Source organism: Coregonus clupeaformis, chromosome 2 (genome assembly GCF_020615455.1).
Source record: "Coregonus clupeaformis isolate EN_2021a chromosome 2, ASM2061545v1, whole genome shotgun sequence".
In the NCBI taxonomy this organism is placed as follows: domain Eukaryota; kingdom Metazoa; phylum Chordata; class Actinopteri; order Salmoniformes; family Salmonidae; genus Coregonus; species Coregonus clupeaformis.
The window spans coordinates 34283440-34571797 of record NC_059193.1 but is presented as its reverse complement, the minus strand read 5'-3'; the positions used below and the strand labels follow the sequence as shown (position 1 = coordinate 34571797).

The following is a 288358-nucleotide window of genomic DNA, read 5'->3' as shown; positions in this document are numbered from 1 at the left end:
GAGAGGCAACAAAGAGACCAATGATAACCCTGAAGGAGCTGCAAAGCTCCACAGCAGAGATTGGAGTATCTGTCCATAGGACCACTTTAAGCCATACACTCCACAGAGCTGGGCTTTACGGAAGAGTGGCCAGAAAAAAGCCATTGCTTAAAGAAAAAAATAAGCAAACACGTTTGGTGTTGTGGGAGACTCCCTAAACACATGGAAGAAGGTACTCTGGTCAGATGAGACTAAAATTGAGCTTTTTGGCCATCAAGGAAAACGCTATGTCTGGCGCAAACCCAACACCTCTCATCACCCCGAGAACACCATCCCCACAGTGAAGCATGGTGGTGGCAGCATCATGCTGTGGGGATGTTTTTCATCGGCAGGGACTGGGAAACTGGTCAGGATTGAAGGAATGATGGATGGCGCTAAATACAGGGAAGTTCTTGAGGGAAACCTGTTTCAGTCTTCCAGAGATTTGAGACTGGGACAGAGGTTCACCTTCAAGCAGGTCAATGACCCTAAGCATACTGCTAAAGCAACACTTGAGTGGTTTAAGGGGAAACATTTAAATGTCTTGGAATGGCCTAGTCAAAGCCCAGACCTCAATCCAATTGAGAATCTGTGGAATGACTTAAAGATTGCTGTACACCAGCGGAACCCATCCAACTTGAAGGAGCTGGAGCAGTTTTCCATTGAAGAATGGTCAATCATCCCAGTGGCTAGATGTGTCAAGCTTATAGCGACATACCCCAAGAGACATGCAGCTGTAATTGCTGCAAAAGGTTGCTCTACAAAGTATTGACTTTGGGGGGAGTTGAATTGTTATGCACGCTCAAGTTTTCAGTTTTTTAGTCTTCTTTCTTGTTTGTTTCACAAGAAAAAATATTTTGCATCTTCAAAGTGGTAGGCATATTGTGTAAATCAAATTATACAAAAAAATAACTATATTAATTCCAGGTTGTAAGGCAACAAAATAGGAAAAATGCCAAGGGGGGTGAATATTTTCGCATGCCACTGTATGACCTCTTATACACAATATTAGGCACAGCCTTTCCTAGATATGCTACTACATTGTGATCACTACATCCAATGGATTTGGATACTGCTTTCAAACAAATTTCCCAGTTCCGAGTTTCCAGTTGTTTTGAACGTGGCAGAAGTCATGCTGGTTTGACAGCGAGGCCAATGTATTCAACCTTTTCTGGCCCATGGTGTGTTGCGAGTGAATGTTTATCTTTTTAAGCTTGGAAAAGAGACCTTTAAACCCAGACTTGGACCACACAATCTCTCCACTGAATAGCAGGCTAGTGATTGCCTTGCAAAGCTTGCAGTTAGCCACTGATTCCTTCCAAACCACTCATTGTTGAATTTGCGATTTCCAACTTGTTGTGTAATGTTGATGTCCAATGGCCGATGAGCACCGATACGTTTTATCTTTAATTTCTCTTCATATGACAAGGATTGAAAAGGATTGTCGACTTGATTCATGATGATGACTGCTTGCTAGCTAAGATTTTGAAAGTATGATGTTGTCATGATCAGTTCAATCAAAGCGGTAGATATAATGTGATTTGACGTCATTATATCTGTGGCCAATGACCTTGAGCCATCTTGGATGGGCACTTCTAATGTAAATCTATGGCAGCACACAAGGGGCTAGAATTGTTGAGCTCTCCCTGTAGATTTTGCGCTGACGTAGTGTCCCCATGAGTGACAGAACACTGAGCCAATCACGGCGCAACTAGAGAATATTAACAACCCCTACGCTCCGTATTTTCCGCTGGCTGCCCCATCACCACAGAAAGCACTGAGCTAGGCTGAAACACCTGCATTTTGGAGCTGCCTTACTCAAGAAAGCAAAAAAGATACCATGTTTGTATGCGGCTTTATTAACTTAATGATTTTTTTATATTACATTGTTTGCAAACTGACATGTATTAATGCCACAATAACATGCAAAACAGGCAACAACAACAACAAAATATATATATATATATATATATATATATATATTTTTTTTTAGCTAAACAGGTGGGGCTCAAAACAGGTGGCGGCCCTGAATGACAGGTCACCACTGCATGTAAGTAATAAAAAATCAAACAGTGCAGATATCAATTGCCATAGTCAACTAAATACTTTTTTCCCTGCCTAAGTAGAATTTACCCTCCATCCTCCTTCTCTTCCAAAACTCTCCTTTCCACTTGAAGCTTAAAAAAATGTGTAGTATATGGCACAAAAAGCTTACACTGTATGACAATGTGCTTTTAGGCCTTGTTATAAAAACAGAATGACATGTACACACACACATACAGCCACACATAGTGAGAGAGAGCAACGGAGTGGGATGATGCTACGCTCGGCAGACCGGTTGATCTAGCATGGTTGACACTGCAGCTAGCTAGCTTAGCCAGCTTATTTAGTGGCAAACTAATGTGATAATTAGTTAGCTATTGCCACACACATCTGATTAATTTGTTCACTCTTTATGCCAATGACAAGGTGGCTAGTTAGCCAACAAGCAGAGATCATATGCTACGATACAATATACTTTATTGTCCAACTACATGGAAATTCATTCTGTGACGTCAGCATGCAAATACAATATATTACATGCAGTAAGGAAAACTGGAAAGTTAGTACACATATGGGGAGCTAAAAACATGAGATTCAATTTTGTCTGTCAGATCCTGGGTTAGCCAAAGCTAACTAGCTAGCAAGCTACCTAGCAATTTCATTTGCACATGCCCTCAAAACTAGAGTCAGATTGATATGCGATTTTTGGGTCTGATACCAATACCAATTTTATAGAGGCAAAAGTCACCGATTGGCGATATGTCTGCCGATATACTGTTTTTGTAAAGTGGAATGAAAAACATACTTTTTTTTTTACACAAATTGAGCTCCAAAGGATTAACATATATTCTAAATGATGATTTCTTAACAAAATCTTAAAGCTCAAATTATTTAAGAACATTTTATTTGTGGTGTACAGGATATCCATCAAAAATAAACTGTATCCTCTATAAATATGACAGTAAAACTTGTTGAGTGTACCTTCTTAGCTACAACTTAAAGATGTGTCTATCTATGGCAGTGGATAAGAAGTATGCAAAAGTGTTTGTGCTAAACCACCAGAAGGGGTGGCTGGCTGAATGAATTAAACTTTGTGTCAAAGTAAATTTGAAACTGCACTGTTCACAAATAAGCATTGAAATGCAGTAACGTCCTATTGTAATGTCACCACAAGGTGTCAGCGTCAGCATTTGTCTTGAGTATATTTACTACAGTGTTTACAACAGTCAAAGGTCATGTAAACAAGGGTCTTTCTATTAATAATGGGGCCAATGTGTGACATTGGGATCAACATTTCAAAATGGTTTGAAACAAAAATAAAAATGATTTTTATACAGTTCCACATGTGTACTTAGAGGAATAAAAGTGAACATATGCAAATTAGCCCATAACGCCACCTATACAATAACATAGTCGAGCACGCCCCCATTCTCATCGACGGGGTTGTAGTGGAGCAGGTTGAGAGCTTCAAGTTCCTTGGTGTCCACATGACCAACAAACTAACATGGTCCAAGCACACCAAGACAGTCGTGAAGAGGACACGACAAAACCTATTCCCCCTAAGGAGACTGAAAAGATTTGGCATGGGTCCTCAGATCCTCAAAAGGTTCTACAGCTGCACTATCGAGAGCATCCTGACTGGTTGCATCACTGCCTGGTATGGCAACTACTCTGCCTCCGACAGTACATCACTGGGGCCAAGCTTCCTGCCATCCAGGACCTCTATAACAGGCATTGTCAGAGGAAGGCCCTAAAAATTGTCAAAGACTCCAGCCACCCTTGTCATAGACTGTTCTCTCTGCTACCGCATGGCAAGCTGTACCGGAGCACCAAGTCTAGGTCCAAAAGGCTTCTAAACAGCTTCTACCCCCAAACCATAAGACTCCTGAACATCTAATCAAATGGCTACCCAGACTATTTGTATTGCCCCCCCTTTTATGCTGCTGCTCTCTTTTTAATTATTTATGCATAGTCACTTTAATAACTCTACCTATATGTACATATTACCTAAATTACCTCGACTAACCGGTGCCCGCGCACTCCGTACTGGTACCCCCTGCATATACCCTCGCTATTGTTATTTTTACTGCTGCTCTTTAATAATTTGTTACTTTTATTTCATATTATTTTATATTGTATTTTTTGTGTGATTTTTTTTTGGTATTCTTTCTTAAAACTGCATAGTTGGTTAAGGGCTTGTAAGTAAGCATTTCACTGTAAGGTATACACCTGTTGTATTCGGCGCATGTGACAAATGCAATTTGATTTGATTTGATAGTCCTAGGACTGTACATCCTTTAAGCAGGGTTCATACAGATATTGGCATGCCAAATTCAAAGAGTTTTAGGGACTTTTTCAATAACTTAATTGTAATTTTCAAGAACCAATGTTATACAATTGTATAATTTATGTAATTGTACATATAGGGCCAAACATATAACCACCCTCCCCCCAAAAGGCAGCAAAAAGTGTAAAATAAAAAGTAGGCCATTACCACTTTAAGAATAATGATATTATAATTGTTATTACATTCTAAAATATGTGAGAATAATGTGGACATCGCTTGACTAAATAGATTGGATGCATGTACGGCGATTTTTCTGTAGCCTATATGGCCGATGCAGGCACACATAATTAAGGCATGAATAGATGTAGCATTAATCTCACCATCACTGTTTTTATAATGAGAAAGTGACCAAAAACCAGGTTCCTTTTTTAATGGAAGGATTTGTTTGGAAAGCCAAGTTGAAGCCAACATTAGATGTTGTCCTCATAATAACCGCACATAGTTTTACCGCATGAGAGTAGTGCAACACCCTTCAATTGAAGCGGCGGGGAAAAAACGATAGTGGCCACATCTCTCACAAAAACTGATCAACAATGAAATCACAAATAATATGAAGGAGCAGGAGAACTTATAAATATAAATTGCCTACAATAATTACTAGGACTTTTCAAGCACCAAATTGAGGAAATGTCTGATTTTCAAGGTAGGCCTGTTCCAGTATTTGAATTTCTGAGCTCCAAATTCAAGTTCAAGTACGCTACTTCAAGCCCCTTGTATTGGTTAAAATGGCAGGTGTAACATGGAAAACAAAATATATTTGTCATGTTATTTCATCACCAGATCATATTGTGAATAAACCCACTAGGCTATGTAATTTGTCGTCATTTTATCAAGAATAATTAACAGGAAGAGCGTTGGGTGTTGCGCAATAGTACACACTACACAATTGCGCACATTAGACTCAGTGTCCAATCCGAGGCACAAAAACAGATGAAAACATGAACTCATTACCTTGATGCTTTCTCTGTCAAATCTAATGAGACCCTGCTGTAAGTCAAGCAGACAACAACAGATGATCAACCTCAATTCGCTAGAGATATTAGATCCAACGTGGATACAGGCACAATCCAAATCTTCACCAGCATAACAAATGAGACAACAAAATATTCTGGACATTCCTTGCAACACCTTTTTCCCAGCACTTGGGCTTTTGGATTGCATGCGCCATCACAACAACTGTTTATCACTTGGCTGTCATTTGGGAAATTCCTTTCTGGATCAGATGATGATGTGTGAGAATGTCATGGCGTAATTAATCAGCTCAACACCAAATGCACATCCAACAAGTATTATGCATAATAATTAAAGAACCACGTTAATGACAGTATCGTTTTAAGTATCAATGTAAGGTGACTCTTTCGGTTAGAAGCATTTGATTTTTCAATCTCATATATTATTATGGATTTGTGTGTCCATGAAAACAGTTTTCACCATATAACGTAAGGAGACAGAAAATGTTAAGTAGTTACACAAGCATTTCTGAGGTCTCTATACAAAAAACTGTCAGACAGCTAGATCCAGGATTCTTACAGGGTTCAAGTTCAATGTCTAATTTAACTGATTAATGCTTAATATATGATATGAATACAACTTACATAAATGCAAGGACAGAAAAATAACATTTTATGTCACACGATTTTGGACAAATCTGTCAAGACACCAACCATGATTTGTATTTTGTATTTAGTAAGGATCCCCATTAGCTGTTTCCAAGTCAGCAGCTACTCTTACTGGGGTTCAGCAACATTAAGGCAGGTATATACAATTTAAAATATTACATGACATTACATTTCATAACACATTTCACAACATTAAGTGTGTCCCCTCAGGCCACTACTCTACTACTACATGTTAGCTCTCCATGTAGATTTAAAGGCCACCCGTACTGCCCTGTTCTGAGCCAATTGTAAAGTCCCTCTTTGTGGCACCTGACCACACAACTGGACAGTAGTCCAGGCATGACAAAACTAGGGCCTGTAAGACCTGCCTTGTTGATAGTGTTGTTAAGAAGGCAGAGCAGCACTTTATTATAGACAGACTTCTCCCCATCTTAGCTACTGTTGCATCAACATGTTTTGACTATGGCAGTTTACAATCCAGGGTTACTCCAAGCTGTTTAGTCTCCTCAACTTGCAACATTTCCACATTATTAATTACAATATTTAGTTGAGGTTTAGGGTTTGGTGAATGATTTTTCCCAAATACAATATTTAGGACTAACTTATTTCTTGCCACTCATTCGGAAACTGACTGCAGCTCTTTGTTAAGTGTTGCAGTGATTTCACTCACTGTAGTAGCTGACGTGTATAGTGTTGAGTCATCTGCATACATAGACACACAGGCTTTAGAGCCAGTGGCAGGTCATTGAAAAAAGTAAGGGGCTTAGACAGCTGCCCTGGGGAATTCCTGGTTCTACCTGGATTATGTTGGAGAGGCTTCAATTAAAGAAAACCCTCTGTGTTCTGTTGGACAGCTAACTCTTCATCCACAATATAGCAGGGGGTGTAAAGCAATAACACATACGTTTTTCCAGCAGCAGACTATGATCGATAATGTCAAAAGCCGCACTGAAGTCTAACAAAACGGCTCACACAATATTTTTATTTTATTTATGTAAGTGCCATGCATGTTGAAAGTCCTTACCTACAAGCGTGCTGCAAGTCTGTTGTCAATTTGCTTACTGTAAAATAGCATTGTATCTGGTCAAACACAATTTTTTCCAAAAGTTTACTAAGGGTTGATAACAGACTGATTGATCGGCTATTTGAGCCAGTAAAGGGGGCTTTACTATTCTTGGATAGCGGAATGACTTTTGCTTCCCTCCTCAGTTTGAGGGCACACATTTTCTTGTAGGCATAGATTGAAGATATGGCAAATAGGAGTGGCAATATCGTCTGCGATTATCCTCAGTAATTTTCCATTCAAGTTGTCTGTCACGGATTCAGCCGAGGCTGCTCCTCCTCCTTGCTTGGGCAGGCTTCGGCGTTCGTTGTTACCGGAGTACTAGCTGCTACCGATCTATGTTTCTGTGTTCTACTTGTCTTGTCTTTATTGTTCACACCTGGTTCCCATTAGGTATTGATTACTTCCCTATTTAACCCTCTGGCTCCCACTGTATGTTGTGCGTGTTTGTTCATGTTTGGTTGTCGTCTGGTGAGCGGGTTTGTTTCCTCCCTGCGTGGAGGTTATGTTATTTACGTTACCTACGAGTAAGTACATTTTTGATTAGCTCTGTGTCCTGCGCCTGACTTCGTCCTACCGCATCACACTGACATCCTGACAGAAACACGCACCACTGGTTTGGTGCGAGGAGCAGGCACGGGCCGTACGTGACAGAAACACGCACCAAAATATGGAGTCAGCAGGTACATTCATTTCGTCCGGATCAATGGAGGAACGTGTCCAACAGCAGTCGACCATGATCCAGACTCTCGGCACCGCAATGGAGCGCGTGTTGAACACAATGGAGCGATGGGAGAGAGGTGGTGGTCCCACACCTCCTACAACTACACAACCACCCACACCGCTGTCCACCCCTTCGTCACCTGTGTCCAGTGGGATTCGGCTCTTGCTCCCGGGGGCATACGATGGTACAGCTGCCGGGTGCCAGGGTTTTCTGCTCCAGGTAGAGCTCTACGTGGCTACCATCCACCCGGCTCTTTCATGATACGTGAGCTTGTCCGCCCTCATCTCCTGTCTATCTGGAAGAGCGCTCGAGTGGGCCAACGCCGAGTGGGGAGGAATAGACGCAGCGTCAGTACGCTATGAGGATTTCACCCGCCGCTTTCGGGCGGTATTCGATCATCCACCGGAGGGGAGAGTGGCTGGGGAACGTCTATTCCACCTCAGACAGGGGAGGAGGAGCGCACAGGACTTTGCACTGGACTTCAGGACTCTGGCTGCCAGAGCAGGATGGAATGAGAGGGCCCTGATCGACCACTACCGATGCAGCCTCCGGGAGGACGTTCGTCGGGAACTGGCCTGCAGGGACACCACCCTTAACCTGGACCAACTGGTGGACATGTCGATAAGGCTGGATAACCTGTTGGCAACCCGTGGACGTCCGGATCAGGGGACATCCATTCCATCCCCCAGCACCTCCGACCCTACTCCTATAGAGCTTGGAGGTGCTGCACTTAGGGAGACCGGAAGGAGGGCCATCTCCTGCATCAACTGTGGCCGCAGAGGACACACTGCTGGTCGGTGCTTGGGAGGGTCTTTCAGGAGTCGAGGCGGTAGGCAGAGCACTGGTGGACCGTCTCAGGTGAGTAGGCACCAGACTCACCCAGAGCTCCCTGTTGTGCATATGTGTATTGATATTGTATTTCCAGAGTTTTCCCCTCATTCCCAGCATAAGGCGCTCGTAGATTCAGGTGCAGCTGGGAACTTTATTGATCGTAAGTTTTCCCGTAGTTTAGGGATTCCTATTGTTCCTGTTGATGTGCCCTTCCCTGTACACGCCTTAGATAGTCGTCCTTTAGGGTCAGGCCTGATTAGGGAGGTCACAGCTCCACTCTGGATGAAAACGTACGGGCGTCATGAGGAGAAAATTAGTCTCTATCTGATTGATTCTCCTGCGTTTCCAGTGGTGTTGGGGCTTCCCTGGTTAACTTCTCATGACCCAACGATTTCATGACAACAGAGGGATCTCAAGGGATGGTCAAGTCAGTGCTCGGGGAGGTGTGTAGGTGTTTCCATAGGGACAACTAGTGTGGAAAGTCCAAACCAGGTCTCCCCCATGCACATTCCCCCCGAATTTGCCGATTTGTCTCTCACCTTCTGTAAAAAGAAGGCAACTCAATTACCACCCCATCGACAGGGGGATTGTGCGATAAATCTCCAGGTAGGCGCTGCACTTCCCCGGAGTCACGTGTATCCCCTGTCACAGGAAGAGACGGCGGCTATGGAGACATATGTCTCCGAATCTCTGGGGCAGGGATACATTCACTTCACCTGTCTCCTCGAGTTTCTTTTTTGTGAAGAAGAAGGATGGAGGTTTACGCCCGTGCATTGACTACCGGGGGCTCAATCAGATCACTATCAAGTACAGTTATCCACTACCGCTCACTGCTAGTATGACGGAGTCATTGCACGGGGCGCGCTTCTTCACAAAATTGGATCTCAGGAGCGCGTACAACCTGGTGCGTATCCGTGAGGGAGATGAGTGGAAGACAGCATTCAGTACCACCTCTGGGCACTATGAGTACCTCGTCATGCCATACGGGTTGTTGAATGCTCCATCAGTCTTCCAATTCTTTGTTGATGAGATTTTCAGGGACCTGCACGGACAGGGTGTAGTGGTGTATATTGATGACATTCTCATATACTCCGCTACATGGGCCGAGCATGTGTCCCTTGTGCGTCAAGTGCTTGGTCGACTGTTGGAGCATGACATGTATGTGAAGGCGGAGAAATGTCTGTTCTTCCAAGAGATTGACTGCATTTCGGCCGTGCGCAATTGGCCGACTCCAACCACGGTGAAGGAGGTGCAGCGATTTTGGGGTTTTGCCAACTACTACCGGAGGTTTATCCGGGGCTTTGGTCAGGTAGCGACTCCCATTACCTCCTTGTGAAGGGGGGACTGATGCGACTGCAGTGGTCAGCTGAGGCGGACAGGGCTTTTGGTCATCTGAATGACCTGTTTATCTCTGCTCCAGTGCTGGCTCATCCGGAACCCTTCTTAGCATTCCAGGTTGAGGTGGACGCGTCCGAGGCTGAGATAGGAGCTGTACTGTCTCAGCGCTCGGGTACGCCACCAAAGCTCTGCCCCTGTGCTTTATTTTCTAAGAAGCTCAGTCTGGCGGAGCGCAACTATGATGTGGGGGACCGGGAGCTGTTAGCTGTGGTTACCGATAAATCGGTTGACCGGTATTATCGGCATTCAGTGCATTCAGAAAGTGTTCAGACCACTTAACCTTTTTTGTTACATTACAGCTTTATTCTAAAATTGATTAAATATATATTTTTCCTCATCAATCTACACACAATACCCCATTATGACCAAGCAAAAATAGGTTTTTAGACATTTTTGAAAATTGATTAAAAAAACAAAACTGAAATATAACACTTACATAAGTATTCAGACCCTTTACTCAGTACTTTGTTGAAGCACCTTTGGCAGAGATTACAGCCTTGAGACTTCTTGGGTATGAAGCTACAAGCTTTGCACACCTGTATTTGGGGAGTTTCTCCCATTCTTCTCTGCAGATCCTCTCAAGCTCTGTCAGTTGGATGGGGAGCGTCGCTGCACAGTTATTTTCAGGTCTCTCCAGAGATGTTTGATCGGGTTCAAGTCCGGGTTCTGGCTGGGCCACTCAAGGACATTCAGAGACTTGTCCTGAAACCACTCCTGTGTTGTCTTGGCTGTGTGCTTAGGGTCGTTGTCCTGTTGGAAGGTGAACCTTCGCCCCAGTCTGAGGTCCTGAGCATTCTGGGGCAAATGTTTTTATCAAGGATCGCTCTATAATTTACTCCATTCATCTTTCCCTCGATCCTGACTAGTCTCCCAGTCCCTGCCGCTGAAAAAAACATCCCCACAGCATGATGCTGCCACCACCATGCTTCACCGTAGGGATGGTGCCAAGTTTCCTCCAGAGGTGCCGCTTGGCATTCAGGCCAAAGAGTTCTTGTTTCTCATAGTATGAGTCTTTAGGTGCCTTTTGGCAAACTCCAAGCGGGCTGTCATGTGCCTTTTACTGAGGAGGAGCTTCCATCTGGCCACTCTACCATAAAGGCCTGATTGGTGGAGTGATGCAGAGATGGTTGTCCTTCTGGAAGGTTCTCCCATCTCCACAGAGGAACTTTGGAGTGGTGTCAGAGTGACCATTGGGTCCTTGGTCACCTCCCTGACCAATGCCCTTGTCCCCCAATTGCTCAGTTTGGCAGGGCGGCCAGCTCTAGGAAGAGTCTTGGTGGTTCTAAACTTCTTCCATTTAAGAATGATGGATGCCACCGTGTTCGTGGGGACCTTCAATGCTGCAGAAATGTTTTGCTACCCTTCCCCAGATCTGTGCATTGACACAATCCTGTCTCGGAGCTCTACGGACAATTTTTTCTACCTCATGGCTTGATTTTTGCTCTGACATGCACTGTCAACTGTGGAACCTTATATAGACAGGTGTGTGCCTTTCCAAATCATGTCCAATCAATTGAATTTACCACAGGTGGATTCCAATCAAGTTGTAGAAACATCTCAAGGATGATCAATGGAAACAGGATGCACCTGAGCTCAATTTCGAGTCTCATAGCAAAGGGTCTGAATACTTACAGTACCAGTCAAAAGTTTGGACACACCTACTCATTCAAGGGTTTTCTTTATTTTTTTTACTATTTTCTACATTGTAGAATAATAGTGAAGACATCAAAACTATGAAATAACACATATGGAATCATGTAGTAACCAAAAAATTGTTAAACTAATCAAAATATATTTTATATTTGAGATTCTTCAAATAGCCACCCTTTGCCTTGATGACACCTTTGCACACTCTTGGCATTCTCTCAACCAGCTTCAACTGGAATGCTTTTCCAGCAGTCTTGATGGAGTTCCAACATATGTTGAACACTTGTTGGCTGCTTTTCCTTCACTCAGTCATCCAACTCACCGCAAACCATCTCAATTGGGTTGAGGTCAGGGGATTGTGGAGGCCAGGTCATCTCATGCAGCACTCCATCACTCTCCTTCTTGGTAAAATAGCCCTTACACATCCTGGAGGTGTGTTGGGTAAATCACAGACAGTGTCACCAGCAAAGTACCCCCACACCATAATACCTCCTCCTCCATACTTTACGGTGTGAAATACACATGCGGAGATAATCCGTTCACCCACACCGCGTCTCACAAAGACACGGTGGTTGGAACAAGAAATCTCAAATTTGGACTCCAGACCAAAGGACAAATTTCAACTGGTCTAATGTTCATTGCTCGTGTTTCTTGGCCCAAGCAGGACTCTTCTTCTTATTGGTGTCCTTTAGTAGTGGTTTCTTTGCAAAAAATTGACCATGAATGCCTGATTCACACAGTCCTGTCTTAACGGTTGATGTTGAGATGTGTCTGTGATTTGAACTCTGAAGCATTTATTTGGGCCGCAATTTCTGAGGCTGGTAACTCTAATGAACGTATTCTCTGCAGCAGAGGTAACTCTGGGTCTACCATTCCTGTGGTGGTCCTTTTGAGAGCCAGTTTCATCATAGCGCTTGATGGTTTTTGCGACTGAAATGTTCCGTATTGACTGACCTTCATGTCTTAAAGTAATGATGGACTGTCGTTTGTCTTTGCTTATTTGAGCTGTTCTTGCCATAATATGGACTTGGTCTTTACCAAATAGGGCTATCTTCTGTATACCCCCCACCACCACCACCTTGTCACAACACAACTGATTGGCTCAAACGCAATAAGAAGGAAATACATTCCACAAATTAACTTTAAAGAAGGCACACCTGTTAATTGAAATGCATTCCAGGTGACTACCTCATGAAGCTGGTTTAGATAATGCCAAGAGTGTGCAAAGGTGTCATCAAGGCAAAGGGTGGCTATTTGAAGAATCTCTAATATAAAATATATTTTGATTTGTTTAACACTTTTTTGGTTACTACATGATTCCATATGTGTTATTTTATAGTTTTGATGTCTTCACTATTATTCTACAATGGCAAAAATGGCAAAATAATGGAAAACCCTTCAATAAGTAGGTATGTCCAAACTTTTGACTGGTAGTGTACGTAAATAAGGTATTTCTGTTTTATCTTTTTAATACATTTGCAAACATTTCTAAAAACCTGTTTTCACTTTGTCATTATGGGGTATTGTGTATAGATTGATGAGGATTTTTATTTATTTAATCCATTTTAGAATAAGGCCGTAATGTAACAAAATGTAGAAAAAGTCAAGGGATCTGAATACTTCCTGAATATACTGTATATTAGCATTTCACAGAAGTATTTGTGTCAGTCTTTATTCCACAAATAAAGTGGCAGTTTTATATACATAGAATAAACAAATGTGTGTGCTGATTTGCGGTCGTTTTATGACATTTTCAATGGTTGCCTGAAGAGAGCTCTCTACGAGCTGCTCATTGAACATTGTTCAGCCCTAGGTCACAATGTGAGGGAGGGTAGGCATGGTGTCACGACCTCCGCCGAGGCATTCTCCCCTCCTTGTTCGGGCAGGTTTCGGCGTTCGTCGTGACCGGTTTACTAGCTACTGCCGCTCCCATTCTCATCACTCCACTTGTCTTGTCTTGTCAATCACACACACCTGGTGCTCATCCCCTAATTAGTCTGTGTATAAGTGTTCCCTCTGCCCCCTTGTCTTTGTGAGTGATTGTTCTATGTGGGAGGAGAGTAGCTCGGTTGAGATACTCATTTATTTTGCCAGGGTTGATTTTCCCCTGTGTCATTACATTTATTGTATTTTCTGAGACTTTGTTTGGTCAGGGAGGATTGTTTTCCCCTGTACCTGTTTCGATTGCCATTGTAGGCGCATTGTATGTCTGGAAGGAATAAATCTGCATCTGGTTATTTTACTCCTGCGCCTGACTCCGTCCATCATTCACCACAGAATCACTCACCCGCTGATATGGAGTCAGCAGGAGAAGGCCGCATGCCTGGAGTCATGGCAAGGGTCCAGGAGCATTCCACGATGCTGGCCAGCTTGGGGGAAGCGATGGATCGGGTTCTACAGGTCGTCCAACGCCTGGAGAGGAGAGGACCCAATCTGTCGAGACCAGCTGGTCAACCGGATCCAGCCACCTACACCCCAGAACCCGGAGGGATCCAGATATCCCGGCCACCGGCGTTTGATGGGACGGCAGCGCGCTGTAAAGGATTCCTACTCCAACTGGAGCTGTATTTCTCCAGCATCAAGCCGGCGCCATTGGAGTGGGAGAAAGTATCCGTCCTCATTTCCTGCCTCTGTGGGAAAGCCCTGGAGTGGGCCAGCACGGTGTGGAACGAAGGAGGAGCCACGTTGGAGGACTACAGGGAGTTCGCTCGCCTCTTTCGGGCGGAGTCCATGGGCCAGGGGTATATACGTCCCTCCACTTCACCTGCTTCCTCGAGTTTCTTCTTTGTGAAGAAGAAAGATGGCGGTTTACGCCCGCGCATTGATTATCGACCACTGAACAAGGTGACGATACAATTTAGTTATCCTCTTCCCCATTCCTTCAGCGATTGAGTCAATGCATGAGGCCCGCTTCTTCACCAAATTAGATCTCAGGAGTGCCTACAACCTGGTGCGTATTCGGGAAGGGGATGAATGGAAAACAGCATTCAGCACAACCTCGGGCATTATGAATACCTGGTGATGCCCTACGGTTTGATGAATGCTCCATCCATCTTCCAGTCCTTTGTGAACAAGGTGTTTTTGGACATGCTTGGTCGCGGTGTGGTGGTCTACATCGATGACATCCTGGTGTATTCCGCTACGTGCGCCGAGCATGTGTCCCTGGTTCGCAAGGTACTGGTCCGACTGCTGGAGAATAACCTTTATGCCAAGACAGAACAGTGTGAGTTTTTCCAGCAGTCAGTCTCCTTCCTCGGATACCGCATTACTACCTCAGGTGTGGAGATGGAGGGAGATCGCATTTCAGCCGTGTGTAATTGGACGACTCCAACTACGGTTAAGGAGGTGCAGCACTTCCTTGGCTTTGCCAACTACTATCGGAGGTTTATCCGGGGCTTTGGCAAGGTCGCAGCTCCCATTACCATTGCCTACAGTAGACTGCAGGGTCTGTTCACCTCAGCCCCGGTACTGGCCCACCCCGATCCATCTCTACTGTTCGTAGTGGAGGTGGATGCGTCCAAGGTAGGGATAGGCGCTGTCCTGTCTCTACGCTCGGGCACGCCACCCAAGCTCCGCCCCTGTGCCTTCTTTTCTAAGAAGCTCAGCTCGGCGGAGCAGAACTACGGCGTTGGTGACCGGGAGCTGCTGGCTGTTGTCTGAGCTTTGACCGTGTGGAGGCATTGGCTCGAAGGGGCGAAACACCCTTCCCTCGTCTGGACAGACTACCGTAACCTGGAGTACATCCGGGCAGCGAGGAGGCTGAATCCTCGCCAGGCCAGGTGGGCCCTCTTATTCACCCGGTTTGATTTCACACTATCATACATTCCGGGTACGAAGAAAGTGAAGGCAGACGCACTGTCCCGGCTGAATGACACAGAAGAGAGGCCCAGAGACAACACCCCCATACTCCCGGCCTCCTGCATCGTGGCGCCGGTAGTGTGGGCGATGGACGCGGATATAGAGCGGGCATTTCGCCAGATTCATCTCCACCTCAGTGTCCAGCTGGGCTGCGGTACGTGCCTGCTCTTATCCGTGATCGTTTGATCTACTGGACACACACGTCACCCTCCTCTGGTCATCCAGGTATCGGTCGTACAGTGCGCTGCCTGACCGATAAATACTGGTGGCCTACCTTGGCTAAGGACGTGAGGGTGTATGTCTTCTCCTGCTCGGTGTGGGCCCAGAGTAAGGTACCTAGGCACCTCCCAGCGGGTAAGTTGCAACCATTACCAGTTCCACAACGACCATGGTCTCATCTAAGTATTGATTTTCTTACTGATCTTCCCCTCTCCCAAGGTAACACCATCATCCTGGTCATTGTGGACCGCTTTTCGAAGTCCTGCCGCCTCCTTCCTCTGCCCGGTCTCCCCACAGCCCTACAAACTGCGGAGGCCCTGTTTACTCACGTCTTCCGGCACTACGGGGTACCAGAGGATATAGTGTCCGACCGAGGTCCCCAGTTCACGTCTAGGGTCTGGAAGGCGTTCATGGAACGTCTGGGAGTCTCGGTCAGCCTGACCTCTGGATTCCACCCTGAGAGTAATGGGCAGGTGGAAAGGGTTAATCAAGATGTGGGTAGGTTCCTGCGGACCTACTCCCCCGGACTGGCCGGGGGAGTGGTCGGTGTTCTTGCCATGGGCAGAATATGCCCAGAACTCTCTCCACCACTCCTCCACTAACCTAACGCCCTTCCAATGTGTTTTAGGTTACCAACCGGTTCTGGCACCGTGGCACCAGAGCCAGACCGAGGCTCCTGCGGTGGATGACTGGTTTCGGCGCGCGGAGGAGACTTGGGACGCTGCCCACGTTCACCTCCAGCATGCCGTGCATCGTCAGAAGGCCAACGCTGACCGCCACTGCAGGGAGGCCCGGTCTTCGTACCGGGGGATCGGGTCTGGCTCTCGCCCTGCCGGAAGCTGAGCCTGCGGTTTGTGGGGCCGTTTAAAGTCCTGAGGAGTATAAACGAGGTCACATACAGGTTATTACTTCCCCCTGATTACCGTATTAACCCCTCGTTTCATGTGTCTCTCCTCAGGCCGGTGGTGGTTGGTCTGCTCCAGGAGTCTGAGGTGCGGGAGGTCCCTCCACCTCCTCTGGACATCGAGGGGGCCCCGGCGTACTCGGTCCGTTCCATCTTGGATTCGAGGCATCAGGTGGGGGGCCTTCAGTACCCCATGGAGTGGGAGGGGTACGGTCCGGAGGAACGGTGCTTGGTCCTGGAGAGGGACATCCTCGATCCCTCCCTGTTGCGGGATTTCCACTGTCGCCATCCGGCGCGCCCTGCTCCGCGTCCTCTTGGCCATCCCTGAGGCCGGAGTTGGTGCAATGCTGGAGCCGTGCGTCAAGGGGGGGGGGTAGTGTCACGACTTCCGCCAAGGCTGCCTCTCCTCCTTGTTCGGGCAGGTTTCGGCGTTCGTCGTCACTGGCTTACTAGCTACTGCCACTCCCATTCTCATCACTCCACTTGTCTTGTCTTGTCAATCACACACACCTGGTGCTCATCCCCTAATTAGTCTGTGTATAAGTGTTCCCTCTGCCCCCTTGTCTTTGTGAGTGATTGTTCTATGTGGGAGGAGAGTAGCTCGGTTGAGATACTCTCTCATTTATTTGGCCAGGGTTGTATTCTGAGACTGTGTTTGGACAGGGAGGATTGTTTTCCCCTGTACCTGTTTCGATTGCCGTTGTAGGCGCATTATATGTCTGGAAGGAATAAATCTGCATCCGGTTATTTTACTCCTGCGCCTGACTCCGTCCATCATTCACCACACATGGTGGTTTGACAGTGAGTAACTTGCCACAGCCAGCGTATTTGAATAAGTAAATAATCAAAAGTACACTTCACCAAGCAAGCAGCCCTGTCCTCATCAAATTCTCACTTAGTTAACGTTAGCTGGCTAGCTAGCCAGCAAGGTAATCTGTGCTCCTTATGTGCCAACACTGGACTGGCGCCAAAGTGAACACCGATCCTTGATACAAAAAGAACACTATTACTGTCTGGGCATTATGTTAGCTAGTGTGCTTATTTAGTTTGTTTTCCGAAATATGCAATCTGCAAATGCAAAACAGTTGGCACAGATCTATCATTCAGGCTATGTGCTTGCATTCATGATGAGATAAATAGCTAATGTTAGCTAGCTAGCTAAATTAGAACGTGTGACTAAAACCAGTGCGGCAACCATTTGCCATTATACAACGGGTGGGTCTAATCCTGGATGCTGATTGGTTAAAACCGCATTCCAGCCGGTGTCTATTCCATAAATGATGACGTTGAAATGCCTTTTACTCTGTTCCATCTCACTATGCAATTCACTGTCTCATCAGCCCAGCCAGACAATTTATAAACTTGATCTCCACTGTAAAAAGCGTCTAGACATTATCTCCCATTTCTTTTAGACTAGCAATTGATTTTCAATAGCGGAGATTTGTATAAACCTTACTGTCTGTCTCTCTGATATTGCTAACATTGTTTAAATATTGAAATTCGATCTCCAGCTGTCTCATAGCAATGAACGTGTAGGCGTCGGGAGTCAGGACAAGACAGACAGACATTGCTTTTCTCAGCCAGTCGAAATCATGAATCAGCATCATTTTTATGGATATATACAAAGAAATGTCAATAGAAAACAGTTAAAACGAAACGAAATTCAGCTAGTTTGCACTCTTTCCAGCTTCAGTTTGAAGTGATTGTGTTAGCTGTGTTGTTGGCTAGCTCCTCTGAACAACAGTGTCCTGACAATAGCATATTTTCTATGCCAGGTGGAATCGCGCATCATTAGCTCATTGTTATGGATGTCACCAAATAAATGTCACTAGAAAACAGCTTAAACAAATGCAAATACAGCTACTTTGCTGTTTTTCTGGCTGCACTGTTTGATGTGACTGTGAATTAGCCATAGTTGGCTAGCTAGCAAGCAAGGGATAAGAACGTTGCCAGCCAGTATGGCAATAGAACATTTCGAACGAACGATTTGTGTCGGGACTATATCTCGTGGAAGGATGAAAAAGTATGAATAAATTCGACTTTGTCTCGGGCCTAACACCTTTGCCAATATATCCTCCAAACACTGGCTTCTTGGGCATTATCACTGAAGCATAAACATTTTCAGTCATCAGCAAATACTATTTAGAGTTGAAATTTATAGCCAATACATTTTGTATTGAATAACAGTGTAATGTACATATGGGTTCTGTAAGAAAACATTGTCCTAATGAACAGCTAGCTTGTGCTTGTCATAACGTACTCTCATGGTCTGTGCTATCTGGGATCCTTGGGACGTCCCTACCCCATTGAAGTTGACATTTAAAATAGTTAAGGTTAGGACTAGGGTTAGGATAAGGTTAAGTTTAGGGTTAGGATAAGGGTTAAGGTTAATGTTAGGGTTAGAGCTATGGTTAGTAGACAGTTAGTTGAAATGTTACTGATTGTCTGTAGAGCATCTACAGATGGACTATCCAAATAAAGTGTTACCAGATTTACACCAGGTAACGGAATTGTGGTCCCTGATCTGTACTAAACAGAAATGCATTATTATGGATATGAATGTCATTCTAAATAGGTACACAAAAGGTATAAATATGCCATATCCTCCTTTACATATGTGGGTATTATTCTACACACTGGCTATTATTTAAATGAGGTCTGCCCCCAAACAAGGTCAAATCTGGTTGGTCCGGACCTGACCAAATTTTAACCGATCATAGACTTCTATTTTTCACAAGTTTGGACATCAGTGTACAGCACAGTAGAGCTCAGTAGAGTGCAGTACAGTACAGTAGAGCACAGCACAGCAGAGTAGAGTAGAGTTCAGTACAGTACAGTACAATACAGATACACACTCAACTCGTGTGCTCTACTGAGTACTGTACTGAACTCTACTCAACTGTGCTGTACTATACTGTGCTGTCCAAACTTGTGAACCCAACTGTGGTTTGTGACTACTATGATTTCCCATTGTAGTCAATTTAATTGTAGAAGTTCCGTTACCGATTATTTTCAAAAATTCCGTTACCCATTTGGTGACGGAATTTAGAGTTTTAATTACTTAATAATTCATAAACAAAATGTATATCAGTAAAAACAATATAACTAATTGATAATAAAGGTTTACTTCTGTGAACCTTTATTATCCTCCCTCCTCATGAGAGAGAGATTTCTAAAAAATCTTAAAGATATGTAGGTTTTTGGTAATGGAATTTCAAGGCACAAGGCAATGTTTCTTAAACTTAGAGAAAGCAGAAACATTTCTCCAAAACGAAATATAGGTGTTGATATTGGTTGGCATGGGTCTTCACTTCAACATTATTGTGTTTATTTGTATTTCTAATACCTTTTAAGAGTTTTTCTGGTAGATATTTTTCTAAGACCCCTTTTCCATCTGTTTGACCAGAAATCAAAGCCTTTGCTTATTCCTAATTTTTAAGATGGAAAATGGTTGAAAAATGTATATATGCTGTCATGACTTGCCCTCATCGGTTGAGGATCAAACATGCCGGCTAGGCAAAGGTTTGAACACCCCCTTTCCTGGGGGCCAGTTTTATGACCGGTCGTAAATACTGTGCAGACTTTCTCTTCCATGCCATGAAGTATTGGGAGAAAGGACCCCTTTGTTAACAAAGTAAGTCTTCCCCGCCAAGACTCCAACATCCAAAAGTGGATAATGAAACAATATTCCTACTTAAAAGAATGTGGGAAATGGTTGGTGGGGACTTAAAAACAATCATGTCAAATTCGTTACTATGTCATTAAAGGTGGAACAACATAACTGTATCTCTGCGGGGCTGCACTTCCCAGTTATGAGGTTTGCATCTAATTGTTGTATAAAACGAATGATTAAGTATAATAATAATTTTGTGAAGATAACAATGTGATTTTAGCATTCTAGATGAGATGATTGCTTTCCATATTGATTTGTTCTCAGTCACGCCCAGATGAGCACAAAAATGATGGAACGCCCCTTTTACCCCGAGTGCATAAAAAGCCTCGTGACAAAATTCACCTCAGACCAGCAGATGTGAAGCGTGAGTTAAACGTTGCAAATGGTTGAATTTCTATCAGACCAGCAAGCCCCACGGCTTAAAATGGTTGAAACTCTACAGACCAGCAGACGTGAATCATGAGCTAAACGTTGCAAATGGTTGAATTTCTACCAGACCAGCAAGCCCCACGGCTTAAAATGGTTGAAACTCTACAGACCAGCAGACTTGAAGCGTGAGCTAAACATTGTAAAATGGTTGAATTTCTACAAGACCAGAAAGACCAGAAAACGTGAGACGTTAGTCCACATGTTTGAAATGGAAAAACTCTGAAACTCTCAACCTCTACACGAGGTGAAGAAGAAGACAACGCACTAGACCTTATCATTTCAGTCTGCAGCTGGCACGTATAGTCGTCTAGAGAACTTTCACTAAAAACACGAGTTGGAAAGGACAATCCCTCTCCGACAACCGCTGGTACATCTGAAGTATCCAACCACTAACCACCACTACGACCAGAAACTCTACCAAGGACATTGAGATGTCTGGTGGGCAAATCAGAGTCCTACATCATCAACTCAACTATCGAGGACAGCAACATGTAAATACATGTTGCATTTCTAATACGAATCAGCGATTATTAAGGTGCATAAGTATTATGATTACTGTGAGCATAGTTTCTGTGAGCATACTGTGAGCATACTGTGAGCATAGGGCGGCAGGTAGCTTAGTGGTTAAGAGCGTTGTGCCAGTAACCGAGAGGTCGCTGGTTCTAATCCCCAAGCCGACTAGGTGAAAAATCTGTCGATGTGCCCTTGAGCAAGGCACTTAACCCTAATTGCTCCTGTAAGTCGCTCTGGATAAGAGCGTCTGCTAAATAACCAATTATTATATTATTATTATTATTTCCAAAGTAACTATGATAGTTTGAATCTCTGTCACTCCCTTCCATTCTGACCCCTCCACTACCCAAGCATTCATGCTAATGTTAGTCCAGTCCACTAGGGACCTGTTTTCATTGTATTATGTTGGTAATCAATAACCTATGTGTGTTTGTATTGTGTTATTATTTAGTTAGTTAGTAAATAAATAATTAAGCCAATTTGTGTATTGCAGATTTGTTTTATATATATATAGGCCATAGTGCAAAATAATTACAATTAGTATTAACACTGGAATGATAGATGTGCAAGAGATGATGTGCAAAAAAGCAAAATAAATAACAATATGGGGATGAGGTAGTTGGGTGGGCTAATTTCAGATGGGCTGTGTACAGGTGCAGTGATCGGTAAGGTGCTCTGACAACTGATGCTTAAAGTTAGTGAGGGAGATAAGAGTCTCCAGCTTCAGAGATTTTTGCAGTTCGTTCCAGCCATTGGCAGCAGAGAACTGGAAGGAATGGCGGCCAAAGGAGGTGTTGGCTTTGGGGATGACCAGTGAGATATACCTGCTGGAGCGCAGACTACGGGTGGTTGTTGCTATGGTGACCGATGAGCTAAGATAAGGCGGGGATTTGCCTAGCAGTGATTTATAGATGGCCTGGAGCCAGTGGGTTTGGCGACGAATATGTAGAGAGGACCAGCCAACAAGAGCGTACAGGTCACAGTGGTGGGTAGTATATGGGGCTTTGGTGACAAAACGGATGGCACTGTGATAGACTACATCCAATTTGCTGAGTAGAGTGTTGGAGGCTATTTTGTAAATGACATCGCCAAAGTCAAGGATCGGTAGGATAGTCAGTTTTACAAGGGCATGTTTGGCAGCATGAGTGAAGGAGGCTTTGTTGCGGTTAAGGTTAGGGTTCTTGCAGGTTCACGGATTATGCGACGTTCAGAATGAGACTGATAAGAGGTAATTATTTGATAAGTGACTGTTATCGATATATAACATATATATATTTTCTAAGAGTTTAATTCAGGAGATGGTAACTTGTTAAACAACTTCTTCCGTGGTGCCCCAAATGACTAATTAGTTAATTGTTACATGATTAATTTAATTGAGTGACAATTAAACATAGTTAGGTGATTAGATAAATAACAGTCATACATTAAAATAAGTCACATCACGACAATGCCTTACTTTCTCAAAAATTGATTCTTAGCTTTCATTTGACACCCAAATGTACATGCTCCTATGAACTTCACCTGTTGGTGCTCATGGGTCCTTTTACATGGAAATGACCTCCTACATCTGTAGAAAGAGATGAGACTCCCAAAGCTGCTGTGGGATAAAAGTGGCTTGCCTGGATAAGGCTGGATGATACTGTGGGAAGATTCCAAGGAATAAAACAAATTCCTGTGGGTGCTCTATGAGAGAGGGACTGTATTGGTGGGAAAATTTTTGAATTCAAAGTGAAGAGGGAAATCAAATTTTGTTTTGGAGCAACAGAAATAGAAAGCTGAGAAACGTTGTTTAGTGAGTGTATGGTTGTGACTCTAAATGAAAGAATGCTGTAAAATAAACACAATAATTAATTTATGTCACTCTTAATTGTCATGGATACATGCATCTAGATGACATTTTTTAATTTACAGGCAGAAAGTTCAATACGTACATCATTATACAAATGATTCAAGATTAGGAGTATTTAAAACTTTCTTTCATGAGTGTTTTGATTTAGTTAAAATGTTTCAGTTATGAAACCACTTTGACAGCTGCTTGCTTTTGACTTTATTCTATCTGTATCAGATTGTATTTTAGAATAGATGAATAAGGCAAAGAAAGTGGCAGCTTTGATGCTTTATACCAGTGGGGTCTGTTATGATTCTGAATGGTCAGATAGTTACCAACAATGACAAGTAGCTGCCATGTGGGGAATCGTAGGTGGCTTGTTTCAGCTAGTTGTGTCTTGTTATTGATCCCATGTCTTGTTTTGTGGTATTTTGACTTATGTCATGTCTATGCTAATATAGTTAAAATTCACTAGCTAGCTAACCAACAACAGTAACAAATGTATTTGAGAGACAAGTGCTCATTGTGCAAATGTATTTATGTTTTCGATAAACATTTGGAGACTAAATATAGTTTACATGTTGTCAACAGTCTAAGCAAACCACATCTGTTTTAACCCAATGTTTCGCACGCATCGGTTTTGTTGCTTAACAACCCACCTGTCTAAACATTTAACTCATTATCTCAGTATTAACAGGTATGCAATAGGTTATAGGCTACAGGTGTGCAATAAACTGTGTCCTGGACACCATATGTGAACTGATTGCCCCGCATTTATCCTCAGAGTTCGTACTGCTTGGTGACCTAAACTGGGATATGCTTAACACCCCGGCCAACCTACAATCTAAACTAGATGCCCTCAATCTCACACAAATGATCAACGAACCTACCAGATACAACCCTAAATCTGTAAACATGGGCACCCTCATAGATATTATCCTGACAAATTTACCCTTTAAATACTCCTCCGCTGTCTTCAACCAGGATCTCAAAGATCACTGCTTTATTGCCTGCGTCCGTAATGGGTCCGCGGTCAAACGACCACCCCTCATCACTGTCAAACGCTCCCTAAAACACTTTAGGGAGCAGGCCTTTCTAATTGACCTGGCCCGGGTATCCTGGATGGATATTGACCTCATTCCGTCAGTAGAGGATGCCTGGTTGTTCTTTAAAAGTGCTTTCCTCTCAATCTTGAATAAGCATGCCCCATTCAAACATTTCAGAACTAAGAACAGATATAGCCCCTGGTTCTCCTCAGACTTGACTGCCCTTGACCAGCACAAAAACATCCTGTGGCGTACTGCATTAGCATCGAACAGCCCCCGCGATATGCAACTTTTCAGGGAAGTCAGGAACCAATATACACAATCAGTTAGGAAAGCAAAGGTTAGCTTTTTCAAACAGAAATGTGCATCCTGTAGCACTAACTCCAAAAAGTTTTGGGACACTGTAAAGTCCATGGAAAATAAGAGCACCTTCTCCCAACTGCCCACTGCACTGAGGCTAGGAAACACTGTCACCACCGATAAATCTACAATAATCGAGAATTTCAACAAGCATTTTGCTACGGCTGGCCATGCTTTCCACCTGGCTACCACTACCCCGGCCACCAGCTCTGCACCCTCCGCTGCAACTTGCCCATGCCCCCCCGTTTCTCCTTCACACAAATTCAGACAGCTGATGTTCTGAAAGAGCTGAAAAATCTGGACCCCTACAAATCAGCTGGGCTAGACAATCTGGACCATTTCTTTCTAAAATTAGCCGCCGAAATTGTCGCAACCCCTATTACTAGCCTGTTCAACCTCTCTTTCGTAACGTCTGAGATCTCCAGAGATTGGAAAGCTGCCACAGTCATCCCCCTCTTCAAAGGGGGTGACACTCTAGATCCAAACTGTTACAGACCTATATCCATCCTGCCCTGCCTTTCGAAAGTATTTGAAAGCCAAGTTAACAAACAGATCACCGACCATTTCGAATCCCACCGTACCTTCTCCGTTATGCAATCCGTTTTCCGAGCTGGTCATGGGTGCACCTCAGCCACGCTCAAGGTCCTAAACGATATTATAACCGCGATCGATAAAAGACAGTACTGCGCAGCCGTCTTCATCGACCTGGCCAAGGCTTTCGACTCTGTCAACCACTGCATTCTTATTGGCAGACTAAATAGCCTTGGTTTCTCTAATGACTGCCTTGCCTGGTTCACCAACTACTTCTCAGATAGAGTTCAATGTGTCAAATCGGAGGGCCTGTTGTCTGGACCTCTGGCCGTCTCTATGGGGGTGCCACAGGGTTAAATTCTCGGGCCGACTCTATTTTCTGTGTATATCAATGATGTCGCTCTTGCTGCTGGTGACGCTCGAATCCATCTCTATGCGGACAACACCATTTTGTATACATCTGGCCCTTCATTGGACACTGTGTTAACAAACCTCCAAACGAGCTTCAACGACATACAGCACTCCTTCCGTAGCCTCCAACTGCTCTTAAACACTAGTAAAACTAAATGCATGCTCTTCAACCGAACGCTGCTTGCACCCGCCCACCCGACTAGAATCACTACTCTCAGCGGGTCTGACCTAGAGTATGTGGACAACTATAAATACCTAGGTGTCTGGTTAGACTGTAAACTCTCCTTCCAGACTCACATTAAGCATCTCCAATCAGAAGTTAGATCTAGAATCAGCTTCCTATTTCTCAACAAAGCCTCCTTCACTCATGGTGCCAAACATGCCCTCGTAAAACTGACTATCCTACCGATCCTTTACTTCGGCGATGTCATTTACAAAATAGCCTCCAACACTCTACTCAGTAAATTGGATGTAGTCTATCACAGTGCCATCCGTTTTGTCACCAAAGCCCCATATACTACCCACCATTGTGACCTGTACGCTCTTGTTGGCTGGTCCTCACTACATATTCGTCGACAAACCCACTGGCTCCAGGCCATCTATAAATCACTGCTAGGCAAATCCCCGCCTTATCTTAGCTCATTGGTCACCATAGCAACACCCACCCGTATTCTGCGCTCCAACAGGTATATCTCACTGGTCATCCCCAAAGCCAACACCTCCTTTGGCCGCCATTCCTTCCAGTTTTCTGCTGCCAATGACTGGAACGAACTGCAAAAATCTCTGAAGCTGGTGACTCTTATCTCCCTCACTAACTTTAAGCGTCAGTTGTCAGAGCAGCTTACCGATCACTGCACCTGTACACAGCCATTCTGAAATTAGCCCACCCAACTACCTCATCCCCATATTGTTATTTATTTTGCTAATTTGCACCCCAGTATCTCTATTTGCACATCATCTCTTGCACATCTATCATTCCAGTGTTAATACGAAATTGCAACTATTTTGCACTATGGCCTATTTATTGCCTTACCTCCATAACTTACTACATTCACACACTCTGTATATATTTTTTCTGTTGTATTTCTGACTTTATGTTTTGTTTACCCCATATGTAACTCTGTGTTGTTGTTTTTATCACACTGCTTTGCTTTATCTTGGCCAGGTCGCAGTTGTAAATGAGAACTTGTTGTCAACTGGCTTACCTGGTTAAATAAAGGTGAAAAGAAAAAATATATATATATATATATATGAATAAATATAGGCTATATAACAAAAAGATCCAATTAAATTATCGGAAGCATGCTCCGGAATGACTAGTAAGTATTTTTTAACCTCCTGCTTTAGGCTGGATGTGTCAATGTGTAGTTCATACATACATAATCTTTGAGCTCAATTACTGTCTTACCTCAATTAGTTATGAAATCCCTAGTTTGAAAGTGACTGTTTACTGGAAGCTGTGCTTCACCATTTTCCCTTCATTTCCCCCCACTTGGGCCAGCCCCCTAGCAATTCGAGTCCCAGACAATTTTCAGGCTCTCGCCATTTGAGTGACAGCTAGCAAGATCCACACACAGCAGAGCAAGAGAGAGAGCAATGACGTGATGCACATATGTGCATATGTGCATCGCAGTGCTAACTGTGCCACTAGAGATCCTGGTTCGAATCCAGGCTCTGTCGCAGCCGGCCGCGACCGGGAGACTCATGGGCGGCGCACAATTGGCCCAGCGTCGTCCAGGGTAGGGGAGGGAATGGCCGGCAGGGATGTAGCTCAGTTGATAGAGCATGGCGTTTGCAACGCCAGGGTTGTGGGTTCAATTCCCACGGGGGGCCAGTATAAAAAAAAAAAAATGTATTCACTAACTGTAAGTCGCTCTGGATAAGAGCGTCTGCTAAATGACTAAAATGTAAATGTAATGCATATGTGACGTAGTACACCATTTTCGGGGACCACTTTTGGTTCGTGAGATCTACTTTCAGAACTACTGGCGAAAAGGTATACAAAAGTACTGGATCGTTTATGTCATTGAATGGTGTAGAATAAACATGTAAGTGTAACAAAACAAACACTTTTCAAAGATAATGATGTCAAACTGAAAAGAAGTCTTGCCCTATACTCTGACACAAATTAGCATGTTGTCATTTCTATATTAATTAAACACAATGCCACGATACAGGGAGAAAAAAAACGGTAATCCTTCCCACCAGCAAGAAAATGAGGTACTGTTATAGAACAAAAAACAGCTTACTTTGTGTGTGTGTATGTGTGCATGTGGGTGCATGCGTGTGCATTTGTGTGTTTGCTTTTGTGCGTCTCTGTGTGTGTGCTTCTCTGTTGATTATTACCAGGGTAATTAGCTAGCTCTCACCTCTTCATTGCGTGGGTGTTCAAATCCTGCTGCTTTTTCAACATCATTCCGATTACAAAAGTACTTTGATCAAGTTTGCATAAGTGTATCCTATTATCACCCCAGCCCATATATGGGCCTTATTTTCTACTTCAAAATGTGTTGTTTACTTGTTTCTCCTATCGTTTCTTCGAACGTCTTCGAACGTTTAGCTAAACAGGAGGATAGCTAGAGCTTATTAACTGACCCAACTAATATAAATCATTATTTTTGCCTCGCTCAGACTCTCGCCACCCAGGCTTGGTGGAAGGATATCCAGGCTGCCAGCTGAGATGAGTGGGCTCTGGTTGGATTGTGCTACCCTGAGACTGGACCCCTTTTTACAGCTGGTGAGTAATGATTTCTCTTTCAGGCAGTTTCCAGGGACTGGAATTGGAATCGAGGGAATGTGTTTCTCCAACTCGCCCAGAAGTCAGTGTCTCAACGCTCATGGTAATATATCACTGCCAAGTCAGTGCCCCGTCTTCATTTTAAGTTTGGGCGTTGTCTCATTTGTGGGGAGAAGACAGGGCCTGTATTTATAAAGCATCTCAGAGTAGGACTGCTCACAGCCCCCCCCAGTCAATATAATTTAATTAATTATGATCTAAAACAGGGATGGACAACTGGCGGTTGAAAGTTAGAGCATCCTTGATCTAAAAGGTAAAAGTGATCCCAGATCAGCACTCTTACTTTGAGACGCTTTATGAATACTGGCCCAGGATATCAGAGTCCTATATCATTTTTCAGACTCCATCTTAGGTTAGTTGGTTTCGATGTTGCTGATGCTTTGGTAAGACTTTATGTGATCCGTCTAAGTGTAATACATTATGAATGGAATTTAAAGTGCCCATCTTTTGGCCCATAGTGCTAATCTTACAAAGCATTACTTTAACTCAGGGGTCTCCAACTTTTTCTAGCGTGAGAGCTACTTTTAAAAAATGTAACGTCCTGAGCTATTTTTTTTTGCTTTCAAATAGGCACATTCTTCTCTCCCCTGCAACTCTTCCCTGGGTCCTTAGTGTACAAGAGAAAGTAGTGCACAATGTTTTCTGTCAATATACCTGGTAAAATTTGGGATAATGAACAACTCTATGGGTGGCCCTACATAAACTGTGATTCTTTTTATTTTTCACTCTCAAAAATACAATTGTTCATAGAGAAAAAACTAAATTGGATGTTCTGAGTACATGTCAATGCTTAAATCACATCAGGAGACCATTTTTTAAGGTCTGGAAGAAAACCAACACATTTAGATTTTTGAGTGTAATTCCACATGAATTGCGCATCTGACCCTTTAATTGCGCATCTAGCGATTGAGGAATGTGCCATCTTAAGTGCAGGTCTAGTTCTGGTTCTGTACTGCTGCTGCTAATTTCATGGAAAAGTTTGCAAATAACAATAGATAGATACAAATGATATACTTACTCATGATATACTTCTGCCATGTAAGCCTACTTTGCAGTTAACATTTAATTGAGAGGGTTTTGGGGAAAGTATTTCTGTCAACCCACAAGAAGTTTATCACATCAACTGGCTACACACGGAGTGATAGACAGATAAGACAGGGGCAATTTTACTGGAAATTAATTGGCAGATATAGTGTTAGGTTTGGCTTTTTAAACCAATAGTGGCTAACCAGGGGTGGGATGATGTCAATCTTGCATTGATTAGATAGTAGCTGGGAGCTTGCAGTGTCTGTGAGATTTGTTTATCACAGTTTGTGGTGGAAAACATAAAAATTGCATGTACTTTCAGAATTGTTTGGTGAACTACTCATATGTGGGCGGTGAGCTACCGGTAGCTTGCGATCAACCTGTTGGAGACCTCTGCTTTTACCTATTGTAGAGAAGCGTCTAATTAACACTTACACGCCAGTCATCAACCACAATGAGAATACAGACTTCTCTTCACTGGCCAGAGAAGAAATGAAGAGGGGGGGGGGTCACTCACAGCTAGCTCCCAGCAGAAGTCGTACTTCCCCTCTTTTGCTCATCTCACACCTCTAGTCTACATCCAATCTCCTCCCATCATCTCAAGGGCGGTAAGTTTAACCAAATGGTGCCCCAGACATCCTGCCGGAGACATGGACACAGCAAGGTTCTGACAAAAAATGACGATGACTACAACACAGCCAAGGAACTTCTCCATTGGCCTTCAACTATTTCCTCAAGCAAACATCGTCAACAAACGGAAAATAACATGGTTAAAAGTGTTGAGATATGTTTATAATAAGATTGAATTTTAGAATTGTGTGACATGTTTTTCTGACAGGTATTACCGTTATTCGTCCACGGAAAAGTATACTGGTTGGTATTGGTGCAATCACACAGTCTTCACACAGGCAGTGGATGACATTATGAGAGTGTACAAAGTACCCTCCATTTATGTGGACAATTGATTAGCCCGCCATAAGTCACAGAACGATGCAGACGATGAATGGGGGCTGACCCAGCCCCAGGAACTATTCCCTCACCTGAGCCAATCACAGCTCTCCTGACAGTAGGCCTCACCTTTTCCTTTCCAGGACTATAAACCGAATGTGTGAACACCACTCCTTGTTTTCCGACGTCGACCAGCCATATGGTTGCTGTCATTTATGAACTGCAAAACAATCCAAGGACACCCCACATGGGGACCTTGCAAGAATTCTCTGGACTACTGAAATGCTTTGTTTTGGACTGCGTCAGTGGCGACCCGTCATTCAGGGCAGGTGGGGCAGAGCTAGGCATTTCAAGCCCCCTTGGGTGCTGCCATAGATTTACATTAGAAGTGCCCAGCCAAGAAGGCTCAAGGTCATTGGCCACAGATAAAATGACGTCAAATCACGTTATATCTACTGTAGCTTTGATTGGACTGATCATGTCAACGTCATACTTTCACAATCTTAGCTAGCAAGCTAGACAAGCAGTCATCATCATGAATCACGTCGACATTCTACTGGCAAATCCTTTTCAATCCTTGTCATATGAAGAGAAATTATAGATAAAACGTATCGGTGCTCATCGGCCATTGGACATTAACATTACACAACCCAAGTTGGAAATCGCAAATTCAACAATGAGTGGTTGTCACGCCCTGACATAGAGTTCGCTAGTTGGTTTGGTCAGGGTGTGAGTATCTATGTAATGTGTATATCTATGTATAGATCTAGTATGTTTAGATCTATGTTGGTCGGGTGTGGTTCCCAATCAGAGGCAGCTGTCGATCGTTGTCTCCGATTGGGGATCATACTTAGGTAGCCATTTTGCCTACCTATGTTGTGGGATCTTGACTCTTGTTTGGCTTGTTTTTGTGTAACCATTGTGAGCTTCACGTTATGTTGCTTTTGTTGTTTTGTCGTGTGTTAACTTAGTTAATAAACATGTATGCATTCCACGCTGCACCTTGGTCCAATCCTGTACTCAACGAACGTGACAGAAGATCCCACCACCAACGGAACACGCAGCGTGAACAGGAGGAACACACATCATGGACATGGGAGGAAATATTAGATGGAAAAGGATCATGGACGTGGGAGGAGATCCAGGCAAGGATGGATCGCCTTCCTTGGGAGCAGACGGAGGCAGCGAGGGAGATAAAACGGCGACTCAAAAGGTCCCGGCCGCTAAGGAAACCCGAGAGGCAGCCCCAATAAAAAATGTTGGGGGGGGGGGGCACACAGGGTGGTTGGCTAAGCAGCAGGAGGCTCGGAGAGACCTGCAGATTAGCACTCTAACAGAAGAGACAACTCGCTGATAGCGAGGAAGGAGCAGGAGTTCTCCCTTCAGAGGGAGGCGCTACAGGAGGCCCACAGGGAGAAGGAATTAGTGGATGCACGGAGAGAGGAGCTCGCCAGGCAACAGGAGGAGCTGAGAGAGGAGTTAACCCTCCAGCAGCAGAGAGCTCGGGCCTTAGAGCAGAGGCTGGCGGAGCCAGGTTTAGCAGAGCCAACTTCCCGCACTCGGTTTGAGGAGAGTGTGTCCGTGCAGGCACCAGGCTATGCGCCGGCTTTATGCACTGTGCCGCCAGTGCGCCTTCACAGACCGGTACGGCCTGTGCCTGCTTCTCGCACCAAACCAGTGGTGCGTGTCTCCAGTCCGGCACGGCCCGTACCTGCTCCTCGCACCAAACCAGTGGTGCGTGTCTCCAGTCCAGCACGGCCCATGCCTGCTCCTCGCACCAAACTAGTGGTGCGTGTCTCCAGTCCGGCACGGCCCGTGCCTGCTCCTCGCACCAAACCAGTGGTGCGTGTTTCCAGCCTGGTACGGCCCGTGCCTGCTCCTCGCACCAAACCAGTGGTGCGTGTCTCCATCCCGGTACGCCCCGTACCTGCTCCCTGCACTAAACCAGTGGTGCGTGTCACCAGCCCGGTACCTCACGTACCTGCTCCCTGCACCAAACCAGTGGTGCGTGTCTCCAGTCCGGTACGGCCCGTGCCTGCTCCTGGCACCAGACCAGCGGTGCATGTCTCCAGTCCGGCGCGGCCTGTGCCTGCTCCTCGCACCAGACCAGTGGTGCGTGTCCCCAGTCCGGCACAGCCCGTGTCTGCTCCTCGCACCAGACCAGCGGTGCGTGTCTCCAGTCCGGCGCGGCCCGTGCCTGCTCCTCGCACCAGACCAGCGGTGCGTGTCCCCAGTCCGGCACAGCCCGTGCCAGCTCCTCGCACCAAACCAGTGGTGCGTGTCTCCAGTCCGGCAAGGCCCGTGCCTGCTCCTCACACCAGACCAGTGGTGCGTGTCTCCAGTCCGGCACGGCCCGTGCCTGCTCCTCGCACCAAACCAGTGGTGCGTGTTTCCAGGCTGTTACGGCCCGTGTCTGCTCCTCGCACCAAACCAGTGGTGCGTGTCTCCATCCCGGTACGCCCCATACCTGCTCCCCACACTAAACCAGTGGTGCGTGTCACCAGCCCGGTACGCCCCGTACCTGCTCCCCGCACCAAACCAGTGGTGCGTGTATCCAGTCCGGTACGGCTCGTCTGCTCCCCGCACCAAACCAGTGGTGCGTGTCTCCAGTCTGGTACGGCCCATGCCTGCTCCTCGCACCAAACCAGTGGTGCGTGTCTCCAGTCCGGTACAGCCCGTGCCTGCTCCTCGCACCAGACCAGCGGTGCGTGTCTCCAGTCCGGCGCAGCCCGTGCCTACTCCTCGCACCAGACCAGCGGTGCGTGTCTCCAGTCCGGCGCGGCCCGTGCCTGCTCCTCGCACCAGACCAGTGATGCGTGTCCCCAGCCCGGTACGGCTGGTGCCAGAGCAGTCCAGCTCCACCGGTGTCCAGTCCAGCTCAGGTCAGCTGCTCCACTCCAGTGCCAGAGTAGTCCGCTCCACCGGTGCCCAGTCCAGCTCCGGTCAGCTGCTCCACTCCAGTGCCAGAGCAGTCCGCTCCACCGGTGCCAAGTCCAGCTCCGGTCAGCTGCTCCACTCCAGTGCCAGAGCAGTCGGCTCCACCGGTGCCCAGTCCAGCTCTGGTCAGCTGCTCCAGTCCAGAGCCAGAGCAGTCCGCTCCACCGGGTTCCAGTTCAGCTCCGGTCAGCAGCTCCACTCCAGAACCAGATGTCAACCCCTCTCCAGGGTCGTGGGTCTCCCACACCAGGGTCTAGACAGGGCTTGGTGCATTGTGGGAGGATTGAGAGGGGAAGCATCACACCGAGGTCTAGACCGGACCAGGGGTGCAACGGGGAGGCAACGGGGAGGACGTCACTGTGTGTACCCATTGTGAGCTTCACGTTACGTTGCTTTTGTTGTTTTGTCGTGTGTTAACTTAGTTAATAAACATGTATGCATTCCACGCTGCACCTTTGTCCAATCCTGTACTCAACGAATGTGACAGTGGTTTGGAAGGAATCAGTGGCTAACTGCAAACGTTGCAAAGCAATCACTATTTTACTTCCCCTGCCTACTATTCGGTGGAGAGAGTGTGTGGTCCAAGTCTGGGTTTAAGGGTCTCTTTTCCAATCTTAAAAGGATTAACATTCACACGCAACACCAAGGACCAGAAAAGGTTGAATACATTAGCCGTGCTGTCAATCCAGCATGACATCTGCCGCATTGAAAACAACTGGAAATTCAGAACTGGGAAATCTCAGACTTCAGTGAGTTCAAGACAACTGGGAACTCCAAAAAAAACAAGCTCTGAGTGGGAAAATACGTTATGAACATTCAACTCGGAATTCCAAGTCGGGAACTCAGGCTTCTTTCTAGAGTTCTGACCTGAAGATCACTGATGACATGATTCAACCTTGTTTTTTTCCAAGTTCACAGTAAATCCAGAGAATGCCAGACTTTTCTGACAACATTTCATGACAAAATTTGCCCACAAGAAGGACCGCCGTGCCACCTTGCTGTTCAAGTGCGCACAGCACAACAAGGTGAGTCCAAAAATGTATAGTATGCTGCTGCACAAATGTTGTAATATGCCAGGGAGATATGTATACTGTAGCTAAGAAAGTAATACTAAGTGTATGTTGTGTAGTAAGCTGTTATTAGCACATGTGCCTCACCCTAATAATTTGCTCCCTTTCCCCCTCATAACTTAGCCTACTGTTCTGACTTGGTGGTGCACATGTTGCCTATAGCCTGTTTTAGAGAAATGTAATCATCGAATATTGTAAGAGCTTTCATTGTCTGCTTATATGCCCCCTTTATTTATCCTACAGTTCTGACTTCGTGTTCAGGGAGAATAATGTAAGAACGACCCATGTTCTGAACTCTGTCGCTGTACATTTCAAAAGTGCTGAACAAATAGTTATATTGACTACGTCCGTCTTAGCTCACTCATTAATGTCTTGATCGAAATTACGGATTGCCTCTTATCCACTCATCGTTCCCTTATGCCATACAGTAGTTTGCACATCTCAATTGTCAGTAGAAACCATATTTGTTTAAGCAAGTCCGCCATATCAGCTATGTTTTTTTAAAAGGCAGTAAATGAGGCTGAATTAACTGTTTCACTGCCAGACAAGGCTCCGCTGATAGCCAGGTGTACCGGTGGTATGGATTCAGTCCATGTTCCTGAAAAGAAAGCTCTGCTGTTGGGACAGCTTTATGTAGGCCCTAACAGTTTGTGGGCACCGTTTGTCACCTTTATAGTGCAATTAATGTATTGTTTAGTGTTGTGTTGTGTTGTGTAGTGGCTTTAATGGCATGCATCCCAAAAAAATTGGGGAAATTTGCCCCACCAAGATTTACATACTAAAATCGCCACTGGACTGCGTGCATGGAGAGTTCTCTGAAGACCACTGGTTCCAAACAGATATACAGTGGTGGAAACAATATTTAGTCAGCCACCAATTGTGCAAGTTCTCCCACTTAAAAAGATGAGAGAGGCCTGTAATTTTCATCATAGGTACACTTTTACTATGACAGACAAATTGAGATTTTTTTTTCTCCAGAAAATCACATTGTAGGATTTTTTTATGATTTTATTTGCAAATTATGGTGGAAAATAAGTATTTGGTCACCTACAAACAAGCAAGATTTCTGGCTCTCACAGACCTTCTTTAAGAGGCTCCTCTGTCCTCCACTCATTACCTGTATTAATGGCACCTGTTTGAACTTGTTATCAGTATAAAAGACACCTGTCCACAACCTCAAACAGTCACACTCCAAACTCCACTATGGCCAAGACCAAAGAGCTGTCAAAGGACACCAGAAACAAAATTGTAGACCTGCACCAGGCTGGGAAGACTGAATCTGCAATAGGTAAGCAGCTTGGTTTGAAGAAATCAACTGTGGGAGCAATTATTAGGCAATGGAAGACATACAAGACCACTGATAATCTCCCTCGATCTGGGGCTCCACGCAAGATCTCACCCCGTGGGGTCAAAATGATCACAAGAACGGTGAGCAAAAATCCCAGAACCACACAGGGTGTCACGCCCTGGCTCTGGGACTCTGTTATGTTGAGCCAGGGTGTGTAGTTTCTATGTGTTTGGGTTATAGGTTCTTTATCTAGCTCATGTGTTTCTGTGTTGGCCGTGGTGGTTCTCAATCAGAGGCAACGAGTGTCAGCTGTTGCTTGTTGTCTCTGATTGGGAACCATACTTAGGCAGCCTGTTTTGCCACAGTGTTTGTGGGATCTTGTTCCGTGTTGGTTTTGCATTGTAACCAAGGACTTCACGTTATCGTTTTGTTTCGTGTGGAATAAAATAAGTATGTTCACTCATCACGTTGCGCATTGGTCCACTGTGTTCGACGATCGTGACACAGGGGGACCTAGTGTATGACCTGCAGAGAGCTGGGACCAAAGTAACAAAGCCTACCATCAGTAACACACTACGCCGCCAGGGACTCAAATCCTGCAGTGCCAGACGTGTCCCCCTGCTTAAGCCAGTACATGTCCAGGCCCGTCTGAAGTTTGCTAGAGTGCATTTGGATGATCCAGAAGAGGATTGGGAGAATGTCATATGGTCAGATGAAACCAACATAGAACTTTTTGGTAAAAACTCAACTCGTCGTGTTTGGAAGACAAAGAATGCTGAGTTGCATCCAAAGAACACCATACCTACTGTGAAGCATGGGGGTGGAAACATCATGCTTTGGGGCTGTTTTTCTGCAAACGGACCAGGACGACTGATCCGTGTAAAGGAAAGAATGAATGGGGCCATGTATCGTGATATTTTGAGTGAAAACCTCCTTCCATCAGCAAGGGCATTGAAGATGAAACGTGGCTGGGTCTTTCAGCATGACAATGATCCCAAATACATCGCCCGGGCAACGAAGGAGTGGCTTCGTAAGAAGCATTTCAAGGTCCTGGAGTGGCCTAGCCAGTCTCCAGATCTCAACCCCATAGAAAATATTTGGAGGGAGTTGAAAGTCAGTGTTGCCCAGCGACAGCCCCAAAACATCACTGCTCTAGAGGAGATCTGCATGGAGGAATGGGCCAAAATACCAGCAACAGTGTGTGAAAACCTTGTGAAGACTTACAGAAAACATTTGACCTGTGTCATTGCCAACAAAGGGTATATAACAAAGTATTGAGAAACTTTTGTTATTGACCAAATACTTATTTTCCACCATCATTTGCAAATAAATTCATTAAAAATCCTACAATGTGATTTTCTGGATTTTTTTTCTCATTTTGTCTGTCATAGTTGACGTGTACCTATGATGAAAATTACAGGCCTCTCTCATCTTTTTAAGTGGGAGAACTTGCACAATTGGTGGCTGACTAAATACTTTTTTACACAGATCAGTCGTCCTTGGATGCATCTCAGCATTCATTGTCCTCCAAACACGACGAGTTGAGTTTTTACCAGTTTTTAAGAGTATCCAGCTCAAGCTCACCTATCTTTTCCCTGATTTGAATGTGATTATGTAACCTGTATCTGTTACTTTTAATGTTACTATCTATATTCCTCCTATAATCCCTGTCTTGTTTCGTTCTGAAATATCAAGAATAACTGTTTGATGTTAGGCCCTCTAATCCCCATTACCTCTGTGTGACTCTGATTCTGTAGCCTATCATATTAGTAAAACATTTTGCCATCACAATCTCCATTACTCATCCATCCTGTATATTCATTGCTTTACCCTGGTTATTTCTAAATAGATCTTTGTTTTTGTAAAATATCTACTGTCTCCTTGTCATTTTAAGAACTTAATTGCCTTCAGAATGATAAGTTAACCATAGTTATAATTGTCACTATTTTATAGTTTCTTGCTGACTTATAGCATGTGTTGCCGCATTAATAATTTCATAGTAATAAGTGTACACACTCCGTTACACTTGTAATGGTTTGGGAAACCTGGGTCAATCAAGGGAGCTTCCTGAGTGATATCCTAGGAACTTACAAGGAACTAGACAAAGGTCCCCCAGAGAACATTCCCTTGCGACCATCACGCAATGTTCTTAGAACATTAGAGGGATAACGTCACACCGAAACCCTTAAGGGACCTAATGGGAAAATCCCCAAAAGTCCTCACGACATCCCCTGTTTGCTGGGTAAAGGCTCACAAACAGTCATTGGGAAAGGGGGTACCTAGTCAGTTGCACAACTGAATACATTCAACAAAATGTGTCTTCCACATTGAACCCAACCCCTCTGAATCAGAGAGGAGTGGGGGGGCTGCCTTAATCAACATCCTTGCCAGGGAAGAGTTGTTGCTCAAGAGCAGAGTTCTCATTTTGCCGGCCCGGGGATTCAAACAAGCAACCTTTCGGTTACTGTCCCAACACTCTAACCACTAAGCTACCTGCCGTACATTATAAGGCTCACTAAAATACCTTATGGCCCCTTGTAACAGCCAATAAAAATGCTATTTTGACAAAGACAAAGGTAACTCATAGAAAGTGTTACTCGTAAGATTATTTTACAAAGGCCTCACCCGGAGTCAAGAGGTCAAAATGGAAGCTGACCTGCTGAGAAGTTGGACTGATCTAAATCATTTTCTTTCTTTTTACACAATCCTCTCAGAACCATAAGTGCCAACCCAGTCTGAGTGCGGGGGTCACTCCCATGCTCCAAGGCCTGGTAATTTAGCCTGTCATAGTGGGTGTAGCCGAGGTTGACAATGCAATCTGGAGCTTTGCAGAACACTTTAATGGGTAATGGAATGTGAAACTCCATTCACAAAATCATCAGTGGGTACTTGTACCAACCACTGACAATGCTTGTACCATGTGACACCCTTTATTTGGGTTTCTGCTCCCACACCCCATTAGAGTACCACCACAATCCTTCTCAAAATAAGAGACAAATAAGACTTGATTATTTACCTATTCAGTATCCAAAATAATTATGCTTAGTTGTTATGCACGTATTGACATTGACATATTTCCCTTGTTTTCTCCTATACAATATTTCACACATGTACACTACCAGTCAAAAGTTTGGACACACCTACTCATTCCAGGGTTTTTCTTTATTTTTACTATTTTCTAATTGTATAATAACATTGAAGACATCAAAACTATGAAATAACACATATGGAATCATGTAGTAAACAAAAAAGTGTTAAACAAATCAAAATATATGTTATATTTGAGATTCTTCAAATAGCCACCCTTTGCCTTGATGACAGCTTTGCACACTCTTGGCATTCTCTCAACCAGCTTCACCTGGAATGCTTTTCCAACAGTCTTGAAGGAGTTCCCACATATGCTGAGCACTTGTTGGCTGCTTTTCCTTCACTCTGCGGTCCGACTCATCCCAAACCATCTCAATTGGGTTGAGGTCAAGGGATTGTGGAGGCCAGGTCATCTCATGCAGCACTCCATCACTCTCCTTCTTGGTAAAAAAGCCCTTACACAGCCTGGAGGTGTGTTGGGTCATTGTCCTGTTGAAAAACAAATGACAGTCCCACTAAGCCTAAACCAGATGGGATGGCGTATCACTGCAGAATGCTGTGGTAGCCATGCTGGTTAATTGTGCCTTGAATTCTAAATAAATCACAGACAGTGTCACCAGAAAAGCACCCCCACACCATAACACCTCCTCCTCCATGCTTTACAGTGGGAAATACACATGCAGAGATCATCCGTTCATCCACACCGCGTCTCACAAAGCCATGGCGGTTTGATCCAAAAATCTCAAATTTGGACTCCAGACCAAAGGTCACATTTCCACCGGTCTCTACTTGAACTCTGTGTAGCGTTTATTTGGGCTGTGTCACGCCCTGACTCAGGGGACTCTTATATGTTGAGTCAGGGTGTGAATATTCTATCTTAGTAGTTCTATATTTTCATTCTAGGATTGTATGTCTATGTTTGGCCGGGTGTGATTCCCAATCAGAGACAGCTGCTCTCTGATTGGGGATCATACTTAGGCAGCCTTTTGGCACTCGTTAGTTGTGGGATCTTGTTCCGTGTTGAGGCTTGTTTAGTGTTCAGCCTTAGGACTTCACGTTTGGTTTGGTTTGTTGTTTTGTTGTGTGTTTATCATTTAAATAAACATGTACGCATTTCACACTGCGCCTTGGTCTGACCCGTCCTTAAACGAACGTGACAGGCTGCAATTTCTGAGGCTGGTAACTCTAATGAAAGTAATGATGGACTGTTGTTTCTCTTTTCTTATTTGAGCTGTTCTTGCCATAATATAGACTTGGTCTTTTACCAAATAGCGCTATCTTCTGTATACACCCCCCCCCCACACACACACCTTGTCACTAAACAACTGATTGGCTCAAACGCATTAAGAAGGAAATAATTTCCACAAATTAACTTTTAAGAAGGCACACCTATTAATTGAAATGCATTCCAGGTGACTATCTCATGAAGCTGGTTGAGAGAATGCCAAGACTGTGCAAAGCTGTCATCAAGGCAAAGGGTGGCTATTTGAAGAATCTCAAATATAAAATATATTTTGTTTAACTTTTTTTTTGTAACACTTTTTTGGTTACTACATGATTCCATATGTGTTATTTCATAGTTTTGATGTCTTCACTATTATTCTACAATGTAGAAAATAGTACAAATAAAGAAAAACCCTTGAATGAGTAGGTGTTTCCAAACTTTTGACTGGTAGTGTATATACAGTGGGGAAAAAAAGTATTTAGTCAGCCACCAATTGTGCAAGTTCTCCCACTTAAAAAGATGAGAGAGGCCTGTAATTTTCATCATAGGTACACGTCAACTATGACAGACAAAATGAGAAAAAAAAATCCAGAAAATCACATTGTAGGATTTTTTATGAATTTATTTGCAAATTATGGTGGAAAATAAGTATTTGGTCAATAACAAAAGTTTCTCAATACTTTGTTATATACCCTTTGTTGGCAATGACACAGGTCAAACGTTTTCTGTAAGTCTTCACAAGGTTTCCACACACTATTTTGGCCCATTCCTCCATGCAGATCTCCTCTAGAGCAGTGATGTTTTGGGGCTGTCGCTGGGCAACACAGATTTTCAACTCCCTCCAAAGACTTTCTATGGGGTTGAGATCTGGAGACTGGCTAGGCCACTCCAGGACCTTGAAATGCTTCTTACGAAGCCACTCCTTCGTTGCCTGGTCGGTGTGTTTGGGATCATTGTCATGCTGAAAGACCCAGCCACGTTTCATCTTCAATGCCCTTGCTGATGGAAGGAGGTTTTCACTCAAAATCTCACGATACATGGCCCCATTCATTCTTTCCTTTACACGGATCAGTCGTCCTGGTCCCTTTGCAGAAAAACAGCCCCAAAGCATGATGTTTACACCCCCATGCTTCACAGTAGGTATGGTGTTCTTTGGATGCAACTCAGCATTCTTTGTCCTCCAAACACGACGAGTTGAGTTTTTACCAAAAAGTTATATTTTGGTTTCATCTGACCATATGACATGCTCCCAATCCTCTTCTGGATCATCCAAATGCACTCTAGCAAACTTCAGACGGGCCTGGACATGTACTGGCTTAAGCAGGTGGACACGTCTGGAACTGCAGGATTTGAGTCCCTGGCGGCGTAGTGTGTTACTGATGGTAGGCTTTGTTACTTTGGTCCCAGCTCTCTGCAGGTCATTCACTAGGTCCCCCTGTGTGGTTCTGGGATTTTTGCTCACCGTTCTTGTGATCATTTTGACCCCACGGGGTGAGATCTTGCGTGGAGCCCCAGATCGAGGGAGATTATCAGTGGACTTCCATTTCCTAATAATTGCTCCCACAGTTGATTTCTTCAAACCAAGCTGCTCACCTATTGCAGATTCAGTCTTCCCAGCCTGGTGCAGGTCTACAATTTTGTTTCTGGTGTCCTTTGACAGCTCTTTGGTCTTGGCCATAGTGGAGTTTGGAGTGTGACTGTTTGAGGTTGTGGACAGGTGTCTTTTATACTGATAACAAGTTCAAACAGGTGCTATTAATACAGGTAACGAGTGGAGGACAGAGGAGCCTCTTAAAGAAGAAGTTACAGGTCTGTGAGAGCCAGAAATCTTGCTTGTTTGTAGGTGACCAAATACTTATTTTCCACCATAATTTGCAAATAAATTCATAAAAAATCCTACAGTGTGATTTTCTGGATTTTTTTTTCTTAATTTGTCTGTCATAGTTGACGTGTACCTATGATGAAAATTACAGGCCTCTCTCATCTTTTTAAGTGGGAGAACTTGCACAATTGGTGGCTGACTAAATACTTTTTTTCCCCACTGTATGTATGTAAGATATTAATTGCCAATATGATTAATGTTGGGAATTTTTGGTTAACTGCTCTGTCTCACTTAAGGGCAGACAACATCACAAACCAGCTATATGAATTATGCATGTTGTAGAATGAAATGTTTATAAGACAACATAACAAACCAATTATATGAATTATTCATGTTGTAGAATGAAACGCCTGTATGCCTTATATGCCTATGGATTAGGAACCAATTAATGGGTTAAAACAGAGCCATGATGAAATGTTTCTATAGGTATTTTTCCATTACATGTATTATAATATGCTTAAACATTGTAGAGACATTTCTTTAGTGCAAATGCTGTGCTTCTGAGAAAGGATGGTTCCCTCTTGCTCCCTGCAGCTGGTCTGGGTGTGTAGTCAAGGACATGGGATGGAGATAAACTTCAGGAACAGATAGACCTGTATAGGCCTGTATTGTTTCTCGTTGCTTCTGAGTAACCTGGTCACACGGTCAGGACCATGAGCTTCAGAATGACCACAGGTTTTTCAGTTCATCCTAGACAAAGAGCCTCAGAGTGACCACAGTTTTTCACTTCATCCTGTCTTTTACTATCTTCCAAGGGTACAGCTGTGTGGAGATGGGAGTAGCAATGGAACTAGCGTTATCACTTGTTTGTGCGCTATGACCTGACACACATAGCCTGACCTGATGTACATAGCCACATATACATAGTCACAAGAAGAAACCATAGTGGCTCAAGGTCCAGGGACGATGGCTGTTAGGAATGTCTTAAATGTATATGGTTGAGAATGGGTTATGGACATGACATGTTTAAACCAGGTTAATGTGTTTGTGGCTGGAGACTTTGTGTGCAGAGGGGGCCTATCTCTGAAACTGGTGAACTGGGACAGGCTGCAGGAGTGTGTGCATTCCCTAACCTCAAGGATTCTCCTGACTGATAAGAGATGGCTCTTATTTTTTTGCATGAGAAAGCTTGGTCCTGCCACTATTGTTTTCAAATCTGCATACATAGGAGGAGGAGAAGTCAGAATTCGCCACTATCATAAATTAAGAGAGTCAAAAGATGGAGATTTGGAGACAGTGGTGGGGGAACCAACGAGGGAGGGATTAAGCTAAAATGTATGTAAAATGACTATATAAACTGAGAGCTGGGAGGTGGAAAATCAGATGCTCTGTAGACCACTTCGGCTTTATCTAAATTGCAATAAAGTCTATCTTAATTCTACAAAAACTCTGGAAACACTTTGGTTTTTATTAAGAATAAGTACAATTTTCTACGACATTAACCGGTGCAATTTCAGCAATACCTGTGTGAGATGGGTACTCTGTGCACATACAGCTGTGGAATAAATTAACCCTCCCGTTGTCCTAGGGTCAAAATGACCCGCCACTGTGTTGAACCAACTTTATTTAATTTTTATATTTTTTGGATCATTTGTGAGAAGGAGGCAGTGATACTTTATTTAAAGTCTCACTGCCTCCTTCTCACAAATGATCCCCAAAATATAAAAATTAAATAAAGTTGGTTCACCACAGTGGTGGGTCATTTTGACCCTAGGACAACGGGAGGGTTAAGAGACAAATGCAAATCTTTCTTAAATCAGCATCTCTACATGTATGACAGCCATTCCATTCCAGTGTCTGTTGAATTCCAACACAGGCACACCTCAGTCTACTGAATTAGGTACTGATTAGGTGATCACCTGAACCAAATCTTATTTAACGGGGAAAAGTATAAAAACCACTGCTGTGGTCATCACTATCCTCTTGCAATAGGACCAGCTGGAAGGCAAAAACAGTGCTAATAGTACCTCAAAAGTAATATTAATAAAAAAATAACTATTGACCATGCCAAAAGAGTTGAAAAGGAAAGTTTTGAGTGAGGAAAAGAAGGGTTCAATTCTGGCTTTACTGGCAGAGGGCATCAGGTTGCTTCTATCCTTAAAATGTCAAAGATGGCGGTTCAAAAGAACAAGGTCAAGCAGCAGACATTGGGGACAACAAAGCTGCAGACCGGCAGAGGGCAAAAACGACTGGGGTGAAGTGCACGGCGAGGACGGTTCGAAACAGGCTCCTAGGGGCAGGGCTGAAGTCATGCAAAGCTAGAAAAAAGATCTTCATCAATGAGAAGCAAAGAAGAGCCAGGCTGAGGTTTGCAAAAGACCATAAGGATTGGACCGTAGAGGACTGGAGTAAGGTCCTCTTCTCTGATGAGTCCAATTTTCAGCTTTGCCCAACACCTGGTCGTCTAATGGTTAGACGGAGACCTGGAAAGGCCTACAAGCCACAGTGTCTCGCACACACTGTGACATTTGGTGGAGGATCGGTGATGATCTGGGGGTGCTTCAGCAAGGCTGGAATCGGGCAGATTTGTCTTTGTGAAGGACGCATGAATCAAGCCACGTACAAGGTTGTCCTGGAAGAAAACTTGCTTCCTTTTGCTCTGACATTGTTCCCCAACTCTGAGGATTGGTTTTTCCAGCAGGACAATGCGCCATGCCACACAGCCAGGTCAATCAAGGTGTGGATGGAGGACCACCAGATCAAGACCCTGTCATGGCCAGCCCAATCTCCAGACCTGAACCCCATTGAGAACTTCTGGAATGTGATCAAGAGGATGATGGATGGTCACAAGCCATCAAACAAAGCCGATGAGTGGCATAAAGTTACCCAACATCAGTGTGAAAGACTGGTGGAAAGCATGCCAAGACACATTAAAGCTGTGATTGAAAATCAGGGTTATTCCACCAAATATTGATTTCTAAACTCTTCCTAAGTTAAAACATTAGTATTGTGTTGTTTAAAAATGAACATGAACTTATTTTCTTTGCATTATTCGAGGTCTGACAACACTGTGTCTTTTTTGTTATTTTGACCAGTTGTCATTTTCTGCAAATAAATGCTCTAAATGACAATATTTTTATTTGGAATTTGGGAGAAATGTTGTCAGTAGTTTATAGAATAAAACTAAAATGGATTAATTATGTGCCATGATTCACATCGGCCCGTGGAGAACATTTTATTACATTTACATTTGAGTCATTTAGCAGACGCTCTTATTCAGAGCGACTTACAGTTAGTGAGTGCATACATTTTTCATACTGGCCCCCCGTGGGAAACGAACCCACATCCCTGGCGTTGCAAGCGCCATGCTCTACCAACTGAGCTACATATATGGAGGGTTGCCACTTATTCTGACCATAAATCTCGCTGTAACTTCATTTGTCTGTGGCAATGACATGGTTGACATATGGAGCTATGTCAGTGGCGGCTCCTCATAGGAGGAAGGGGAGGACCATCCTCCTCAGTGAATTTCTAATTAAAATGTTAAAACATTAAAAAGGTTATCATTTTTAGATAACACTATACTAAATATAATCAAATGTCACCAAATAATTGATTAAAACACACTATTTTGCAAAGACGGTCTACAATAGCCTCAACAGCACTATGTAGGGTAGCCCCATGTTATAGCCGGACAGCTGGATTCCGTCTTCGTCTGAGTACATTGACTTCAATACAAAACCTAGGAGGCTCATGGTTCTCACCCCCTTCCATAGACTTACACAGTAATTATGACAACTTCTGGAGGACGTCCTCCAACATATCAGAGCTCTTGCAGCATGAACTGACATGTTGTCCACCCATTCAAAGGATCAGATAATTAATCTAGTACTGAAAGCATATGCTACAGCTAGCTAGCACAGCAGTGCATAACATTTGGTTTTGAACAAAATAATTTCTTCCTAAATGAAGGAGAAGCAAGAGAGAAATAGAGAGAGAGAGAGAGAGAGAGATTGTCATTTTTGTTCAGTTTCACTTACTTAGCTAGCAAATGCAGCTAGCAAATTTAGCCTACTGAAACACCTTGCTCAAACAGAGGGATGCTATGTTAGCTAACTGGCTATGACTATCCAACACAACACTGTGGGCCCGCGGGTGTAACTGTTACTGACTGTACACTGTAACGTTACTGCATGATTATAGCGGGTTTACTAACACGTTAGTTCTATTAGCTATGCTGACTATGACGTTACTTTAAGCTAATATGGTGACAACGATGTAGGCTGTGTGTAGCGGTTTGGCTTGGAAAGGTTTTTTCGCCTGGTCACATACAGCTGAAGTGTTGTGCATTGAAGTCCACAAGCGAAGGGAAGAGGTGAAAGGAGGAGAGCGCATAAGCTAGATGCAAGAAGGAATACAACGTGGCTGCTATGAAACTGTGAACTGTGTTTACGCGTTATCAGGGGTGTATTCAATCCGCCAATTCTGTTGAAAACGTTTGTTAAACAGAAAAAAACGTAACAAAACAAAGATAAACATACATGAATTTGTTCAATAGAAAGTCTGTTGCTGTTGGACTAATGATTACACCCACTATCAGCTAGATGCAGGCAAGCGTGTGCAAGGCAGTATTGAATGTCATTGTCTGTCCATGTGTCACTCAACCTGTGTGCACCTACGTTGTAAACTTTCATTCATAGGTTGTAGCACCCTCATGATTGGTATAGGGAAAATTTGAGTATCATGTAGTAGCCTAAACATATCGCTGTTACATGAACTGGGTGAATGGAATATGAATGACAGTCATCCAACATGCTGTAATAGAAATGAGGCCATGCTAATGAAAAGATAATCGTCCTCCCTCATCTGAAACGGCACTGTTAAAGAACTGATTGGGTCTTTACTTGACACCAACAAACACCCCATAATATCTGGTCCTCTGCCCTCCCTAAATCGTGACATTGAACGGTTCAGCAGACTTTTAGCCCTCCATAACTGGCTACGAGACTATTGCAGCTCTGTGGGTGTAACATTTATTGACAATCTTGATACCTTCTGGAAACAATGCTCGTATTATAAGGAGGATGGGATCCACGAGATACTGCAGGACCCAAGTCACCCCCTGTACCTGGACTTTGAATTACTCCCCTCTGGGCGTAGGTATAGGGCACCCCTCAGCAGGAAAAATAGAACGAGACAATCATTTGTGCCAGGTGTGATATCCCTCTTAAATAGCTCGGGCAAATGTTCCCATTGACCCCGTAAGGCCAGCAGGCTAGTCTTTGTTTTAAATGTTTTAAATGTTTTATTTCTTATTTCTTACTTTTATTGGTGCGTGACTGTTATTGAAAGTTGTATTGTCAATCTTGTTTTGTATTTAACGCCACTTCAAATGTGTACATGACACTGCAACAAAATTTCCCCATGGGGACAATAAAGTAAGTAAGTAAGTAAGCCAAACAATTTGGGTTCCTGGATCCTTTCACAGCATTATAAGGCTGCGTTGAGACAATGACTTATCAATGACCCAAGTCCAGCTCAATTAATCCCTACCATTGTGTCGCTAAGTTGTTATAATGATTCAGCAAATGTACATTATCCTAGGGGTGTTGGAAGACACAAAAATAAACAACCTAATTTATGTCCCTCTTACTGCCCTGAATGCCTCTGCTGATCCTACAGCTATTGAATGCAGTAATCATATGCCTATGAACCAGAGTATACTGTTAGCACTGAGGTGGTGTGCAATAGTAGGACGTCCTGTCAGGATGTCAGTGTGATGCGGTAGGACGAAGTCAGGCGCAGGACACAGAGCTAATCGAAAACGTACTTTACTCGTTGGTAACGTAAATAACATAACCTCCACGCTGGGAGGAAACAAACCCGCTCACCAGACGACAACCAAACATGAACAAACATGCACAACATACAGTGGGAGCCAGAGGGTTAAATAGGGAAGTAATCAATACCTAATGGGAACCAGGTGTGAACAATAAAGACAAGACAAGTAGAACACAGAAACATAGATTAGTAGCAGCTAGTACTCCGGTGACGACGAACGCCGAAGCCTGCCCCAGCAAGGAGGAGGAGCAGCCTCGGCTGAATCCGTGACAGTACCCTCCCCTTGACGCGCGGCTCCAGCCGTGCGCCGACACCGGCCTCGGGGATGGCCAGGAGTACGCGGTGCAGGGTGAGTCGGATGACGACAGTGGAAATCCCTCAACATGGAGGGATCGAGGATGTCCCTAGGAGGGACCCAGCACTGTTCCTCCGGACCGTACCCCTCCCACTCCACGAGATACTGCAGGACCCCCACCCCGACGCCTCGATTCCAGGATGGAACGGACCGAGTACGCCGGTGCCCGCTCAATGTCCAGTGGGGGCGGAGGAACCTCCCGTACCTCAGACTCCTGAGTGGACCAGCTACCACCGGCCTGAGGAGAGACACATGGAACGAGGGGTTAATACAATAATTCAGAGGAAGCTGTAACCTATAACAAACCTTGTTCAATCTCCTCAGGACTTTAAATGGCCCCACAAAACGCCGACCCAGCTTCCGGCAGGGCAGGCTAAGGGCCAGGTCTCGGGTCGAGAGCTAGACCCGCTCTCCCGGTGCATACACCGGGCATCACTGCGGTGGCGTTCGGCGCTCGCCTTTTGTCGCCTGATGGCCCGCTGCAGGCATACATGGGCAGCGTTCCAGGTCTCTTCCGAGCGCCGAAACCACTCATCCACTGCAGGAGCCTCGATCTGGCTCTGATGCCAAGGTGCCAGGACCGGCTGATAACCTAACACACACTGAAAGGGAGAAAGGTTAGTGGATGAGTGGCGGAGTGAGTTTTGGGCCATCTCTGCCCAGGGGATAAAACCCGATGACTCCCCCGGCCGGTACTGGCAATAGGACTGCAGAAACCTACCCACATCCTGGTTAACTCTCTCCACCTGCCCATTGCTCTCGGGGTGAAAACCTGAGGTCAGGCTGATCGAGACCCCCAAACGTTCCATGAACGCCCTCCAGACCCATGAGGTGAACTGGGGACCCAGAGCCGATACAATATCCTCAGGCACCCCGTAGTGCCGGAAGACATGTGTAAATAGGGCCTCAGCAGTTTGTAGGGCCGTAGGGAGACCTGGCATAGGAATGAGATGGCAGGACTTAGAAAACCGATCCACAACGACCAGGATCGTGGTGTTCCCTTGTGAGGGGGGAAGGTCCGTAACAAAATCCACCGATAGGTGGGACCACGGCCGTTGTGGAACGGGTAGGGGTTGTAACTTCCCTCTGGGCAGGTGTCTAGGAGCCTTACACTGGGCGCACACCGAGCAGGAGGAAACGTAAACCCTCACGTCCTTGGCTAAAGTGGGCCACCAGTACTTCCCACTAAGACAGTGCACTGTCCGACCGATGCCAGGATGACCAGAGGAGGGTGACATGTGAGCCCAATAGATCAATCGATCGCGAACATCGAGCGGCACGTACATACGACCCTCTGGACACTGGGGGGGAGTGGGCTCGGTACGTAACGCCCGCTCGATATCCGTGTCAACCTCCCACACCACCGGTGCCACCAGACACGACGCCGGAAGTATGGGAGTGGGCTCAATGGACCTCTCCTCTGTGTCATACCGTCGGGACAGGGCGTCTGCCGTAGCGTTCTGGGAACCTGGTCTGTAAGTAAGAGTAAACACAAAACGAGTGAAGAACATGGCCCACCTAGCCTGGCAAGGGTTCAATCTCCTCGCCGCCCGGATGTACTCCAGATTGCGATGGTCAGTAAAAATGAGGAAAGGGTGTGTAGACCCCTCAAGCCAATGCCTCCACACTTTCAGAGCCTTAACCACAGCTAACAGCTCCCGGTCCCCCACATCATAGTTGCGCTCTGCCGGACTGAGCTTCTTAGAAAAGAAAGCACAGGGGCGGAGCTTTGGTGGCGTCAGGGGCGGAGCTTTGGTGTCGTACCCAAGCGCTTAGACAGTACAGCTCCTATCCCAGCCTCGGATGCGTCCACCTCAACCTGGAATGCTAAGGAGGGATCCGGATGAGCCAGCACTGGAGCCTCAGCTGACCACTGCAGTCGCACCGGTTCCCCCTTCAGCAAGGAGGTAATGGGAGCCGCTACCGGACCAAAGCCCCGGATAAACCTCCAGTAGTAGTTTGAAAAACCCAAAAATCGCTGCACCTCCTTCACCGGGGTTGGAGTCGGCCAACTACGCACGGCCGAAATGTGGTCAATCTCCATCTCCACCCCTGACGCGGACAGGCGGTGCCCTAGGAAGGAGATGGACTCTTGGAAGAACAGACATTATTCCGCCTTCACATACAGGTCATGCTCCAACAGTCGACCAAGCACTTGATGCACCAGGGACACATGCTCGGCCCGTGTAGCGGAGTATATGAGAATGTCATCAATATACACCACAACACCCTGTCCGTGCAGGTCCCTGAAAATCTCATCAACAAAGGATTGGAAGACTGATGGAGCATTCATCAACCCGTATGGCATGACGAGGTACTCATAGTGCCCAGAGGTGGTACTGAATTCTGTCTTACACTCATCTTTCTCCCGGATACGCACCAGGTTGTACTAGCAATGAGCGGTAGTGGATAACTGTACTTGATAGTGATCTGATTGAGACCCCGGTAGTCAATGTACGGGCGTAAACCTCCATCCTTTTTCTTCACAAAAAAGAAACTTTTGGAGACAGGTGAAGTGGATGGCCGAATGTATCCCTGCCCCAGAGATTCGGAGACATATGTCTCCATAGCCGCCGTCTCTTCCTGTGACAGGGGATACACGTGACTCCGGGGAAGTGCAGCGCCTACCTGGAGATTTATCGCACAATCCCCCTGTCGATGGGGTGGTAATTGAGTCGCCTTCTTCTTACAGAAGGCGAGAGACAAATTGGCATATTCGGGGGGAATGTGCATGGTGGAGACCTGGTTTGGACTTTCCACCGTAGTTGCCCCTATGGAAACACCTACACACCTCCCAGAGCACTGACTTGACCATCCCTTGAGAGCCCCCTGTTGCCATGAAATCGTGGGGTCATGAGCAGTTAACCAGGAAAGCCCCAACATCACTGGAAACGCAGGAGAATCAATCAGATAGAGACTAGTTTTCTCCCCGTGACCCTCCTGCGTTTTCATCCAGAGTGGAGCTGTGACCTCCCTAATCAGGCCTGACCCTAAAGGGTGACTATCTAAGGCATGTACAGGGAGGTCACAGCTCCACTCTGGATGAAAACGCAGGAGGGTCATGGGGAGAAAACTAGTCTCTATCTGATTGATACTCCTGCGTTTCCAGTGATGTTGGGGCTTTCCTGGTTAACTGCTCATGACCCCACGATTTCATGGCAAATACTCATTTTCCATCATAATTTGCAAATAAATTCAGTAAAAATCCTACAATGTAATTTTCTGGATTTTTTCCCTCATTTTGTCTGTCATAGTTGACGTGTACCTATGATGAAAATTACAGGCCTCTCTGATCTTTTTAAGTGGGAGAACTTGCACAATTGGTGGCTGACTAAATACTTTTTTTCCCCACTGAATGTATTTGGAGGACCAACATATTTGTCATAACCTGGTCTGTTCATTGATGACGCTTGCTTGCGTGATGCTTGCAGGACTTGACTGACGGATTTCAGTGACTCAAAATTCTAAACAGTGGGAAGCGGGACATTTGACAGCCCCCAACTCTTTTCATCTCAGTCAAGGACAATTCATTCCAGTAGATGGAATCAGATGAGGCAGATTGTCTGTCTCCACTTTCGCGCAGGAGGAATTTTCTGCCCGGCTTTTGATTGGTTCTTCCTGTGACTGTATGTAAATCGGATCGGGACGCAGCTAGTAGGTGGTGGTTTGTGCTTCAGTGGCACAGGAGAAGATACAGAGAGGTTAGATCCGCTGCTTCTAACGGAGCTGTCCACTCCTCTGGTGGTGCTGAACGTCAGAGATTCTCTCTTAGAAGCGGATGGTTGATGGTATTCGAAAGGATTTACAGACATCCCGTTTACAAACTTCCTCAGAGTTCTAGGCTATTGTGTGGATGTCGAGTTACAATCGGTGCATTTGATCGGATCCGTTTGACATATAGTTGTTGTGAACTACTGTTAAAAAAATCATAATCTCGTTCGGATTATCCTTCTGGATGGTTTGCCTCTGGACATACAGGTAAAACACAATATACATGGATATTCATAGTGTATCTACTGCTAAATAACAAATGTAAAAGGTGAAATGTGAATAGAAAAACAAACCATAGTCCACTGAAAGTGCACCTTCCATAAAAGTGTTTCATTTAGCATCGAACTGCAGTTTAATCGACATCAAAGGAAAATCCTCCCATAAACTATTTTCCCATTACCTGAAATATGTCATTTTATTCAAAGCATATATGTATCAGGGTTGGCATTTAGTTTACTTACTTGATAAACCAAGCTATGCTTTCTGAACTGTGGGCAATGCAACTGCATCAGTTGATGGCAATGAAGTTGCGAGTTTGAATGCATGCTTTTTGTTAGTGCGCTATAGGTGACTGCGCTACTGTAGCCTGCTAGAATGCGGTGATGAGTAGCCTAGTTATGAAACGAAATGATTATGTTTGGGAATAGCAGGGACTCTCCACGCCGGTGCTTCGGGGCGTTTAATTTCGCTGCACAGTATTTAGCGTGTTAATTTTCTTTAGCATGCTAATCCTTGTGACACGGTTAGTGGCGGAAGGATTATAGGATACTCAAGTTTTTTTCATCATCTCTCTCGCTGCGCGTGACTCATTTAGCTTTATAGAGACCGTGATGGCCATTAATTTGATTTGTAGATTCCCCACTACTCTGAATTGTTGTGTACTGTATCTTCTCATCAGCAGATGTAGGACTTTATTCCGGTTTAGTCTTTAAATCCGACTGGGTAGTGCTATCGGTTTGAATAAGCTCCTACATTTTTTAAGCTCTTAAATTGAATTCAAATTGACTATTTGTTGATAAATGGGTTGATTGTAGAACATTTACCCAATGTGTTTTTGGATTGTCTGTCTCTGGCAGGCCTAATGACCCCTCTATGTCTCTCTGCCCCTTGCCATCCAAACTTGAAGATAACAGTCATTAGAAACTCAGACTCTATTAGAGAAAGGGCAGTGCCCTTTGAATTAGGGATGCATACCATCTCCCAAACTTTACAGATACATTTCAACCTTTTCCATTCACTACACAGTTCAACCTCCCATGTCAGGGCCACCTTGATTCAAATTAATCAGAAGGTGCTGAATATGGAGAAGTTGCATTTAACAGTCATTCAACCAGTTAGGATATTACTATTCAAGCATCGCCTATGCTGTCCACTCACTCTGTATCGATTAGCTTTTACTAATCGTGACCTTCCACTTCAAGGGTTTGTGACCACTAATCTTAAAAATCAGAAGGGAACAACACCTCTTCTGTGTAAATCCGAGAGAATTTGACACACACACACACACACACACACACACACACACACACACACACACACACACACACACACACACACACACAATCAACACACAATCAACACATGTTGACATACAAATACTGTTAGCCAAGGCAATGATGGAATACCCAACACAATACATTCCTCAATAGACCGGCATAACCTACAATTAAAACGGAAATGCATGTTCTACAATAACAATGGAGTGACTGATACCCCATAAATCCATTGGAAATGTCACTATATGTAAGGGATAAATGCCTCCGTTCTGTACATTACCTTGGAAATAATGGATGACGCAGCGGGATAAGGTGGTGCCGAGTCCCTTTGCGTAGTTAATCTTTCCAAGGTAATGTACAGAACGGAGGTGTTTATCCCTCTTATACCAAAGTTGCCAAAGAAAACAATATGAAAGCACACATTTACTGGTATAAATACTTTTTGGGGGTTAATATTTGCATTTTTATAAGCAAATTCATACTTTCTCATCTTTTGGTTGATAGAGACGCGACCCAGTGGTTTGTTCGATTAGTTCGATATTTATGGATGCGACCCATTTGGTCGTTCTTAATGTTCCTTTGCCATGCTCAGTGGCAACGTTCCTATCCCTTGCTTGCTAGCTAACCAGCTAGCTATGGCTAACACAGTCACAACCTCTGCAGCCAGAATAACAGCAAAGTAGCTCTTTTCTATTGACATTCATTTGGATACATCCATAACAATGAGCTGATAATGCCGATTTTGCGTGGCATAGCTAGAAAAGTTTGCCTTCTCGTCAGGACACTCGACACTGTTCATTATGAGGAGATCGTACTGCATATCAAACACTAGGCTATTAGCTAGCTAAATAGTTGGTTGCTAGCAAACCTGCAAATATGACAACCGAATAAAAAAATATCAGTTGCTGAAAACAGCTGGTCATACTAGAAACATGGGAGGATTTGACAGCATAGCGCCACTTGCATCATGACTGTAACAGTAGGGACCAGAGAAATTCATGTTCATCACTCACCATTTTAGGTCGTCAGATGCTCCAAAAAATATATATCTCTGCAAAAACAAATAAATCCTAGTAACTAAGTTTTTCCTTGTTGGACCTGCGTTTACATTGTATCCAATTTCGGTTAGTGTAGGTGTTGGTTTAACATTCTGTAACTTTGTAGCAAGTACGATCTGCATGTGTAGGCGCATATTGCGTCATGATTCCAAGGTGTCCCGATATCTTTTCCAACTGTCCCGTTATCTTGTTTTAATGTCCATTCTAGAAAAGCCCTTCTAGCCAATCAGAATTGAGTATTCAACAATGCTGTGCAATAAGAATGAATATGACAGCCAGGCCACACGGAATCCCATGCATTACAAACAGACCTGGGTTTCAAATACTTTATGTGGGCCTGTTTGAGCTGGCCAAAACAACCAAAACTGCAAACCCAGCCATCTGGCACTCCAGGCAGACTCAACCAAACGATTTTGAGCCCAGGCGTGATTACAAAACCTTTCAGCCAAACAATATCCAACTCAGTAGGACATTTTGTATTTGAAGGAGGCATTTTTCACACGTCTTTTTTTAAACTTAAATGTACACAATTAAATGTGTTTAGCAACAGGTATGAGATTGTGCCGGGGGAAAAGGTTCTCATATTAATGGAACAGCAGGAATTGATGTGCGCTCTGCCTCTCATTACAATGACTTCAAGCACCCTTGGGACAGAACCAGCGCGTGCTCATTTGCTAGACAAACTGGCTTATTTATTTCTGTCCTATCATTACAATCTAAAAAGGCAAAACTGATTCTAGATCAGCACTCCTATTTTGAGATTTATGAATATGGCCCCTGGAAAATGGATTGAGATTAGATTGAGATTAGAAAGCAGACAGGGCTACTCTGGCAATGTGTTGCACATCAATTGGTGTTGAAATGGTAATGATGGTAAATTGGATGAAATATGAATGGAATACCACAGCATGGGAGTAAACGTTTTGTAAATACTTGTATCATACTGTTACCTGATCCTCAATGCTTAATCTGTGTCTGGGAAACAGGCCCAAAGTGTTTAGGTTTGAGGAGTTAGGGGTCAATTGGGAATTTAGCACTTTTGACTGAATGCACTTAGCATTTTTGACTGAATGCAGTAGTGCTCAGTTCTAGTCATGTCTGGCAGATCTACGTTAGTGCACAGCGGGTTGGGATAGGAGTTTGGGTTCGATTTGGGATTCACCACTATTCATGGCTATAGCCTGTCAAAGTCTATTTTATGGGCTGTGAGAAATAGCTTATCGACTTCGACTGACTTTGTCTCCATTAGGTCTATGTGAGACCAGTGAATAACCAGTGGTGGAAAAAGTACCCAATTGTCATACTTGAGTAAAAGTAAAGATACCTTAATAGAAAATGACTCAAGTAAAGGGAAAGTCGCCCAGTACAATCCTACTAGAGTAAAAGTCCCAAAGTATTTGGTTTTGAATCAAATACTTTGGGACAAAAGTAAATGTAATTGCTAAAATATACTTAAGTATAAAAAGTAGAAGTAAAAGTATAAATAATGTCAAATTCCTTATAGTAATCAAACCATACGGCACCATTCTTGTTTTTTAAATTTACGGATAGCCAGGGGCACGCTCCAACACTCAGACATCATTTACAAATGAAGCAAATGTTTAGTGAGTCTGCCAGATCAGAGGCAGTAGGGATGACCAGGGATGTTCTCTTGATAAGGGTGTGAATTAGATAATTTTCCTGTCCTGCTAAGCATTCAAAAGTACTTTTGGGTGTTAGGGAAAATGAATGGAGTAAAAAGTACATTATTTTCTTTAGGAATGTAGTGAAGTAAAAGTAAAAGTTGTCATAAATATAAATAGCAAAGTAAAGTACAGATACCCCAAAAAAGTACTTAAGTAGCACTTTCAAGTATTTTCACTTAAGTACTTTATACCACTGTGAATAACACAGAAAGTGGGCTAGTCTAGCCTAATGTTGCTAATGTAGCACAAATAGAGGGGTAGCTACAGACGAGGGTGTTTACATCCCCATTAACATGTTAGCATTTAGCTTAGTGAGTAATTGTAATAGTATGGTTCATTATTTCTTATTTTTCCTTTAAAGTGCACTTCATTGTGGCACAGCAATGCTATTTGCCCATAGTGTAGATTTTCCTCAGTGCAGTTTTGACTGAATCCCAGCCATGGGGTAACACTTTCATTAGTGTAACATTATCACCATTTGAGGGATACAGTATTGATGTAAACATGTGACATGTATAACATGGGGCTCAAGCTGTTTGCTGTGTGCAGTACAGTGTCTTTAACCCTGTGTGGATCCTTTTGGTCTTGAAGGCAGATGGTCAGGTCACTTATCTAGTTCATCAACAGGAAGGGTGAGGGTTAACGGGTTATCACAAGCTCACCCCCTGTAGCTGTGTGGTAATCCTGTGTGTGTGTGTGTGTGTGTGTGTGCATGTGTGTGTGTGTGTGTATGTGTCAGTTTGTGTGCATGTGTGTGTTCATGCCACTAAGTGTTGTTGTTATTGTCTTTGCTGTTTGCCCATGCATTGCACTTTAATGGATGTACAGGTCGCAGTTCGCCACACATCATAGTATTGGCCAAGTGTGGCCACATTGTTCTGGCCCTCCTTAGATAACATCACTGTGTTTATGTAATGGTGTGTAGCGATTGAGGAAAGCCCTGCTTCTATTGCCCACAAATAGCAAAGTAATTTCACCTTTATTTCATTGTCCAGTTCTTCAGTTCTTCTCTCAACTATAGTTTATAGAGAGAATGTCATGGGATTTTCTTGTATCTACAGTACAATATTTAAGTGATAATGCCAGAGAAGCTGGTGTTTTGAGGATATATTGGCACGGGTGTTGTTAGGCCCGAGACGAAGTTGAGCCAATATATCTTCCAAACACAGGCTTTGAGGGCATTATCACTTTTATACAATGGGTTACCAACTTATTCAAATAATGATTGACATATTTTCATTAAAAACGTTATTTTTATTAACTTATTCATACTATTTCATCCTTCCACAAGATATAGTCCTGACACAAATGTAGGGTTGCTACCCAAGCCGGCTGGACGTTCGTTCTATCGGTTTGGTTGCTAGAGACACGACCCAGTCGTTCAGTCTTTTTGTTCTGTGTCTATGGACGTGACCCAGTCGTTCGTTCTAAATGTTCCATTTGGCATACTGGCTGGCAACGTTCTTATCCCTTGCTTGCTAGCTAGCCAACTAGGGCTAATTTACAGTTACGTCAAAGTGCAGCCAGAATAACAGCAAAGTAGCTGCATTAGCATTTGTTTAAGCTGTTTTCTATAGACATTTATTTGGATATATTCATAACAATAAGCTAATGAGGCGTGATTTTGCCTGGCATAGAAAATGAGCTCTCTCGTCAGGACACTGTTGTTCAGAGGAGCTAGCCAACAACACAGCTAACACAATCACTTCAAACGGAAGCTGGAAAGACTGCAAACTAGCTGCACTTCATTTCGTTTGACCTTTTTTCAATTGACATTTCTTTGTGTATATCCATAAAAATGATGCCAGCTGATTCATGATTTTGACTGGCTGAGAAACGCTGCCTGCCTGTATGTCTCGTCCCGACTCCCGACACATTCATTACTATGGGACAGCTGGAGATCGAATTTGAATATTGAAACAATGTTGCAAATGTCAGAGAGACAGACAGCAGGGTTTATACAAATATCCACTGTTGAAAATGAAATGTTAGTCTAAAAGAAATGTGAGATAATGTCTAGATGCTTTTTATAGTGTAGATCAAGTTTATAAACTGCTTGGCTGGGCTGATGAGACAGTGGATTGCGCAGTCAGATGGAACAGAGCAAATAGGCATTTTAACGTAATAGATTTTGCCGGTGATAACCTGTGGAATAGACACCAGCTGGAATGCGGTTTTAACCAATCAGCATTCAGGATTAGAACCACCCATTGTATAAATGAGCATAGGTGATTGCAACAATCCCACTGGAGGCGTGACATACATTCAGTCCTTTTATACATGGATTGTTATTGTTCCCAAGGCCAGTGACAGATAATGTTATTACAGGTGGTTGTCCAAAGCCAGTTGAATAATGCAACACTCTCTGAGGATAAATAAGGTTACATTTTAATAATTAATAGCAAGTCATTGACCACAGTGTAAGACCAAGAAAAGGTAGCCTTGGTAGATCAAAGAAATACTACCAGTCTGGTCATACACTGAGAGGAACATACCTTGCTGGATGTTCTTGAAAATGATTAGCTAGAAACCTTTGAAAAGCTTGGAAGTCCCACTGAGAGCAAAGCAGACAGCTAACTTGGAAAACACTGGAGACTCATTACAGTGCCATGATTGACCGGCTGAACTCTCTTTTACCTCTTCTTAACTCCTACAGGCTATGAGGCAGCCATATTGTTAATGTATTTTTTTGCCTACTTGTCACCAATAAAGCAAACCATGGAGCAAACTATGGAGAGTGTTATTATTCTAAATGGCTTGTAGTGCGTTCATACCCAATACCATAAAGTATAATGAGCCTTCTAGTACATTGAATAGTGCTTTTATTCAAATTTAATTGACTGTAATGCCTCATTGTCTGCTGATAACGTTGTTTCATTCTGATGGTGGTGCTGAGAGCTGAGAGACAGACACTGCTGAGCCTCTCAATCATTGAAATTCCACATTTCATTTTCAAGTGTTTATCTTCTCAGGATATGGACTTCCTAGGATGATTTATAAGGGATTACCTTTTAAGAGTGATTTAGTTTCGAGGGCTTTGTCGCCACAGAGTTACGTGTCGATGTGATCTAAGCATTCATCTGTGCTGGTTTATTTTAGAACCAACTAAATACATTTTACATTTACATATGAGTAATTTAGCAGACGCTCTTATCCAGAGCGACATACAGTTAATGCATTAATCTTAAAATAGCTAGGTGGGACAACCACATATCACAGTCATAGTAAGTACATTTTTTCCTCAAAGTAGCTATCAGCAAAGTCTGAACTAGTAAGGAGTAAAAAAGTCAAGTACAAGTGTTAGTTCACTAAAATGCTTTTTTTCCTTCTTTTTTTTACATGGAGGATAGAGGGTAACTTTAGTTCATGTTAATGTAAGGATACTGTAAGTAGTTTGAAAACAGTTATATTTAGCTGTAGAATGTTTTTGTTTTGTATGTGCAGTTGATAGAAAAGTCTGTCTTTCTTGACAGACAGATTGATTGGCATGCAGTCAGGCAGACCGACAGAGCCGCAATCACGCATGCACGCACGCAGCCAGCCAGCCAGCCAGCCAGCCACAGCCAGCCTGGGAAGCATTTTGACATTTCTCCTTCAACAGGCATGTATCTTCAGAGCACAAGGGATTTAGGGGGAGAGATACAATACACAAAGCATAAGTTCAAAGCTCAATGTGATCACATTTAATGCATTGGGATGGATATCTGAATGAAACCAGATAACAACCTCATAAATAATTCTGCCACAACATGTAGATGACAAATGTGCACAAGGCCTAATTCCTCGCTCATTTGTTATCTGGTGGGGCGAACGTGCGCCGGCGTTATCCGCCTGGCTCATCTGTTATCTGGTGGGGAGAGCGTGCGCCGGCGTTATCCGCCTGGCATTTGGAAGCTGTGTTCCTCGTGTAATGAGTCAGGGATAGATATCAGCTGTTCGGTGTCCATTTTAGGACACCCTAAGCCCTAGCCCTTCAGATGGTGAGGCCTTTTTCATGAAGGTTAAGGCCTTTTAGGACACCCTCGGCCTCAAGCCTCACGGCTAACCCCTCACAAAGAGGGCTGAGAGGGCGAGCGTGCAACGCTGTTCCATCCATCTGGCATTTGGAGGCTTTGTTCCTCACAAGGAGGGGTGAGGTGTAAGGCTGGAGGTTGACGGTGCCCTACAATGGGCACCGTACATCTGTTCCTAGGCTAGGATTAGTCTTCTGGTTCATTTCTTATCCTTTTAAGACGGGCACGTGACTGACAGTTTACATGGCTTAGGTCATGTGACCACTGCCAGACGTACTGGAAGAACGTTGATAATTTCCCTCCAGGTAGAGGACCTAAAGAAATTCATAATAATAAATAAATATATATATTTTATTGTCACATACACCAGATAGGTGCAGTGAAATGTGTTGTTTTACAGGGTCAGTAGCAGTGGAGGCTGGTTACTTGAGAAATTGAGGAGGATGGGAGACCCACGGTATAGGCGCGGAACGCACCTGTGTTTCAAAAATCGTCAAAGACTAATTATTTTAACCTAAAGTATTTAATAAAGACATTTATAGTACAATATTATGGGGAATGGGAATGAGAGGGCTACTTACACAGTGTTGGGAAGGGATCACAGCAGTGATTGAATGAGGGTATGAGGCATGAGTTGAGGTGTTCAGAGGCTTGACCAGTGCAGGACAGGATTTGACTGGGAAGACAAAAAAAATATACAACAACACACTACACAGTTAGACAAAAGAGCTAAGAATGAGTTAGTCCAAGCAAGGAGTAAAATAATTTATGTGTAATAATGTGATTGTGTATGTGATTGACTCTACATACAGTAATGAGAGAAAATTGATAGGGGTACTCACAGTGCTTGGAGGGGAAACATTCAATATGCCAGTGGATGAGCGGGCACATGAGACGTGGCTTCAGTTCATGTCAGGAGAAAGTTGACAATGGTAGTGGAGTGGAGTAGTCATCAACTCTTAATCAGGGAACAGAGGGGACTTAGCTATAAATACAAATAGCAGAAACATTCCATTACATCTGCGCCATCGTAGGTTTGGACAACGAGTTTCTCTATGAAGTTAAACTCAGACATCTGTCACGATCGTTATGAGAAGCGGACCAAGGCGCAGCGTGATAGGCATACATACTTTTATTAAGTGTACACAACACGAACAAAAACAACAAAACGATACGTGAAGTCCTAGGTAATACAACAAACCATACGGAACAAGATCCCACAAATGACTAGTGAAAACAGGCTGCCTAAGTATGGTCCCCAATCAGAGACAACGAGCTACAGCTGCCTCTGATTGGGAACCACCCTGGCCAACATAGAAATAAACGATCTAGAACGAAAACATAGAAAATGTAACAGAAATTCCACACCCTGGCTCAACATTTAAGAGTCCCCCGAGCCAGGGCGTGACAGCATCTCAAAATTCATAATGTCAAACACAGACTGCGCATCTCGCCCACTTGACACATCAAAGTAGCCCAAGAAACGTTCCTGAATAAAGCCCTGATCATCCACATACCTGACGATAACTGACAACTGCAAGCAGATTGGTGGCACCATAGGTCCCAGAGCGGTGGGGCAATTGTTACCCCCTGGGGCCTGGAGTTTTTACTTACAGTGGGGAGAACAAGTATTTGATACACTGCCGATTTTGCAGGTTTTCCTACTTACAAAGCATGTCTTAATTGACGGAATCTAAAACAAAAATCCAGAAAATCACATTGTATGATTTTTAAGTAATTAATTTGCATTTTATTGCATGACATAATTATTTGATCACCTACCAACCAGTAAGAATTCCGGCTCTCACAGACCTGTTCGTTTTTCTTTAAGAAGCCCTCCTGTTCTCCACTCATTACCTGTATTAACTGCACCTGTTTGAACTCATTACCTGTATAAAAGACACCTGTCCACACACTCAATCAAACAGACTCCAACCTCTCCACAATGGCCAAGACCAGAGAGCTGTGTAAGGACATCAGGGATAAAATTGTAGACCTGCACAAGGCTGGGATGGGCTACAGGAATAGGCTAGCAGCTTGGTGAGAAGGCAACAACTGTTGGCGCAATTATTAGAAAATGGAAGAAGTTCAAGATGACGGTCAATCACCCTCGGTCTGGGGCTCCATGCAAGATCTCACCTCGTGGGGCATCAATGATCATGAGGAAGGTGAGGGATCAGCCCAGAACTACACGGCAGGACCTGGTCAATGACCTGAACAGAGCTGGGACCACAGTCTCAAAGAAAACCATTAGTAACACACTACGCCGTCATGGATTAAAATCCTGCAGCACACGCAAGGTCCCCCTGCTCAAGCCAGCGCATGTCCAGGCCCGTCTGAAGTTTGCCAATGACCATCTGGATGATCCAGAGGAGGAATGGGAGACGGTCATGTGGTCTGATGAGACAAAAATAGAGCTTTTTGGTATAAACTCCACTCGCCGTGTTTGGCGGAAGAATAAGAATGAGTACAACCCCAAGAACACCATCCCAACCATGAAGCATGGAGGTGGAAACATCATTATTTGGGGATGCTTTTCTGCAAAGGGGACATGACGACTGCACCGTGCCAACAACCTACTTCCCTCAGTAAGAGCATTGAAGATGGGTATGCATGACAACGACCCGAAACACACAGCCAGGGCAACTAAGGAGTGGCTCTGTAAGAGGCATCTCAAGGTCCTGGAGTGGCCTAGCCAGTCTCCAGACCTGAACCCAATAGAACATCTTTGGAGGGAGCTGAAAGTCTGTATTGCCCAACGACAGCCCCGAAACCTGAAGGATCTGGAGGAGGTCTGTATGGAGGAGTGGGCCAAAATCCCTGCTGCATTGTGTGCAAACCTGGTCAAGATCTACAGGAAACGTATGATCTCTGTAATTGCAAACAAAGGTTTCTGTACCAAATATTAAGTTCTGCTTTTCTGATGTATCAAATACTTATGTCATGCAATAGAATGCAAATTAATTACTTAAAAATCATACAATGTGATTTTCTGGATTTTTGTTTTCGATTCCGTCTCTCACAGTTGAAGTGTACCTATGATAAAAATTACAGACCTCTACATGCTTTGTAAGTAGGAAAACCTGCAAAATCGGCAGTGTATCAAATACTTGTTCTCCCCACTGAATATGTTAACCTAACTAAGAAAACTCTGGACCCTATAAGGTATGACAGTGATTAATCAGTTGTAAAAAGGTTTTATATGGGCTATGATGGGACCAGGTCACATGGTTTAAAATAACTCCTGAAAGAAACTCCTGGCCCTGGGGGAGATGAAAACCCTGTCAAACTGCAGCGACCTCATATATTTTTTCATATAAATTATATTTTGACTAGATTAGGAGGGGATTTCCTCATAATCCACATAGACAACAACTGATAGACAATAGAACTCACATGGCTGAGCTTGCTTTATGCATGTTTGCATCATGCAGGCCTATGCAACTGCAGGCCTTATAAAAAATCATCACTATTATGTTGATTGATTAATTCCAGTTAATAATTTTGGATTGAAAAGGTAGGCAGCCTAGCCAGCCCAAGTTGGAATATAAACCAAATTTGATCACAATCACATTTTCTCCTGACAAACAAATGGACTATAAATACACAATGTTACCAATTTGTTTACCCTGACCAGATGGACAGGGTGCATACGCTGTATGCAGCTGCTATTATTATTAGCCTACAGTTGATCAGACTGGAAAGATAGTCTCGTTTTCATCACATACAGCATGTCAGATTTCTAATGTTTAGGTGTGGCCTTATGCTGCTGCAACATTTATGTCATGAGTTTTGGCTTGTGTCTGTCCGGAGTGATTATGCGTTATCATCTTTTCTAAGTAAATACAGGAGGAAAGTGGAAAGCCTACTTGAACGGACATGAAAAAATGTGCTCTGTCAACCTATGTCTTTAATCTAACTTTTAATGGATGATGCGATGGAAGCTATCAAATCATTCGGAATTGTTTTCGACATCCCAGAAAAGACAGTTGAAAGTTCGATATGTTCAGCAAGTAAAGCATCGTAACGTGCAATAACCTCTGCAAGCTCCTTGTAGTTGCACTTGTTAGCGGAACTTTCCCTCTCGTCGCTTCCTCTAAAAGCCAATTCTTGCATGCCCAAAAACGCAGTGGTGTTGATAAGCCGCTTGAGAACATCCCTGTTTCTTCTTACTTTCTCGTTGTGTTGCGCAGTTTGAATACGCAGACCTTCGTCATAATCAATGCAGCTTTTTCCCAGAAGCTTGAATCTGATGTGGGCATTTATATGCTCCCTGCTTTTGTTTTGCCGTTTAGCTGAACTATCAATGTTCTTCAGGTCACTGTACCCACCTTTCGACCAAAGCACAGACTTTCCAAAAAGCAGGCAAGGCCATCAATACAAGCGGCTTGATGAAAGGCTCCCTGTTAACCAGCTATACTTTTGATACCAGTTGGTATTGAACGCCCTCACCTTTTCATCCTTCTTCATGAAACTGATCTCAGGCAGAGGTCGACCCTCGCTTTCAATTCGCACCATTTCCGTGTACCCCAGAGAATTAAAGGGGTTCTTCAACAAAAAGTCCACAACATTTTCGGCAGCGTTGGCCATTCTACCATTCTGGCGGAGAAAACTGCACACTCGAGCTGGTAGCTAGCTAGCTACTGAAGTTAGCAAGGCAAATTGAAATAAATTGCACTAACTGGACACAAAAATAAAGTTCTAAAACCATAATATACCTCCTCTGTCTCCTGTAATTTGAAAAAACTAATTTGAATGGAATAATATCCCAAAAATGCTAATTGCTCTTCACTCTTAATCTCTATACAACGTCACCAAGCTTCTCAACACATAGAACCCCCATGAGCCTCCTTGGTTTTGTATTGAAGTCAATGTAGCCAGAGGAGGACGGAAGCTAGCTGTCCTCCGGCTAAACCATGGTGCTACCCCAGACAGTGCTGTTGAAGTTATTGTAGACCTTCATTGCAAAACAGTGTATTTTAATCAATTATTTGGTGACATATGAATAATATAGTATAGTTTTATCTAAAAAGGATAACTTTTTTAACGTTTCACTATTTTTATTTTTATGAAATTTCACTGAGGAGGATGGTCCTCCCTTTCCTCCTCTGAGGAGCCTCCACTGGTCAGTAGTATGGTGCCCCTGGAGCAAATTAGGGTTAAGTGCCTTCCTCAAGAGCTCATAGACAGATTTTTCGCCTTGTCAGCTCTGGTATTCAAACCAGCACTGTTTTTATTACTGGCCCAATGCTCTAACTGCTAGGCTACCTGCCACCCTCAGGGGCAGTCTATATCCCCACATGAAAAATATACTAGTTTACTATAGAATACTACATTACTTACTATAGAATTCTGTAGTAAAATGCAGTATACTGTAGAACACTATACTGCACACTGTAGTATCCCTCGATCATGTGTATTACTTACTATAGAATGTTGTACTATACTGTAGAATAATATAGTAAATACTACAGTATTATCCCCAAAAAATACATTGTAGTAATGTCAGCAAAAACACTACTGTCAACAAAAACACTACACTCTGTTACAGTTGAAGTCGGAAGTTTACACACACCTTAGCCAAATACATTTAAACTCAGTTTTTCACAATTCCTGACATTTAATCCTAGTAAAAATTCCCTGTTTTAGGTCAGTTAGGATCACCACTTTATTTTAAGAATGTGAAATGTCAGAATAATAGTAGAGAAAATTATTTATTTCAGCTTTTATTTATTTCATCACATTCCCAGTGGGTCAGAAGTTTACATACGCTCAATTAGTATTTGGTAGCATTGCCTTTAAATTGTTTAACTTTTGGGTAGCCTTCCACAAGCTTCCCACAATAAGTTGGTGAATTTTGGCCCATTCCTCCTGACAGAGCTGGTGTAACTGAGTCAGGTTTGTAGGCCTCCTTGCTCGCACATGCTTTTTCAGTTCTGCCCACAAATTTTCTATAGGATTCAGGTCAGGGCTTTGTGATGGCCACTCCAATACCTTGACTTTGTTGTCCTTAAGCCATTTTTGCCACAACTTTGGAAGTATGCTTGGGGTCTTTGTCCATTTGGAAGACCCATTTGCGACCAAGCTTTAACTTCCTGACTGATGTCTTGAGATGTTGCTTCAATATATCCACGTAATTGTCCTTCCTCATGATGCCATCTTTTTTGTGAAGTGCACCAGTCCCTCCTGCAGCAAAGCACCCCCACAGCATGATGCTGCCACCCCCGTGCTTCACGGTTGGGATGGTGTTCTTCGGCTTGCAAGCATCCCCCTTTTTCCTCCAAACATAACGATGGTCATTATGGCCAAACAGTTCTATTTTTGTTTCATCAGACCAGAGGACATTTCTCTAAAAAGTACGATCTTTGTCCTCATGTGCAGTTGCAAACCATAGTCTGGCTTTTTTATGGCGGTTTTGGAGCAGTGGCTTCTTCCTTGCTTAGCGGCATTTCAGGTTATGTCGATATAGGACTAGTTTTACTGTGGATATAGATACTTTTGTACCTGTTTCCTCCAGCATCTTCACAAGATCCTTTAATGTTGTTTTGGGATTGATTTGCACTTTTCGCACCAAAGTACGTTCATCTCTAGGAGACAGAATGCGTCTCCTTCCTGAGCGGTATGACGGCTGCGTGGTCCCTTGGTATTTATACTTGCGTACTATTGTTTGTACAGATGAACATGTTACCTTCAGACATTTGGAAATTGCTCCCAAGGATGAACCAGACTTGTGGACGTCTACAATTTTTTTTCTGAGGTCTTGGCTGATTTCTTTTTATTTTCCCATGATGTCAAGCAAAGAGGCACTGATTTTGAAGTTAGGCCTTGAAATACATCCACAGGTACACCTCCAATTGACTCAAATGATGTCAATCAGAAGCTTCTAAAGCCATGAAATCATTTTCTGGAATTTCCCAAGCTGTTTAAAGGCACAGTCAACTTAGTGTATGTAAACTTCTGACCCACTGGAATTGTGATACAGTGAATTATAAGCAAAATAATCTGTCTGTAAACAATTGTTGGAAAAATTACTTGTGTCATGCACAAAGTAGATGTCCTAACCGACTTGCCAAAACTATAGTTTGTTAAAAAGAAATGTGTGTAGTGGTTGAAAAACGAGTTTTAATGACTCCAACCTAAGTGTATGTAAACTTCCGACTTGAACTGTAACTATATGTCACGCCCTGACATAGAGTTCGCTAGTTGGTTTGGTCTCGCCATCACGGTTGACAACTCCATTGTGTCCTCCTCCCAGAGTGCAAAGAGCCTTGGCGTGACCCTGGACAACACCCTGTCATTCTCCGCTAACATCAAGGCGGTGACCCGATCCTGTAGGTTCATGCTCTACAACATTCGCAGAGTACGACCCTGTCTTACACAGGAAGCGGCACAGGTCCTAATCCAGGCACTTGTCATCTTCCGTCTGGATTACTGCAACTCGCTGTTGGCTGGGCTCCCTGCCTGTGCCATTAAACCCCTACAACTCATCCAGAATGCCGCAGCCCGTCTGGTGTTCAACCTTCCCAATATTATTTTTTTTAAAAGTGGTTGTCCCACTGGCTATCATAAGGTGATTGCACCAATTTGTAAGTCGCTCTGGATAAGACCGTCTGCTAAATGACGAAAATTTTAAATGTAAATGTCAGGGTGTGAGTATTCTATGTAATGTGTGTATCTATGTGGAGATCTAGTATATTTAGATCTATGTTGGCCGGGTGTGGTTCCCAATCAGAGGCAGCTGTCGATCGTTGTCTCTGATTGGGGATCATACTTAGGCAGCCATTTTGCCTACCATAGTTGTGGGATCTTGACTCTTGTTTGGCTTGTGTGTGTGTAGCCATTGTGAGCTTCACGTTATGTTGCTTTTGTTGTTTTGTCATGTGTTTACTTTATAAATAAACATGTATCCATTCCACACTGCACCTTGGTCCAATCCTGTACTCAACGAACGTGACAGAAGATCGCATCACCAACGGACCAAGCAGCGTGGCCAGGAAAAGCAGAAAGCCTGGACATGGGAGGAGATACTGGAAGGAAAAGGATCATGGACGTGGGAAGAGATCCAGGAAGGTATGGATCGCCTTCCTTGGGAGCAAACAGAGGCAGCGAGGGAGAAAAGAAGGCGACTCCAAAATACAAATCGACGAAGGAGACCCAAGAGGCATCTCAAATTTAAAAAATGGGGGGCACACGGGGTGGTCAACGAAGCAGCAGGAGGCCGTGAAAGGGCTGACTGTAGAGGAGGAGGCCGCTATTTTAGAGGTCCTCCAAGACCTGCGGATCAGCAATTTGAGAGAGGAGGCCACCACATTACGGGGGCTGATAGCTAGGATAGAGCAGGAGAGCTCCCTTCAAGAGGAGGCGCTGCAGGAGGCCCGTAGGGAGAAGGAATTAGTGGATGCACGGAGAGAGGAGCTGGTTAGGCAACAAAAGGAGGATGTGTTCATTGAGGAACCAAGGTATCCAGAGATACGCACTGTGTCGCCAGTGCTCAACGCTCCTGGTCTCCAGTGCGCCTCCACGGTCCTTGATATCCTGCGCCAGTCCTACGCACTGTGTCGCCAGTGCGTGTTCACAGCCCAGTACGTCCCGTGCCAGCGCCCCGCACGTGTCGTGCGAAAGTGGGCATCCAGCCAGGACAGGTTGTGCCAGCTGTACACTCCAGACCTCCAGTACGCCTCCACAGTTCAGTATATCCTGCTCCGGTTCTACGCACTGTGTCACCAGTGCGCCTCCCCAGCCTGGTACGGCCCGTACCTGCTCCCCGCACCAAACCAGTGGTGCGTGTATCCAGTCCGGTACGGCCCGTACCTGCTCCCCACACCAAGGCAGCGGTGCATGTCGCTAGCCAGGTACACCCCGTGTCTGCTCCCCACACCAAACCAGTGGTGCGTGTATCCAGTCCGATACGGCCCGTACCTGCTCCCTGCACCAAGCCATTGGTGCGTGTCGCTAGCCCGGTATGCCACGTACCTGCTCCCCTCACCAGACCAGTGGTGCGTGTATCCAGTCCGGTATGGCCCGTACCTGCTCCCCGCACCAAACCAGTGGTGCGTGTTGCCAGCCCGGTACGGCCCGTACCTGCTCCCCGCACCAAACCAGTGGTGCGTGTATCCAGTCCGATACGGCCCGTACCTGCTCCCTGCACCAAGCCATTGGTGCGTGTCGCTAGCCCGGTATGCCACGTACCTGCTCCCCTCACCAGACCAGTGGTGCGTGTATCCAGTCCGGTATGGCCCGTACCTGCTCCCCGCACCAAACCAGTGGTGCGTGTTGCCAGCCCGGTACGGCCCGTACCTGCTCCCCGCACAAAACAAGTGGTGCGTGTATCCTGTCCGGTACGGCCCGTACCTGCTCCTCGCACCAAACCAGTGGTGCATGTCGCCAGCCTGGCACGGCCCATGCCTGCTCCTCGCACCAAACCAGTGATGCGTGTCTCCAGTCCGGCACGGCCCGTGCCTGCTCCTCGCACCAGACCAGTGGTGCGTGTTCCCAGCCCGGTGCGGCCCATGCCTGTTCCTCGCACCAGACCAGTGGTGCGTGTCCCCAGCCCGGTACGGCTGGTGCCAGAGCAGTCCGCTCCACCAGTGCCAAGTCCAGCTCCGGTCAGCTGCTCCACTCCAGTGCCAGAGCAGTCCGCTCCACCGGTGCCCAGTCCAGCTCCTGTCAGCTAATCCACTCCAGTGCCAGAGCAGTCCGCTCCACCGGTGCCAAGTCCAGCTACGGTCAGCTGCTCCACTCCAGTGCCAGAGCAGTCCGCTCCACTGGTGCCCAGTCCATCTCCGGTCAGCTGCTCCACTCCAGTGCCAGAGCAGTCCGCTCCACCGGGATCCAGTTCAGCTCCGGTCAGCGGTTCCACTCCAGTGACAGAGCAGTCCGCTCTACCGGTTCCTAGTCCAGCCCTGGTCAGCTGCTCCAGTCCAGAGCCAGAGCAGTCCGCTCCACCGGGGTCTAGTTCAGCTCCGGTCAGCGGCTCCACTCCAGAACCAGAAGTCAACCCCTCTCCAAGGTCGGGGCCTCCCACACCAGGGTCCAGACAGGGCTTGGTGCATCGCGGGGGGATTGCCGGTCCAGGCCCAGACGTCGGCCCCTCTCCAGGGTCGGGGCCTCCCACACCAAGGTCCAGACAGGGCTTGGTGCATCGTGGGAGGACTGAGAGGGGAAGCATCGCGCCGAGGTCCAGACCGGACCAGGGGTGCAACGGGGAGGCAGTAAGGGAGAGGACGTCACGCCTGGAGCCGGAGCCGCCACCGAGGCTAGATGCCCACCCGGACCCTTCCCTGTTAAGTTAGGTTGTGCGGCCGGAGTCCACACCTTTGGGGGGTACTGTCACGACCTGACAGAGTTCGCTAGTTGGTTTGGTCAGGGTGTGAGTATTCTATGTAATGTGTATATCTATGTGGAGATCAGGTATGTTTTAGATCTATGTTGGCCGGGTGTGGTTCCCAATCAGAGGCAGCTGTCGATCGTTGTCTCTGATTGGGGAACATACTTAGGCAGCCATTTTGCCTACCTTAGTTGTGGGATCTTGACTCTTGTTTGGCTTGTGTGTCTAGCCATTGTGAGCTTCACGTTACGTTGCTTTTGTTGTTTTGTCGTGTGTTTACTTTATAAATAAACATGTATGCATTCCACGCTGCACCTTGGTCCAATCCTGTACTCAACGAACGTGACACTATAAAAAATACTACAGTATTTAATTTGGATATACCCTGCCCATTCCCCTCCCCCATATTCCGATTTGTGCCACTCATAAGTGAGAAACATACATGCCAAGTATTGACCATATTTTGTTCCAAACAGGTTATAGAAAAGAGCAGAAGCGCTGAACTATCCGTTCAGACCCCAGTCATACTTACAGTGCCTTCGGAAAGTATTCAGACTGCTTGACTTTTTCCACATTTTGTTATGTTACAGCCTTATTCTAAAATGGATTAAAAATATATATATAATCCTCAGCAATCTACACACAATACCCCATAATGACAAATCGAAAAAAGGTTTTTAGAAATATTTGCTAATTTATTAACATGACCTTATTTACATAAGTATTCTGACCCTTGGCTATAAGAAATTGAGCTCAGGTGCATCCTGTTTCCATTGATCCTCCTTGAGATGTTTCAACAACTTGATTGGAGTCCACCTGTGGTAAATTCAATTGATTGGACATGATTTGGAAAGGCACACACCTGTTTATATCATGTCCCACAGTTGACAGTGCATATCAGAGCAAAAACCAAGCCATGAGGTCAAAGGAATTGTCCGTAAAGCTCGGAGACAGGATTGTGTCGAAGCACAGATCTGTGGAAGGTTACCAAAACATGTCTGCAGCATTGAAGGTCCCCAAGAACACAGTGGCCTCCATCATTCCTAAATGGAAGAAGTTCGGAACCACCAAGACTCTTCCTAGAGCTGGCCTCCTGAGCAATCGGGGGAGAAGGGCCTTGGTCAGGGAGGTGACCAAGAACCCAATGGTCACTCTGACAGAGCTCCAGAGTTCCTCTGTGGAGATGAGAGAACCTTCTGCAGCACTCCACCAATCAGGCCTTTATCGTAGAGTGGCCAGACAGTAGCCACTCCTCAGTAAAAGCACATGACAGCCCACTTGGAGTTTGCCAAAAGTCACCTAAAGACTCTCAGACCATGAGAAACAAGATTCTCTGTTCTGATGAAACCAAGATTGAAATATTTGGCCTGAATGCCAAGTGTCACGTCTGGAGGAAACCTGGCACCATCCCTACGGTGAAGCATGGTGGTGGCAGAATCATGCTGCGGGGATGTTTTTCAGCGGCAGGGTCTGGGAGACTAGTCAGGGTCGAGGAAAAGATGAACGGAGCAAAGTACAGAGAGATCCTTGATGAAAACCTGGTCCAGAGCTCTCAGGACATCAGACTAGGGCGAAGGTCCACCTTCCAACAGGACAAAGACCCTAAGCACACAGCCAAGACAACGCAGGAGTCTCTGAATGTCCTTGAGTGGCCCAGCCAGAGCCCGGACTTAAACCTGATCGAACATCTCTAGAGAGACCTGAAAATATCTGTGCAGCAACGCTCCCCATCCAACCTGACAGAACTTGAGAGGATCTGCAGAGAGGAATTGGAGAAACTCCCCAAATACAGGTATGCCAAGCTTGTAGCGTCATACCCAAGAAGTTCAAGGCTGTAATCGCTGCCAAAAGTGCTTCAACAAAGTACTGAGTAAAGGGTCGGAATACTTACTGTATGTAAATGTGACATTTTCATTTTTTTATTTGGAATAAATAGCACAAATGTATAAAAACCTGTTTTTGCTGTGTCATTATGGTGTATCGTGTGTAGATTGATGAGGGAAAAAGTCAAGGGGTCTGAATACTTTCCGGAGGCACTGTACCTACAGGTTATGGAAAATGTTTCGTCAAGGAGAAAGCATCCACTTCTATGTCACAGATACAGGAAATACTAAAGTAATTTCTTCAAAAACACTACAGTAAATACTACAGTATACTACAATCTAATACACTTTGATCCGCAAAAACACTACATTAATTACACAGTATATACTATAGTTTTCTTTCACTACAGTATTTATACTATAGTCAACTGTAAATACTAGTATACTACAGTGAATACTACAGGAAAGTCTGCAAAAACACTACAGTGAATACTATAGCATATACAGTACATTTACATTTACATTTTAGTCATTTAGCAGACGCTCTTTTCCAGAGCGACTTACAGTTAGTGAACACATTTTTTTATTTTTATTTTTATTTTTTATACTGGCCCCCCGTGGGAATCGAACCCACAACCCTGGCGTTGCAAACGCCATTCTCTATCAACTGAGCTACATCCCTGCCGGCCATTCCCTCCCCTAGCCTGGACGACGCTGGGCCAATTGTGCGCCGCCCATGAGTCTCCCGGTCGCGGCTGGCTGCGACAGAGCCTGGATTCGAACCAGGATCTCTAGTGGCACAGTTAGCACTGCGATGCAGTGCCTTAGACCACTGCGCCACTCAGGAGTCAGTAAATATAGTAATACTACAGTATTTAGACCATAGTATAATATATACTTTTTATATGGGTCTATGGGGTTAATGGGACAGTTCACTCTCTCAGGACCTTTTTATTTGAATGACAGTTGCTCATGGATAGGATGATAAACCTCAGTCACATACTATATCTTTAAAGTGGCATGGTTGTGAGAGGTGTCACTCAATTACTGTTCAGACATCACAACAAAACTACACATGATAATGTTACATTTTAGTTTTGTCAGTGTAGTTTTCTTAATGAAGTATGAGGGAGGCAATACAAAACACTTAATATAGTGTCCATTGCATATCAGAGAAGGATTGTACCTTCAATATAACGTGGGGCCGTAACTATTGAGATTTGTTTTGTCTTTTGCAGCATCAAAACATTATAATCATACAGTTTAAAACTTCCCAGATGTGCCCTCCATCTTGTTCAGATTACTGACAATCTAAGGCTGCAACTGGGCAGAATCCACATTAGTTGTCAGAGAATACAGCTGTAAGCACAGCTGCGAGTCATGCATTGAAAGCGACACCACATGAGAGGGACACTATTTCTACCCATAGACTCAAATAAACATCTGTTGTCATGTCTGTGAATATTAATAGTTTAAGTAAAAATTACATGTCAACATGTTTTTGTCTATGAACATCTGCTTGGAAATGTTCTATTTTACTCCACAATGCTTTTTATTTTGGGAAATATATTGAGATATTTGAGGTTCATATTTTTTCCAGAGGGACACATTGGGTATTGCTGTAGAGTTCCCATAGGAACCATGCATACATTGCCTAGAGGCTTCAATTTGCAACACATTATCTATCTTTCAAGTATATGGTATGTGGCAAGGTAATTACGCTAAGCAACAATATGAGTTTTATATGTTCTGTATGTTGTGACTTGTGTAGTGTGAGGATTATGAATTGAAGGAACAGACACTTTGTAGGTAGGCTAAAGGAAACATTGGGTTCCGATGAGATGTAGGTTTTCTGATAGACACAGAGCAGGGGCAAGTTTGGGCACCATAATCAGAAACTTTATATATTTCTTCCACAGCTGTGATATCAGTGGGTTTATTGGCTGTCTTCTATGTGTAGGTTGTTAGGAGAGAGAACAAGACACCAAAATACCCTCAACTCCTGTGAGAGTTACAGAGTTAAGAGCACAGTGTCGGAGGTTCAGTGTTGCTTTGAAATTGAAGGATCTCTCCCCCATCACTTTATCTGTGTAGGCTACAATGCTGTCGGGCAGTGGGAGTAAGAGAAGTGCCACGATAACTCTCGGAATATCATGTATCAGGAGAAGACCCAGATGCAGACAGTGTCGAAGTAACAAAAGTGTATCACAAAAACAGGGGGCAGGCAAACAACAGGTCAAGGGCAGGCAGAGGTCCGTAATCCAGATCAGTCCAAAAAGTACAGAACGGCAGGCAGTCTCAGGGTCAGGGCAGGCAGAGGTCAATAATCCAGGGTGGTGTGACAAGGTACAGAAAACTAGAAAACAGGAACTTGAAAAAGACAGGAGCAAGGGGAAACCGCTGGTAGGCTTGACGAAACAAAACGAACTGGCAACAGAGAACACAGGTATAAATACACTGGGGATAATGGGGAAGATGGGCGACACCTGGAGGGGGGTGGAGATAATCACAAAGACAGGTGAAACAGATCAGGGTGTGACACGAAAAGAAGACACAGGATATTGTTTGTGTGGCAGACACACAGCACAGCAATGTGGAAGACATCTTGGAGTCAAACAGCAGTAACTCCAACCCCGGAATTGACCTTCATATAGAAATACTGCTGAGCATGCTTAAAGAGATCTGCTTATGCACCTGGGGGGTTGGAGCTGTTTAAATGGAGTTTAAATGGAGAAAATATAAGTGGGGAGGAGTAGGAGTATAGAGCACTGGAACTGGGCAACTTATTTTCCTGGTCCGGTCACATGGTCAAGATATTCACTCTAGTCATCACATAAAGCACAACATTTGTAAAAGATGTTTTACCATAGCATAGCTGTACACATGTAGATCAACATAGAGAGATAAGCACATCTCTGACTCATAAACATGTAGTATATGGAGTCAGGTTCACTCAGAAGTTAATCTACCTGCCAAACAAATGCCATTGCCTCTTAGTATGTCAATGGAAGTAAACCTCCCTTAGTGTTTTACAAGTCTCAAACCGCGTTTGCCAAACTGCCACTTTCAGTCTCTCTCACTTTGCTCCCCATGCAAACACCCACTGCTCTGAAGCCTTGTGATCTGTCTCTCAAATGCAGACCCTGGTTGAATTAAAAGCAGATGTGGGTTTTACCTGAAAGGTTTGAACTTCATTTGCCATCTTTGATCAAGAAATCAAATGTTAATGAAGTTGTCGTGGGACAGCTGTAATTTCATTGGCATAAAAAGAAACAAAACTAATCTTATTCAAATCCAAGCCCTCTAACAAATGTATTGGTTCAGTCAATAATACACTTGATGTTATACTTCACAAAAAAACTGTGGCGTACAACAAGAATGATCCATACTGCCCATGATGATTAATTTAATAAATTTAATATATAAACTATATAAATTAATCATCTAACCAGCAACCACAGTATTACCATATCATCACTAAGTTATGAGTATCAAGGGATACACAGGCTTATGCAACATATAACATTGGTGGCGGATGTGGTGAGTCTTCCCCACAATCATTTATTATTATATATTGATGTATATCCCCCACTGCAAAACATGACAGTATGAAAATAATATACATTCACAATGATATGCCTCAGTCTGTGACACAGGATCCATAATAAATGCCATTCCATTTAACAATTAGACACCAGGGGGAAACAGTAGATTTTGATGACACTGGCAGACCCAGACCTGGGTTCAAATACTATTTAAAATCGTTCAAATACTTTTAGCGTTTGCTTTAGCCTGCCTGGAGTGCCTTATGGGCGGGGTTTGCACTTGCTACTATTCTATTGGTTCCATTGCACCAGACAAGCTCAGTCAAGCTCAGCTAAAGTATTCAAAATTATCTCACATAGTATTTGAACCCAGGTCTGCTCTGTCCTCAAACACCAGAGAAAGAATGGCATCATCAGCACAGGGACCAGCGGGTCTCCTACCGCAGGAGCAGAAGAAGCCAACAAGTCACAGGCACACAGTATGAACACTTCCTGGTCTTACAGCAAATCTTGGTGACACATTGTTTTTGTGAATTTGACCCTTTACCTGTGCGAACAAGCCCTGCCAGTGTTGTCGAGATATGTCTACTACTCAGAGCAACAGGAGAACAAGGTCACACCCCTGATGTCAGTTATCCTACGCTTGCGGTGTGAGGAGGACATTAAAGCATTCGTCGAGTTTTCAGGCAGTGCTACACTCAGTAGTACCATTAGCTCCCCTGTAGTTCTATCGAAAAAGGAACGACTCTGTGAATTGTAAAACAGTGACTCTAACACGTGTTCAGGCAGTTTAATGTTAGCATGTGCTGTGTTTTTCCACGTTTCTCGCATTATCTGGGCCACAAAAATAGCTTTTTAAGGAAATTATCTTTGTTCCTCAATGATGTTTTGTTTAATTGGCGTCATGCCAAGGTCGAACTTGTTTTCATACTGTGTAATGAATAATTGAAGACGAGTTATATTCAGTGTGACGTTATTGCTTTAATAGATAGGAATCCTTTTCCAGTGTGATGTATTCACTGTCACTATACCTTATGTAAATAGCATTTGGATGTAACTGTTGAAACTGTTTGTATTAAGCCATACTTTCTGTCTCACAGTTGAGTTGATTGTATTGGAAGCTGTGCTGCTGTACTGCTACCTAATTAATGCAAAGTCACTACCTTAATTATCCTTACATCGACTCCTTCGTCTTCCTTTATCTTTATTTTCTCTTGACGCCTATTTCCATTTAATTGATTCCAAAGCAGATCTGATCTTCTTTGCTGAGTGTGAGGCACTTATTGATAGCATTAGTTTAAACCAACGACATATTTGCAGTGCCCATTGTCTACACTAATTACAGCTTGGTTGATGTATGGTCTCAGGCCCCCAACGGATATTGAACTGCAGCCACGTCGAAGGGGTCTGCCGAACTGCTCACTATTCTTGTTTTGTTTTTGACAGGAACAGACCAATGAGGTCACCCAGATGGTGCTCGCTGGCGTTCTTGTTGGGAGTGGTCTCCCTCGGAGTGGGAGTGGGAGTCATTGAGGGGAGGCCGGGCAAGGAGGAGGGATTCGGTCTGCCACCCTATCGACCTGTCGTGAGGTTCCGACATAAGGTATTGATTTCCTTCCCCTTCCATTAGCCTTTTCGTAACAAGAGAACTCTGCAGCGTTGCCAATTATGAAGCTAATTACAATGGAGTTTTCCCAGAGTGCATCGAGCAACTTTGGTTTTATTTTTTTTCAGGCTCACAAAAATACAGTGATTTATTACTGGTGTTTTGCCAGGGAGACTTGAGCATCAAGTTAACATAACATTTTGAAATTGATGTTGAATGTATCTGGGCGGAGGTGAGGGGAGGAGAAGGGGAAGTTATCAGAGGGGGCATTAATGCTAAAAGTGCACTGCCTTTTTAGAAAAACATCCAAGTTGAAAGTGTAATTGAACATTTATCGACTCGACAGCACAAGCCTAGCTCTGCATGCACAATCAGATTCCAATAAAAAAATATTTTCCATAGCACTAAAAAGCATTCTCTCTCCCCCACTCTCTCTCTTTCTTACTTAAAAAGTTGAGGGTGGTGCGATATCCATATTACGTAATAGATCAATTAAGACCAATTGGAATGGACTATACTTTGGCAGAGAAAACCGTTTGACGGGCACACGCACGCGCTTTTGTCTGCAGGCATTTGTGTGTGTGTTTCCCCCCGAACACACATTTACTGTAAATCCCCCGCGAGTGATAAGCATTGGAATACACTCTCCTCAGCCTCTCTGTAAGAACAGAGATAAAACTTGCCCACTGATTTCCATGTTAAAACCCTTTACTTTGAGCCAGTCTTCTGCCATCTCCAAATGGAGACTTTATCCTGTTTTTGCTCGGAGATTGTTTCAATTAGCTTAAGTCATGTTGGCATGCGAATAAAAAACGAGAAACAATGGTAATTTTAAGCCCAGGGATCAGTGTTGATTATGACTTTGTGTGAGAGAGAACAAGAGTAAGAGAGAGAGAGGAAGGAAGGAGGAGGACAGATGGTGTAAACAGAACTTGAGACCGGCTAGTCGGCTACACTGAGCCAGAGGCTGGATGCTGGCGTTGTATTGTAGACAGACGCGAAGGTCACATTGGCATGGAAGTGTTAAAAAAAGGCTAATATTGGCAATGTTTTCAATAATCTGGAACATGTTGTGTTCAGAGTGGCTTAGGAAAAATACATGTATGGACAGTTCTGGGCATTGCTGTGCTGCTTTTTTGAGACAAAATTATTTATAGAAGTGGTGCCAACGCATATGCAAATGCATCTACATTTGTTACATTGATTTACACAAGGTCACACGTGTATCTTCAAGTAGGAACGGACTCTAGTCTACACTCTTAGAAAAAAAGGTGCTAAGTAGAACCATGTAGGTTTCTTCGGTTTGTCCCTGTAGTGGAACCCTTTTTGGTGCTATGTAGAACCCTTTCAGGGGGTTCTTCATAGAACCCCCTGTAAATGGTTCTGCCTAGAACCCTCTATGAAGGGTTCTACCGAAAACACTTTTATCTTTGAAGGGTTCTTCCTAGAACCCTCTAGGAACGGTTCCACCAGCCTTATTAGCCTTTAAAATTAAACTCTTTATGACAATACATTACATACAGTGCATTTGGAAAGTATTCAGACCCATGACCTTTTTCCACAATTTGTTACGTTACAGCCTTCTTCTAAAATTGATTAAATCGTTTTTTCCCTCATCAATCTACACACAATATCCCATAATGACAAAGCAAACACAGGTTTTAAGAAATGTCACATTTGTGACCGACCGGCTAGATTCGGTCTTATGTAGCAAAATTTGAAATTGTTTTTTTTTTTACATTGGATAAAAGTAGAGACTCAGAGCTAGAAAATTGTATATCATACACTACAGTTGAGGAACAATGGGAAAGTAATTCTGCTTTGAAAGTTGATAAACTTGTAACCTACTTTTGAGAAAATGGCCCTTGAATGTTTTGGTACCTACTGGAGAGCTCTTCTTTGTCTACACCTATTCAGCATTGTTCACACGCTCTTAAGCTTTAGCCCCACACCATCTCTACTTAATGGCGGCGGAGAAGATGGCTGCCGTTTTACAGCCCTCTAACCAATTGTACTATTATGTGTGTTTTTCCTCATTATTTGTAATTTATTCTGTACATAATGTTTCTGCCATCATCTCTTATAACCAAAAAGAGCTTCTGGATATCAGGACAGCGATTACTCACCTCGTATTGGACGAAGATTTTTTCTTCATCAAGTCGGACGCGAAGGATATCCTCAGACACCCGACAAGGCCCAAATCCCTGTCCCTGAGAAAGAGACAGAGATATCGTGGACGTAGGTCGGGGTGCCTTGTAAGGATCCGATGGCGAGCGAGTAAACTGCCTCTTCCATCAATCCTATTAGCCAATGTTCAATCATTTGAGAATAAATTAGATGACCTAAGATTACGGTTATCCTACCAACGGGACATTCAATACTGTAATATATTATGTTTCACCGAGTCGTGGCTGAACGACGACATGGACAACATACAGCTAGCGGGCTATACGCTACATCGGCAGGATAGAACGGCTGACTCCGGTAAGACAAGGGGTGGCGGTCTGTGTATATTTGTAAACAACAGCTGGTGCACAAAATCAAATACTAAGGAAGTCTTGAGGTTTTGCTCGCCTGAGGTAGAGTATCTTATGAAAAGGTGTAGACCACACTATTTACCAAGAGAGTTTTCATCTATATTTTTCAAAGCTGTCTATTTACCACCACAAACCAATGCTGGCATTAAGATTGACCTGGATGAGCTGTATAACGCCATAAGTGAACAGGAAAACGCTCATCCAGAGGCAGCGCTCCTAGTGGCCGGGGACTTTAATGCAGGGAAACTTAAATCAGTTCTACTTCATTTCTACCAGCATGTTAAATGTGCAACCAGAGAAAAAAAAACTCTAGACCACCTTTACTCCACACACAGAGACACATACAAAGCTCTCCCTCGCCCTCCATTTGGCAAATCTGACCATAACTCTATCCTCCTGATTCCTGCTTATAAACACCACTTTATAAAAAAGTGGTCAGATGACACAGATGCTAAGCTACAGGACTGTTTTGCTAGCACAGACTGGAACATGTTCCGGGATTCTTCAGATAGCATTGAGGAGTACACCACATCAGTCACTGGCTTCATCAATAAGTGCATTGATGACGTCGTCCCCACAGTGACCGTATGTACATACCCAAACCAGAAGCCATGGAGTACAGGCAACATACGCACTGAGCTAAAGGGTAGAGCTGCCGCTTTCAAGGAGCGGGACTCTAACCCGGACGCTTATAAGAAATCTCGCTATGCCCTCCGACAAACCATCAAACAGGCAAAGAGTCAACACAGGACTAAGATTGAATCGTACTACACCGGCTCTGACGCTCGTCAGATGTGGCAGGGCTTGAAAACTATTGCAGAATATAAAGGGAAGCACAGCCGCGAGCTGCCCAGTGACACAAGACTTCCAGACTAGCTAAACCACTTCTATGCTCGCTTCGAGGCAAGCAACACTGAAGCATGCATGAGAGCACCAGCTGTTCCGGATGAAGATGTGATCATGCTCTCCGTAGCCAATGTGAGTAAGACTTTTAAGCAGGTCAACATTCACAAGGCCGCAAGGCCAGACGGATTACCAGGACGTATACTCCGAGCATGTGCTGACCAACTGGCAAGTGTCTTCACTGACATTTTCAACATGTCCCTGACTGAGTCTGTAATACCAACATGTTTCAAGCAGACCACCATAGTCCCCGTGCCCAAGGACACTGAGATAACCTGCCTAAATGACTACCGACCCGTAGCACTGACGTCTGTAGCCATGAAGTGCTTTGAAAGGCTGGTCATGGCTCACATCAACACCATTATCCCAGAAACCCTAGACCCACTCCAATTTGCATACCGTCCCAACAGATCCACAGATGATGCAACTTCTATTGCACTCCACACTGCCCTTTCCCACCTGGACAAGAGGAACACCTACGTGAGAATGCTATTCATTGACTACAGCTCAGTATTCAACACCATAGTGCCCTCAAAGCTCATCACTAAGCTAAGGATCCTGTGACTAAACACCTCCCTCTGCAACTGGATCCTGGACTTCCTGACGGGCCGCCCCCAGGTGGTAAGGGTAGGTAACAACACATCTGCCACTCTGATCCTCAACACGGGGGCCCCTCAGGGGTGCGTGCTCAGTCCCCTCCTGTACTCCCTATTCACCAATGACTGCATGGCCAGGCACGACTCCAACACCATCATTAAGTTTGCCGACGACACAACAGTGGTAGGCCTAATCACAGACAACGATGAGACAGCCTATAGGGAGGAGGTCAGAGACATGGCCGTGTGGTGCCAGGATAACAACCTCTCCCTCAACGTGACCAAGACAAAGGAGATGATTGTGGACTACAGGAAAAAAAAGAGGACTGAGCACGCCCCCATTCTCATCGACGGGGCTGTAGTGGAACAGGTTGAGAGCTTCAAGTTCCTTGGTAATCCACATCACCAACGAACTATCATGGTCCAAACACACCAAGACAGTCGTGAAGAGGGCACGACAAAGCCTATTCCCCCTCAGGAGACTGAAAATATTTGGCATGGGTCCTCAGATCCTCAAAAAATTATACAGCTGTACCATCGAGAGCATCCTGACTGGTTGCATCACCGCCTGGTATGGCAACTGCTCGACCTCCGACCGCAAGTCACTACAGAGGGTAGTGCGTACGGCCCAGTACATCACTGGGTCCAAGCTTCCTGCCATCCAGGACCTCTATACCAGGCGGTGTCAGAGGAAGGCCCTCAAAATTGTCAAAAACTCCAGCCACCCTAGTCACAGACTTTTCTCTCTGCTATTGCACGGCAAGCAGTACCGGAGCACCAAGTCTAGGTCCAAAAGGCTTCTCAACAGCTTCTACCCCCAAGCCATAAGACTCCTGAACAGCTAATCATGGCTACCCGGACAATTTGCACTGTCCCCCTACCCCACCACATCCCATCCCCCTTTTTTACTCTGCTGCTACTCTTTTTATTATTTATGCATAATCACTTTAACTCTTTAACTCTACCCACATGTACATATTACCTCAATTACCTCAGCTAGCCGGTGCCCCCGCACATTGACTCTGCACCGGTACCCCCCTGTATATAGCCTCCCTACTGTTATTTTATTTTACTGCTGCTCTTTAGTTATTTGCTTTTTAATTTTTTTGCATAACACTTTATTTTTATGTTTTTTCTACTTTGCATTGTTGGTTAAGGGCTTGTAAGTAAGCATTTCACTGTAATGTCTACACCTGTTGATTTTATTTTATTTCACCTAACAACAGCAGTCACACACCTAAGCTAACTGGCTAACGTTGGGTAGCTTGCTAGCTACTTCCAGGCACAAATGAGAGAACAGCTCACTCTGACCATTTTACTCACCCTAGCAGAGCTGGTTAGGCTGTTTGTATGTTATCCAGAGCGTTGGTGACTGCAACTGTGCTACTGGCAACAATTTAATTATGCTTTTTTGCCAATGTTTACTGACACCGGCCATATTCAACGGGTGTTGAGCGTTTGTAAATTTGTCAGTTATTCTGCGCTCTGGCACACTCAGACGAGAGTGCTCTGAAATCGAAAGAGATAGCCAGAGCGAATTTACCAGCTATGTCTATCAACAGTTGTCGCAGTGACATCATAAACATTCTATTGAAATAGTTTGTTGAATAGTGGAGTCTTTTGTTTAGACATGTAGCTAGCTAGCTAGACAATGAACCATAATCCCAACTCATAATGTTACTACCCTGCATGAATCTGCAGGTAGCTAACCAACTGGGTTCAATGTTAGCTAGCTAACATTAGGCTATAACTAGCAGTGCAAATAGCTCTGAGATACGGATAATATTTCTACACCAATCATACACGCAACATTAGCTAGCTAATAGTACACTTTAACTTGAAATGAAAATGACTTTCTGACAAATTTAGAAACGTGTAATATCTGAAATTGTAGGTAGCTAGACTATCTTACCCGTATACATGAATGGACGCTTCTCCCTCTCTGTCACGGATGCCATGGTTGCCCTTAGATTGACGATGTAATCCAGAGACAGGTGTTTTATACAACGGCCTTCTGTGTGTTCTCTTTTCGACTCTGTCTGCATATTTGCAATCAAAAGACAGAACTTTCTCAATCTCCTTAGCTATCATACTCTAATTCCACTGATTTCCAAACTTGGTCCTCAAGAAAGTGTAGAGCAACACTTATGCAGTTCTACTACATGATATCTTAAAAAAAAAAAGCTACGTTAGAAAGGATTACCTACACATACTGACCAGCTCATGTTATAGACATAAACATGCTACATGGCAGACCAATCCGAACTCATATCTCGGCATGTCCAGCCCACTCATTATCTCAGCCAATCATGGCTAGTGGGAAGGTTGCTGTCTTTTTCCGTGGCCAAACCAACTAGGCTCGTAATTTAACAAGTGTATTCGTATTTACAGATGGCATACAAGTATGTCATTAAGGCACATGAAAGTTCACATGTTCCAGAAGGCATTTCTGCCAAAAAATGCATTTAGATTTTTAACAACTATTCAAATGGCGCTCCTGTGAAGTAAGTATTCAGACCCTTTACTCAGTACTTTGTTGAAGCACCTTTGGCGCGATTACAGCCTCGAGTCTTCTTGGGTATGACACTACAAGCTTGGCACACCTGTATTTGGGGAGTTTCTCCCATTCTTCTCTGCAGACCCTCTCAAGCTCTGTCAGGTTGGATGGGGAGCATCGCTGCACAGCTGTTTTCAGGTCTCTCCCAAGATGTTAGATTGGGTTCAAGTCCGGGCTCTGGCTGGGCCACTCAAGGACATTCAAAGACTTGTCCCGAAGCCACTCCTACGTTGTCTTGGCTGTATGCTTATGGTCGATGTCCTGTTGGAAGATGAACATTCACCCCAGACAGAGGTCCTGAGGGCTCTGGAGCAGGTTTTCATCAAGGATCTCTCTGTACTTTGCTCCGTTCATCTTACCCTAGATCCTGACTAGTCTACCAGTCCCTGCCATTAAAAAACATCCCCAAAGCATGATGCTGCCACCACCATGCTTCACCGTAGGGATGGTGCCAGGTTTTTCCAGACGTGACACATGGCATTCAGGCCAAAGAGTTCAATTTTGGTTTCATCAGACCAGAGAATCTTGTTTCTCATGTTCTGAGAGTCTTTAGGTGCCTTTTGGCAAACTCCAAGTGGACTGTCATGTGCCTTTTACTGAGGAGTGGCTTCTGTCTGGCCACTCTACCAGAAAGGCCTGATTGGTGGAGTGCTGCAGAGATGGTTGTCCTTCTGGAAGATTCACCCTCCACAGAGGAACTCTGGAGCTCCGTCAGAGTGACCATTGGGTTCTTGGTCACCTCTCGGACCAAGGTTCTTCTCCCCCGATTGCTCAGTTTGGCCGGGCGGCCAGCTCTAGGAAGAGTCTTGGTGTTTCCAAACTTCTTCCATTTAAGATTGATGGAGGCCACTATGTTCTTGGGGACGTTCAATGTTGCAGAAATGTTTTGGTACCCTTCCCTAGATCTGTGCCTCGACACAATCCTGTCTCGGAGCTCTACGGACAATTCCTTCGACCTCATGGCTTGATTTTTGCTCTGACATGTACTGTCAACGGTGGGACCTTATATAGAAAGGTGTGTGCCTTTACAAATCATGTCCAATCAATTGAATTTACCACAGGTGGACTCCAATCAAGTTGTAGAAACATCTCAAGGATGATCAATTGAAACAGGATGCTCCTGAGCTCAATTTCGAGTCTCATAGCAAAGGGTCTGAATACTTATGTAAATAAGGTATTTCTGTTTTTTATTTGTAATAAATGTGCAAAAAATTCTGAAAACCTCTTTTCACTTTGTCATTGTGTCACGCCCTGACTCAGGGGACGTTTATTTGTTGAGTCAGGGTGTGTATTTTCTGTGTTATGTTCTATGTTGGATTTTCTATGTTTAGATCTTGTATGTCTAGATCTATGTTGGCCTGTGTGGTTCCCAATCAGAGGCAGCTGTCGCTCGTTGTCTCTGATTGGGGACCATACTTATGCAGCCTTTTGGCACTAGTTAGTTGTGGGATCTTGTTCCGTGTAAGGTATGTTGTTTGTGTGCTACCTTGGACTTCATGTATCGTTTGTTTATTGTTTTGTCGTTGTGTTTATTCGTTAATAAACATGTATGCATATCACGCTGCGCCTTGGTCCGTCCAGTCTATAAACGATCATGACAGAAGATCCCACCAAACGAGGACCAAGCAGCGTGCCCAGGAAGAGCGAGTAGCGATGTCACAGGTGGGCAAACTGTGGTCATGGGAGGAGATATTCGAGGGGAAAGGGCCATGGGCGAAGGTAAATGCCCAGGCAGGAGAGGAACGACGGCGACACGGAAGCCAGCCGAGGAGGAGGCCCGAAAAGCAGCCTCAAGAAAATTTTGGGGAGCGATAGAGCGATAGAGAAGGGAGCGATAGAGAAGAGCCCCGACCACTGCACCTGGTTGGGTTTCGGATTGGGTCCCTACGGCCTTGGGAAGAGGAGTGGGAACAGTACTACACTGAGGAGTCGGAGGATGACGACGACGACGAGTGTCTGTTCCCTAACTCGTGGGGGCTCCCGGAGGAGTCCTCACGGGAAGAGGAGTGCCGACGACGGAGACCCGAGAGGCAACCCCAAGAATTTTTTTTGGGGACACACACGGTGTGGACGACGAGGCAGCAGGAGGCAGCGACAGGGCAGATCTGCAGGTTAGGAGAGGAGGCCACCAGGTTACGGGGGCTATTGGTTCAGAGGGAGCAGGAGTTATTAGGTCAGAGGGAGGCGCTACAGGAGGCTATAAGGGAGAAGGAGAGTGTAGAGGCACAGCGAGAGGAGCTGGTTAGGCAGCAGAAGGAGCGGAGGTTTATAAAGGAACCCAGTCCCGCTCCTCGCACCAAGCAAGTGGTGCGTGTTGCCAGTCCGGTCCGGCCCGTACCTGCTCCCCGCACTAAGCAAGTGGTGCGTGTTCCCAGTACGGCCCGACCCGTTCCTGCTCCCCGCTCTAAGCCAGTGGTGTGTGTTCCCAGTCCGGTCCGGCCCGTTCCTGCTCCCCGCACTAAGCCAGTGGTGCGTGGTTCCCAGTACGCCCGACCCGTTCCTGCTCCCCCGCACCAAGCCAGTGGTGTGTGTTCCCAGTCCCGGCCCGTTCCTGCTCCTCGCATCAAGCCAGTGGTGCGCGTCGCCAGCCCGGGTCCGGCCTGTTCCTGACCCTCGCACCAAGCCAGTGGTGCGCGTCGCCAGCCCGGTCCGGCCTGTTCCTGCTCCTCGCACCAAGCCAGTGGTGCGCGTCGCCAGCCCGGCCCGGCCTGTTCCTGCTCCTCGCACCAAGCCAGTGGTGTGGGTCGCCAGCCCGGCCTGTTCCTGCCCTCGCACCAAGCCAGTGGTGCGCGTCGCCAGCCCGGCCCGGCCTGTTCCTGCCCCTCGCACCAAGCCAGTGGTGCGCGTCACCAGCCCGGTCCGGCCTGTTCCTGCCCCTCGCACCAAGCCAGTGGTGCGTGTCGCCAGCCCAGCCCGGCCTGTTCCTGCCCCTCGCACCAAGACAGTGGTGCGCGTCGCCAGCCCGGTCCGGCCTGTTCCTGTCCCTCGCACCAAACCAGTGGTGCGTGTCGCCAGCCCGGTCCGGCCTGTTCCTGCTCCTCGCACCAAGCCAGTGGTGCGCGTCGCCAGCCCGGCCCGGCCTGTTCCTGCCCCTCGCACCAAGACAGTGGTGCGCGTTGCCAGCCCGGTCCGGCCTGTCCCTGTCCCTCGCACCAAGCCAGTGGTGCGCGTCGCCAGCCCGGTCCGGCCTGTTCCTGTCCCTCACACCAAGCCAGTGGTGCGCGTCGCCAGCCCAGTCCGGCCCGTTCCTACTACCCGCACCAAGCCAGTGGTGCGCGTCGCCAGTCCGGCACGGCCCGTGCCTGTTCCACTGGTGCCTGGTCCTGCACCGGTCAGCTGCTCCACTCCGGAGCCAGAGCAATCCGCTCCACCGGGGTCCAGTCCTACTCCGGTCAGCGGATCCACTCCGGAGCCAGAGCAGTCCGCTCCACCAGTGCCTGATCCAGCTCCGGTCAGCGGCTCCACTCCGGAGCCAGAGCAGTTCGATCCACCGTCGTCGGGTCCAGCTCCAGTCAGCGGTTCCAGTCCAGACCCAGACGTCAGCCCCTCTCCAGGTTCGGGGTCTCCCACACCAGGGTCCAGACAGGGCTTGGTACGTCGTGGGAGGAAGAGAGGGGAAGCAGCGCGCCGAGGTCCAGACCAGACCAGGGGCGCAACAGGGAGGTGGAGAGTAAGTGGTGGTCACGCCTGGAGCCGGATCCGCCTCCGGGGCGGAATGCCCACCCGGCCCCTACCCTGTTATGTTTATGTGGCGCGGTCGGAGTCCGCACCTTTGGGGGGTACTGTCTTGCCCTGACTCAGGGGACGTTTATTTGTTGAGTCAGGGTGTGTATTTTCTGTGTTATGTTCTATGTTGGATTTTCTATGTTTAGATCTTGTATGTCTAGATCTATGTTGGCCTGTGTGGTTCCCAATCAGAGGCAGCTGTCGCTCGTTGTCTCTGATTGGGGAGAATACTTATGCAGCCTTTTGGCACTAGTTAGTTGTGGGATCTTGTTCCGTGTAAGGTATGTTGTTTGTGTGCTACCTTGGACTTCACGTATCGTTTGTTTACTGTTTTGCCGTTGTGTTTATTCGTTAATAAACATGTATGCATATCACGCTGCACCTTGGTCCGTCCAGTCTATAAACGATCATGACATTATGGGGTATTGTGTGTAGATTGATAAGGGAAAAAAGTAATTTTATCCATTTTAGAATAAGGCTGTAATGTAACAAAATGTAGAAAAAGGGATACTTTCCGAATTCATTGTAAATCACAATGCCTTTCTTTGAGGGCTTAGATATACCCTAACACAGTGGTGTTAGGAAACTCCTGGTTTACAGGCAACATCAGGCCTTCAAGTCACATTATGCTGGCTTGCTAAGTGATGTGTAATTCCTTTTGTAATCCAGCCAGCGTGAGGATATCCAACAATTGCAAATTTTAATCACCCTGCATTCAGAATGACTGCCTGGGTAGGGGAGTTTGATTAATGGGAATACCTAAATCATTTAAACTTGAACAACATTTCAGTAATGGGTACAATAAGTACAACTGTTATTTATCTTTGTGTTGTATAAGAAACACAGATATTGAAACAAACAATTCAGATAATTAACCTGCAATATAGCATGCTGGGAAATATGATAATGATGGGTGTGGTTTGAGTGTTTTGCACTATACAGAATAAAAATTACACAATCACACTCAACTCTGGTTATGAACATCAACACTGGGGTTATTTTACACCACTGAGTGTTAAGTTAATTAAACACCTGAATCAACACTAGAAATGTTACACTGAAAAATCAACACTAGGTAAAAGTAGCCATTTTCCTGTGTACCATTCAATACACTGCTGGTTCACTCATACTCCTTTCTATTACTCCCCTCAATAAAATCACAGAGAATACTCAATAGGTTGTTATCAATAAAACATCACAATACGGTGCAGAGCATTCGATTTGGCTGCTTGGGGGCAAGGAGACCTCCAGCTCTGCTACACCTATTGACAACTACGTGCCGTTTTCCAGAGATTGTTAAAAATATGTTATAACTATTTGATTTTAATATCATCACCTCTTGAAGAGCACAGTCAGAACACATTTCAGATTATTCCACATTTAGGTCTATCATCAGAGTTATACAGCAAGTAACTGTATGCTTTTCATGATCAGTAAACATCAATTGATCATGTAATTTCAGATACGTGAGGGTAGCCTATCCATTTGGCATGTAGCTAGCTAGCTAAGCAAACAACATGTGTCGTTTTGCTTGCTTCATCAGAGAATAGGCTTTTTGAAAGAGCTTGACTTCGGCAAGTCCTCGTCCTGGTAAAGTTGTCAGTTAGACTATTGTCATCACCACTGTAGATGGCAAGGAAATCAAACAATATTTGGATATAGCCATCTAGTTTATCCCATGAAAGTTAGCTTGTTAACTAGCTAGCCAGATTTACGTGATCTGTTATTAGCTAGCTAGTTAATTTTACGTGGTCTATGAATCAATGTAGGCTATCATGTCTGTCAGCAGCAATCATGAATGATTAAACACTCTTAAAAACAACGTTGAAAAGGGGATAATATTAGCTCACTTCGCTACGTTGGTTGGAGAAAAAAGTACATTAGGTCTACCTAACACTATGTTTAGCCAACAGTACAAAGTCTCTACTAGTAGCTTGCAAAGTAAACATTATGAGCTTACAGTACATTGGCAAATGTGCTCTTCTTCTGATTAATGGGCAAATTGGCATTGGTCCTCAGATCCTCAAAAAGTTATACAGCTGCACCATTGAGAGCATCTTGACTGGCTGCATCACTGCTTGGTATGGCAACTGCTTGGCATCCGACCGCAAGGCGCTAAAGAGGGTAGTGCGTACGGCCCAGTACATCACTGGGGCCAAATTCCCTGCCATCCAGGACCTGTATACAAGGCGTTGTCAGAGGAAGATCCAAAAATTGTCAAAGACTCCAGCCTCCCAAGTCATAGACTGTTCTCTCTGCAACAGCACTGCAAGCGGTACGGATGCACCAAGTCTGGAACCAACAGAACTGTGAACAGCTTCCACCCCCAAGCTATAAGACTGCTAAATAGTTAGTTAAGTAGTTAACCAAATAGCTACCCGGACTATCTGCATTGACCCTTTTTTCTCTAACTTTTTTGACTCATCACATACGCTGCTGCTACTGTTTACTATCTGCCACTTTATTCCTAGTTATATGTACTTATCTACCTCAATTACCTCGTACCCCTGTACATCGACTCGGTACTGGTACCCTTTGTATATAGCCAAGTTATCGTTACTCATTGTGTATCCATTATTACTTTTATTACTTGTTTTATTTTTCTATTATTTATCTATTTTCATTCTCTCTGCATTGTTGGGAAGGGCCCGTAAGTACGCATTTCGCTGTTAGTCCACACCTGTTGTTTACAAAGCATGTGATGAATACAATTTGATTTGATTTGTATAACTCTGATGATAGAGCTGAATGTGTTCAACTGTTTTGCATGGAATAATCATAAATGTGTAGTTCTGACTAAGCTCTTCAAGAGGTGATGATATTACAACCAAAAAGTTCACATTTATTTAACAATCCCTTGAAAAATGCAGTTGTCAATGGTTTTAGCTAAGCTGGGGGTCTCCTTGCCCCTCCAAATAATCATCAAATAAACCTTTCTTCCAAAAACAGTTAATAGAATGGGTTCTAGATAGAACTCTTTGCCTTACAAAGAACCGTTGTCTTCCAAAAAGTGTTCCTATCCCTCCGCAAAGAACCCTTTTGGAACCCTTTCTTCTATAGTATCAACTTTGTGCCTAGAGAAAATGTATCCGTATCATATTTGTATCATAAAGTCCCATAACAGATCCCTTGGAAGGACGAAATAGCAACATCTTTCAATGTCCATTTCCTATAACTAACTATTTAGCATATTTTCCTACACTCTTAAAAATAAAAGGTGGAAGTTTGAACCAAATAAGGTTTTTAAGAACGATGTCATATTGGATCCGTTTTATGGTCTTTGAAGAACCATAAATGGGATGGTTCTTTGAAGAACCATACAAAAATCCAAAACCAGAAATGTTTCGGCCCTCCAGGACCGGAATTGAATAGCCCTGCTGTAGGCTTTAAAGCAGCAATCAAGCAGTTGAAACCATAACAACGTGTTTCCCCGCCCCTGTTTCGGTAAAAAGCTGAGGGTTGAGGCTGGAGAAATTGAACCACTCTCAAATTCATAGGCAGAGCTATGGATGTGAGGACTGACAATCCACGATATCAAAATTATAATTTTACCATGTTTTGAGGCTATATAGTTCTTCATTTGCTTTGTTTACAACCATTGGAGTAAAACAAGCTTATATTTTGTGTTCTGATGAGGTATGACAGTTGAACTAAGCTCATGAGGCATTTAGAAGTTATATTCTTCAATAATCAATGGGTACATATCATTAATTGATATGTCTAAAAATGGATGTAGCAACTGCAGATTGCTGTGGATCCAATTGCTGTGGAACAGATTGCAAGTATTTCTCCTTATTCTCCACACTCATTTGAGGGTTTTAGAGTGCCCTCCATAATTATTGGGACAATTCTTCTTTTGGTTCTATACTCCAAAGGTTTGGATGTGAACAATGACGAGGTAAATGTGCAGACTATCAGCTTTAATTTGAGGGTATTTTCATCCATATCGGGTGAACCGTTAAGAATTTACAGCACTTTTTGTACATAGTCTCCCCCCCCCCCATTTTAAGGCACCAAAAGTATTGGTACAAATTCACTTATACAGTGGGGAGAACAAGTATTTGATACACTGCCGATTTTGCAGGTTTTCCTACTTACAAAGCATGTAGAGGTCTGTAATTTTTATCAGAGGTACACTTCAACTGTGAGAGACGGAATCCAAAACAAAAATCCAGAAAATCACATTGTATGATTTTTAAGTAATTAATTTGCATTTTATTGCATGACATAAGTATTTGATACATCAGAAAAGCAGAACTTAATATTTGGTACATAAACCTTTGTTTGCAATTACAGAGATCATACGTTTCCTGTAGGTCTTGACCAGGTTTTCACACACTGCAGCAGGGATTTTGGCCCACTCCTCCATACAGACCTTCTGCAGATCCTTCAGGTTTGAGGCTGTCGCTGGGCAATACGGACTTTCAGCTCCCTCCAAAGATTTTCTATTGGGTTCAGGTCTGGAGACTGGCTAGGCCACTCCAGGACCTTGAGATGCTTCTTACGGAGCCACTCCTTAGTTGCCCTGGCTGTGTGTTTCGGGTCGTTGTCATGCTGGAAGACCCAGCCACGACCCATCTTCAATGCTCTTATTGAGGGAAGGAGGTTGTTGGCCAAGATCTTGCGATACATGGCCCCATCCATCCTCCCCTCAATACAGTGCAGTCATCCTGTCCCCTTTGCAGAAAAGCATCCCCAAAGAATGATGTTTCCACCTCCATGCTTCACGGTTGGGATGGTGTTCTTGCGGTTGTACTCATCCTTCTTCCTCCAAACACGGTGAGTGAAGTTTAGACCAAAAAGCTCTATTTTTGTCTCATCAGACCACATGACCTTCTCCCATTCCTCCTCTGGATCATCCAGATGGTCATTGGCAAACTTCAGATGGGCCTGGACATGCGCTGGCTTGAGCAGGGGGACCTTGCGTGTGCTGCAGGATTTTAATCCATGACGGCGTAGTGTGTTACTAATGGATTTCTTTGAGACTGTGGTCCCAGCTCTCTTCAGGTCATTGACCAGGTCCTGCCTCGTAGTTCTGCTGATCCCTCACCTTCCTCATGATCATTGATGCCCCACGAGGTGAGATCTTGCATGGAGCCCCAGACCGAGGGTGATTGACCGTCATCTTGAACTTCTTCCATTTTCTAATAATTGCGCCAACAGTTGTTGCCTTCTCACCAAGCTGCTTGCCTATTGTCCTGTAGCCCATCCCAGCCTTGTGCAGGTCTACAATTTTATCCCTGATGTCCTTACACAGCTCTCTGGTCTTGGCCAATGTGGAAGGGTTTGAGTCTGTTTGATTGAGTGTGTGGACAGGTGTCTTTTATACAGGTAACGAGTTCAAACAGGTGCAGTTAATACAGGTAATGAGTGAAGAACAGGAGGGCTTCTTATAGAAAAACGAACAGGTCTGTGAGAGCCGGAATTCTTACTGGTTGGTAGGTGATCAAATACTTATGTCATGCAATAAAATGCCAATTAATTACTTAAAAATCATACAATGTGATTTTCTGGATTTTTGTTTTAGATTCCGTCTCTCACAGTTGAAGTGTACCTATGATAAAAATTACAGACCTCTACATGCTTTGTAAGTAGGAAAACCTGCAAAATCGGCATCAAATACTTGTTCTCCTCACTGTATGTGTATTAAAGTAGTACAAATCTAAGTATTTGGTCCTATGTTTATGACACGCAATGACTACATCAAGCTTGTGACTCTACACATTTGTTGGATGCATTTGCTGTTTGTTTTGGTTGTGTTTCAAGTTATTTTGTGCCCAATAGAAATGACATTGGAGTGACATTTTGGAGTCACTTTTATTGTAAATGAGAATAGGATATGTTTCTAAACACATGATATGTGTGCTTCTGTAACTTTCTCACTCATTATTCACAATTAATTCAGGATTATCCGTAATCATGGTAGCATCCACATTAATGTAGAAGTGTTTAGAAGTGACTCCAAAATGACACATTATTTACCATTAATTTCTATTGGGCACAAAATAATCTGAAACAAAACCAAAACAAACAGCAAATGCATCCAACAAATTTGTAGAGTCACAAGCAATGTTCCCTCTAAACTGTGGGTGTGCAACTGGCGCTATCAGCCCGCACAGAGAAGCACAAGATTGAACTTTACTCAACTTTCTAGAGTTTTCCCTGTTAGTTAACACTATCAACGTTTCCCTTTACTGTGGGAAATGTGATCGAATCAATGCAATATTAGCCACTTTCAATGTAAAATACCGAAACAAAACCAATGTAAGCAGAGCGCATTGGAATAGGTTTCTATTGCATTGACAAGCATGCTCAGGCCCATACTCTGCATCAGGGGTGTCAAACTCATTTTAGCTCAGGGGCCACATGGAGGAAAATCTATTCCCAAGTGGGCCGGACCGGTAAAATCATGGTATATATAACTTAAAAACAACAACTTCAGATTGTTTTCTTTGTTTTAATACGATCAACATAAAACATAAAGCTGGAGCCTGAGGACAGTGTGTCCAAAATATTACTAGCACAACATCACTATTAATCATAAAACACCTCAAGTTTATTTGAAAATTCTAAAGAAAAAGAACACACAAACACACAATGCCTCAGTGATTCACAAAACTGTTTCACAGATCACAGAATTATATCAGGGTGTCATTTCTCAGGCAGAAATGTAGATACAAATGATGAAATCCTGTTCCCCAAACAAGTGCAAGAACCACAGAGTCAAGAATAGGTTAAATATACAAATAAAATAAAAACAATTAAAAACAATAGCACATCAACATAAAAACATATAAACATAAAGCTGGAGCCTGAGGACAGTGTGTCCAAAAGCACAACATCACTATTAATCATAAAACACCTCAAGTTATTTGAAAATTCTGAGGACAAAGAACACACAAACACACAATGCCTCAGTGATTCACAGAAGTATATCACAGATCACAGAACTATATCAGGGTGTCTCATGCAGCACTTTAAGTGGGGTTGCATAGTTTATTTGACTCCTGATACCTGGCATCTTTTAGCTTTCACCAGCGCATCAATATCAGGCGTCACATCCTGAGTGGCAGCCAACTTCAGGATGTGATTCAAGTGCTTGTGTGTGAAGCTTTGTTTTATTTATGCTCATTACAGAGAAAACTTGCTCACATAGATATGTGGTTCCAAACATGCACAACAGTTTTGCAGCGAGGGCTGTCAAGTTGGGGTAACCTGGCAAGAGATTCTGATAAAATGTGTCCAAGCCAGCTGCGGCAAATTTGCCCTTAAAATCCGAGTCACACTGCAAATCTATTATTTCAAGTTGGATGCTGACGGGCAGATCAGAGGGATTCACGGTGAATGGCGAGCAAAAAACGTTGAAGTCTTTCTCCAGTTCACCAAAAATCTGAAAGCGTTGCTCAAACTCCCGTAACAGTCCCGTTATTTTATCTTTGAACCGCTTCATTTCTGCCACATGTTGGGTCGCGCACACATTTTTCAGACAGGGGAAGTGAGCTGCATCACCACCGGCGAGTTGCGTCTCCCACAATGACAGCTTCAACTTGAAAGAACGTATGCTGTCATAATACTGCGTGACAACTTTGTTGCGCCCTTGCAGCTGTTTGTTCAAGTTATTCAGGTGCTCTGTAACATCCACCATAAATGCAAGGTCCTGCATCCATTCTTTGGAATGAAATTCTAACACTGGTTTGCCCTTTTCTTCCATGAACTGTTCAATTTCTTCTTGTAAATCAAAGAAACGCCTCAGCACAGCACCTCGGCTTAACCATCTTACCTCAGTGTGGTATGGCAGGCCATAGATGTGGTCTTTCTCTCTGAGAAGCCTGTCAAACTGACGGTGATTCAGGCTTCTGGATCGGATGAAATTAACAGTTTGGATGACCACCTTCATGACGTTATCCATCTTTAATGACTTGCAACACAAAGCCTCCTGGTGCAAAATAGAGTGAAAAGCCCAAAAATCACATCCTCCATTTGCAGATTGCACTTTCTCTCTGAACTTTGTCACAACGCCTGCTTTTTTCCCGATCATTGAGGGCGCACCATCTGTATCCAGGCTGACAGCGCGGGACCAGTCCACTCCGAGCCTGTCCAGCGCGCCGACGAGTGCGGTGAAAATATCAGCTGCTGTTGTTGTATCTGTCATCGGCACCAACTCCACGAACTCCTCGGTGACGGTCAATGTGTCATCAACTCCGCGGATGAAAATGGCCAGTTGTGCAACATCTGTAATGTCCGTGCTTTCATCAATTGCAACCAAAAACACAATAAATGACTTTACTTTTTGCTTCAACTGGCTGTCCAAATCCACTGAAAGATCGGAAATCCTGTCTGCAACTGTGTTTCTTGTCAGGTTGATATTTGCAAAAGCTTGCCGCTTTTCAGGGCACACAATCTCCGCTGCCTTCATCATGCATGTTTTTACAAATTCACCCTCACTAAATGGTTTTGAAGCCACTGCGATTTCATTAGCAATGAGGTAGCTAGCTTTCACTGCAGCGTCACTGATGTCTCGGCTGTGAGTTAACACAGACTGCTGTTTCTTCAGACCCGCCAACAGTTCATTCACCTTCTCTCTTCTCCGCTGTACTTGAAAGTTGTCATATTTGTCCGCATGAAGACTCACATAGTGGCGACGAAGGTTATATTCTTTCAGCACTGCAACATGCTGTGAACACGCCAAACATACAGCTTTCCCATTCAATTCCGTGAATAAATAGGAGGATGACAATTTTTCTTGGAACACTCTGCACTCTGCGTCCACTTTTCTCTTTTTTGACAGAGACATATTGGGGCAATGAGGGTGCCGTAATAAATATTGTGGGCAAAACAAAGTAGCTCATCCGGACTGGCTGCACTTGCTTCACCTACTTGCTCTGCCCCGGTATAAACAGTTTGCTTGCTTAACACAATTGCTATTGCGCCATCCAGTGGACGCAATCGGAACAGCAGTTTCTGTTATTGAAAAATTGCCGCTCATTTTTATACTTTACAAAATCATCTCGTGGGCCGGATTAAACCCGTTTGCGGGCCTGATCCAGCCCGCGGGCCGGACGTTTGACACCCCTGCTCTACATAGACCGGTGCGCCATAACCAATTAGAGCTGCAATAGGCCTAAATTCAAATAGTAATTGCCATATATGGATCTGTGCCAGTGACTTTGAACTGGTCTGTGTTTAGGCTACAGTATGAGCGTTCCGAGTAGATGCGCTTGTTTTGAGATCAAAGCGAGAGCTGCATGTAGCCATGTGTGCACATTTGTTGATATTCTTTGCTAGTTAGTTATTAGCCCAGTTATAGCACATTTCTATTCAACAATGGGGGAGTGGTTGCTTCCAACAAGTGCACAAAATGTATGCATTTCTAACCATCTTTGAAAAGCCTCAGGTAAAGAGCAATTTTTATGTCTTAAAGGGGCAGTGTTGTATTTTAAGACGGTCTTGAATAAGCTAAGTAGCCAATAGGCAGAGCGTAGCATAATTTGTCTGATTCTCTATAATAATGGTATAGGAATAATAATGAAAATTATTTTGTAAAGTGTTTTTTTGCATCAAATACAACATTTCCAGTCACTTCCTTGTCTGAAGGACAAGTGGATAAACAGGTTAATGTAAAGCCCTCTATGTTTTTTTTCAAACGTCTCATGGAATGTAGGCCTACATTAAACACCACACATTCTACTGTAGGCTGAATGATAGAACAGCTATTTCCATGTTAAAAGGTTATGGGATGTGTTTTTCTCCATTGTTTCTGATGGTAGGCCACTCTGGTAGGCCTACATTATGATAATATAGCCACAGTAGCCTACTTTGCCACTGTTAAAACTGTAACTTAAAGCGGGTACAGCCTCAGTGTTCACAGTAAACTCGCACCGGAAGTTGCACAGAATTTTCAAGTTTGCGCTCAGCAGACCTGAGATTTGCTCAGTGCCTAATTTTTTTTTAGAAGGAGCATTGGTCAAGCTTGATGTAGTCATTGATGCTATGAATATGGGACCAAATACTTAACCTTTTGCTACTTTAATACACATAAGTGAATTTGTCCCAATACTTTTGGCCCCTAAAATGGGGGGACTTTGTACAAAAAGTGCTGTAATTTCTAAACGGTTCACTAAATATGGATAAAAATACCTTCAAATTAAAGCGGACAGTGTGCACTTTAACTCCATAGTTTTTGTTTGATTTCAAATCCAAACTTTTGGAGTGTAGAGCCAAAAGAAGAACATATGCTTCTCTGTCCCAATAATTACAGAGGCCACTGTATAATGAAATCTATATTAAGTTTAATATCGGGGAGACATATTCTTCTGTGTTGTGGACTTGCCTTTTATTAATATAATATCCAAAATGAGTTATGGCCGCAGTAGACGTGTAAAAGCTGAGCGTAAATTAATCATAATCTGTTATGATAAATTAACCTATCAATGTCAGAGTGGTATACCCTATCCTGTATGCTGTGACTTTGTGCTGAGCAGGCCCAACATTGTCGCTATGACCTTCATTATACGGAACGCGATGCTAACACGCTAGATTAATTGCGTCATTGATGCGTATTGATGACACGATCCCACTCGGAACATTTGTGTCAGAATCTTTATGGGAATTATTTGTCGATTCATCATGTTGATGAAATAGTAATATCATAGAAGACAACATTCATTGGCTACCTTGTATTCGTTAATCCTGGTGTTCATACAGTTTTTGTGCTCTTCTACCTTGAACGTCTGAATGTCATCACGTTGGATTGGAATTGTCCTTTGAAGCTCAATGGAATTTTAAAGATTCAATTTTGCTCTCTGAAAGGATGTCACATATGAGCAAAACCGTGAAGGCCACTCCAACAAGAACACTCGAAATGCCCCCTTACATGTTAATTCAAATTACATCCTTGTCAATGGTGACATAAGGCCTCTAAAAATAGAAAATGGAGAGAGTTGGGTATAGGCTTCCATCTCCATTATAATAAAGAAAAAGCCTACACACATAAGTGGGCGCAGGAATAAAGCATTGGAGCAGCGTATCTGGTGTGCAAGCTTTTCTTCTGTTATTTTCCGTCTTTTTTTGGCTTAGCACCAGTGGAGAAATGTAGAATATGTGTATCACGCACCTTCTCTCCCTTCTCTCCCTTTACTGACATCCACATATTGAATTACCCCGTGATGAGCACAACTCCATGATAAAACAGTTTAGACTAGCCGGACTGTCGGTTATACTTTTGCTAAATAGAAAAGTATTCTTACAAAAAGGGATGAATGTGCTTTCCTCTCTGTTAAAATGTATGCATTAGCTAGTAATGCAGAGCAATGTAAGGGATCGGGGGTTGGCAGGGTCTAGACAGAGTCTGACACTCCCCCGATCTACAGAGAGGGGGAGTCATCAGACTCGATCTGGTTCACCTGAGTTCTGAGCACACCTGTCAGTAATTAGTGTAGGATTTAAGGTGTGCTCAGAAGCTCAGTCGGCGCGAGGTATTGTTCCATTGTGACTTGCTAAGCGTTTTGTTCCGAGAGAGAGAGAGTTTGTTGTTTTTGATTACCCGTGTATCCGACCTGTGCCTTGTTGTTTGACTCCCCGAATTGCTTAATCCTCTGCTTGTCTACCCAGTGATTACGTCCTCTGATCCTGTGCCTGTGCCCTCGACTACGACTAAGCCCGCTCCATTGGTACCTCTGCCTGTCTATGCCTGGCCCGGTTTTGACCACAGCCCGCCCGACCACGATTAAGCTATTCCCTTGTCTGTACTCTAATAAAGCATCGCTATTCTGCGATTGGATCTTACCACTCTGTCCGAGTATTCATTACAAGCAATACCATTACAGCTTTTGCATATCGTACAATTTGTCTTATGGGGATATAAAGGTAAGCTTGGTTTATTTGTCAAACTGGTCTGTGAGAATTGATGGCCCGTTATGATAAATTCCTAACTTAAGTCTTTCTCTACACCTTGCTGTTTTTCTTGTCGAGGTTCATTGTTTTGAGGGGAGTCAAGGACCATCCACACATACAACAGTATGTCAAAGCGGTTCAATTTGCTGCATTTAAAGTTAACCTCTTAAGGATCGGACCCTTTTTTTCCATTTTGCCTAAAATGACATAGCCAAATCTAACTGCCTGTAGCTCAGGACCTGAAGCAAGGATATGCATATTCTTGATACCATTTGAAAGGAAACACTTTGGCGTTTGTGGAAATGTGAAATTAATGTAGGAGAATATAACACATTAGATCTTGTAAAAGATAATACAAACAAAAAAAACATGCATTGTATTACATTTTTGTATCATCTTTGAAATGCAAGAGAAAGGCCACAATATACAATTTAGATTTTGGCCACAAGATGGCAGCATGCAAAGTTTCAGATTGATCCAGTGAAGCATTGCAATACTGGACTATTTTGTATCAAGTCTGCCCAAATGTGCCGAATTGGTCAATTGATACATTTTCAAGTACATAACTATAGAGAACATACAGAAATGATATGGTAATACAAAATGTATGTTTACACACTCCCGGGAATGTCATACATGATGGATCATTAGCTTATACACTAACTTTCACACATCTAGATGGACGGGCGAGGTGGGTGTGGAGCCAGAGACAGCAGGGATTCAAACTGTAGAACCCAGTTCCTACATTTGAATATAAAAATGGATTTTATCAAACAAAACTATGCTACATTTTATCTCTGGGACCCTTAGGATGACAAATCAGAGAAAGATTACTGAATGTAAGTACATTATTTACCTTCAGTGGTGAATGTATCAAACCAGTTGCCGTGATACGTTTTTTGTTGTTGTGCACTCTCCTCAGACAATAGAATGGTATTTTTTCACTGTAATAGCTACTGTAAATTGGACAGTGCAGTTCGATTAACAAGAATGTAAGCTTTCTACCCATATAAGACATGTCTATGTCCTGGAAAGTTTGCTGTTACTTACAACAGTCATGCTAATCACATTAGCACACGTTAACTCAACCGTCCCGTATACGGGACACTGATCCCGTAGAGGTTAAAGAATTGCTGCGAGGTGAAGTATTTTCATTGTATTGTAGGCCACAACAAACCACAGCAAAGACCTTGTACTCTTATTGCTTTTCCATGCCTATGCTCAGCCTTGGATCAGGACAGAGCAGAGGTTGATTGGGGTAACGGGTTGGAGTGAGCTGGTATTCTGTCATAACTATTTGTGCTTGGTTTATGCCATTGAAATAAGATGTGACCTCATTAGCTTTCACTATAGAGACCACTTCCAACAACCTGGACTCAGGGGTAGACATAACATAGTAAAAGTAAATCCAGGACACTCCAATTAGTATGACATGTTACGTTTCGTATGGTATGTATTAATTTGTGGATGTCCGTCATTCATTTCATATGATATGTTATGAATTACAATTTGTATGATCTGTTACGAATTCCAATTTGTTGTGGCTAACATTAGCTAGGTGGCTAATGCTAACGTTAGTTGGTGGCTAGCGTTAGCTAGGCTAGGGGTTAGGATTAGGGGTTAAGGTTAGGGTTAAGGTTAGGAGTTAGGTTAAAGGGTTAAGGTTAAGGGAAGGGTTAGCTAACATGCTAAGTAGTCGCAAAGTAGCTAAAAAGTAGTAAGTTGTTGCAAAGTTGCGAATTAGCTAAAATGCTAAAGTTGTTTGTGATGAGATTTGAACATGCAACCTTTAGGTTGCTAGACATTCGCATTATCTGTTTGCCTTACACCAGCTGATTAATGAGCCCACCAGGGTCTGTCCTTCTACACAAACCATCATTGACCTTGTGTTGGTGTCGGATAGATCAAGGATGTCAAACAGTGGGGTTGTAAACTATGGGATCAGTGATCATTCCATAATTTTCTGTAGTAGGAAAGTTCAGAAAACCATTTTTAATTGTCAAACCTCAATAAAAATGAGGTCTATGAAGAACTATAGTGTAGTTTTTGTTAATTGTTTGAGCAAATTGGACTGGTCTGCAGTATTGAAATGCAATGAGGTGGAAAATACCTGGTGCAATTTTAAATCATTGCTTTTAGATGGTGTAGACAAGCAGGCTCCAGAATATTTTTTTTTAGAATTAAGCAAAGAACAGAACTATGGATAAACGCTAACATTTTAAAGGCAATTAAGCGTAGAAATGATCTGGAGGTCAGGAAATCCAGGGCAGATTATGTTTTTATAGACTATAAGAAATGAAGAAATTAGGTTAACAGGATGATAAAGGCCAAGAAAGATTATTTGAATGACAAAATATTTGAGTAAGGAACAATCTGAGTAAATTATGGAAGTGTCTGAAGCTGTTAGTTTACAGTAACAGATTAAAGACCAAAGCTTGAAATCTTAGCTTGGACTTTGGAGGAAAGGTTACATCAGACAAGACCATGGTTGCAGACAGTCTGAATAGCTATTTTACAACTATAGCTAATACATTAGTTAGCAAGTAACCTTGTCAATTAGGTTGCTATGAGGAGAGTCAAGTCCAGCAGTTTTACTCACAGCAGGGGATTCAAGTAGATGCTTTTTCATTTGAAAAAGTGTCTGAGTCAACTGTGCTAAAGAAGCTGAAAGAACTTGAACCATTCCAAAGTAACAGGCCTTGACAAGTAAGTATCACCCCCTGCGTAACTCACAATGTAAATCTGTCTATTGAACTAGTTTTTTCCCCCAGTGAACTAAAACTTGCAAGGGTCATTCATCTATATAAAAAAGAGAATAAGTTAGATCATGGAAACTATCGGCCTGTCTCAATCCTGTGTGTTTTATCAAAGGCCATGGAAAACATTATGTTCGTGCAGATTGACAGTTATATTTCCTTACATAACCTACTATATGAGCTCCAATCCGGCTTTAGGAAATCCCATTCCACCGACACTTGCCTACTAGGTCTAACTGACCACATCAGGAAGGAAGTAGATGGAGGGACATTTTGACATATTGTTATGTTAGATCTCCAAAAGGCGTTTGATACAGTGGCATGAGATTCTGTTAATCAAACTAAGAGCCATGGGCTTTAACAACTTAGCCGTAAAATGCGTTAGCTCTTATCTGCAAGGACGAAAACAGATGGTTGATGTGGATGGGACCCTGTCTAAACCCAGAATCTTGAACTGCAGGGTACCCCAAGGGAGTCTGCTGGGGCCACTTTTCTTTCTGTTGTATATACTGTAAATTATCTGAAATCTGCCAGTACATGTGACCTTTTCCTCTAAGCAGATGATTCTGCACTGTTGGTTTCCCACAAAGACAAAAATGTGGTTGAGAAAGCCCTCAGTGCTGATCTTCTGAATGTCAGTAAATGGCTATATGACAATAAGCTGTGACTTAACCTTGGAACATTTTAAGGTGGTAGTAGATGAATAGCAGTCACAGCTAAATACTCTGTTAATTATCTTGGATGTGTGCTAGATAACCATCTGACAGGGGAGAGCATGGCACAAAACGTTCTCTCCAAAGTGAACCATAATATTAGGTTTCTGGCAAGAACCTCCAAATATCTGGATAAGAATGCAATGGTGGCATTGGCAGGGGCTCTTGTTCAGTGCCACTTCGACTATGCATGCTCTTCCTGGTACAATTGTGCCCCCAAGATAATTAAAAATAAATAGCTGACATCTCAGAACAAATGAGTCAGGATTATTCTTAAACTTCCAGCACTTACTCATCTTGACCATTCCCACTTTGAAAGCCTTAGATGGCTCGAAGTGGAGGAGAGAGTCTCTCAGATTAAATTGTGTCTTGTACATAAACTTGTCCACAGTATGGTTCCCAGGTATCTATGTAACTACTTTAACTTGGTCCAGTATAACCATAACTATCCCACTAGAAGGAGTGAAACTGACGCTGTTCCTTTTAGATTTAATAGTGGCATGGGGAAATAAACTTTTTTTGTACTCAGCATATAACATACAAAAAACATTTTCTAAATCTATTCCTTATCAAGAATATCCTTTGTCCATATAAATTAAAGTCCATTATATAACCATTAGATAAGGGAATTGTCATTTTACTCTGTTCATCTTTTGGATAATGTTTTTCTGAGAAACTACTTTATTGAGAAAAATGTACGTAATATACCTGTGATATGTAGTTGTCGCACCTATCTATCTTAAGATGAATGCACTAACTGTCACTCAGGATAACAGTGTCTGCTAAATGATTAAAATGTAAATGTAATAGGATAACCAAAATATACAGTATGTGGTACTAAAACAACAAAGGAACTGGCATTTTTTACATGAATTTGTTGTGATGTTATCTACTGTACCTGTCGTGGCATCACAAAATGGAGCCAAGGAGAGGGAGGCTGATGAGAGCAACCACCACCATGCGAGAGAGAGCTCAACGTGGTTGAGGTTGAAAGGCAAGCTTTAGCGAAACAGTGTCCCTTGGATACGGCGAGTGGAGAGGTGTTGTGTATGTGTGTGTGTACGAGCCTGTGTGTGTGCTAGTGATGCGTGGGTCAGCTGTTTGTTAACCCACACCCGCCCGCAATTGCTAATAACTCATCCGCAACCTCCTGACTATATGTGAGAAAGGGAAAATCTGAGGCCCGCACCCGACCCTAACCCGCTATGTAATATAGAAAATGCACTTTTTACAGTCAGAGATGGCGTAACAATTTTTTGACAGGAGGGGCAGGATTTTTGAAAGCCTAGTTTTTATGTTTCTGCTTAATTTCCGACTTTTTTGTAGGCTATTTGTTAGTCAACTTGTCTATATGTAGATACATGCAGATTCTCTTGTGTCATCACTTGTTACCCTAGAAGACTAAATAAAGCCTTGCTCACGAGAATGTCATAAATCGATAGAATGAATGCTTCAATCTAGTTGACATCGGTAAAGTTCTCTTTCATCTTTGCTTGCGTCTCTCTCTGAGCAAGGCGTTTAGAGACCAGGGAGAAAATGCAATAACTCAAAAAAATGAAAGATGTTTATGCAACATTTTCAAATGACATCAGCTTGACTGGTTTTAAGGAAATTTAAAGCTGTGAAAATGACCCAACATGTTTCTGATGAGATTACAGTTTGGCTTGTATGCATAGTTTATGTGGTTGAAATACTATCAGCTTTTATAATGCTGATAAAAATAGCCCATTTACAGGAAGTGCCTAACCATGCATTCATTCTCTCAAGATGCTGAAAGAAAGAAATCATATTTCTCCAGTCCTGTTCCCGAGTCAATATTGACATTTGGTGAATAATTTTACTGCAAGAAATGCTTAATTCTGCAGGAGGTCATATTATATTAGGCTATGTGACAGTTTATAGACCTATAGTCAGTGTCCAGATTTCAGGCAGGCTACTATTCCATTTAACCCATCTGAACAGTACAGTTCCCTTGACGTGACATATTACATATTTGAAGTCCCCCTCTTAGTGACTGTCACATTTATTTTTATAGCACCTCACAATCATCACACGTAACATAGCCGGCCCTGCTATCATCCTCTTTTACCACTTCACCAAATCTTTCCCAACATTACTGTTCTGGCCCTCCCTTCTCTTTATTTTCAACTCTCGATTCCGATAACATTTTCTGCCCAAGTTACCAAAAGCATTTGCCGATTTTCATGTATTTGGCGTGCATAGGCTACAATTAGGTCCTAAAGCTTATAGGCTTACGCACTAATGCCAGATAAAAAAAGAATGAAACAAAAACCTAAATGTAGCCTATATATATGAATTTTATAAGAATCATACATTTATGGATTTTTTTATTCATTGTTTTCTCTTTATTTAAACGACCCTCCACATACCACCTTCCACCAATTGCAAACACACACCCATGCACTTGTAACACACACACACTCACAAGCACACACACACACACACACACACACACATATACAGATAACAAATTATGAATTTGTAGGCCTTATGAGCCAAAAGGGTCGGTCGGGTTCAGTTGGGGTGACAGTGATTTCTTTGAAGGTCTATGTCCCTAATTGGAAAATGTGTGATAGCAGTGCAGCAATGGTAGCTTTCTGTGTTATCAAGTGGTTCTGAAAGGTCATGAAATTACCTTTAAAATGATATATAATATAACTAACTTGGAAAGCACCAGCTACAACTATTGCTTAAAACTTGCCCACATTGTGCCATTAACATTAGAATGCTGGAAGCTTAGCCATATAATTCCGTATAATGGGGCAGCTATGTTTTGGGATTATAACTTTGGTGATAGAAGCACCAAATTACACACACACAGCTAGAACAGGTTTTTAAAAAGATTTCTAGATACCCGGCCATCACAGGATTCACGCATTAACCTACATTCCATTGATTTAGGTAAGTCCACTGGGGACTTACATGAAAACAGGCGTTGTTCTATAGCTTTTCTGTGCATTTTACCATGTCAATCTATGTATTGGACAAGATGAATGATACGTATGCTATCTTCTGTGTGGTGTCAGTCAGAGAAAAGAGAAAAGCTCTTGTTATTGACTTTGGACCTGTTACATTATGTATTAATTTCATAATACCACCCAGCCAGTAGCTGGAATACAAAAGGAGGAATTCTCCACATAGAGGATAAGCAATGGAGACTGCGCTGATGGAATGGAATATTTATACCATTCCTATCCGCGGTCTTCAACAGCTTGCGAATAGCCATACATGGTAGCACTATTGTAAATTTAAGCCTTTTATTTCGCCATAAGGGTCCTATACCGTAATATACCTATGATTCACTAATAAATAATTTGGCAGTCCTCCGAAGTACCTTCTTTAACAGCATAATGGTACATTATGTTTTCAATTGCCATTTTTGGTGTTATTACTCTGTTGGCTTCATTATCTTGATGGAAGTGTGACTGTGTTATATCTCACGGCTTTGTCTTTGTTTTTGTTTCAGCAGGATGGGATCCCAGGGAGTTTGCGGATAAAGGGTATGTCTCCATTATTAATTTATTCTTCTCTGTCACAATACCTGGGTTTTTACTTTCATGAATATTATTCTGGAGGTGACAATAAAACTGTTATTGGATAGTTTTGTTAAACAGTTCATAAATTAAACAGTTAGATAACACACATTTCCATTGAATGAACCTAGTGCTAAGTACGGCTAAGAGCCTGACAAGGAATGTTCTCAAAATAAACGTACTTCTGTTATTTCTGTGAAAAGGATTTCAGATGTTTAAAGGACAACCTTTGTGGTTGGTGGAGTGTGTTGCAATAGCTTTGTTTCAAGAAGTCCACTAGTAGCCTTTGCTTGTGCGAGCCAGAACAGCTCATAGGGCAGGAGTCTATATCCTGTTTCTATAGCGTGAGGCAGCTTGATGTACAAGTACACCCCCTGGACAGGATGCTAGTCTATCGCAGGGTCTGACCCCCAATCTACACTATATAAACAAAAGTATGTGGTCACCACTTCAAATTAGTGGATTTGGCTATTTCAGCCACACCCGTTGCTGACAGGTGTATAAAATCGAGCACGCTGCCATGCAATCTCCATAGAGAAACATTGGCAGTAGGAAGGCCTTACTGAACAGCTCTGTGACTTTCAACGTGGCACCGTCATAGGATGCCACCTTTCCAACAAGTCAGTTCGTAAAAAAATGTCATGGTTTGGGCTAGGCCCCCTAGATCCAGTGAAGGGAAATCTTAATGCTCCAGCATACAATGACATTCTAGACAATTCTGTGCTTCCAACTTTGTGGCAACAGTTTGTGGAAGGCCCTTTCCTGTTTCAGCATGACAATGCCCCCGTGCACAACGCGCAGTCCATACATGAATGGTTTGTCGAGATCAGTGTGGAAGAACATGCACAGAGTCCTGAACTCAACCCCATCTAACACCTTTGGGATGATTTGGAATGCCGACTGTGAGCCAGGCCTAATTGCCCAACATCAGTGCCCGACCTCACTAATGCTCTTGTGGCTGAATGGAAGCAAGTCCCCTCAGCAATGTTCCAACATCTAGTGGAAAGCCTTCCCAGAAGAGTGGAGGCTGTTATAGCAGCAAAGGGGGGACCAACTCCATATTAATGCCCATGATTTTGTAATGAAATGTTAGACGAGCAGGTGTCCACATACTTTTGGTCATGTAGTGTATCTCCTTAATGCTGAGTGCCAAGCAGAGATGCATCAGGTCCCATTTTTACAGTCTTTGGTATTACTAGACCGGGGATCGAACTCACAACCTTCCATAGGGCGGACACTCTAACCCCAAGGGAACCTGTACATCAATAAGTTCTGGAAGATGAGAATCCTTCGCTGGGGTATATCGATCAAGTTGTTGGGTAGGGGAATTGGAGGTAGAAAAAGCACTTTCCCTTCACTGTGAGCAGAATGTCCCAACACAGGCAAGATAAGTAAGAAGAAAACAGGCTATCAAGACTAACATACTGTATTTACTGTTCTGAAGGAGGTATGTTACGTACCACACACTGGTGTGTTTCCAATCTATAGAAATCTGAGTTCAAATAGTACTTTATATATTTCAAATAGTGTTTGCTTAAGCCTGTCTGGAGTGCTAGATGTGTGCGGTTTGCTTTTTCTGGTAAGTATTTGAAAGATACGATTTGAACCCAGGTCTGATAGTAATCCACTGGTCATTTTAAAAGGCTTCTATTTTAGGTTTGTACAAAGTACTTCAGAGAGGTAGAACATGAGTCAAACCACTGAAAGTGAATCTGCTCCCTCTGCATTGCATGAAAGAGACTATCCTATCTTCTTAAGCCATCAATGTGGATGTCTATCATTCACTGCAGTGTTGACCCCTCTCATCTCTTTGGGGAGGGAAGGTGTGAAGAGTAAGCCAGGGGATTTGAATTTCAGGGAATGAGTTTATCTTTCATATCCCGCTAGTCATCCTGAAAAAAGGGTAGAATATTATGTGCAAACTAAACAAAGGATTACCATCAGGGATAATGACATACATAATTCATTCTTTCATGGGCTATTTCATCTTCTCTTACTTCGTAAAACTTTAGGCTACTAAAACTGGTATAATGCTTTATTTTACTTATATTACATATTTTAAGCATGTATGAGTCCTTATAATGTCTAATTGCAAAGCTTATATTGTCAACTGACTCAAAATCGCTGTTATTTAATCAGGAACATTAGGAGATAATTCTGAGATGTTATAAAGGTGTAATACCTGCTTCTGACAAGTCTTACAATGCATTATAACTGCTTCATAATGCATTATAACTGCTTCATAATGCATTATAACTGCTTCATAATGCATTATACCTGTCAGCGTCAAGTGTCACCCATACTTTCAATGTTAATATACAGACTAATACATACGGTAGTAGTGTATCTCAAGCCCAAATCACACAATTTTTGGTGCATTACTTACACTACATGACCAAAAGCAAGTGGACACCTGCATCTCATTCCAAAATCATGGGCATTAATATGGAGTTGGTCCCCCTTTTGCTGCTATAACAGCCTCCACTCTTCTGGTAAGGCTTTCCACAAAATGTTGGAACATTGCTGCGGGGACTTGCTTCTATTCAGCCACAAGAGCTTAAGTGAGGTCGGGCACTGATGTTGAGCGATTAGGCCGGGCTCGCAGTCTGCGTTCCAATTCACCCCAAAGGTGTTCGATGAGGTTGAGGTCAGGGCTCTGTGTAGGCCAGTCAAGTTCTTCCGATCTCAACAAGCCATTTCTGTATGGACCTCACTTTGTGCACAGGGGGCATTGTCATGCTGAAACTGGAAAGGGCCTTCCCCAAACTTTTGCCACAAAGTTGGAAGCTCAGAATCGTCTAGAATGTATGTATTGTATGCTGGAGCGTTAAGACTTCCCATCACTGGAAATAAGGGAAAAACAGCCCCAGACCATTATTCCTCCTCCACCAAACTTTACAGTTGGCACTATGCATTGGGGTGGGTAGCGTTCTCCTGGCATCTGCCAAACTCAGATTCATCTTTCGGACTGCCAGATGGTGAAGCGTGATTCATCACTCCAGAGAACGAGTTTCCACTGCTCCAGAGTCCAATGGCAGCAAGCTTTACACCACTCCAGCCGACGCTATATATTGCGCATGGTAATCTTAGGCTTGTGTGAGGCTGCTCGGCCATGGAAACCCATTTCATGAAGCTCCCGACGAACAGTTATTGTGCTGACATTGCTTCCAGAGGCATTTTGGAACTCGGTAGTGAGTATTGCCACCGAGGACAGACCATTTTTACGAGCTACACGCTTCAGCCCTCGGCAGTCCCGTTCTGTGAGCTTGCATGGCCTATCACTTCGCGGCTGAGTCATTGTTGCTCCTAGACGTTTCCACTTCACAATAACAGCACTTACAGTTGACCGGGGCAGCTCGAGCAGGGCAGATATTTGATGAACTGACTTGTTGGAAAGGTGGCATCCTATGACGGTGCCACGTTGAAAGTCACTGAGCTATTCAGTAAGGCCATTCTACTGCCAATGTTTGTCTATGGAGATTGCATGGCTGTGTGCTCAATTCTATACACTTGTCAGCAATGGGTGTGGCTGAAATAGCCAAATCCACTAATTTGAAGGGGTGTCCACATACTTTTGAATATATAGTGTATTTTGTTGTAAACGTCAATACATAAGAGTTGTTACGTTCCCCAGCAAGAAAACCTAATAATGTTGCTCAACTAACAAAGAGTCACTGGTAACAACCAAATTGAAACAGGTGGGGTTTTAGGAGGGGTTCTGAAAGACACTCATGGGGGTGTCCATTGAACGTTGACTAGCAACAACAACTGGAACCTAAAAGACACCTACCATGAGCACCCACTAAATGTGCCCTTAGAAGTGGCAAAAAGACAGTAAGCACACCAGAAATGTGGAGCAAAACGAAATCAGGGAAGATCAGATTGTTTGTCTAGAAATCAAAATAGGGAGCGCCAACTAAAGGTGTTAACATCTCTCAAGACAACTGGAGCACTGGGCCAGCGACTCTTAAATAGCACCTGGGCCAGCACAGGTGAAACACCTTCCGACTAACGAGATGGACAAGCCAGCACAGGTGTAACACATACTGGCTAACGAGGTGACGCCAATCGGTGTGCTCTACATGCTAATGTGCTATATGTGCTAAAAGTCTAACCTCAAAACATAAATGGAAAAACCTGTAACAGAGGCCAACACACAGGTGATAGAAAGTACCTCTAATATCTCCTGTGCACACCACACCCTGGCACCTAACCGCCCACCAATGTGGCACAAGGCAACGCAATAATACGGCATGACAAAGGTCTTAGTGCTCTCCCACGGTATCTGACAGATGCATCTCGTCCGACACTCTGTCACCTTTGTCACCCTTCAACACGCACACACACACAAGTCAATGACAGGAGGTAGAAAGGTGATGCGGTGACCAAGATGTCTGCCACTAAGTGTTATGCAGGGTTGGTAATGGATGTCTCTCCGCAAATTTGTCTCTCCACCTCGGTAAGGTCAAAGCTGTGATTGTAGAGGGGGCATTATCATAAAGGGCGGTCCCCAGCTGTCGGCTGCGATTCAGTTTTATGCACTCTTCTCTGGCATTCTGGCATCTCTGCACTGGCTCCCCGTCTAATTCCAGATTAACTTCAAAACCCTCCTGCTGAGTTTCCAGTGTATTCATGGCAATGCCCTTCCTTATCTCAAAGAACTGCTCTCCCTCCATAACCTCAACCCTACCCTCAGGTCAAGCGATAGCCTGCTCCTCCACGCCCCCAGAACCAAGCGCCGCTCATCAGGCTGTCAGCTCGACCGCCCCCCAGCCTCTGGAATGCCCTCCCGGACCACCTGAAGGCACCACAGACTCTGGGCTCCTTTAAACGGGCCTAAAGAGCTTTTTCTTTAGGAAGGCTTTCTGTTGATAGCTGTGCTCCTTGGTGTCATTGTCCCTTGTAGCGTCAGCTGTGTTCTTTTTGTCAGTTACCCTGTCGAATTGTGCCAAATCTTTTTGTGTTTTTATTTTGTTTTTGTTTTTAATGCACTTTGACATTATTTTGTATAATGAAAAGCACTTTACAAATTTAAAATAGTATAATTTAATTATTTGTATTATACATGATTATTCTCTGTAAGCAAGGAGAAGAGATGTATCAGATTTTGGCTAGTTTTCAACAAACTCATTTCAGGCCAAATAACAAGACAGTGTGAGTAGAACTGGGGAGATTCACAACTAATTAAATAATTAAACTATTGTTGATTTATAGTTAAATGCTGATTTTTCTATACAGAGGGGAGGTTAGACCATGTGGCTGCAAGGCAAAGGTTGTATTAACACTAGAAGAGCCGAGTGAGTCATTTAAAGATTCATATACACTATATATACAAAAGTATGTGGACAACCCTTCAAATTAGTGGATTTCAGCCAGCCCGTTGCTGACAGGTGTATTAAATCGAGCACACAGCCATGCAATCTCCATAGACAAACGTTGACAGTAGAATGGCCTTACTGAAGAGCTCAGTGACTTTCAATGTGGCACCGTCATAGGATACCACCTTTCCAACAAGTCAGTTCATCAAATTTCTGCCCTGCTAGAGCTGCCCTGGTCAACTGTAAGTGCTGCTATTGTGAAGTGGAAATGTTTAGGAGCAACAACGGCTCAGCCGCAAAGTGGTCGGCCACACAAGCTCATGGGACCGAATGGGACCGCCTGGTGCTGAAGCGTGTAGCGCGTAAATATCGTCTTTCCTCGGTTGCAACACTCACAAACTGTCTCTTGAAGCGACGTCAGCACAAAATATGTTCGTCGGGAGCTTCATGAGCCCAAGATCACCATGCGCAATGCCAAGTGTCGGCCGGAGTGCTGTAAAGCTCGCCGCCATTGGACTCTGGAGCAGTGGAAACGTGTTTTCTGGAATGATGAATAACATTTCACCATCTGGGAGTCCGACAGACGAATCTGGGTTTGACGGATGCCAGGAGAACGCTACCTGATCCAATGTGTAGTGCCAACTGTAAAGTTTGGTGGAGGAGGAATAATGGTCTGGGGCTGTTTTTCGTAGTTCGGGCTAGGCCCCTTAGTTCTAGTGAAGATAAATCTTAACGCTCCAGCATATAATGACATTGTAGACGATTCTGTATTTTCAACTTTCTGGCAACAGTTTGGGGAAGGCACTTTCTTGTTTCAGCATGACAATGCCCTCGTGCACAAAGCGAGGTCCATACAGAAATGGTTTGTCGAGATCGGTGTGGAAGAACTTGACTGGCCTGCACAGAGCCCTGACCTTAACCCCATCGAACACCTTTGGGATGAATTGGAACGCCGACTGCGAGCCAGGCCTAATCGCCCAACATCAGTGCCCGACCTCACTAATGCTCTTGTGGCTCAAGTCTCCACATCAATGTTCGAACATCTAGTGGAAAGCCTTCCCAGAAGAGTGGAGGCTGTTATAGCAGCAAAGGCATGTCCAACTCCATATTAATGCCCATGATTTTGGAATAAGATGTTCGACAAGGAGGTGTCCACATACACATGTAATGTATTTCTGCCATTTTTAAAGTCATGCCCCCTTCCGTCCTTGACTTTTCCTAAATAAGTCTATTCAACAAACGTATGTTGTAAGAATTTCAATATCACAAACAGAATGTGTTATAAGCAGTTTTAAGAGGATGTGTCATTTTTGTCCCCAAATGCCACAAAGTGACTTTTTCAAATCGTCCTATAGAGTCACAATCAGGTAAGACATTTTGATTTCTATAAAGTATCAGAAAGAGCAGATTTTTAGGTTTCCAAAACCCTTACCCAAATAACTCTCAGTATTGAAGAGATTAGCTGCATTTCAAAATATAACTTCTTCCAAGAATAACCATTGTTCCATGCGCTCCAGGCAACATTAACTAATGAAAATGCTATTGTGTTTTTTGAAATAATAATTTTCACGTACAGTATACTGACGTTACCCAAGACCTTCATAAACACAACCAAACAATTATTTTTCAATAGCATATATGATATATATGTATAAGACTGTTAGAATGTTTGAGTCAAAATGACTTAAAGGGTGGTCCCCCGAGGCCCAATTTGTCTAGCGTTAATGGTTAATTGAAGTTATGAACAGTGCAAAACAGCAAGATAAAACATTTCGTATTACTTACTGCTATAGCTAGTGCTAAATTGGATCAATTGGGATATTCAAATATTTTGGGGGTCAAATGTGTAGTCAAATCTAAAGGAATTAATAAATTGTTATGGTGACCTTATATGCCCTAGCTACAATATTTTGAGACTCCAATTCAATCTTCAAAACAGTAAGTTAAGAGTAATTGGATAGACATAACATATCGTTACAGTACACAAAGTGAGTTTCTATGCATGCTGCTGTCTCACACATTTTCAGACTGACAGATTGTTATATTTTTACATTTAGACATAGGTTCGGAGTACACATAAAACAATTATGTACAGATCCAGAATCCAGCGGCACATAAGCCAAAATGAAATTTAATGTCAGAATGGAAGAGACAAAAATGGACAGAATACACCCTTGTCATTCCACAACACAGTGTAATTGGAATACCAAATGAAGTCTGGGGCCATATCAATAGCTCTGGCTGTTCGGCTTGGTACAAAATACCTTAGGATGTTGTTGGGAAAATGCCATTTGCAGGAGTAAATAGGCTGTTCCAACTTACAATATTGAAAAGATGGTGGAACATACATTTAAAATATATATTATGTCCCAACTGCATGACATTTGGTGTCAAAGCCATTCTGAGCTACTATTTGGAACAAATGTTTTTCAGAATTGGAAGTTGCAGTTACGCCCTGAATAACAATCACATAATCCTCTCTGTTTGTTGGTGTGTCAAATGTAGTTTGCCTTCTGTTTTTAATTCTACACAAAAGCAGACATTGTTTTTTAAGTTACATGTAACCAGAGTGTAAATGTCTCTATCTGTATTACCATCTGTACAACAAATAACACAACTTTGATATAATAATATAATCTATGACTTTGTACGCTCAGCATCCCACCACCACCACATCCCAACCCTACCCCAGACTGGTACATTTGAATATTTCAAAGGTTGCAAACATTGAGCCCTAAATTGCATATTAATCCTACAATTATATGCCCCCGCTATTGTACTGGGTTACACTTTTAATAACTTTGCAGCACAGCAGTATGTAAGAGCGGAACATTTTGAACATTTTGCTGTGCGCTGCACTTTCCTCTGACAGACTTATTGGTGAAAGACTCCCTGTTGTTTTAATCACATCCCACAGTCTCCCAACGAGTTAATATGTAATAGCTTTCATAAGTCTTAATCAGGTTACGGGAATTAAGATTCACAGAGTGTAGTATAGTTTTAATAGCACTCCGTTTTGGAGAGAAATTGAGAAATCGCCTGAAGATATACTGAGCAGTAAAGAGGCCTTGGGTAAGAGTTGGAGGACATAAGGTGCTCTGACATGCTTAGTTTCTCATGGACAACAGTGACTCTTTGACCGACAAAACCCTAGTGGACAGGTGGCCTTGTCCTAAATACGCGTTAAAGCTGCCTCAATAGTTTGCCATCTCTATTTGTAATGTACACATCAAACACACAGTAGCTCATACTGTAGATGCACTTGAAAAAACCTTGTGGATAAACCCATACATTTCCAATGGTCTTGTGGGAGCCATATTTGTGGTCAATGAGATAATATAAATAATTTGAATGAATGCTACAGTGAATGCTACAGATGAATGCTACAGTGGGTAATGTTCCACTCATAGTAGGACAAAGGTCACCTTCATCAGAACTGTTCCCTTAAAATATGGTTTGACTGATATTTCCTTATTTAAATGTCTATTGTAACCCCAGGTAAACGCTCCACTCTACATGAGAAAAGTCAATATTTGCATTTGTTGAATATTCATGCAGTGAATCCGGTACAGGAGGGACTGTACACTTTCAACAAAAGGATTCTGTGTTTCTTAGGTAATGTGTGCAGGGAGATTATATATTCATTAAGAACAGGATGGTGTGTGCATAGACATGAAACTAATTTGCAACTCTCTAGGTGTTTTTCAAACTTACTGGAAATTTCAGATAGCAGACTGAGTGTTGAAATGCAATTGTTGCTTTTATCATCTTGCTGACTGACCTTCTCATCCTTATATGGAGTCCATATTAGGACAGCCTAATAATAATTTTTCAGTGTTAAAGTACATTTTCTGCAATTCAACACATTTTGCCATGGGTTGTACAGAAAATGTTTTAATGCAATAAAAATAACAATTAATCAGTGTGGCTGAACTGACAATGGGGAAACAAAGAAGTGAGAAGCTGTTCTTAAAATACCTCAAAGAAGTTAATGCTAAAGTGAGTAGCTAATTTGAGATGTTTTATTTATCTTAGTAACTAGAATCAAGAACGTTAACAAATCTGGCCAGTGGCCAGTTGGGCTATCTAGCTAGGCTTGATAGGGGGGTAAAAGCTAACTGGTAGTCTAGCTAACTTAGCTAGAAACCTAGCTAACAAATAACAAAATTGCTTTCCCTTTTCTTTATTATTCTACAATGTAAAAAATAATAATAATAAAGAAAAACCCTTAAATGCGTATGTGTGTCCAAACTTTTTACTGGTAGTGTATGTCACCTTCATATGTGGAAATATGTGGATTCTTTCATGCCTGAGTATAAAGGCTTAAATATGTCAGCATGTTGACACATACCCGCTTACAAATATGTAAGTGGGTGCACGCGCATCAGGTGTGTGTCTTGAACATGTTTCACCCCAGATATCTCCCTGGACTCATACGGTAGCAGGGAGATATCAGAGTCCCGGATTGGATGCATGTAGAAACTGTCCCATTACGGAGCATATCCTAGCACTGTGTATGAAATTAAGGACATGCGTATCTGGAGCATGTCTACTCCTTATATCTAATAAAATGTCAGATATCTGGAAATATATAGATAAAGATATCCCCTGCTATTGACCCTTTTCGCCCAGTGATTAATGGGGTCCCCCTGGAGTTCAGGGCCCCTGGGCTCATGCCCTGCATGCCCAGTCGGCTTAGATACTACAAGGCTTAGATAGCTGGCTAGACTACCTTACCTAGCAATCCCCCCAAAAGATGGGCTAATTGAGTGACTGTAAGTGACTGACATAAGTGGAAAACTGTGGATGCACTACCAAATTTCGAAATGACACCTTGTGTATTCTACTTTTTTAATTCTCAACAACAAGTTGAAAACCCGACGGAGCCCCCTAGCGGCTGTGTGGCCCTATATGCAGCGCGTCTGCGTATAGGCAGAGGCGACACTGCACGGAGTCACCATGGATGGACACCATATCGACAAAATAAAGTGTAGCTACAACAGCTGGTGCGCAATATTAAGGAAGTCTCGAGGTTCTGCTTGCCTGATTTAGAATACCTCATGATAAGCTGTAGACTATACTATTTACCAAGAGAGTTTTCATCTATATTTTTTGTAACTGTCTACTTACCACCAGAAACCAATGCTGGCACTAAGACCACACTCAACGAGCTATATAGGGCCATAAGTCAACAAGAAAATGCACATCCAGAGGCAGCGCTCCTATTGGCCGGTGATTTTAATGCAGTTAAACTGAAATCCATTTTACCTAATTTCTACCAGCATGCTACCGGTGCAACTAGAGGGGAAAAACTATTTACTCCACACACAGTGACACATACAAAGCTCTCCCTCACCCTCCATTTGGCAAATCTGACCATAACTCTAACCTCCTGAATCCTGCTTACAAGCAAAAACTCAAACAGGAAGTACCAGTGACACGCTCAATTCGGAAGTGGTCCGATGAATCGGATGCTAAGCTACACGACTGTTTTGCTAGCACAGACTGGAATATGTTCCGGGATTCATCCGATGGCATTGAGGAGTTCACCACATCAGTCATCGGCTTCATTAATAAGTGAATCGACGATGTCATCCCCACAGTGACCGTACTTATATATCCCAACCAGAAGCCATGGATTATAGGCAACATCCGCACTGAGCTAAAGGCTAGAGATGCCGCTTTCAAGGAGCTAGACACTAACCCGGACGCTTATAAGGAATCCTGCAATGCCCTCTGACGAACCATCAAAGAGGCAAAGTGTCAATACAGGACTAAGATCGAATCCTACTACACCAGCTCTGATGCTCGTCGGATGTGGCAGGGGTTGCAAACTATCACAGATTACAAAGTGAAACACAGCCATGAGCAGCCCAGTGACACGAGCCTACCAGACAAGCTAAATGCCTTCTACGCTCGCTTCGAGGAGAGCAACACTGAACCATTTGTAAGAGCATCAGCTGTTCTGGAAGACAGTGTGATCACGCTCTCCGTAGCCGGTGTTAGTAAGACCTTTAAATACAGTGGAAGTTGGAAGTGTACATACACCTTAGCCAAATACATTTAAACTCAGTTTTTCACAATTCCTGACATTTAATCCTAGTATAAATTCCCTGTTTTAGGTCAGTTAGGATCACCACTTTATTTTAAGAATGTGAAATGTCAGAATAATAGTAGAGAGAATTATTTATTTCATCTTTTATTTCTTTCATCACATTCCCAGTGGGTCAGAAGTTTACATACACTTGATTTGTATTTGTTAGCATTGCCTTTAAATTGTTTAACTTGGGTCAAACGTTTTGGGTAGCCTTCCACAAGCTTCCCACAATAAGTTGGGTGAATTTTGGCCCATTCCTTCTGACAGAGCTGGTGTAACTGAGTCAGGTTTTTAGGCCTCCTTGCTCACACACGCTTTTTCAGTTCTGCCCACAAATGTTCTATAGGATTGAGGTCAGGGCTTTGTGATGGCCACTCCAATACCTTGACTTTGTTGTCCTCTAACCATTTTGCCACAACTTTGGAAGTATGCTTGGGGTCATTGTCCATTTGGAAGACCCAATTGCGACCAAGCTTTAACTTCCTGACTGATGTCTTGAGATGTTGGTTGATCCAGGCTCTGTCGTAGCCGGCCGCGACCGGGAGACCCATGGGGCGGCGCAAAATTGGCCCAGCGTCGTCCAGGGTAGGGGAGGGAATGGCCGGCAGGGATGTAGCTCAGTTAAAATGTAAAATGTTGCTTCAATATATCCACATAATTTTCCTTCCTCATGATACCATCTATTTTGTGAAGTGGACCAGTCCTTTCTGCAGCAAAGCACCCCCACAGCATGATGCTGTGACCCCCGTTCTTCACGGTTGGGATTGTGTTCTTCGGCTTGCATGCCACCCCCTTTTTCCTCCAAACATAACGATGGTCATTATGGCCAAACAGTTCTATATTTGTTTCATCAAACCAGAGTACATTTCTCCAAAAAGTACAATCTTTGTCCCCATGTGCAGTTGCAAACCGTAGTCTGGCTTTTTTATGGCGGATTTGGAGCAGTGGCTTCTTCCTTGCTGAGCGGCCTTTCAGGTTATGTGGATTTAGGACTCGTTTTACTGTGGATATAGATACTTTTGTACCTTTGCTGTCGTTCTGGGATTAATTTGTACTTTTCGCAACAAAGTACGTTCATCTCTAGGAGACAGAACGCGTCTCCTTCCTGAGCGGTATGACAGCTGCGTGGTTCCATAGTGTTTATACTTGCGTACTATTGTTTGTACAGATGAACGTGTTACCTTCAGGCGTTTGGGAATTGCTCCCAAGGATGAACCAGACTTGTGGAGGTCTTTTTCTGAGGTCTTGGCTGATTTCTTTTGATTCTCCCATGATGGCAAGCAAAGAGGCACTGAGTTTGAAGTTAGGCCTTGAGATACATCCACAGGTACACCTCCAATTGACTCAAATGATGTCAATTACCCTATCAGAAGCTTCTAAAGCCATGACATCATTTTCTGGAATTTTCCAAGCTGTTTAAAGACACAGTCAACTTAGTGTATGTAAACTTCTGACCCACTGAAATTGTGATACAGTGAATTATAAGTGAAATAATCTGTCTGTAAACGATTGTTGGAAAAATTACTTGTGTCATGCACAACGTAGATGTCCTAACCAACTTGCCAAAACTATAGTTTGTTAACAAGAAATTTGTGGAGTGGTTGAAAAACGAGTTTTAATGACTCCAACCTATGTGTATGTAAACTTCCGACTTCAACTGTAGGTTAACATTCAGAAGGTGGCAGGGCCAGACGGATTAACAGGACACGTACTCCAAGCATGCGCTGACCAGCTGGCAAGTGTCTTCACTGACATTTTTAACCTCTCCCTGACCCAGTCTGTAATACCTACATGTTTCCATGATCTCGCCATCACGGTTGACAACTCCGCTGTGTTCTCCTCCCAGAGTGCGAAGAGCCTAGGCGTGACCCTGGACAACACCCTGTCGTTCTCCGCCAACATCAAGGCGGTGACCCGCTCCTGCAGGTTCATGCTCTACAACATTCGGAGAGTACGACCCTGCCTTACACAGGAAGCGGCACAGGTCCTAATCCAGGCACTTGTCATCTCCCGTCTGGACTACTGCAACTCGCTGTTGGCTGGCCTCCCTGCCTGTGCCATTAAACCCCTACAACTCATCCAGAATGCCGCAGCCCGTCTGGTGTTCAACCTTCCCAAGTTCTCTCACGTCACCCCCCCTCCTCCGCACACTCCACTGGCTTCCAGTTGAAGCTCGCATCCGCTACAAGACCATGGTGCTTGCCTATGGAGCAGTGAGGGGAACGGCACCTCTGTACCTTCGGGCTCTGATCAGTCCCTACACCCAAAACGAGGGCATTGCGTTCATCCACCTCTGGCCTGCTGGCTCCTTCCTCTGCGGAAGCATAGTTCCCGCTCAGCCCAGTCAAAACTGTTCGCTGCTCTGGCACCCCAATGGTGGAACAAGCTCCCTCACGACGCCAGGACATCGGAGTCACTCACCACCTTCCGGAGACATTTGAAACCCCACCTCTTTAAGGAATACCTGGGATAGGATAAAGTAATCCTTCTACCCCCCCCCCCAAAATTTTTTTTTTTAAAGTGGTTATCCCACTGGCTATAGGGTGAACGCACCAATTGGTGAGTCGCTCTGGATAAGAGCGTCTGCTAAAGGACGTAAATGTGCCCTTGAGCAAGGCACTTAACCCTAATTGCTCCTGTAAGTCGCTCTGGATAAGAGCGTCTGCTAAATGACTAAAATGTAAATGTAAATATGTTTCAAGCAGACCACCATGTGCCCAAAAACACCAAGGTAACCTGTCTAAATGACTATCACCCCATAGCACTCACATCTGTATCCATGAAATGCTTTGAAAGGCAACATCATCATCCCAGACACCCTGGACCCACTCCAATTCGCATGCCGCCCCAACAGATCCACAGATGACGCAATCTCTATTGCACTCCACACTGCCCTTTCCCACTTGGACAAAAGGAACATCTACTTGAGAATGCTGTTCAATGACTACAGCTCAGCATTCAACACCATAGTGCCCTCGAAGCTCATCACTAAGCTAAGGTCCCTGGGACTGATCACTTCCTTCTGCAACTGGATTCTGGATTTCCTGACGGGCCGCCCCCAGGTGGTAAGGGTATGCAAAGAACACATCCGCCACGCTGACCCTCAACACGGGGCCCCCTCAGGGGTATGTGCTTAGTCCTCTCCTGTACTCCCTGTTCACCCACGACTGCATGGCCGTGCACGACTCCAACACCATCATTAAGTTTGCAGAATAGATAATGTTGGTAAGCCTAATCACCGGCGACGATGAGACAGCCTGTAGGAAGTAGGTCAGGGACCTGGCAGTGTGGTGCCAGGCCAACAACCTCTCCCTCAACATCAGCAAGACAAAGGAGCTGATCGTGGCCTACAGGAAACGGAGGGCAGAGCACGCCCCGATTCATAACAACGGGGCTGTAGTGGAGCAGGTTGAGAGCTTCAAGTTCCTCTGTGTCCACATCACTAAAGATCTATCATGGTCCAAACACACCAACACAATCGTGAAGAGGGCACGACAAGGCCTCTTCTCATAGACCGTTCTCTCTGCTACAGCACGGCAGGCGGTTCTGGAACCAACAGGACCCTGAACAGCATCTACCCCCAAGCCATACAGTGCCTTGCAAAAGTATTCATCCCCCTTGGCGTTTTTCCTATTTTGTTGCATTACAACCTGTAATTTCAATGGATTTTTATTTGGATTTCATGTGATGGACATACACAAAATAGTTGAAATTGGTGAAGTGAAATGAAAAAAATAACAAATTCTACAAAATAAATAACGGAAAGGTGGTGCGTGCATATGTATTCACCCCCTTTGCTATGAAGCCCCTAAATAAGATCTGGTGCAACAATTACATTCAGAAGTCACATAATTAGTTAAGTAAAGTCCACCTGTGTGCAATCTAAGTGTCACATGATCTGTCACATGATCTCAGTATATATACACCTGTTCTGAAAGGCCCCAGAGTCTGCAACACCACTAAGCAAGGGGCACCATGAAGACTAAGAAGCTCTCCAAACAGGTCAGGGACAAAGTTGTGGAGAAGTACAGATCAGCGGTCCTCTGTGGTCCTCTGTAGCTCAGCTGGTAGAGCACGGCGCTTGTAACGCCAGGGTAGTGGGTTTGATCCCCGGGACCACCCATACACAAAAATGTATGCACGCATGACTGTGAGTCGCTTTGGATAAAAGCGTCTGCTAAATGGCATATTATTATTAGATCAGGGTTGGGTTATAAAAAAATATCAGAAACTTTGAACATCCCACGTAGCACCATTAAATTCATTATTAAAAAATTGAAAGAATATGGCACCACAACAAACCTGCCAAGAGAGGGCCACCAACCAAAACTCACGGACCAGGCAAGGAGGGTATTAATCAGAGAGGCAACAAAGAGACCAAAGATAACCCTGAAGGAGCTGCAAAGCTCCACAGCGGAGAATGGAGTATCTGTCCATAGGACCACTTTAAGCTGTGCACTCCACAGAGCTGGGCTTTATGGAAGAGTGGCCAGAAAAAAGCCATTGCTTGAAGAAAAAAATAAGCAAACACGTTTGGTGTTCGCCAAAAGGCATGTGGGAGACTCCCCAAACATATGTAAGAAGGTACTCTGGTCAGATGAACCATGAGCTTTTTGGCCATCAAGGAAAACGCTATGTCTGGTGCAAACCGAAACCGCTCATCACCCCGAGGACACCATCCCCACAGTGAAGCATGATGGTGGCAGCATCATGCTGTGGGGATGTTTTTCATCGGCAGAGACTGAGAAACTGGTCAGAATTGAAGGAATGATGAATGGCGCTAAATACAGGGAAATTCTTGAGTGAAACCTGTTTCAGTCTTCCAGAGATTTGAGACTGGGACGGAGGTTCACCTTCCAGCAGGACAATGACCCTACGCATACTGCTAAAGCAACACTTGAGTGGTTTAAAGGGAAACATTTAAATGTCTTGGAATGGCCTAGTCAAAGCCCAGACCTCAATCCAATTGAGAATCTGTGGTATTACATTTGACATTTTAGTCATATAGCAGATGCTATAGAGCAACTTACAGTTAGTGAGTGCATAATTTAAAAAATATATATAAATATATGTTTTATATATACATATACACTGCTCAAAAAAATAAAGGGAACACTTAATCAACACAATGTAACTCCAAGTCAATCACACTTCTGTGAAATCAAACTGTCCACTTAGGAAGCAACACTGATTGACAATAAATGTCACATGCTGTTGTGCAAATGGAATAGACAACAGGTGGAAATTATAGGCAATTAGCAAATTAGCACCCCCAATAAAGAAGTGGTTCTGCAGGTGGTGACCACAGACCACTTCTCAGTTCCTATGCTTCCTGGCTGATGTTTTGGTCACTTTTGAATGCTGGTGGTGCTTTCACTCTAGTGGTAGCATGAGACGGAGTCTACAACCCACACAAGTGGCTCAGGTAGTGCAGCTCATCCAGGATGGCACATCAATGCGAGCTGTGGCAAGAAGGTTTGCTGTGTCTGTCAGCGTAGTGTCCAGAGCATGGAGGCGCTACCAGGAGACAGGCCAGTACATCAGGAGACATGGAGGAGGCCGTAGGAGGGCAACAACCCAGCAGCAGGACCGCTACCTCCGCCTTTGTGAAAGGAGGAGCAGGAGGAGCACTGCCAGAGCCCTGCAAAATGACCTCCAGAAGGCCACAAATGTGCATGTGTCTGCTCAAACGGTCAGAAACAGACTCCATGAGGGTGGTATGAGGGCCCGACGTCCACAGGTGGGGGTTGTGCTTACAGCCCAACACCGTGCAGGACGTTTGGCATTTGCCAGAGAACACCAAGATTGGCAAATTCGCCACTGGCGCCCTGTGCTCTTCACAGATGAAAGCATGTTCACACTGAGCACATGTGACAGACGTGACAGAGTCTGGAGACGCCGTGGAGAATGTTCTGCTGCCTGCAACATCCTCCAGCATGATCGGTTTGGTGGTGGGTCAGTCATGGTGTGGGGTGGCATTTCTTTGGGGGCGGTCCGCACAGCCCTCCATGTGCTCGCCAGAGGTAGCCTGACTGCAATTAGGTACCGAGATGAGATCCTCAGACCCCTTGTGAGACCATATGCTGGTGCGGTTGGCCCTGGGTTCCTCCTAATGCAAGACAATGCTAGACCTCATGTGGCTGGAGTGTGTCAGCAGTTCCTGCAAGAGGAAGGCATTGATGCTATGGACTGGCCCGCCCATTCCCCAGACCTGAATCCAATTGAGCACATATGGGACATCATGTCTTGCTCCATCCACCAATGCCACGTTGCACCACAGACTGTCCAGGAGTTGGCGGATGCTTTAGTCCAGGTCTGGGAGGAGATCCCTCAGGAGACCATCCGCCACCTCATCAGGAGCATGCCCAGGCATTGTAGGGAGGTCATACAGGCACGTGGAGGCCACACACACTACTGAGCCTCATTTTGACTTGTTTTAAGGACATTACATCAAAGTTGGATCAGCCTGTAGTGTGGTTTTCCACTTAATTTTGAGGGTGACTCCAAATCCAGACCTCCATGGGTTGATACATTTGATTTCCATTGATCATTTTTGTGTGATTTTGTTGTCAGCACATTCAACTATGTAAAGAAAAAAGTATTTAATAAGATTATTTCATTCATTGAGATCTAGGATGTGTTGTTTAAGTGTTCCCTTTATTTTTTTGAGCAGTGTATATATATATATATATATATATATATATATATATATATATATATATATATATATATATATATATATATATATACTATTTCATGGTATGACTTAAAGATTGCTGTACACCAGCAGAACCCATCCAACTTGAAGGAGCTGGAGCATTTTTGCCCATTCTTCAAGGCCAAGCTTATAGAAACATACCCCAAGAGACTTGCAGCTGTAAAAGGTACTCTGGTCAGATGAGCCTAAAATTGAGCTTTTTGGCCATTAAGGAAAACGCTATGTCTGGCGCAAACCCAACACCTCTCATCACCCCAAGAACACTGTGCCCTGCTGTGGGGATGTTTTTCATCGGCAGGGACTGGGAAACTGGTCAGCATTGAAGGAATGATGGATGGTGCTAAATTCCAGAGATTTGAGACTGGGACGGAGGTTCACCTTCCAGCAGGACATACTGCTAAAGCAACACTTGAGTGGTTTAAGGGGAAACATTTAAATGTATTGGAATGGCCTAGTCAAAGCCCAGACCTCAATCCAATTGAGAATATGTGGTATGACTTAAAGATTGCTGTACACCAAGTATTGACTTTGGGGGGTGAATTGTTATGCACGCTCAAGTTTTCTGTTTTTTTGTCTTATTTCTTGTTTGTTTCACAATAAAAAATATTTTGCATCTTCAAAGTGGTAGGCATGTTGTGTAAATCAAATGATACAAACCCCCAAAAAATCCAGGCTCCAGGTTGTAAGGCAACAAAATGCCAAGGGGGGTGAATACTTGCGCAAGCCACTGTAACACTTCTAAACAAGACTGCTATTTAGCTAATTAAATGGCTACTTTGACTACCAGCATTTACACTTTTTTGCACAAACTCTCTTGCACTGACTCTATACACACACACAGGAATCTACCCACAAACTCACACATACTTACACTGACACCCCAACACACATACAGATCTCTGAAGCTAAGCAGGGTTGGTCCTTGGATGGAAGACCAGATGCTGCTTGAAGTGGTGTTGGAGGGCCAGTAGGAGGCACTCTTTCCTCTGGTCTAAAAAAATATCCTAATGCCCCAGGTCAGAGATTGGGGACATTGCCCTGTGTAGGGTGCCGTCTTTCGGATGGGACGTTAAATGGGTGTCCTGACTCTCTGTAGTCACTTAAGATCCCATGTCGTAAGAGTAGGGTAACCCCAGTGTCCTGACAAAATTCCCAATCTGGCCCTCATACCATCATGGTCACCTAATCATCCCCAGCTTCCAATTGGCTCATTCATCTCCCCTGTAACTTTTCCCCAGGTTGTTGCTGTAAATGAGAATGTGTTCTCAGTCAACTTACCTGGTAAAATAAGGGTAAAATAAATATACACATGTACACACACTCATCACATACGCTGCTGCTACTGTCTATTATCTATCCTGTTGCCTAGTCACTTTACCCCTACCTATATGCACATTACATACAGTGAGGGAAAAAAGTATTTGATCCCCTGCTGATTTTGTACGTTTAGCCACTGACAAAGACATGATCAGTCTATAATTTTAATTGTAGGTTTATTTGAACAGTGAGAGACCGAATAACAACAAAGAAATGTAAAAAATGTCAAAAAATGTATAAATTGATTTGCATTTTAATGAGGGAAATAAGTATTTGACCCCTCTGCAAAACATGACTTAGTACTTGGTGGCAAAACCCTTGTTGGCAATCACAGAGGTCAGACGTTTCTTGTAGTTGGCCACCAGGTTTGCACACATCTCAGGAGGGATTTTGTCCCACTCCTCTTTGCAGATCTTCTCCAAGTCATTAAGGTTTCGAGGCTGACATTTGGCAACTCGAACCTTCAGCTCCCTCCACAGATTTTCTATGGGATTAAGGTCTGGAGACTGGCTAGGCCACTCCAGGACCTTAATGTGCTTCTTCTTGAGCCACTCCTTTGTTGCCTTGGCCGTGTGTTTTGGGACATTGTCATGCTGGAATACCCATCCACGACCCATTTTCAATGCCCTGGCTGAGGGAAGGAGGTTCTCACCCAATATTTGATGGTACATGGCCCTATCCATCGTCCCTTTGATGCGGTGAAGTTGTCCTGTCCCCTTAGCAGAAAAACACCCCTAAAGCATAATGTTTCCACCTCCATATTTGACGGTGGGGATGGTGTTCTTGGGGTCATAGGCAGCATTCCTCCTCCTCCAAACACAGCGAGTTGAGTTGATGCCAAAGAGCTCGATTTTGGTCTCATCTGACCACAACACTTTCACCCAGTTCTCCTCTGAATCATTCAGATGTTCATTGGCAAACTTCAGACGGGCCTGTATATGTGCTTTCTTGAGCAGGGGGACCTTGCAGGCGATGCAGGATTGCAGTCCTTCACGGCATAGTGTGTTACCAATTGTTTTCTTGGTGACTATGGTCCCAGCTGCTTTGAGATCATTGACAAGATCCTCCCGTGTAGTTCTTGGCTGATTCCTCACCGTTCTCTTGATCATTGCAACTCCACGAGGTGAGATCTTGCATGGAGCCCCAGGCAGAGGGAGTTTGACAGTTATTTTGTGTTTCTTCCATTTGCGAATAATCGCACCAACTGTTGTCACCTTCTCACCAAGCTGCTTGGTGATTGTCTTGTAGCTCATTCCAGCCTTGTGTAGGTCTACAATCTTGTCCCTGACATCCTTGGAGAGCTCTTTGGTCTTGGCCATGGTGGAGAGTTTGGAATCTGATTGATTGATTGCTTCTGTGGACAGGTGTTTTTTATACACGTAACAAGCTGAGATTAGGAGCACTCCCTTTAACAGTGTGCTCCTAATCTCAGCTCGTTACCTGTATAAAAGACACCTGAGAGCCAGAAATCATTCTGATTGAGAGGGGGTAAAAATACTTATTTCCCTCATTAAAATGCACATGCGTTTTTCTGGATTTTGTTGTTGTTATTCTGTATCTCACTGTTCAAATAAACCTACCATTAAAATTATAGACTGATAATTTCTTTGTCAGTGGGCAAAGGTACAAAATCAGCAGGGGATCAAACACTTTTTTCCCTCACTGTAGCTACCTCAATTACCTCGTACCACTGCACTTCGACTCTGTACTGGTACTCCCTTTATATAGCCATATTATTTTTACTCATTGTTTTTATTCATCATCAAAACTGAGGCAGCAGACTTTATGAAAATTAATATTTGTGTCATTCTCAAAACTTTTGACCACGACTGTACATTTTTGGCCAACGACGTTAGGCGAAGGATATATGGTATTAAACGAAGTGAAACAAATCCAATTGTGATTCATTATTCACTATCATTACTCTCAGTGATTAACAAAGACCTGTGGTAGGACTAATTACAATGGAGGCCATGAGGATGGACTGGTGATAAAGGTCTATTCCCCCCTCCCCCCACTGAAGGTCAACACTGTAATGGTAGAGGTAGCATTATCTTGAAGGACGGCCCTAGCTTTTGGCCAAGATTCCCCCATAAATGCATTATTTATATGGGCACCAAGAGTGGATCAGGATTCAAGCTTTAAAATGAGTTCTTAAGTAGCTACACTTAGCTACACAACTCAGTGGCTGAGAGGGCGAGAATCAAGTTCCCGTAATTCGAAAGTGGTTTAGTCTAAAGTCTATTCATAAGCATTCCTCAAGAGGAAATATCTCACTTTGCTCTCTTCAAAGTTTGATTAGAATCGCAACGAAGACAGCAGTGCAAGTATCTAAGCCAGTGTGTTGTGGTGAAATTAAAGTAGGGAGATGTGCAACGATCTTGCCTCTCGAGAGATTAATAATGCTCTTAGGTCTGTAACTCCTTGAGTTACCCCCCAATTATGCTCCTATGCTCATTTTTTATTATTATTATAAGGGGCCTGCTGAGCATAAATACAAAGATCCGAATGACAAAGAGTTGGAACACATGTTCCTGGTTGTATAGCCCCAGTCTCTCGCTTTCATCTGATCAGTAGTCATTCTATGACCCATTTTTTCCGAGACACATGGGATGTTTCCCTCAAAAATAAGACCCTATTGTGTTAAACAAAGTAATATTCCTTGGGCAATTCTGATAATTTATGCATTCACAATGCTTTTGACTTGGGGCAGTGAGGATGCAGACAACCATAAGGGCACTTGGTTCTACATCCTGCTACTTACTGTACAGAGATATCTAGGGATAAATAAATAAGTAACCATCACTTTTTCAAGTTCATCTCCTTTTATCTTCCTATCTTAATGGCTATATCCTTGCCCATCTCAAAGCAAAGTGCAGCGGATAGAACACTAAAGTTTTTTTATTTTAAATAATGAATGACGGGATTGGCTTGGTGCGCATCATATCTGCAGCACACTCTGTGTCATTTGGACAGAGTGTCAGACAACATTGCAGGCGCTCACTCTTTCTTAGGTCGCCTCTAAGGCTTTTTGAATAGATACATATTTCATTGACCTTCCGTTTTTTTCCATTCAAGTCAATGGTTATGGAAATGTTTTGATCCAATAAGAAACAGTTACCACCCAAGGATAATTTGCCTTTTCAAACCCACCTCTGTCAATCATTTCTGTTAGTTTTTTGCTTGACGTGGCTTCAGAGTCTTGTGAAGGGTGTCATCAACTTGACACTCATGTCTTCTATGTGCCCTATTTCCAGACAACACTGCTCTAACCAGTAATCAGATATGCTGAGTTTATGACAGAGGAAAAGCTTCAAGTTTAATACTAAGCTTATTTTTTTGTGAACTTTTATCCCCCCACCCCAATCTCCCCCGCCCTCTCCCACAATGACCAGAGACACCCACCCCCCACCCCCACCCCCACCCGTACTACCCCTTCCCGTGGGCCTGAAAGCAAAGAAAATAACAAAAGTCTTAATAAATATAAACAATTGGTTTGTATTCAAGATTCAAGGGCCTATCATCATGAAGTAACATAATAGATGCAAAGCATTGAATATTTTAATTAATATGCTTCAAATTTAATTTTGTAACTTTGCCCCAGAAGCATTTAACTGCAGGACACTCCCACATCATATGAAGGAATGTGCCTACCTGATTTAGGGGACACAGTGAACAGTTGGGGCCTATTTCATCATAAAACATTTCCTAGGTGTTAAATACAGACTGTGAACAAACTTAAAATGTATAAATTGATGGTTCGGATTACAGGATGCCAAGGTCATATTTTTCCATATTCTGTTCCAGTTAAAGGGTTGTTCAGATTCAATTAGATCTGTGGACCGTACTTCTTTAATGGCTAGCTCAGAATATGAGCTTTCCAAAAGTTGTTTATATATTATAGAGATCAGTTCTTTTGGGAGCCCATCATTGGATGGTTCAGTAGTTGAGTTTCCCAAGGAACTCCATAGGCCAGCATAGAAAAATATAGAAAAAAGGAGTTGCCTGGTAATGTGTATGTATCGTTCAAATCTTGGAATGTTCTCAAACCATTACTGTCCATGATATCACTAAGGATACAGATTCCACATTTGGAACATTGGGGGGATGCAAAAGGCCACCATCCGACCTCGCATTATTGTGAAATATTGGAGTATGGGCATGCCATTTTCATTCCATTGTTTTTCAATTTTGCAGCAAATAGATATTGTGTGAGCAATAATAGGACCAAAGTGGAGTTTACATCGTTTAAGGGATTTATCAGTGAATGTCACCTCTTCAAAGACAATAGGAGACACCATATTTCTCTCTATACTCAGCCAGGGGGCAGAATAATCTTATCTAAACCAATTTAGGATGGGGCAAAATGCTAGTGCCTGGAAATACAATTTAAAGTATTCTTTCCCTCTTTGTAAATGTGTTAATTTATATAAATTAATCCGGGATCATTTACCTTGCCATATAAATGTTTAAACCACACTATGAATTTTATCCCTATAGCCAGAAGGGTAAGCCATGGGAAGCATTGAAATAAAGAAATTCAGCCGTGGCAATATATTCATTTTGACAATAGATATTCTGGCGGTTAAAGCAATTGGGATATTATTTCATCAACTGACTTTGGATTGAATTGATTTGAGCGTTCTGTTAACATTTCCGGCAATGGTTTTATCTAAGGAAGGAACTTTAGCTACTCCCAAATATTTAAAATGGGAAAAGATTGGAGATGGAGTCCTCCATTAGGGTCTTGAGAGGCAGTAGGGCTGATTTGGTTAGATTAATTTATCTGAATTTATGTATGATCTTTAATGCGTTTGAGAGCGATTGAGATACATTGTCTAGATACAGTAAAATATTGTCTGCGTATAATGAGATGAAGTGATCAGTAGATTTGAGGGAAATTGGTGTTATTTCCTTAGATTGACGAATTGCCTGTGCCAGGGATTCAATGGATAATAAGAATAGCAAAGGCGAAATTGGATCACCTTGTCTGCTGCTTCTAATTATTCTGAATGGAGCAGAGCAGATATTGCTTTTTATGGCTGAGGGATTGGCATATAGTATTTTAATCATAGTATTTTAATCATATTAATGAAATTGGAGCCAATTCCCATATGTTCCAAGACAGACCAGTGATATGACCATTCTAGTCTATCAAAAGGCTTTTTCTGCATCGAGAGATAATACAGCCCAAGGAGCTGTTTCTGATGAAGCATCTAATATATGTAATAGTCGACGGAGGTTATCCGAGGATAAACGCTTTTTAACAAACCCGCTTTGGTCCGCGTGGACCAATTTGGGTAAGTAAGATTTGAGACAACAATATTTTAGAAAACTGTTTCATATCCGTGTTTATCAAAGGTAGGGGGAGATGGTGAGAATACTGGTTGGCATCCTTACCTTTTTTTAATAAAAGCGAAATTAGTGCTGTATTCACATATCTCCCTAATTAACTTTCGTGAACAGCTGTATTAATCATTTCGAGCAATAGTGGACCTAATTGATTCAAAAATGATACCGTCCCATCCAGGTTTTTTGCCTTTATTTATGCTATACAATGCCCTTTTGAGTTCATTGAGAGAGATTTAGGCTCCCAGCAAGGTGGCTTCCTCTTGAGAAAAGAGGAGGTCTTCATTCTTTTAAAAAGGACTGGTTTGGATTTACAATCAGAGGTGTACAGTTCTTTATAGAAGCGGGAGAATCTTTGATTGATTCATTTTGGGTTCTGATGGTAATTCCCCTGTTTCAGATTCAATAGTTGCTGTTACTAAGATTCTAAAGAACACACCGACTCACAGACACACACACACACACACACACACACACAATGTGACATGCAGCATGTTCTTGTGTTCTTTTCACACACTATTAAAAAGCTGTTCTAATAGAACAAATAAAATCCATCCTCAAATTAACTAATTCCACATCATAATATGAACACATTACTGGGACATCTGTTTCTGTCCCCTTTGACCAAAAAATCAGCGGTCAAAAAGCCAAAAGTAACAACTGTACCAAAACTCCCCAAGATATCTTATTTCACCAAACACACGCTGTGGCTAGCTGCCACCTGCAAGACAACTTAATGTTATGTGAATTAACACTGGGAGTAGTGTTAGGGGTTAACAGTTAGTCAAGCATGGCACGCTCTGACAAATAGACCCATTTACTGACATGGTATGAGGGATGCATTCTAATACGGACAAACTGAGAGAAAAGCATGGGCCCTTATTGACTGATCAGACCAAAGAGAGTAATGGGATGGAAAGTTCAATCCTGGATGAGTGAACGTGCAGTTGGATCGTACAAACAGCACCTTTACATGCCCAATCGTGTGCTTCGGTCTAGAACAGGGGACTAACGCTCACTTGCAGCCAATCGATTGGCTGAGCACGCTTTGATAGGTTTAGCTTGTTGTGCCGGCAGCAGTACTTTCCTGTTGAATACTTAGCTATCTCCCTTGACACCCTGTTTCTGTTCAGGCTTCACTTGTGAGCTACATTGAGATGAACCGAAGGCCTGTGTGATGGGGTCATTTACGTGGAAGGGGGACATCAATGTTTTAAACGTTTTTGAGCCTGTTTAAATGGTGGCAAACGCTTTTACGCCTTAAAAAGTCCCTTATTAAACATTTTCATGAGTTGTTTATGTAACACCAAAAAGCACAAGAAATTGTCACAATGTTGCAATTACTGTAGTGTAGGTTGTGATGAGATGGACTTTACAAAAACTTTTTCAAAGCATAAGCTTCGGTGCCAACACAACATTTCAGCAACTTCATAGGCTACAACTTTGTCCAACATCGGTACTATTGAAAAATGTTGAGCGACAACCTTGTAACAACCCTCTGATCACCTCCAATGTGACATCGTGACTGCCTACTGGATGCATTCCTAGCAATGTTGTGTTGGCAGAGAAACAGCGTTAAAACATTTGGGAATCTGTCTCCCATAAAAAGGTATAGGCCTGTCCAAGTCATTGAGGATTTGGACAGATGCATCACACTATTTTAAATGAAGAATTTAAATGAAGAATAAATCCGTCATAACAGTAGCAAAACTTTTAAGCGTGTAGGTTTTTTAAATCGTTCCAAATATTTCATGAGGCACCTATATTGAACAATGTTTTAACGGTTGGGCGTCACTCAGCTCAGAGCAAGTCTGTGCCTACACATGCTTTTAGTAACAATGGGAATACATGCTTTTAGCACTGTGTTTATCCTACCATTTTGTATAATCAAACCAATTATCTCTTGATCCTAGAGCTTTCAGAAATAGAAATTCACTATAATTGTCAATTTCTTTCCATTCGGTATGTAATTGTACAGTTGTACAATTACATACTGCAGGTAAACCCACGCTCAACATGAATTCATTCATATATGTCTATTCATGTACTGTATTTCTCCATCTTCCCGACCACCCCCTTCCATATTGTGGAACTCGATATTGTACAAACATATATTTGTTTTGGTAAATTAATTTTCAGTCCCCTCGTACACAACACAGTAGAATGAACATTGCAATATGTTCACTGAGGAAATTGTCCAGTGTTAAGAGATGCTAACTCAGTTCAAACCCTTGAACAATGCTCTTCAACTGAATTGCCCCTTTGAAATAGCTGGCGGCTAAAAGAGATAATGTGACATGGAAGCTGTCTACCTAGTTTTCCCCTGTAGTCATATGCTCTGCAATGCAGTGGTGTAAGAATACAGTTGACAACCTTCTTGTGATTTCTGAGTAGGTGTCCTTTCTAGGTATTTATTAATATTCTTAATGTTAAAGTCTTTCTCAATACAAAAATGCCACAAATGATTAATGATGACACACACTGGCGAGAACTAATCATGTTTCTCTTTTCTGCCAAAGCCAATCTTTTCAGGTTTTAATTTAGACAATGTGGAGGAATTAATTACAGTTGTTAGGGATTGAGATCTAGCAGGTTAAATGACGCGGGCCTGCCACCGTGAATATATTACTCTTTGTTTCTATGACAACAGGTATGCTAGTAAAAATACATAGTCTTTCCTGCTAGCGTAAAGGTTCATGTTAATGCTTTTTCTCGAGTGCAGACACCTTTCCTGTTTTACCCACTTTCTACATATGTCGCTTGTGGTAACACAATATGTTACTGGTGCGACTTTCAAGGAACAAATCCAAGCAGGACGACGTGTAGCGAGTGAGTCGTGTTGTGTGTCGTGTCATGTAAAGTTTTTGCATTGCTTAGTGTGCTGTTTATTCAGACTTGCATCATCTTGTTCTCGCGCGTGGGTCCTCTGGGGCATCTTAACTCACCACGGTGAGATGAGCTGAGATGATCTGAGAGCTTCCAAACTGTTGTTTACTACACTCCCGACTTTCCCCAAGGACTCAGAGCCGCTGTTACGGAAAACATCAGATGGGCCGGGACTTGCATCCTGGGTTTATGGAACAAATGGAGATGGCAAATGGGATATTGTTCGAAAAAAGACGCATTGTATATCTGAGAGAGTGCCGTGAATAACATACTTTGGGGGCATGCTTATGAATGTGAATGGGAGCGATTCAGTTAGATTCAGCTTTGTAATGGGTTTGAAGGCTTCAGATTCAGAAATGCATCACAAAGAGAGTAAGATGGCGCATACCGAAGAGGTAAATGCTTCTGGTAGCCACAAGGCACTAGATATTTATGCATCATAATGATTTAGCAGAGTATGATGCAAGGAGTGGTGCACAGGGACGTTATTGAGTTTTCCATCCTAAATGCTTTCGTGTTTGAACCCCTGCAATGTCATTCTGGTCATGTCTGCTGAGTCCATGTAACTCTTTAGAGTTAAACATGATCTGCATCTCATTATGAATACACAGAAGGGCGTTGCCCTTCAAACGATGTACACGGGTCAACATATGTTCAAATCAACTTTTAATTTATTTGTCACATGCTTCATAAACAACAGGTGTAGACTAACAGTGAAATGCTTACTAGACCATCAGACTGAGCACATGGGCTGAATAAATCTGGCACCCACTGTATCCCAGTGTGTCACGGTTCAGACAGACGACAAGAGGACCACAATTGCGTCACACCAGAAAGTTTATTTAAACTTAAGGGGAAAGGGATGTAGGGAGTGAGTGAAGGCTCCAGGGGTTATCCCGTCCGATGTGCTGGGTCTGTGCCTCCCCCCAGTGGCAGCGATGCGTCCGATGACGCCGGTGGTTGGTGGTCCAGAAGTCCTGGGGGGGGGGGAGGAAACACAGACACAACGGGGCGGAATGAAACCAGGCAGCAGTACAGTTCAAGGGAAATCCAAAATACGTAGTAGCAAGGCAGAAGGCTGGTCAGAGTTACCGGGATTGAAGAGTAGTCAGGAGTCGTAATGGCAGAAGCAGGTCTGGATCTCCTGAGGCAGAAGAGTATCCAAAAACCAGGCAGGTCCGGGGGTCACAAAACCAGGGTGAGCCAGAAGCGCGAGCAAACAGGTTCCGGGTGTGAGCTTTGCAGAGCTTTGCAGACGATCTGACACAGGAGAGCTGAAAGACAGGGCTATAAATACTGGGAGAGGTTAGTGGGTAATGCAGCGCAGCTGGCAGAGTAATTAGAGCCGAGCAGAGCAGGGACAGGTGGAGCTAGTTAGGCTGAGTAGAGAGAGAGTGGTGAGCAGAGTGGAAACAACTTAAGGTGGTAACCCAGTGGAGTGAGAGGGCTCATGACAGAACCCCCCCCCCAAGGGACGGCCCCAGAAGTCCCAAGAGCAACACCACGCCGGGCGGGAGGAGGGGAGCCGGAGGAGGGCTAGAACTCCTCCGAACGGTCCGAGCGAACGTCCTCATCCTCGGAGGAAGCCGGAGGGCCGTGGTCGGGAGATGGGACAGGTCCCGAGACAGGATCAGGCACAGGACAGGAAGCCGAGCGGGCAGGAATAGGAGGTGTCAAACGGAGGTTCTCCAGTCCCAGTTGGCGTGCCAGCTTGATGTCCATTATGTTGGCTTCGGCGCCAGAATCCACCAGAGCAGCCAGGGTGTGAGTTGAGTCAGGGAGGCGGAGGTGAACTTGCAGCAGGGGGTTTGCGGTCGGAGGACTGGATGGTCATTGAACTCAACCGGACTCCCCCTATGCCCGGTGAGCTTCGGCCCTTTAAAGGGCAGGTTACCACACGATGTCCATCACCTCCACAATAGAGGCAGAGGTTTGAGGTGAAGCGTCGCTGGCGCTCTGCAGGAGTGAGAGAGGCTCGCCCAATCTCCATAGGCTCAGACTGATCAAGCTGAACTGGGTGAGTGGCAGTAGATGACAGGAGCCCAGTCGGATCTCTCCGAATGCCGGTAGTAGGTGGACCTTGGCGCCCCCCTCTCACGACGACGGGTCTGTATCCCTCTGTCGATCCTGACAGTCAGTGCGATGGCTTCATCAAGAGTGGAAGGCAGTTCATGGGAGACCAACTCGTCCTTGATATAGTCAGCCAAACTATGGAAGAACGCGTCCACCAACGATGGTGTGTTCCAAGAACTTCGTCTAGCCAGGGTTCGGAAGTCGATGGAATGGTCTGCGACTGTACGTCTGCCTTGTCGAATACTGAACAGTTCACGAGACGCCTCTGCGGTTGGTGAATCCAGGTCAAACACCTTCAGCATCTCCTCGGCAAACCGGTCGAAGGTTGCACATGCGGGGGTTTGACGTTCGAACTCTGCTGTTCCCCAGAGTCGAGCTCGGCCCGTCAGGTGAGTGATGGCATACCCAACCTTAGCCCCTCCGTGGCGAAGGTCCTTGGCTGCAAGGAGAACTGAAGTCGGCAGCTAGTCAGGAATGGCCGGACCTGGGTAGAATCGCCGTTGAACCGCTCGGGGTTTCCAATCTTGGGTTCCGGAGCAGCGGCTGCAATGACCGGGGCAGGTAACTCGGGGGCAGGGCTGGTGGGCAGACTGGCTGGGGTCAGGTTGGTGAGGAGTTGAATGATCATGGCGAGTTGTTGTTGCTGCTGCTGGGACTGCTGCTGGTGCTGCTGGAACTGCTGATGCTGTTGGTAGCCGGCCTGAAGCAGAGAGGTGATGTCGCCGCTCATGCGGCCTAGCTCTCTCTCAGTGTGTTCCAGGCGTAGCATGGCGGTGGGTTGCTCAGGTTCTTCGGTTTCCATGTCGGGGGAAGTGTGCGCTGAGTCCATAATGGTCAGATCGTACTGTCACGGTTCAGACAGACGACAAGAGGACCACAATTGCGTCACACCAGAAAGTTTATTTAAACTTAAGGGGAAAGGGATGTAGGGAGTGAGTGAAGGCTCCAGGGGTTATCCCGTCCGATGTGCTGGGTCTGTGCCTCCCCCAGTGGCAGCGATGCGTCCGATGACGCCGGTGGTTGGTGGTCCAGAAGTCCTGGGGGGAGGAAACACAGACACAACGGGGCGGAATGAAACCAGGCAGCAGTACAGTTCAAGGGAAATCCAAAATACGTAGTAGCAAGGCAGAAGGCTGGTCAGAGTTACCGGGATTGAAGAGTAGTCAGGAGTCGTAATGGCAGAAGCAGGTCTGGATCTCCTGAGGCAGAAGAGTATCCAAAAACCAGGCAGGTCCGGGGTCACAAAACCAGGGTGAGCCAGAAGCGCGAGCAAACAGGTTCCGGGTGTGAGCTTTGCAGAGCTTTGCAGACGATCTGACACAGGAGAGCTGAAAGACAGGGCTATAAATACTGGGAGAGGTTAGTGGGTAATGCAGCGCAGCTGGCAGAGTAATTAGAGCCGAGCAGAGCAGGGACAGGTGGAGCTAGTTAGGCTGAGTAGAGAGAGAGTGGTGAGCAGAGTGGAAACAACTTAAGGTGGTAACCCAGTGGAGTGAGAGGGCTCATGACACAGTGAGCATTACTTATTTTTCCCTGGTTCAGCATATTGTTCACCTGACAGTCTTTTCCACTATTGTTGATGCCTTCAAATCAAAGCAATTCCCTGTGACCGGTGACGTTTCTTTATAAACTATCCATGCATTTAGATATAGCCATTCATCTATGCAACTGTATCTGTCCATCTGTCTTTCTGAAAATCATCCTCATTGCTATACAATACAGTTATGAATAATTCGTTAACATTTTCCAAGTGAAAGTTCCAAAGAAAATCGTTTTTTCATCGGATAAAGCCAGCCACAATTAGAAATTCAGTAACTCTAACTAGCACCCAGAATCGGATACTCCTTCCCTCTGCCTCCCGTCGCACGCGTTTCCCTTTGAAACGGCTAGTCATCAATAAACAAATCATTGCGCAGAATTATTCATTTGTCTTTGATGTCACTGGATCACCCAGAGAATGGGCGTGCATACCAATAAACAACTCCCTCTGCCCTTCTACGACCCCGTCGGTGGCGTTTGGGCACCTTGCTGTGCAACACAAAGTCACATTGAATAATCATAATGCCGCCGCACCGAGGGGGACTAATAAATCACAGCGAACCATAGCCATTGATTGGCTCGAATCAGGCCACAATGTACACACTTGTATTGTTTAAATCCTCCCTGACAGATAGGGGATAATACACCCACGGGGAGTTGCTACCAGGGTGACAAAGCCTCGTTACGAGTGGTTTGTTTGTTATTGTATTCAGGGTCCCTGCCAACGGTTTGCCTCATCGACCAATGAGAGTAGAGTGTTTTTATTTTCCTCTATAGTGGGTTTGTTTAGTAGAACACCATGTGCACCTCGTGGGGCAAATGCATTGGTAATTGTAAAGAAGGCATCTGAGGCACTGAAGCATCGTACCATCATGATGCACCACTCATTATTTAGTGGCCAATACTAAAGCTGTGGTGAGCTCAGACTCAAAGATGATTACAGAGAAGAGTATGGCAGCCCCTTGTTTATACTTTCATCCTAATGTATATTTCATGTTATATAGCTCACTACAGCAGTGGATTGATAAATATTACAATTTCAAAATAGTGGGGGGTTTGTATAAAGTAGGACAGCGCTCACACTAGAGTCAGAAAGTTGTGTATCTTAATTTTTCTTCTTACTTTATGCACAATGCTTTTACCTTATGTGGTGAAATGGTGCCCTAATGATTATGGTGATAGACAACCCAAAAACAACATCAATAGACCTCCAGCAGATAAATTATCCTTACTGGGTGAATGTTCCCAGTTCAATATATCATTTCAGTGGCCATCATTAGTCTCAGTGCCAATTATACCGTGATATTCGGATGTCCCTATTCTTTTCATGGGACTTCCTATTTGTGCACACACTTGCGTGTGTTTTAACTGCAAACATGTATTACCTTTTAATGTGGCATGAACACAACCAGTCATGATGTTTTCATCTGATTGTCAAACAAATCACTTCAAAAGGTAGGCTACCTACGCACATTCGTCCACTCCAAAAATAATTCCAGCCTCCAAAAAGTGCACTGTGAAGTGTGAACCCACCATTTGATTAATGGAAGGACACATCTGTTACAAAACACCAAAAAGTGCACTGTGAAGTGTGAACCCACCATTTGATTAATGGAAGGACACATCTGTTACAAAACACCAAAAAGTACACTGTGAAGTGTGAACCCACCCTTTGATTAATGGAAGGACACATCTGTTACAAAACACCAAAAAGTGTAATGACATTCATCGATTGTCATTAGGCCTACACTCTTGTAGCCTGAATTCGCCTAATTGATGCGTCTTGCTGACAAATTGACCTTTTTTGTTTAAAAAAAGTCTGAACACCTGAAATGGAGCTGAAATACGGGATGCATCAGCTGTGTCCGTCCCGAGCTCATCACAGCTTTGTCTGTCCTGAGCTCATCGGTGCGGGAAACTGTGAGGGCCCAGTTGAAACAATGTTGCTAGAGAAAGCTCAAGACAGACAGAGTGAGATTAGTACAAAATTGCATTTGAAACAAGTAAGGAAAAGAGAGGGCAACCTGTCGTTTGAGACCCAACATATTTGATACGGATCAGAGGTTATCGTGCTCCTTGCCCTGTCAAGAATACTTACTGCTTGTGAAGGTTGACTTGTTAAACACACGATAACTCACTCTGCCTGAAAAGTAGTAGAAAATAATATAAAACACAAATATTTGCCTCATGGAATATAATATTTATTCATATTAAACCTAGACAGTTACTATAAGTAAACTTCAAAAGCTTTTCACACTCTGACTATTGTCTTATTACTTTTCTAGTTTCTGATGTTAATGTTTTTACACTCTTGTATAACCTACAGCAACATGGGATCTTAATTTGATCACCATGCTATTGCAGGAAATGCAAACTTGTAGTGTATTCGAGGTTTAAAAAGACTTCTAAAGTTTGAAATGTCCACTTTAAAATGTCAGACTTGATTTGCCCTGACTAAAAATGTATCAACCCATACAAAAAATGTATATTAATTATATTCCACACAATACTTCACATTTCCTGTTGTTGCAGGATTATTTGTCCTCGGTAAGAAACTGGTCAAATTAAGATCCCACATCTGTACTTTAAGCCAACTTTTGAACACCTTTCAAACTCTAACAAACTATCGTCCTATTACTCTAATTTTCTTCTGATATTAAACATTTATTTATTTGTGTTTTCCTTGCAGGGTTTTTGGGCCATAACAATGGCTTCCAGAGTCCTTGTGAGCACAAGTACTGTGGCCTGGGGCGTCACTGCGTGGTCAACCATGAGAGCGGTAAAGGGGAGTGCAACTGTCTGGACCACTGTAAACCACACTACAAACCGGTGTGTGGCTCGGACAACAAGCTGTATCAGAACCACTGTGAGCTGCACCGGGCCTCCTGTCTGGGTGCACAGAGAATTACTGTCATGCACAGCGAGGAATGCTTCTACAAAGGTAAGAATTACCACTCATAACTTCATAAAATGGCTGTCATGGAACCCGCAAGATCATATTATGGGGTCAAAGCAACATTGTTCAGAGATCTTCTGTGTGTTCCCTTTATGCAGGAGCAAAGTAGTTGCAGGAGATTAGTTTTATCTTCTTTATGCACTGTACTCTTGTCCCCATAGGATAACCCTTTTTTGGTTCCAGGCTAACCCTTTTTAGTTCCAGGTAGAACCCTTTTGGGTTCCATATAGAACCCTCTGTAGAAATGGTCCTACATGGAACCCAAAGGTTCTACCTGCAACTAAAAAGGAAAAAGGGTTATTCAAAGGGTTCTCCTATGGGGACAGCTGAAGAACCCTTTAAGGTTCTAGATAGCACCTTTTTTTCTAAGAGTGTAAACTAGAGCTTCGGAGGAGCAACCAGAGATCCTGCCTCATTGCAGTTCACAGAAATGCATATCTTACACAGAATGTTTTTGTTGTTAGAAATAATGGTTTTGTAAAGTGATGGAGCCATCTCTCACTTTATGAACCTGATACAACATACAGTAGCTACTTCTTGTACCCTGCTATCTCTATTAGTTTCTCAGTTGATGCAAAACATTGCTTGTTTTTATATCATGAGCAGGTGGTAATACTGTACACACCAATGCTCAGATTTCCCCAGAGAATTTGAGATGCTCTGGAACATTGATTGTACAAAGACACCAATTACTTTTCATGCGTTGTAAAAAGTTGTATTTTCCCCTTTAATGCTTCATAGGTGTTATGGTGTAGACCTGGGGTACTCAAGTACTATTTGAGAAGGTCTGGTCAGACAAATTTCCTAGGTGGCAATGGTACGGATGGACAATGTAATTTATCGGCTTACTAACAAACCGCCACCTCGCAACCCATGCAACCTCAAACTGTTCACACCCCTGTTGTTGGCGGAGAGAACATTTGCAGTTTTAAAGCTAATTTCCTGCAATTCTATGCATTCTTCTTTGTCTTATGAGTGTTTATATGATTCCAGGGGTCGAATCCCGCTTGAGTATTGACCCCGTTCTAGGTCTGGATCCGGTCCACAGTCCGCCAGTTGAGTATGTAGGGTGTAGACCATGGGGTGGGTCTCAGTAATATCATCCTTTTTCCTGAAGTGTGCACTTTTTCACTACTTTCCACAAATCTAAAAGCATTGGAGGCAAGGACTAGTGGGAGTTTCCACCATCTTACACCAGCCATTTCCTTTCAAATCAGTGAAGGGAAGTAAATAAGTGCACACTTTTGGAGGAAGGAGCGATAATTGGGACACATAACATGATTTGTTATAATATTCATGAGAGAAACATTGGTTGACCTGGATTTCTGGGAAACAGAGTTTTAATATACCATTCATTTTGCAGGATGCACAATTGCATGGTTCCTATGCAAGCGAACTGCTGCACGTCAATTGTCACACTACATGATAAGCTACACAGGAAAATAGTAATACAGTAAATGTAAAACTTGTCTTTCCCATTTTCCATCACAATTATTAGTTTTGAATTGGAAGAATAATATAATCAAAGAGGGTTTTATATTTGCAGAACAAACGACCCCATCATAGAACTGCTTATAAAAACCCTCCGTAATGAAAGTCTCATCACTTTCCTCCCATGCATGAGTCTGAGGCAATTCAGTCAGGGTAGGGCCTTGTCTACATGCATACGCAAAGGGTACCAATCCTTTTCATCCCAATCAAACAAAGACATTTGGATCAATGATCTGTCCCTGGTTGTCTGATGCTCTAATTAACTTCTCCATGTGTCCTGTCTGGTCAACCTTCCATCCTAGCCATCTGAAAATCAAGCCTCAATCAATGAGCATTCATAAGTGGGATTGTGATATTTGACCAACGTAGGTTGAATCAATACAAGACCAACATGAGCCAAATAAAAAAGTATCTCGGCCTGTAAATTGTTTCTTTTAGTTGCTCTTTGTCCGTGCCCAGAATATTTTTTTTACTGTAACTGATTTGTAATCAATTTCTTATTGGATGTGAGCAGCATAGGCACTGCTCGTAGACCTGTTGGTCCAATTAGAGCCCTCTCCTTTTTAAAATATTAATGGCCCCTTAAAAGCTTAGTTTTTCTCTCTAAAAAGAGACTGCAGTATTACTGCACTTCTCGCCACTTCCTGCTGTTCCATTAGTCTTTTCTCTGATAGGGCAAAGCTCTAATGTTTACAACATTTGTCTTTCTTCCACATTAGTGCCCGCATAGGTCTTGGCGGCAAATGACTGTAGAGGATTTGTTCATTGCAGCAGACACAAAAGTCACAGTGAAAATGGTGGTAAATAGATAATTCAGGCAAATGTGTGGTGGCGCTTACAGCTAGAATCCAGACGTAATTATAACGTGTTATGATTGGGGGTTATTAGTGGTGAAATTGAATGTGCCTAAATCGCATATGATAAAACATGTAATTCACTTATTTATAGCCTATGCAGACCCTGATTTCAATTTACCTTGAGTTAATAGGCATAAATACTTCCTTAGTGCAATCGTGATTTTCAATCAATTCAATATCACTCAAAAAAGAAATCCTCTTTGGTAGTGTCAATGTAAATGCAGACGAATTCAGGTTCAGCCATTTCTATAAAATAAAGTATAATACCTGATTACTATATGGACAATTAATAAATTGGCGAATGCCTGTATGCCCTCCCACGTTTCTGTTTCATGTCTCAGGTAGCCTGCAAAAGCCAGCATGGATAGAATGCAATAATTGACTAATATTTGGCATATTATAATAATTCTCATGTGCCAACGTATCGCTCCGGTCTGTGCCACGGTGAAACTTGCACTCCTGTAGATCTGAAATAATTGGCTGGTGAAACTTGCCTGCCAACCAGAAAAGCAAGGCGAAGCAGTTCAAGCATTCTTGAAAGTCAGGACAATCCTTGTCCTGCAAAGGAACATTATTGAAAAAAATAATTTTGCAAGCAGTAGGCAATCATTGGCAGTCATCATTTATTTGAAAAACACAATTTCCATCATCATTTGATGCAATAAAGAAAAGTCCACGCCTGTCGAACTGATAAAAATGATGTAGATCGGATACAAATATTTATCCTTGCCTCCCGAGTGGCGCAGCGGTCTAAGCATCACGGTGCTTGAGACGTCACTACAGACCTGGGTTTGATCCCAGTCTGTGTTGCAGCCGGCCGCGACCGGGAGACTCATGGCGGCGCACAATTAGCCCAGCGTCGTCCGGGTTAGGGGAGGGTTTGTCCGGCCGGGATGTACTTGTCCTATCGCGCTCTAGCGACTCCTTGTGGCGGGCCGGGCGCATGCATGCTGTTTCCTCCGACACATTGGTGCGGCTGGCTTCCGGGTTAAGCGAGCAGTGTGTCAAGAAGCAGTGCGGCTTGCCAGAGTCGTGTTTCGGAGGATGCATGGCTCTCGACCTTCGCCTCACCCGAGTCTGTCCATACAGGAGTTGCAGCGATGGGACAAGACTGTAACTACCAATTGGAAATTGGGGAGAAAAAGGGGTAAAAGTACCCCAAAAAATAATATTTCTCCTATATCTTCCATTTCTACTACACATGTCGCAAATATTTTTTGGGTGACATTGCTTTTGTCGTGACTGGCAGACATGGACCATGCACCCAGTAGAGCTGCCTTGGATAACGTCACACTAATGCCATGCTAATGTCACAGTAAGACAGGAAACAGACATCCAGGCCTCGAAAATACTTAAGTGAAGTTGCAAATGTCAGATTAAGTTGATAGAGGGACAATTAGTACAAGGGGGTTTAGGCATGTCTAGCAGCAAAAAACCTGCTAGATTCTTTTGAGTTGGTCTCATCTTAATTAGTACATGTGGAAATGGACAGCCTCTATCTGCACAGCACTCTCTCACTCTTATCTCCTAGGAAGGACAGGATAGAAAATGACAGCTGTACGTTGACTGAAGGTTCTCATTAGGCCTTTGGATAACGTATGATCCCCGTCTACTACCCCCCCTGCTGTTCGGAAACCGAGTCGGGATTGGATCTGATTGAAATATGAGTGGCGCACAAAAGCTTGTCCAATCCAAGGGGGAAGTTTTGTGGATGGAAGCAGGGCAATCTCAGCAGCAGACAATTGACACAACAGTAGACAATTAACAATGAGGCCCTGGCATTCCAGCCAAGTGCTATCTGTGCTTCAGTCACATTCATGTACCAGTGGGATCAGATTTTTTGTTTGTGTTGTTGTTTTCATGTGATAACCAATGACGTCACTCATCCGGAGAAAGAATTCAGTCATAGAACCAGCCCTATTGCTTTAATCAATGGCTATTTGGATGTTGATTAGGGATATAGCATATCAATGTGATTTCAGTGTGCCTAGAAAGACAAATACAAAGGTTTAAGATTACCCTAGGATACCTTAAGGTAATATATGCTTAATTACAATACCCTAAGGAGTATTTGGTTATGTACGTCTTGATACTGTATGTGACTATGGAATGGAGTCAATCAAACACGCATTGCGGTAACGTGCCACTGCAGAGAAAGTCCCATGTTTCCTGTGCGACAAAGATGCACTACTTTGATAAAACCAAAATACTTTAAGTTATTTGGTCTCGCCCGTGTAAGGTTGTTTTATTAATCAAATGCTATGGGTGTATTTGCATTTGTCTATAGGGGGAATGTGCATATGTCTATAGGGGGAGTATCACCTTTATAGTGCATGTTTTCATACTGTATGTGCTACAGTGTTATTGAGTATTTTATTTTATAGGATTTTCCCTCCAGGGAAATTAACAGTGAGTTAGTACTCGTGGTGCTCTCTGCATCTATTGATATTCAAGAAATCCAATTTCACCTCAACTATATGTATGCAGAGGAATCAATTAAGATTTCAGTGTTTCATCTCGCTTCAAAATCCAAAGTTAAATGTTGTTTAGAAATATAAATAGTCTCCAGCAAAAACTTCGCTGAGAATAGTTTGGGCCAACCTCCAGTCAGCTGTCAATGTTACCTGTTGCTAAGTTTGTGGTGATATGGACTGAATTCTCTGTTTATATGAAGTGTCTCAATTATGATGATTTTTTTTACTATCTCTCAACAAATTGTTTTGCTGAACTAACAAAAAAGCCCTGTCCGTCAAGTACTTTAACATATTGCAAGTCGTTTATCATACATAGTAAGTATATATATATATATTTTTAATCATAGTAAATAATCTCAAGTACTTAATCTTGGTTTGAATATCTGTATCTTTCATTCAGCAACCAATTTTGATTCTTCTGATAGAAGACATCTGTTCCACTTTTGGAGGATCACTGATTTAAATTACCATAAATGATTGGGTTTTCCGCTAAGAAGTCTTTTTTTTTAGGGGGCGACATTTTATGTAACAATTCATAAGTCCATGATGAATACAAGAGACACATCTTCATTTCCTATGTACAGTGAATGACAGATCACCTTTACAAAACGGGCAGCATCTTAATTTATTATCAGTGACTACGCGGAAAGCAAACATCTTTTGTCAACCACAACCTACAGTATCCCAATGGCCTTCACAGTGTGCCTCGCATCAAAACCCTTCCCTGTGGATGGTTCCCTGGTGGCCTGCTGTACGTCAGAAAAACATGCTCATGAAGCCATCATGGCTTATTTTCCTAGGAGACCTTCTATCTTAATGAGGTCTCTATGCTTTTCAATCCTAGTGATACAACACAGCGGGATTTGCCTGCCTAAAACCTTAGAAGTAAGACCTCAGAAGCTCTGTGCGCTCTGTCTTTTTTTAATGACTAGGCTTGACATGGATGCAATGACCTCCACATGAGACCCTGGGTGTGTCTCCCCCCCCGTAAATGCATTGTCACCGGCAGAAAGGCTCCTCATCAAATCCCGACCTGTGTATCATTACATTTTTAAGGGCTCTGGGTGTAAATCTGCATGCCAGTTTTGATGCAATTTACCTACAGTATATGTACGTGTATCTCAAGGCCCCATTTTTTAAAATGTTTGTGTGGTTGTGATGCAGTGTTTAATAGTGGCTAACAGTTCAATGCTAAAGTGCACTAACACGCAGAGGAGTCGAGATTAAACGTTCCGGCTCAATCCAGACAGATAATGAGGCTCATCTGCTGTATATCAAATTAATAATGCAGGATCAGTTTGGTGCATTTGTAACTAAGACCAGCACACACAGACACACATGAGAAAAGATAAAGATGCTAAAGTACCCTCTTGCCTTGAACTCATACAGCACAAGTATTTCTGTATGATGGTGTTACTCAAATTCTGCTTCATAAAAGCTTGCCGTCATAGTCAACCCTGCATTTGAAACAAAACCTCAACCAAATTGAAAATGAACATTTTTACTTTTGGTCTTAAAATTATTAAGAAATACAGTGAGTATTGGGACAGTGACACATTTGTTGTTGTTTTGGCTCTGTACTCCAGCACTTTGGATTTGAATTGCCAAGAGTGTGCAAAACTGTCATCAAAGCAAATGGTGGCTATTTGAATAATCTAAAATCTAAAATATATTTAGATTTGGTTAACAATGTTTTGGTTACTACATGATTCCATATGTGTTATTTCAAAGTTTTGAGGTCTTCACTATTATTCTACAATGTAGAAAATAGTAAAAATAAAGAAAAACCCTTGAATAAGTAGGTGTTCTAAAACTTTTGACTGGTAATGTAGATTCATGTGGATGCTACCATGATTACAGATAATCCTTAATGAAATATGAATAATGATGATTGACAAAGTTACAGACGTACAAATATCATACAGAGTTAAGCATGTCTTGGGGGTACGATATTTGTGCAGTGCATTTCGGTTTTAAACACTGTGCTTAAGAGAAAGACCTCTCCACTGCTCTGAGAAGCCTGGGCTTGAAGGACATTGAAGTCAGTAATCACAGTGTCATATTAGGTTAGATGAACTTAAAATGAAGTCACGTCATGATTTGTAAAAGAAAAATAGTACGGAGGCGTTAGAATTTTTACAATAGGGGACATTACACCCAAGGGTTATCAGCAATAGAGTCACTCTCTGATGTACAGTTCATAATCTGAGCATTTAGTATGTTTCAGCAAAGTCACAGGAACATCTATGACAGAATCTATGCAGTGAGTAATGGAAGGAACACCAAACGAGACACTAGCTAGACTTCTAGTATGTTCTGAATGGCTGTTAACGGGAGGAAAATCAGTAGAGGTGCAAAGTTGTACATGTAATTTAGTTGTAAAGAATATTCAGGTGAGCTTCCCAAACAGGGAAAACTTTTTGGCATGACAATAGGTTTAAAGATGAACCTAGGTAACATCAACATTGAGGGACATGGTCCCATTTCAACTCTCGGACTCTAGGATCAATATTCTGTGTGTTGGAATGGAGCTATCAAGTTCAGTATAGATGTTCTTGTCTCTTATTGCTCTTCATTTGGCTTTTTCTGAGACTCCAACAGCACATAATGATAGGCATATCACTGGATGGCATAGCCAGCCTTTCTTATTATGGCAAAATAAAGACAGATGCTGTAGGAGGACGTTGCAGATTTATTTCATAGCTTTGATGACAGGGAATGGCCCATTTGTTGAAAATGTATATAATAAGGGACATTTGTATTCAAAATGATCTCATTTTTCTTTGTGTCTAGGCCTCTGCAGTCACTTTCATGTACTGACGAGTGACCAACTACCTGTCGGTATCGGACCTGGGTCATATGCATGTCTCTAGACTGTTATTCCACTGAGTTAAAGTCTAGGAATTAGCTTGGAGACTAATATGCTTCTTTATTATAATGCTTCTTTAGGTCTCAGGTAAGGTTAGCCATCATGTGAAAGTTAGTTTAATCCACTGAACCATCTCCGCTACTCTGGCCTAGACATGCTAGTGGAGTGTAATGTTGAGTCGACAATCCATCACTTTCCCAACCATAAAGGGAGGCTAAGGGCCCTTAGACATGCACTTCCCCCTCAGTCCATGCCAAAGCCTGCCATACACTTCCAGGAAGAAGGTTACCAGCTTTGACAGAGTCAGTAGAGCACGATATCCCCTCTTTTTATAGTCTTAAAATCTTAGAAGTAAAAACTCACTGTCATGTGTTGCATCAGAAGGTAAAAAAATTCAGCAATGTTCTTTGAAAGGTAGCCTACCCACAGGCAATAGAATAACTTAATTTAGGGGAAGAGGAGTGTTTTATAAGATGATTTTTTTTTTATATGCCAGCCTATTCTTTTGGAATGTAGTTAAAGTTGTGCAAACAAAAAGTTTATCTAAGACTTGAACTTAAATAAAATCAAATCAAATGTTATTTGTCACATGCTTCGTAAACAACAGGTGTAGACTAACAGCGAAATGCGTACTTACGGGCACTTCCCAACAATGCAGAGAGAAAGAAAATAGAGAAATAATACAAAAGTAATAACACGTAATAATACAAGTAATAATAAATACACAATAAGTAACGAAAACATGGCTATATACACAGGGTACCATTACCGATGCGATGTGCAGGGGTACGAGGTAATTGAGGTAGATGTGTACATATAACTAGGAATAAAGTGACTAGGCAACAGGATAGATAATAAACAGTAGCAGCAACGTATGTGATAAGTCAAAAAAAATATTGCAAAAAGGGTCAAGGCAAATAGTCCGGGTAGCTATTTGGTTAACTATTTAACTAACTATTTAGCAGTCTTATGGCTTGGGGGGTAAAAGTTGTTCAGGGTCCTGTTTCTTCCAGACTTGGTGCATCTGTACCGCATGCTGTGCGGTAGCAGAGAGAACAGTCTATGACTTGGGTGGCTGGAGTCTGACAATTTTTAGGGCCTTCCTCTGAAACCGCCTGGTATAAAGGTCCTGGATGGCAGGGAGCTCAGCCCCAGTGATGTACTGGGCCGTACGCACTACCCTCTGTATCGCCTTGCGGTCGGATGCCAAGCAGTTGCCATACCGAGCGGTGATGCAGCCAGTCAAGATGCTCTCAATGGTGCAGCTGTATAACTTTTTGAGGATCTGAGGGCCCATACCAAATCTTTTCAGCCTCCTGAGGGGGAAAAGGCATTGTCGTGCCCTCTTCACGACTGTGTCGGTGTGTGTGGACCATGATAGATCCTCAGTGATGTGGACACCGAGCAAATTGACACTCTCGACCCGCTCCACTACAGCCTGTCAATGTGAATGGGGGCGTGCTCGGCCCTCCTGTAGTCCACGATCAGCTCCTTTGTCTTGCTGACATTGAGGGAGAGGTTGTTGTCCTGGCACCACACTGCCAGGTCTCTGACCTCCTCCCTAAAGGGTGTCTTATCGTCGTTGGTGATCAGGCCTATCACCGTTGTGTCGTAAGGAAAATGTAATGATAGTGTTGGAGTTGTGGGTGAACAGGGAGCACAGAAGGGGACTAAGCATTCACCCCTGAGGGTCCCCTGTGTTGAGGGTCAGCATGTCGGATTTGTTGTTACCTACCCTCACCACCTGGGGCGGTACTTCAGGAAGTCCAGGATCCAGTTGCAGAGGGAGGTGTTCAGTCCCAGGGTCCTTAGCTTAGTGATGAGGTTGGAGGGCACTATGGTGTTGAATCCTGAGCTGTAGTCAATGAACAGCATTCTCACATATACTACCGTTCAAAAGTTTGGGGTCACTTAGAAATGTCCTTGTTTTCGAAAGAAAAGCATTTTTTTTGTCCATTAAAATAACATCAAATTGATCAGAAATACAGTGTAGACATTGTTAATGTTGTAAATGGCTATTGTAGCTGGCAACGGCTGATTTTTTATGGAATATCTAATAGGCGTACAGAGGCCCATTATCAGCAACCATCGGTCCTGTGTTCCAATGGCACGTTTTGTTTGCTAATCCAAGTTTATCATTTTAAAAGGCTAATTGATCATTAGAAAACATTTTTGCAATTATGTTAGCAACGCTGAAAACTGTTGTGCTGATTAAAGAAGCAATAAAACTGGCCTTGAGCATCTGGAGCATCAGCAATTGTGGGCTCGATTACAGGATCAAAATGGCCAGAAACAAATAACTTTCTTCTGAAACTCGTCAGTCTATTCTTGTTCTGAGAAATGAAGGCTATTCCATGCGAGAAATTGCCAAGAAACTGAAGGTCTCATACAACGCTGTGTACTACTCCCTTCACAGAACAGCGCAAACTGGCTCTAACCAGAATGGAAAGAGGAGTGGGAGGCCCCGGTGCACAACTGAGCAAGAGGACAAATACATTAGAGTGCCTAGTTTGAGAGACGGACGCCTCACAGGTCCTCAACTGGCAGCTTCATTAAATAGTACCCGCAAAACACCAGTCTCAACGTCAACAGTGAAGAGGCGACTCCGGGATGCTATTCAAACTCATTTCATGTACAGTGAGGGAAAAAAGTATTTGATCCCCTGCTGATTTTGTACGTTTGCCCACTGACAAAGAAATTATCAGTCTATAATTTTAATGGTAGGTTTATTTGAACAGTGAGAGACAGAATAACAACAACAAAATCCAGAAAAACGCATGTCAAAAATGTTATAAATTTATTTGCATTTTAATGAGGGAAATAAGTATTTGACCCCCTCTCAATCAGAAAGATTTCTGGCTCCCAGGTGTCTTTTATACAGGTAACGAGCTGAGATTAGGAGCACACTCTTAAAGGGAGTGCTCCTAATCTCAGCTTCTTACCTGTATAAAAGACACCTGTCTACAGAACAATCAATCAATCAGATTCCAAACTCTCCACCATGGCCAAGACCAAAGCGCTCTCCAAGGATGTCAGGGACAAGATTATAGACCTACAGAAGGCTGGAATGGGCTACAAGACCATCGCCAAGCAGCTTGGTGAGAAGGTGACAACAGTTGGTGCGATTATTCGCAAATGGAAGAAACACAAAATAACTGTCAATCTCCCTCTGCCTAGGGCTCCATGCAAGATCTCACCTCGTGGAGTTGCAATGATCATGAGAACGGTGAGGAATCAGCCCAGAACTACACGGGAGGATCTTGTCAATGATCTCAAGGCAGCTGGGACCATAGTCACCAAGAAAACAATTGGTAACACACTACGCCGTGAAGGACTGAAATCCTGCAGCGCCCGCAAGGTCCCCCTGCTCAAGAAAGCACATATACAGGCCCGTCTGAAGTTTGCCAATGAACATCTGAATGATTCAGAAGAGAACTGGGTGAAAGTGTTGTGGTCAGATGAGACCAAAATCGAGCTCTTTGGCATCAACTCAACTCGCCGTGTTTGGAGGAGGAGGAATGCTGCCTATGACCCCAAGAACACCATCTCCAACGTCAAACATGGAGGTGGAAACATTATGCTTTGGGGGTGTTTTTCTGCTAAGGGGACAGGACAACTTCACCGCATCAAAGGGACGATGGACGGGGCCATGTACTGTCAAATCTTGGGTGAGAACCTCCTTCTCTCAGCCAGGGCATTGAAAATGGGTCATGGATGGGTATTCCAGCATGACAATGACCCAAAACACACGGCCAAGGCAACAAAGGAGTGGCTCAAGAAGAAGCACATTAAGGTCCTGGAGTGGCCTAGCCAGTCTCCAGACCTTAATCCCATAGAAAATCTGTGGAGGGAGCTGAAGGTTCGAGTTGCCAAACGTCAGGCTCGAAACCTTAATGACTTAGAGAAGATCTACAAAGAGGAGTGGGACAAAATCCCTCCTGAGATGTGTGCAAACCTGGTGGCCAACTACAAGAAACGTCTGACCTCTGTGTTTGCCAACAAGGGTTTTGCCACCAAGTACTAAGTCATGTTTTGCAGAGGGGTCAAATACTTATTTCCCTCATTAAAATGCAAATCAATTTATAACATTTTTAACATGCTTTTTTTGGATTGTTTTGTTGTTATTCTGTCTCTCACTGTTCAAATAAACCTACCATTTAAATGATTTATTTGTCAGTGGGCAAACGTACAAAATCAGCAGGGGATCAAATACTTTTTTCCCTCACTGTATGTTTTCATGATAAAATTTTGAACGGTAGTATAGGTGTTTCACTTGTCCAGGTGGGAAAGGGCAGTGTGGAATGCAATAGAGATTGCGTCATCTGTGGATCTGTTGGGGTGGTATGCGAATTGGAGTGGGTCTAGGGTTTCTGGGATAATGGTGTTGATGTGAGCCACGGGGTGTGAGTGCCTCGTGGAGATAATCATTTAGACAGGTTACCTTGGCATTCTTGGCCACAGGGACTATTGTGGTCTGCTTGAAACATGTAGGTATTACACACTGGGTCAGAGAGAGGTTGAAAATGTCAGTGAAGAGACTCTGAGTACACGTCCTGGTAATCCATCTGCCACCCTGCAGCCTTGTGAATGTTAACCTGTTTAAAGGTCTTACATCGGCTACGGAGAGCGTGGTCACAGAGTCATCTTGAACAGCTGGGGATAAATATAGTTGTGTTGAATTGAATCGAATGAAATTGGACCGGCAGAGTTTGAGAGTTTGAAAAGCACTCAAATATTTAGTAGCAATGCTAAAAGTCCTTAAGATGTTAGGTACAGTGCTACCCAAGCTTTACTGTTCAACCAGAAGTCCTAAAGTGGGTATTTTGGAGGACTGCTGCATCAGAGTGTACCCACACTTTCACCACTTTAACCACAGGGCAATTACAGTTGTATTCCCATTTTACCCGATGTGGTAAAACACACTGCTAGATTGAGGTTGGGGGAAAAAAATGTTTTACCCCTAGCTATTCAGAACTCTACAGATCCACACATAACGAGGTGCGAGGACTCAATCAACATTTTACATTTTAGTCATTTAGCAGACGCTCTTATCCAGAGCAACTTACAGTTAGTGAACACATTTTTTTTTTTTATACTGGCCCCCCGTGGGAAACGAACCCACAACCCTGGCATTGCAAACGCCATGCTCTATCAACTGAGCTACATCCCTGCCGGCCATTCCCTCCCCTACCCTGGACGACGCTGGGCCAATTGTGCGCCGCCCCATGGGTCTCCCGGTCACGGCCGGCTGCGACAGAGCCTGGATTCGAACCAGGATCTCTAGTGGCACAGTTTGCACTGCGATGCAGTGCCTTAGACCACTGCGCCACTCAGGAGTTTAACACATCACAGGGCCAAATGAAATCATAAAGCACACAGTCAGATGATTCGGGGTATTCTGTGTGAGATCAATGTATGCACACATGACTGTAAGTCGCTTTGGATAAAAGCGTCTGCTAAATGGCTTATTATTATTATTATTATTATTATTATTATTATTATTATTATTATTATTATTATTATTATTATTATTATTATTATTAAAAGCAATAATGATGCACATTTCACTTCAGAGGTTCTGGCCTTGTTTACGCACCATCTATCTCCTTCCATTAATGATCTCCAGCAGGCCATCTAACCAGGCTAGGCCGCTCGTCCACGTTTAGAAACCACCTCACAGAAGCACTCCACATCAATTGTAAATGCATATCAAAAGTGTGGGCTGCATATATTCACCCGCATGTTAATGCTGCTTATTGTACTAACAAAGTCAAAATTGACAGAAACCCCACAGGTTTCACTCTAAGACAAACAAATAACCATTGTTTTTGATTGGTGCTTGTATTTATAGCAGGCTAAGCATCACAGCCTGCCCTTATTCATTTAATGCTCATTGTGTACCTAAAATTGGCAATTATTCCATCAAACATGATTGTTGGAAGGCAGACACAAAATAATAATATGACAAATTAGCCATTTAGACTTCTTTTGATGTTGCGGCCCCCTGATGTGCCGAATAATGTGTTGACAGAATGGAAATGTCATTAACTGATGTTCACTGAAAAATAATGCAGAAACAGGTGATTTTTTATGAATCATTCCCGAGTGGCGCAGTGGTCTAAGGCACTGCATCGCTGTGCCACTAGAGATCCTGGTTCGAATCCAGGCTCTGTCGTAGCCGGCCGTGACCAGGAGACCCATGGGGCGGCGCACCATTGGCCCAGCGTCGTCCAGTGTAGGGGAGGGAATGGCCGGCAGGGATGTAGCTCAGCTGGTAGAGCATGGCGTTTGCAACACCAGTGTTGTGGGTTTGATTCCCACGGGTGGCCAGTATGAAAATAAATAAAAAATAATGTATGCACTCACTTAACTGTAAGTCGCTCTGGATAAGAGCGTCTGCTAAATGACTAAAATGTATTGAGAAACTTTTATTAAAAAAAATAAAAATAAATAAAATGAAAGGCAAGTAAGGGTATTCATTTCCTTTATGCTTTGGAAAGATTTACTGGTATGTATGTGGTAATTGATTAGAACATTAAGGGCTACTGTACAGTAAGTATATCTGCGAAATGTAATTAACAAGTAAGTGTCATGATGAATTGGAAAAATCATATAATTGGTACTTTTGATATATATTATTTTGTACAAAATGACATTGCTTTGGCCAAACTAGGAACAAACACAATTGTCCAAATGTCCTTTTCAGTTGTCCATGTTGACAATACCTGCAGAGCTATTCTCACCATGTTTCAACCCATCTTAACACATTTCCTTTGAAATACCTGCAGAGGTATTCTCACAAATTTATCAGCTTCAATTGCAAAGATTGTTTACAGTTCTCTGTCTCTCTTGTTCTCTATCTCCCTCCCCCTCAGTTTCTTGATTTATCCTCACTGAACAATTTGGAGAAATCAACCAAACAATTGCTGCCAAGATTGCTTGAAGCTGTGTCTTGAGTTGAGTGAGTGAGAGAGAGAGAGAGAGAGAGAGAGAGAGAGAGAGAGAGAAAAGGAAAGAGAGAGACAGAGTGGTGCGTGTGAGTGGAGTTAGAGCGTTTTATTTTGCATAAATGTGTCGTAGAAGCACGAACCTCAAACTATGTACAGTACATCTACCCCCAACTTGATGACACAGAGAAATGCATTGAATTTGTGGACACTGGCTACTTCCTCTACCAGGATATTTCTCTCAAGGCACTGTAAAATAGACTGTGATTGATATCGTATAGAGCGCAGCACAAGTCCTTTGATTTGCTACTGTACTTACCCTCAATAATAAAATAAAATAATACAACTTTGAGGAAAGAAAAGTTGAAGGTCACTTTTAAACATAGAAAAATCAGGACCAAATACCATCTGATCCAGGATCTGTATATGTAAAGTGTGTGCTGAGAGTCGGGAAGCAAGTATAGGGAGTGAATATTTAATAAATAAACGGAACACAAAACAAGAAACACGAACAACGCACAGACATGAAACCGTAACAGAAACAGAGTCAATAACACCTGAGGAAAGAACCAAGGGGAGTGACTGATATGGGGAAGGTAATCAGGGAGGTCATGGAGTTCAGGTGAGTCTGATGAGGCGCTGGTGCGCGTAACGATGGCGACAGGTGTGCGTAATAAAGAGCAGCCTGGCGACCTAGAGGCCTGAGAGGGAGTATACGTGACAGTACATAAGGGCCTCTCCTGGGAGACTTTGGTCCTCTATCAGTTCCTCTATCAGTTTGAATGAGGGCCTTGCCAAGACTGTCTGTGTGAAAATGACTGAGCGGACTGCCAATACCGCAGATTACATCATATATCAAGGCCAGTCAGATTTCACACAAACGATCAGTAAGAGCAATGGACATTTTGGACACAGAATAAATATTGTCAGACCCATAAGACCCAAGCCAATGTGTTACGTGTGTTTACTCTTAATGCCCTCGAGAGGAATTCTGTCCAAGGTGAACAGGGTTGTACCTCAACAAACTTGGACTTTGAATATTGTTGAATTGGAACTGTTTCAAACAAATTCATTCATACGGATCTTCTCTTCACTGTATTTAACACCACTGTTGAGCCACTGTTTGATACTCGTTGAATTCTCTATATAAACTCACAATTCCCTTGGGAACTGATAACTGAATACAATAGTTTATGTGTGTACATCTGTGGTCTGAGTGTTCCCTGACAGTTGCATAGTTAAAATAACTCAATTTTATCAGTCACTGTGGTATTTCTTTTTCTTTTTTGGGCTTGGCTGTTCCACAGAGTTCTGGTCTTGTTATCCCCCCTACCCCCTACCACCTTTCCAGTAGTCCATATATACTGTAGATATGGATCTCTGGTGCTGATTTGATCTGTTATAGATGTAGTTCTTCTTCCTGAGCCTTGATGTTGGTTGTCCTCCATCATGTCAACAAACCTCGCCACCGGAGTTCAGCTGTACCTAATGAACACCAGGGGGATCAGCCTGTGCCTGTAAATGGAATCATACAACACCACACTCTCAGCCCTCTCACACTGTCTAGAGAGATAGCAGTCACGAGGCAGCGTTCTGAACTAGTTAAGACTGGTTGATCTACAGGAAGGAATCCCTTCTTCCTTTGCTGGGCTTGTATACGTGTTTGATACATAATTAGAGTGGATTGGAGCAGAGATGGCAATGTTGAAACATGCTGTCAAATTAGTATGGGGCAGTGGAGGAATACTAACAATAATTCAATAGGATCTCTATGGTACTGGCTCTCAAATGCTAGTTCTTAGACAACGGGTAGATTCAAGACTCCTAGCAGATAATGATCCCCTCAAAGGTTAGGGTGTGTGTGTGTGTGTGCATGAGCAGGCGCTCGTATGAGTGTGTACATGTGTGTGTGATTGAAGATAAAGGAATGGAGTGTGAAAAGCAAGATAGAGGGGCAACTGGGGGTGCCAATACACACTGGGAGGTACCAGGAAGCGGTAAGGAGATACAGACAGACAGAGACGGAGCGAAGAGAAGAGCTACAGACCGAATAAGAGTATTTTTCACCCGGAGCTGAGTGAGGTATCAATCACAATCTGTGAGGACAGAACTACACTGCTGTTATAGGTGACAAAATCACAGGTTGCAACGGGTCTTTTAATTTGATTCTGACTCAGAAAGCTAGGTAGGTTCCTAGAATGAGAATGTTCTATGTCCAATTCGGTCTAGAATGTATATAGTCTTGTACCAGAGTCTTATTCAATGCAGTGACTGTGTCTCAGAAAACTGCAAATTGGTAGTGGGCTGGCTACGGCTGCAGTCATGCCGTCCCCCGGCTCGGCAGAGCAGCTGTGGGGAGTTTGGGGCCCGCTGCCCAGAGATCCATTTCGGATCCATTCAGGGGTAACACCAATGACACCTCTAGTTGGTCTTTAAGATAGCAATCAGTGACCTTTGATTTGGGTAGCGGAGTTGTCATGCCATGGTGGTTTGATGTATGGTGGGGCGGAGGCGGTACCTGGCGGATGGGGGGAACGGGGACGTGACACAAGCTATTCCGCTGAGCCGCCTCGTTCCTCTTTCTCTGCATAAATAAAACAGCAATACTTTTAGAGCAGGGGAGAGAGTTCAGCAGCGGTCACCGTCCCTTTAAAAGTGAACTGTGGATTGTGGTGAAGTGAATGTTTCTTCTACCTGAATAAACTGTCTCATTGCAACTCTTCCCCATGCATACACAATATCCTGTTTACACTTTGGAATAATGGCTGATAGATCTATACAAGGTGTGCAAATCCCTTGGCTAGAATCCAAACTGATATGCTCCAAAACAATGGTAAAAGGTAGCATGCCAGTTTGGGCCATAGTACTGCTGACTTTTGTGTCCCCCTAGCTTGGTCTATTTATGTTACTAATTAGACATAGGTTTCACACATTTGGTTACCAAAGTATAATACAGTGTCTTAAAGGCAAGGATGAAAACCAACATAGACGATGGACCTAGAGGACTAGGGCCAAGTATTCATAAAACGTCCTAGAGTAGAAGTGCTGCTCTAGAATCAGTTTCACATGTAAGATCATAATGAATATGATTACATGGACTGGGGGGAAGGGGGGTCCTAGATCAGCACTGAATTGTTTACTGTACAAATTGACTTCGAAAATGTATCTTTCTGTGTAAAGAATGTGTAGTGGAAACATGCTAAAGAGGTATGTAAAAAGGCAGTGTGCACTGTAATGCATGGATCGTTGTTATTGATCACATGCAATTATAATGTGTAGAATTGCAATGCTTTTCCCGTTGATTTTGGCCAACATGTAAACTATACTGAACAAAAATATAAAAGCAACATGTAAAATGTTGGTGCCATTTTTCACGAGCTGAAATAAAAGATCCCAGACATTTTCCATACGCACGAAAAGCTTATTTCTGTAAAATGTTGTGCACAAATATTTTTACATCCCTGTAAGTGAGCATTTCTCCTTTGCCAAGATAATCCATCCAACTGACAGGTGTGGCATATCAAGAAGCTGATTAAACAGCATTATCATTACACAGGTGCACCTTGTGCTGGGGACAAGAAAAGGCCACTCTAAAATGTGCAGTTTTGTCACACAACACAATACCAAAGATGTCTCAAGTATTGAGGGAGCGTGCAATTGTCATGCTGACTGCAGGGATGTCCACCTGAGCTTTTGCTAGAGAATTAAATATTTTTGTCTCTAATAAAGGCCTTTTGTGGGGAAAAACTAATTCTGATTGGCTGGGCCTGGCTCCCATGTGGGTGGACCTATGCCCTCCCAGGCCCACCCATGGATGTGCTCCTGCCCAGTCATGTGAAATCCATAGATTAGGGCCTAGTGAGTTTATTTCAATTGACTGATTTCCGTCTATGAACTGTTACTCAGTAAAATCGTTGAAATTGTTGCATGTTGCATTTATATTTTTGTAAATTGGAATAACACGAATAAACGTATTAGTTTCAAATCAAATATGAGGAAGCAAGAGACAAAAGCCCTGAATAGACCGTCAAATGATTTTCTATCATATTTTCTCCAGAGAGCTGAACAGCATTAGCTTAAAAAGGAAACAGGATTTCATTTGAATTGAAATTTAACCGCTACCAGACAAAATGACATTGCGTCTCTTCTCCATCTTATCGTCTTCAGTGGGGCCCTCTTTTTATCTATCATTGCGGGAATTAAAAACAAGGATGACTGTGAGAGAACAAAGACAAGTGATTTCCTTCAGATTCGCCATGCAGCAAAGCCATTGCACAAGGCATGATTCCATGATTCAGCATTAGGACCACAAATGTTGTGAACAATTACTCTGTTTGATTGCTTTATTCCACTCTGCTGTCAATAGTAATACCTCTATGGCGTGGGCCTCTCGTGATGGATCCAAAACGTATCCGTCAACCGCTTCTGGTCAATATGGTTCATATGCGTGTGTCTGCTCGCCCATATATTCTCATCCTCGAAGGGGGAGCTGACCTGCAAATTATTACACCAGTCCATCACAATTCATTTTTGTAGTGGAGCTTAGCGAGCCACTTAGCGCCACACCAGCCTGATGTGACCAGAATACATTTTTTTAAACAAGGTTGCACGCGCTGCGTTGCAATGCCTGAATGGTAGTCTGTGGCGGCTGTGAAAAAAACCCCATCAGAAAGGCCAATCAGCCATGGCGACTGCTTTACATGGCGTCTCTCGGGCCTCAAGGAGTGGTCATACGTTTCCGACATGAACAATGTTGCCGGAGTTTGCATTATACAGAGGCACTCCAGGGGGAAAGCGTCTCGCTGATGGGTCTATTACAACCTAGTTAAGTCTCTCCAGGAGTCTTTTTGTAGTTCCGAATGCATTTGCTTGTTGTGGTAGCAAACATGAACCATGAACAATTTGAAGGTTGTAGGTGTTGTTCAAGTTGGTTGAATGCAGGGGTGTTTCAATTCAAGACAGATTCACAACCATTCAGAACACACTGTATTGAAGAGATGCGTTCATCAAGCCACTTGATTGTTTCACAAAGAACTTAGGTAGGGTTAAACAACGGCTCTCTTCTCACAACATAGCTGGGGCACTAGACTAGACTAGTATCTATGATCATATGCTATCCATGTTTTTTGTATGTTGTTTTTATCTGTGAATTGGCCAATGCTATTAGGCCACACCCGGCCATAATTACAGACACCTGCGTGTGTCCTTTGCCACTATATAAACTAGTGACCCGCAGTGTTTGTCATTATACCCTGATGAAGACAGCTTGTCTGTCGAAACGTTGGTTATTAGGATATTTAATTATTGCATCTGAGCTCCTAGAGTGTGCGGCTTTCCTTTTCTTTTTAAAGCACTAGACTAGACTAACAGACATTATGAGTTGCTGCCATTCTTTTCAAAGCTCCCTACTTGACAGCTTAAGTATATATTTTTTAAATTTGTTTTAGAAAATAGGTTATTTGCTGCCAAGGCCCACTACTTGTGTTTGTATTTTATAGAAAGAGAGAGAGAGTGTGCGTCTGTCTGTCTGTGTCTGTCCGTAAGAGTGTGTGAGTACGTTCCTGCAGTGTGTGCGTGTGCATGCGTATTTATGTGTATGTGTGTGTCTGTCTGTCCGTGTGTGTTCAGGGCTTTTGATGACACTGACCTTCATATCCCCTGGGCTAGGCTAGCAGCCATTTATCTTTTATTCATTCGGCCATTTCTGAGGAAGGCAGCTTTTCTGTCACCAAGGCTTGTCAAAACAGAGGCCATTTCATGATGTGCAGCGCTCGGCGGCAAAATGGTGCACAGTCGCACCCTGTAAAAGGTGATGCCACAGTCCTGGAGAGGCTTTTGTCTGCAAAGCCGCCAGTCTTGAGACCACTGTCTGTCACTAATTGTGTTACGCCACTGCTGAGAACACCTGTTTAAAGCAACTCAAAACATTCCCTCAAACTTTCTTTCCTGCTTTAGTATTTTTGTCTGGGGTTGAAAGAAAGCAAAGTCTACTCAGGTGTTTCATAATTCACAACAGCCAACAGAACTGTCACTACAAGCGTAACACTTCTCTAGATATTAGAAAAACACGTTTTACAATATGTCATGCGTTGGAACGACAATTTCCAGTCATAATTTTTTGCTCGTAACTCTTCTATGCTGAATATTTCATATAGTTGACTCTTTTTATGTCTGCTTTGATGGTGTATTGCAAATACAAATCATCATATTTTCTCTTACTGTTGGTGTTTGATAATGAATTCTCTCACAGCAGACAGGTGTGCACAGGGGCGTCATGCACCCATTATTTTAGAGGGGGCAAAAATGTTTGGTTGTTTTGGCACATTGGATTTGAAATAATACAATGACTGTGAGGTGCAGAGTGTCAGCTTTAATTTGAGGGCATTTTCATCCATATCGGGTGAACCGTTTAGAAATTACAGCACTTTTGTACATAGTCCCCCCATTTTAAGGTACCAAAAGTATTGGGACAAATTCACTTATGTGTATTAAAGTAGTAAAAAGTGAAGTATTTGGTCCCATATCCATAGCACGCAATGACGACGTTAAGCTTGTGATTATTTTATGCCCAATAGAAATGAATGATAAATAATGTATTGTGTCATTTTGGAGTCACTTTTATTGTACATAAGAATAGAATATGTTTCTAAACATTTCTACATTAATGTGGATGCTACCATGATTACGGACAATCCTGAAGAAAAAAACTGCTGTAATTTCTAAACCGTTCGCCTGATATGGATGAAAATATCCTCAAATTAAATATAGCAGACAGTCTGCACTTTAACCTCATAGTCATTGTATCATTTCAAATTCCAAAGTGCCAGAGTACAGAGCCCCCAAAAAAAAATGTTTTGCTGTCCCAATACTTTTGGAGCTCACTGCAGCTATCATAAACCAAGAATTCAACCATTTTTTTTATTTTCAAAAGTCTAGAAACCTTGCCAGCAAGCATACCAGCTAAGATAATTAGACACATACTCTAAAATAACACGTTTTGTTTTATTTATTCAACAAGAAGGAATCAATAGGCTACATAGCTTGATCAAATTAATTTACAAAAATACCTCCTGCGGGTCCTGCCCATCACCGGCAGCTAAAATCAAATCAGATGCTGTGTGTGTCACTTGACACTCTCTCTCCTCCTCCACTAACAATATTGGTTGTGTTCCACTGCTTGGACGTTGCATGCATTAACCAATGGTTGTGTGCCATGTTATCGACTGTGTCATCGACTGAGATTGCTATAATATATGATGTGGTTAGCTGATAGGTAAAATATGGTCCAGTTAGTGTGCCCCCTCCACAAAATACCACTTTTTATAAATAATGATGATAGAATGTGGGCTTAAAAATTGTTTAGTAAATAATTTAATATATGAAAATAAAATAAAAACAGGAGAAATCTGAGATGTTAGTGTCCTTGTACCAACTATGGGTATGGCACGTCTGGGTGTGCCCATTGACTTTATATGGGTCTCACTTTACATGATTCAGCCATTTTAGATTCTAACTTCTTCTCTCTTGTTCTTGTTCCTCAGATGACAACTGCAGACTGAGTGACTACCAGAGGCTGAAGACCAAAATTCTGAACCTGCATGACCAGAGATACATGGAAACTGGCAACCGTGGGGGCCACAAAGACAACATGGCCACCAGGAAGAAGCTGGTCGACCTTCTGTTTAAGCGCTTCGACGCCGATGGTAGCGGGAGAGTAGACAGCAGCGAATTATCACAGGTGAGGAGATGAGGGCGGGACTTGGATGTCACTAAGTGTTAGAAAGAAAAAAGGAAAACCAATGAAACCTAAACATTGTGTTTACTACACACGAAGGAGTAACAAACTATCACTGGTGAGGACATGAGGGTGGACAATAAAGCCACAGTAAATGTCCCACATGTCAGTAGCCTGATATGAAAAAAGGGTAAACAAACAGAACCTAAACATTGTGTTTACTATAGCCTCCTAGGAATTTACTATAGGAGCCATCTTGATGCCCTCTGTATTATTTTCACTGTTATTCCCTTTCTAGTTGGTCTTTGCTTCAGAAAGCGAGGTGGTATAGAAATATAATAATCCAGGTCAAAGGAACGTTCCACTCGTGGGAGAATGTCGGCTTTGACCGTTACTTCCAGAAAGTGTGGTTGAGTGTGGAAGACATTTTATGCATAATAAATTAATGTTTCGCAGTACCTGAGGACTGGTTTATATGCCATGCATTTAGATTATTGAATAAGTAAGCAACCACTGCTGGTTTAAATAACCTTTCAACTGCTCTCAGTTTCATACTAATATATCCAGTGGCACTCTGATTACTCCTGTCTCTATTAGACTGATGTGAGAGAGAAAACTAGCTTGATTCATATTCTTATGCATTCACTCTTTTGAATCAAAAGTGCCCCATTTGATTACTGCCAACAGCTCTGATATTTAACTATATCTTAGTTTTTTTTGTTTTTTACATAACAGCAATGCTTTCAGCTCGGAGATGAGAGCATAAATCAATGCACAGTGGGTGAAATCCATAATGAAAGAGAAAATGTAATGTTGTGCTGGGCTTTCTTTGACTATGCAAATATTCCCAGTTGACACATTGGAAAGTTGCTTCAGGCACTTACCATAGGTACCAAAGGTATTAAATTACGGATGACACTGAGGGCTAGACACAATGCTATGAGCCATCATCTATCCAGGTGTTTTAATGTCAAAGTCTGTCCACAAACATCCACTGCACAGATTGAGTAATGCCATGTTGGTTTTAAGGCATTACTCATAGGAAAATGCTAAGGTCTCTCTTAAACCTTGAAACATATGGCAATGTTGACACAGAACAAATACAGTACAAACTGGTATTAAATGCAGAAAAATGTAGTAGCTATTCTAAGCCGCACGTCTTTGTCTTGTTTACAAAAGCACTGCAATCATTAATTCTGAATCTCAGACGTTGACACAGTTGACCTCAATCTATGCCACATCTCAAGAAGTCCTCAAACTATGCCACATCTCAAGAAGTCCTTGAACTATGCCATATCTCAGAAGTCCTCAAAACTATTCCACATCTCAGAAGTCTTTAAATCTATGCCACATCTCAGAAGTCCTCAAAACTATGCCACATCTCAGAAGTCCTCAAAACTATGCCAAATCTCAGAAGTCCTCAAAACTTTGCTACATCTCAGAAATCCTCAAAACGTTGCCACATCTCAGAAGTTGTCAAAACTATGCCACATCTCAGAGGTCCTCAAAACTATGCCACATCTCAGAAGTCACTCATGGCTGAGAATTCAATCAGTGAAATACTAATTTCTTCTCTCTTCATGTTTTGCCAGGTTAAATTATACAAATTTGATGTGACCGATCATTTCAGCCCTCTTTTACGAGTCTGCTATTTGTGTAATTGTTAATTGTAAAAGAGGTGTTAATTTGACACGGACTCCGGCTGCATTCCTTATGTTGACTCAATCAGATAGTGTCGATTCCTCCAGTACATCAAACCTGAACATCAACTACAGAGCAGGGTAAAGATGGTTTGATTTCTGGACGGGACATTTAAGAGATGGTGTGAGAAGACTGGGATCATTCACAGCCCCCGCTAATATTACCATCTCCCTGAATCAAACCGTCCACCATGTGGTGGTTCAGAAAGGCAGGGAATACTTTGGAATACCATGTTTTTGATAACACTTTCTCTGAACCAACTGTGTCTATTGCATTATGAATGCATCCAATTGCCAATTGTTACAAATTGTCTTAAAGGAGGCATACACTTTTATGAATGCTTATAGCAAGTGGTGTAATGTACTGTGAAGTGATAGAGGTCAATGTAAATACATTTCTAGCGCATTATCATACACAAATGGCTTTAAGAACATTTTTGAATTCAACATATGAGGTTCAATCATCACACAAATGGTGATAATTCTTTATAGTTTACACTTTTAGTTCAGTAAGAGCCAACGTTGCAAAGAACAAGACATAGTTGATGATGATACATTAGGCAGCAGTGCTGGGGAAGCTACTCTGAAATCATAGTTTACCAAACTACAAATTACTTCACACTAGAAGAAGTTAAGCTGCACAAAAGCTATATAGTTAAAAATATATAGTTTACTTAACTACATCCAAGCTACTTTGGGAAAAATGATCAAACCTAAATCTAAAATGTCATAGACTACAAATTGCAAAAACAATGTTTCAAGTGAGAATTAGGCAGGTCTGAAGCCGACAAATAAGCCCATAATTTCTTCTCTTTTGCAAAAAAAGTAGTGTAGTTCCAGTAGTTAGCTACACCGCTACATGGCAAAAAAGTAATTCACAACAGAAAACACTACCTAGAATGTAGTTCAACTACCACCAAGCTACTGCAAAATGTAGTAGTTCACTACTCCCCAACACTGTCATATTTTGTCAAGCTTCATGACAGCTGATCTAGAATGATGGATGAGTGAAAGTCAGCCTGAAGGTGAGATAGATCCAACTTGTCATATTTCAAACCATATATAAAACATAACAAGAGAGTCTTTGCAGCATGAAAAGGGGTTTCCTCATGTAATGCAGGTCAACTAATGTTTAATACTTATCGTTACTGGTGAGATTCCAGTAACCAATCATATAATATTATATTGTGATCTGTTTAAAAGTTGACTGCTATTACAAATCAGCTGTCAGAAGCTACATGACGAGCAGTTTATGTTGAGCCAATCAAAACTCAATATTCTATCTTAGTCCCTCTCCTAACCTCACATTCTACACCAGTGGGCGCCAACATGTTAAAAAGGAGCTCGAACGGAATGTGAAGAGCTACCGCCATTCTATGGAAGAAGAACTACGTTTCAAATCGTCGTGAGAAGTTGTATAAAACCGTTAGCTATAAGGCTAGCTAAGCTATTGCTAGCATTTTGTGCGTGTTCATACTGAACCAAGTATATGCACAAGCCGTTAACATTTAGGCTAGCTCAGCTATCGATCAATTGAAATAGCAAACGTTAGTGATCATGCTAATCATGCATGACGAACTATTTTAGTTTTCATTCTTTTATAAAATGTGATTAGCTATTACCATAATCCATTTTGGTACACAGTTATGTTTTAGATTACTTTATAAGAAATGGTGTATAGGTGTAAGCACTAGTACTTTCCATTTGCCCAGGCTAGTCTATTGTTCAGTCCACGTGAGCCTGGTGCTGTAGTTGTGTAAAGTCCTTTGCATTGCCCAGGCTAGTTTATTGTTTAGTCCATGTGAGCCTGGTGCTGTAGTTAAATTGTAAAGCATTTTGACTAAGTTTTATTTTCTTATTCCTATAAGAGATTAAAGCTAAGAGCTATATTAATGTTTATATGAAAGCTACTCATAGTATATATATTGTGTGATCCTGTTTGTAAAACAGGTCAGGTTTTTTGAGTATGGATTCAGTTCCACCAAGGATGGCGAGCCGCCCGAACCTAGGACATCCGTAAGAAGATTTGCAAGCGAAGATTTATTTTTCTTTTTCCTTGGAGGACACTGAATTTGCACTGCCATACTACAGTGTGGTAGGATTCTTTGTTGCAAGACATCATAGCACCATACATTGCAGTGGGACTGTCATAAGCACATGCCACATTTAAACACCTTACAGTGTTTATTGATAGGCACAGTCACTCACATTTGATTCCATCTCATAGTTGTTTATCAGTCAGTATTTGTGAATTAGGTTGTGTTTTTCTGTGGATTCATGTTCATTGTATTTGTATTGGACATTGAACATTGAAAGCTGAGATACCCTCAGATTAAAATAGAGTTGGGTGCACCCTAGTAAACTATAGGTGGGATACAGTATATGGCCGATATCTATGTCTAGTGTACTGTTGATGTATTTAATTCATATTGAGCTCATTGAACAAATTTCACATATCAATTTTTACTCAAGGTGGTTCATTTTTTTGTAAGTATTTGTATTTACAAAATACAAGCCGGCATTCTTTTCCTAAATTATTCAGTTTATTATTTGGTTTTCATTTCTCCCTACTGCTCCAGTAGCAAACCTAACTGGTCCAATAGAGTTTAAGCTTAAACATACAGTAGCCAATAGTGTTAGGTAATTGTTACACTCAGGATAATGCTATTTACTTCCAGAAATAAGAGATCTATAGACAATCTAGGACAAGGTAAGACTTAAAGAGTAACTTTCATGAAAAAACATTGTTTTCATCGAAAACCAGATGTTTTAAGTTTAGTTATAGTGAAACATGTCAATGCTGGTCTTCATTGTGATAGTTTGTTGCAAAAGTGATATATTTTGGTCTTTTAGTAGTAAATCTAGCTCTTTTTGCCCCTAGCGGTTCAACTGTACCATTGAAATCATGTTGTAGAGGCCCCTTGAGAAGGTGCCTCTACGTCAGGGATCATCTAGATTCAGCCGCAGGTCGATCTTTTCTTGAACGGATGGTCAGGGGGCCAGAACATAATTACAAATAATTTGTAATTATAATTATAAATAATTTGTAGACTGCAAATTGACCGCAAGAAGCCCAAACAGATATAATATTTGACTAAAACATAATCATTTCACGTCATCTCAAGGGAGGGGTTCGGTATGAAATACACTCTCTTCTAGATGTGCTGGGTGGTACCACCTCAAGGCTTACTATAAAAGCAGGTGACAGCACACCTTATTTGGCAGTGGTCTTGGGAAGTGGAGTGTGCCAATATATTTTGCATGATGCTTCCTTGACTAGACTACTGACATTACACAAAATTCAAAATTCAATGTTTTTGCTTACCGTTTAATTCACATCTACAGTGGGGAGAAAAAGTATTTGATACACTGCCGATTTTGCAGGTTTTCCTACTTACAAAGCATGTAGAGGTCTGTCATTTTTATCATAGGTACACTTCAACTGTGAGAGACGGAATCTAAAACAAAAATCCAGAAAATCACATTGTATGATTTTTAAGTAATTAATTTGCATTTTATTGCATGACATAAGTATTTGATCACCTACCAACAAGTAAGAATTCTGGCTCTCACAGACCTGTTAGTTTTTCTTTAAGAAGCCCTCCTGTTCTCCACTCATTACCTGTATTAACTGCACCTGTTTGAACTCGTTACCTGTATAAAAGACACCTGTCCACACACTCAATTAAACAGACTCCAACCTCTCCACAGTGACCAAGACCAGAGAGCTGTGTAATGACATCAGGGATAAAATTGTAGACCTGCACAAGGCTGGGATGGGCTACAGGACAATAGGCAAGCAGCTTGGTGAGAAGGCAACAACTGTTGGCGCAATTATTAGAAAATGGAAGAAGTTCACCCTCGGTCTGGGGCTCCATGCAAGATCTTACCTCGTGGGGCATCAATGATCATGAGGAAGGTGAGGGATCAGCCCAGAACTACACGGCAGGACCTGGTCAATGACCTGAAGAGAGCTGGGACCACAGTCTCAAAGAAAACCATTAGTAACACACTACGCCGTCATGGATTACAATCCTGCAGCGCACGCAAGGTCCCCCTGCTCAAGCCAGCGCATGTCCAGGCCCGTCTGAAGTTTGCCAATGACCATCTGGATGATCCAGAGGAGGAATGGGAGAAGGTCATGTGGTCTGATGAGACAAAAATTGAGCTTTTTGGTCTAAACTCCACTCGCCGTGTTTGGAGGAAGAAGAAGGATGAGTACAACCCCAAGAACACCATCCCAACCGTGAAGCATGGAGGTGGAAACATCATTCTTTGGGGATGCTTTTCTGCAAAGGGGACAGGACGACTGCACCGTATTGAAGGGAGGATGGATGGGGCCATGTATCGCGAGATCTTGGCCAACAACCTCCTTCCCTCAGTAAGAGCATTGAAGATGGGTCGTGGCTGGGTCTTCCAGCATGACAATGACCCGAAACACACAGCCAGGGCAACTAAGGAGTGGCTCCGTAAGAAGCATCTCATGGTCCTGGAGTGGCCTAGCCAGTCTCCAGACCTGAACCCAATAGAATATCTTTGGAGGGAGCTGAAAGTCCGTATTGCCCAGCGACAGCCCCGAAACCTGAAGGATCTGGAGAAGGTCTGTATGGAGGAGTGGGCCAAAATCCCTGCTGCAGTGTGTGCAAACCTGGTCAAGACCTACATCAAACGTATGATCTCTGTAATTGTAAACAAAGGTTTCTGTACCAAATATTAAGTTCTCCTTTTCTGATGTATCAAATACTTATGTCATGCAATAAAATGCAAATTAATTACTTAAAAATCATACAATGTGATTTTCTGGATTTTTGTTTTAGATTCCGTCTCTCACAGTTGAAGTGTACCTATGATAACAATTACAGACCTCTACATGCTTTGTAAGTAGGAAAACCTGCAAAATCGGCAGTGTATCAAATAATTGTTCTCCCCACTGTATGTGCTTTTACGAATACAAAGAAAATAAAGCTGTAGGCTATGAGGATTATAGTTTATATTCGTAGCTACATCAATCGTAACAAGAAATAGATGACAATGGTGGTCATGTCAACTTGTAGTATTTTATTTACAACTGCTATGACTGATTGGTGGCGCAGTCTGTTAAAGCAGTTGTTTTATAGTGGTTGTGAGTACCAACACAGCCATGAATAAAGAATGGTACCAACACATGCTCCGAGAGCAACTTCTCCCAACCATCCATGAACAGTTTGGTGACGACCAATGCCTTTTCCAGCATGATGGAGCACCTTGCCATAAGGCAAAAGTGATAACTAAGTGGCTCGGGGAACAAAACATCGACATTTTGGGTCCATGGCCAGGAAACTCCCCAGACCTTAATCCCATTGAGAACTTGGTGGTCAATCCTCAAGAGGCGGGTTGACAAACAAAACCCCACAAATTCTGACAAACTCCAAGCATTGATTGATGCAAGAATGGGCTGCCATCAGTCAGGATGTGGCCCAGAAGTTAATTGACAGCATGCCAGGGTGGATTGCAGAGGTCTTGAAAAAGAAGGGTCAACACTGCAAATATTGACTCTTTGCATAAACTTAATGTAATTGTCAATAAAAGCCTTTGACACTTATGGAATGCTTGTAATTATACTTCAGTATACCATAGTAACATCTGACAAAAATATCTAAAAACACTGAATCAGCAAACTTTGTGAAGACCAATACTTGTGTCATTCTCAAAACGTTTGACCACGACTGTAGAGTGAGTGTCTATATGTATGTGTGTATGTACCTGTGTGTCTCTTCACAGTCCCCGCTGTTCCACAAGGTGTATTTTTACCTGTTTTTTAAAATCTGATTCTACTGCTTGCATCAGTTACCTGATGTGGAATAGAGTTCCATGTAGTCATGGCTCTATGTAGTACTGTGCGCCTCCCATAGTCCGTTCTGGACTTGGGGACTGTGAAGAGACCTCTGATGGCATGTCTTGTGGGGTATGCATGGGTGTCCGAGCTGTGTGCCAGTATTCCAAACAGACAGCTCGGTACATTCAGCTCGTCGACACCTCTCACAAAAACAAGCAGTGAAGAAGTCAATCTCTCTTCCACTCTGAGCCAGGAGAGACTGACATGCATGTCATCAATGTTAGCTCTCCGTGTACTTTTAAGGGCCAGTCACGCTGCCCTGTTCTGAGCCAACTGCAATTTTCCCAAGTCCCTCTGTGTGGCACCTGATTGTGTTACTTTGCATGCTCTATGCTGTAACATTAGAAATCCCAGATCCTTGAGTGGTTTCGGCACTCCAAAAAAAAGGAGACGGGGAAAAAAAGTACAAGAAAAAAGAAACCCCAGACCAAGAAGATCCCAGACTTAGCTTTAACTGTAAGTTGCATAATGCCCCTCTTAAAAGGCAAGGTCTAAATGCATTTTTCTGTTGCAGGTCATCAAGGAGGAAGGTCTGTCCAAGGATGTCTCTGAGTGCACCCTGTTTGACCTTCTCAAATACAACGACATCAACGACGATGAGCACCTGACAAAGGCCGAGTTCTACACAGCTTTCGGTGAGTGGCAGGACCAACTGCAAATGCTTATATGTTGGGGATCGCTTTATTGTCATTCAAGGTGGGAAGGTTGGCAACATCAATTTATTCCTCAATGCATTGTGTAAACCATTCAAGTGTGCATTTGAGTCCAGAGTGGAATGTCCATATTTTTTATTACCATTTACTTTTTCCTGCTTGAATTTTCTTTGGCAAGGAAATTCAAAGAACCATACATTCCACAGGTTGTGTGGACTTGGGCAGTAGACATTACATGCTTTCAAGCACATATTGTTAAAAGCCTTATAACTAATCTATGCCTTTATGTGACAGCAACGTGGATGAAACTGTTAACCATTACTGTTTACACAGCACCATTCTAGACATTCCTATACAATAGTTACCATGGGTTGATTGCAGGTAGGCAATTCTTTATTTTATTTTTCTCGGGCAAGACAATTACCAATTGAGATACAGCAGTAGCCCCCAGCTCTATCTGTCTGTGTTTGCCCGCCATCCCCCAATGCCAAAAGGATGTTAATAATAACTCAACTAAGTGACCATCTAACATCCTTATTATTTATTAGAATAAGGTTCTGAAACCGGCATCAACTTATTATCCTTATGGCAACTATAAAGTAAATGGATTCTAATTTAGTTTCAATTAGAGTTGACATGGATGATATCTCTGTGAATGGCAAGACACTTGTCCTCATCGGTAGAACTCTCCATCTGGGAGATTTAAACTTAATCATAGGCTATTTAAAGGTCCAATGCAGCCATTTTTATTTCAATATTAAATTATTTCTGGGTAACAATTAAGTACCTTACTGTGATAGTTTTCTATTAAAATGGTCAAAAAGAAATACACATTTATTTTTAACAAAGGCTATTTCTCAAGCAAGAATTTAGCTAGTAATGTCTGGGAGTGGAAAACTGAAAACTAGCTGTTATTGGCAGAGAGGTTTGGAACTCTCTTTCTTATTGGTCTATTAACTAATTTACCACCAAAACAAGCTGAAGATTCAGGCGGTCTTTTCAAACAGCTCTTACACTAAAAGGACATTCATCATTTTCACAATTTCACAGTTTTATTCCAACCTCATAGTGTAGAAATATAATTAAAACACAGGAAAATTGACTGCACTGGGACTTTAAGGGTAATATGTACTGAACAAAAATATAAATCCAAAGTGTTGGTCCCATGTTTCATGAGCTGAAATAAAAGCTCACAGAAATGTTCCATACGCACAGACATTTGTTTACATCCCTGTTAGTGAGCATTTCTCCTTTACCAAGATAATCCATCCACCTGACAGGTGTGGCATATCAATAATCTGATTAAACAGCTCATTACACAGGTGCACCTTGTGTTGGGGACAATAAAAGGTCACTCTAGAATGTGCAGGTTTGTCCCCAACACAAGGTGCACCTGTGTAATGAGCTGTTTAATCAGATTATTGATATGCCACACCTGTCAGGTGGATGGATTATCTTGGTAAAGGAGAAATGCTCACTAACAGGGATGTAAACAAATGCCACAGATGTCTCAAGTTTTGAGGGAGCGTGCAATTGGCATGCTGACTTCAGGAATGTCCACCAGAGCTGTTGCCAGATAGTTTTATATTAATCTAGCTACCATAAAAACATAGTTTTTACAGAATTGGACAGTACGTCCAACCGGCCTCACAACCGCAGACCACGTGTAACCACGCAAGCCCAGGACTTCCACATCCATTTCTCTACCATAAGCCGCCTCCAACGTCATTTTAGAGAATTTGGCAGTACGTCCAACAGGCCTCACAACTGCAGACCACGTGTAACCACACCAGCCCAGGACCTCCACATCCGGCTTCTTCACCTACGGGATCATCTGAGACCAGCCACCTGGACAGCTGATGAAACTGAGGAGTATTTCTGGCTGTAATAAAGCCCTTTTGAAGGGAAAAATTCATTCTGATTGGCTGGGCCTGGCTCCCAAGTGGGTGGGCCTATGGCTGCTCCCCTGCCCAGTCATGTGAAATCCATAGATTAGGGCCTAATGAATTCATTTCAATTGACTGATTTCCTTAAATGAACTGTAACTCAGTAAAATCGTTGAAATTGTTGAATGTTGCGTTTATATTTTTGTTCAGTGTAGTAAAGTCCTTTACTTTGCTATTTCGCTGAAGTTTAAAACTACTTGTGTGGTTGCCAGGTATACACTGAACAACTATATCTATGTTCTTGAAAAATTGGGCCCAACATGGCAACACGGTAGTGAGAGATGGGTAAATGCAGTAGTTTAAATATTGAGTCAATGTCGCTGTATAAAACAAGACACAGAGCAAATATTGAAAGAGCTAAAACCAAACCCCCAATCTCTAGTACAACATAATGATGTCAGTTACTCTTGGCCAAACTAAGTAACACTAACACATATTGTGCTACCTTTTCTTGCCTAATTCCCTTTCTCAAAACATCCCAGTCTGACATTTCCAACTGGCTCAATATCCTCTGACATTTCACTGGGGTTGACACATCACGGCAAGAAAAATAATGCATAATGAAGTTCCCCATTGTAAAATTGGTCGCTCATCAGCACTTTGTATGTAAAGCATTTCTAGGAGAGACAAGAAATGTTACAAGTGTAAATGGCAAACTGGCATAGTATTTTTCTTGTGTTGTTCCTCTCCTAGTCAGGCTTAAGCGGGGGAGTTGCCCTTCAGGCGAATCAAATCAAGAAAGGATATGGGTAAAATCTGTGGAGAGCTCAACTTCCTTGAAGAGTTGTGATGCACTAGCTCCAATTACTCACTTTTTTAACTTCTCCCCCAAGTTTCTTCAGGCTGAAACTGAAAAAGAAAAGGAAATGAGAGATTTTCTATGACAAAGTCTTTCCTCTGTGGTAAAGCATTTATCTTTACTTGAAAAGACATTATCTAAGTGATTGATAGTTGGTATTAATAAAAGTATGCCATATTTACAGGAAAATACATGATCTAAGTGATTGATAGTTGGTATTAATAAAATTTTGCCTTATTTACTTTGTAATATTAATAAACGATGGCTAATAAGTGATAAGCAGTAATGGGCAGTCACTACTAACATGGGACTTTTATTAATTGTTTTATGCAAAGCAACAGCTGTTCTCTATATCACCTCACGATCAAACATTAATCTCTCTTCGATAGCAGTCGTAAAAGAAACATTGTGGTCATTGTAGTAATTACCATGTTCTATGAGCAAAAATATACTGAACAAAAATATAAATGCAACATGCAACAATTTCATCGATTTTACTGAGTCACAGATCATTTAAGGAAATCAGTCAATTGAAATACATTCATTAGGCCCTAATCTATGGATTTCACATGACTGGGCAGGGGAGCAGCCATAGGCCCACCCACTGGGGAGCCAGGCCCAGCCAATCAGAATGAATTTTTCCCTTCAAAAGGGCTTTCTTACAGCCAGAAATACTCCTCAGTTTCATCAGCTGTCCAGGTGGCTGGTCTCAGATGATCCCGTAGGTGAAGAAGCCGGATGTGGAGGTCCTGGGCTGGTGTGGTTACACGTGGTCTGCAGTTGTGAGGCCGGTTGGACGTACTGCCAAATTCTCTAAAACGACGTTGGAGGCGGCTTATGGTAGAGAAATGTACATTAAATTCTCTGGCAACAGCTCTGGTGGACATTCCTGCAGTCATCATGCCAATTGCATGCTCCAAAACTTGAGATATCTGTGGCATTGTATTGTGTGACAAAACTGCACATTTTAGAGTGGCCTTTGATTGTCCCCAGCACAAGGTACATCTGTGTAATAATCATGCTGTTTAATCAGCTTCTTGATATGCCACACTTGTCAGATGGATGGATTGTCTTGGCAAAGGAGAAATGCTCAGTAACAGGGTTGCAAACAAATTCATGCACAACATTTGAGAGAAATAAATAATTTTATGTGCGTATGGAACATTTCTGGGGTCTTTTATTTCAGCTCATGAAACATGGGACCAACACTTTACATGTTGCATTTATATTTTTTCATTTACATTTTGCATTTATATTTTTCTGGATATGATTTATGTCTCTAGAAACTGTACAATGTGCGCATTGAGGCCACAGAAAAAAATAGAACGAAATAGAATTCAAATAATTGAACCGACGTCGGTCACCCATTTATTCTGTAGGATTCAACCAAGCAATGGTGAGATTTATATGATTTCAGTATGTTAGCCATCTCTTAGTCTATGTGAGATAGCCTACTAAACACTATGGAGTTGAATGTTATTCCAGCCTTTCAGTCCCTTAGCATTCATAGTACTTTTGAATGCCCACTTTTCACCCAAAGCTCAATTCAGATAAGGCTAATGTGTTACACATTCAGTTAGGATTATATTGACCAGGTAAACCCATTAAAGCTACAGACCTCATGCTTTTATGTGCATGGAAAACGATGCCTCTGTGTTCCCTTTACCACAGTAAAGATAGCCACTATACCGAGACTTCAAATACCACCAGCCTTGAAAAAGGTTTTGTGATCATTTTAACCTTTGCAATTCATTGTTGCAGATATTTACCTTACTGCTAGCTGATTTATTTTTTTTTAAATATGGGATGTCAATGAATTATGCACAGACGTTAGTGTCTTATCTTTAACAGTGACAAACAACGTAGCTGAGTGAATGTAAAACTAAAAAAAATAAGATATACAAATAGTTTGGTGAAACACAATGATGGAGCTGTCTACCATCACTTAAGATAGTGTAGCACTTGTCTTAACACAACTAAATGTTATTTCAGTCCTATGCACACATTTAAAATCTAATACCATCTGTGCGCATTGAGGCCACAGAAAAAAACAGAACGAAATAGAATTCAAATAATTGAACCAACGTCGGTCACCCATTTATTCTGTAGGATTCAACCAAGCAATGGTGAGATTTATATGATTTTAGTATGTTAGCCATCTCTTAGTCTATGTGAGATAGCCTACTAAACGCTATGGAGTTGAATGTTATTCCAGCCTTTCAGTCCCTTAGCATTCATAGTACTTTTGAATGCCCACTTTTCACCCAAAGCTCAATTCAGATAAGGCTAATGTGTTACACATTCAGTTAGGATTATATTGACCAGGTAAACCCATTAAAGCTACGGACCTCATGCTTTTATGTGCATGGAAAACGATGCCTCTGTGTTCCCTTTACCACAGTAAAGATAGCCACTATACCGAGACTTCAAATACCACCAGCCTTGAAAAAGGTTTTGTGATCATTTTAACCTTTGCAATTCATTGTTGCAGATATTTACCTTACTGCTAGCTGATTATTTTTTTTAAATATGGGATGTCAATGAATTATGCACAGACGTATTAGATGTGAGTGAATGTAAAACTTAAAAAAACAAGATATACAAATAGTTTTGTGAAACACAATGATGGAGCTGTCTACCATCACTTAAGATAGTGTAGCACTTGTCTTAACACAACTAAATGTTATTTCAGTCCTATGCACACATTTAAAATCTAATACCATAAATTCCCTCGTATAGTAAATCTGTTGATTCAGTATATTTACCAATATAGTACCATTTTGTGAATAGCAGCAGTAAATGCAGAATGAGCCTACAATTCCAATGAAAGTGACACCTCTCTTACAAATCAAATCAAATCAAATCAAATCAAATTTTATTGGTCACATGCGCCGAATACAACAGGTGCAGACATTACAGTGAAATGCTTACTTACAGCTCTTAACCAACAGTGCATTTATTTTTAACAAAAAAAGTAAAAATGAAACAACAACAAAAAAAGTGTTGAGAAAAAAAAGAGCAGAAGTAAAATAAAGTAACAGTAGGGAGGCTATATATACAGGGGGGTACCGTTGCAGAGTCAATGTGCGGGGGCACCGGCTAGTTGAGGTAGTTGAGGTAATATGTACATGTGGGTAGAGTTAAAGTGACTATGCATAAATTATTAACAGAGTAGCAGCAGCGTAAAAAGGATGGGGTGGGGGGGCAGTGCAAATAGTCCGGGTAGCCATGATTAGCTGTTCAGGAGTCTTATGGCTTGGGGGTAGAAGCTGTTGAGAAGTCTTTTGGACCTAGACTTGGCACTCCGGTACCGCTTGCCGTGCGGTAGCAGGGAGAACAGTCTATGACTAGGGTGGCTGGAGTCTTTGACAATTTTGAGGGCCTTCCTCTTACACCGCCTGGTATAGAGGTCCTGGATGGCAGGAAGCTTGGCCCCAGTGATGTACTTGGCCGTACGCACTACCCTCTGTAGTGCCTTGCGGTCGGAGGCCAAGCAGTTGCCATACCAGGCGGTGATGCAACCAGTCAGGATGCTCTCGATGGTGCAGCTGTAGAATTTTTTGAGGATCTGAGGACCCATGCCAAATCTTTTCAGTCTCCTGAGGGGGAATAGGCTTTGTCGTGCCCTCTTCACGACTGTCTTGGTGTGTTTGGACCATGATAGTTTGTTGGTGATGTGGACACCAAGGAACTTGAAGCTCTCAACCTGTTCCACTACAGCCCCGTCAATGAGAATGGGGGCGTGCTCAGTCCTCTTTTTTTTCCTGTAGTCCACAATCATCTCCTTTGTCTTGGTCACGTTGAGGGAGAGGTTGTTGTCCTGGCACCACACGGCCAGGTCTCTGACCTCCTCCCTATAGGCTGTCTCATCGTTGTCGGTGATCAGGCCTACCACTGTTGTGTCGTCGGCAAACTTAATGATGGTGTTGGAGTCGTGCCTGGCCATCAAATTTTAATTGTCACATGCTTCATAAACAACAGGTGTAGACTAACAGTGAAATGCTTACTTATGGGCCCTTCCCAACAATGCAGAATACAATAATATCTATTTTAATATATTAATAGAAACAATTTGTAACACTTGGAATAAATACACAATGAGTAACGATAGCTTGGCTATATACACGGGGTACCAGTACCGAGTCGATGTGTAGGGGTATGAGGTAATTGAGGTATATACTGTATGTACATATAGGTAGGGGTAAAGTGACTAGGCAACATGATAGATAATAGGGTGTGGAAGTGTGTGTGTGGCGACAGTGTGCTTGTGTGTACGTGCTGTGTGTGTGTCTGTGTGTGTGTGTGTGTGTGTATGAGTTGGAGTGTCAGTGTAAGTATGTGTGATTATGTGGGTAGAGTTCAGTGTGTGTGCATAGAGTCAAACATAGTTAGTGCAAAAAGGGTAAATGCAGATAGTCCGGGTAGCTATTTGGTGAACTATTTAGGATGTGTGCCTGTTTTGCATACACCTTTGTGGAATATTCAAAGCTCAGCTACGTTGTTTGTCACTGTTAAAGATAAGACACTAACGTCTGTGCATAATTCATTGACATCCCATATTTAAAAAAAATAATCAGCTAGCAGTAAGGTAAATATCTTGCAGGAGTAATGGCTTTTAATTAGATCAAGTTACTGATAGAAATGAAGCCTGCCACACTGCAGTTAGTCTCATGTATTGTCATCCTTGAATACATCAGGTATAGGACAGATAAGGCTAAAGACGTCATCCACACACTGTACATTCAATGTCACCTTAACTTTAGGGGGATGGTAAAGTACCAAGGCAGCAGACATCACTGTTGCGCTGTATCTTGATTTCAGTATCAAACACTTCTGAATAGATGAGAAAAAGGAAACAGCTGTGTACATGCTTTATTTTCATTCTGGCTGACTGTCTGTCAGTGGCTGAAGTATCGATCCAGAGGGAGATGGTGGGCGACAGGCAAAACATGTCACTTCTGTTTTGCTGAGTGGGAGGCCCTTGGGGCGTTGCACAGTCTAAGGTTGTGTCCCAACTGGCACCTTATTTCCTATATAGTGCATAACTAGGGAATAGGGTGCCATCTGGGACACAGCCTAAAGGTGATGCGTGTGGAAAAAGTCAGACCAAGTTATAGAAGTCGAGGGTATACCAGCAAATGTCATAATGCATATCATCTAATAAAAGGATTCACCTTGAACCACATTGATGTCACCGATTGAAGTTATTTACGCTGGTAGTTAAGTAAACCGTTAAAAGTATTGTTCTTTCTCCATATAGAACATAATAAAGATCTGAGCAGCCTATTCTCTTTTCTTATTTGACCTACTCCTATGGGCTCCATAATCCCTGGTTCTGCGTGTGGATTTGCAGAGATAGAAAAATTGGTTACTTAAACTCTGGCTCTTTTCTATGGATCATAATTAGAATATCAAAGGCGACAGCCTTGTCTCCTTCAGGGCAGCAGCAGACAAAGACGGGTTGCTTTCTGGGCCTGCATGCCTGCATTTGTATTTATTTATGTAACCCTTATTTTACTAGTAAGTTGACTGAGAACACATTCTCATTTACAGAAATGACCTGGGGAATAGTTACAGGGGAGAGGAGGGGGGATGAATGAGCCACTTGGAAGCTGGGGATGATTAGGTGGCCATGATGGTATGAGGGCCAGATTGGGAATTTAGCCAGGACACCGGGGTAAATGCCGCGTTCAAAAAAACTGGGAACTCTGAAAAATCATGACTTTAGTGATCTTCAGGTCAGAGCTCTAGAAAGAGGTGGAATTCCGAATTGAATGTCCGTTCAAATCGATTTTTCCCCGTTTTTTCTGAGTTCCCAGTTGTTTTGAACGCACTGAAGTCAGAGATTTTCGAGTTGTTTTGAATGTGGTATAACACCCCTACCCTCACGATAGGTACCATGGGATCTTTAGTGACCACAGAGAGCCAGGACACCCGTTTAACATTATTTCTGAAAGACAGCTCCCTACACAGGGCAATGTCCCCAATCAATGTTCTGAGGCATTGGGATATATTTTTCAGCAGTATCTGGTCTCCCATCCATGGACTGACCAGGGCCAACTGTGCTTAGCTTCAGAGGCAAGCCAGCAGTGGGATGCAGGGTGGTATGCTGCTAGCCAAAATTAAGACAACTCTGGTGTTATTCATCACTCGTGGCGCAATGACAATTAATGGATCCTCATGCTTTCTCAACATAAGCTACTGCAGAGCATTCTGCTCACTGGCTTCAAGGAGTGCTGTTAAATTTGATCCATAATACATGTGTGGTTTTGGCAGAATGTGTTATGTATTTGGACCATTTGAAAAGTTTTGAAAAAAAAATATTTCAGGAAATATCCTCAATACCACTCGAGGTACTGAGGCAATAGTCAATTGGGGCTTAACAAAACCCACGGGAGGATTTCACATCCTTTCTAACTTAAATCGATGACAAATTGCATTTTTGCAAATTGGAACCAATTATAACAGGATATAGCATTGTAGAAGAGTACTCACTGTTTCACAATACTCCTGAGGTTAGAAGAATGTCTTGTCTTCCAGAAGTTTGGTCCTTTATCAAATATAGCTTGGTTTTTATTTCTCCATATAGGTCATGCGTATTAACATCCAGTTAGTGAATGTTGTAGTCTTGTATAACCATTCATGTATGTCTTCCTTGATGTCAAATGAATTGCATGACTCCACTCAAAAACTATATTTTGGTATTTTTGGAATTAGTCCCCTGTTGATACAGTCCCACAATGTTTTGCGTGTCAGCATTCAAGTTTTCAAGATATTGGACTTTCAAGAAGCAAAGTTTCACATTCCACATCATCATGATGATATAAAACGCATCATCATGATGATGTGGCAAGTGACACTTTGCTTCTTGGGTGGATTTTTCCTTTAACATTTCACTATATACTTGATCTGTAATGTACTATATTGATTGACATGTCTTGTGGACTGCATTTCTATATGTACACTATAATGCCAGAACATTGCAATTTACTGAATTGATTACAATCAGATCTCTCTGCGATATAAGATAAGATTTGAACACTTATGATACATATGAAATAAATGATACGATATCTTCAGTTTATGGATCACACAGTGTGTAGGAACAACCACATCTCTACAAAATGTAATGTCATGTGTACCATAATCTTTCTTATAGAGGTTAGTCCTCCTCCTCCTTCCTATCAGTGTTGACAGACAGACAAACAGAAAGACGGAGAGACAGACAAACAGAAAGACAGACAAACAGACAGAAGGGAAACATTTCCATGTAAACAAACACACTGGCTTCATCCCTCTTGAACATTTCAAGGCTCTTGTCAAGGAGGGGTAAGCTGTTGACGCGCTCGCATCGGATCGCAGTCTAGAGATGTATGCAACTATTTGAGCAACGTTGTACTATGAACACTACGGTGCTATTAAGATCCCCCCTGTGGAGCTAGAACGCAATTACTTAATGCATCCCAGGACGCTCAGCTGTGTGTTGAACTCACTCCATCTCGCTTTTCATCAGCCTGCTGTTGATATTGTAACGATCCCGGCAGTCTGAGTCGGGTCCTGTCTGTGGACTAGTTTTTTCTGCTCGGGATCTCCAGTTTCCCGAGGGTTCTGGAACGCTCCGGGGAGCTCTCTTGATTTCCGCACCTGCATCCCATCAGCAATCTGCACACCTGGTCCTGATCATCACCCTTCTTAGGCTCTGGCCTAACATCCATTCCCTGCCGGATCGTTAGCCATGAACAGTAGGTTTACCAGAGTATCAGTCTTAGAGCTTCTAGCGTTAGTTTTGTTGTTTTGCACCTTGTTGGTTTATTGTTTACTTACCTCCGTTTTGTTCCATCTGCAGTCACTGTTCCGGAACCTTCATCCAACCTCTGCCTGGTGGTCGGCGGCTGCCGAGCCATGATCGGATCAACCACTGCACCCCCAACAACTAATCAACGCCGCCCGCTCTGTTCCCTGGATTATTCAGCATCACTCTTGAATTTGTAAATAAACACTCACCTTCGTTTCAACTTACCTTGTCCTGGTCTGCTTCTGGGTTCTGGCTTTGTAACTCGTGACAGAACGATCCGGCCCTGACGTTCCGACCTGGATCTAGGAACGGCAAGGCGGACGCCTTGTCTCGGATGTTCTCCAAGACGGAGGAGGGTGGGTCCAAGACCGAGACAATTCTCCCCCGGAACTGCGTCGTGGGAGCTGTTAGGTGGAAGATTGAGGAGGAGGTGATGGCGGCTCTTCGGACGCAGCCCGGTCCCGGTAACGGTCCACCCGGTCGGTTGTTTGTGCCTGAGTCGGTTCGTCCCTGCGGTCCTCAAATGGTCCCACGCCAGCAAGATGGCTTGTCACCCTGGCGTGGCTCGGACGATGGCGTTTCTTCGCAGACGTTTTTGGTGGCCTGCCATGGCCGAGGATACTCGGGGTTATGTTGCTGCCTGTCCAGTGTGTGCGCAGAATAAGGGTACCAATCGGCCCAGCTCTGGACTACTTCACCCCCTTCCTATTCCCCGCGACCATGGTCGCATCTGGCCCTGGACTTTGTCACTGGGTTGCCCGCTTCTGAGGGGAACACGGTCGTTCTGACTATCGTGGACAGATTCAGCAAGTTCGCCCACTTTGTGCCAATTGCCAAGCTTCCCTCTGCCTCGGAGACGTCCGAGATCCTGGTTAGGGAGGTTTTCAGGGTCCACGGGTTGCCCAGTGATCTCGTTTCCCGACCGTGGCCCTCAGTTTACCTCTGCTGTCTGGAAGTCCTTCTGTTTGGCCATTGGAGCTACAGTCAGTCTCACATCTGGTTTTCACCCCCAATCTAATGGTCAGGCGGAGAGAGCCAACCAGAAGATGGAATCCACGCTACGCTGCCTGGCCTCTTCCAACCCCACCTCCTGGGTCTCTCAGTTGCCTTGGGTTGAGTATGCCCACAATACTCTCCCTACATCTGCCACTGGGATGTCTCCCTTCCAGTGCCTGTATGGCTACCAACCTCCCTTGTTCCCTTCTCAGGAGAAGGAGCTCTCAGTGCCTTCTGTTCAGGCCCATATTCGTCGTTGCCACCGGACCTGGCATCGGGCCAGAAAGGCACTCCTTAGAGTTTCAGACCGGTATCAGCTCCAGGCGAATCGTCGCCGGATCCCCGCTCCCACCTACACCATCGGAGATAGGGTCTGGTTGGCCACACGGGATCTTCCTTTACGGACTGAGTCTAGGAAGTTGTTACCGAAGTTCATTGGTCCGTTTGTGGTGGAGAAGGTGATCAATCCGGTGGCAGTTCGACTCAAACTCCCGAGGACGCTCAGAGTCCATCCCACCTTTCATGTCTCCTGCCTCAAGCCTGTTTTCCTCAGTCCTCTGTTGCCTCCTCCGCCTCCTCCTCCTCCTCCTCGGATGATCGGAGGTGGTCCTGCCTACACGGTGCGACGCATCATGGATTCCAGACGGCGGGACCGGGGTTTCCAGTATCTCGTGGACTGGGAGGGGTATGGTCCTGAAGAGAGGAGTTGGATTCCGCGGCGACAGATCCTAGATGCTGACCTCATCCGTGACTTCTACCGCCTCCATCCTGGCGCTCCGGGGAGTCCGCCCGGTGGCGTTCGTCGGAGGGGGGGTACTGTAACGATCCCGGCAGTCTGAGTCGGGTGGTGGACCAGAACACGTCGATCATTCTCCACCACAAAGGATTAGTGGAGAGGTCCTCTCTCCCGATTCTGAACCCATGCAAGTGGGGCGGCACGGGTTAACCAAGGAGGAGCGTCAACATAGACGTAAGACCAACTGCTGCCTCTACTGTGGTAGCTCGGGACATTACATCTCCACTTGTTCCCGGCGGTCGTCAAACTGCCCGGCTCGCTAAAGTTGGGAGGACTTTTAGCGAGCCAGTTTCAACCTCTCAGTACCTCTGTCAGACCCCGTTTCCCTGCTACCCTTGTGAACAGGAATCAGAGCTTAGCGATTAACGCTTTTATTGATTCAGGTGCCGATGGAAGCTTTCTTGATGCCGAGTTGGTGGAACAGCTGGGGCTTTCCAAGGAGCAATTGCCGGAAGCCATTGAAGCGACCACTCTGAACGGCAGTAGTCTGGCACGTATCACGATGAGGACTGAACCGGTTAAGATGCTGTTGTCGGGGAATCATTCGGAGATGATTTCATTCTTCATTCTGCCGTCTTCCCATGTTCCTCTGGTCCTTGGATACCCCTGGCTGAAGGAACACAATCCCACGTTCGATTGGGTGACGGGCAAGGTAACGAGTTGGAGCCTTGATTGTCATGCTAACTGTCTCAAGACTGCCTGTCCCCATTCGGTTCCCAGTCAGGTGATTGAGGCTAAACCCCCAGATTTGTCCCTGGTTCCCGAGACATATCACGATTTGGGGAAGTGTTCAGTAAGCAGAAGGCTCTGTCACTCCCTCCCCACCGACCATATGATTGTGCCATCAACCTGTTCCCTGGAGCTGTCTACCCCAAGGGAAGGTTATACAGTATCTCCCGCCCTGAACGTGAGGCTTTGGAGACCTACATCAAGGAGTCCCTAGCTGCTGGTCTCGTTCGTCCCTCGTCATCACCCCTGGGGGCAGGATTCTTCTTTGTGGGTAAGAAGGATGGCTCTCTTCGACCGTGTATTGATTATCGGGGGTTGAATGACATCACGGTCAAGAACAAGTATCCCCTGCCCTTGATGAGTTCTGCCTTCGACTCCTTACAGGGTGCTACGGTGTTCACCAAGCTAGACCTACGCAATGCGTATCACATGGTCCGGATCAGAGAGGGAGACGAGTGGTTGACGGGTTTCAATACACCGATGGGTCACTTCGAGTATCAGGTGATGCCGTTTGGACTGACCAATGCTCCAGCGGTATTCCAGAGTATGGTGAACGACGTCCTGAGAGATATGATCGGTCTCTTTGTGTTTGTTTACCTGGATGACATTCTGATCTTCTCGAAGGAACCTTCCGACCACGTCCAGCATGTCCGGCAGGTTCTGCAGCGATTGTTGGAGAATCGCCTGTTCGTGAAGGCCGAGAAGTGCGAGTTTCACGCCCACACGACATCCTTTCTCGGGTACATCATCTCCAGGGGAGAGATTAGGATGGACCAGGAGAAGGTTAGAGCGGTTCTGGAATGGGCCCAGCCCGGTACGAGATTGCAGCTCCAGAGATTTTTGGGGTTTGCGAATTTCTACCGCAGATTCATCCGGGATTACAGCCGTGTGGCCGCTCCGTTAACTGCCTTGACTTCCAGTATCAGGAGCTTCAAGTGGAATCCGGAGGCGGATCGAGCGTTTCTGGATTTGAAGAGGCGATTCACCAACGCACCGATTCTCTCTCAACCGGACACGGCCCGTCAGTTCGTCGTTGAAGTGGACGCGTCTGATGTGGGAGTTGGCGCCATCCTGTCGCAGCGATGCTCCACGGACAGTAAACTCCATCCCTGCGCCTACTACTCTCGTCGCCTTTCGCCTGCGGAGAGGAATTACGATGTGGGTAACCGGGAGCTTCTCGCGGTGAAACTTGCCTTGGAGGAGTGGCGCCACTGGTTGGAGGGGCGGAGCAACCGTTTATTGTCTGGACTGACCACAAGAATCTTGCTTACGTGCAATCGGCTAGACGTCTCAACTCCCGTCAGGCAAGGTGGTCGTTGTTTTTCGGACGATTCAATTTTTTCCCTGACGTTCCGACCTGGATCTAGGAACGGCAAGGCGGACGCCTTGTCTCGGATGTTCTCCAAGACGGAGGAGGGTGGGTCCAAGACCGAGACAATTCTCCCCCGGAACTGCGTCGTGGGAGCTGTTAGGTGGAAGATTGAGGAGGAGGTGATGGCGGCTCTTCGGACGCAGCCCGGTCCCGGTAACGGTCCACCCGGTCGGTTGTTTGTGCCTGAGTCGGTTCGTCCTGCGGTCCTCAAATGGTCCCACGCCAGCAAGATGGCTTGTCACCCTGGCGTGGCTCGGACGATGGCGTTTCTTCGCAGACGTTTTTGGTGGCCTGCCATGGCCGAGGATACTCGGGGTTATGTTGCTGCCTGTCCAGTGTGTGCGCAGAATAAGGGTACCAATCGGCCCAGCTCTGGACTACTTCACCCCCTTCCTATTCCCCGGCGACCATGGTCGCATCTGGCCCTGGACTTTGTCACTGGGTTGCCCGCTTCTGAGGGGAACACGGTCGTTCTGACTATCGTGGACAGATTCAGCAAGTTCGCCCACTTTGTGCCAATTGCCAAGCTTCCCTCTGCCTCGGGAGACGTCCGAGATCCTGGTTAGGGAGGTTTTCAGGGTCCACGGGTTGCCCAGTGATCTCGTTTCCGACCGTGGCCCTCAGTTTACCTCTGCTGTCTGGAAGTCCTTCTGTTTGGCCATTGGAGCTACAGTCAGTCTCACATCTGGTTTTCACCCCCAATCTAATGGTCAGGCGGAGAGAGCCAACCAGAAGATGGAATCCACGCTACGCTGCCTGGCCTCTTCCAACCCCACCTCCTGGGTCTCTCAGTTGCCTTGGGTTGAGTATGCCCACAATACTCTCCCTACATCTGCCACTGGGATGTCTCCCTTCCAGTGCCTGTATGGCTACCAACCTCCCTTGTTCCCTTCTCAGGAGAAGGAGCTCTCAGTGCCTTCTGTTCAGGCCCATATTCGCCGTTGCCACCGGACCTGGCATCGGGCCAGAAAGGCACTCCTTAGAGTTTCAGACCGGTATCAGCTCCAGGCGAATCGTCGCCGGATCCCCGCTCCCACCTACACCATCGGAGATAGGGTCTGGTTGGCCACACGGGATCTTCCTTTACGGACTGAGTCTAGGAAGTTGTTACCGAAGTTCATTGGTCCGTTTGTGGTGGAGAAGGTGATCAATCCGGTGGCAGTTCGACTCAAACTCCCGAGGACGCTCAGAGTCCATCCCACCTTTCATGTCTCCTGCCTCAAGCCTGTTTTCCTCAGTCCTCTGTTGCCTCCTCCGCCTCCTCCTCCTCCTCCTCGGATGATCGGAGGTGGTCCTGCCTACACGGTGCGACGCATCATGGATTCCAGACGGCGGGGCCGGGGTTTCCAGTATCTCGTGGACTGGGAGGGGTATGGTCCTGAAGAGAGGAGTTGGATTCCGCGGCGACAGATCCTAGATGCTGACCTCATCCGTGACTTCTACCGCCTCCATCCTGGCGCTCCGGGAGTCCGCCCGGTGGCGTTCGTCGGAGGGGGGTACTGTAACGATCCCGGCAGTCTGAGTCGGGTCCTGTCTGTGGACTAGTTTTTTCTGCTCGGGATCTCCAGTTTCCCGAGGGTTCTGGAACGCTCCGGGGAGCTCTCTTGATTTCCGCACCTGCATCCCATCAGCAATCTGCACACCTGGTCCTGATCATCACCCTTCTTAGGCTCTGGCCTAACATCCATTCCCTGCCGGATCGTTAGCCATGAACAGTAGGTTTACCAGAGTATCAGTCTTAGAGCTTCTAGCGTTAGTTTTGTTGTTTTGCACCTTGTTGGTTTATTGTTTACTTACCTCCGTTTTGTTCCATCTGCAGTCACTGTTCGGAACCTTCATCCAACCTCTGCCTGGTGGTCGGCGGCTGCCGAGCCATGATCGGATCAACCACTGCACCCCCAACAACTAATCAACGCCGCCCGCTCTGTTCCCTGGATTATTCAGCATCACTCTTGAATTTGTAAATAAACACTCACCTTCGTTTCAATTTACCTTGTCCTGGTCTGCTTCTGGGTTCTGGCTTTGTAACTCGTGACAGATATGGCTCACCGGCACACCTTAATCAAACATGCCTTTGAGACACACACACGGAGGCACGCACACACACACACATAGACAGACAGACAGACAGACAACACCCATGTGTACATTGCTCAGTATTATGCACAGTTGCGAACCACATGATAAGAAATAGGTGCTCACTTGAAACAAAATTGACTTCAACAAATAGCAAATTATTTGAACCAAAATTGACTTCAACAAATAGCAAATTATTTGAAACAAAATTGACTTCAACAAATAGCAAACAGCAAATGATAAAGATGGGAATATCAGAAGGAGCGGCATGGGTAAGAGAGGCACTGACTTCAAATCATCATCGTCCCCTTAAGATAAACCCCAACCCCAAATACGCCTTTGATTTGCCGCATTTCACAAGGTAGTTGTGATGAAATTTGTCCAATTAGAATGGTCTTCAACCATGTTGAAAACTGATGTGTGGTCAGTCCCACGAAGCTCCTTCACCAGCTGCTCTGGAAACCAGGCCCTGTGCTGATCAGCCGAGGTAATCAGCAAGACCATTTGCTCAACTTTTACAGGCTTCGCTCACATTTATAACCTTGGAGCAGAGGTTTTTATTTCAATTGGCCTTACTTTCAGTTTGCTTTCTGAAGCTTCAAGTCTCATTCAAAGTATTACTGGTATTGACAGGGTTGTTCATATCTGCAGACACTGATATTGGAGCGGGTAATTAAGTCGAACTAACCCTGCTATCAGTCTAGGGAACCCTATACCCAAGTGGAGTGATTTAGGGGTCGTTCAAAATTATGAAACAGTACTCCACAATACACATATTAAAAAACATCAGCGATGGGGATACACCCAACAGGACTGATGACACCTCTTTGATCATGTTTTGCCACAAGTACAAAATATATGATGGAGGGAAAGCACAAGAGAGGGAGAGCGAAAGAAACAGGAAACGAAAGGGCTAGGTGAGCAGGGGAGTAGCTAAACGACAGTGGGTTGCTATTTTTCTCTTGCCTGCCCCTTTGGCTACTTCCCGTCCTGCAGCACCAGTTATTTTCCTTGACAAACACAGTTCCTCTACTGTGCCATAGGTGATTTAGACTCCGGCGGTGGGCATGGACCTCCATCCCATTATGGGAACAGTCGGGGAGAAAATGAAAAGGGAGACCCAGCCTATTCATCACTAATTACAGGCTGTATGTTGAAGGTTGGGTCCCTCCCAGGAGAAGAGCCATGGAAGTCCAAAACAAGACGAAAGGAGCAGCCAGGGCCACTTGCCATTCTGATAAATCAGAGGCCAAAGAAGGTGAGCCAAAATGTCCAGCAGCCCGTGCTCCAGTTCGAGCTATAAGGAATTGCCCGTTCTGTGACTTCACATGCAAATCGTTTTCCCTCTGACGGTATGATGATGATGGAGCCCGCCGCCTGGCGATTTATCTTTTAAACTCTCCCATAACTTCCCCCGTTTCAATCCCCCCGAGATTGCCTGAAAATCGAGTTTATTGCTCGGAGCGCATTTCCAAAGCCATTAAGATACAAGGGACTGTAATTGAATGGTTAGGGAGGATATTATTGGAGGAGATCTTGTGGGTATATCCCGTCACTATAAAGCCTGCTGGGTTTTGAAACGTCCATGTGTCGTGTTAACAGTGATGTTATCATGGTTGTTTTGCCAGCAGTGTCGAGGGGTAGGAGGATCATAAAAGAGCCAGGGGTAGGAATCTCCCACTTGGATATTGTATTGTTTTATTTGTAGAGTAGGAATTCCGTTGTGGGCATCTGTATATCATGTGATATGGGCCGACAGAGTTCAGTGAGCATGTCAAAATATGACCACCGTTTGCTTTCTGCAAACATTTATTTGGAATATTTTGATCAACTGTGTGTTTATGTAATTGTGGAGGCCAGGTCATCTGATGCAGCACTCCATCACTCTCCTTCTTGGTAAAATAGCCCTGACACAGCCTGGAGGTGTGTTGGGTCATTGTCCTGTTGAGAAACAAATGATAGTCCCACTAAGCCCATTTAGCTATTTAATTTAGAATTTTAGGACCCCTTTAGGTATAAATAAAAATGTACAAAATATATTTGATAAAATATTGAAATTGGCCTTTACTACTATAGCCTATAGAAACTGTGATGTCACGAGAGGCTGTGTCCTGGAGGGACGTTACATCCCCCTGAGGTGGCTGCAAACCCAGACAGCTATGGCTCCATCTGCTGGTATGGTCGGGAACTCCACCCCTCTATGGCCAATCTTCCCACGCAGCTGAAACAAATCAGGAGCTGATGAGCTGAAGGTTTGGGAAGGGAAGAGACACACTGAGGGAGTGTGTGGGGGGGTGAAGAGACACAGTCTCCAACCTGGGCTCTCTGGAGGACAAGAGTGCTGCACGTCCACTTCCATGAGGAATATAAGGATTTGGAGATACTTACCTTTGGGAAATACTCACCTTTGGATATATGCACCTGTGGAAATACGTGAGAGACATTTGGAAGGACTTTTTGCTGGGTTGGCCACTAGCTGCAACGTGGACTACAGTAAGGCTGTGGAAAAGTTATCTGAGCGAGTGAGAATTATGATTTTGGATGTGGAAGAGACATCCCTGAACTGTTAACCCTTAAAGAGCCACAAGAGAACAGAATTTTGTTATATTTTCGTTAATTTCCCAAGACCTATAATAAAATCCTTGTTTTGTTTGAACCTTGTCTCCTTGCACTACTTGAGCAATCCCGCTGAAAGCTGTGTAGCCTCTCGTGACGTCACAGATGGTGGAGAATACGGGCACGCTCAAGCGTTAATAGTGCATGTCAGAGGAGGATACCGAAGGTTTGATCACCCAGTTTTCCAAGTTGGCCGTAGGCTCCCCGCCGACTGAAATGGAGGACATATTGAAAGCCCTTGTTGCTGGCCAGCAAGCCCAGATGCAAGCAAACGTGGCTCTCTTGGAAGAGCAAAAGAAAGCCAACCTTCTGAAGGCAGAGGAATTGCAGTTGCAGAGACAGAGGGTGGTCCAAAATACCCGCCCAATAAAGGCAAGTGACTTTATATCTAAGATGGGAGCTACCGATGACATTGAGGCATACCTGCATGCATTTGAGGCCACGGCCACTAGGGAAGCCTGGCCCAAGCAACAGTGGGTTGGTCTGTTAGCCCCCTTTCTAACCGGGGAATCGCTGAATGCTGTCCGGGACCTGGGCCCTGACCAGGTTACTGACTATGATGCCCTGAAGTCTGAGATCCTCAGCAGATATGGACTCACAAAGTTTGGTATGGCCCAGCGCTTTCACAGCTGGACCTTCCAACCAGACCAACCTCCTCGGGCGCAGATGCATGAACTTGTCCGAATCGCAAGGAAATGGCTGGATCCGCAGAGGAATACAGCAGCGGCGGTGGTGGAGGCCGTTGTGGTGGATCGTTACCTACGCGCCCTGCCTTATGAGGCAAAACGGTTCATCAGTCAACAGGCCTTGACCACGGCTGATCTGACCGTGGAAGCTGTGGAAAAGTACCAGGCCACAGCGGAGATGCTGAATGCTTCCCGAAAAGACCCCAGGAGTGCGGCCCCACCACAAATGGGAAGAACCCGTCCAAAGGACCCCAAGGTCTCGAACCCAGCCACGTCAGGACTTATCCCGGCTCCAGGGGGAGCCAGAAACCAGGCGGGTCCAAGAAGAGTACACCAGGAGGGGGGGAAACTCGACAGTGTTACCGGTGTGGGGAGATGGGACATATCTCCTGGCAGTGTGGGAAACCAGCCGATGAACCTATGCCCACGGCGGAGTCCTCCAGCTCAGCACCCACACACCGTTTTGCCTCGCTCTTGGGAGTCGTAGATGGCGGCCCAGATCGACCCCCCACCTGCCCGGTAACTGTGAATCACCATGATGTGGAGGCCTTACTGGATTCTGGTAGCCGGGCCACCCTGGTGCATAAGGATTTGGTGGGCCCAACGTGTCTGACCCCGGGAAAGTCCTCCCAGTTTCCTGTGTCCATGGGGACACCAGAGAATACCCCATTACTGAACTTACAATGACCAGCACACGGGGAACCATACACACGACGGCGGGGGTGGTTGATTCCCTCCCCGTCCCTGTCCTAATTGGACGAGACTGCCCAGCCTTTTACCCACTCTGGAGAGAGTCTCAGGAGAGGATAACCCGAGTACCTCGGAAACGGAGAGGCAAGACTCATCCTGGGAAGGCTCCGGTGCAATCCTCCGAATTACTCACTCCCGCCCGGGCTCTGATAGGGATGGCAGGTGCCCAGACCGACACAGAGACGGAGCTACAGAATCTGGACAAAGAACTGTCTGGTCTGAAGGGGACCGCTGAGAGGTATCGTTTGTTAAAGCAACAGTTAGACATGAAGACAGAAGAGTTAGATATCCTCCAGGCTAAACTCCAACAGAGCTCCTTCCATAAGCAACAGGAGGAGCTGGAGAGGCTGCGCAGGACCATCGAGGAGTGTGAGGAGACCCTGCGCAGTAGTAAGGAGGTCCAGAAGAAGGCAGAGGAGAAGTACAAAGTGTTGGAGAACAAGATGAAGAATGCGGAGGCAGAGAGAGAGAAGGAACTGAAAGCTGCTCAACAGAAGCTAAACTCTGCTAAAACCAAGGCTGATGCGTTCAGTAAGAAACTCAAGGAGAGACAACAGGAGGCTGAGTCCCTGGTCCTAGAGGTGGAGGAGTTGAAGAGAGAGCAGGCTGGCAAGCACCACGGCAATGCGGACGCCCTCTCCCGGCGTGATGCCTTCTTCGCTGCCTTTACCCGACGAGGACGTCGGTCCCGAGGAGGGGGATGTGTGATGTCACGAGAGGCTGTGTCCTGGAGGGACGTTACATCCCCCTGAGGTGGCTGCAAACCCAGACAGCTATGGCTCCATCTGCTGGTATGGTCGGGAACTCCACCCCTCTATGGCCAATCTTCCCACGCAGCTGAAACAAATCAGGAGCTGATGAGCTGAAGGTTTGGGAAGGGAAGAGACACACTGAGGGAGTGTGTGGGGGGTGAAGAGACACAGTCTCCAACCTGGGCTCTCTGGAGGACAAGAGTGCTGCACGTCCACTTCCATGAGGAATATAAGGATTTGGAGATACTTACCTTTGGGAAATACTCACCTTTGGATATATGCACCTGTGGAAATACGTGAGAGACATTTGGAAGGACTTTTTGCTGGGTTGGCCACTAGCTGCAACGTGGACTACAGTAAGGCTGGGGAAAAGTTATCTGAGCGAGTGAGAATTATGATTTTGGATGTGGAAGAGACATCCCTGAACTGTTAACCCTTAAAGAGCCACAAGAGAACAGAATTTTGTTATATTTTCGTTAATTTCCCAAGACCTATAATAAAATCCTTGTTTTGTTTGAACCTTGTCTCCTTGCACTACTTGAGCAATCCCGCTGAAAGCTGTGTTGCCTCTCGTGACGTCACAAAACGCATTGAATAACACATTCATAAATGGCAAAAAAGACAGTCAAAAATAAATCATAATGAGTAAGGTTTTATATCTAGGAGATATAAGAAAGGAAATATATATACAGTGGGGAGAACAAGTATTTGATACACTGCCGATTTTGCAGGTTTTCCTACTTACAAAGCATGTAGAGGTCTGTAATTTTTATCATAGGTACACTTCAACTGTGAGAGACAAAATCTAAAACAAAAATACAGAAAATCACATTGTATGATTTTTAAGTAATTAATTTGCATTTTATTGCATGACATAAGTATTTGATCACCTACCAACCAGTAAGAATTCCGGCTCTCACAGGACTGTTAGTTTTTCTTTAAGAAGCCCTCCTGTTCTCTACTCATTACCTGTATTAACTGCACCTGTTTGAACTCGTTACCTGTATAAAAGACACCTGTCCACACACTCAATCAAACAGACTCCAACCTCTCCACAATGGCCAAGACCGGAGAGCTGTGTAAGGACATCAGGGATAAAATTGTAGACATGCACAAGGCTGGGATGGGCTACAGGATAATAGGCAAGCAGCTTGGTGAGAAGGCAACAACTGTTGGCGCAATTATTAGAAAATGGAAGAAGTTCAAGATGACGGTCAATCACCCTCGGTCTGGGGCTCCATGCAAGATCTCACCTCGTGGGGCATCAATGATCATGAGGAAGGTGAGGGATCAGCCCAGAACTACACGGCAGGACCTGGTCAATGACCTGAAGAGAGCTGGGACCACAGTCTCAAAGAAAACCATTAGTAACACACTACGCCGTCATGGATTAAAATCCTGCAGCGCACGCAAGGTCCCCCTGCTCAAGCCAGTGCATGTCCAGGCCCGTCTGAAGTTTGCCAATGACCATCTGGATGATCCAGAGGAGGAATGGGAGAAGGTCATGTGGTCTGATGAGACAAAAATAGAGCTTTTTGGTCTAAACTCCACTCGCTGTGTTTGGAGGAAGAAGAAGGATGAGTACAACCCCAAGAACACCATCCCAACTGTGAAGCATGGAGGTGGAAACATCATTCTTTGGGGATGCTTTTCTGCAAAGGTGACAGGACGACTGCACCGTATTGAGGGGAGGATGGATGGGGCCATGTATCGCGAGATCTTGGCCAACAACCTCCTTCCCTCAGTAAGAGCATTGAAGATGGGTCGTGGCTGGGTCTTCCAGCATGACAATGATCCGAAACACACAGCCAGGGCAACTAAGGAGTGGCTCCGTAAGAAGCATCTCAAGGTCCTGGAGTGGCCTAGCCAGTCTCCAGACCTGAACCCAATATAAAATCTTTGGAGGGAGCTGAAAGTCCGTATTGCCCAGTGACAGCCCCGAAACCTGAAGGATCTGGAGAAGGTCTGTATGGAGGAGTGGGCCAAAATCCCTGCTGCAGTGTGTGCAAACCTGGTCAAGACCTACAGGAAACGTATGATCTCTGTAATTGCAAACAAAGGTTTCTGTACCAAATATTAAGTTGAGACTCAGCCCATGCAAAAAAATAGATATCTCTAGCTTAAACTGATTAATTTAAAGGGGATTTTTTTATTTTGTTACTTAAATTGACACACCGGTGCGTCAATAGACTCTAGGGGGTTAGGATCGGGGGTATTGTTCTCTATTCTTGCTCTTTCGTAGCTCAATTATACTATTTTATTAAGATTGTCTATGCCACATTATACATTATTGTTGTCATGTTGCAATTTCCTGAGGACTTTTTTTTCCAATACTCCATCAACTTTAAAGAGCCTTTACCTCCTTTAAAGCTAAATAGCAATGATTGTTAACATCATCGTCACAACCACACTTTGTTTTCATGTGCTAATACGCCTGCCAGAAGACTCCAGTTCCAAAGACACAAGATTTTTTAATTGTCGGGCAAAGGAAGGGACTTGCTAATGATTTGACAGATGTTCCCACTCTTGAGAAATTAAAGGCTAATCTACAAGACGTGTGTGTTTGAGTATATTAACATATACAGTGCCTAGTGAAAGTCTACACACACCTTGCACAGTCTTCACATCTTGCAGCCTTAAAATTAAGCAAAAAAACCTGGATTAAATTTGATTTTTTTCCTCCCCTACTCCACATTCCTCCCCTACTCCAGAAGTGAAAGAGAAAATATAGCATTTTCTAAATTACTTCTAAAAATAATTTTTCTTGATTGTGTATGTCTTCACAACCCAGAGTTAATACTTAGTGGAAACACCTTTGGCAGGCATTACAACTGTGAATAATTTTTAATAAGATTCTACCAACTTTGTACAACTCTTAGGGCAACATTATATCCATAGTTTTTTTGGGTTGGGGGTCATTAATGGACAACTATATTCAAACATTGTCTCTGATTTTTATGCCGATTTAGGTCAGGACCGAGACTGGACCATTTAGGAACACTCAACACCTATTGGAAAGCCATTCTGGTGTGTCTTTGGTGTTAATATTTGTGTAATTGTCCCGTTGAAAATAAAACTATCCCAAGGTTAGGTATTCAGAAATAATAATAATATAATATGCCATTTAGCAGACGCTTTTATCCAAAGCAACTTACAGTCATGCGTGCATACATTTTTTTTGTGTATGGGTGGTCCCGGGGATCGAACCCACTACCTTGGCGTTACAAGCGCCGTGCTCTACCAGCTGAGCTACAGAGGACCACATTATGAGAAGATGAGGCAGGGTTTCATCCAATGTTTTTTCTGGGTTTGATCCTTTCATGTTTCTTTTAATCTTGACAAACTCCCCAGTCCCTGCCGGTGACAAGCATACCCATAATATGATGCTGCCACCACAATACTTAAAAATACAGAGGATTAACAAAATTGCATTCACTGCACATTACTGGCCTGTATGACAAAGTGAAAAGGAGAAAGTCTGTGTTTAAAAATTCCACAAAAAATCTTACATTCTGTTTGCAACAAGGCAGTTAAGTAACACACAGCAAATAAATACACTTTTTGGCACTACACGGAGTGAAACCCTCTGTATTTTCTAATATTGTGGCAGCATCATGTTATGGCTGTGCTTGTCACAGGCAGGGACTTGGGAGTTTGTCAAGATCAAAATAAACATGAAAGGAGCAAAGCCCAGGTAAAAGATTATAGGAAAACCTGCCTCAGTCTTCTGAAAACCTGACCCTAGAATATAGTTTTATTTTTCATCGGGACAATTACACTGATTTTCATACTGAAGAAACACCAGAATGGCTTGCCAAGAAGTGTCGAGTGGTCATGAGTGGTTCAGTCTCAGGCCTGACTTACAGTGCATTCAAAAAGTATTCATACCTGTTGACTTATTCCACACTTTGTTGTGTTATAGCCTGAATTCAAAATTGATTAAATATATACAGTACCAGTGTCACGCCCTGACTCAGGGGACTCTTATATGTTGAGTCAGGGTGTGAATGTTCTATGTTAGTATTTCTATGTTTCTATCTAGTATGTGTAGTTCTATGTTTGGCCGGGTGTGTTTCCCAATCAGAGGCAGCTGTCGCTCGTTGTCTCTGATTGGGGAGCATACTTAGGCAGCCTATTGGCAATTAGGGGTTGTGGGTTCTTGTTCCGTGTTTAGGCTAGTTTTGTGTTCAGCCTTTGGACTTCACGTTTCGTTTAGTTTGGGTTGTTGTTTTGTCATGTGTTTATCAGTTTAATAAACATGTATTCATATCACGCTGCGCCTTGGTCTGACCCGTCCTTAAACGAACGTGACAGAAGATCCCACCAAACACGGACCAAGCAGCGTGCCCAGGAGCAGACAGCCTAGACATGGGAGGAGATCCTGGACGGAAAGGGATCCTGGACATGGGAGGAGATTCAGGCTGGGATGGATCGCCGTCCTTGGGAGGAGACAGTGGAGGCCCGGTATAAAGAGGAGCAACGGCAACGCAGAAGTAGCCGGCCGAGGAGGAAGCCCGAAAAGCAGCCCCAATAACATTTTTTTGGGGGGCTAAAGGGGTGGTCGGGGAGCGAGAGAGAAGAGCCCCGACCACTGCACCCGGTGGGTTTCCAGATGAATTCCCTATGACCATGGGAAGAAGAGTGGGAACAGTTTTATACTGAGGAGTCGGAGGATGACGACGATGATGAGTTTCTGTTCCCTAACTCGTGGGGGCTCCCGGAGGAGTCCTCACTGGAGGAGGAGTGCCGAGAGAGAGAGAAGGATCGGATCGGCAGGGTAAGAGAGGAGGCCACCATATTACGGGGGCTGATAGCTAGAATAGAGCGGGAGAGATCCAGTCAAGAGGAGGCACTGCAGGAGGCTCGTAGGGAAAAGGAGGAAGTAGAGGCACGGAGAGAGGAGCTAGTTAGGCAGCATAAGGAGCGGGGGTTAATAAAGGAACCCAGTCCTGCTCCTCGCACCAAGCCAGTGGTGCGTGTTCCCAGTCCGGCCTGGCCCGTACCTGCTCCTCGCACCAAGCCAGTGGTGCGTGTTCCCAGTCCGGCCCGGCCTGTGCCTGCTCCTCGCACCAAGCCAGTGGTGCGTGTCGCCAGTCCAGCCCGGCCCGTTCCTGCTCCTCGCACCAAACCAGTGGTGCATGTTCCCAGTCCGGCCCGGCCTGTTCCTGCTCCTCGCACCAAGCCAGTGGTGCGTGTCGCCAGTACGGCCCGGCCCGTACTGTCACGCCCTGACTCAGGGGACTCTTATATGTTGAGGCAGTGTGTGAATGTTCTGTGTTAGTATTTCTATGTTTCTATCTAGTATGTGTAGTTCTATGTTTGGCCGGGTGTGTTTCCCAATCAGAGGCAGCTGTGGCTCGTTGTCTCTGATTGGGGAGCATACTTAGGCAGCCTATTGGCAATTAGGGGTTGTGAGATCTTGTTCCGTGTTTAGGCTAGTGTTGTGTTCAGCCTTTGGACTTCACGTTTGGTTTGGTTTGTTGTTTTGTCGTGTGTTTATCAGTTTAATAAACATGTATGCATATCACGCTGCGCCTTGGTCTGACCCGTCCTTAAACGAACGTGACAACCAGTCAAAAGTTTGGACACACCTAAGGGTTTGTCTTAATTTGTACTCTTTTTTACATTGTAGAATAATAGTGAAGGCATCAAAACTCTGAAATAACACATATGAAAGTAGTACCAAAAAAGTGTTCAACAAATCAAAAAATATTTTAAATTTGAGATTCTTCAAATAGCCACCCTTTGCCTTGATGACAGCTTTGCACATTCTTGTCATTCTCTCAACCAGCTTCACCTGGAATGCGTTTCCAACAGTCTTGAAGGAGTTCCCACATATGCTGAGCACTTGTTGGCTGCTTTTTCTCCACCATCCAACTCATCCTAAACCATCTCAATTGGGTTGAGGTCGGGGGATTGTGGAGGCCAGGTCATCTGATGCAGCACTCCATCACTCTCCTTCTTGGTAAAATAGCCCTGACACAGCCTGTAGGTGTGTTGGGTCATTGTCCTGTTGAGAAACAAATGATTGTCCCAGTAAGCCCAAACCAGATGGGATGTTTTATTGCTGCATAATGCTGTGGTAGCCATGCTGGTTAAGTATGCCTTGAATTCTAAATAAATCACAGACAGTCTCACCAGCAAAGCACCCCCACACCATAACACCTCCTCCTCCATGCTTTACAGTGGGAACTACACAAGCAGAGATTATCCGTTCACCCACACCGCGTCTCACAAAGACACGGCGGTTGGAACCAAAAATCTCAAATTTGGACTCCAGACCAAAGGACAAATTTCCACCAGTCTAATGTCCATTGCTCGTGTTTCTTGGCCCAAGCAGGTCTCTTATTATTATTGGTGTCCTTTAGTAGTGGTTTCTTTGCAGCAATTCGACCATGAAGGCCTGATTCACACGGTCCTCTCTGAACAGTTGATGTTGAGATGTGTCTGTTACTTGAACTCTGTGAAGCATTTATTTGGGCTGCAATTTCTGAGGCTGGTAACTCTAATGCACTTATCCTCTGCAGCAGAGGTAACTCTGGGTCTTCCATTCCTGTGGTGGTCCTCATGAGAGCCAGTTTCATCATAGCGCTTGATGGTTTTTGCGACTGCACTTGAAGAAACTTTCAAAGTTCTTGAAATGTTCCATATTGACTGACCTTCGTGTCTTAAAGATGATGGACTGTCGATTATCTTTGCTTATTTGAGCTGTTCTTGCCATAATATGGACTTGGTCTTTTACTAATTAGGGATATCTTCTGTATACCCCTTACCTTGTCACAACACAACTGATTGGCTCAAACGCAATAAGAAGGAAATACATTCCACAAATTAACTTTTAAGAAGGCACACCTGTTAATTGAAAATTCATTCCAGGTGACTACCTCATATAGCTGGTTGAGAGAATGCCAAGAGTGTGCAAAGCTGTCAACAAGGCAAAGGGTGGCTATTTGAAGAATCTCAAATTTAAAATATATTTTGATTTGTTTAACACTTTTTTGGTTACTACATGATTCCATATGTGTTATTTCATAGTTTTGATATGTTCACTATTATTCTACAATGTAAAACATTGTAAAAATAAAGAAAAACCCTTGAATGAGTAGGTGTGTCCAAACTTTTGACTGGTAGCGTATTTTTCTCACCCATCTACACACTATACCCCATAATGGAAAAGTTAAATAATGTTTTTAGAATTTTTAGCAAAATTATTGAAAATGAAATACATACATATCTCATTTACATAAGTATTCACACATTTACATGTTAGAATCCCCTTTGGCATCAGTTACAGCTGTGAGTCTTTCTGGGTAAATCTCTAAGAGCTTTGCACACCTGGATTGTACAATATTTGCACATTGTTCTTAAAAGTATTCTTCAAGCTCTGTCAAGTTGGTTGTTGATCATTGCTAGACAGCCATTTTCAAGTCTTGCCATATATTTTCAAGCCTATCTAAGTCAAAACTGTAACTAGGCCACTCAGGAACATTCAATGTCATCTTTGTAAGCAACTCCAGTCTATATTTGGCCTTGTGTTTTAGGTTATTGTCCTGAATTTTTCTCAAAGTGTCTGTTTGAAAACAGACTGAACCAGGTTTTCCTCTAGGATTTTTATTGACTCAAGGCTTTTCATTTTGAATTAATTTGTAAACAATTCTAAAAACATAATTCCACTTTTACATTATGGGGTATTGTGTGTAGGCCAGTGACACAAAATCTTTTTTTAATAATCCATTTTAAATTCAGGCTGTAATGAAGCAAAATGTTGAAAAAGTCAAGGGGTGCGACTACATTCTGATGCACTGTAAATCTGCTTAAAAATCAGAGACAATGTTTGAATCTTGCTGTGCATCAATGATTTCCAAACAGATTTACTGAGCTTGAGCAATTTTGACAAAAATAACAGATCATACTTGCCCAAAGAGTTGTGCAAAGTTGGTAGAATCTTATTCAAAATTATTCACAGCTGTAATGGCTGCCGAAGCTCCTTCCATTAAGTATTAACTCTGGGGTGTGAAGACATACGCAAACATTTTCCATAATTTTTTGACTTTGAAAATGTGGACTAGGTGGTGTAGATCAGAAGGAAACAAATCTAATTGATTCCCTTTTTAGATTGAAGTTAAAGGCAGCAAAATGTGAAAACTTAGCAAGTAGTGTGTAGACTTTCAGTAGCGACTGTATGTCCTCTTGTGTGTTGGATTTAGCCTTCCACAAGGGAATTTCACAAAGGACAATACAGTCTTCCAGGACAATCATACGCAATCCTCTCTCCTTGAGAAACATCTCCCTAGAATTCTTGAAACAATGTAGAAGTGTAATTGTACATATTCATAACTTAATGACACAGTTAGCTCCATTGAATCTTCAAAAGGGCAATCCTGTTCAAGTTTTTTATTGATCTTTTGAACCCCATAGTATTACTGGACATGCATTGCTTGGGGTTATGAACCATTTAAAGCATTAGTCAGCACAATCTTTACTCAGGGCAAGAGGGCAGCAACGTATATCTTTATTTGTGTTTCCTACAGAATCTGGTGTCTGCAGTATTCAAGCATTTATCATATGGGGGTTATTCCAGTATAGGAATCACAGAAATGGTACAGACACAACAAACAGATTGACTTAGAAGTTTGTTATGTAAATGTAATATAAATGGTAACCTACACCACATGCAGAGTTTAGCCTAATTCCAGCTCATCAAATCAAAGTGGTCGCGTACACCGATTTGCAGATGTTATCGCAGGTGCAGTGAAATGCTTATGTTTCTAGCCATACAAAATAATACACACATAATCCAAAAAGTTAAAAAGAAAGAAATTGACAAATATCAGAACGAGCAATGTCAGAGTCTGGAATATACAGTTCATTCCCTTGACTTTTTCAGCCTTATTACAGCTTTAATAAATAAATAAATTAAATAAAAACATTTCCTCATCAGTCTACACACAATACCCCATAATGACAATACAAAATGTGGAAAAAGTCGAGAGGTCTGAATAATTTCGGAATGCACTGTATATATATATACAGTATGTTGTATGATGGTGTGTATAGACAGTATGGACAGTATATGAATTGAAAAGCTGTGTACAGCAGTAGTTATATAGGATGAGCCATGACTAGAACACAGTATATACATATACACTGGGAAAAACAGTATGTAAACATAATTAAAGTGACTAGTGTTGAATGACTCTATGTACATAGGGCAGCAGTCTCTAAGGTGCAGGGTAGAGTTCCGGGTGGTAGCCGGTTGGTAACAGTGACTAAGGTTCTGGGCAGGGTACTGGACGGAGGCCGGCTAGTGGTGACTGTTTAACAGTCTGATGGCCTGGAGATAGAAGCTGTTCATCAGTTTCAGTCCCAGCTTTGATGCACCTGAACTGTCTTCCCCTTTTCAGTTGTGTTTCGCTGCGCTAAGCTAACTGCTAGACTCCGGACCTGGGCTTTTCTTTCATTAGGTTTTTGTATTTCATGCTCTCAGGAGCAGAACCAATTCAGTCAGTGTATCCTTTTGCTCTGTTGCTCATTAGCCCAATAGGAAAATTAAAAGGCTCACACTAGTTCCATAACAGAATTAAAGGGATGCTTGGGTAACAGCTTTTTGTTCATTCATTGTCTCACTGAAGAACTGCATCGGCACCCTTACTGGCCACACACAAAAGTTATCTGTTTTTCCAATATGTTTTCTGTGCCTTTGGTACTATATGGACACTTTCAATAGAACAATCAGTGACGATAGCAATATGTGGAGGACTGGGGTTTCTTTTGGGTTGCCGGTGAATTTCAAATAATATCAAATAATAAATATGGCGGCGTTGTGGGAAATTGAATAGAACACCCACAATCCCTTTGGAAAAGTCCACATGATAATATGGATAGCTAGTTGGGTGGAAGAAATCCTTGGAGATGTGGGCATGGTTTAAATTAAATGTACATTAAACCTCTTGTTTACTCAGTTTTTACACCTAGTTTCATAAATTATATCTTGACGTATGAACTCATTATGTTTTCCCTATGCATATTTTACCATAAAACAAACAACTTCATGCAGTAATGTTGTGCCTTGCCAACAAAACACTGGCTAATTGAGCCTCTCTCTGTCTATTCTACTTTTTTCAGCTTGATTAATTCAAAGAATGCGTGCAAACACACAGCACCATAATCACTCTGCTTTTCAGTGTGATGTGTGCTCACACACAGAAAACATCATTTTGCATGCTTCTTTGATATATGGAAGTAAATGCATGCACACACACACACACACACACACATTTTAATTCTTACATTCAAGCACCCTGGTCAAACAAAAGTGGCTGTCACACATCTCTCTATGTCTAACGGGTGATCTAATTACCGGCTGGCTTTCTTTCTTTACAGAAGTGTTCCAGCTCACCCTGCCCGATGACCAGAAATTGATTATCACCACGGTAACCGTTGGCCAGAGTGCCATCTTGACTTGCGCAATCACGGGGGACCAGAGACCTCCCATCATCTGGAAACGCAACAATCAGGTTCTCAACTCGCTGGATTTGGAGGACATAAATGTAAGTACTGCCTGCAGCCCCACCTGAAATACAACTGAACTTCTAGCTTTGTAAGACACACGCATGCACACACACATACAGTGGGGAAAAAAAGTATTTAGTCAGCCACCAATTGTGCAAGTTCTCCCACTTAAAAAGATGAGAGAGGCCTGTAATTTTCATCATAGGTACACGTCAACTATGACAGACAAAATGAGAATTTTTTTTCCAGAAAATCACATTGTAGGATTTGTAATGAATTTATTTGCAAATTATGGTGGAAAATAAGTATTTGGTCAATGACAAAAGTTTCTCAATACTTTGTTATATACCCTTTGTTGGCAATGACACAGGTCAAACGTTTTCTGTAAGTCTTCACAAGGTTTTCACACACTGTTGCTGGTATTTTGGCCCATTCCTCCATGCAGATCTCCTCTAGAGCAGTGATGTTTTGGGGCAGTTGCTGGGCAACACAGACTTTCAACTCCCTCCAAAGATTTTCTATGGGGTTGAGATCTGGAGACTGGCTAGGCCACTCCAGGACCTTGAAATGCTTCTTACGAAGCCACTCCTTCATTGCCCGGGCGGTGTGTTTGGGATCATTGTCATGCTGAAAGACCCAGCCAGGTTTCATCTTCAATGCCCTTGCTGATGGAAGGAGGTTTTCACTCAAAATCTCACGATACATGGCCCCATTCATTCTTTCCTTTACACGGATCAGTCGTCCTGGTCCCTTTGCAGAAAAACAGCCCCAAAGCATGATGTTTCCACCCCCATGCTTCACAGTAGGTATGGTGTTCTTTGGATGCAACTCAGCATTCTTTGTCCTCCAAACACGACAAGTTGAGTTTTTACCAAAAAAGTTCTATTTTGGTTTCATCTGACCATATGACATTCTCCCAATCCTCTTCTGGATCATTCAAATGCACTCTAGCAAACTTCAGACGGGCTTGGACATGTACTGGCTTAAGCAGGGGGACACGTCTCGCACTGCAGGATTTGAGTCCCTGGCGGCGTAGTGTGTTACTGATGGTAGGCTTTGTTACTTTGGTCCCAGCTCTCTGCAGGTCATTCACTAGGTCCCCCGTGTGGTTCTGGGATTTTTGCTCACCGTTCTTGTGATCATTTTGACCCCACGGGGTGAGATCTTGCGTGGAGCCCCAGATCGAGGGGAGATTATCAGTGGTCTTGTATGTCTTCCATTTCCTAATAATTGCTCCCACAGTTGATTTCTTCAAACCAAGCTGCTTACCTATTGCAGATTCAGTCTTCCCAGCCTGGTGCAGGTCTACAATTTTGTTTCTGGTGTCCTTTGACAGCTCTTTGGTCTTGGCCATAGTGGAGTTTGGAGTGTGACTGTTTGAGGTTGTGGACAGGTGTCTTTTATACTGATAACAAGTTCAAACAGGTGCCATTAATACAGGTAACGAGTGGAGGACAGAGGAGCCTCTTAAAGAAGAAGTTACAGGTCTGTGAGAGCCAGAAATCTTGCTTGTTTGTAGGTGACCAAATACTTATTTTCCACCATAATTTGCAAATAAATTCATAAAAAATCCTCCAATGTGATTTTCTGGATTATTTTTTCTCCAATTTGTCTGTCATAGTTGACGTGTACCTATGATGAAAATTACAGGCCTCTCTCATCTTTTTAAGTGGGAGAACTTGCACAATTGGTGGCTGACTAAATACTTTTTTCCCCCACTGTACATGCTCTCTTTAACCTGGACAAATCAAAAGGTTGACCTATAGCTTTTGAACAACATTTTGGGTTTGACAGTTATTCACAATGTCAGATATTCAGTCTGCTGTGAGGGTTACCATAGGGGTTCAGCTCCGATGGGGAAGCACCTATTTTTACTTCCCGCTGAGCGTGTCATTGTCTCTGACATTGTCTGTGTGCTGTATCTGTTGGTAGCCCCCGACAACCATCATGTCGCTTTCATCCTTCTTCAAAGACAGGACACTGAAAGACTGGAGGTGCAGTGAGTCACCAGGCAACACTGCCCACTCTCTACATTCTCCCCCTTCAGGGTTGGCCAAGCTATAGCTGACTCGACCGTGCATAATTGAGTCAACACTGTCGCATTAGATAAAGGAGGTCCAGCGATGCCGCCAATGTAACATTAAATGTTGATGACCCTTAAAACTGTGCGAGGAGGTGCACAGCTGCCGCCAGTCATCGCCGAGCACCATCATCTCTGGAATTGGATTTCTGTCCCCACTGTTTCCAAGCGCTTCGGCTGCTTATGATCCTCCATTTACATGAAGATGGGAATCTTCTTCTTTCTTGGCCCCATCCATCGCCTACTCTCCAAGGTGCTTGATGACTTGCATGTGAAAGCAGGCACACTGCCATTTACCCCCCCAGTCCCCTCTATAATAAATTATTAATAATTCTGTACGGCACGCTGACTTGGGAATGCATCAAAACCAGCCTATGCCAAGTTGGATGAAAGTGAGTGAGCTAGATTGAACTCTTGGGTAAAGTAAGGGCCTTGTCAGGTCAAGTTAGGTCGACGTTGATGTTATTCGGCTCCTGTATATGGTAGATATTTCCTAGGACTGTTTTACTTTACTCGCTCCATGTGTTCCTTGGGTAGCATCGAGCAACCGCTGAAGACATCCAATGGAGTTCAGAGGCTTTGCAACCTGAAGGGGGGTCTTTGTTTCCTCCTCTTCACATAGAAGCACTTATTTCCCTGTTGAATTGAAGAAGACATGTTTTATTGTTAGCGTCGACATACAGTTAGTTGATGTCAACTCTTATTGTACTAACTGGTTCCTAATCCGATGTGCTGTGATGCAGTAGAAAACCAACCTTACACGGTGTTGCAGTGTTACGGACTGTAACAGCTCAATTGAATTGGACACTACACTGTATTGTATGCGCACTATTTAAATTCAGTCACAGGCAAATGAAGTCAAGTTGGGATACCTTCATTCTGTTGTGTTAGCATCAATGTCCATGCCATTCAGGTTAACTGTATTCTACCCACGGCTTCATCAGTGTGAGCTCAACTTTGATCCCGGTGTCTGTCAGCGTCGGATTTATTTTCCTGCAGTCGTCTAAAATTGCCCTCGTACACGACCTTGGGCAGATGATTTCTGCAGATGGCCTACTGATATGAACTGTTAACAGTTAACCACTGTTGTGGTCCTCTGTAGCTCAATTGGTAGAGCATGGTGCTTGTAACGCCAGGGTAGTGGGTTCGACCCCGGGACCACCCATACGTAAAAAAAATATATGCACACATGACTGTGAGTCGCTTTGGATAAAAGCGTCTGCTAAATGGCATATTATTGTTATTATGAACAGCCCACCAGCCGTGTTTTTTCTAAACATAAAAATGTGTGTACCAAGCGTTTTATTACTAACTAGACTAAGCAAAATACCAAGCGAAATACTAATGGAACATCAGCAAAAACCCAAAACCGGCTTACCCTAGATTATTTATTGCACTTAGTCTTGCAGCTAAGCGCCAACAGAGTTTTTCATAGCAAAACAAGTGGATTTATATGCACCTGGTGTTCACCAACCTCCTCTGTGAACGCCATTTACCCAATTTCACCAAGGTTCTGGCATAATTGTGCCTTTTAATATGCCAAGGCCTGAACTGCCAACACTAATTACAGTTCTATTTCGGTGAATGGATTTCTAGGATTTATACTGTCTAATTTAACAGACCACTTCCCTTAAGAATGGATGTTATTTCAAAAACAATCTGTCAACAGTCCGACTCAGTTAATCCCACATTAATCCTAATGGTGTGCTCTTATTATGGAGTTCAATAGAGCCGGTCTCCATTTTGACAAAGCAGCTTACTCTAATCCATGAATATGACAGTTGCTGGGCATTGCATCATCATCCTCAGCTATTAGCTGGTATTAGGATGCTCCAGACAGGAGAAGGCTGAAGCATGATAAAGGCTGCAAGGATGAGTGCACTGCTTGGGAAAGTATCTACATGGAGTCTTGTGCGGTGTCTAGACCCCTCCGGCGTAGAAGCTTAAGGAATTAATGTGGAATTGTAATAGAGGAGACAGTCTGTCTCGGTGCTGTCCTTATCTTGAGAGTCTTGGTTCGCCCTGACCAAGGGTATTATGGGTATTGTGGTTTATCTCCCAATGTTCAGGGGCCTATAGTACTGATTGGGGTATAACAGCTAACATATTAATCTCTATAGGCATACTTCACACTGCATGTATATGTTGAACTATAAGACCTATGGACCTCTCTCTATTCAATATACTGCCTCTGTAAATACTCCAATTCATATCCATTGTCTGATACACAAAATGCATGAATAAATGTAGCTGTATAATGAGTAGTGTAACATGGTGGAAAGCCTGCCAACTTTTTATGTCGTGTCATGTCTTCCTTCAATGTTAACCTTCACTCAACCCTTCCTTTTAACTAACATCCAAATATTTCAATTGTGTTCTTTCTCCCCAGCAGATCCCAACACAGGTAGGTTTTATCGGAACTGACGTCACCACAGAAGTGTGTACTATGTCATCCACAATAAAAAGCCCACAAAGCTAATGCATTCTGACATTTCTCTGTCCCGGATACATTCGACCTTGACATCATATTGAGGAAGTCGGCTTGTACAGCTGGCCTCACGTCCTGCCCTGTATTAGGGTCAAGATGCCAATGAGATGGTTCCTTGGTGCTCTTTAAGAGGTCAGCTGATCATGCAAAGGGTTGCTAAGAGAGAGCACGGCAGCCATTTTTTCTATCAGGATGGCCTGTAAATACGATTCCTTCTGCTCTTTTCGCTCCTCTGTCTCACCGTCTCACCTTCCCTCAGATATGTCTGAGGGGTGGAGGGGAAGGTGGGGTGGTGGAAGGGAGCGGGGTCGATTGCCTCCAGTGCCTCTAGTTCCACCCCTCCGAGTTTCATTTCTCCCCCCATTCATTTTTCATTTAAAAGGGTGACAATATGCTCTCCGCAGAGGGGCCAAAACACGCCATCAATTCCCTTTACACAGCGACGGTATGATGATCCGGTACAGCCTGAGCCTCACAATCCCACACCTGATCGCTGTTTATTTGGTCATAGAGGCTGTACCTGCCATACATTGCGACCCATGCCTATCCTTTATAGCTGTCTTGCAGGTGTATGTATGGGACGACATGTGCTGACTCTGAGACCTGAACAATGGCATCAGACATGATCGGAATTCTAATTGAATTATGACAAGAAACACAGATTTGCTTTCTTTCTTCAGGTCTGTCTGTGTTTTCAGCAAGGAAAGCTGCCTAATCAAATTAGAATTAATAGATTTTAATCAACTAACTGAAGTAAGAAATACTCCCAGGAGAAATAGTAAATTACCTCGGAAAGTATGAATCTTGATAGGTGTTAAATGAGGAAGTGAATTTAAGTTATTTCCAGATGGTTGCATTACTTCAATACAGTGTATGGATTCATTAGCTTTGGGGCTTATTTCAATGTACTGTAACAGCTGTATTCTTAATGTATTTTTTCGTCTTTTTGTATTTTTCTTCTTACTCAGCACCTATTTGTGTTCACCACCAGCTTGATCATGACAGCATACATTCAATTGGTTTCAGTTGTTCGTCATGACTTTGGTAGCCTCACAGATTGGCTTGTCATTTGAAGTTGCGCAGTGAAACTGTTGTATTTGTGTTGCATAGGCGTACATTTTGTTTTTACATCCTCTCATTTAGCTCTTTTCAGTGATTACTCAAAATGGCATTTTCAATTGATTATGCTGAACATTAAGAACATTAGTTCGCATTGACTTGGCGCGCTCTGATATTTCTTAATGTCTTGTTTTTTTCTTGTTTTTCTTTTGCTGTTTTACAAAAGTTCCAATAACACACTGATTTTCTCTGCTGCAAGCCCCATTGCCATATTGCCTGAACACATTGTGCACATTCACAAAACATTTTCATTTTCAGATCCGAACACACAATATCATTCATACTGAGGTGAATTCGATTTTGAACTCATTGGTTTTTGTCCTACACATTCATTGTGACGTCCCTCTTTCTTCTTCTGCAGGATTTTGGAGATGACGGCTCATTGTACATCACCAAGGTGACCACCACCCATATGGGGAACTACAGCTGCCATGCTGACGGGTTCGAGCAGCTCTCACAGACGCACACGCTCCAGGTGAACGGTAAGCAGCCGCCTCTGCTCGGCGGGAACAGAATGGTCGCTCTTACACTTCCTTCCGTCACAGCCAAACGCCTATCCACGCCAAATGCTGCTAAATCACACCTAAGGGTGCACCTTGATACTTTGACATGCCACCATTGATACAGAGACATGTGAGGTGAAATGAAATGCTTACAGGACTGTCAAGTTTTCTTTTTTTTCTAAATACGCTGAAACTGGGAATACAATATGAGCTTGTTGAGAGTGTTGTTTTGATCGATAATTCTGTCAGAGGGATCAAATCACTTTCCTTTCTTTCAGGATTATCACTCGGTCAGATTTAGCTAATCAAATAGCCCATTAGTTGTGTGAAAAAGCTTTCAAGTGCTAGATTTGAATTGAATTGCTTTGTAATTGGAAAGGAGACCATGTCTTGTCAATGCCATTTTTATATTAGAGACATGAATTGAGGCACACAGGAAAAGATAGTGCTTGCTGCTGTCTTAAAACACTCACTGCTGCCGAATTTGTGACAGAACGAAAATCGTTTGAAACAGACAGTTTCCATTAACGATGACCTAAAAGCACACACAGTACCACTCAACGTGTAGTTAATGATAATGTATCACTTTAATTGGTTGAAAAACAAATTGGCTGGCCTGGGGAAAGGCTGCCTGGCAAATTATTTTGGAAATGGATGGGGCAAAAAAATATAATTATGTTGACACAAGTTCATCTTTGTACTATCAGCCATCGGGGTTCACTGATGGCCTTTCACTCAATTATGCATCAAAACATTGAAAAAACACACATCAGAATTGTCAGGGGATAATGTTCACCTTTCTCTGGAAATACGGTTCAGGGTTCGGTCTAAAAATACCCTCCTTTGATAACCACTGCAGTATATTATATAGAAATGTGTAAGGGCATAAGGATATGACGTGTTAAAAAACTGTAAGCAATGCGTTTAATTATGGTCAAATGCTTATGATCCATAGCTGCTTGAGTAATGCAAAACAACTGCTTACAGCCAGATGACTCAACAAAATCTCCTCTCTACAGGCTTTCCACATGTTATTACATGTGTATTACATTGATTAGTATAACATGATTTTTAGACAAGTTAATCAGCACTGAGCAATTGCGGTGCCAATTTGTGAAATAAGCCACATGAGCATTACTCTTGTGTCCGGGGCTGTTAATGGTCTAACTTGGTGAATGTATACGTATTCACGTAAATCGTAGTCCCTCGATTTCATAAAGTTGGCTTTCACAGTCGTGGTCCTCATTGGCTGTAGGGATGTGGGGCATCCGTGTATGTTTCCCTCTCTCTGGTGTTTGGAACCCTCCATGGGTGGCCCAGAGCTAGCTGTGAGAATAGGCAGGCAGAAATACTAATCACTACTCAGAGATGAGCATGGGCCAAGGAAAAAGTGTTTTTTCATGGTGGGGGGCCAGAACACTCAGAGGGCCCCTATAATGGGGCTTGCCTTGGTTGTGATGCTTGAGATGCAACACAGAGAGAGGGCAGGGGACTCAAAGGGGCTACGAGTCAATTTGGTGAAAAGTTGAAAGTCTGAAACCACCCTCGATTGTATTGGCAAGGCTGTCCCCTGAAGGACTGTGTGTGTGCCTGTGTATGCGGGCATGTCTGTATGTGTGCGTGCATGCCTGTGTGTGTGTGTGTCTATGTGTGTGTGTATGTGTGATACACACCTCCTTTGCCACCAGTGCTGAAGGGAGACTTGCTGTGTGATTGACGGCAGGCTGGGGAGTTTTATGATGGAGCTGTCAACCCTGCTGTGTCCCATCCTTCTATCACTACATCTCTTGATACTCCTAGGAAGACATCAGGCTACAACACGTCTCCAATTCTGTCGGAATCTAGTTTTGAGTGTAAAAACCACTATGACTATATTTCACTTTGTGCCTGTCCGGAGCTAAAGGAAATTGTGATTCGAACAGAAACAAGAAGTCTGTTTGCAGATGCTTGCACAGCAGAAAGATTGAGGAATTTTGGGAGGGAAGGAGGGAGGGAGGGAGGGAGGGAGGGAGCACCAAAGCACTTACATAAAAAATAAGAAGTGTTTAGAGAAATATTTTGTTTTTATTCTAGGTTAATAAGACCTTATACAAGGTGTGCTGGCTGTAGTATATCAATTGGAAGTGGAAACGTGGAGTTTAAAGGCCTTCGCTATGTAAAGACGGCACGACCTCAAAAATTGTCACCTAATGACATGGTATCGATGTAACCGGTGGGAATCCGCTACATATTTTTTTTTAATGATGTTTGATATAAAGAGTCAAACAACATTTTAAACTATACATTTAATGGATTTTAACAGTGTTAGTTCTGTCAGCTGGCTACATGTATCTTACACCTGCCATGTCTCGTTCCGGTTGGCATTCCGGTTGGCATGTTTGGCATTCCTGGGTGGCATTCCTTCCAGCTGAGGCAGGTGGAACGTACCAGGTTCTAGGAACCAGAATGCTACTGGGAGCAGATGGCCATGGCACCAAATCACTCTCTAGTCTCACACTCACCTGGCTGGCCAAAGGCTTCCGCTCCCTAATCAAGCCCACAGGAAATAGTCTCTGCAGCCAGGGGCACTCCTCTTCTCTCTCCTATGCCAGCCTACCAGGGTAGCAGGGTGGCAATCTTTTCTGAAGCCTTGGTGTTACTGCTCTTTACAAGTCAATTTTAATCGTCAACAGTCTATTGATGCACCTGTGCATAACATAATAAAAACATCCACATCAAAATCTGTCAGTTTAAGCTAGAGATATGGGCTGCATGGGCTGCAGCTCAATCCACCGCATCCTCCTTTGGCGGCCTTCCGCATCTGCGGAGGAAGGTGGTTGAGCTACAGCGGTGTTTGTCAGACCATGAGACATCCCGAAAATCGGTCTTCTTACGAAAACGTCTGTAGCGTCCAAACGGTTTGGCCTACAAACAGACACCGTATGATTTTTTTTTTTACTGTCTTTTTTGCCATTTATGAATGTGTTATTCAATGCGTTTCTATGGGCTATAGTAATAAAGACCAAATTCAATATTTTTTCAGATATTATTATGTAACTTTTTTATACCTAAAGGGGTCCTAAAATGTTAAATCAAATAGCTAAATGATCCATGGAATGACCATCTTAAATAATTCCGTATGTTAGCTTAGGCTTTTAGAGGTTAAATGGTATTACTGGTATTTTTTTAACCTCTATTTTAAAGTGGGTAAATAGGCCATAGATTTGGGGTACATTTGCTGTGACCCAAATGTCAATGACAGGATAGCATGTTGGAGTGGTCTGATGTTCCCAATATACCTCTATCAGGTCTTTACTCTTAAATTCAACAGAGAAAGTGAAGTACAGAGAAGCATACTGTCACAAACTGCCATATTGCCTTTGTTTACAATGATTCCTCCACATTAAAAGTACAGCAATATTGGAGGTGCACTTGATGAGTCAATAGTGCATTGACACACATTGATTAAATTAAACCTTTGTAACTAATTTTTCTATAATTAAAATATTTGTTTAGCTCTCTTTGACCTTTGTCATAATACTTGAATTATCAATTAATAGAATGTGCTATCCATTCTAAGGATTATTCAAATATATTATTTACAGTTTACACTTATACTAACAAATATGCTAACAAGTCATAGGGTCCCTGCATAATAACTATGTCACACCTTCATAAGCAATGCATAAAAATTACTCTTGTCAAAAACTGCAGGTTAACCTATGGAATTCTGTGTCTATTGCTTATAAATGCCTGAACATTCGGTATAGTGCATTGCTTATAAATCTGTTATATACGAACACATCTTAAGTAAAGTTGTTAGACAAAAGTCGTTTTCTTTTGTGTCTCTTCTTGCAGCTCCTTTCCCCCTCATCCCCTTGCCTGACAAAAGATTGCACAAAATCAATGGTCGCCCAACAAAATCAATGGCCAGCCCCACCGAGGTTCTCTCCCTTATTTATCAAGCTGATTTGTTTGGTTTGCGCGGATCTCGCCGAGCACACCAATGTTCTAATGGCATTCAGCGTATGCTGGAAATGCACTTGATCCTATTGATGGTATGCTACTGCAGAGTGAGAAGTGAAATGGACTTGGCAGACACTCTAAAAGAAAACGTATCATCCAATAAGGCTGCCTCATTCCTCAAAAGCCCTTTCCCTTTCAACAAAGTGTGTGGACCTACATTCATCTTCTCTTCCTTCTTCCCACAATGCAGTTCCTCCCGTCATCCGGGTCTACCCAGAGAGCCAGGCCCGGGAGCCAGGGGTGACGGCCAGTCTCCGTTGCCATGCTGAGGGTATCCCCAACCCACAACTGGCATGGCTGAAGAATGGCATGGACATCGCTACCAAGCTGTCCAAACAGCTCACCCTGCAAGGTGGGTTCCATCTAGTCGCTGGGGGGGAATAGGGTTAGAAATCGAATCTAGCAACGCTGGCATACATCTGGGTCATGTTCAGTAGGGTACACCGAAGCGAAACGTTTTGCAACCAAAATGGAAAATATGTGTTCTTATTGGACAGGTTAAGCTAGTACCTCCCTGTTTCGCTCCATTTCAAAACGTTTTATTCTAGTGTCAAAATTGACTACAAAGTGTACATTTGGAAATTGTGGTTATAAAGTCAGTCTCGTCTATAACGGAGTTTGGAACATTTGTGCGTCATAATGAAGGTTGGGTTTTGATAAGACAATGTCCATTTGCCCACTAACATGGGGTGAACAGCTGCGGTGATTGCTCTCTATCCAATAGCATAGACAGTGACACAGGCCTGCCTAGCAGCTCCGACATTGTTTACATACGACAACACATCACACATTTTTGTACTTGAGAAATACTGCACCAAACACCTTAGTTAGATGTAAAATTGCACAACTAAAACACCTTCAGCAAAAATGTCAAAATTAATTACACATTTCTTGAGTTATCTTAGATTCATTCTGGAGATTTTAAGGAAGTGAAATAGGCTTCTGCGTTTACAGTGTCTCATGGGGGACAAACATCATTAACCAAACATGGAATCGGTCAGGAAACACTCCTCCAAGACTGAAATATCGTTTTTCTTATGAGCAACAGAAAAACAATCGACGTGTTCAGTGGCTCTTCTTAGTGCTTTCTTCTGCATGGATGACTGGTCCAATGTTAAACCCCTAAATCCGTTCTTAGGGGTGTGACACCAAAATCATTCCCCAGATGAGCAGACACCCTACTGTTAGCGACAACTACATCAACACAATACACAATGACTCCCACTGCATGGGACAACTTTGCAAGGTCTCCCATTTTGACTTCTTCCAATCCTGTTAAGACCCCTCACTCTCCCGTCTCCTATCCTATTAGTCTCAGTTATGTAATGGGATGACCTTGATCAAAATAGGCAAACATCTCTGAAAGTGGCACTGGCAACACACAAATTGTATTTTATCTGTCTGTGCCACACTTACTGACAGTGTCTGTGTGCGTGTGTGTGCATACGTGCGTCTGCCTGTCTTGTCTGTCTGTCTGTCTGTGCGCGTCTGTCTGTGTGCTCATGTTCTCTTTTTTGTCGACCAGCTAACGGAAGTGAGGTGCACATCAGCAACGTCCACTTCGAGGACACGGGAGCATACACCTGTATCGCCAGAAATGACGCCGGGGTGGACGAGGACATTTCCTCCCTGTTTGTGGAGGATTCGGCACGCAAGACCCGTATGTATAAGTCATGATGTCTCCTTTGTGTGTGTGTGTGTGTGTGTGTGTGTGTGTGTGTGTGTGTGTGTGTGCATGCATGCGTGCGCGTGCGTATCCTTCCCTGGGGATAATGGAGACATGCAGCTCAAAACATTCATTAATTCATCCAGTCACTTGTTAATAGTTTATAACCTTCAATGTAATAATAGAACTTCAGCTAGAGAAATAATAGATAGCTATACACAATATTATATTGTCTCTTATCTAGTGGTTTGGCTATGGAGGCTAATGGTTGTAATTAGCAACAGGGTACCTCTTCTAATACATTTTAGTCATTTAGCAGACGCTCTTATCCAGAGCGACTTACAGTTAGTGAGTGCATAATTTTTTTACTTTTTTTCATACTGGCCCCCCATGGGAATCGAACCCACAACCCTGGCGTTGCAAACGCCATGCTCTACCAACTGAGCTACATCCCTGCCGGCCATTCCCTCCCCTACCCTGGGCCAATTGTGCGCCGCTCCATGGGTCTCCCAGTCAAGGCCGGCTACAACAGAGCCTGGATTCAAACCAGGATCTCTAGTGGCACGGCTAGCAGTGTGATGCAGTGCCTTAGACCACTGCGCCACTCGGGAGGCCAATGGGGCAGCGTTAATGGTTGTGTTGTTTATTTTCATCTTTGATTCTTCTTTAATTGAGAGAGATTTGCACTGATGGTCCCGTCATCAAAAGGCGTGTGAAATGAGTTCAGCATTTTGAGGAATTGTAAGGGTGGCCCTGAAGAACGAAGTAGAATTGTGATAAAAATAAGTGTTCAGAACAGACACAGTCCCATTCATCATGGGCCTTTCCAAAATAAAATAAAACGGTCAACCCCTGATTGCGAACCATGTTGTCGCTAATCCTCTCCTCTCCTAATAAGGTAGGGCAGACTCTAGTGGATTACGACACCCACTGCCATCATTGAAACTGTGAAATTATGGCACTGGGTGGCATTTTATCTCCATGGCAATTTCCTAATGTCCACTAGGGGCAACGCGAGTGTCTATTACCATCTAGTAGGCATGCAACGAGCTAGGGTGTTGGGAATGGGGTTGTGAATGGGTTTAAACCGTGAGCTACGGCTCAGAGGATTGCAGGTTCAATCCCAGTACTAGGCACTTGTTTTGTATTTTTTGTTTTTCTGTTTGAACCCTATTCCAAACCTTAACCTTAACCTCTCAGAATGAATAGCTAAACTTAGGTTTCGGTTTCACTTTTGCGCAGTTTGACTGGCAGCTAAGATAGGGCAAAATATGCAGTAATTAAAATGGCAGCACACTATAATCTACAGACGGCCCCACATGCCATAATGAAAATGGCCAGCTATGCCACATCTCTGTTGCTGCAGTGTTTTATATGGAGCTTGTGTTATAATAACAGCACGTAAAAAGCAAACAGAGTAACTCAACTCTCAAGTCACTTACATGTCCCCTTCGATGATACAGTAGGTTTAGCTGCTGTCCCAGTGGCAGTGACTCCACGTGCCGTCACACATCACAGGATCACTCAGAAGTCAGTCAGTCGCCTCCTTTGAAGATTTGAAGCCACCGAGTATGATGAAACTGCTCAGGGGTTTGACACACACACTGGCGACCATTTTGGATCATCCCCAACCCAGAGAACATACTTACTCTGGGGTCAGAAGTCAGTCGCCTCCTTTGAAGCTTTGAAGCCACTGTGTATGATGAAACTGCTCAGGGGGTCTGCACACTTGTGACCATTTTGGATCCACAGCCCATAGTCAACATCAAAGAGATAGATGTGGATGTTGAAATAGTTCACCACTACATTATAACCACCCATTAGCACCCGTAGGTGGTTGCCTTAATCTGGTCTCCCGTTATTACCCCTGTCTGCTTATCCAGGAGCTTGGCTTGCTCTGCTAGACTGCAGTGCAGACTGCCTCGGGTTGCCTCTCTAGCCCTGAGGCTATGATAGCGCTCTGAGTCAGTGTGTAAAGCTGAAGCGCCGCTGTACACAAGTGATGCGAATGATGCATCCCACCACTCTCTCTCTTTTCGGCATCCTCACCTGAGAGAGAGAGGGAGGGAGAGGGGGAGAGAGAGAGAGAGAGAGAGAGAGAGAGAGAGAGAGAGAGAGAGAGAGAGAGAGAGAGAGAGAGAGAGAGAGAGAGAGAGAGAGAGAGAGAGAGAGAGAGAGAGAGAGGTCAACAACTGCAAGATGATACATGGTCACAAAAGGCAGTTGAGCTCATTTTATGTTTTGTACAAAATAATGTATTAAACCCTAATTAACCTAAATTCACTGTATTACAGCCATCACTGGAAAGTAGCCTTATAGTAGGGTATTGAACACCACTTTGTTTATGACATACTGTAGCCTACTTTCTCATACCCATATATTAACATACACTTGTGAAAGCCGATTGTGATCAGCTGATGCATGTGATATATGGTCCATGTGAAATGCCCTTCATATAACCAGGGTAACTAGTGTCCCTGGGCTGGCTTGCTTTAACCTTAGCCAAGCTATTCCTAGACATCTCTCGTCTCCCCCTTTCCTCTTCCTACAACCCTCCCTCTCCTCCCTCCATCCCTCCCTCCCATTGGATAACTGTCTGCTGTGCCTCAATGGCTGTCGACCGCTCAATGACCTCCCATCTTCACTGAGAACGATACAACGATACGACCTCAACCCCTTTTGCAGATGGAGCCGTGCGTGAACTTTCAACTCAATACTATCGACCATCATTTGCTAGAGCTCCTTTATATCATCCATTATGTTTCTAGGTAGATGATGTCGTGTAGTAGTGTAGTGATGTCATACCACATTTCTTATATTTTATTTTCTCCTGTCCACTACTGTCAATGTGTGAGTTATCACTCTTGCAAATGCCTCAGTAGGCTACGTGGTTCATACATCAGATATCTAGTACAAATAAATAAATGTGATATCTTGACTGTCTTATTCAACATTGTGTTGATAGATTGCTGAAATAGTCTCAGTAATAGTAAGCAGCAGCGTGAAAAACATGATACTCTGAGCGAAGAATTAACTCCACTCAGCAGATTCACCCTGAGCTTGCTCAAGGTCAAAAACCTGCTTCTCGCCTCCGCGAGAGTCAATTGTTTTTCTTGAAGTCGTTGGTGCACTTCATCACCGTCAAAAAAGTGAGCTGACAATATTCAGAGTGCTCCTTAAGAATCAACGCCAGGGTTTGTGGGATCGATTCCCACCGAGGACCACTACAGAAAAAAGTAGGCAGTCACTACTGTAAGTCGTTCGGGCATAAGAGCATCTGCTAAATGACTAAAAAAATATCTAATAATAATCTGACAGGAACTGGTGCTAAACTGGTATGCCCTGCATTTAAAAATGGCTGCCAATTATTTCTGGAGCGTGAGGCAGGAGTGTTTGTTGCCGTTAGTTTTGGTGTGCCTTGGCCAAAACACAGAGAGAGGGACATGGGCCTACGCATGTGAGTATTGTGTGTGTGTATCAACCTCTCCCTCAACATCAGCAAGACAAAGGAGCTGAACCTGGACTACAGGAAACGGAGGGCCGAACACATCGACAGGGTTATAGTGGAGCGGGTCGAGAGCTTCAAGTTCATTGGTGTCCACATCACTAAGGACCTATCACGGTCCAAACACGCCTCTTCCCCCTCTGGAGGCTGAAAAGATTTGGCATGGGCCCTCAGATCCTCGAAATGTTATACAGCTGCACCATCTTGACTGGCTGCATCACCGCTTGGTATGACAACTGCTTGGCATCCGACCGCAAGGCGCTACAGAGGGTAGTGCGTACGGCCCAGTACATCACTTGGGCCGAGCTCCCTGCCACCTATGACCTCTATACCAGGTGGTGTCAGAGGAAGACCCTAAAAATTGTCAAAGACTCCAGCCTCCCAAGTCATAGACTGTTCTCTCTGCTACCACACAGCAAGCGGTACCGGAGCGTCAAGTTTGGGACCAAAAGGCTCCTGAACAGCTTCTACCCTCAAGCCATAAGACTGCTGAACAGTTAATTAAATGGCTACCCGGACTATTTGCATTGACCCCCTTTTTTTGCACTGACTCTTGCACTGGCTCTATGCACACTCACCGGACTCTACTCACACATACTTCACTGACACTCCAAAACACACATACATACACACACACACACACACTCACAGACTACATATGCTCACACACACAAAACACACACACATATGCATATTGACGCCACACACAAACACACACACTAACACATAGACACACTTTCACATATGCTGCTGCTACTCTGTTTATTATATATCCTAATTGCCTAGTCACTTTACCCCTACCTACATGTACATATTACCTAAATTACCTCAACTGCCTCATACCCCTGCACATTGACTCGGTACCGGTACTCCTTGTATATAGCCTTGTTATTGCTATTTTATTGTGCTAGTATTTTTTTTGTTAGCACATTTTTCTTACTTTTTAACTCTGCATTGTTGGGAAAGGGATCGTAAATAAGCATTTCACTGTAAAGTCTACACCCGTTGTATTCGGCGCATGTGACAAATACATTTCATATGATTTTGATTTGGTGTGTTTAAGTGTGTGTGTCAACGTGTGTGTGTGCGGGCGTGTGTGTCAATCGATGCCCATCACATTCGGTCACATCATGCTTTCACACTGTGTTGGCCACTGTTCACAGTCCCTATGCAGAAACCTAACCTGTGGTACCAGCAACAGCAGTGTCGTGGCCTCTCTGTCTGGCTGTGGGTCTGCAGGGGCTCCATTGTGAAGCATTTGTAAGGCCTTTGTATGGCAGCCTTGAGCTTGTGTCAAGCATGTACTGAATGGTGGATTAGGGCGTGCAGGCTTTTGTTGCAGCCCAGCACTAACACACCAAATTCAACGAATCATTGAGCTCTTAGTGGAATCAGCCCTTGTAGGGTATTGTGAATGGGAGAGCCACAGGCTTTTGTTATGGTCCAGCACTACCTTGACAATTCCAACAAATCATCAAGCCCTTGAATCAGTTGAATCAGCTTCATAGGACATTGCCAATGACTTGTGGTGTTTTGTAAGGCCAGTGTGTGGCATTATGACGACTCAGTGAAGGCTGTTGGAGACCTGCACTTTTCTCCCAGACGTAAATATACAGTATATGATTAAAAAAGTATAGTGAGGCTATAATTCAAAAAGTAAAGTTTCCATCACTGGGAGTCTTAACACCTTGCTGTCGGGAAAGTACTTATTCGAAACCATCTAAAACATTTATCCTGCTTTTTCTCCTGACGAGGTAAAATCATATAGGCAGCTCCACACTTCTGTCTCACCAATTACTTTCCCCCTCCCAGGATTAAATCGTTGGATATTTTTTATTTTAAAAGATGATATACTATCCCCCCAGTAGTCAGTTCTCTCCATAGACTTCCACCTCCAATTATAGAATAGTCTTACGCCTTTGAAGAATTCAGTTTCGGCATTACCCGGTATAGTATGACTGGGGTGTTTCTCAATCCAGCTAAAGTTATCCTTCCAATAATGAAGTGTCCTTAAACAACTGCAGCAAAAATAAAAACCTGGTTGAACTTTAATCAATTTACAGAGTTTCATGGAATTGGAACAGGAAGAATTTAAGTTGATGTACACTTAAGTCGATGGTGATACAGCATAGTTGTTGGTGGGAAAATATGGTCAACATTCCATTTGGTGTGTGTGTGTCTCTGAACTGATTTGTCATCTTTCCCTGGACGATCACATTCTCTCAGCTCTTTGTATGGCATTTTATTAACTTGTATTTCAATCTTTCCATAACCATCTATTCATCCATAACTGCTGTATGACAGTCAGACCGTGAAACAGGAATGTTAATGTATATTAATGGATCCGTATGAAATCTTATTGAGTACTGAGCAGTAAATGGAACATTCAGCTCACCTTAACAGTGTCATCATCATGTCAATAAAGCCAGGCAGTATTTGGACAAAGGTATTTATAGCCAGCCATAATTAAAACATATCCTCCGATTATACAACGCTACAGCAGACACAACGTGCCAATGTTGCCAGGCGACTCAGTCCCAAACACAGGCTGATAAAGCCAATGAATCACAGCGGGAGAAGAATTAAGAGAGGAAGACACCCAGGGTGATTGTGTCGCGAAGCGTATTTTCATTTGCATTAGCCGACCTAGCTAAGTTGAGGCTGCCTTGCGTCACCTGTTAATGCAGTCAGGAAGTCTGCTAGCTGCGATGTCAGGATGTTCCTATCCACAGGCACTGTGCCAAAATGTTGCCGCCGTGTGCCCTTGTAAGCAAAGCAAGTTTGTGCTGTAACCTTTGCTGATGGGAAGTTGTTGTTATGTGGGGAATGTGGAGGCCGCCCGACAACTGCAGAATTCCGGTGCTCTTTTTTGGAAACAGTTATTCAGGCCTGGCATAGTGAACCCCGCCGCAGCTGAACGTGGCACATACCTGTTTTTTAATATGGATGACGATTAATGTGCCCCTCGTATGTTTTGGAACAAGCGCAATCTTTCTGCCCTGTGCTGAATAGCATCATATCAATGCGTTATTGGAAAAGACTTGGGCACCAAGATCTCATCTCATAACCTTCCTCCTTCCTACATTTTCCCCAGCAGTACCAATTTGGCGCTTTTTTGAACATCACCAGAAACTGGGAAAAATGCAGTGTTTCCCTGACACTCCCCTTTTCTTTCCACGCTAATCTTTAATCTACAGCAGTTCTCTTGTGTAACTTTAACTCAGTTCTTTTTAATGAGGCCAAAATGTATGCATGAGCGCAACAGAGTGGGACTTGACAAAACACTTTCGAAAGATTAGGCTAACAGGTCTGTTGTGCCACTGCCAAAGCTTCTTTTTTTTCTCGATTATTTTTTCTCTCTCTCTCTACTCTCTTCACACACCAGAAGAGAGGTTGAGAGAATGAGCAGCATCGCAATAGGGGAAGATTAGAATTGGAACTGAATTGGGGCCCAAGATTGGTTTGCCTACAGCCAGCAAGATGGAATGGAAACAGAGGGGGTTGTGGGATGGATAAACGATAGGAGAAGGTAATCGTGCTTATACTGCGGGAAAATAAGGATAGTCAAAACAAAATGGGGCTGTTATTTGCATCTGCTCCTGAATAGCAAATCGTCAATTTTCCTGTGATAGGCCGAGCTCACTCAGTACGCAGGCTCTGAGTGTTCATCTGTATTTGTGGCGAAATGAGCACGTATTTTTAAGATTCATATCATTCTCATCTCAAAAGGCTCTGAGGGCTTTGCAGGGTTTTATTCTAGGCCATGCATTAAAGTCGCTTGGTTGATATGCAGCTCAAGTTTCCAATTCCATGTAATTAGTTGTCTCTAAGTGAATTTAATTACAGCGTTTTAGACAGCAAAAACATGTAGCCCCTTTACTGACCTATGTAACTCATCTACGCTCGAGATATGTGTAGACTTTTAATGATAACTACAGTAATACCTACATACCTGCTAATACATAAAACATACTGTATACTTATTGACAGATAATTACCTGAGGCGTATATTTATTTTATTCAATATCTTGTCAATTTCATAGCATGTGGCACATGCTTTTACAGTACAAAACACAGAGGGCCTTTTAGGTGGGCTAACGACAAAACATTAACAAAAAACTTATTTTTGTTTATATGTATTGTGATGTCACGAGAGGCTGTGTCCTGGAGGGACGTTACATCCCCCTGAGGTGGCTGCAAACCCAGACGGCTATGGCTCCATCTGCTGGTATGGTCGGGAACTCCACCCCTCTATGGCCAATCTTCCCACGCAGCTGAAACAAATGAGGAGCTGATGAGCTGAAGGTTTGGGAAGGGAAGAGACACAGTCTCCAAGCTGGGCTCTCTGGAGGACAAGAGTGCTGCACGTCCACTTCCAGGAGGAATATAAGGATTTGGAGATACTTACCTTTGGGGAAATACTCACCTTTGGATATATGCACCGGTGGAAATACGTGTGGGACATTTGGAAGGACGTTTTGCTGGGTTGGCCACTAGCTGCAACGTGGAATACAGTAAGACTGGGGAAAAGTTATTTGAGCGAGGGAGAGTTATGATTTTGGATGTGGAAGAGACATCCCTGAACTGTTAACCCCTTAAAGAGCCACCAGAGAACAGAATTGTGTTATACTTTCGTTAGTTTCCCAAGACCTTTAATAAAATCCTTGTTTTGGTTGAACCTGGTCTCCTTGCACTACTTGAGCAATCCCGCTGAAAGCTGTGTAGCCTCTCGTGACATCACAGATGGTGGAGAATACGGGCACGCTCAAGCGTTAATAGTGCATGTCAGAGGAGGATACCGAAGGTTTGATCACCCAGTTTTCCAAGTTGGCCGTAGGCTCCCCGCCCGACTGAAATGGAGGACATATTGAAAGCCCTTGTTGCTGGCCAGCAAGCCCAGATGCAAGCAAACGTGGCTCTCTTGGAGGAGCAAAAGAAAGCCAACCTTCTGAAGGCAGAGGAATTGCAGTTGCAGAGACAGAGGGTTGTCCAAAATACCCGCCCAATAAAGGCAAGTGACTTTATATCTAAGATGGGAGCTACCGATGACATTGAGGCATACCTGCATGCATTTGAGGCCACGGCCACTAGGGAAGCCTGGCCCAAGCAACAGTGGGTTGGTCTGTTAGCCCCCTTTCTAACCGGGGGAATCGCTGAATGCTGTCCGGGACCTGGGCCCTGACCAGGTTACTGACTATGATGCCCTGAAGTCTGAGATCCTCAGCAGATATGGACTCACAAAGTTTGGTATGGCCCAGCGCTTTCACGGCTGGACCTTCCAACCAGACCAACCTCCTCGGGCGCAGATGCATGAACTTGTCCGAATCGCAAGGAAATGGCTGGATCCGCAGAGGAATACAGCAGCGGCGGTGGTGGAGGCCGTTGTGGTGGATCGTTACCTACGCGCCCTGCCTTATGAGGCAAAACGGTTCATCAGTCAACAGGCCTTGACCACGGCTGATCTGACCGTGGAAGCTGTGGAAAAGTACCAGGCCACAGCGGAGATGCTGAATGCTTCCCGAAAAGACCCCAGGAGTGCGGCCCCACCACAAATGGGAAGAACCCGTCCAAAGGACCCCAAGGTCTCGAACCCAGCCACGTCAGGACTTATCCCGGCTCCAGGGGGAGCCAGAAACCAGGCGGGTCCAAGAAGAGTACACCAGGAGGGGGAAACTCGACAGTGTTACCGGTGTGGGGAGATGGGACATATCTCCTGGCAGTGTGGGAAACCAGCCGAGGAACCTATGCCCACTGCGGAGTCCTCCAGCTCAGCACCCAGACACCGTTTTGCCTCGCTCTTGGGAGTCGTAGATGGCGGCCCAGATCGACCCCCCACCTGCCCGGTAACGGTGAATCACCATGATGTGGAGGCCTTACTGGATTCTGGTAGCCGGGCCACCCTGGTGCGTAAGGATTTGGTGGGCCCAACGTGTCTGACCCCGGGGAAAGTCCTCCCAGTTTCCTGTGTCCATGGGGACACCAGAGAATACCCCATTACTGAACTTACAATGACCAGCACACAGGGAACCATACACACGACGAGGCGGGGGTGGTTGATTCCCTCCCCGTCCCTGTCCTAATTGGACGAGACTGCCCAGCCTTTTACCCACTCTGGAGAGAGTCTCAGGAGAGGATAACCCGAGTACCTCGGAAACGGAGAGGCAAGACTCATCCTGGGAAGGCTCCGGTGCAATCCTCCGAATTACTCACTCCCGCCCGGGCTCTGATAGGGAGGGCAGGTGCCCAGACCGACACAGAGACGGAGCTACAGAATCTGGACAAAGAACTGTCTGGTCTGAAGGGGACCGCTGAGAGGTATCGTTTGTTAAAGCAACAGTTAGACATGAAGACAGAAGAGTTAGATATCCTCCAGGCTAAACTCCAACAGAGCTCCTTCCATAAGCAACAGGAGGAGCTGGAGAGGCTGCGCAGGACCATCGAGGAGTGTGAGGAGACCCTGCGCAGTAGTAAGGAGGTCCAGAAGAAGGCAGAGGAGAAGTACAAGGTGTTGGAGAACAAGATGAAGAATGCGGAGGCAGAGAGAGAGAAGGAACTGAAAGCTGCTCAACAGAAGCTAAACTCTGCTAAAACCAAGGCTGATGCGTTCAGTAAGAAACTCAAGGAGAGACAACAGGAGGCTGAGTCCCTGGTCCTAGAGTTGGAGGAGTTGAAGAGAGAGCAGTCTGGCAAGCACCACGGCAATGCGGACGCCCTCTCCCGGCGTGATGCCTTCTTCGCTGCCTTTACCCGACGAGGACGTCGGTCCCGAGGGAGGGGGATGTGTGATGTCACGAGAGGCTGTGTCCTGGAGGGACGTTACATCCCCTGAGGTGGCTGCAAACCCAGACGGCTATGGCTCCATCTGCTGGTATGGTCGGGAACTCCACCCCTCTATGGCCAATCTTCCCACGCAGCTGAAACAAATGAGGAGCTGATGAGCTGAAGGTTTGGGAAGGGAAGAGACACAGTCTCCAAGCTGGGCTCTCTGGAGGACAAGAGTGCTGCACGTCCACTTCCAGGAGGAATATAAGGATTTGGAGATACTTACCTTTGGGGAAATACTCACCTTTGGATATATGCACCGGTGGAAATACGTGTGGGACATTTGGAAGGACGTTTTGCTGGGTTGGCCACTAGCTGCAACGTGGAATACAGTAAGACTGGGGAAAAGTTATTTGAGCGAGGGAGAGTTATGATTTTGGATGTGGAAGAGACATCCCTGAACTGTTAACCCTTAAAGAGCCACCAGAGAACAGAATTGTGTTATACTTTCGTTAGTTTCCCAAGACCTTTAATAAAATCCTTGTTTTGGTTGAACCTGGTCTCCTTGCACTACTTGAGCAATCCCGCTGAAAGCTGTGTAGCCTCTCGTGACATCACAGTATTTACAATATACCACCCGGATTTTGTTTCACCCTGAAGTGTTTGGTATTCAATTATTCTCAAACAGTGGGTTTCTATTGATTGTCTGTTGCAATAAGTATCAAAGAGACGGTTTTCTTTAAAGTCGGTGAGTGAATTCTCACAAAGGGAAAACCATCAATTCCACACTAATGCACTCTCTTCATTTTTATTTTCTTGTCTTCCCTACAGTGGCAAACATTCTGTGGAGAGAGGAAGGTATGTTTCTATTTAAACCATTTGTTGACTATCATGTTATACAGTAGATTACTATAACATGTTATTAAGTAGATTCAATGACGTTGATTGATACAATTCCAATGGTCATGTCAAGCTGTCCTCGTATAGACACCGTAAATTTGTTTCTGTAAAGTCAGTGTCTAACGAACATCTAATAGTTGGGTCAGTTTTCAGTTATATTGAAGTAGCTAATTACCTACCTACTCAACTGTTACGTTTTAACAGTGCTGTACATCATGCTCCATGCCAGTTAACATAGTAGTTTGTTGTTAACCTTGTAACAAAACCTGTTTGACTTGTAACAAGGTTGTATTTCTCGCCAGGTCTTGGAATTGCCAATATGTTCTATGTGTTTTACGAGGATGGTATCAAAGTCATCCAGCCAGTGGCATGTGAGATCCAGAGACACATAAAGCCCAGTGAGAAACTACAGGGACTTCAGGTGAGATGCCTTCCACAACAGAAAAACTTCCACTTCATGTTGCATTGTAGGGCTACTGCTAGCAGATTAGCTGTTAGCTAATTAGCATGATTAGCTTGAGGACCAACCAATTAGATGTACGATTCCTTCAGGTGAAATGCCTTCTAACAGAAACACTTCCTCTTCGTGTAGCATTGTGCTTGGTATAGAGGGCTATCCTAACAAATTAGCTTTAGCTAGCTGTTAGCTAAACAGTATTAATATAATTAGCTTAGGACCGACCACCTGCTTTGGTATTATCAACACTTTGATAATTATTTGTGTATTTTACATTTGATCTTGCAAACCTGTCACAATCTTTTATTCAGTGGAAATGGTTGCATCTCATAACAATTAGGGAGTTAATTGTCTCTCTTGTCATCACCACTGTTTCTCATACATTTGAAAAGATCATGCGGTTTTGGAGGGTTGTCAACTCCCAAAAGGCTCTCTCTCTTGAGTCAGGCTCCTCATTGAATTGCTGTTTGACGTCTAAATGGTTCTCACTCTTTGCTGCATCTTCCCTTTTGAACCTGTGTATTATTCAAAGCAGATTTACACATGTACTCAAATGGGTGCTTTCCTCCTTTCTACCTTTCATCGAAGAACCTATGTCTATTGGACAGCTGTAATGTGTGAAGGCGCGCCATGAATGCACAACGATCAGGCCCGGGCTCGTCGGAGAGACGACATTTATATTTGGATATCATTAACGGTGAACTCTATGGCAGCAGCACAAGCTCTGTCTACGAGGAATGTTGTGTGAGTACACTAGCTCAGAGGCTTAAGCCCATTCTAGAAATGGCGCTCACATCTCACGTTCTTTATTGATCATTCATGGTAATGAACCAACAATTCATTATTCCTTAGTGTTATATGGGCGTCTTAGTGTGATACACTTGCCAGATGAAGAAGCGAGGCTGTTTGAAAGTCAGTGGCGAGGCAGACATATTTCCTGTGGCAGGAAGCAAGGGGGGCTAGAGAACAGGGATTTTAGGTTGAAGGATTGTGTTTGTCGTGTCCAAGGCTAAGAAATAGTCTTGCTCATACCACAAAATCAAATATGATCTTGGTATGTTACAGAGCCCGAATTGTCCTCAGGCAGCTTGTTCACCCGACAACCTTTGCAGTATGTTTTCTTACTTCTAAAGCTTTCCGTTCGAGGACCATGTTGGTGGAAATTGACAAGAGTTTTTCTTCTGCCTACCTGCCTAGGGTTTCGCACATGTTCAGTTGCGACATACTGCAGTGTTGTCTACAGGAGGGTAGAGGTAGAGTCTCTGAGGTATTCGGTCTCCAGATGGCTTCTGCTTTGATAAAGTGGCAGAAATTAAAAATCTGATTACATCCCAAAGTTGTAATAGTTTCCTTCACAAACACATCCATGAAAATGGAACTTCATTTATCTTGTTTACTGCCAAGTCTGTGATTTAAAGTAAACGGTCAAACAGCTACATTTGCCATGTGATGACATAAACATGAGCACCCACATGAACATAAGCCTTGAATTAAGACCTATGTGTAATATTGGCATGATACATTGGCAAATCAACAGTAGACCATATTCACCTCCCTCTGAAAGTCATCCTCTCTGTCCAGTAGTACCCACACACAAACCAACAGCCACACACACACACACTCTCCACTGGATGTCAGAGCTAAGGTTTCGCATCTCTTTCCTGAGGGTATTGGGCCCGCGGCGGTGTGGCGATGTGTGACATCTGTCAGAAAACACCCCTCTGTGACAGTAGGACGCGAGGCCTCAAACAAATTCTCCCTTAGCCCAGAACAGAGAACAGACGCTGGGCTGAGCTGGGCTCACAGGCCACGGGAGGGGACAGGGAGGGGAGAAAGGGACAGAAGGACAGAGCCTACCATGGTATAAATACTATAGTATTCACTGTATTGTTTTTACATTTTAGGACATTACTGTAATATTTATTTCAGTTCTTTTTTTGACAGATAATACTGTATTATTTACTATAGTGTTGTACAGTATACTACAACATTCTATAGTAAGTACTACACATGATCAAGGAATACTACAGTGTGTAGTATAGTATTCTACAGAATACTACAGATTACTATAGAATTCTATAATAAGTATTGTCAACTGTAGTATTTTTTCGGGTGGGCAGGATGCCAATGTTAGCCAGGTTGAGGGCTGTGGATATAGGGTTTCAGAGTGTAGGACTGTGGTGGATTGCACACAGGCAATAGGGAGATGTTGGTTCATGCTGAACATACCAGAACACAGACTGTGTGTGTGTGTGTGTGTGTGTGTGTGTGTCCATGTTGCTGTTGGGATAAGAGAGGCTTGGACTTGGAGTTAGCTGATAAGGGAATGACTCAAAAACAACACAGAGGAAGAAAGGAGATAAAGATAATTTGTTTTTTAATGTGTCATTTTGATAAATGTTGCACAATACATGTATTAACTGTGTGTGTTTTATTTTCAGGCTGAGGTTTGCCCCAAGTCAGCGGGGGAGGCCAAGCAGAAGTGTGTGTGGTCATCAGCGGTCAAAGTGAAGGACAAGTTTATTTATGTCACACAGCCAACCTTGGCCAGAGTGCTTGTGGTCGACATCACGTCTCAGAAGGCTGTCCAGGTAATTTCGGCCATGAAAATTGGATAATCAAGATCACCTTCCCCTTTGGACAGGTCCTGCTGTGGAGTCTTATGAGTACCGGTATGCAGTAAACACAATAACAAACCACCAATACGACATCCATATTAGGAAGTCCCTTAGTTGTCAGAGGAAACCACACATGTCCAATAATAGGCTACAGTACACAGCAATGGCTGTAATGTTGTATTGTTAAAAAAAATGCTATTGTGCCTTTTTCATATCTGCACTCATTCTCCTCCCTATTGTATTTTTCCATTCCATTCGTAGAGTATTTGTTTCACACTTTCAATGCAATTTTGTTCTGCACTTTTTGGACGATGGAACCATTCATAAAGCAAATGTTGTTTCCGAACATCATTGAACAAATTACGAAGTTGATGAGTCCGAGAGGCTTATAACTATTCACTACAACTGAGAATGATTTAGCACTCTAGCTATTCTGGTCAAAGTAAGGACATAGCCTTTTTCACAAAGCCTCAGTTGAGTCAGACTTCATTTAGATACAAATGCACTGTCATTTAGGAACTCAATTATTTAGCGTGATAGAGATTTGGCCTTCATTGTTTGAATGTACTTTCCATCACCCGACCCCCACAAAGTCTTTGTTTAGCTTCTGTTTTATTGATTTTACATCCTAAGAAAATAGTGAAAGCTGATGCCGGTGCTCAGATAGATAGAGTTGATTGTGTTACGTACTTTACCTCCTTTTACAACCAGTATAGAAGCTTATCAAATCAAATCAAATCAAATTGTATTGGCCACATGCGCCGAATACAACAGGTGCAGACATTACTGTGAAATGCTTACTTACAGCCCTTAACCAACAGTACATTTATTTTTCATAAAAAAGTAGAATAAAACAACAAAAAAGTGTTGAGAGAAAAAGAGCAGAAGTCAAATAAAATAACAGTAGGGAGGCTATATATACAGGGGGGTACCGGTGCAGAGTCAATGTGCGGGGGCACCGGCTAGTTGAGGTAGTTGAAGTAATATGTACATGTGGGTAGAGTTAAAGTGACTATGCATAAATCATTAACAGAGTAGCAGCAGCGTAAAAAGATGGGGTGGGGGGGGCAGTGCAAATAGTCCGGGTAGCAATGATTAGCTGTTCAGGAGTCTTATGGCTTGGGGGTAGAAGCTGTTGAGAAGTCTTTTGGACCTAGACTTGGCACTCCGGTACCGCTTGCCGGTGTAGTGGTGTAATGGAGGGTAAACGCACATAAACATTGTTTACGCACTTTTTTATTTACACACACAGAAAAATGCTTTGAAAATGTAGGGAGCGTTACTTTATTCCCCGCGAACGGCGATCAGTGTTTACCCACCTATTTATTTTTTTTACCACTGCTGACCATGACATCACAAAAATGTCAGCCTGACATCATTGCAGTTTTGCCTGCTGGGAATGGTTAATCCCATGATGAAGAAAAAGGCTCCAGTGTTCTTACAGCAGGAGAGTACCTTGAGCAGAGCAGGTTGTGTATGTGCCGGGTTAAAAAGGTTTGTGTGTCTCGGAGTAAAATGATTCCACAGGGGGACCAGAAGGCGCCCAATTTCTGCTGCGGAAGGCTCCCCAGGGCCCATCAGGTAGGCAGGTTGTTGCGCTGGCGACCATCACAGGCTCATTACTGGGTCACCTGGAGGTTTGGCTTCATTACTTGAGATGAGCTAATGCTAATTAGCCACCTGATCCTCGCTCAGCTCTACCAAGGAAATAAAAAAGGGGGAGTCATTTGGGTACCTCAGTTTGTTTACTCATTTTCTCTTTTCACTTTCAAAATTGAGTTGTACTTTATATTGACTGGCTAGGTGTAGCTTTAATGAGTGTGGTGAGAAACGTCCTGCATATAGCTGGCACCACTGTACTGTATGCATTATACATCAAGTTTATAATTGTACATTTATTTAAATAGAAATCAGCGTACTGGATTGATTCTGTCTAATTCATAGCATATCCACTATCACAGACACAGAGTAGGTGCATGTGAATATGGATGGAGTAATACTGGCAAATCCTCAAGTGGCAGAAGAACAACAACAATGTCCTATTCTATCTGATGACAACATGCTCAGAGATGAGCTATGACTCAACACATCTCTCTCATATCTCCTTGTACGTTAAATCCTCTCTAGTTGTTTACTCTCACAGTAGTACCATACACTTTAACATGAAGCAGTCAAGTAAAATGCTCCATTAAGATTTTTACGGGGAGAAAGAAAACACTACTTCACCATACTTCAGCTTGTTTTGGTGTCCGCTCTAATTTCAAAGAAATAAAGAAAATAATAGCTTTTTGTGCCAAGCTAGGTGTAAAAAAAGCTAAAGTTTTGTTGTTTTTCTCACTGTGTGTTTTCTACTGTCAATCCGAATGGACATAATGCACGAGTGCCACACACATGACTCATCCGTCGGAGCCGGCTGGAACACATCGCAGCCAGGTGTCAAGGAATGGATACGGATTGAATGCAATTACTTCGGTGTTGTAGAGCAATTGCACTGTCACCGCTCGATTTGAAAAGCCGCTCAACGTCCAAACACCTCATACATAAAAAAGGCGAGCCTCCCCTTTGTCTTGTTAAAAAGGAAAACTTGACTCTTCCTGTCAAATCCAATGCATTAGCGAACAAGGAAAGTTGTGATATGCACCGTGCCGAGCGTCAAAGAGTATATCTGTCTACAGACCGTGTTGAATTGTCCTGAGTTGCTCTTTAAGTGCAGACCTGTCTTCAAATAGTTGTGCTTGCGTCAAGCTGTGCTTGATTGAGCTTGCCTGACGTTATGTAACCAATGGAAAAGACCCAAAAGTGCAAACCCTGTCCATCTGGCACTCCAGGAAGGCTAAAGCAAATGATCGGACTAGGTAAGTGCAGTGTGCTATATGAGGTTTGTTTTTGTGTGTGTGCTTTCAGACGGTGAGCACAGACCCTTACCCAGTGAAGCTGCACTATGACAAATCCCACGACAAGGTGTGGGTCCTCAGCTGGGGAGACATGGAGAGGAACTTCCCTACTTTGCAGGTGACTGTTTGACATCACACCAAAATACACTATATAGAGTAGTGTTATGTGTTTGTCTTGATACCGTCTTGATACTAATGATCTATAAAAGTGGGTGTATACATGTGAAATACACAATATTTAGTGTAAACTCACTGTTTAATGACAATACTATTTTATGTGTTATGAGATGGCATGAAAACACTGTGATGTGAAATTTTCGGAACACTAATATTCATTACTATTCTTCCAATGGGATACATTATCAACTGTCAATCCAAGTTTTGCCAACAACCCTTTACCAAATGGCAAAGTACTAGGTGGCATTTTCTGTTTATAGCTCAATACAACGTATTAGCCTGCACTGCTTTTGGATTGTTAGGAGGTGCCAGTCTCTCTAGTGCATTGTGGCATAATTAAGGCTACCCTGCCTGCATGCGCACACTGGTACACACACACACACACACACACACGCACACACGCACGCACACACAGGACCTCTCCTCTCAGTGTGAGTTCGTGTCAGAAGCGATGCAGGAGGCAAACACAGTGAATAATTAATGAGGCCCACCTTAAATATCTCCCCCATCTTCTCCTCCTTTCCCTCCTCCCCCTGTCTCCTGGTGTGGTGCTAGGTGATCAATCAGGCCAGCGGGAGTGTGTCCCACCATGCCATCCACACCCAGCCGGTCGGCAGACACTTTGATAGAGTGGATGATTTCTTCATTCCTGCCGCCAGCCTCATCATTAATCACATCAGGTACGTCAGTGTCTTTATGTGTGTGTGTGTGTGTGTGTGTGTGTGTGTGTGTGTGTGTGTGTGTGTGTGTGTGTGTGTGTGTGTGTGTGTGTGTGTGTGTGTGTGTCTGAGAAATAGAGTCAGAGTGTGTTTGTTTGTGGGTGGGTGGTTAGGTGTGCACTAGAGAGTCGGTGTGTTTGAGAGTGAATTTAAATACTTCAGTTTAACTCCCCTCCTCGGACCAGCGCTCCCCTGCCTTCTGAATAGTGGGGTGGGGCGAGTTTACTGAACTACTGCTTGTCAGCAACATATGAAGAGCAAATCGATTTGGCGCCTGCGCTTTTGACGGGCACTCACCGAAACTCACTCCCGTGCTGCTGACACACCAAGGCTTAACTTGATACAGAAGGCCTAGCTTAGGTGGAGTTGGAGTCGTGGAAAAAGCCATGTGCCAAGCCGGAGGTATCTGGGATTTAAGGATGTTAACAGTCTCCCAGAGAGTTGCATTCACTAGTCCTAGTTGTAATTAGGTCCACTAAGACCTGTCTAAAGGGTTGCTAAAAAAACATGGCAAAGTACTGAAAATGTATGTTCAAAAAACAGACTCCCTTTAGTTCTCCTTTTACTTACAATGCAGCATTAACGCGATAGCACCCCAATGCAACAAACCATAGTTGTGGACTCGAATCACATGACTTAGACTTGAGTCTGACTCGAGTCACACATTTGATGACTTGAAACTGAACTTGATAGAAAATAAAATAACTTGAGACTCGACTTTGACTTGAGACTGATGACTTGAAATTATTTGGCCAGGTTTTGTAACGTTTTGTCACTCATTTTGTGGCACAGAGTCTCCGTGGATTACTCTCCACGCAGCCAGAAACAGTAGCCGCAGCATCACCCTTGCAAAACAAACGTGCAACAGATTGGCTAGTGAAATGCACACTCAACCCTCTGATTGGACCAGCAAACTGTCAATCAACACCACTCGGGTGAGCTAGCAAAAAGATTGCTGATTTGTTGTACAGCTATAGGATCGGGTGCAGCACAAACGTGAAATTGTAGGGAGAGAGGATTGCCTGAATTGCTTCGCCTTGCTTTTCTGGTTGGCTGGAAAGTTTCACCATCCAATTATTTCAGATCTACAGGAGTGCAAGTTTCACCATGGCACGGACTGTGGCGATATGTTGGCACATGAGAATTATTTGAATATGGCAAATATGAGTCAATTATTGCATACTATCCATCCTGGCTTTTGCGGCCTACCTGAGACATGAAAAAGATAGGTGGGAGGGCATACAGGCTGTCGCCAATTTATTAATGTGCAATTTACCTAAATGGGTAATGGAAACACTTCACCCACTGGAGTGACATCATTAAGTCCAACGGTTTTTATCGACACAAGATAGTTAAATGGAAATTCACCCTAGCAGGCAATTGTCACATCTATATACAGTACCAGTCAAACGTTTGGACACACCTACTCATTCAAGGGTTTTACTTTATTTTTACTGTTTTCTACATTCTAGAATAATAGTGAAAACATCAAAACTATGAAATAAAACATGTGGAATCATGTAGTAACCAAAGAAGTGTTAAACAAATCAAAATATATTTTAGATTTTAGATTCTTCAAAGTAGCCACCCTTTGCCCTAATGACAGCTTTGCACACTCTTGGCATTCTCTCAACCAGCTTCATGAGGAATGCGTTTCCAACAGTCTTGAAGGAGTTCCCACATATGTTGAGCACTTGTTGGCTGCTTTTCCTTCACTCTGCGGTCCAACTCATCCCAAACCATCTCAATTGGGTTGAGGTCAGGTGATTGTGGAGGCCATGTCATCTGATGCAGCACTCCATCACTCTCCTTCTTGGTCAAATAGCCCTTACACAGCCTGGAGGTGTGTTTTGGGTCATTGTCCTGTTGAAAAACAAATGACAGTTCCACTGTGGGCAAACCAGATGGGATGGCGTATTGATGCAGAATGCTGTGGTAGCCATGCTGGTTAAGTGTGCCTTGAATTCTAAATAAATCACAGACAGCGTCACCAGCAAAGCACCATCACACCACCTCCTCCATGCTTCACGGTGGGAACCACACATGCAGAGATCATCCGTTCACCTACTCTGCGTCTCTGCGAATACCTGGAATAGTATAACAGTAATCCTTCTACCCGTTTAAAAAAAAGGGGGTGGTTGTCCAACTGGCTATCCTAAGTTGAATGCACCAATTTGTAAGTCGCTCTGGATAAGAGTGTCTGCTAAATGACTTAAATGTAAATGTAAATGTCTCACAAAGACAAGGCCTTTGGAACCAAAAAGCTCACATTTGGACTCATCAGACCAAAGGACAGATTTCCACCTGTCTAATGTCCATTGCTCATATTTCATAGCCCAAGCAAGTCTCTTCTGATTATTTGTGTCCTTTAGTAGTGGTTTCTTTGCAGCAATTCGAACACGAAGGTCTGATTCACGCAGTCTCCTCTGAACAGTTGATGTTGGGATGTCTGTTACTTGAACTCTTTGAAACATTTATTTGGGCTATAATCTGAGGTGCAGTTAATTCTAATTAACCTATCCTCTGCAGCAGAGGTAACTCTGGGTCTTCCTTTCCTGTGGCGGTCGTCATGAGAGCCAGTTTCATCATAGTGCTTGATGGTTTTTGTGACTGCACTTGAAGAAACTTTCAAAGTTCTTGATATTTTCCGTGTTGACTGACCATCATGTCTTAAAGTAATGATGGACTGTAATTTCTCTTTGCTTATTTGAGCTGTTCTTGCCATAATATGGACTTGGTCTTTTACCAAATAGGGCTATCTTCTGTATACCACCCCTACCTTGTCACAACACAACTGATTGGATCAAACACATTAAGAAGGAAATAAATTCCACAAATTAACTTTAAGAAGGCACACCTGTTAGTTGTGGTCCTCTGTAGCTCAGCTGGTAGAGCACGGCGCTTGTAACGCCAAGGTAGTGGGTTCGATCCCCGGGACCACACATACGTAAAAATGTATGCACGCATGACTGTAAGTCGCTTTGGATAAAAGCGTCTGCTAAATGGCATATTATTTATTATTATTAGTTGAAATGCATTCCAGGTGTCTACCTCATGAAGCTGGTTGAGAGAATGCCAAGAGTGTGCAAAGTTGTCATCAAGGCAAAGGGTGGCTATTTGAAGAATCTCAAATATAACATATATTTTGATTTCTTTAATACTTTTTTTGTTACTACATGATTCCATATGTGTTATTACATAGTTTTGATGTCTTCACTATTATTCTACAATGTAAAAAATAGTAAAAATGAAGAAAAACCCTTGAATGAGTAGGTGTGTCCAAACGTTTGACTGGTAGTGTATATTTCAGTGTGACCTGCTGCAGCTGACTGTCAGGTAGTGAGCAGGCTGTTGATGAGTGAGTGAGTGGTGGGGAGGGCCGTGGGGTGTCTGTGTTGAGAAAGCACTGCAGCATGCAGTTTAGTCCACTATTGGCTGAGTCACGTGAGTGAGAAGACAGAGCAGCACGCGAGCATGTCATGACAACTTTTTACCAGATGTACAGTGGGGGAAAAAAGTATTTAGTCAGCCACCAATTGTGCAAGTTCTCCCACTTAAAAAGATGAGAGAGGCCTGTAATTTTCATCATAGGTACACGTCAACTATGACAGACAAATTTAGAAAAAAAATTCCAGAAAATCACATTGTAGGATTTTAATGACTTTATTTGCAAATTATGGTGGAAAATAAGTATTTGGTCACTTACAAACAAGCAAGATTTCTGTCTCTCACAGACCTGTAACTTCTTCTTTAAGAGGCTCCTCTGTCCTCCACTCGTTACCTGTATTAATGGCACCTGTTTGAACTTGTTATCAGTATAAAAGACACCTGTCCACAACCTCAAACAGTCACACTCCAAACTCCACTATGGCCAAGACCAAAGAGCTGTCAAAGGACACCAGAAACAAAATTGTAGACCTGCACCAGGCTGGGAAGACTGAATCTGCAATAGGTAAGCAGCTTGGTTTGAAGAAATCAACTGTGGGAGCAATTATTAGGAAATGGAAGACATACAAGACCACTGATAATCTCCCTCGATCTGGGGCTCCACGCAAGATCTCACCCCGTGGGGTCAAAATGATTACAAGAACGGTGAGCAAAAATCCCAGAACCACACGGGGGGACCTAGTGAATGACCTGCAGAGAGCTGGGACCAAAGTAACAAAGCCTACCATCAGTAACACACTACGCCGCCAGGGACTCAAATCCTGCCTTGCCAGACGTGTCCCCCTGCTTAAGCCAGTACATGTCCAGGCCAGTACATGTCCAGGCCCGTCTGAAGTTTGCTAGAGTGCATTTGGATGATCCAGAAGAGGATTGGGAGAATGTCATATGGTCAGATGAAACAAAAATATAACTTTTTGGTAAAAACTCAACTCGTTGTGTTTGGAGGACAAATAATGCTGAGTTGCATCCAAAGAACACCATACCTACTGTGAAGCGTGGGGGTGGAAACATCATGCTTTGGGGCTGTTTTTCTGCAAAGGGACCAGGACGACTGATCCGTGTAAAGGAAAGAATGAATGGGGCCATGTATTGTGAGATTTTGAGTGAAAACCTCCTTCCATCAGCAAGGGCATTGAAGATGAAACGTGGCTGGGTCTTTCAGCATGACAATGATCCCAAACACACCGCCCGGGCAACGAAGGAGTGGCTTCGTAAGAAGCATTTCAAGGTCCTGGAGTGACCTAGCCAGTCTCCAGATCTCAACCCCATAGAAAATCTTTGGAGGGAGTTGAAAGTCTGTGTTGCCCAGCGACAGCCCCAAAACATCACTAATCTAGAGGAGATCTGCTTGGAGGAATGGGCCAAAATACCAGCAACAGTGTGTGACAACCTTGTGAAGACTTACAGAAAACTTTTGACCTGTGGCATTGCCAACAAAGGGTATATAACAAAGTATTGAGAAACTTTTGTTATTGACCAAATACTTATTTTCCACCATAATTTGCAAATAAATTCATTAAAAATCCTACAATGTGAATTTCTGGATCTTTTTTTCTAATTTTGTCTGTCATAGTTGACGTGTACCTATGATGAAAATTACAGGCCTCTCTCATCTTTTTAAGTGGGAGAACATGCACAATTGGTGGCTGACTAAATACACTGTAGGTAGGCTATTTAACTTGTCATTATGCGTGTGGAAATTTGAAATGGACGTTATATAACTCCCTTGTGTGTTTCTGTTATGGGGAAAAGTCCTCAAAGAAACTGACATTAAATGTGGTGAATGATACATTTGCATATGTTAGCCATCAAGTAGCCTATTAATGTATATGCCATTGTAGGCTACTGTAGGCTACCATTTGATACAATAAATATGTTGAAATTACTATTTCACTCGAGTCATTGCAAATCAAAAAGTGCGAAGTGTGTATGTAGCCTACCTTGAGCTGGCAAACAAATTTGATAAATATTCTATAACTTCAGTGTATTGTTGTTGTATCCTTGTCTTATTATGGAATTATTATTGGCCATGTTTAATTAATTAAATTGGAAGTTATCAAAGCTCTATCGCAATTGCCGATCAGTTGTTGGAACGCATTAGATTGACGGTAACAGTCAGTCAGATTTGGCTACAGGTAAAAAATAAATAAAAAAACACTGGCTGTTGTTGACAAGCATATTGAGTTCATATACATATTATTCATATTTAATTCAGTGATTGAAATTACGACGTCATTCTCAGTTGCCTATTTCAGCAGGCTATTGGGCAACACAAGCGCTTCTTACCTGGAAATCGACTCTCTATTCATGTTGAATAAATTAGTCTGTTAATTTGAACTAAGCAAGCTGCTAAATCGTTCAGTTTACATATTGCCTAAATTTTGCCTAGGCTACTGTATACTATCTGAAATAAGATGTAGGCCTATCAGGTGCTATATGCTCCCTGCATCTGTCAAAGCAAACCATGGCAAACTTTAATTACAATCATAAACCCAGATTTGAGTCTGTAGCCTATGCCTATTGAAATTACAAGTCAATCTTGCAAATTGGCCATTTATAGCTGTTTGCAGTCTTCATATCTGGCACATAATGGCAGAATTGCCAAAAAATAGCCTAACGTTCGTTTTGTTAAGTTTGTCCAAGTGTTTCTTGCTCAGATATTGAGATCCTCTGTCTAACTTTCATCACTCAAACTCTCCTGTCGGATTTACCTATAGTTATGCACATGCGCAAAAGGGATTTATTTACAATTATCAACGGGGTTCGAACCTGAATGCTGACTGGCTGAAAGCCATGGTATAGCAGACCGTATACAATGGGTATGACAAAAAAATAATTTTTACTGTTGTAATTACGTTGGTAACCAGTTTAAGCAATAAGGCACCCGGCGGTTTATGGTATATACCACAACTAACAGCCAGGCACTCCACATTGTGTCATGATTAAGAACAGCCCTTAACCTTGGTATATTAGCCATATACCACATCCCCTCGTGCCTTATTGCTTAATCATAGCAGTCAAACGAGTTAAACTGACATCCACTGATGGAAATATCACGTTTCAGGAGAAGACCCAGAAGCAGACAGTGTAGAAGTAACACGAGTTTATTACAAAAACAGGGGGCAGGCAAACGACAGGTCAAAGGCAGGCAGAGGTCAGTAATCCAGATCAGAGTCCAAAAGGTACAGATCGGCAGGGAGGCTCAGGGTCAGGGCAGGCAGAAAGGTCAAAACCGGGAAAACTAGAAAACAGGAATTTGAGAAAGAGGAGACAAAGGGCTGTGAGACATGGGTTTGATCCTAGACACATGAAACGTGGGATGTATATGGAGGGTATGGGGCAACAGAGGACAAACAGCAGAGGGGCTAATGATCTTGGAGATGGGGAAAGGGCCAATAAACCGGGGGGGAAATTTGCGGGACTCCACCCGGAGGGGCAGATCTCGGGAGGACAGCCATACCTTCTGCCCAAGATGATACCGGGGAGCCGGAGTCCGGTGGCGGTCCGCTTGTCATCGACTTGGATGAGGTCTTGAGAAGAGCCGACCAGGCTCTCCTCCAGGTACGACGACAGTGGCAGACAAACATCTGGGCCGAGGGTATGCCGACCTCATCCTCTCGCTCCGGGAAGAGCGGGGGCTGATAACCCAGGGAACACTCAAAGGGCGAAAGACCCTTGGCAGAGCAGGGAAGGGTGTTGCGGGCGTATTCGACCCACACTAGTTGCTGACTCCGGGTGGTGTGGTTGGCGGAGACCAGGCAGCGCAGAGTCGTCTCCAGGTCTTGGTTGGCTCGCTCCGACTGGCCGTTGGACTGAGGGTGGAAACCGGAGGACAGGTTGGCCGACGACCCAATGAGTGTGCAGAACGCCTTCCAGAACCGGGACGAGAACTGAGGACCCCGGTCGGAGACCATGTTCACTGGGAGTCCATGGATCCGGAAGACGTGCTGCACCATGAGCTGGGCCATCTCTTTGGCGGAGGATAGCTTGGGGAGAGGAATGAAGTGGGCGGCTTTGGAAAACAGATCCACAACTGTCAGAATGGCGGTGTTGCCATCAGACGGGGGAAGACCTGTGACAAAGTCCAGGGATATGTGAGACCAGGGACGGTGAGGAACAGTCAGAGGTTGGAGGAGACCAGCCAGAGCTTGCAGAGGAGTTTTATTCTGCGCACAGATCGTGCAGGCGACGACGAACGCGGAGACGTCAGGAACCATGGTAGGCCACCAAAAGCGTTGTTGCACAAAGGCCAGGGTCCAACAGGAGCCCGGGTGGCAGGCAAGCCTGGAGGAGTGGGCCCACTCCAGAACCGAGGAGCTTGTGTTGGAAGTTTTGTGTTGGAAGTTCGAACATTCTAGAAACTCCCAATTACACAAAATCCAATGGTATTTATATATCAAAAGATAAAGGCCATGGCAATGGACCATGCAGGCCCTCCGATTTCATGACCCAATACAGCACCTAGTTCACGTTCACTATTAGTCCCATTGATGTCCAAGTCCCCAGCCCTAACGCCCCAAATGGACAAAACAAACTCTGGATCAATGCTTTACTTCACAGTGCTGATAAGGTGCTCCATCACTCTCTAACAGTAATTTTCTGTCCACATGAACAGACAGTGGGAGACATTTAAAATCACATAAAAGAAGACGGATGTTACCGAGATTGAAGTGCATGTCAGAATTGATCAGACAGCATTCAGATTTAATTTTGCCATGTCGGCCCCTCACATTCTCCCTCCAGTCTTGCATATCAGAATTCAAATGTGTCATTATCACTCCTCTTTGATTTTTTAAAATATAATATAGTATTTTCAATCATTAATATGCCCATTGAAATCTATTAGTGTGAAGCATAGGGCAGACGATTTCAACTCAGCTTGCAGAGATTGCTCATCTGAGGCGATAAGAAAAAGGCCACTGAAATGTGAAATGTGTAGACCGTATCCACCCCTCTCTTCTTCTCAAACCAATCCTAAGGCCTTTTCTTTGAGGAACTGAGATATTGCAGCTAAGAGAGTCACACACCCCTCTGTCAAATCTATTTTGTCCATTCAGAGTATAGTAATAGGAGAGGTGATGCAAATGGAAGTCACTGTTAAGATTTTAATCACGAGGGGCGCTGTTGGAAGCCAAGGATGTAGCACGCGTCTCCCTATCGCTCCTGAGTTAGTGACCAAATTTATATATTTAACTTTGCAAAACTGCATACATTTCTGTTTGCCCAGGCGTCTGAAGAGACCCATAAACAACTCAGTTCAAGTTTAATAAATTTAAATTCGTAATGACATCAACCCGACCAAAAACAGAGTCTGCAAGAGCAGGCCGCAACAAGCCTGCAACTTCTCCCGACTCACCCCCGCCACCGAACGCTGCCAATGCCGGCCCCACGGAAACACTGACTGTGGAGATGCTGCAATCCGTGATAGGTACCCTCAAAGCCGACATTTTCGGAAAAATTGACTGTCTCTCTACCAATCTCAGGTCAGAGATATCAACGATCAAAGACGAGCTTAAAAAATCTATAGAGAGTATACAGAATAAGCTCGACGCACATGGGGTGACTTTATCAGATTTGGAGCGAGGTGCTACAGACCACAGCACTCGCATTAGCGAGCTAGAGGCTAACGTCGGCTCATTGACAACTAGGGTGGCATTCCTCGATAATAGATGCGAAGATATGGAAAGTAGAATGCGGAGGAACAACATTCGTCTACTGGGAATACCGGAGGGGAGTGGAGGGCCCAAGGCCCACGGAGTACATGGCCCAGCTACTTCAGGAGCTGCTCGGGCTAGAGGAGAAGCCATTGCTAGACCGGGCTCACCGCACTCTGCGTAGCCGACCCAGGGATGGAGAACCACCACGACCATTTGTCATCAGGGTGCATTTCTTTCACGTCCGCAACGACATACTGAGAAGATCGGGAGAAGCATCCCCTCTTCTACATAAAGGTAAAAGAATCTCGATATTTGCGGACTACACAACAGCTGTGGCTAAGAGGCGGGCTAGCTTTGGAGCTGTGAACGCCAACTACACGCCTGCCCGGGCGTGAAGTTCGGCCTCATCTACCCTGCGGTTTTGAGACTGACTTTACCGGACGGCTCCATGCACAGATTCGAGGACCCGACTATAGCGGCAGATTTCATCAACAAGAACGTGAAAGCGGCTGTTGTACCGCATGGTGTGTAACAAATGGTTGGCTGGCTGGTCTTCCTAGCAGGCTAGTTAGCAGGCCGAATGGGTGACTAACGAAGCCATCTTTGCTGGGTTCATCGACATATGAATGTCATTCTCTTTTTTATCTCTTTATTTCCAGCCCAGGTTTGCCGCCTCTAATGCCAATATCTGGGGGTCTGCATGGCTGTTTCAGTTTGATCATTTACCATCTGCGTCGAGGTTAAACCTCTCTTAATCGACGATAGTTTTCCTTAGACTCTATTGGGGACCATTCTATCCATGTTTGGCTTACTCTAGTTAAATGGTCACTAATCTTAGGTAGCACAGAGTAAGAGTTATCATGTTTAGCTCTAAACTTTCTTCGTATTTAGGGTTTTGCTTGCATCTCATTTGGGGAGATGCTTCGGCAAGGGCGGGTGTGAGGGAAGGGTTTGTTCACTCTCTATTTGTATATAGTTTGTATATGTTTTTTGTGCCTCTTCGTTTGTCTTTGTTTTTTACATTTGCGCTTTTAGGTTCAACTAAGATCTTCAGTTTACATTGTACCTTGTCCTTTACACATCCTCTCTCTCTCTTAAGATATGACTCAGCCTAGTGTAGCCCATACTGCTGGAGGGAATGGCTTTAATTTTCTTACTTGGAACTGCAGGGGCATAAATAACCCAGTTAAACGTAGTAAAGTGCTACACCATCTTCATCATTTGAAAGCTCACATCATCTTTCTCCAAGAAACTCATCTGAAGGTATCACAACACTCAAGTCTTAGGTGCAGATGGGTGGGTCAGGTGTTCCATTCCTCATTTCAGAGTAAGGCGAGAGGGGTGGCTATTTTACTTCACAGATCGGTACCTTTTACATGTTCTAAGGTGATCGCAGATCCCCATGGCAGATATATAATTGTCAGTGGTAGGCTGCTCAATACAAAGGTTCTTCTTGTTAATATCTATGCTCCTAATTGGGACAATGGTGATTTTTTCAAATCGGTTTTCTCTACACTCCCAGATATGTCCACCCATATGTTGATTTTAGGAGGTGACTTTAACTGTTGGTTAGACCCACAATTGGATCGATCCTCCACTAAACCTACCACCTTATCAACCTCAGCTAGAGTTGTTCGAACCTTTATGTCTGAACTCGCAGTCTCAGATCCTTGGAGAATGGTTAATCCAGCTGGGAAAGCATACTCTTTTTTCTCATCGGTTCACCACACTTTTACGCGCATAGACTACTTCCTTGTTGATGACCGGCTCCTCCACTCCATATCTTCATGTTCATATAACCCAATTGTTGTATCTGACCACGCCCCTGTTACTATGGAAGTAGCTTTTCAAAATGTTGACAATCAGCGACCGCCTTGGCGACTAAAAACTCAACTGCTCAGTAATGAACACTTTGTCAATTTTGTTTTGAGTCAAATCGACTTTTTCATGATTACAAATAGAACCCCAAACATCTCTGCGTCTACTCTCTGGGAAACTTTGAAAGCTTATATCAGAGGTGAAATTATCTCCTACACCGCACATGAGAACAAATTGAAAAGGAATAGGTTATCTATGCTAACACGCTGTATTGCCCAATTAGATGACATTTATGCCGTTTCACCATCCCCGGATATTTATAAGGAACGTTTAACTCTGCAAGCAGAATTTGACACACTATTAACAGACCAGGTTACTGAAATGCTTGTCAAGTCTAGGAGCACTTACTATGAACAAGGAGATAAAGCCAGTAAATTATTAGCTCACAAGTTACGTCAACAATCATCATCATCTCAGATTACAAAAATTCGTACATCATCTGGGATATCATTAGATCCTGGGGGGATCAATGAGGAGTTCAAGAGATTTTACCAGTCTCTATATACCTCTGAAAGTAAAGCGGATACACTGGAATTGGATAATTTCTTCCACTCACTATCTGTGCCTTCGGTCGGCCGGGATTTGGTTAAAAAATTAGAGCAGCCGATCACTGTTGAAGAACTGTCTAACGCTGTCAAATCCCTTCAATCTGGGAGAAGCCCAGGGCCTGATGGCTACCCGACAGAGTTTTATAAAAAGTTTATCACCAAAATAGCCCCTATTCTAATTGAAATGTACAATGATGCATTTGTAAATGGTGCTCTCCCACATACTCTCACTCAAGCAACCATTTGTGTTATTCTTAAAAAAAAACAAAGACCCTCTTGACTGTGCATCATACCGTCCAATTAGCCTGCTAAATGTGGACTATAAAATTCTAGCCAAAATTCTGGCAACGCGGCTAGAAACAGTCCTCCCATCAATTATCTCTCCGGATCAAACAGGATTTATAAAAATAGACACTCATTCTTCAATCTCCGAAGATTATTTAATATTATATACAATCCTTCTGTCGACAATACCTCTGAAGCCATTATATCCCTGGACGCGGAGAAAGCGTTTGATCGGGTGGAATGGAAATACCTTTTTACACTCTAAATAAATTTGGCTTTGGCTCCAAATTCATGACCTGGATAAAACTTCTGTACTCATCCCCCAAGCCTCTGTCAGGACTAATAACACTCAATCAGATCGCTTCCCTTTGCAAAGATCGACACGTCAGGGTTGCCCTTTAAGTCCCTTACTGTTTGCCCTCGCCATAGAGCCACTTGCAATAGCACTTCGCTCCAACCCCCTCATCAAAGGCATAGTCAGATACGGGCACGAACACAAACTGTCTTTATATGCAGATGATTTATTAATATACACATCCAATCTTTCTGTCTCTGTCCCTGCTGCCCTTGCCACTTTCGCATCCTTCGGTCACTTATCAGGGTATAAACTAAATCTCAGTAAAAGTGAATTGATGCCACTTAACATGGCTGCAAAAAAATCCCCTTTACATAACTTGCCATTTAAAATAGCTCACAGTAGTTTTATTTATCTCGGGGTACATGTCACAATTAGGTTTGAAGACCTTTTTCAAGCCAACTTTGCTCCTCTCTTAACCCGTACTAAGGACGATTTGGAACGGTGGTCTTTGCTACACCTCTCCTTAGTTGCTAGAATTAACTCTATTAAAATGAATACTCTCCCTAAATTCTTATACCTCTATCAGTGCCTTCCAATATTTCTACCCAATACATTTTTCAAAAAGATCGACGGCCTAATTCTACCCTTTATATGGGACAAAAAGCCTCCTAGGATGCGAAAACAGCTCTTGCAGAGGCCCAAACCAGACGGCGGTCTAGCTCTACCAGATTTCAGATTCTATTATTGGGCCGCTAACCTTAGGATCATTCAGTACTGGTTGCAGAGCAGAGTGATATTCCCAACCCCAACTTGGCTGGAGATGGAGGCTGCCTCGTCAACACCGGCATCACTGTCTTCCCTCGCTCACTCCTCTATTACAGGCCCTTACTCCTCCTTCACCAATAATACATGTGTCAAAACAACATTGAAGATCTGGAATCAATTTAGGCGCCACTTTGGGTTTCAAACAACCTCTTCCTTGGCTCCGGTAGCCTCAAACCCAGCTTTTCCCCATCTATGATTGATGGTGCTTTCTCAACATGGTCTAATCTCGGTATTAAAAGATTCAGAGATCTGTACACTAACAATACATTTAGTACGTTTCAACAATTATCAGCTAAATTTGGTCTCCCCAGACATCATTTTTTTAGGTTCCTACAAGTCCGGAGTTACGTCCGCAGCATAGATCCAGGATTCCCCAACCTTTCTGGTGGAACACAGTTCGACACATTTCTCACCCCACTTCCTAACCAGAAAGGCACATTGTCAATAATCTATAGTCAAATTTGCTCACTACAAGCCATCTCATTAAACAATATCAAATCCTCTTGGGAGGAGGAACTGGGTGAGGAAATATCTGATGAACTATGGGAAGGGGCACTCAAAAGGGTACATAGCTCTTCTATTTGCGCTCGACACGGCCTCATCCAATGCAAACTCATTCATAGGGCCCACTGGACCAAAGCAAGACTATCAAAAATTTACAAGGATGTGAACCCTAATTGTGTTCGATGTAACCAGTCCCCTGCTAATCATGTGCACATGTTTTGGTGCTGCCCATCTCTTGTTGGTTTCTGGAAAGACATCTTTAACACACTCTCAGAATTAAGCGGCACACAGATCGAGCCAGACCCTCTCATTGCATTATTTGGAGTTTCCTTACCCACAATACAATTGACCAAAATGAATAAGGATGTAATTGCCTTTGTCACGTTGTTAGCGAGACGATTAATTTTACTTAGATGGAAATCCTCTGCAGCCCCTTCTCATGCTCTTTGGATTAAATCTATTTTGAATTGCATAAAGTTGGAGAAAATAAAACAGACACTCAATGGGTCTGTAGACAAATTCTATGCAAAGTGGGCTCCCTTCTTTTCTTATGTTAAAAGAATACATTTCCCTGCAGTTCCAGAGTGATGTATATTTATATATTGATGATGTAAGAAGCCTGGTATGTGCATATACGACATCTCGGATGTTAAGGATGGTAATAACTGTGCTAGCTGACCTATAACAACTGGATCAAAACAGATATTTTCCCTTTTTTTTTTTTTTTTTTTTTTGTGTTTTATCTTATTTATGTATTTAATGTCTATTTTTTCTTTCATGTCTGTTTCTCTATGTTTTGCTGTATCGTTGTCTTCAAATTGTTGTTCCATATTCATACCAAATAACTTTCAAGTGCAATTATTTACTAAATGCTGGTACTGAAAATTCAATAAACAAAGTATAAAAAAAAAAAAAAAAAAAAAAAAGATTTTAATCACAGCATGAGCGGGGAAAATGTGCAACTATTCAATAGTGGTGAGGATAACAGACCTAGTACTTCTCTTGACAATCATGCATTTAATTCTACTCTCCTCAATTGTAAATGTAACTGTAGCCTTGGTCAGGAACAAACATCCGGTTATCTAACCAAGATGGGAGCAGTGGTGAAACGGTGTTTGAGGTCCCGGAACGCCCGGTCAGCAGCTGGGGACCATGTGAATGGAACCTTGGGAGAGGTGAATGCAGACAGGGGGGAAGCCAGGGTGCTGTAACCCCGGATAAAGTGGCGATAAAAGTTGGCGAATCCCGGGAAAAGTTGCACTCTGGACGTAGGCTGGGGCAAATCCACCACTGCTCTCAACTTCCCGGGATCGGGAAGGGGATGGTGTAGCCCAGGAAGGGGATGGTGGAGCGATGGAATTCGCATTTCTCCGCTTTCACAAAAAGCTGGTTCTCCAAGAGGCGTTGGAGGACCTGTCGGACGTGGAACACGTGTTCTTGGGCGGAGCAGGAGAAGACGAGGATGTCATCGAGGTAGACGAAGACGAACCGGTTCAACATGTCGCGGAGAACATCATTAACCAGGGCCTGTGACACAGCTGGAGCATTGGTAAGGCCAAATGGCATGACCAGATACTCGTAGTGACCGCTGGCCATGTTGAAGGCAGTCCTCCACTCGTCCCCCTCCCGTATCCGCACCAGGTGGTAGGCGTTCCGTAGATCCAGCTTGGAGAACACGTTGGCCCCCTGGAGCGACTTGAAGGCTGAGGAGATTTTTTAAATTTTTTATTTCACCTTTATTTAACCAGGTAAGCCAGTTGAGAACAATTTCTCATTTACAACTGCGACCTGGCCAAGATAAAGCAAAGCAGTGCGATAAAAACAACAACAACACAGAGTTACATATGGGATAAACAAAATGTACAGTCAAAAACACAATAGAAAATCTATATACAGTGTGTGCAAATGTAGTAAGTTATGGAGGTAAGGCAATAAATAGGCCATAGTGCAAAATAATTACAATTTAGTATTAAGACTGGAGTGATAGATGTGCAGAAGATGATGTGCAAATAGAGATACTGAGGTGCAAATTAGCAAAATAAATAACAATATGGGGATAGTTGGGTGTGCTAATTACAGATGGGCTGTGTACAGGTACAGTGATCAGTAAGCTGCTCTGACAACTGATGCTTAAAGTTAGTGAGGGAGATAAGAGTCTCCAGCTTCAGAGATTTTTGCAGTTCGTTCCAGTCATTGGCAGCAGAGAACTGGAAGGAATGGCGGCCAAAGGAGGTGTTGGCTTTGGGGATGACCAGTGAGATATACAGTTGAAGTCAGAAGTTTACATAAACCTTAGCCAAATACATTTAAACTCAGTTTTTCACTATTCCTGACATTTAATCCTAGTAAAAATTCCCTGTCTTAGGTCAGTTAGGATCACCACTTTATTTTAAGAATGTGAAATGTCAGAATAATAGTAGAGAGAATGATTTATTTCAGCTTTTATTTCAGTCAGAAGTTTACATACACTCAATTAGTATTTGGTAGCATTGCCTTTAAATTATTTAACTTGGGTAAAACATTTTGGGTAACCTTACACAAGCTTCCCACAATAAGTTGGCTGAATTTTGGCCCATTCCTCCTGACAGAGCTGGTGTAACTGAGTCAGGTTTGTAGGCCTCCTTGCTCGCACATGCTTTTTCAGTTCTGCCCACACATTTTCTATAGGATTGAGGTCAGGGCTTTGTGATGGCCACTCCAATACCTTAACTTTGTTGTCCTTAAGCCATTTTGGCACAACTTTGGAAGTATGCTTGGGGTCATTGTCCATTTGGAAGACCCATTTGCGACCAAGCTTTAACTTCCTGATTGATGTCTTGAGATGTTGCTTCAATATGTCCATATAATTTTCCTTCCTCATGATGCCATCTATTTTGTAAATCCACCAGTCCCTCCTGCAGCAAAGCACTTCCACAGCATGATGCTGCCACCCCCGTGCTTCACGGTTGGGATGGTGTTTTTCGGCTTGCAAGCATCCACCTTTTTCCTCCAAAAATAACGATGGTCATTATGGCCAAACATTTCTATTTTAGTTTCATCAGACCAGAGGACATTTCTCCAAAAAGTACGATCATTGTCCCCATGTGCAGTTGCAAACCGTAGTCTGGCTTTTTTATGGCGGTTTAGGAGCAGTGGCTTCTTCCTTGCTGAGCGGCTTTTCAGGTTATGTCGATATAGGACTTGTTTTCCTGTGGATATAGATACTTTTGTACCTGTTTCCTCCAATACCTTCACAAGGTCCTTTGCTGTTGTTCTGGGATTGATTTGAACTTTTCGCATCAAAGTACGTTCATCTCTAGGAGACAAATCGCGTCTCCTTCCTGAGCAGTATGACGGCTGTGTGGTCCCATGATGTTTATACTTGCGTACTATTGTTTGTACAGATGAACGTGGTACCCAAGGATGAACCAGACTTGTGGAGGTCTACAATTTTTTTCTGAGGTCATGGCTGATTTCTTTTGATTTTCCCATGATATCAAGCAAAGAGGCACTGAGTTTGAAGGTAGGCCTTGAAATGCATCCACAGGTACACCTCTAATTGACTCAAATTATGTCAATTAGCCTATTAGAAGCTTCTAAAGCCATGACATAATTTTCTGGAAATGTCAAAGCTGTTTAAATGCACAGTCAACTTAGTGTATGTAAAGTTCTGACCCACTGGAATTGTGATACAGTGAATTATAAGTGAAATAATCTGTCTGTAAACAATTGTTGGAAAAATTATTTGTGTCATGCACAAAGTAGCTGTCCTAACCGACTTGCCAAAACTATAGTTTGTTAACAAGAAATTTGTGGAGTGGTTGAAAAACAACTTTTAATGACTCCAACCTAACTTCCGACTTCAACTGTACCTGCTGGAGCGCATACTACGGTGGGTGTTGCTATGGTTACCAATGAGCTAAGATAAGGCGTGATTTGCCTAGCAGTGATTTATAGATGACCTGGAGCCAGTGGGTTTGGCGACGAATATGTATTGAGGGCCAGCCAACGAGAGCGTACAGGTCACAATGGTGGGTAGTATATGGGGCTTTGGTGACAAAACGGATGGCACTATGATAGACTACATCCAATTTGCTGAGTAGAGTGTTGGAGACTGTTTTGTAAATGACATCGCCGAAGTCAAGGATCGGTAGGATAGTCAGTTGTATGAGGGCATGTTTGGCAGCATGAGGGAAGGAGGCTTTGTTGCGAAATTAGTGATAGCGGGTAGTGGTTCTTCACCTTGATGTCGTTGAGGCCCCGGTAGTCGATGCACGGGCGCAGGGTTTTATCCTTCTTCTCAATAAAGAACAACCCTGCACCGGCGGGGGAGGCATAAGGACAGATGAATCTGGCAGCTAGGGATTCCTCAATGTAGGTCTCCATAGCCTTGGTCTCCGGACCCGACAGCGATTACAGTCGTCCCCGGGGCGGAGTGGTGCCTGAGAGAAGGTCGATTCCACAGTAGTAGGGTCGGTGCGGCAGAAGCGAAGTGGCCCGGGCCTTACTGAACACCTCCCGGAGGTCCTGGTACTTTGCGGGAATGGCGGAGTGGTCCGAGGCAACTTCCGAGCCCCCAGGAAGACGTCCCAGGGCAGGCTGCGCTGACTTCAGGCAATGAGCGTGGCAGAACAGGCTCCAGCCCATGATGGCACCAGTAGAACAGTCAATAAAGAGGTTGTGTCGCTGGAGCCAAGAGAAACCCAATACCACGGGAACCTGAGGAGACTTAATTAGCAGGAATTGGATCGTCTCGCTGTAGTTCCCTGATACTCGTAGGTTGATGGGGGTGGTATTGTGGGTGACCCGGCTTATAGAGCACCCGTCCAGCGCTCTAACGCCCATGGGAATGGAGAGGGGCTGAGTGGGGATGCCCAGCTCAGACACCAGGGTAGTGTCCATAAAGCTCTCATCGGCCCCAGAGTCGATGAGTACCCGGAGATATTTCAACTGGTTCCCCCACAGCAAGATGGCATGAAAGGGGGTGCGAGTAAGGGGAGAGGAAAAGTTATCCGTATGGCCCACTAGAGTACTCGCTCCTCCCGGTGAGCCTGGTCTTTTAGTGGACAGGTGGACACAAAATGACCAGTAGTCCCGCAATACAGGCAACTCTTCGTGTGAAGCCTGTATTGCCATTGCACAAACTCCTCCAGACTGAAGCATACAGCCGACTGGTGTTCCCACACTGCCGTAGCCCAGGCGAGAGCCCTCCCGGACATCAGCGTGATGAAGTACGCTATCTTAGAGCGGTCCAAGGGGAAGTGAGTCCTGAGTGGCGCAGTGGTCTAAGGCACTGCATTGCAGTGCTAACTGTGCCACTAGAGATCCTGGTTCGAATCCAGGCTCTGTCGCAGCCGGCCGCGACCGGGAGACTCATGGGCGGCGCACAATTGGCCCAGCGTCGTCCAGGGTAGGGGAGGGAATGGCCGGCAGGGATGTAGCTCAGTTGATAGAGCATGGTGTTTGCAACGCCAGGGTTGTGGGTTCGATTCCCACGGGGGGGCAGTATAAAAAAATATGTATTCACTAACTGTAAGTCGCTCTGGATAAGAGCGTCTGCTAAATGACTAAAATGTAAATGTAAGGAGGAGGGCTGCAGCTCAATTATGAGCAAACACTGAGCGAGAAATGCCAGACAGATTCCCGACTCTCCAGCGAAGCGTTCCGGGGGAGGTAAGCGGGGTTCTCGGGAAAGTGGGGTAGCCAGGAGGCCGTGCTGCTAACAGCCCAGTTACTGAGGAGCTGGGAGGTTACCGTTGTGGTAGGCTGCGTAACAGACAACCTGCGGAATTACTCCAGCAATGTGTTAAACGCTCGGTCATGGCGTTCTGCCAAGGTCTGGAACCCTTCCATGAGACCACGAAGCAACTCCTCGTGCCTTCCAATGGTGGATCCTTGGCAGGAGATGACGTTGCGGAGCTGGTCCGAGTCTGCTGGGTCAGTCATGGCCAGTTCGTACTATCACATTTCAGGAGAAGAGCCAGATGCAGACAGTGTAGTAGTAACAAAAGTTTATTACAAAAACAGGGGGCAGGCAAACAACAGGTCAAGGGCAGGCAGAGGTCTGTAATCCAGATCAGAGTCCAAAAGGTACAGAACGGCAGGCACTCTCAGGATCAGGGCAGGCAGAGGTCAATAATCCAGGGTGGTGTGACAAGGTACAGAACGGCAAGCAGGCTCAGGGTCAGGGCAAGCAGAATGGTCAAAACCGGGAAAACTAGAAAACAGGAACTTGAGAAAGACAGGCGCAAGGGGAAAAACGCTGGTAGGTTTGACGAAACAAAACGAACTGGCAACAGACAAATAGAGAACACAGGTATAAATACACTGGGGATAATGGGGAAGATGGGCGACACCTGGAGGGGGGTGGAGACAATCACAAAGACAGGTGAAAGATCAGGGTGTGACAGGAAAATGATCTGGCGAGTTTAATAAGGGCGAATTATCTTTTCATATTCAAATTTGTCATAGTTCGCAATAATCATTATTTTGATGAAAATCGAATTTAGCTTCTAACGTCGTTATGTGGATATTCCTTCTTAATTGGCTCGATAACGTTATGGAAAAAAGGTTTGTTGTATAAATGTGGCAACTCCTCTCTTGCTGTGGAAAAACAATTTGGGCTAGTTTCAGGCCTTTTGGGCAGGTTTTGAGTGGTCATTGGTTAGAACCTGGCAACCTAGGAGACACCGCTGCAAAGCATAGAGCGTACTGAACAGAGAGTGCCGTTGCACTTGACCAAATAAATTCCAGTAATTCATGAAATAATTATACATTTATCTGACACGTCGCGACCCACCATGAACAGGTCCGCTACCCACTTTGGGTCACAACCCATACTTTAAGAAAGGCTGATATAGATACAATAACAACACTTGATACAAATAACACCACTGCTTATAAAAAACCCAGACTCAAAACTGATTCAAAACTAATAATGTCCCTTGTGTCCAAAAGTAATCTTACACTAGGTACTAGTTTCCTGGTGCCAGATTATGCCTACTCAGAAGCATGTTCAGTTGAGAATCTACATGGAATCTACATTTAGTCCACAAATAGGCTTTAATCTGTGACCATGAATTTTGCCCTAGGTGTACTAGATTGAACCTCCCTGGAGGCTATTTTGTAAATGACATCGCCGAAGTCAAGGATCGGTAGGATAGTCAGTTGTACGAGGGCATGTTTGGCAGCATGAGTGAAGGAGGCTTTGTTGCGAAATTAGTGATAGCCACCATTTAGGCCAATGGAAAGGTCAAACCATGCCCACTCTGGATAGATCAAACTCAATCAAGTGCACCTATTGATAGCTTTTCATGTTTAATAACTCCCTTAGCCTCAGCCAAGATCAATCCATTGTGGGTGTCCCCAACAACTCCCCCAAACCAATATGCAGTCAGTGCACCTCATAGCACAAAACAGAAGTCTCAGAGCACTGCCATCACAATATACAAAGAATTTGAAGGCTTTTAGATTTGTCAGGAATAACCACCCGGGGCTTTGGGGAGCCAAGGATATGGCATTGTGCACAAGGCCTTTTTAAATACCCTATCTCTTTGAAACGTCTGAAAACGCGGCTTACAAGAGCCCTTGATTGTGCTCTTAGGGCGCATAGAGTCTCTATTGAATGTTTTTGCCAACTCTATTATTGTGGTCTTGGAATTCAATTCCGGTCCAATCTTTTGTGCTGTTGTATCTGACTCACTTGGTGGGGAGTCGACAGTGATGAACGTGTTGGTGGCTGTATTGTACGTCATGTTTTTACATTTCTGTCAGTGAATGGACAATGGACAATGGAAAATAAGAGTCTGTCGGTGGATTTGAACATAGTTCATGGTAGTATATATTCTTTAGCCTTTCTTCATTCTACAGTAAGTAATTGATGGCATTCTTACATAAACATAGTATTTTGTCTATATCTCATCAATATCTTACAGTATATCAAAGCAGCATAATGCATTTGGCAGATCATCCGATCAGTACACTATTAAGGTTTAGACCACGCTGCTAGCTTCAACAAGAATTTGTAGTATTAGCAGTAGGGTTATCGCAGTGGCTCAACAAGTCACATCACTATGCACTGTACTGAAAGCTGGCTTATGTCATAGCTTGAAGACACTCTTTAATATTTATGTTAGGTAACAATACATCAGTACGTCAATAAAATGCATGAAGTGAGAGAACATTATTTAAAATGTGATTTTTATTTCCATGTTGGAGGAAGGTTAGACAAAATGACATACGGACTTCATGACACATTCATAACCCATACATACCACTTTCATAAGTAGTGTGCGCATAATCATTTCTTACATGCGTATGTCAAGCACCGCAAGTTGATGTTTTCATTATGTTACAGTACTGCAATGATACATTTGTGGTGGTAGACAGAAGCATTTAATCTATGTTTATATGCTGCATATGTGTTATATATGGTTTATGAACGTGTCATGACATATTGTATGCAAGTTGATTTACTGTACACTACATTACAAACATAGGAGTACAGTGGGGGACTTCTAGTTCTAAAATGTTTCTTATCTTCCAGGTATTCCCAGAATACACCCTGCAAGACATAACAAACAACTTTAGGAGCTCACATTCATTAAAATAATTGACTAAACGTCACACATTTCTGCTAGTAAGCAAACTAATTTATTTGATATTGTTCCGTAGATGGTATACATCTTGCTCTGCCTTGCTTTTTGTCAATTTGCTATTAATTGTAGAGTAAGCCTAATGGAAATAGCAAAAAGATTATAGTTGGCATGTTTTTTGGGCTGAGTGGTGGGTTTAACAAATAAATATTAAACCAATAAAAAAAAATGGTTTTGCCTATTACAGAGACAACATCCTTATTTTCCTCTGTTTAGGAATTGAGTTCAAGTGAACCAAAAAGCAAACTCCTGGCTTATTATAAAGTATGCAAGACAAACTAAAACAAAGTATACAGCTCATAACTCAACACACAAGTGTTACTTTTCACATAATTCCACAGTATTTGTAAAAATCTGTATAGTTTACCAATTATGGGAGGCATGCTGAAAACAAAACAACAAAAGGCAACTGGCAATTTATATTTTGCTCAATGTGTTGAAATATGATATGGGTTTACAAGCAAAGCCAGCCCAGATGTTAGTTTTACTGTTCATAGAGAACACAAACAAGCCCATATTTCTCAATAACTTTTTCTAACAAACTTCAGCACTACTCATTTTTAGCAAAAATAAGGCTGAAGGCAAAATTGTCATATTGACCTTCATATATCAAACACTCTGCTTTATGTCACTGTAGATGTGCTCAATTCACTGATCTGTCTTAATGTACACATTTGTAGAGAGTAGGGACATTGATCATGGTGAGTAGGGATGTCATAAAATGTATACCATACTATTGATACATTCTCATAGCACTAGTTACAGTTGCTTGCACTGACATAGTACTCCTTTCTCCCTATCAGGAGTCCACCCACAACATAATTGAATTCTCATTTTTTTCTCATTCTCCCATAGATCAAATAATAGTTATTTTCTCAAACTGTGTTAGCTTTGACTTAATTTCACTCCCTGTGGCTTTTCTTTACTTGAAGGTGCTTGTGTTAGGATCAAAATCTCCCTGGGAAGAAATCCTGGGGATTTTGTGTTGGAAGTTCGAACATTCTGGAAACTCCCAATTACTCAAAATCCAGGGGTATTTATATATCAAAAGATAAAGGCCATGGCAATGGACCATGCATGCCCTCCGATTTCATGACCCAATACAGCACCTAGTTCACGTTCACTATCAGTCCCATTGATTTCCAAGTCCCCAGCCCTATTGCCCCAAATGGACGATACAATCTCTGGATCAATGCTTTACTTCACAGTGCTGATAAGGTGCTCCATCACTCTCTAACAGTAATTTTCTGTCCACATGAACAGACAGTGGGGGACATTTAAAATCACATAAAAGAAGAAAGATTTTACCAAGATTTAAGTGCATGTCAGAATTGATCAGACAGCATTCAGATTTAATTTTGCCATGTCGGCCCCTCACATTCTCCCTCCAGTCTTGCATATCAGAATTCGAATGTGTCATTATCACTCCTCTTTGGATTTTTTATGTATAATATAGTATTTTCAATCATTAATATGCCCATTGAAATCTATTACTGTGAAGCATAGGGCAGATGATTTCAACTCAGCTTGCAGAGATTGCTCATCTGAGGCAATAAAAAAAAGGCCACTGAAATGTGAAATGTGTAGACCGTATCCACCCCTCTCTTCTTCTCAAACCAATCCTAAGGCCTTTTCTTTGAGGAACTGAGATATTGCAGCTAAGAGAGTCACACACACCTCTGTCAAAACTATTTAGTCCATTCACAGTATAGTAATAGGAGAGGTGATGCAAATGGAGGTCCCTGTCACTGTTAAGATTTTAATTACAGCGTGAGCGGGGAAAATGCGCAACTATTCAATAGTCGTGAAGATAACAGACCTAGTACTTCTCTCGACAGTCCACAAATGTAAATGTAACTGTAGCCTTGGTGAAGGTTGGCTTTAATTCTAATGTCGCACCACTATGAAGTGTGACGTCAGGAAGCAAGTGAAAATTAATTCAAGCCTGTAGGTGTAATGTGCAACAAAAATTAATTAATTAATTAATAAAGAAGCATAAAATAAATGTTTTATTCTCTTTTTTTTGTGTTGACCATCTACAGTACATTTAATGGTTTTATTTGTGCCATAAAAACATGTGAACAAGTATAGTAACATTCAAAATGTCTCCTTCTCTATCTAGATTTGGAATTGTCCTCCACAGAAATGAACCGGCGCTCCACAAGATCGACCTGGAGACCACGTTGTCAGTGAAGAACATCAGCCTGCTCAAGTACAACTGCATCCCCAAGTCTCTGGCTTACACCCACCTGGGCGGCTACTACTTCATCAACTGCAGGCCCGATTCCATGGGTGCCACCCAGCCCCAACTCATCGTGGACAGTGTGACAGACTCCGTGATTAGACACAACGGGGACGTCACCGGCACCCCGTACATGTCTCCGGACGGACACTACCTGGTCACGGTGGACGACCATGATGGCTTGATGAGGATCCAGCAGATCACGGTGCGCGGGGAGATTGGCGAGCCCTTCGACATCCACACCAACCTTCACCTGTCTGATGTGGTCTTCCAGCCGTCGTTCACCGAGGTCCACCAGTACAATGTCTTCGGAAGTTCGGGAAGCCAAACGGACTCTCTATACGTCGAGCTGAGCACAGGCAATGTGAAGATGATCAAGAGTCTGAAGGAGGCCACCAAGACTTCCGATTGGCCGTGGAGCAGTAGGAACCGAGTGATGACCGGCAGTGGACTTTTCGGACAGTACCTCATGACCCCGTCCAGGGAGTCTATCTTCATCCTGGACGGTCGTCTCAACAAGCTCAACTGCGAGATCACCGATGTCGTCAAAGGCAACGTAGTGACGTGGGTTGGCGAGTCATAGGCCGGTCTGTGTTTAGACTCGTCCTGTGTTATTATTAAGGTACAGTTGCACTGAATTTGGTTGCAGATACATAATTTATTGGTTGTGACGAAAAACGTATGCAATTCTCAAAACCAAAATTGACCGTTTAAAATCGTATTGGACGTTGGGACATTCATTCTAAAAAATAGGGAGTGATTTGTTGCCGTTGTTTACTAGCCGAGTTGAAATCTTGGTGGTTCCACAAGATCTTCTAGGGGATATCTGTTAAAATTAGACAAATTAGCGGCATATTAGAATTTTTTTTATTGCAAGTCTTGCTAATTCAATTGGATGGAAGTTTTTCGATAATCACGTCAACTGGTGTTTTGCTAAAAAGAGGGAGAAAATATGTCTAAACTATCCTCCTATGTTTTGTCTACCCCCGTTCCCTTTTTTTCCCCTGTGCCTTGAAGGAAAACAAACTCCAAAAGAGGAATTAACATAATTATTCCCGTTGCGGCTGCAGATTACACCTTCTTCTCTTTGACCCTCCTTCAGGGTGAGAGATGCTCCAAAAATCCATGTTTCTTGTCTTTTTTTTCATCTCGGACCGACGTGCAGCCCATTCTAGGCTAATTAAAATGAGCTCTTGCTGAGACCCTGTCTTGTTTGAAGTGGAGACGGAGAGATTGAGTTGTCCATTATGATGTAGTGCTGCTTGGTCACCTTTGATCTCAGAGTCTTCAACAGAGCTAATGATTTGAATGTGATTTCATCCAACAATCCTTGTCGCAACGACAATGTTAATAGATTGATCCGTCTTAATATTTGTGGGATAAATGAATTAAAGTTTCACACTTTGATTCACAATGTCAGTGTGTGTGTATGTAGAAAAACATTCAAATTTGAAGAATATCCCTGGCACAAAAGGAGTCATAGTATATGATAGAATGTACTTAGATATTGTCAGTCGATTTTGGCAATGTTTAGCAAATTGATATTTATCATTACAGTGAAAGAAAGAGGGAGGTGTTTAGTTGGAAGTGGATTTTTGCAGTTGTAGAGAATAGATGCACTTTGAGCTGTGTGGGTCTAATGATAATATAGAGAGAGACCTTGGTCTATAAGCTTCAAATGTGAGTCACATTTATTTTAAAATGCTACAAGGCAGAGTATAGTTGGATGAATCAGTTGTACCTATGAAACCTGGCAAGTACGTGGCCCGTTGTGCTTAGGACACATTGTTTCTTCGAAGGACACATTCTATGCATTTTCACCATAGCACTCTAACACAAACACAATGAGGAATATGTTAATGTATTATTTTTCAAATCTAATGTTGGACCTTTGGTTGGTTATGGACAGGTCCGTTTTATGTTCCCAATTAAGATGATACGTTTTTATATATTTTGATGTTTTGTTTTATTTGGTCAATTCAATTTCAATTCATACAAAAATGATATCACATTTTGTTTGGTGTTGCCCCTTGATACCCATAGGACTGTACTGATTACCTGTGACCTTTCTTATTGTTTTCTGTATATAGCAGCAGAGTTGACTAAGTTCCTTAATATGGTAGTTTTCATACAGTTTTTGAGGGCTCTGTTCATTATTTTGAGTGAATACGCAGCCTCCTTTTTAAGAAACGAAAAGAGCACCATTGTCATCTCGCTATCCTTGACCAAGTACATTGTGATTTCACCTAATGAGACGTTGTATTTTCCATTATAGCCATGTACTGTTTGTTGATTCATGTGGTTGTTATTTATGTAGAGAATACACACTTGACATTTTACCTGACAATAAAGTCTATACCTTCAAAAATACCTTTGAAAATGCAGAAATCTCCTTTCTGTGGAAAATGTGTTTCAAACATGGTTTCAGCCCACACTCTACTAATGCCGTTGAAAAACCAGGTTCAACACAGTTCAGAGACATTTCTTCGGTAACACTAGTTGCTCACAATAGCCCCATTTATACCTGGTTGTAACATTTGTCCTCTGTCTTGATATTGTCCACATTCTGATGTGCCCACATTTTTAGACAGGTGTAGGCAATTAAAATATGCATTGTGATCTGATTGTGATCAGATCTTCCTGACCACCTCCGGAGGTAGTCAGGGACCCATTGTATCTGGATATCAATCAAGTGTAAACAGATCTGGATGGTCACACCATTTAAATCATCATTATACCGATCTCTAAAATCATTGACAGGTAGCACCATTGACTTATGGCATCAATAATTGTCTAAAAATAAATACATTCATATTGTTTTCAAAGAATATCTGTCAAATAATCTGTATACAGGGAGGCACAGTGGATGGATAAGAGATAGATTTTACTACCATGTGTAGATGCAACGGCTACAATGTGGGCACAATCAGAATGTGGACAGGATCAGGATAAATTGCATGTTAGCACCAGGTATAAACAAGGCTCATGACATTCTGTGAATATGAACATATCTATGAATTTTCTTGAATATCATTTTGAAAGAGCTTTGGAAATTTTATTTAAAAGACCCTTATATTGATTCAGCAGTTTTTGTCGCTCTTATAAAACTAATTCCACACCCAATCTTGTCTGATTGAGATGAAGGGAGACCCACACAATGTGGGTGTGCTGATACATAACTTCTTGATGGGCACTTCGCATAACCATTATTAAAATGTTTTATGCTATCATCATTACAAATTGCAATCGCTGAGTAAATAGAGTTCTTATACAAAATGATGTGTAATAGTCAATGATGGGGAGTCGTGAACTACATGTAATTCAACTAGTAATTTAATTACATTTTGCTGTAGTTTGGTGGTAGTTTAACTAAATTCAAATGTTGGTATTGTTTTCAGTATTTAATTACTTTTTTGCCATGTAGTGGTGTAGCTAACTACTGGAACTACACACTACTTTTTTACTAAAAGAACAGAGAATATGGGTAAAGTAGTCAAGATTTCCTTTATTTTTCAGCAGACCAGCCTAATGTTCACTTGAAACTGTTTAAATGTTTAATAGACTAAATTACACACTATGTTAACATCTGACTCCTGAGTGATCTTTCTTGCAATTTGTAATCTATGACATTTCAAATTTAGATATGATATTTTTTCTCGAAGTAGTTTGGATGTAGTGAACTACTTTTTCAAAGTAACAATAATTAAGTAAACTACACTGAACAAATCTATAATGTAAAGTCCCATGTTTCATGAGCTGAAATAAAAGATTCCAGAAATGTTCCATACGCACAAACATTTTGTGCACTAATTTGTTTACATCCCTGTTAGTGAGCATTTCTCCTTTGCCAAGATAATCCATACACCTGACAGGTGTGGCATATCAAGAAGCTGATTAAACAGCATGATTATTACACAGGTGCACCTTGTGCTGGGGACAATAAAAGGCCACTCTAAAATGTGCAGTTTTGTCAAACAACACAATGCCACAGATGTCTCAAGCTTTGAGGGAGCATGCAATTGGCATGCTGACTGCAGGAATGTCCACCAGAGCTGTTGCCAGAGAATTGAATGTTCATTCCTCTACCATAAGCCGCCTCCAACGTCATTTTTGAGAATTTGGCAGGACGTCCATTCGGCCTCACAACCGCAGACCACGTGTGACTACGTCAGCCCAAGACCTCCACATCTGTCTCCTTTACCTGCGGGATCGTCTGAGATCAGCCACCCTGACAGCTGATTAAACTGTGGGATTGCACAACCAAAAAATGTCTGCACAAACTGTCAGAAACCTTCTCAGGGAAGCTCATGTGCGTGCTCGTTGTCCTCACCAAGGTCTTGACCTGACTGCAGTTCGGCGTCGTAACCAACTTCAGTGGGCAAATGCTCCCCCTCGATGGCCACTGGCACGCTGGAGAAGTGTGCTCTTCACGGATGAATCCTGGTTTCAACTGTACCGGGCAGATGGCAGACAGCATGTATGGCATCGTGTAGGCGAGCGGTTTGCTGATGTCAACGTTGTGAACAGAGTACCCCATTTATTTATTTTATTTTATTTCACCTTTATTTAACCAGGTAAGCCAGTTGAGAACAAGTTCTCATTTACAACTGCGAACTGGCCAAGATAAAGCTTAGCAGTGCGATAAAAACAACAACACAGAGTTACATATGGGGTAAAACAAAACATAAAGTCAAAAATACAACAGAAAATATATATACAGTGTGTGCAAATGTAGCAAGTTATGGAGGCAAGGCAATAAAATAATTACAAATAGTATTAACTCTGGAATGATGGATGTGCAAGAGATGATGTGCAAATAGAGATACTGGGGTGCAAATGAGCAAAATAAATAATATGGGAAGGAGGTAGTTGGGTGGGCTAATTTCAGATGGGCTGTGTACAGGTGCAGTGATCGGTAAGGTGCTCTGACAACTGATGCTAAAGTTAGTGAGGGAGATAAGAGTCTCCAGCTTCAGAGATTTTTGCAGTTCGTTCCAGTCATTGGCAGCAGAGAACTGGAAGGAATGGCGGCCAAAGGAGGTGTTGGCTTTGGGGATGACCAGTGAGATATACCTGCTGGAGCGCAGACTACGGGTGGGTGTTGCTATGGTGACCAATGAGCTAAGATAAGGCGGGGATTTGCCTAGCAGTGATTTATAGATGGCCTGGAGCCTGTGGGTTTGGCGACGAATATGTAGTGAGGACCAGCCAACAAGAGCGTACAGATCACAGTGGTGGGTAGTATATGGGGCTTTGGTGACAAAACGGATGGCACTGTGATAGACTACATCTAATTTGCTGAGTAGAGTGTTGAAGGCTATTTTGTAAATGACATCGCTGAAGTCAAGGATCGGTAGGACAATCAGTTTTACGAGGGCATGTTTGGCAGCATGAGTGAAGGAGGCTTTGTTGCGAAATAGGAAGACAATTCTAGATGTAACTTTGGATTGGAGATGCTTAATGTGAGTTTGGAAGGAGAGTTTACAGTCTAACCAGTCACCTAGGTATTTGTAGTTGTCCACATACTCTAGGTCAGACCCGTCGAGAGTAGTGATTCTATTCGGGTGGGCGGGTGCCAGCAGCGTTCAATTGAAGAGCATGCATTTAGTTTTACTAGTGTTTAAGAGCAGTTGGAGGCTACGGAAGGAGTGTTGTATGCCATTGAAGCTCGTTTGGATGTTTGTTAACACAGTGTCCAATGAAGGGCCAGAATATATACAAAATGGTGTTGTCTGCGTAGAGGTGGAACTGAAAGTCACCAGGAGCAAGAGCGACATCATTGATATACACGGAGAAAAGAGTCAGCCCAATAATTGAACCCTGTGGCACCCCCATAGAGACTGCCATAGGTCCAGACAACAGGCCCTCCGATTTGACACATTGAACTCTATCTGAGAATTAGTTGGTGAACCAGGCGAGGCAGTCATTTGAGAAACCAAGGCAGTAGGGTTATGGTATGGGCAGGCATAAGCTACGGACAATGAACACAATTGCATTTTATCAATGGCAATTTGAATGCACAGAGATACCGTGACGAGATCCTGAGGCCCATTTTCGTGCCATTCATCCGCCGCCATCACCTCATGTTTCAGCATGATAATGCACAGTCCCATGTCGCAAAGATCTGTACACAATTCCTGGAAGCTGAAAATGTCCCAGTTCTTCCATGGCCTGCATACTCACCTGTCATGTCACCCATTGAGCATGTTTGGGATGCTCTGTATCGACGTGTACGACAGCGTGTTCTAGTTCCCACCAATATCCAGCAACTTTGCACAGCCATTGAAGAGGAGTGGGACAACATTCCACAGGCCAAAATGAACAGCCTGATGAACTCTATGCAAAGGAGATGTGTTGCACTGCATGAGGCAAATGGTGGTTACATCAGATACTGATTGGTTTTCTGATCCACGCCACTACCTTTTTTAAGGAGTCTGTGACCAACAGATGCATATCTGTATTCCCAGTCATGTGAAATCCATAGATTAGGGCCTAAAGAATTTATTTAAAATGACTGATTTCCTTATATGAACTGTAACTCTGTAAAATCTTTGAAATTGTTGCATGTTACATTTATATTTTTGTCCAGTATATGTTTCTTAAAGTAGCTTTAGTGTAGCTTAACTTCTTTTAGTGTGAAGTAATTGGTATCTTCGTAAACAACATTTTCAGAATAGCTCACCCCAACACTGGTAATAGTGGACAAGTCAATTGCATGTGAAGTGAGTAACAATCAGAGAGGATAAATACTTAAATTAACTGTAGTTAAATAAAGATCATCACAGATTGCCCGTTCCCGCTGCCACACTTCCCTTCACCCAGCTGATAAGCCCCAGCTCGTTTTTCCTAACAGCCGAATTCGCATTCCTCTCTAACTCGGGGAGTCTGATACATTACATTAATAGTCTCCTTTACTCGAGCCCTATAATAAAAATGTCAGGAGAATACATAACTCGGTGGGCGAAACGAGGTGGCTGGAAGTGCCTTAAATTATCTATTGTCAAGCCCTTCATCTTCCAGTGCATTGCCACATGGGGGGAACTCTCCCCTCTGCTCACCCCCAGAGTCAAATGAAGTATTTTAATCATGTTCCAGGCCTGGGCACTAGTAATGCCTCGCTTCTCTGTCCATCCCGCGTCAGAGCTGATGACTGATCGAGGCCGCCATGTGTGCTGTGCTTTGTGCCAGACCTGGATATTCATCATACATTTCACCCAGTCTCCACCGGTCCCCTCTCTGCCTTCAATTCCCCCGCTTTAACACTCACTGGCTTTCTAGCTCTCTGAATGTCTGAATGGAATCAACAGCATTCAGTGGATCTTTTCTGCATTGATTGGATGTAAGGGTTGATTGGGGTAGGATGAAGTCAACAAAGAAATTCATTGGTTCCTAGTGAATTGAAAAGCTGTCATCAAGGCAAAGGGTGGCTGCTTTGAAGAATTTCAAATATAAAATATATTTTAAAATAAAATAACACTTTTTTGGTTACTACATGATTTCATATGTGTTATTTCATAGTTTTGATGTCTTCACTATTATTCTACAATGTACACTACCGTTCAAAAGTTTGGGGTCACTTAGAAATGTCATTTTTTTTAAAGAAAAGTAATTTTTTTGTCCATTAAAATAACGTCAAATTGATCAGAAATACAGTGTAGACATGGTTAATGTTGTAAATGGCTATTGTAGCTGGAAACTGCTGATTTTTTATGGAATATCTACATAGGCTTACAGAGGCCCATTATTAGCAACCATCAGTCCTGTGTTCCAATGGCACGTTGTGTTTGCTAATCCAAGTTTATCATTTTAAAAGGCTAATTGATCATTAGAAAAACCTTTTGCAATTATGTTAGCACAGCTGAAAACTGTTGTGCTGATTAAAGAAGCAATAAAACTGGCCTTCTTGAGACTAGTTGGGTATCTGGAGCATCAGCAATTGTGGGTTCGATTACAGGAACAAAATGGTCAGAAACAACGAACTTTCTTCTGAAACTCGTCAGTCTATTATTGTTCTGAGAAATGAAGGCTATTCCATGCGAGAAATTGCCAAGAAACTGAAGATCTCGTACAACGCTGTGTACTACTCCCTTCACAGAACAGAGTAAACTGGCTCTAACCAGAATAGAAAGAGGAGTGGGAGGCCCCGGTGCACAACTGAGCAAGAGGACAAACACATTAGAGTGTCTAGTTTGAGAAACAGACGCCTCAACTGGCAGCTTCATTAAACAGCACCCGCAAAACACCAGTCTCAATGTCAACAGTGAAGAGGCGACTCCGGGATGCTGACCTTCTAGGCAGAGTTGCAAAGAAAAAGCCATATCTCAGACTGGCCAATAAAAAGAAAAGATTAAGATGGGTAAAAAGAACACAGACACTGGACTTTTTCTTTGAAACTCTGCCTAGATCAGCATCCCGGAGTCGCCTCTTCACTGTTGACGTTGAGACTGGTGTTTTGCGGGTACTATTTAATGAAGCTGCCAGTTGAGGACCTGTGAGGCATCTGTTTCTCAAACTAGACACTAATGTATCTGTCCTCTTGCTCAGTTGTGCACCGGGGCCTCCCACTCCTCTTTCTATTCTGGTTAGAGCCAGTTTGCGCTGTTCTGTGAAGGGAGCAGTACACAGCGTTGTACTCAACTAGTCTCAAGAAGGCCAGTTTTATTGCTTCTTTAATCAGCACAACAGTTTTCAGCTGTGCTAACATAATTGCAAATGGGTTTTCTAATGAACAATTAGCCTTTTAAAATGATAAACTTGGATTAGCAAACAAAACGTGCCATTGGAACACAGGACTGATGGTTGCTGATAATGGGCCTCTGTACGTCTATGTAGATATTCCATTACAAATCAGCTGTTTCCAGCTACAATAGCCATTTACTAAATTAACAATGTTGACACTGTATTTCTGATCAATTTGAAGTTATTTTAATGGACAAAAAAATATTTCGAAAACAAGGACATTTCTAAGTGACCCCAAACTTTTAAATGGTAGTTTAGAAAAAAGTAAAAATAAAGAAAAACCCTTGAATGAGTAGGTGTGTCCAAATGTTTGAATGGTACTGTATGTGCATATTGATTGATCAATTTCTGCAATATAACATCCTCAGTTGTGTGCAAAATTGGTAGTCAGTGTGTGTGTGTGTGTGTGTGTGTGTGTGTATGTGTGTGTGTGTGTGTGTCTGTGTAGTGTATAACATACTAAATACATCGCTAGTCAACAGGGTGCACCTATTGTCACCTTAACTGGCTGTGTGAACACTCCCCTTAGCTTGCCCTGTGTCAAAGTCATTGGAGAGACTCACTGTGATGTTGGAAGGATGTGACACGTATCATCCAAAGCTCCGAGTGTGTGATAAGATGGTGGCGGAGTCACACCTCGTCTCCTCTGGTCCCCATTGTTATGCTGAGCCTGCTGTCATCAGCCGGGCATGACACCAGGGCCGCGCTAGGCGAGTGAACACACATCAATGACAGGGGGATGCACACACAGCCACCTTTTTAACTCTGAGATGCACTGGACTGATGATGCAAGAGATAAAGAAGCCAAGCATTCTACTACAGCCAACCACATTCCATCTGTCTGCTCTTTGTTTACCTCACTACATGTTTTTAAGATGGTGGCGAATGGATTCTCCTCAAGGGTCAGATTATTGCATCTATTATATATATATATTTTTTTTATATCAACAAGCATTGCTTTAGATTGTAGACAATTTCAATACTGTCATAAACAGGCATGAGGTCTACCTTGGGAAAGGGTTATTCTGACCTCAATGGGTCTTCCTGGTTAAATAAAGGTTAACTAAAACAGTACGTCTTTTGATAACACTATATTCACAAAATGGCAACAAGAGAGCACATATAAGAACAAAAAGCCGAGTCGGGAGAAGAGGAGAGGACACAGGGGCAGCGTGCATCAAAAACTCAAGAAATTACAACTAAACCGCATACCTCTCCCCTCCATCATCCTGGCTAATGTGCAAATCTCTCAGACATAAAATGGACGAACTGCAAGCCAATGTTAAGTGCTTATCGGATTACAGAAATGCCTGCATTCTGGCCTTCACTGAGTGGTGGCTGAAAGAGCAGGACCGGGACGCTGATTTAGAAATCGATGATTTAGAAATCTTCGTCACATGCATCCTAGAGCTAACGTGGACAAGGCGATGGAGACCATCTCCCGGACCGTGCAACCATTACAGAACATCTCCCCTGATACTCCAAATCTCGTTATGGGTGACATTAATCACTGTTCGCTGAAAAAGTCTCTCAATCACTTCTACCAATACGTCACCTGTCCTACAAGACATGGTAAAGTGTTGGATTTGTGTTATCAGACAGTAAAGGGGGTGTATAAATCCATTGTCAGAGCTCCAATGGGCTCGTCTGACCATAACTGTAAGGGTTGGTGTGAGGTGTAACCCTGGTGCGGTGCAGGATAGACAGTAGGCAGTAGGCAGAGATGGTGAAACAAGGATCTTTACTGGTGGTCCCGAATCCAGGATACAAAACAAAGGACTTAACACGATAAAAGAAAGGTGGAGCAAATAAGTCTCCAAAAACAGGCTGACAGCCAAAATACGAAATAGTAACTACGACTGAAATAATAAAGAAACAGGGAGAACACTTCTCGAGTACCTGTACATACTTCTCCGATCAGACACTGATTAGTACTGCTGAGCATAGAGAAACTAGCAGAGAAAACTGAGCAAGGGAACACAGGGAAGTGAGGGCATAAATACACAGGTGAACAGGTAGACACAGGTGACACCAATAGGATGATGATTAGTCCAGACCGTGAGTAAGGATGTGCCTAAGGTTGTCGGAGGATGACACCTAGTGGGTCGCTCCGGAACTGCGACCCCCTCCTGTAACACAAAACACTGTTTACCTCGTTCCCACATACAAACCTGTCCTGAAGAGAGGCAATATCGAACGAAGAAACGCTCCAGTGTGGATGGCTGAGTCCACTGAACGTCTACTGGACTGCTTTGATAATACTGTCTCAGACATGCTTACTAGCTCCTGCACTGACCTGGATTAATTGACTGGCACTGTGACCAGTTATGTTTCATTCTAGGCAAATGAGGTAATACCCCAGAAATCGTGCAAAATATTCCCATATAACACACCTTAGTTAACCAAATCACTCAAAACTCTCCTTAATCTGAAAAAGATCACTTTTCACCAGGGTGATGTCACCCAGAGTAGGGGAGCACATAATAGGTAAAGAGGGAGGTTAAACTGGCTAAATTGAAGTTTAAAGACAAGGTGGAGGCTGAACTGAGTAGAGGCATCTCCTGTTCTGCTTGCAGGGGATAAAATATATGGTTGGAATGCAGCATAAAGCTGGGAAGATAATTAATAAGGCCAACCAAGAATGTTCTGATGAATTGAACAACTTTTACCTACGGTTTGACACCCATTATTTTAATGATGAATTAACTGGTTTAAGAGAGAGTGTCTCTGAATGTAATATTCATATTGATCATGAGAAGGTTTTTAAAATATTCAGCCACAGCAAAGAGAGAAAGAGCCCTGGCCCTGATAATATTGGAGGCAGAGTGTTAAAAACTCAGTGGCATATTTTCCTCTATCTTCCAGCTGTCACTGCAACAGCAAAGGGTACTATACTGAAGACAAATATAAACGCAACATGTAAAGTGTTGGTGCCATGTTTCATGAGATCCCAGAAATGTTCTATACGGACAAAAATATAATTTCTCTCAAATGTTGTGCACAAATGTGTTTACATCCCTGTTAGTGAGCATTGTCCTTTGCCAAGATAATCCATCCACCTGACAGGTGTGGCATATTAAGAAGCTGATTAAAAAGCATGCTCATTACACAGGTGCACCTTGTGCTGGGGACAATAAAAGACCACTCTAAAATGTGCAGTTTTGTCACACAACACAATGCCACATATGTCTCAAGTGTTGAGGGAACGCGCAATAGGCATGCTGAATGCAGGAATGTCCACCTGAGCTGTTGCCAGATAATTTAATGTTAATTTATATACCATAATCCGCTACCAACGTCGTTTTAGAGAATTTGGCAGTACGTCCAACCGGCCTCACAAAATTAGGGTCTAATGAATTCCTTATATGAACTGTAACTCAGTAAAATTGTTGAAATTGTTGCATGTAGCCCTTACCTCACTTACCATGAAAGCCTTTGAACATTGTTAAGGGTGACATTATGGCCAAGGTTCAGGACCAGTTAGACCCATTGCAGTTTGCTTAAAGGGTCAGGACAGGGGTGGAATATGCAACTAACACTCTTCTTAACTGTGTCCATAAACATCTTGAGGGAAGTAAGACACTGCATTTTGATCTTTGATTTTAACATAGTCAGCTGGTTTGACTTTTTAACCAATAAAATTCAAAGGGTGAGAGTCAACAGTTCCCTACCCAGCACACACTATCCTCCTCCACTGGTTCACCACAAGGGTGCGTCCTTTCCCCTCTTGTTTGTACTGTACACTAATTATTGTCAGAGTAATCACGACTCTAGACATATCATTAAGTTTGCAAACAACTTGGTTATCGTGAGTCTTTTACAGGATGAGGAGATGAGCCATGGCCCAGTGGTGGAGGAATTTGTTGGATGGTGTGACAGCTCCTACTTAGAACTTAATGTCAAGAATACCAAGGATATGACTATTGATTTCCGGAGGAGCTCACTGCCACCTATGCAGATTCTGATAGATGGTGAGCCAGCCGTTGATCGATATAAATATCTTGGCACTTTCCTTGACAGCAAACTGAGTTTTGAAACAAATGTGGATGCTATCTGTGCTTCAGCGCTTGTTCTTCCTGAGGAAACTCTGCAGTTTCAGGGTGGATAAGACGCACGAGTCATACGTAAGGCGCAATCCATCTAAGGGACTCCCAGCAGCCCTTGTTTGATGAATTTATATTGCTTCCCTCAGAGCGCAAATACAGGCTTCCTAAGTTCAAAAGTAATAGGTCTACACTCTCCTTCATGCCAGCTGCTATCAGCTTTCTCAATAAGTAGTAGTACTGTTAGGTGAGTACATATTGCTGTATATAATGTTTTTGTGTATATTTCTTGTCATGTGTTCAATGGATTTTTACTACGTGCTGCAAAATGAATGCCCGCCCCCCCTCTACTTTATTTGTATGAGAGATAACTTGGATAATGGCTTGAGAGAGGTACAGGTGACTGTGCGTCGGCCATTGCTCATCTCTAGGTATTGAGCAACACACTCAGCACTGTGTTAATTGTGCCACAAATCAAGAAAGCCTGCATTGCGCTGGAACATGGGCCCACAATTCAAAGCACCGGTACAGCAATGAATGCAGACATGGCTCATAGCCAGGGAGTCATGGAAAATATCCCTCATGCATGTGTGCCACTGGAGTGGATGTTTTCACAGTGGCGGAGCAGATGTTATGCCACTCTCACGGGTTACCAGATGTGGAATAGATGTGTCCAGCCCCCTGGGGAGTTACAATGGAGAGAAGGAGGAATACATCATGCATCTCTCACAGAGGCAGACTGGCACACACACACACCCAAAGGGCCAGCTGGATGGCTGGAGTGCTCCAAAGAGGGAATGAGCCATGTGGTTAGGCATGAGTAGGAGCATAATATGATGTACCTGACTGAATAGCAAGACCTGAATGGTTATTTATTTTCTTGCTAGCTGCCATTGGCAATAATCAATCAAAACAATTCCTATTGGCATTGTGAATGGATAAGGAACAATTAAAAGGGAAAAATCTTGTGACAGCAAAATGGGTAGTGACAGAGCGACATTTGATTGTGTGATAAAGGAATAAGTTGGGGATGAATGAATTAACATTCAGCCCGGCATAGCCGTCAGATGTCTGTGCTGTTTGCCATGGTAACAAGATTTTTATCTCCCTAAAGTCTCCTCACCAAAGAAAATTATCCACTTTTGCAAAGAGAATAGAATAGAATATAATTTATTTTTTACAATGTCTCAATCAGAGGAGGCTGGTGGGAGGAGCTATAGGAGGGCGGCTCATTGTAATGGCTGTAATGGAATAAATGGAACGTAGTCAAGCATGTGGTTTCCAAATGTTTGATACCGTTTCATTCATTACATTCCAGCCATTAAATGAGCCCGTCCTCCTATAGCTCCTCCCACCAGCCTCCACTGGTCTCAATATAAGTTGTTTTTTGCCGTGGTTAGAAATCTAATTTTCGGCAGCACAATAATAAACAGGTTATTTTTTGAGACTATGTTCTATACACAGGTGAGTTGAAAAAGCAATTCCAATGCAATGGAGCGAGCAACCTTATATTTCCCCCAATAACCCATCCCCACCAGAATGCCTGTAACACCTTATTCAACACACGTTGTCTACCCACAACCCTAGGTGAAATTCAGTCCTCTCTTGGGACTTGAGACTCTTCTGCATCTAGTTTTCTATATACCTTACTAAGAACATTCAAATTAAGAGTTTCATTCCAAAACGCTATACAGTGCCTTGCAAAAGTATTTAGACCCCTTGAATTTGTTCACATTTTATTGTGTTACAATGTGGGATTAAAATGGATTACATTCTAATTTTTTTGTCAGAAATCGACACAAAATACGCTGTAATGTCAAAGTTTTTAAGATAAATAAAAAATCCATGATTAACATATAGTCATTGCATATAGTATTCAGCCCCTTTGTTTGGGCAAGCCTAAATTAGTTCAGGAACAAAATGTGCGTTAACAAATCACATAATAAGTTACACGGACTCACTCTGCATAAAATACAGTTGACATGTTTTTTGAATGACTAACCCTTCCTCTTTCCCCCATACATAGAACATCTGTAAGGTCCCTTAGTCAAGTATTGAATTTCAGGCACATATTCAACTACAAAGACCATGGAGCTTTTCGAAAGCCTCATAAAGAAGGGCATTGATTTGTAGATGGGTAAAAATAACAAATCAGACATTGAATATCTCTTTAAGCGTGGTAAAGCTAATAATTTAGCTGTGGATGATGTATTAAACCACTCAGACACATCAAAGATACAGCCATCCTTCTCAACTGAGCTGTAGGACCGGAATGAAACTGCTCAGGAATGTTACCATGAGGCCATTGGTGATTTTAAAACAGTTACAGAGTTCAATGGCTGTGGGTGGATCAACAACATTGTAGTGACTCAACAATAATGACCTAAATGACAGAGTGAAAAGAAGAATACAAATGTACAGCATGCAATGCAAATCTATGGCAAGACTTGAAAATTGCTGTCTAGCCATGATCCCCAACATCTTGACAGAGCTTGAAGAATATAATAATTAATTAATGGCCAAATATTCCACAATCCAGGTGTGCAAAGCTCTTATAGATCTACCCAAGAAGACTCACAGCTGTAATCAATGCCAAATGTGTTTCTAACATGTATTGACTCAATGAGCTGAATAGTTATGCAACGACTATATTTTAGTTATTAAATTCTTTATTAATCTTTTTCACAAAATTATAATTTTTCTTCCACTTTGACATTACAGAGTATTTTGTGTAGATTGTTGACAAAAAATGACAATTCAATCAATTTGAATCCCACTTTGTAACACAATAAAATGTGACGAAATCCAACCGGTCTGAATACTTTTGAAAGATACTGTATATACATTTTTCAAAAATGTTGGTAAATTATTTTTTACTGTTTAAAGAAATTACGAAAGACATTGGTGTGTTTTTTCACTATCTAATCATGACATGTTCAATGACATACTTGTATTTGTTTAAAATCTATGACTTGATGGTTTAATTTCAGAGAGATTAACATTATTATTTTTAATTGCTAAATGCTATATGTCTGCATCACTCTCAGAGTAATAAGTAGTACTGTTAGGTTTTACACAGTCGAATGTAACAAATAACTACATTTTTAGTAAGAACTGTACAAATGATGCATTTGTGATATCATTATTATTATTTTTTAAGTACAGTGCCTTCGGAAAGTATTCAGACCCCTTGACCTTTTCCACATTTTGTTACCCTTTACTATGAGACTCGAAATTGAGCTCAGGTGCATCCTGTTTAAATTGATCATCCTTGAGATGTTTCTACAACTTGATTGGAGTCCACCTGTGGTCAATTTAATTGATTGGACATGTTTTGGAAAGGCACACAGCTGTCTATATAAGGTCCCACAGTTGACATGAAAATCAAGCCATGAGGTCAAAGGAATTGTCCGTAGAGCTCCGAGACAGGATTGTGTCATGGCACAGATCTGGGGAAGGGTAACAAAACATTTCTGCAGCATTGAAGGTCCCCAAGAACACAGTGGCCTCAATCATTCTTAAATGGAAGTAGTTTGGAACCACCAAAACTCTTCCTAGAGCTGGCTGCCCTGCCAAACTGAGCAATCGGGGGAGAAGGGCCTTGGTCAGGGAGGTGACAAAGAACCCGATGGGCACTCTGACAGAGCTCTGTGGAGATGGGAGAACCTTCCAGAAGGACAACCATCTCTGCAGCACTCCACCAATCAGGCCTTTATGGTAGAGTGGCCAGACGGAAGCCACTCCTCAGTAAAAATCACATGACAGCTCGCTTGGAGTTTGCCAAAAGGCACCTAAAGGCCTCTCAGACCATGAGAAACAAGAACTCTTTGGCCTGAATGCCAAGCATCACGTCTGGAGGAAACCTGGCATCATCCCTACGGTGAAGCATGGTGGTGGCAGCATTATGCTGTAGGGATGTTTTCAGTGGCAGGGACTGGGAGACTAGTCAGGATTGAGGGAAAGATGAACTGAGCAAAGTACAGAGAGATCCTTGAGGAAAACCTGCTCCAGTGCGCTCAGGACCTCAGACTGGGGGTGAAGGTTCACCTTCCAATAACCCTAAGCACACAGCCAAGACAACGCAGGAGTGGCTTCGGGACAAGTCTCTGAATGTCCTTGAGTTGCCCAGCCAGAGCCCGGACTTGAACCAGATCTAACATCTCTGGAGAGACCTGAAAGTAGCTGTGCAGCAACGCTCCCCATTCAACCTGACAGAGTTTGAGAGGATCTGCAGAGAAGAATGGGAGAAACTCCCCAAATAAAGGTGTGGCTAGCTTGTAGCGTCATACCCAAGAAGATTTGAGGTTCCACAAAGCACTGAGTAAAGGGTCTGAATACTTATGTACATTTGCAAACATTTCTAAAAACCTGTTTTTGCTTTGTCATAATGGGTATTGTGCGTAGATTGATGAGGGGAGAAAAACAAAACAATTTAATAAATTTTTGAATAAGGCTGTAACCTAACAAAATGTGGAAAAAATCAAGGGGTCTGAATACTTTCCGAAGGAACTGCATATAATTCAATCCAGTAATATGAGATATGTATGTAAAACATTTCCATTTGACATTTTAGTCATTTAGCAGATGCTCTTATCCAGAGCGACATACAGTAAGTGCATTCATCTTAAAATAGCTAGGTGAGGCAACCACATATCACAGTCAAATGTACAGGATATGAACATTCCATTCCAGCTAAACAATAGATATGGAAAAAAAGAGAACAGTAATATTTTACACACACATGAAGCTACCCATAAGCAATCATTTCTGCCCTGTTCAGCATTCTAAACATGGCGTCTTGCAGGCAATGAATTACAGAAGCACGTACCTTGGCAATCAATTAGTGAAGCACGACAAAAGACGGTTAATTGGCATTTGGCAATTTAAGCCAAAACAAATTAAGCAGCATTTTGTAAGGTATTGTTTTGTAGTTATTAGTGTCTTCCTAAGAAGACTCCCTGACATTTCCCATTATCATTACAGACAACTACAGTTGACAGATGATTAAAGTGAGATATTCATGCTGTATAAGAATTAGTCTATCCTTGTCAGACCTATAGGCATTCATAGGCTACTGTATGTTATTGCTTAGTTCCATACACTGTATTTCCAGCATTAGGCACAAAGAAATCAAGTAATTAATTATCACCAGCAACAAATACATCAGTAAACTGCAAGGAAGTTGCTCGTCTCCAGACAACACGGAGGACACAGTTTGGGTTCTTTGTTGCATGTGAATCACTATTTCCTGAATCGCGACTCTCTATGGAAATACGCAAACTTGTTGCGCTCCCTTTCTTTTCATTTACATTCCCCCACCAGAGAACCCATCTTAATTACCAAACAGAGAATGCATTTACGGAGATAATGAGAAAAGTGAGAAACAAGCAAAACTTAATATTACCGCGTCAAACAAGCCAATACTCAAATTCCTGATTACTTCTCTCTCCATTCACCCACACCCAGAGCAGGACATGAATGTGGAATATCTTTAAATATTGCACTACATACTGAAACTGTGAAAACACATGTTTACGCAATGCATTATTTCTGATTAAAGTTTTCTGTTGAACTTTAACCTCCTGTTGAACCTTTAGCTCTCCCTGACCTCACTCCCAGAGGGGGTTTCCCACCCCCACCTTTCACTCCTCTCCCTCCTGTCACTCACTCTCTCTCTCTCTAGTGCACCGACATGAGATACTGAAAATACTGTATATTATTATGTTCAAGACCTGGTATGCATTGAATGGCACTGAATTGCTTTCACACCAATTAGAAAATGTTTTAAAATCACCTTAATCTTTTCTGCTCACCTTAGCTATGAAAACTCTGATAAAAAAGGAACACCGTGCACAATGGTATGCTAATAGAGGACTGAGTAACGCATGAGATAATTAAATATGCATGATTTTATGATTCAAAAGGAAACTGAAAGAGCTGCTACTATGATGGATTTGTTTGCATGTAGGTAACTGCATTTTTGTGAATTCCTCTGGGAATGCTCGACAGGGACAGAGAGGTAAATCTGAAATCCAGCAGTAACTGTCTATGTCCTCTTGGGAACAATTGCCACTCTCACTAATGAGTTATTGGGATATTACAATGCATTTAGCATGCAATTTTTGCTGAATTAATTGAATTTGAGCTTAATTAATTAAAGAGGAGCCATGTAAATTATAATTCTTAATTCAGTTGACTAGTTGGGCATGAAATCCATTTTTCTTTTCTGAAAGAAAAATAGTATTCGGATTCCATTTGGGGAATTTCGAGGGAAGGCACCTGATCGTGTCGTCCTGAATTAATGTAACAAAGTTTCACTGCAGATAAAGTAGGCAGAGGGAAAATGCTAAAGGTCAATATAGATAGACTGCAGAAACTCATTTCCTCTGAATATAACTCTCATGGTCAGTGAAGGCTTTCAAGTAAATGAGTTCACCTCGGAAACACATATGCAAACACACTAGAGAGCACTGATATGTCACTAGGTAAGGTTTGTCATCATCTAACCCAAGTCAGATATACTGTGATGCTGTAATGCTATCTTGTGCGAAACCGCTGCAGTATATCAGATCATTTGGAAGGCAATCTGAAATGCACTGCCTTCATCAGTCACGCAGATATACAACCCTAGACGCGCTGTCGTAGTTTGTATGACTCACAGCATCCCCTTTGCCTCGCAAAGGTTACCTCAGCTGCTCAAGAATCCCTGAAGTCCAAGAAGGGGTTTGGAAGCACTGCAGTAGCAGGGCAGCTAGCCAAAACTCTCACTGCCCCCCTCTCCTCCTACCTCCAGCTCTGTCGTCCCTCTCCACTCAAGCATGCAGGTGTTGGCCCGAAGGAAACTCAGATTTGGTGGTCAATTGGCTACTCTGATTTCTGGAACTAGTCCTTCAACATGTTTTATTATAATGATTAATAGTCATCTATACTGTAGTTGTGGATGGTTTCAGACTGTAATTTTACTCCCCCCATTGCTAATGGACCAATGTTGAGCTCTTTGTCACATGTGCATCCTTGCATGCCCACCACCGAAGCACTGGGCAAATAGTGGATAGAAGATGTTTTGAAATTCATTACAGATTCCTACCATTTCTCAGAATCTCTAACACATTTTTTCTAAATGCGGTATGCCGTAGGCGAACCAAAGGTCTGTATGCCTGGCGATACTGAAAATCCCAAAGGAAGCCGATTTATTTTGTTTTGGGGTGGAAACGGGCATTAAATCTAATCAAATCCGACAAAAATAAAGTAAATGGCAGCCACAACCCTGCCTCCTGTGCACACCCAGAATGGAGCATTTGCGGCCACTCCGGTCCCCTGCATCAGCTCCACTCCTTTGGTGGGAGCTTCATCCGGGTGGACTGCGCTCTGCCAACACTGCTCACCCAGTTTCCGCTCCAGCCCCTGCATCCAACGACTTGAGGGAGGTCTGTCGAATGCTCAGTCGGCTCTGCTCTCACGTGGTTGGCCAGGGACCTTGGCAAAGTCTCAGCTCCCTCAACAAATACAGTAGCTGCAGATGACCCTATGCCTGTAAGCTCTTATGGGAATGAGCTGAATACCCCCTGTGCCTTTAAATCTCGTAGGAGACTTTTGCTAATGCACCTAAATGTACGAAGTATGATTTAAAAAATGGACAGAATTTAAATTTGGGTACAGGACTCGTGTCCTGACATTCTGGTTCTCTCGGAAACATGGATAAATGGTTATGTCTCTGATAAAGACATTGAAGTCAGTGATTATAATGTATTTAAATGTGACAGATTACAGAAAGGGGGAGGAGTGGCCATATATGTAAAATCGAATTTCATGGCATCCCAATCTTAAAATATTTCTGTTCCCAAGAAATTTGAGCTCCTGGTTGTTGATGTGTCCATAATCCAGAATACAGTTGAAGTTGGAAGTTTACATACACTTAGGTTGGAGTCATTAAAACTTGTTTTTCAACCACTCCACAAATTTCTTGTAAACAAACTATAGTTTTGGCAAGTTGGTTAGGACATCTACATTGTGCAATTTTTCCAACAATTGTTTACAGACAGATTATTTCACATATAATTCACTGTATCACAATTCCAGTGGGTCAGAAGTTTACATACACTAAGTTGACTGTGCCTTTAAACAGCTTGGAAATTTTCAGAAAATGATGTAATGGCTTTAGAAGCTTCTGATAGGCTAATTTTATTATTATTTTATTTAACCTATATTTAACCAGGTAAGCCAGTTGAGAACAAGTTCTCATATACAACTGCGACCTGGCCAAGATAGAGCAAAGCAGTGCGATAGAAACAACAACACAGAGTTACAGTGGGGAAAAAAAGTATTTATTCAGCCACCAATTGTGCAAGTTCTCCCACTTAAGAAGATGAGAGAGGCCTGTAATTTTCATCATATGTACACGTCAACTATGACAGACAAATTGAGAAAAGAAAATCCAGAAAATCACATTGTAGGATTTTTTATGAATTTATTTGCAAATTATGTGGAAAATAAGTATTTGGTCACGTACAAACAAGCAAGATTTCTGGCTCTCACAGACCTGTAACTTCTTCTTTAAGAGGTTCCTCTGTCCTCCACTCGTTACCTGTATTAATGGCACCTGTTTGAACTTGTTATCAGTATAAAAGACACCTGTCCACAACCTCAAACAGTCACACTCCAAACTCCACTTTGGCCAAGACCAAAGAGCTGTCAAAGGACACCAGAAACAAAATCGTAGACCTGCACCAGGCTGGGAAGACTGAATCTGCAATAGGTAAGCAGCTTGGTTTGAAGAAATCAACTGTGGGAGCAATTATTAGGAAATGGAAGACATACAAGACCACTGATAATCTCCCTCGATCTGGGGCACCACGCAAGATCTCACCCTGTGGGGTCAAAATGATCACAAGAACGGTGAGCAAAAATCCCAGAACCACACGGGGGCACCTAGTGAATGACCTGCAGAGAGCTGGGACCAAAGTAACAAAGCCTACCATCAGTAACACACTACGCCGCCAGGGACTCAAATCCTGCAGTGTCCCCCTGCTTAAGCCAGTACATGTCTAGGCCCGTCTGAATTTTGCTAAGTGCATTTGGATGATCCAGAAGAGGATTGGGAGAATGTCATATGGTCAGATGAAACCAAAATAGAACCTTTTGGTAAAAACTCAACTCGTCGTGTTTGGAGGACAAAGAATGCTGAGTTGCATCCAAAGAACACCATACCTACTGTGAAGCATGGGGGTGGAAACATCATGCTTTGGGGCTGTTTTTCTGCAAAGGGACCAGGACGACTGATCCGTGTAAAGGAAAGAATGATTGTGGCCATGTATTGTGAGATTTTGAGTGAAAACCTCCTTCCATCAGCAAGGGCATTGAAGATGAAACGTGGCTGGGTCTTTCAGGATGACAATGATCCCAAACACACCGCCCGGGCAACGAAGGAGTGGCTTCGTAAGAAGCATTTCAAGGTCCTGGAGTGGCCTAGCCAGTCTCCAGATCTCAACCCCATAGAAAATATTTGGAGGGAGTTGAAAGTCCGTGTTGCCCAGCGACAGCCCCAAAACATCACTGCTCTAGAGGAGATCTGCATGGAGGAATGGGCCAAAATACCAGCAACAGTGTGTGAAAACCTTGTGAAGACTTACAGAAAACGTTTGACCTGTGTCATTGCCAACAAAGGGTATATAACAAAGTATTGAGAAACTTTTGTTATTGACCAAATACTTATTTTCCACCATAATTTGCAAATAAATTCATAAAAAATCCTACAATGTGATTTTCTGGATTTTTTTTCCTCATTTTGTCTGTCATGTTTGACGTGTACCTATGATGAAAATTACAGGCCTCTCTCATCTTTTTAAGTGGGAGAACTTGCACAATTGGTGGCTGACTAAATACTTTTTTTCCCCACTGTACATATGGAATAAACAAAACGTACAGTCAAAAATACAACAGAAAATACATATACAGTGTGTGTGAATGTAGTAAATTATGGAGATAAGGCAATAAATAGGCCATAGTGTGAAATAGTTACATTTTTTGTATTAACACTGGAATGATAGATGTGCAAAAGATGATGTGCAAATAGAGATACTGGGGTGCAAATTAGCAAAATAAATAACAATATGGGGATGAGGTAGTTGGATGGGCTAATTACAGATGAGCTGTGTACAGGTGCAGTGATTGGTAAGCTGTTCTGACAACGAATGCCTAAAGTTAGTGAGGGAGATAAGAGTCTCCAGCATCAGAGATTTTGGCAGGTCGTTCCAGTCATTGGCAGCAGAGAACTGGAAGGAACTGGCCATCATTTGAGTCAATTGGAGATGTACCTGTGGATGTATTTCAAGGCCTTCCTTCAAACTCAGTGCCTCTTTGCTTGACATGGGAAAATCAAAAGAAATCAGCCAAGACCTCAGAAAAAAAATTGTAGACCTCCACAAGTCTGGTTCATCCTTGGGAGCAATTTCCAAACGCCTGAAGGTACCACGTTCATCTGCACAAATAATAGTACGCAAGTATAAACACCATAGGACCACGCAGCTGTCATACCGCTCAGGAAGGAGACACGTTCTGTCTCCTAGAGATGAACATACTTTGGTGCGAAAAGTGCAAATCAATCCCAGAACAACGGCAAAAGACGTTGTGAAGATGCTGGAGGAAATAGGTACAACAGTATCTATATCCACAGTAAAACGAGTCCTATAGCAACATAACCTGAAAGGCCGCTCAGCAAGGAAGAAGCCACTGTTCCAAAACCTCCATAAAAAAGCCAGACTACGGTTTGTAACTGCACATGGGGACAAAGATTGTACTTTTTGGAGAAATGTCCTCTAGTCTGAAGAAACAAAAATAGAACTGTTTGGCCATAATGACCATCATAATGTTTGAAGGAAAAAGGTGTATGCTTGCAAGCCGTCCCAACCGTGAAGCACGGGGGTGGCAGCATCATGCTGTGGGGGTGCTTTGCTGCAGGAGGGACTGGTGCACTTCACAAAATAGATGGCATCATGAGGAAAGAAAATTATATGGATATATTGAAGCAACATCTCAAGACATCAATCAGGAATTTAAACAATGGGTCTTCCAAATGGACAATGACCCCAAGCATACTTCTAAAGTTGTGGCAAAATGGCTTAAGGACAACCAAGTCAAGGTATTGGAGTGGCCATCACAAAGCCCTGACCTCAATCCTATAGAAAATGTGTGGGCAGAACTGAAAAAGTGTGTGAGAGCAAGGAGGCTTACAAACCTGACTCAGTTAAACAAGCTCTGTCAGGAGGAATGGGCCAAAATTCACCCAACTTATGTGGGAACCTTGTGGAAGGCTACCCGAAATGTTTGAGCCAAGTTAAACAATTTAAAGGCAATGCTACCAAATACTAATTGAGTGTATGTAAACATCTGACCCACTGGGAATGTGACGAAATAAATAAAAGCTGAAATAAATAATTCTCTCTACTATTATTCTGACATTTCACATTCTTAAAATAAAGTGGTGATCCTAACTGACCTACAACAGGGAATTTTTACTGGGATTAAATGTCAGAAGTTTGTAGTCATTTAGAATTGTCCTTGTTTTCCATGAAAACATACATGAAATTGGTTTGAATAGGAAATATAGCAAAATGAATAGGAGTTGTAGTCATTGACAAGGTTAAAAATAATGATTTTTTTATATAAATAATAATTGTGTCCTTTAAACTTTGCTTTCGTCAAAGAATCCTCCATTTGCAGCATTTACAGTCTTGCAGACCTTTGGCATTCTAGTTGTCAATTTGTTGAGGTAATCTGAAGAGATTTCATCCCATGCTTCCTGAAGCACCTCCCACACGTTGGATTGGCTTGATGGGCACTTCTTACGTACAATACGGTCAAACTGCTCCCACAACAGCTCAATAGGGTTGAGATCCGGTGACTGTGCTATCCACTCCATTATAGACAGAATACCAGCTGACTGCTTATTCCCTAAATAGTTCTTGCATAGTTTGGAGCTGCGCTTTGGGTCATTGTCCTGGATTGTCCTGGAAATTGGCTCCAATCAAGCGCCGTCCACAGGGTATGGTATGGCATTGCAAAATGGAGTGATAGCCTTCCTTCTTCAAGATCCCTTTTACCCTGTACAACTCTCCCACTTTACCACCACCAAAGCACCCCAGACCATCACATTACCTCCACCATGCTTGACAGATGGCATCAAGCACTCCTCCAGCATCTTTTCATTTGGTCTGCGTCTCACAAATGTTCTTCTTTGTGATCCGAAAACCTCAAACTTCGATTCGTCTGTCCATAACACTTTTTTCCAATCTTCCTCTGTCCAGTGTCTGTGTTCTTTTGCCCATCTTAATCTTTTATTTTAATTGGCCAGTCTGAGATATGGCTTTTTCTTTGCAACTCTGCCTAGAAGGTCAGCATCCCGGAGTCGCCTCTTCACTGTTGACGTTGAGACTGGTGTTTTGCAGGTACTATTTAATGAAGCTGCAGTTGAGGACCTGTGAGGCGTCTGTTTCTCAAACTATACACTCTTGCTCAGTTGTGCACCGGGGCCTCCCACTCCTCTTTCTATTCTGGTTAGAGACAATTTGCGCTGTTCTGTGAAGGGAGTAGTACACCGCGATGTACGAGATCTTCAGTTTCTTGGCAATTTCTCACATGGAATAGCCTTCATTTCTCAGAACAATAATAGACTGACGAGTTTCCTGAGAACAAAAAAATCCCATCAAAATCTGTCAATTTAAGCTATAGATATCAGTTTTCTCAATCCACCGCATCAGCCAGTGTCACACTTCTCATCTGCGATGAAAGGTGACGGGCTAGAGGGGTGTTTGTTAGACCATGAGACATCCCAAAAATTGGTCTTCTCACGAAAACGTCTGTAGCGCCGAATGGTTTGACCTGCAGACTTTTATGACAACTCTATGCCTACCCCCAAAAATGGGTTAAATATGTGTAGAAATATATATTATACAGTGGGGAAAAAAAGTATTTAGTCAGCCACCAATTGTGCAAGTTCTCCCACTTAAAAAGATGAGAGAGGCCTGTAATTTTCATCACAGGTACACGTCAACTATGACAGACAAAATTAGAAAAAAAATTCCAGAAAATCACATTGTAGGATTTTTAATGAATTTATTGGCATATGATGGTGGAAAATAAGTATTTGGTCAATAACAAAAGTTTCTCAATACTTTGTTATATACCCTTTGTTGGCAATGACACAGGTCAAACGTTTTCTGTAAGTCTTCACAAGGTTTTCACACACTGTTGCTGGTATTTTGGCCCATTCCTCCATGCAGATCTCCTCTAGAGCAGTGATGTTTTGGGGCTGTCGCTGGGCAACACAGACTTTCAACTCCCTCCAAAGATTTTCTATGGGGTTGAGATCTGGAGACTGGCTAGGCCACTCCAGGACCTTGAAATGTTTCTTACGAAGCCACTCCTTCGTTGCCCGGGCGGTGTGTTTGGGATCATTGTCATGCTGAAAGACCCAGCCACGTTTCATCTTCAATGCCCTTGCTGATGGAAGGAGGGTTTCACTCAAAATCTCACGATACATGGCCCCATTCATTCTTTCCTTTACACGGATCAGTCGTCCTGGTCCCTTTGCAGAAAAACAGCCCCAAAGCATGATGTTTCCAACCCCATGCTTCACAGTAGGTATGGTGTTCTTTGGCTGCAACTCAGCATTCTTTGTCCTCCAAACATGACGAGTTGAGTTTTTACCAAAAAGTTATATTTTGGTTTCATCTGACCATATGACATTCTCCCAATCCTCTTCTGGATCATCCAAATGCACTTCAGACGGGCCTGGACATGTACTGGCTTAAGCAGGGGGACACGTCTCGCACTGCAGGATTTGAGTCCCTGGCGGCGTAGTGTGTTACTGATGGTTGGCTTTGTTACTTTGGTCCCAGCTCTCAGCAGGTCATTCACTAGGTCCCCCCGTGTGGTTCTGGGATTTTTGCTCACCGTTCTTGTGATCATTTTGACGCCACGGGGTGAGATCTTGCATGGAGCCCCAGATCGAGGGAGATTATCAGTGGTCTTGTATGTCTTCCATTTCCTAATAATTGCTCCCACAGTTGATTTCTTCAAACCAAGCTGCTTACCTGTTGCAGATTCAGTCTTCCCAGCCTGGTGCAGGTCTACAATTTTGTTTTTGGTGTCCTTTGACAGCTCTTTGGTCTTGGCCATTGTGAAGTTTGGAGTGTGACTGTTTGAGGTTGTGGACAGGTGTCTTTTATACTGATAACAAGTTCAAACAGGTGCCATTAATACAGGTAACGAGTGGAGGACAGAGGAGCCTCTTAAAGAAGAAGTTACAGGTCTGTGAGAGCCAGAAATCTTGCTTGTTTGTAGGTGACCAAATACTTATTTTCCACCATAATTTGCAAATAAATTCATTAAAAATCCTACAATGGGATTTTCTGGATTTTTTTTTCTCAATTTGTCTGTCATAGTTGACGTGTACCTATGATGAAAATTACAGGCCTCTCTCATCTTTTTAAGTGGGAGAACTTGCACAATTGGTGGCTGACTAAATACTTTTTTGCCCCACTGTATATATATTTATATACACACTACTGGTCAAAAGCTTTAGAAGACCTACTCATTCAAGGGTTTTTCTTCATTTTTTTACTATTTTCTACATTGTAGAATAATAGTGAAGACATCAGAACTATGAAATAACACATATGGAATCATGTAGTAACCAAAAAAGTGTTAAACAAATCAAAATATATTTTATATTTGAGATTCTTCAAATAGCCACCCTTTGCTTTGATGACAGCTTTGCACACTCTTGGGGGGGGTATACTGAATATAGCCCTATTTGGTAAACGACGAGTCCATATTATGGCAAGAACAGCTCAAATAAGCAAAGAGAAACAACAGTACATCATTACTGTAAGACATGAACGTCAGTCAATACGGTACATTTCAAGAACTTTGAACGTTATCGCAAAAACCATCAAGCGCTATGATGAAACTGGCTCTCATCAGGACCGCCACAGGAATTGAAGACCCAGAGATACCTCTGCTGCAGAGGATAAGTTCATTAGAGTTACCAGCCTCATAAATTGCAGCCCAAATAAATGCTTCACAGAGTTCAAGTAACAGACATCTCTGTTCAGAGGGGACTGAGTGAATCAGGCCTTCATGGTTGAATTAATGCAAAGAAACCACTACTGTGATGCAAAAATTCTAGCAAAATGTATAGCGCATAGAATTAAAAAGGTATTGTCAGACATTATTCATTCTAATCAGACAGGTTTTTTACATGGGCGATACATTGGAGATAATATAAGGCAAGTACTGGAAACAATAGAACACTATGAAAAATCTGGGAAGCCAGGCCTACTATTCATAGCAGACTTCGAAAAGGCATTTGATAAAGTACGACTGGGGTTTATATATAAATGCCTGGAGCATTTCAATTTTGGACAATCTCTTATGAATTGGGTTAAATTCATGTATAGTAACCCTATGTGTAAAATAGTAAATAATGGCTATTTCTCAGAAAGTTTTAAACTGTCAAGAGGAGTGAAACAAGGTTGTCCACTATCGGCATATCTATTTATTATTGCCATCGAGATGTTAGCTATTAAAATCAGATCCAACAATAATATCATGGGATTACAAATCCAGGGCTTAAAAACAAAGGTATCATTGTACACTGATGATTCATGTTTTCTTTTAAATCCAACTTGAATCCCTCCACAGCCTCATAGAGGATCTAGATACATTTTCTAACCACTCTGGATTACAACCAAATTATGATAAATGTACTATAATACGTATTGGATCACAAAAAAATACAATTTTTACATTACCATGTAGTTTACCAATAAAATGTTCTGATGGTGATGTGGATATACTCGGAATACATATCCCAAATGAAATAAATGATCTCACTCCAAAAAAAATCAATAGAGAGTTAGCAAAAATAGATAAGATCTTGCTACCATGGAAAGGTAAATACCTGTCAATTTGTGGAAAAATCACACTGATTAACTCTTTAGTAATATCCCAGTTTACCTATTTGCTTATGGTCTTGCCTACGCCTAGCGAACAGTTTTTTAAATTATATGAGAAAAAAATATTCAATTTTATTTGGAACGGCAAGCCAGACAAAATTAAACGGGCCTATTTATATAATGAATATGAATTAGGAGGACATAAATGATTAAATATTAAAGAATTAGACCTACCACTAAAAGCTTCAGTCATACAAAAATTATACTTAAATCCGAACTGGTTCTCTAGCAAACTAGTAAGATTGTCTCACCCAATGTTCAAGAAGGGACTTTTTCCCTTTATTCAGATTACAACCCCTCACTTTCAGGTATTTGAAAATGAAATCATCTCCCAAATATCACCATTTCTAAAACAAGCCATAGAAAGTTGGTTGCAATTTCAATTTAATCCTCCAGAAATGACAGAACAAATATAGCAACAAATATTGTGGTTAAACTCAAATATACTAATTGATTAAAAAAACGTTCTTTTTGTAAAAAAAAAAAAAAAGGTATAATCTTCGTAAATGATATTATCGGTAGGAATGGTGGAGTTATGTCGCACATGCAGCTAACAAAAACATATGGAAATGTCTGCTCTAACCAAAATTACAACCAAATAATTGCAGCATTACCGCAAAAATGGAAGAGGAAAGAGGAAGGAGGAAAAAGTAAGGAACTTGTCTGTCGGCCTTGCATTAAAGAACATAATTGGTTAAAGAAAATTGTGATAAATAAAAAAGTTTACCAGTTTCATTTAAGGACTAAAGGATTGACAGCCATCCCATATAGATTGCAAAATAGTTGGGAAGAGATTTTTGACGTACCGATTCCATGGCATAGTGTTTATGAACTGATATGCAAAACGACGCCGGATTCAAAACTTTGAATTTTTCAATTTAAATTATTATATAAAATTCTTGCTACCAATAGAATGTTATTTGTATGGGGGATACAATCTTCCCAGCTCTGCAGATTTGGCTGTGAAGAGACAGAATCATTAGATCATTTGTTTTGGTACTGTCCATTTGTAGCTTGTTTCTGGACACAGGTCCAGGAATGGCTGAAGGATTGCAATATTTGCATGGAGCTGACCCTGCAGATAGCACTACTGGGTGATCTGAAAAGTCATAGTCAATTGATCAATAATATAATAATTATTTTAGCAAAGATGTTTATTTTCAATTCACAAACTGTAGAAACAATGAGAATATAAAGGTTCAGAACTTTTGTAAAACATCACAGTACAGTTGAAAAATATATGGCAAATAGAAATCCAATATGGATGGTGTTAAGAGATAGATGGGAGGTGTTGAATGGAGCTGAAGGATGGGACTAATAACAACAACAACTAATAACAACAAGATAACTAGTGTAAGACATGCTGTGTCCAGAATAAGTATATAGGTTATATATTGTGAGCTTTTGTGAAAGAGCACAGTTAGAAAGATATGGCATATAGAAGCATACCAGATTGACATCATGAAAATGATCGGAGGAAGTTCAGGAGTAAAAACAAACAAAATATAATTAGTGACTGTGTCCATAAAATGTATATAGTATGGGTCCAAATTGGAGACTTTTGGTTCCAACCGTCGTGCCTTTGTGAGACGCGGTGTGGGTGAACGGATGATCTCCGCATGTGTATTTCCCACCGTAAAGCATGGAGGAGGAGGTGTGATGGTGTGGGGGTGCTTTGCTGGTGACACTGTCTGTGATTTATTTAGAATTCAAGGCACACTTAACCAGCATGGCTACAACAGCATTCTGCAGCGATACGCCATCCCATCTTGTTTGGGCTTAGTTGGACTATCATTTGTTTTTCAACAGGACAATGACCCAACACACCTCCAGGCTGTGTAAGGACTATTTTACAAAGAAGGAGAGTGATGGTGACCTGGCCTCCACAATCCCCTGACCTCAACCAAATTGAGATGGTTTGGGATGATTTGGACTCATGAGTGAAGGAAAAGCAGCCAACAAGTGCTCAGCATATGTGGGAACTCCTTCAAGACTGTTGGAAAAGCATTCCAGGTGAAGCTGGTTGAGATAATGCCAAGAGTGTGCAATGCTGTCATTAAGGCAAATGGTGGCTATTTGAAGAATCTCAAATCTCAAATATATTTTTATTTGTTTAACTCTTTTTTGGTTACTACGTGATTCCATATGTGTTATTCCATAGTTTTGATGTCTTCACTATTATTCTACAATGTAGAAAATAGTACAAATAAAGAAAAACCCTTGAATGAGTAGGTGTTCTAAAACTTTTGACCGGT

The 288358-nt window shown here is 43.3% G+C and overlaps 1 protein-coding gene across 3 annotated transcripts; it reads left to right on the top strand.

Moving 5' to 3' along the window:
* The first annotated feature begins 51400 nt into the window (after positions 1-51400).
* Positions 51401-259675, top strand: LOC121535497 (follistatin-related protein 5). Of its 3 annotated transcripts, XM_041842636.2 has the most exons (18): positions 51401-51836; positions 77023-77179; positions 106350-106383; positions 140403-140654; positions 162849-163045; positions 171132-171252; positions 202967-203133; positions 207568-207579; positions 209144-209264; positions 213481-213642; positions 214816-214950; positions 226055-226081; positions 226426-226544; positions 229022-229171; positions 232103-232210; positions 232825-232949; positions 257186-257927; positions 258323-259675. In XM_041842636.2, exons 1-17 carry the CDS (start codon positions 51814-51816, stop codon positions 257886-257888), a joined length of 2613 nt encoding a protein of 870 aa, XP_041698570.1. In that variant the 5' UTR covers positions 51401-51813; the 3' UTR covers positions 257889-257927; positions 258323-259675. The 3 variants fall into 3 exon arrangements, with proteins under 3 accessions (XP_041698570.1, XP_041698579.1, XP_041698587.1); XM_041842645.2 differs by having other exon boundaries at positions 51403-51836; positions 106353-106383; positions 257186-259675; XM_041842653.2 differs by lacking the exon at positions 207568-207579 and having other exon boundaries at positions 51404-51836; positions 257186-259675.
* Positions 259676-288358: the final 28683 nt, after the last annotated feature.

What these genes read in the sequence shown, in the direction of transcription:
- LOC121535497 (XM_041842636.2), top strand. Translation starts at nt 51,814, where the DNA reads ATGGTTTGCCTCTGGACATACAG. An exon ending in TCGTGAGGTTCCGACATAAG is followed by an intron (nt 77,180 to 106,349) that starts GTATTGATTTCC and finishes TTTTTGTTTCAG; the next exon opens with CAGGATGGGATCCCAGGGAG. An exon ending in CGAGGAATGCTTCTACAAAG is followed by an intron (nt 140,655 to 162,848) that starts GTAAGAATTACC and finishes CTTGTTCCTCAG; the next exon opens with ATGACAACTGCAGACTGAGT.